This window comes from Anomalospiza imberbis, chromosome 4 (genome assembly GCF_031753505.1).
Source record: "Anomalospiza imberbis isolate Cuckoo-Finch-1a 21T00152 chromosome 4, ASM3175350v1, whole genome shotgun sequence".
Lineage (NCBI taxonomy): Eukaryota > Metazoa > Chordata > Aves > Passeriformes > Viduidae > Anomalospiza > Anomalospiza imberbis.
Window position 1 is genome coordinate 30,487,536 of NC_089684.1, and position 247,314 is coordinate 30,734,849.

At 38.4% G+C, this 247,314-nt stretch overlaps 4 protein-coding genes and 2 long non-coding RNA genes across 23 annotated transcripts; 3 read left to right on the forward strand and 3 right to left on the reverse strand.

Annotated features, from left to right (window-relative positions):
* Positions 1–37,119: 37,119 nt before the first annotated feature.
* HHIP (hedgehog interacting protein) lies at positions 37,120–108,460 on the forward strand. Its single transcript, XM_068187747.1, has 13 exons — positions 37,120–37,386; positions 44,282–44,477; positions 51,591–51,747; positions 52,584–52,785; positions 85,851–86,002; positions 86,446–86,619; positions 87,446–87,589; positions 88,506–88,627; positions 90,708–90,831; positions 91,186–91,316; positions 91,902–91,983; positions 102,135–102,283; positions 104,664–108,460. The coding sequence occupies exons 1-13, from the start codon at positions 37,120–37,122 to the stop codon at positions 104,855–104,857; spliced, it is 2,094 nt and encodes a 697-aa protein (XP_068043848.1). The 3' UTR covers positions 104,858–108,460.
* Positions 55,657–196,153, reverse strand: ANAPC10 (anaphase promoting complex subunit 10). Of its 9 annotated transcripts, none has more exons than XM_068187776.1 (7): positions 195,499–195,627; positions 189,703–189,819; positions 188,305–188,395; positions 187,448–187,568; positions 103,802–103,945; positions 93,122–93,208; positions 55,657–55,794 (listed from the first exon to the last, which is right to left on the reverse strand). In XM_068187776.1, exons 2-6 carry the CDS (start codon positions 189,815–189,817, stop codon positions 93,167–93,169), a joined length of 513 nt encoding a protein of 170 aa, XP_068043877.1. In that variant the 5' UTR covers positions 189,818–189,819; positions 195,499–195,627; the 3' UTR covers positions 55,657–55,794; positions 93,122–93,166. The 9 variants fall into 9 exon arrangements, with proteins under 9 accessions (XP_068043877.1, XP_068043879.1, XP_068043878.1 ...); XM_068187777.1 differs by lacking the exon at positions 55,657–55,794 and adding an exon at positions 63,787–66,373; XM_068187778.1 differs by lacking the exon at positions 103,802–103,945 and having other exon boundaries at positions 55,658–55,794.
* LOC137472546 (uncharacterized) lies at positions 146,585–147,467 on the reverse strand. The gene is made up of 2 exons (XR_010998257.1): positions 147,127–147,467; positions 146,585–146,713 (listed from the first exon to the last, which is right to left on the reverse strand). It is a non-coding gene; the product is annotated as an uncharacterized lncRNA (long non-coding RNA).
* A 437-nt stretch (positions 196,154–196,590) lies between the features above and the next one.
* On the forward strand, positions 196,591–213,599 carry ABCE1 (ATP binding cassette subfamily E member 1). Its single transcript, XM_068187748.1, has 18 exons — positions 196,591–196,613; positions 202,755–202,922; positions 203,241–203,326; positions 203,869–203,966; positions 204,355–204,472; positions 206,317–206,454; positions 206,599–206,668; positions 207,743–207,839; positions 208,786–208,875; positions 209,443–209,564; positions 210,186–210,407; positions 210,829–210,888; positions 210,972–211,030; positions 211,204–211,314; positions 211,404–211,546; positions 211,641–211,763; positions 212,723–212,834; positions 213,076–213,599. Exons 2-18 carry the CDS (start codon positions 202,820–202,822, stop codon positions 213,121–213,123), a joined length of 1,800 nt encoding a protein of 599 aa, XP_068043849.1. The 5' UTR covers positions 196,591–196,613; positions 202,755–202,819; the 3' UTR covers positions 213,124–213,599.
* Positions 213,600–215,251: 1,652 nt separating this feature from the next.
* OTUD4 (OTU deubiquitinase 4) lies at positions 215,252–240,737 on the reverse strand. 10 transcript variants are annotated; one of them, XM_068187741.1, is made up of 22 exons: positions 240,244–240,714; positions 238,612–238,695; positions 235,686–235,736; positions 235,345–235,391; positions 233,602–233,674; positions 233,052–233,133; positions 232,677–232,821; positions 230,683–230,740; positions 230,177–230,294; positions 229,982–230,046; positions 228,168–228,268; positions 226,639–226,763; positions 226,335–226,515; positions 225,618–225,783; positions 224,670–224,790; positions 222,924–222,979; positions 222,219–222,377; positions 221,570–221,708; positions 220,478–220,557; positions 220,288–220,384; positions 219,551–219,591; positions 215,252–217,886 (listed from the first exon to the last, which is right to left on the reverse strand). In XM_068187741.1, exons 1-22 carry the CDS (start codon positions 240,406–240,408, stop codon positions 216,660–216,662), a joined length of 3,381 nt encoding a protein of 1,126 aa, XP_068043842.1. In that variant the 5' UTR covers positions 240,409–240,714; the 3' UTR covers positions 215,252–216,659. The 10 variants fall into 10 exon arrangements, with proteins under 10 accessions (XP_068043842.1, XP_068043839.1, XP_068043838.1 ...); XM_068187738.1 differs by having other exon boundaries at positions 220,288–220,402; positions 240,244–240,713; XM_068187737.1 differs by having other exon boundaries at positions 220,288–220,557; positions 222,219–222,374; positions 240,244–240,717.
* LOC137472549 (uncharacterized) lies at positions 223,993–225,785 on the forward strand. The gene is made up of 2 exons (XR_010998259.1): positions 223,993–224,185; positions 225,528–225,785. It is a non-coding gene; the product is annotated as an uncharacterized lncRNA (long non-coding RNA).
* Positions 240,738–247,314: the final 6,577 nt, after the last annotated feature.

Sequence of the window (247,314 nt, forward strand, 5' to 3'; positions counted from 1 at the left end):
GAGTTACAAGTGCAGGTGGCTAAGTGTGGAGGTATAGAACATTTTAAATCTAATTCTCTTCTATTCTCTTCTACCTCAGTAAAATATAGTTGCATTCTTCCTGGTTTGATCATGCAAGTCCAAACTCAGGGAGCCCAGCTGAATCGAAAGCCTGGAGCTGAAACAGACTATATGCTACATGGTGCAAGGCACATTAGTGCTTCAGGTTTCCTCACCATTTCTTGAGTTGCACTCTTCCCCTGAGAATCTTTGTCTACCTCAATGGCAGTTTTTTACTCATCTGAACTGTGGCAAGATGATATTTTAATATTTGCTTGATCTGACTAATCTCACTGCCTTAAGAAGCTGGTAACAAAAGGATTCATAGAATAATGGAATCATTTAGGCTGGAAAACTCCTCTGAGATCCTTGAGTCCAAATGATAAATCCATTGAATTAAGTTTTATTTCTAAGTCTACATTTCAATACATTAAAATTCTAGTGGAACCCTAGGAATAGCAAATAAACTGACTTTCAGTTTTAAGTTGGCTAAGGAGCAGAGCTCTTCCTCATACCTTTGCTGGGTTTATCTGGACAACAGCTACCAGTCAGTGCAGTGCAAATAGACAGGAACTTAACTTACTGCTGACATAAACTACCAAATAATGTTTCATCACCAGAATAAAAAGTGACATATACAAGGATGAACTGACTGTAAATTCTAAAAACTAATGACTTGCCTGAAAATGCTCCTGTAATTTCAGTGAACATAAACATCATAACAATTTTTAAAACACTCCAGTATAACACTTTTTTCCCAAACATAAGTTTATACATTTACCAGTTCTCATTTTCTTACACATTAAAATAGACAGGAGTTATGGTTTTTATTTCATTTCAACTGATGGAGTTGATGTTGTTCTTATAAGTAATTTGAATATATCACTATGTGTATCACTTTCCTTTTAAAGTACAGAAAAAAAAGCAAAAACATGGTTAAGAGCTTAACCCTGCCATTTTATTAAGGCCATGAAATATCACAAAAATTATGACTGCAAGCTGTTGTAACAGTAGGTTGTAAAATGCCTGTTATCTCAGCATACTCTTTACCACACGTCTCAGGAGATGCATTGTTCTCACAATCACCTCTCCCTAGCAGTACAACCTCCTCACCTTAGACCTCCCTCCAGAGCAATGTCTGATCGAGCGCAGTTGTGATTTCTTTCTGTGAGGTGATTTGGATTTAGACAGTCCCATACTTGAATGGGAAGCCACTAGAGTAAACAGGAGGGTTTGCTTCAAAAGGTTCCTGTAATGAAAGTATTAATCAGAGAATTCAAAGGTGTTTTACAATTCAAACTCCTAATGCAGGCCATATCAGTCTCTCAGGGACATTGTAAAGCTGGCCACCACTTGTGTATCTGTCTCTCACAAGTAGGCAGCAACTTGTCACTCTGTAGGCCTAGAACCTTAACAGTTACCACTCTTCACACTAAGGACCATTACCACATTGACCAGGACTGTATCTGTTCCAGCAGCCTGCTCTAGGACCACTGTTACTGTGTCTGGCACTTCAGGAGATATTTAATCAAAAAATATTTATAATGCAGTTATTTCAAATGTGTACGTGACAACACATAAATACAACTGTCTTTGTTCCTTCCAACTGTATTTCTTCTTACTTCTCGAACTAGTAAATCCTTTTAATTGGAGTAATCATGTACAGAATCTGTTTTTTCCTGGGTGACCACGTGGGAGACAGATCAAAAATGTAAGCAAAACTTGCATTTTGCAATCAAGCAAACGTGCAGGTGCACGGTGCCATCAAAAACAGCATCATGCAAAATATGACAAAGCACATAGTGGAAAACCAGCATCCAGCCAGAGCCAAAAACCACTGAAAGTACTCTGAAGTACCTACCTTAAGTACTTCTATGTGGAAAAATCCATGTAAATATTTCACACGTGTTCTTGGAAAGGGGTTGGTGGACTATCAAAGGAAAATTATAATAACTGTGAACTGTCAAACAACAGGTAAGAATGCTGTTGTGAACTGTGATACACTTTTGAAAGATGAGCAAGGAAAGGAAGAAGCAACTACAGTAAGTCCACATTGCAAGCTGAAAGTAGCCTGGGTACAGTTTGTTCTCTTGCTATTGAGCAATGAAGAACAAGAATTTCTGCATCTTGTGGACATTTCTGAGGATCAAAACAAGATCCAAACACCTGAACTGAGTGTGTTTCCACATTTTCATGCATTCTTTCAAGTTTCCTGCTGCATTACTGCTTTGTGAGCAGTGAAGACAGGGGAAAACCTTGTTTCATCTCTTTGGCATGACAAGAAAACAATACAAAATGCATATATGATCAGTGCAAGATAATTAGATCTACCAATTTGGGCTGACAGAAGGAAACAAAATGTAAAGTTTTATTTTAAAAATACTTTCCTATTAACATTTAATGCTTTCACAATTTACTTCTTTTTTATGGAACAACAGTATGTAGAGCAACCAAAGAACCCTTTTTTCACACTGATAAACTGATCCAAAAGTTGGAACAATTTATTACCAACATCTCTGTGATGTTTAGTCAGAGTGATGTCATACTTTTAATAATATTTTTCCAAACTCCAATTATTGGTTATAAAGGCATCCAACAGAGATTAACATCACACTCTGTATCAAGCGATAATCTAAAGACTACCTGACAGTGATTGGCTCAGATTTCAAAACTCTTCTGAATAGAGGACAGTTAACATACTGAGATAATTTTTTTCCCTACAAGACAATTATTCATAGAGGCTCTCCTTTATCAACACAAGGAAACAGATGAAGAGTCATGCTTGTTGGTAAATACTAATGGGTTTAAGTTACTAATAGTATTTGTCTCTCCAGAAGTGTTTTGTTATGAAAAAAAACAACTAAAGTTTGGTGCGGAGAAACCCTGCACCTTCTAGTACCACATTCCCTGGCAATTTTTCACAACTATTTTTAAGTAATTTTCTGTTTCCCCAAAGAATCGGTCATCAATGATGAATTAATTCAATATCCCAAATTAAATATTTTTATATAAAATTTATTTCATCTCTAATTTGCATATTTTGTTATGTCTTTTTAGCTGCCAAATTTACAACAAAGTGACAAATAGAGCCTCCTAAGGGATTTATTTCAATTAAGTTTGGCTTCAGGGTGGTCCTAATTTCAGTCAAAACTAGAAAAGTGATGCATGATTTCCAAAGCAAAAGTCACACCAAGTTGCAAAAAAATAATTCATTCTAACATTTTACAGAGTTTCACTGATGTGCATTCATGGTATGTTCCATATTTTATTAATTGTTTATGTATTTTAGTTCTGTACTTCCAACAGCCTATTAAAAAAATCTTTAAATGTGGCTGTAAAAGATTGTACAGCTGACATATCCTTTAATTTATTTTATGAAATAGATTCTTCAACTGATATTTCCTATAAGCAAATTTTGTGTTTTTTAAAACCCCAATTCTTACAGAATACTATAAAACATGTAAACCATTAATGCTTTAAATACAATGATAATAAACCACCAACACCTTTTCCAGTTAAGTATCACCAGACAAAGAATAAGGAATCAAACTAGAAAAGTTAAGAATACAGATAAAATGGTTTAGTGTTTAAATGCAAATGAAAATCACTAGACTTTTCCAGCTTGTCTTACAATTAAGTCCATTTCATTAAAATGTTTTTGAGCAAACATGATGGATTCCACATGAGTTGTCATGTTTCTAAACACCTTATTTACTTCAAAATTGTCACAGAGGCAAATATCAAACGTTACCCTCCCCCCATTTCCTTCCATTACAATATTTACACATTTGTTGAATCTTTTCCTCTCACCAGAAAACATCAATATGATAAAAATTACATTTTATTGGCCTCTCACAATTGCATTACAAATATATTGGTAACAGTCAAAACATACTAATACTTCTCCACTAATACTTCTTATGTCAAGTAAACATATTTAACAATCTCAGCCACTACATTTACAAATAAGTGTCACTTAGCTCCTGAAAACATTTGGTGCAGTAAATCCATCTTAAAATATAAATTTGCCCTTTCTTAGGGATTAGTCAAGTAACTTTTCCAAAATGAAGAACAGTAACTGGCCACTGGATTTCTTCCATGTTTTGGTACATATAAATGTGTTGCTGAAGTCTACCCTTCATCTGCTCGGGTAGGTCTCTATACATATTTTATTTCAATATATGAAATGTGTAAACTTCTATTTGAGCTCAGAGGTTGTACATGTTTGTAGGCCAACTTGTCTAATGTGAATTACAATTTTTGAGCACCTTCAGAATACCACTCCTACCTCCCTCCCAGACAGTTCCAAAATACAAGTAGTTATGAAGATGATAAGACAACGACATACCTAGTTATAATTCACACAAAGAGCCATTCCTGTGGCTATATATCACTGGTTAATAGAATATCATAGAAAAGACTTAGCAGAGTTGCAAAATTGTGTTCAAAGACATACACAGGCATTTATTGTGTATGTACATACTTATTTTGGACATAAATTGTATTTGCTTTTTGGCAGTAGTGTCTCTGGCTGTTAATTTATATTTAAATCTTTGTCTTTAATATTCTGCTTTGTTTGGACAATTGTATTTGGACAACTACATTGTAGAAGGCTTGACAACATAATGAAAGTTAAGGTGATTAAAATCTTCTCTTTTTTTTCTTTTTTTTTTTTCCTTTTTTCAATGCTTTTAGATTAAACCTGTTGAAGTTAGCACCATGTTGCACACTAGAAACACCCGGGTACAAATGCTCCTATTTGGACTAAAGACTAAAACTGTATGATCACAGTTGGATAATTATAGTGCTGAAGGTCCTCATTAACAGAAACAACAGATTTTAATTCCAACCTGTCATCCACAAAAGTATATGCTGTATTTCAAAGAAACCATTTGCTTTGTATTTAAATGCCAATGTTTCAGACACCCAAGTTTTCAGGGACATGACTAAAACAGAATTACAGTATTTACTGATGCCAAAAACATGGTACTGCCAGCTTATGTCTTGTCACAGTTTGTAGAGCAATAAGCCCATTTGTTTATAATGGAGCCAAATAAACATTTATCTTAATTTTTGTCCATAGAAATGGTGTCTCAAACTATATTAAATAGTTTGGTTTGTCACATAATACACTTTCTGAAAGCAAGTATTAAAAGTTTTAGCATTCACACTAAAATAGCATTCCTAGTGAAATGAAGGAAACAGAAATTTTAAGGCACTTTCTCTTACTGCAATTTACTTAAAAAACATAATATGAAGAGTAAATTATTAAAATCCTGGATATTGCAGTGCTATTGCCTTAGCATGTGTTTTACTGAAAATAATCAAGCCTAGTCATGAATAGAGAAACAGGCTTCAAGATTACTGTTTGACATGACTGTATTATTACTGTTTGACATGACTACCTCAAGCTCCTGAAAATTGGAGACACACTGTTCCATCATCTACACCAGTAATTAGTAATTGCATGACTTTATAAGCAATAATTTCCATCAGTTCAATTTCAGTCAAAAGAAACAAGAATTACTTTTCCAGACAAAAATTAAAACAGTACCAGTGTAGCCTATGATATAAACAGAGAAGCTCCAGGCAAATGCCAAAGAATGGATGATATTAAATTCATGTCTCAAAAGTAATTCTGATAAAGCCCTTTACATTTCTTACCTTCCATCTTGGAACATAGTTTAAAGGGACTGAAATAAATTTTCCAAGCCAAACTGGGAGAATATCATGCCTAAAATACAACTTAAAATATTTTTCAGACCTTACATCCAAATAAATCACATGGGAAGTTCAATACCTCAAGCAGTAAACAACCCAAATGTACTACAATTGCTGCAATGGAAGAGAGCAAAGTTTTTTTGGTACTTTCAGTGAGCATGCCACAAATATTGGTCAAGCACACTACCTTCACTCTATAAGTGCTTCTGTTCCAACTTTTAACAGGGATGAGCCAGCCATGAATGGTTGTAGTGAGCCTTCTTACTTCAGTTCCTACCAGTATTGCTGTACTGCGTGTGCTGAAATATTAAAGCTGGCAGTTATAAGGTCACCTCATCCAGCCCTTGTCCATTCAGAAGTGCTTTGCACTTTTCACTTATCCTCTATCATGAGTAGATTGAAGCAATAGGATTTGTCCTAATTAGTAAGGAAATTTATTCTATAGGCTCCTTGAAAGCATTTAATTTTTCCCTTGATACATTCATCTTTCATGTATTCTACTTGTGAGCAGAGCTGTGAACACCTTCTCTTCTCCCTAGCCTTTCTTTACATCTGTACAATGTACAGATGTACTGTACAATGTACAGTCCCTGTGTACATCCCTGTCATCCTTTGGTTCTGCTGTTCATTCCCTGTGGCAATTCCACATGAACTGCATGGATTAGATAGTGAGGTCTAAGAGGAAACAACCAGATCCCTGGTGTACATGGCGTCATTCTTTTAGGAGGTTTCTTGAAACAGACTTCTAATAAACTCTTATGAACATCCTCCACACAAAGCACAGATAAGATGATCAAAATTTAGGTCTGTAAAGGAGTCTGTTGAATAACAATGACAACAAACAGGTTAGCCACTTCATAGCCAAAAAAGCCACTTCTCTGATAATTCCAGGTCACAAATATCATGTAGGAGAGCCAAATATTTAGGGCCAGATGGTCCAGTTAATTCTACACTTCATGGCAATCATTAGAAAGGCTAAGGATTTCAAAGGGTGTCACAGGAACTTACACTACTTGGCCAGACGCCACAGGACACAATACTCTGGAAAGGAATAAATAGCAGAGCCTGATTGGAATGAGGTAACTGCCTTTGAACCAGAACTTTGCAGCTCTGTGTAAAGCCCACTGTGATGACCAAACTTCAAAGACTAGACTTCTCATCCCATAGAACTGAAGCACACCTAAGAAAACTATTTAAGACATAGATCTGTGTTTTCCAGGCTTTACATGCCTTCTCTCAGGTAAAAACAGAAATATCTGTAAAACAACATACATGTAGGTAGCCACAAAGTTTGGCCTGTGTGATGTAATCCAAAAACATTTAAGTTAACATATCATGACAGCTTCCTCAGCATGACCATTGCCTCTACTCATTCTTCTCCAGAAAACAGGTGTTTAGCAATTTACCATAAGTCATAGGACGACAAAATGGTTTGGGTTGGAAAGGACATAATCATAGAATCATTCAGGTTGGAAGAGATCTCTGAGAGCATCAGGCCCATCAAGTGCTGTGAACAAGAGTACTTGGTGGATGATATTTTCAGGCTCTAATGAGGAAAAGCCACAGAAGTTGTTGCCTAGTAAAATGTGCCTAAGAAATAATCCTGCTATGCATAACATACTTTTGCTACCTGAAAGCAGATGAACAGAGTAGCAGAATAGGCAGAAATGGCTGCTGCCTGGAGAGCACTAAAAAAGATGTCAACTATTAGAAACCTGTGCTTGTCTTAAGTGTATCTCGAGGCTGGGCAGGAACAGATTCTACACAGATCCCAGAAACTAGACCCAGGTATGCAAAATAGAGATCGGTATTACAGATGGTAATTATATTCATACTGTATGTCCACTGGTGAAGGCACAGCTGGGATTAATGGAGTTTTCTAATATTTATTCAAGTCCTGCTGCTTGTCAATACCATCCTCAAAAAGTTGCCTTTCCTCAAAATTCTTGTGTGGTCAGTTTTCAGTTTTTCAAATCTCCAAGGCATTTGATTTGTTCCTCTTATTATTCACTAGCCTTTTAAATTCTCCAAGTATCCTACAGGCCATGGATTGGTCAATGGACTATTAGGCTGTGCAGTTAAAGAATCCAGTGGACCAGGGACAAAACACTCATCAAAGACTTGGATGGAGGTGGCCAAAGGCATCACAGAACTGAGGGTGGGCCTGTTCCACAACTAAGCCCTGCATAGCCTCAGTCTGCTCAGTAATTCTTTTCAATTCATGCCTCCCCCATGGGGTAAGAAAGCTGGAGTAGGTGGCCTGCTGGTCCTCTGCCAAGCTTGTTTCCCCAGCTCTTATAAATGCCCAGACTTAACTAAGGGAAAACATACTGGCCAACTTACCAAGACCTCTTTCCCCTGCACAGTTCACCCACTGACCCTTCCTGTCCCACACCTCTAACATCAGTTTACTGCTTTTGTGTACAGTCTCACAGTCAAACTCTGTACACCACTTGCCTCTTGCATTGTCCCCCGTGTGTCCCTGATAAATCTGGTGCTGTTTCCCAGTGTATGCCATCTCTCCTAACACATGCCTTCTGTGCCTCTGCTCCAACTGTCTGCTGACCCAAAGGCCTGGATGAGCATGAGGGAATAATGGCTTTTATACTATAAAGTGGGCAAGCCTTGTTCCAGTTTCAGAGCCATGGTTCTGATCTTCCTGGGTGGGCTAGTCATGACCCTGTCTTGACAAGAATTAAGGACTTTCCACATGGGTTGGGCAATATTTAGGCACACGGCGTGAGGGAAATGAATCAAAACAGGGATGGGTGGAGGACAGAAGGCTAAGTTGGCAGGGGAGAGTCGAATGAATGTGAGAAAAGCAACTTAGAAGGCAGGAGAACTTTGTAAATCTAATTCTGCAAAGCTATCAGAATTAGATGAATACTGCATCCTTGGGAAGTGGGATTAAGAACAAGAGAAGGAAAAAAGGCAGATGACTTGGACAGCAAGACTTAACTACTAACCTTCATCTAACTACCTAAAGAGAGAATCCTAATATTAATTTCAAGAAGCTTTTCCAGGAAAAAAATTACTCGGCTATACTGAAAATGCACTGAAAGCTGTACTGAAAATACAATATAGAAAAAAATATATCCCTTATCTTTTAAAACACTGTGGTAACCTTATCTCTTTAGTGCCTTCTCCAATGTTCCTGGAAATTTGACGGTTAGAAGCAGACTGCAATTTTCTGGGATAAATAAATACTACAATCTCCTTGCATCCATGAAGCTATAGCCAATGAAGAAATTAACTGTCTGTGATACTATCTACATTGCATTTGTCTCAATAATCACTTCTATTCTGCCCAAGGAACTTATTTTAAGACAAGTATCAATGAAAAACAAAACCAAGCATTTGCATCAGAAATCAGAATTTAAGAGAATTACAGCATGTATTTGACCAGGACACAGTAGTAATCCTGTATAACTTCTGTGATAATTAGTAACCAAACAAAATAAACTTTAAAATATTTTTTCAAATACCAAGCCACACTACATTCCAAATTCATGAAATATTTTGTTAGTACATTATGTTTCAAATAACTATATTTAATCATTTCACTGTTTCATGGATATTCAGTGAAGATTTTTTCCCTTGGTGAATTTGTCACTACTATTTTCTTTCAGCCATTCAATTTGACTCATGTTCAAGCATAAAATTGATCCATTTTTTATTAAAAACATGATAGTTTTTCTATGGACTCATAAGAGAACTGGAGTAGGCTCACAGAGAAGAAATACTCACTCCATGATACAGTGCAAACTTCAAAACAGAGTTTTGAACTTCAAAACAGAGTTTTCAGTTTCCTACAACACTTACACTGATTATGCTGTACCCATTTACAACTTGTTAGTTCATTTTTTATTTCTCCATTCTCTGTAGACCATGCTGTTGATCACAATTCAGGCACAGTTTCACAGCTAGTTTCTTTCACAATCCAGGGCCATGTTGCCACCAAAAGGGAAAGTTCTCCCTATTTCATTAAGTCCTAGGCCCCTCTTTCGTGCCAGCACTGGATCAGATGGATTGACTCTATTCAGCTGAAAACTATAAAAATTAATTAATTAGTTTTCAGGCAGATCAGCTTTTTGATCTAACCAATTACACAGCTGCCTGAATGTTGGTGCCAGCAGAAGAAAGGCATTATAACCCATTGCCTGGAGTGGAAAAGTGGTGGGACAGTAGCAGAAAAGATTTAAACTGGTTTACACCAACTGTGAAACTGCAGCCCTAAAATCACATGGAACTTTGCTGAACATACTGATCACTGTCTTCAACAGCACAGCACTTTGAATACTAAATGGTCAAGTAAATAGTTGTTGATGTGACATGGTTAATATGTACAAATAAGAAATTAACATATCACATTATCAAGCACTGAATCACCTGTTTATTAAAATGCTTACAATTTACATTTGCTTTACTAAAAAGGGATCTTACTGAAAAAGGGAACTTCTAGATAAATTTTTGCCCCTCATCTATTCTTTTCTGCTTCATAAACATTAATATTATTAACATTAACTTGTTATTAAACCTAACCTAACAAAAATACCTGTATTGCCATTTCATCACACAATGAAAATGTTAAATAAATTTTATCCTCATTTTATGTCTGGTTCCTTAAAAATGATTATTACTGTTACTATACACATACAAGTCATACATTTTTGAAAAAAAAATTGAGATATATTATTTTGATATGTCCAGCAATAATTAATATATTCATGTACAAGTTTATCTACTTCCTCACTGTTCATATGCTTTGTTTTATTTGTTCCTGTAATTTTTAGGCCCATTGAAGGTCCTAACAGGTAAATCTAAATGGATGTTACATATGTGAAATAATAAAGACATATCAGGTAATGTAATCAGGTAACATCCTAGGCAGTTGCCTAAGACACACAGCAGCAATTTTCTAAAAACGTATTATTCCTATCATTTGAAACTATTTTATTTCTAAAAGAAAAAAATAAGTACAAATGCTCTTCTTTACTCCTTTCTTCTTAACCATATGATGGTCAATATGTATTCCACCAATTTGAGTCAGACAATAATTTTATGTCAGCCTCGCAAAATACTGTTGCAGAGCTCTGCTGAAAAAATCAGTGTAAGTTTTTCAATGAATCATAAAGATTATTCTCAGATATTATATAGTTCTAGGGAGAAGTTTGTCCCAATATACTGATGAAATTTAGAAATTGCCAGCTTCCTTCCCTCAAATATCACATTTCTAGCCATTCCAGCAAGAACTTCATCTTGCTTATTTTTCCCATGGACTCCCTACACTACATGACCTAAAAATAATTAAAATCACAGAACTACTTTATTATAACTGATGTCCTTGTGCTCTACCTAATTTCCGAACAGACCCCTAGAACCTGCACAATTATCAACATATTGCAATCAGGAATTTTAAAATATTCCAAGGGAAAAAAAAACCAACAAAAAACCACCGTAAGAGTCAGAAATGTCAGCTTTCTGGCTGTAGTTTTTCCATTTCACCTTTAAATGCCAGAAGTCATTTGTCACTTCTATTGGATTACCTCATAGATGTTCAAAGTCCGCCAAGTGCTTTTCACTATTATTTCCACAACCTTTCAGTGCAATGACTAATCTGCTGCAGAACTACGTGATGCAACACAATGGTTAAAATTAGTAAGGAATAGCTTTGCTTTCTTTTATTGCCAGTCATTTCCGGAGTTCTTCATGCCCTCATGTAACTTTCTGTCCTTATAAAATGAAAATTAAAGCAGCTTTCTGTCCTTCACTAACACACGTCAGTCTGTTGCTCACACTATATCTCATATATATATATATATATATATATATATATATGCATATGTGTAATTATACACAACAAAAATTGATATATTGAATTGAAAATTTAGAAAACACTGGAATCAGTGTTGTTGGTACAACCCCACTTAAAAAGCTGAGTGACAGAGGCCTTACAAAAATCTCAAAAAAAAAAAGAATAATTATATGTTTGAACAAGTATTTGAAATGTCTGTAACAAGTAGGGCTTGGAGCCATGCATGATAAGGGCAAAGCAATATATTTAATAGCTGCTCATTAAGAGCATCCTGCATGAGGTAGGAATTCTGTGGAAAAATAGTGTAATCTCATAATTAAATGCAAACACATGAGGGACCAAGTTTACTCCATCAAAACCTCCCAGGCTTTTTCTCATTCCTTGTCCCTTATTGAAGCTCTGTTATGCCCACTGTCCATGCCTCTCTTTTTCTTGTCCCAATTCCTTCTATTTATTTATATATGTTTGTCTTTTCCCAGCCTGCATTCCACCAAGGCAACTCTTCCTCTCTGTTTCCATGGGGGTTCAAAACGGCAAAAAGAAAAAAAAAAGCCTGACTTATTTGTTCCAATGACTGGACCTAGATCCAATCCAGTTTCAAACAGTGCAGGAATACATATGTACAAAGCAGGAGTTCAGTTTAGGTTTATTATACTTAAGGAAGAACACAGCTGAAAACCTGATTTTGTTACAGGTGGAAGTCTGGAACTCCAGTAATATGCAATCCCATGAGCCTGCCCATGGCAGCAAAGTCATACCTTAGGATGTGTTTGTCTGCTCCAAGCACTGTTGAACAAAAAGCTGGAGGTCATGTAATTAAACATGGTGCATACACAAAAGCTCAAATCAAGCTGCACAGGTCATGCTAATACATTAAGTCCTATGATTTGACTTCAGGATTTGAGAACTCTAACACTGTTCTTTTAATACAGGTTGTGTCCATATGTGCCTGTGTTTGTGCACCACATATTTCACAATAAAACCAAATTCAATCAATGCTCTTGATCTAGAGGAGGGGTGATTCACTTCTCACACTGCTTTACACACTACTTTGATTTCAGTGTAGTTATTTCTGAAGCATAACAATCTATCAGTAAATTATTGGTTCTTCTTCTTCATACACATGAGTACCCCCACACATAAATCAAGTTTTATACATGCAGTCATATAGGTACAGGTATGTGCACAATCAAACATTAAAGCAAAGAGAGTGTACAAAGCATTTTATGTCTATTACATTTTGTGTATGGCCATGTCTGACTGCATTTGTTCTACTGTGTTTTCAGGAAGATTATCTTACTAAGATCCTAGTCAAGCTTGCTGCCAGAAAAATTTAGTTTAGCACTAAACTGAAAGCTAAACTAGGGCAATAATCTAAACTTACCCCTTACTCCCGGAGGGGGTCCAACAAAAAAAGAACATAAAAGCTGCTTGTTCAGCTGTGGCACTCCACTTTTAAAGCTATTGTGTAACTGCTTCTATTTCAACGACATATGTTGCCTGTCAGAAGGTGATAGTCTTTGTCATATTTATTAAAAGGCATTTTGGACCTAAGCAATCTAAAGTAACTAGCTAAAGACTGTGACATAAATCATGTATGGCATTTTAAGACACAAAAAAATGTTCTCAAAGTAGTTAGCATTGACTGATGTCACTATAAAATATATTTAACAACAAAAATGATCAGAAAAATACTGTCTTACAGGGCAGAAGCTTCAAAACTTTTGAATGTCAAAAGGCATCACTCTCAGCAGTTGAATTTGATTTTGCCTCTCTCTGGTAGCTGCAAAAGTATAGAATCCTGCAAGGTAGAAGCTATGCCTTTTCCAGGGCTCATGAGAACAGTTTCATCCAAGAATTTCTGCATCTCATTAACTGTTTTTTAAAGTGTTCCTGATTGCTGATCAAAATACACAATAAATTATGCTTTGTTTTATCAGTACTTATTTACTATATCTTTTCTGAATGTGATCTTCTAATGCATCATTTTTTACACAGCAATAGCACAACATTTAAGGGTGGTATGCCACTGTTAATTTACATTACAGAAAGGACTGTACAAAAGACTGGAGTGCAGAGATGTCCAAGCTCACTTTAAGCCACCTACAAGAAGACATCCTGCTACATGGCCATGGCCAAACATACCAGCTTATTTAGTCTGGAAAACATGCATGTTTCCCCAGCAAGACTTCTGCCAGTGGTTAAACTTGCTTATTTATACAGGTATTTGGGTACTTTTGCATTGTGCTAGATGTGCAGGTTTCATTTACACATCTCTGGTCCTGCCTTCATTTAACAAGACTTCTTGACTTGGCAGCACTTGCCATGTTGCTGTTCCTATAAACTTGAAAAGTGTATTTATTTTTCCCTTGGAGACAGCTAGTATGAAATCCTGATATCATGCTAGCGTGTAATCCTGATCACATATACAATTAAGGTTTATAAACACACGAAGCATAACTTTTCCCTTACTATACCTAACACCAGTGCATTGCTGGGTCATTTCATTGAAATTGGGGCAGGTATTACAATACTTCTTTGGACAGTAAAATACAAGGAAATACAAAATTTCAAGGAATAAAATACAAAACAAATATTTTAGGAGGCTAAATATTAAATGTGATTGTGTCTATAAGAAAGGTGAACAATTACTTTGTAAAGAAAGGAAAAGTTGGGTTTGGCTGCATAAGAAAATGGCAGAAGAATGAGACCCTACAGAAGTTACTGCAGGCCTTGACATGAATATAAACCACTAGAATCAAATGGCTGTGAGAGCAGTGTTGCTCATTTCTCTCTGTAAAGAGATAGACATACATGTTCAACACATATTCAGGTAAAGAGAGGTCTTCAAATTACACAGAAAGAAAATAGATGGGTTTAAGGAAAAAAAGAGATGAAAGCCTAATATACTGGCTGCACTACCTAAGAGTTTTCATGTTAAATTCCATTTCTTATTCCTAAGGATGCCATTACCATTAAACTAAGTAGTTAAATTTCTTTAAAGGAATGAGAAGGACCATTCTATCAATAACCTATTTTGCAGGTAAGAACTTGAAGTTTCAAACCTGAACAAGAAATTACTTTGAATGACTGCAGCTGACAATTGTTTGGCTTCATGCTATTTCTTGACATTGTGTCTGGGTGGTAAACAGTTCCTGAAATCTCAAAAATATTTCTTCCCCACATTAGAGTTAACCCCAGAAGTTTCAAAGTTTCCCCACATGAAAGCAGGGAAGACAGAGTCCAGAACAGCCAAAAGGCATCAGTTGTCAGTGTCCTTATTTTAATGTCAGAGCAAGAACTTAAAACTCAGCTTTCTGCAACCCAATCCCAGTGCTCTCTATATTTTTCATTCATTTTTTTCTTTCTTCTTCATTCCTAGTAAAAGTGATCATGAAGTAGCATTTTCAGGAGAAAAAAAATATTATCCCTCCTTAACAGCTTTTGTAGAAACAGAGAAGAAAAACAGCCAGGCCTTTTGCTAGTTCTTAGTGCAACAAGCAAAACCAGGTATTTGAAGGAACATAATACTTTGCTTGATGAAAATATATTTGTTTACATCAAGCTGAGAATATTAATCTAGTCAGCTCTAAGGTGTCAGGATGCAAACCATTCTGTTTAATAATATATTAAAATCAATCAACTTACTATTAACAACTATTCCAAATATTCCAGATTAAATTGGAAGTGAAAAGATCAGGCTAACATTATTAGCCAAAGAATTTTCACCACTCATATGAATTTGAATTATTTAAGCCAGTTTCAACATTTGAAGAACTTTCCTGCTTTCAAGGGAGATTTTAAATGTATACATCAGTAATTCACAGATTGCTGCTGCTGCTAGTCACCAGAATCTGCCTTTAATTCCACACAGTTAAAATTCCTCTTCAAATTAAGAGTGTTTAATTCACTAAAAACAAACCAAAATCAAACAGAAACTAAATGAACTTACTAATGATAGATAATTTAAAATTATACCTTTCCTTTAGGACCTGAGAAAGGGAGGTGCCTGATTATATGAATTATCTGGAGAGTGAACTGTGATCTAATTTACATGGTAGTAATGAGCACATAGCTTTCTAATTACTTCCTGACACATTTGCACACTGAGATGATGGAACCTGGAGTCCAGAGAGCAAAGAATATGACACTACAGGGAGAAGGAACAGTCTGAGTCAAAGGAGGTTACAATAAACATTTGGATGCAATTTGCATGGGTGTGAGGAAAAACCTGGGTCATGATGTGGCAAAAAGTTCAGTAGTTTTCATTTCCCACCCTTCATACATTTTAGGGCTACTGTAGTGCAGCACTGCTCTCAGAAGAAACAGAAGATGAGGTAGTGGTCTTGACAATTCAGCCTGCCTTAGGCAGGGCACTTGTTTGTTGTCTCTTCTTGAATGACAGTGTGGTTTCAGAATGGCCAGCTGAAGATGTTAGGTTGTTAATTTGTCCTTTTATTCTCCCCAGCCATTAATCAGATAGGGGCTAGCGCTTCTGTTCCCTCTGAAATTCTCCTGTACCATTCTTCAATAAACCTGGCTATCAAAGGTAGCTTTCAGAGCAGTCCCCAGCCATGGAAGGGATTAACAAATCATTTATGTGCTACCTGACTATTTGAGGAAAGAGGGGCTCAAGATATACTCAAGATCTAACACACTCTCTGCAGATACTGAAGCTGACCACACTATGAATTGCCAAAGAGGTTTCAAGGAATGCAAAGTGGTCCCATTGCTATGCAAAAATTCATTTACAGAACAGCAGGGTAAGTCATTCCTTTTTGATGTCTTTCCTAAAATGAGACCAAGTGTCAGCTAGGCTTTAGCTTGTCTGACAACCTTTATTTCACACAGACTGTCAGATACATGTGTTAAGAACTTCAATGACAACTCTGGCTCCCCCAAAAAAGCTGGTTTTTTTTCTAGGAAGTCCTGTTATACAGGTGAATCTGGAACTTTCTGTGATTTCAGGCAAATAATGCTGCCTCTAGGAGTCTTCTGAATCTGTGTGTGGTTACACACTTCAATTTAATGGACTTAACCCCATTTCTTTAAAAGAACCAATAAAGTAACTTCATTATATACTTCTGCCTGTGTTAAAAAATTCTTACAGCTGTTTCACTGAGAGAGTCTTCAATCTTCCTTCTTTGAAGAAAGGACTTAAAATTTGGCAGGATCCTTTTCACTGTCACTATGCAGTCTCACCCTCTGCAGACATGCTCTAAACTTCTGAGAAAAATCAGGAGTTTGCATGTGCTCGATGAAAGCTTGCTAGAGGGTATCAAGCAACATTCTTTACAGAGCCTGTTTTCACATTTTGTTTTCCAGACTGAACAGAGCTTTTCCTTGCAACAGCTCCTCATGGCTGCCAGAAACAATTATGGCACTGGGCACTGGAACAGAAAAGAGGCAAACAGTCTTCCTGTGTTCTCAATGTTCTTCTTGTTATACATACAGCTCAGAAAAAGAATCACTTGGGCTGGAAGACACGGTGCTTATAAAAAAGGTGACTGAAAAGTGTATGGGAAGACTTGACAGGAGAAAAGCAGAAGGGGCAAACTGCTGGGAAAAGTATGAAAAACATTAATTAGTACTACTAATTCCAACTTAGTACTACTACTTCCCACAAGAACCTGGAACAGGACACACAGTTCTCAATTTTTAAGATACCTCTGCTGTAGGTATCCTGTTGGGAAAGTCACTGATGACCTGCATGAGTCTTCTCCACACTGTGGTCAACCCACAAAGAAGATGACAGCTTAGAGCTGTTGCCAAATATTTCATTTGAAGACACACAAAAGCTTCTGCCACAGGTCAGTAAAATCTCTATTTAATACCAAAATAACAGCCTGTGTACCTCCAACTAAGAACAATTCTATTTTTCAGGAAGGTCTTATTCCCCTTACTACATTCTACCTTGTCAGATAGGATGGTACATTAAAATCTAAATAAAATATGACACAGCCTGCAAAGTCGTACTCGAAGTTTGAAACAGGTCAGCACACCTGTACAATCTTTAATTGCTTCCTGTGCACATTAAAAAATCTACCTTTTTTTTTTTTTTAACATGAATGTATTTGGGATCTCTGCTTCACTCAATAGGCAGGAAGTATAGTGTTTAGGGAACAATTAAGGCCTAGGCTTTGAATAAGGATATTGTCATTAGACTTTTGCCTCATTTCCTCCAAAAGGCAGACAGTACCCTGAAATGAAGCAAAATAAAGATTAGTCTTCTCTTCTGAATGTGAATTTAAAAGTCTCTGTTGAGCTGAATAAGAGGAGATCCTGAGGGAAGGAAGAGCATTCTAGCCCTTGAGGGAGCAGCCTATGTCAGGAGAAAAGTAAGGGAAGAGAAAGCAAAGTCTCACTTATGCAATGGAAGACTGCTCTGTTGGAACTGTTCTGCCTCTGAACTCTGCCAGAAGATCTGAATTCTTACAACAGTGACATAAGTCAAGAAGATCTCTGCTTTTCACACTTCAAGCTCCATAAGCACCTCAAAACTATGAGCAATCAGGCCTAAAGTCACCTGCATTCTGAGGAATAGGCATTCATGACAAAACAGGATTTGCTCTCAGTCTTTCAAGTTCACAGCTATTTCTGTGGGGGGCATAGAAAAGAGCAAAATATATTATTTGTGATAATATATTATCACAAAATATATTCTTTCTTGCTTGCAGAAAACTCATTTCATATAGCAGCAATTGCATAGAAAATCACACATGGAAATTAGTTACTCAAAGCAGGGTTTGGCTAGAGGTCACAAACAAATCAAAAAGGGAAAACATTGATTATGCAACCACAAAGCTATGCTGTGTTGTCAGCTCAACTGAGGTATATTTAACTGGAGCAACACAGCTCCATATACGGATAGAAAGGCTTGCCTGAATGACAGACACTGTGCTCTCTGGGACAAAACACTCTACTGCCCAACAGGTCTATTAAGGTAAAGGATTCCTGAATTAATTAAAATAAAGTTATTGCTCAGAATTTGCTTGATACTTCTGTAAACAGGTGCATCCTAGGAACTAGGATGTAGGGCTACAGGAACCCAAAAGGACTGAAATACTTTCATGTCAGTTCAGAGGTAGCCAGGAGAAAAGTCTCTGCTTTTCTAAAGCATGTTTAGTTGGGAAGCAGATGAATCCTTAAGTCTTTGCCCTCCATTAAAATCTGTTGCACCAGAACATAAAACTAAAACATGTTTTACTTACACCTTGAATAACTTTGGAGATACAGAATGGATTTCAACTCTGTCTCTTTTGGACAGCTGCAATTACATGTCATTTCCTCACAGAACTTAACTTGAAAAGCACAACCAGCAACTGATTCAGTAACCTATGTGACTCAGACAGGAGAAAATATTGCAAAGAGTCACGAATTCCCAGAATATTAAACTCCTGAAGGACTGTCTTCATGTCTGAGGATCAGATTCTTAAGGCCTAGTCTGTGTAAATGTTGCTTACATGGCTCTTGGCTCAACAGAGGGACCACAACTGTTGTATACTATGGAGCCACTCAATCTGAAGAGAACATTTCCTTCAGTGTAGCTGCAAAATACCATAAATAGGCATTCCCTCTGCTTCTTTACAAAGAACAAAATCTCAGACTTGGCTCAGTAAGACATCTGCTTCACTTGGGGGAGAGAATCCCCTTAATTTCTTTCCTATAACTATGACTATGTAATAGAATCAATACTTCAAACAAAAAAGACGCGTCTACATTGTGCTCATTTTCTCTGACTTCATTATCTGCAAAAAAAGATTACAACACTATGCTGGAGTAAATTTCACTCCCTATATGCCCTCAAGGAAAAGTTAATTCACAGCAAGCAAGGGGACAGGATAACATGGAAATCAAAGGGCTCTTATAACCACTCTCACTTCTACTTGCCCCAAACACTTCACAACTTAGAAGCTAAGCAAATTTTTTTTCTTTTCTATTAAGTGGCTATTGACTTGAACAGATTAAACTGTCATGCAAATTATTTAGGTATATGCATTATAGGAATAAGGGATGTACATACACTGTCACTGATATTGAGACAATTGATGCCTACCGCAATTGGTAAGACTGGAGATTGAGTGCTCACAGCTATTCAATGTACAGTGTTGCCTGTTCTTTCCCCCTCATTGTCTCTAAATTGCTATAAAATTAGTAATTCACATGTCAAAATAACACTCCTGTTATGAACCTGTGACATGCAATCTAGTCCCAGATAAAATGCTCCTTTGGTTTTGAATAAAGAAAACATTTTTATCTATTTTTTTTCTCTTCCTTCTGACAATAGTTGAAAACAATTAGCAGATAAAACATTTCTTGCTCTTCGTTCTTTATATGCAAACATCATGGACACAATGAAGATACTAAACAGTACTGGTGCCAGTAGAGACCCTTGACGGACACCACTCATTGCTGGTTTCCATCTGCACACTGAGCCATTGACAGACTCTTATCTGCCTAATAGTCCTTCCATCAAATTAATGTCTTTCACAATTTAGAGGCAAGAATGTTGCAGAAGTCCAGAGAGATGACATCAATAGCTCTTCCCTTGTTCACTGATGTTAATCCACCCTTTAAGGCTACAGGCTCAGTCGTGCACAACTGGCCCTTGGTGAATATTTGCCCTTGGTGAAGCCATGCTGGCCACCCCTAACCTAACTTCTGTAAAATGTTGCACACCTTGTTGGTGTTTTAATTAAGTATATGCCTCTGTCATTTTAATTTAACAAAACTTATGGTACTCAGATGTGTGATACCATTTTTTAACATAAGACTTCCAGGAAATGTGGTTTTCAAGCAACAAAAAAAAATGTTACAGCAACAAAGGTTATGCTATCTGACTGTTCATTGAGAATAATGTGAGATACTACAGAGGATTCATTGGTTTTCAGCAAGCAGCAGACTATTATAATACATACGACCCAATCATAATCTTTGGGAGCCAGTGAGGGGTGACCAGGATTTTGAAATTGCTGACAAAGGTACTAAAATGATCTTCTATTTTGTAAATTGAGTCCTTGCACATATTGCAATTGAAAAGCTTGTGATTCTTTTATAGGACTGTTACTCCAGCAATGCCCATGACTGACTATATTCTGCCTGTGGTTGTGATTTCATTAAATCCGGGTCACAACTCTGAGAATAAATTTTTGTTAGAAAACATGAATACAAATAGAAAAATCTAGGCCTAACCTTTGTATCACATTAAGTTGCAAAAATTTTGACAAACCACTGTTCAATGGGTAACTATGACCTAAATTCCTCCAGTTGAATACTTTCTGCAAGCCAAACAAGGAAGAATTTACCAGTATGAAATACACCCCTTTTGAAACCCACTGACTTCTTAGGACTTCATTGTCTTATCCATAAAGCTTTGCACCCTCTTGAAATTGCTTTAATTAATAGTGTGTGTCTGGTACCCAGTAAACTGGTTCTGCTGCCATTTCCATTGCTCCTGTTTTTTCCATTGTGGGTAACAGAATTATCACTGCTTGTTCTCAGTCCTGTACTACTTCTTCTGGTTTTCAACCAGACTTGTTGCAAGTCTTTATTGCCTCTGATTCACCATCTTTTCATACATCATGTGTAGTTTCCTCAGTTGATTTATGTATTTCTTTCACCAGCCTCTTTTATCCTTCAGTACCTTATCCTCCATTTTTCTTGACATGAACACTTCTAAAGACATGAACCCTGCAACTATTTACTAGATATACTTAATAACTATAACTATGTTTTGCCTTCTTAAACTTTATCTCTTTTTAAGTATGCCTCACATAGTCCTTCTACAACATAGCTGACTGGAATCATCAAGTAAAATTCAGTTTCATTTAGGAATAGTTACCCATAAGAAATCAGTGGGTTTGTTGCTGTTCCTGTTAGATGCTTCAATGCCTGAACAAAACCTTTCTCTGAAAGTTGGCATATGTCTGAATTACTTCAGCTGTTGTCTTCCCTTCCACTTTTCTGTCATCATCAGTCACCTCCCAAATATAAGACAACATTAAGGAAGGCAAAGGAAGACCAAGAGGGTGTAGGACAGTGCAGCAAAGTGAACAGAGCAGAAACAGAAGAGAACCATCAGACTGAAGAATATGGGAAGAAAATTGAGGAAGGGGTGAACACTAAAGGAAGATGGGCAAATCACTGTGAAAAAGAGAGCTGAGCATGAAAGGAGAAAAGGCAAAGGAAATAATGACTTGGGGAAAACACTATAGCCATAGATAGCAATAAGATTAGACAATAAGAAAGAGCAGGCAAAGAGGAGACAGAAAACAAAGCAGATTAATCAAGACCAAAAAAAAAATGCCCTGGGGAGATGATCTGTATCAGAAATAAGGGGTGTTTTGTCTCCAAAATTGGAGATGCCTGGTATAATGGGGAACACTACAGACCAGGGTAGGACAATAAACAGAATAAATATTTTAAAATAAATGAGCACAGAGTGACTAGAGCAGTTGTGCTGCTGTACACTCTAAACTGGAAAGAGGTAAGTTATGAACACTAATCTGGTGTTTCTCTACAATTAAAAAGGAAAGCAGGATGCTAAAAGGAATAAGTATAAAACTAAGACTGAATATTAGGGAGGGTTTTTTTGCTATATGCTCTTGATACCTCTATGTGCTACAGTATATTGAACAAAGGATAATGAAACCACAGAGCTCTGCTGTCATCACACAATGATACATGGTAACTGTAAATGTACATTTTACATTGGGGTATATTGCTTCTGGTTGCTTATTTCAGCCTTTTGCCAAGCTGTAGTTTGCCCCATTCTGCTCAACATTATAAATATTTTTCATGGAAATTGAATACACATCAAAATATGTGATATAATTGTTTTATGAGGCACTGGTTAGACCTCATGCTTATTTGGGCTCATTTTGCTACAAAAAGGCAATTATTGTACAACATAATGGAGTACATGGGACCAGTTCAGCTTTTGAGGTAATTTCTTATGAGAAATTGCATGTTGGCAGATGCACTGATTTCAAGTGAGGCACCCATCTGCATCTGAAAGCACAGGATTCTCCAACAAAAAGAAACCCGCAAAGCAACCAAATGAAACCCTTTGAAATTATATTGTCAATTTGACAAAATATACTTGGTTCTTAGGGTGCTTTCAATGCACAGTGTTTGGTTATTACCATCATGCTCATCTTGCCTAAGGAAAAAAGACAAAGTGACTTGACAGAGGACACTTGGCACATGCAAAGCCTGAAAAAATCCCATGAATTAGCAACATCAGCTTTGTTGAAGTTGATATTAAAATTCTACCTAGCTCCTACTGTCCTGGGGCTTAAGTACAGTTTTCCTGTCAGTTTGTCTATTGATTTATCCATCTAACCAGGAAAAATGACAGTGGCCTAGTTCTTTTAGGGACAGGTGGCAGCTCCCACTTGTAGCATCCTCTTTGAAGATTTCTGAAAGGACAACTAGCCCCCTGGACAAGTAGCTGTGCTGGGGAAAAAGGAATGTCTAGTGCCAGTCTCCTTTTCCGGGTGGACACGGCACAACAGTTGGGCTTCAAGCATGGTTACGTATCTGAGCAAGAGATAATGTGCTTGTGAGAGCAGTGCATGCCCTTACAGGCATTTCCTAGCTCCTCCTTGGCAAATGCAGCAGGCCAGATGGAACTGTTCCTTGGGCTGCCAGTTGGACCACCCTGGTTTGTACCAAACAGGATTTAAAAAAACCCAAGGGGATGGAAAAAGTCTGAAAATTAGCAACTAAAAATAAACAGGAAATGAAGGCAGAACTGTTTCACTTGAATTGCCATAAGTAAATTAAACAGAATTGTCCAGTTGGAATTATGAAAATTATGAATTTAAGTAAAAACACTGTGAATACTGAAAATAATGCCAGGGCAGAAGGGAAAGGAAGAGCTAGATTTTAACAAAAAAGCTAAACAAACACAGCTACAACAATGCTATCACTAGAACCACACCTGGATATCTTCAATGTGAGGCAAAGGAATGTGTGCAGAAGTATGGCATTTTGAAGGTCTGAAACATGTTAACTTCAGCAAATTTCCTGTATATCCTTTGGAATTCCTCATTTGTCACAGCATAGTCTGTTGCTTGAAGTTTTTTTTTCCTTTAAATAATAGCTCTGAAAAATTAAGGCTCAGGCCAAGTACATAATGGAAGCTTGTATTCTACAATTTGTAAAAATGACCAATTAGATAGAAGAAAGTCAGTGCATATTAACAACAAGAATACTTCACTACTTACCCAGGATCAGTTAAGATTTAATGCAGATTTTTTTCCAGATGAATGTTAAGACACTGTCCGTCTGTGAGGACACATCATTTTCAAAAGACATTATTTAATGGAAATATAATGCCAAAGAGAAATAGCACCACCTACAATTTATAATACTGTTAAAGCTCAACAAATCAGAAGAACCTCTCAAAAATAAAAGACACAATCCTCTGTTGGTGAGATAAAAACTAGATGATCTACACATGACCTTTTCTTTCTGTAGGTTCTGGCACTGCAAGGAGCTGTGAATTTGCTTTCTGACAATTCTATTTAACAGTCACACCAACAAAACATAACACAGAAAGCAAAGCATAAACAGATATTATTTACACATATCTATGCCAATATTGAGATACTGAGTAAAATACTTCAAAAAGCAAATCTTTTTGGTATTTCAATCATCTGAGACCTTGAGACACTAAAGGCTGTGTTTCATATTTTCAGAGTTTTACACAAATGCAGGAACTGGAGCACTTTCATCATCTAAACAGTTCCCCAAGAAATTTAAACACAGTGAAGCACAATCAAGCCTTATCAGATAGCTTATTAAGTAGGACTTGCTGGGATACTTAAACTGTTAACCAAAACAACACAAGCAGCCTGTGTTTGTGCAGCAGGCCAAGAGCCTTGAAAAGTTTTGCTCTTCGGCAAGGTGAATTCCACTGAGTAACACTTGGTTCTGTGGGGTAGGTGGGGAGCTGGGGAGGGAAACAACAGCAACGGAACATGCAACAAAAAAGAGACATTCCTTTTCTGCAGGACACAGGGAATGTGGAGCATCCAGGACAACAAACTGAAGAAGAATCACTTCAGAGTTCTTTGGATTTGGTGCACTCTCCCTGCAGTTAAGGCAGAGACAGAATCAGAATCTCAGGTGTTTCCACACCATCTCTGTCTCTCTTTTTAGGGCGGCTGTCTCTGAACTGTCACCAAAGAAAGGACATCTCAGTGGTCATGCCTGTCTACCAAATGTCTTAAGTTAACAGGTGAAACAGCACAAGGTTTCATTTTTATTAATTTTTTTTAAGTCCCATGGCTACAAGTGTAATCTTCTTCTGGTTCACTTATGAGCACCAGCAGTATTTATATATTTGGAATTTAAAATAATGTGAAGACTAATTCAATACAACAGAGGCAGGCTAACAAAGAGGACATCATAAAACTATTTAAGAGGGTGGAAGGAAATTGCATCCTGCTTCAGTTGGCAGGTCACCTTCCTTTCTTTTGCTACCAAAGTGCCACTACACTTTAACATCCTAAAGTGATAATGCACAAGATGGAGGACAAAGCATTTTGTTGCTGTTTTCTGGGTATGGTTTTTTGCCTCTCAAAGAAAATAACATGGAAGGATCTTTACAGAAAGACCCTGGGGCAGATTTGTAGTTAGAAGTTATTCAAGCTGAAATCAACAGAGACGTGACAGTTTCAAACAGCCGATGGGCCTCCTCTTCTCCTTTACAACTGGGACTTGAATGTGGCCATAAAAGAATCATAGGAAGTCCCAGCACAGAATTTCCGTGCCTCAAACATCAAGGACAAAAAACTGACTCTGCTACAGGTTTTAATGAAACTTTTACTTCTTTAATTCTTAAAGCACGGACACTTCAAAAGCTAAGACTTTTGCAAAATTTCAGTAATTTAGGAATTTTCAATCTCATAGAGAGCAATGGCTTATGTTTTCCTTTCACAAAGTTCAAATTTACATTAAGACCCAAACAACTAATAAGTAAATGAATCAACCTATTAATTTAACATTTTTTTTTTACAAAATAAGATTAAATCTTTACTAATTTACTTAGAACAATTCATAAGACAAAACCAGGAAATCACCATTTAGAATATTATCTATAGCTCAGAGTTCACACCAGAGTTCAACAAGTCTCAATTACTGCCCAGAGATGTTTAATTTAATAATAGAAGGAAGCGTTCATTTTCTCCATATACAGCAGTACCCTAATAAATGTTCCTTTAATGTTTACTCTAATGTTTACTCTAATGTTATTCTATAGACTACTGTAATATTAATTAAATGACAAAATCAAATGCAGATTGCCACTGTACAGGGCAACATGCAAATACATTTAAAATACAAATGGAAAATTAAGTTTCAACAGGCTTAAAACAAAAGACTAGAGTTATATTGAACTAACTTACATAATGAAGATTTTTTAAAATAATTGTATTCAGCTTTCTCTTTTGTGTCTTATTCCAGTACCATGACAGTAGGAAGTAAATTTCCAGAAGCATGTGATTCAGACATTGTTTTACCCATGACACCATGTGATCATAAAATTAATTTTGATGCACATTGTACCAAAATGTCAATATAGGTCCAGCAAATAGTGTTCCATAGCAATACTCATATTTTTTAGTGTCAGCTAAAGTGTTCAATGAAAACTAATTACCCACTCTCAGTATGAAACATTGATGGAGTTGGCGGTGGAATCACACTTGGGTTGCAGCACTCCTCACCATCTCAGCCAAAATTCACACAGCCAAGGGTGCTGGCTACCTGTAAAGCAGTGATTTCATCATTCCCAATTGGCTCCTTTCTACAGATATGTAAACAAATCAGAGCATCAACCAATGCGGCTCTTTGGATAGCTGCATTTCCACAAACAAAGCAAATGCAAGAAATTGCATCTCTACAGTATTTTATATTTTATTTTGACAATTTAAAACTTTAACTATAAAAAAGAATTAATCTTTATCATTCATTTGAACAGGAATATTTGAGTATTCATGTGCTTTTGACATATATTGATACAACAGATCCTCAGTTCTTTTCTATCAGGACAGTAATAAATATTCCACAATGTTTATAAATTGTGACTCACAAAGCGTCAAACCTGTATGACAAAGCACAAAATCTCTCAATTTTTGTTGTTTTATGTTGAAACGGCTTCTCAGAGCCCTTGATACCAATAAAAAAAAGCATGTTTATTACAAGTCGTAATTTAATACCACAAACTGCAGTGTTCCTTTCTATTTTGTGGGTTGCCATACACAAAGACTGTATCTTACACGCCAAATGAAGCAATGAAACATTTTTCTCATTTTAACACTAGAGAAAGTTACAGCACAACCTGGCTAAATAATTTTCTGGGAAGAGCTTAGGTTTGGGAGTGGAAGAAAAATTTCCTATTATTAACAGTACTTAGCACTTAAGAAGTGCTTTGCATTTCCACAAGGCTCCTCAAACAAGTACATACGGATTGTGAGCATTGTACAAGTAAGGTCACTGAAATGGGCATTTTTCTCTAAGAAAGATTTAAAAAGAGCTGTTTTCTCAAGTAAGAATCAGAATACACTGCAATGGTTTCTGTTTCAGAGCTAACCAAAACCCATAGCTTCCCCGTGGCTCAAAAGTAAAGTGGTACATGAAACAATTTTATTGTCCTATCAATGCATGACAGAAAATACTCCATATTAATGTAACATTAATGAGTATAAAAAGAAATGTAATTATGTATGTAAACAAATACTGTTTAGATACCATAAGTAAACAAATACTGTATTGATAGATACCTAACATCTTTGCACTCACAAGAAATAAAGTACCAGCTGAAGTTCAGGTCCAGAAGAGAAGGATTTTCACAGTGAGGGGGGGATCAAGAGAGATCAAGGGGTAATGACTTTAAACTGAGAGAGGACAGGTTTAGGTTGGATATTAGGGAGAAATTCTTTACTGTGAGGGTGTTGAGGCGCTGGACCAGGTTGCCCAGAGCAGCTGTGGCTGCCCCATCCCTGGAAGTGTTCAAAGCCAGGCTGGATGGGGCTCTGAGCAATTTGGTGAAAGGTATCCCTGCCCATGGCAGGGGGTTAGAACTGCATGATCTTCAAGGACCCTCCTGACCCAAACCATTACATGATTCTATGATATGAAATTCAGGAGAACCTGTTGAATGGGCTCTGGATCAAGCTACGATGGAGAGGAAAATGCATATGTGAAGGAACCTTGATTTCATTACTCACTTTTCCTTCTCTATTTTATCACTAATTGGTGTTCTTTCTTTTTTTTTTGTTCAGTATTTTTTCAGTTATAGTCTAATTTTTATTATTCATAAATCTTAACATTCTTCAAATAAAAGATATTTACCTAGCTCTACCCATCAGTGAGTGAATTTGATGCCTGCATTGAGAAAGGATGCAAAAAAAATCATAATTAATTGAAATGTTACACCTTTTCAGAATTCTCTCATGCTACTGAGTGAATCTTAAGATACAGTGTGGAATCCTATTCCAGAAATCTCTAAAATAAGGATCAGTAAGAAGCACAGGAATGTATCCCTATCAAGTTATTTTTCTAAAGGTGTCCTATTTACATCCTGCATGACTCCCTCCCTGTAGGAAAGCAGAAAAATAAATAACTCATGATTACTATGTTATCTGCTTGAAATTACATTTTTAACATCTTGTTCAAAACAGTATTAAAACTTTAAAACTCTGTCTCATATCCAAAAATACTGGAGAATTTAGAATTATTACCTGTCCACTGAGCTCTGTCAAAACAATTTGATTGTGCAGACTTCCAGACTAGTTCACTGATTTCTTGGTACAACAGCACTCTCAGGGAACATGCAGCTGTCACTTAGAAGTGTTTCCCAAAGTTTTGTCTATACAGATTACCTCCTCCTGAGACATGCAAGTGCCCCTGGTGTTAAAGTTCAAACCCTGTGGAAAGCCACGCTTGGTGGAGCGATACACAAACCTCCCAGAAGAACTGAACGTTTGGGGTGAGGTTCTGCTAAAAAAAACACAGGTCCAGAGGGAACAACCCACACAGTCCTTCTGCTCCTTCAAGCTGCCAGAGGCACAGGATTCAAATGTCCTCAGAGCCTTCCTTCCTTACATATATTCAGATAAGTTTACCATAAACAGTTCCACAGAAGTACATCTCAGACTCTGTATTAGAAAAAAAAAAAAAAAAGACTGCTGGAACAAAGAATTCCCTCATGAACATCCAGCTCACCTGAGTTTCCAGAAAATGTTGAGTGGCAATAGAAACTCATCTGACTCCCACTGATACTTGACTGATTTGCTAGGAAGATTCAACAACTTGTTCATGACATAGACAATGTCCTGCAAACAGTGTATTTCCATACTAAGAATCACCAAGTATTTCATTCCAGTGGATGGGTCTCAAAAAATTGATCCCTCATAAAAGTCAATACTATATCTGAGTGGTGACCTATACCTATTAATCTTGTCCCAAACACAGAAAGTAGTCTGTAATTTTGTATAGTCTCTGGAATGCTATGATTCTGTTTTACAATTTAGGCCCCATTCTAAAAAATTATATGGGGAGTAGGAAAAGTTAAAAAGCTGGAATAGTGATGACTTTAAATCATGTTTTTGCCCAAATTAAAACCAAATCTCTGCCATAAGGGTTAAGTGCAGTCTGTTTACCTCATTCAGACAACATCTATTCTGCAGTGACCATTCCTTGGGAAATTAGGGATTCCCTCACATCTGTAACAAATTACATGGAGCAGTACAGCTCATCCTTAAAGTTCATTTGATAGTGATTTTAATACATGCCTTAAGGTTAGGATGGAGTGCTTAACTCAATCACTTGATTATATGCAGAATTTCAAATGCTGCAGAAGCCAGGCTACATATGGAAGGTCTGGGATTGAGGACAACTCACCTGGAAATCAAGGCTGTTATTGCTCATATCCTACCACAGGCAGACCACATTCATAGGGAGAACACTACTATTTAATGGAGAAAGAAACATGCAATAGACTAGGAAGAGTTTTCTATTAGAGCTGTCCAGGAACAGATGGTTCCAGCATCTGCTATTGTCTCTCCTTATCCTGGGTAATTTATTTATTTTTTAAAATGTGGTTCGGCCTTAAGTTCAGTCCAAGTTCATCTGGCATCCAATCAGTTTACATCTTTATCCAAAGATCTTCTTTGTTCATGCATCTTACAGTCAAATGAAAGAAATTACTCACACATTGCCACCTGTGCGTGAACCCACCACCTACTTAGATTTATTTCTCACCAAAGTTAATGGACTCTTTACCTCAAGGTTTGAAGAATTTACACAGTCCAATCTGTCTTTGAAGACCACATTCCTGGCAGAACAGCATCAGGCTGCAGAACCAGGGAGTCCCAAAACCTGATGGTTTGACAGTAGTCTATGCAGCTTTATGGCCACATCCTAAACTACTGGCCAAATGAGTGCTTGCATTCCCTTTTAAATACTGTGAAACCTGAGCATGGGTTTTTTGTTTTTTTTTTTTTTTGTTAAAGGTTCACTATTGTACATAATCTAAGATCCATAGGCTTGAAATTTGCTGTGCATCACAGGAGTGTGAAGGAGGGGCAAGCAGGCCAAACTGAGTGACTTCAGTGATAGATTCCCAAAGAATACCTTTCCGTAAGAATTAGCTTTTTACAAAATCACCTGCTCCACCAGCTTTTTCTTTACATGACTGGGACTCAGGCTACAGCTTTAATCCTCTCCAGACTGATCTCATCTGGTCAGGATTCAGGCTGGTAACACAATGTTCCCAATGACCCTTCAGAGAAACAAGACAGAAAAAGTAAGAAAAGAGAGGGTAAAATTTGCAACCGCAGGTCAGTGGAGGCCGGGCAGGCACCTGGAAACGCTGGCCTGATGTATGTATGACACTGCACAGAAGTGCACACTAGCCTGCAGAGCTCACGTGTGATGCCAGAACATGAGGCAGCGTGAGACACTGCTTGGAATTGCTTAACATGGCAGAATGACTGATTTGAGGCAGGCTGTTAGCATGGGGCTGAGGATGAGTGTCAGGTACAGTGTTTCCCCCATGTGCCAGGGCCCTGCGTAGCTGTGAAAACAATGCACTGAAGAGCAATTGTAATAGAGCCGAACTCCTTACTTTCCAAAAGATAAATTATGGTACTGAACTAGAGACATCTTTCTGAAAGCTGCATCACACATATGAATTGGACACGTGTTGTTCCAGAAAAATATGTGTCAATGGTTGCTGACTCCACTTTTATTTTCCATCTGTGTGAGAAAAGTTTTTTTTTATTGTTGGTAAAGTAGCCTTAAGTTAATGTAGCATATATGCCTGATATGCAGCAATGCTGTACATGGTGCCTTAGCAAGTATTATACAAAAGCTACAAGGAAGAACTTCCCCAAGCTTCCATATCAAATAGGAATTGACTCACACTGATCTATGGAACAAAGGGAAATGCACGTGCACTGCATCAACATAGGGAAAACCTGTGGAATCCTGTCTGACATCCTAGTCATTGGGCAGCTCATAGCAGAGCCTCCTGACAGTTTACTTTTAACACTGCCAGGGGAAAATTTCTATCCCCACACTCAGCAGGCTACAAAGAATACTAGGCACAAATATTTAAGTCCATTATTTAGTTCTGGCATGCACAATATCACTTATTCAGAAAGACCTTTATTACTTTGGTAAGTATTACAGTTCCCCTGTTGACATCTTATGCAAATTGTTCCTACAGCAAGTTATGGATACTTCAAACACTGGAGCAAGGCACAACATACACGTGGCTTGTAAACTGCAGTACGGAGTGAGATTACCACAGTCCCTGGCAGGAAAGAAAGATTTTTCCCACAGCAGCTTCCTTTGTCTCTTTGTAACACACATAAATAGAGACCCACTGTTGAGGTGAATTACAGCAGGTAGTGAAAGTATGCAGGCTATAGGCATGAGGGCCTCTTGAGTCTTCATTCCCTCACAAAATGCTTTGCTTTATCTGCCTCCTAGTTAGACCAGCTCTCATTGCAAAACTGAACACACGTAATTGAAGGTTTGTGTTAGCAGCTGCCGTGATATTCTAAAACAATCTGCAGGTCTTAATCCCTGATGATCCAATCAAGTGGAGTTAACATCAGTCCAATACTGCTCTTGTACACAGATGGGAATCAGGGTTTTTTGAAGTCTTGTGTAGAGAGGAGACCCATTAGTTTCCAGACTCAAATGGTCCAGGTGGCTTCAGCTGGGTTAGAAGATTTCTAAGAGCCATGGGGAAATCCGTGGTAAAGGCATACCCTAAAAACCTTTCTGTGACTGTCTGGGCACCTCTTTTCCTATAAAAAAATATCCTAACAAGTCCTGTTCATTCATGCTAGACCAGCTTTCACACCTTGTATTTGTGGTATGCAAAGACAAGCAACATGTTATTCTCAACCCCATGAAATTATGTGGGCTATAGTATAGGGCGGGGAGAACCAACCAGAAATGTTTTGACCAACTGAAAAAATTCTGTTACATCACAAACAGAAATATAAGCAAAAATATAATGGTTTTATAAATTTCTGACTAACCACAAGACACTTTAATGAAACTTTTCCAGCAGTTTTCCTTCTTCATTACCAGAGGAGCTGCTACAGTGACTAGACTTGTGGAGTTCACAGCTGTGGGGAACTCCTGCCATTACCCCAGAATCAGAGTTTCCTGATATTTCAGTTCTCTGCCCTGAAGCCACAGAAACCCCAGCCCCAGTGATTCAGCCCAGAGCCAGAAAAAACTCTCAACTTTACTTCTAATAGGACTCTCAGGACAGTTGGGCTTTCACCCAAAAAAAGCCAGAAGCACAGGAGCCCAGACTGCCAAACCTTGAAACTCCTGCCCAAGTCCTCGTTCCAAATTTCCAGATTCCTCTGCCTCTGTCCATCTAGCTGACAGAAAACAGGGAGATGGGAACTTGAAGTTTCAGGAGCCGCAGCTGAGGCAGAAGCCTCAGAGCTTGGGCTCTCAAGCTTGGTGCTGTTACAAAGTAATTTAAACAAACTACATGACCTTTAGAAAGATTTTTCTGCTTTCCCCTCTAAAGGAAACATACAAAATTTCAAATTAAAGGTGCTTTTTTTAAAGTAATTGAATCTAGAAATGGAACTCCAGTTTTGAGCATCTACAGCACAGAATCCATGACCAAGTGTTTCTTACTGGTCTATGATACAGAGTAATCCCAATAAAACCACAGAATTTTAGAATATTTTAAGTTGGAAGGGACACATAAGGAGCATCATGGCCAACTCCCTGCTCTTCACGGAACTACCTAGACTGAAAAGGAATCACTGTCTTCACAACACATCCTACAGTTTGTACAAGGACTCAGTGAAAAGTGTAATGGTAATGAGATATGAAGAGATTTCACCCTCAGGTAAGTGGTTCTGAAAAAAAAGAAAAGAGCTTTTTTTCTCTTTACAAAATAAAGGTGCTTCAGAAGTTCAACTCAAATTCCATTTAAAAAAAGAGCAGAGTCACTCTCCCAAGAACTGAAGTCCACCTGCTTTATCTAGTTGTTTTCTTGATACACAGGAGTGATGCTCCCCTACTAGGATCTGGAATACCATAATTTCTCAGAATATCATAATTACATAATATAATAATTCCCAAGCCTGCTCCAACAATGCAATATTTATCCTCATGGCATGCCAGGTATTTGCCACCAATGTGGAAGGCTGGAACTTAGCTTTTCACAAGTGAGGTGACCACATGGAAAGCTTCCCTGTGAATCACAAGAATATGTAAATCTGTGCCATCAAACAACATCTGTTGGCAGTTTAGGAATAATTGGATGCTACTGTTTGCTTCTATCAAAACCTGGTGCCATGAAATCACTTCTGCACCTATCTGTAAACTCCTGTGACAACTGTTTTTCCCAAAACTGACTCTAGCTGCTATACATAACTACACATTTCCTCTTCTCTTCAAACTGCTGGGGAGCTCATGGTCCTGGAACCATAGAATCGTTAAGGTTAGAAAAGGCCTACAAGATCACCAAGTCCAACCTTTGACTGAGCACCACCACGCCAACTTAACTACAGCATTAAATGCCACATCCAGTTGTTTCTTGAGCACTCCACAGACAGTGATTTCATCCCTCCCTGGACAGTCTGTTCCAATGCATTAACCATCCTTTCACTGAAAAAATGGTTCCTGATGTCCAACAGGTCTTCAAACCTGAAAGCAAGTTTCTTGGTGCAGCTGAATTCCCTTGCAAAATATGTATAACATAAAATAATTAAAGAAACAGTATGTTCAAGTGCATGCCACAAACAGCCTCACACTTTAAACACATTCAATCTACACAATTCAGGTTCCTAAGCACGTATCATTAGATACATAATAATACCTATTAATCAAAGTAATGATGTAACTAAGCACAGTCTGTTTATCTGCCAAGCAAATCTAGAAGAAAATCTAGCTACATTCAAATGGTGTGACAAAAATAGTTTCCTTTTTTAAAACTTTCTAACCATTTCACATATAACTGCACTGTAACCCAAAGATTCTTATTTATATCCTACAAAGATTCTCACTTATGTCCTACAAAGATTCTCATCTACATCTGAAGAAATAAGAGAATTTATTCAGCTCACTTATGGCATCATCATGTTTAATTATTTGTAGTAATGAGCTTCAGTTGACAGAATCCAGGTGGCCTTAAAAACTGACGTGTTTATTATCCATATTTCCTATGTGTATGTTTTTACTTCGTAAGTATTCCCTTATCTCTGTTTATCAGAGGCTGGAAGTCACCTGAAGTTAACACTCTGAAGTGGCATATACTAACAGTGATCTTAACTTTGCATCACTAAAATTAAAATAAAATTCTGTATCAACCAATAAAAATACTTCATTAGAAAAGAAGCCAACTTGTACTTTTTTTAAAGAGTGGAAAGGAACATTAGATTAAATCAGGTCTTCTTGCACAAAACCCTGGAATCAGCAATTTCTATTCAGAGGTTTTAAAGAACATTCAACCTTCTTCAAGGTTGCTTATATATCTTTACATCACCTCATCACTATAGAGCTTGAAGTTTTGAGAACTTCATATTATACAAGGTCAACAGTACATTGCACAGAATCTCTGGGAAACGTCTCCATCATAGATCCATGTAAAATTTCTGTGTAGAAACAGCTCTTCACAAACTGTCACTTCTTTCTTAGTTTGGCAGCTTGATCTAAAGCCCATTTTGTGAAATCTTTCTCTAATTAATATACCTCAAACTCACCTCCTCTAAGAACCGTTACAGATATTTATGCCTACACAGGGGAAGAGACACACAGACCTCCTGCTCTGTCCTTAGGCCACTACAGTTCTGCCAGTGTGGGGGATCTGCTTGGGAATAAAAGTGATTTTATTACGATACTGTTATTCTGCTCTATACCAGAATCACTTTCATTTCAGAATAATCTACGCAGTACCATTGAGTAATGGAAAAGGCACAGCTGTTGTCCTAGAACTGCACTGCTAAAGTTCTGCCATGTCAGGCTGCTCATGGAACAAGTTTGTGTACTACTAAGCAGACCTCTTCTCTAAAACTACACAGCAAGGATACTGTATCTCAGGAATACACCCTTATTTCACTCACCAACATGAGTGACGAAGCCCAAGCTGCATCACAGGCCTTCCCTACTCATGTGGATGTAGCTCAAGCCTTGGTTGGGAAAACCTTCAGTCAAATGAGAGTCAGTGGCAAGACGAGGAGTAGTCGTGAGTTCCTTTCAAAAATGCACTTGAAGGAAGAGGAGAGTCTTTCTGTCTACTCAAGTAATTTATCTGATGTGCTATTTATCCATGCCAAACTCCTATTTAGTTCAGTGTGGCTGTTTAAGAGCTCATGTGTAAATATGAAGAGACTCGTTTTGTTTGGTGAAAAACAGGGCCTAGTCAGTACAGAGACACCAGTGCTCATGAGGAACTTAATGTAATACTTCTTTCCCTTTCTGCCTCCAAAGGGGGCTCTTTGGGTACATGCTAATGTTTCCTCAATTTCTGGGATGAGCAGCCAGTCCCTGGTAAACACACCTCAGACTCTGGCTATGCAGCTGCCCTTCACCTCCAAGTCAATGGCTGTAGCTGCATCGCAGCCACTTCTGAGGGTTTATCCTGGGCTGGGGTACTCTGGGCTTCCATCTTTTCCCTCCATGTCATCCCTGCTGGCCTTCCCTTTCTGGATTGCAATGCAGTTGAAACTGAAATTTGAAATTGACTCAGAAATTGAGTCCTGGCCTCACGGGTGCTTTCTTGCCACCAGTTGGATCTTCCTGCTCTTCCCATACACAGGTCTCCCGTTCTAGGCACACCGGGACCACGCTCACCCTTCCACGAGCCACACCCTCACAGCTTTAGAGACGGCCCGGTGCCATCCCCAACAAGTTGTACCTTGGTCATCGCGCCCCCACGCACTCAGGGTCTGCCAGCTCGCGGCACCTTCAGGGCAGCCACGGCGCCGAAGCCCCGCTGGAGAAAACCACCGTGAGGTGAGGGCAGTTCCCGCCGTCGACGCCCGCTCCGCGCTTGGCCCCACGCCTCTGGAACCTTCCGTGGCGATGGGGATGAACTGCGGGGGCAATGGGCGGGCGCGGACGAGCCGACCCCGAGGGAGCCCTGCCTCGGGCGCCTTGGCCGTCGGGGGCGCAGGACCCACCTACGGCGCTCGCCTTCCGCCGGGCACCGCTGCGATCCCACCGGTTCCCACCGAGACAGGGGGCGGGAAGCCGCCCCCTCCCTCTCTCCGCCTGCCCTCCGGGAGGCCCGGCTCGCACTCCCCCGGGGGGAAGGGGACAGCCGGACCCCCAGGCCGGGGGATCTCCTCGGGGCGGGGCCCGCCGCCGCTCCCTCCCGCCGGGCGCGGCCCCCGCGCCGCTCCCGCTCCCGGCGGGCCCCCACGGGCGGCACGCGCGGCCGGTGGATGCCGCCGGGTGACGTGCAGGGCGCGCGGTGGCAGCACCTCCCCGCGCGCCGCTTAAAAAGAAGAAGAAAAGAGGGAGCGAAACATGAGAGCCCGGACGAGCCGCAGCCGCCGCCGCCGCCGGCAGCAGCAGCAGCAGCGGAGGGGGCATCGCCCGGCTCGGCCGCCACCGCAGTCCTGCCGCGGGGACACCCTTCCTATGGGACGACAAGTGAAGGGCTGCTGCCGCCGCCCGCTGCCCGGCCCGTCCCGAGCCTCGGCGCTTCGGCGCGGCAGCGGCAGCTGCTAAAACCTGTGCCGCTCGCACAACTTCGCCGGCTTCGAGCATCCTCCCGCCGGGGCTCGGGGGCTCGGTTCTCCCCGTTCCTGCCTCTTCGCGTCCACCTTTCTGGAAGAAGCGGGGGTGGCCGAGGTGCTGTTCCTCCGTCGGCTCTTTAACTGCTGCTGTTATTATTCTCCTCCAGACTTTCCCCTTCTGGGGGAGGGAGGTGGTTTCCTGATCTGAAGTGCAAAGAAAAGTCAGTGGGATTCCCCTCCTTCCTTCTCCCCCCACCCACCCCCCCACCCCCGGTTTGGGTGCATTCACACGCTCCCTCAGGCATGATGCTCAAGATGCTGCCGTTTAAGCTGCTGCTGGTGGCCGTGGTTCTGTGTTTCTTCGAGGGGGATGCCAAGTTTGGGGAGAGCGGCGCCCGGAGGAGAAGGTGCCTCAACGGGACCCCGCCGCGGCGGCTGAAGAAGCGGGACCGGCGGGTGCTGTCCCCGGAGGCCCCGGGCGGCGGGGAGGCGATGTGCCGCGGCCTCTACCCCCGCCTGTCCTGCTGCTCCCGCTCTGAGGCGCAGGGTCTGCCGCACGCTGAAGCCAAGGTAGGCACCACCTGGGGCTGCGCCGGGCTTTGGGGGAGGTTTTTGGTGTTCTGGGGTTTTTTTATTATTTTTGCGCCGAGCCACGCACCGGCCGCGAACCTGCCGCGTTCCCACGCGGGTGGTGGGGGCGATGCCGCGGCGGGGGGCGGCCGCTCCTGCCCGGGGGGCGAGGGCGCGGCGGGAGCGGGACCCGGGTGTGGGTCTGACGCTGCCTCGGGCGGCGCGGGGAGCCGACTCAGGTCCGCGCCCGGAGGGGACACGGGCGCCCCGCGGGGGGAGCGCTGTGCTGGCTCTGCCGCCGGCTCTGCCTACGAGTTACTTTCTGTCCGCAGCGCCCGAGTTTCCGGCGGCGGCCCCGGCGCTGGTCCCGTCCCCGTGCAGCGGGGCCGGGCCGCCCGCAGGTACCGCCGCTGCCCGGGCGCGGCGGCGGGGAAGGGCGGAGGAGCCGGGCGGGCGCCTGGCAGCGGCAGCAGAGGGGCTGTGCGTTCGCCCGGCGGTGCCATCCGGGTTGGGTTTCTCCTGGCGTGAAAAATCGTGTCCAGTTTGCTTCACATGCTTACTTCGGGAGGGGGTTTGGATAGTGGCTTGGTGCCGGTGTACCAACATTCCGTGATCTCCGGCCGCCTCGGGGCCCGTGTGCTACTCACGGTTCCGTGTGTCAGCGCCGAAAGCCCCCCGAAGTGTCCGCTGTGGAACCCCGGTCTCCCGGCTCTCGCCCAGGGCCGGTGTCTCACCAGGTGCCGTGAGATACTCTGCCTTTCCACATTACCTGGCAGCCTCTCTGCCCAATTTCAAGCTGCGGTCATGTGAAGGGAAGCACCTCCTCTGCTCACCGATTTTTTAAAATTGTCAAGTTCTCAGCATCCTTTAGCAAGTTAAATTCTGCTTATCAGCCTGTTGCTTAGATTTTCAAATGCGTGGGTACCTAACCAGGCAGGACTGTGCTTGATAAGCTGTGCTGTGCTGGCCAGTGCTGCATCCGGGGGTATGCGCGGGGAGGGAAGTTGCTGAATAATGTCATTAAGAATCCTGCACATGAAATTAACAATCAGGTGCCTTTAAAAAATTATTATTACTTTTCCTTTTCTTTACTTTCCTTTTTTTTTTTTTTTTTAACATTTCATCCTCCTTTAAGTGTAATTAAGAATTCCTCAGTTACAGCTCTCTAGTTGTCAAGGTCTGAGAGACTCTTGGAAAACTTGTGTTTCAGTCTTGCTGGCCCAAGCATAATAAAAAAAAATACCCAGCCTGAATCGAATTTTTATGCTCAGTTCACGGTAGATTTCACTCCATTCTCATGTAAACAGCTTCTACGAATCAACATATGTGTCTGGGTGGTATCTCTCACTTTGTTTTGTAACAAAAAGCCATATTGCATCATTTAATTTGCTCAAGTCATGCAAATAGGAAAAAATCAATAGGACAAAAAGGGGTCGACTTATCCTCCTCCCCACTAAACTGCTGCCCACACACAGAGTCCTGTTGCTTATGGCAAAAGAATAACAACAACACCATTGTGTTTGTTAGTTGGTTCACTAATGGGTGAAACTGGAGAACATCATTCTCCTTCAGTCCCCAGCTCTGTCCAAATGTTCATGCCTTTTGAGGGAGCATTTGTCCTACCCCCTCTATTCCCAGATGATTGAGAACTGTCTTACTGCAGGTTTTCAGCTGCAGATCTCTCTTTATTCATACCATATGCAGCAGCAGTTTGAGATTCAAGGCAGATCTATTTCTTCATGTTGTCTAGAGACACTGCCATTAGGCTCCTGTGTGATGATTGAATTAAATTATAACCCCACACAGATAACCTGAAAGATCTAGCTGGAAAAAAAAAAAAAAGGGAAAAAAAAAAAAAGGAAAAAATAATAAGCACTGGAAAATATGTCCTTAATTCACCCTGTTTGCAATATCTCGGTAGCATATATACTACTGAGATTATTCAGTGCTTGGAGACCCTTGTGGTAATTGGTTGAATGCAATAAACTGGAAGTTCCATTTTGGTTAGTTTTCCATCCCTAGGCAGTTGAAGTGTTTATTCTCTTCTTACTATTACTTTAAAAGATATTTTAATTCCTTTTCAATGTGGTTTTTTTTCTTACTGACTGTACTAAAAACCTGATGTAAATGTGAGGAAGTGACCACAGTACCTATTCTTGAGTTGTTGAACCCGTTTCATATTTTCTTTAAAATATAAATTACATTTTTAAAGGAATGCTATTGCACAGGATTGTAAAATCAAACTTTCTTTCACTGAAGATTAATTTTAATGAAGCTCACAAATCTTCTTTATCATATCTGATTAAGATATATGATTAAAAATATGTCAAAATATATGTCATTTATAGTTGACAGAATGGGGTGGTCATTCTGTAGAAGACTTGGCAAAGTATTATGGTATACATTTGAACGTAACTTTTCTAAAAGTACATTTTTTTTAAACTGTGTTCTACTACAGTTCTGAAACCAGCTTTTTTAAACTCCATCATCTACGTACATGATGGAGAGGCCACCCCATTAACAGAAATCTGAGCACTGCCATCTTTAAAAAAAAGAAAAATTAATTGACCATGCTTAGTAGACATTGTAATAAGAGCCTCTTGGTTATGATGCTGGGTCTGTGAGAATTTTTGACCAAATTATTGATCTGTGCTTATAAATGAAAACACCACCTGCAGTTTTGGGAACAATAATGGAGCTACTGTAAAGAGCAGATACAACATTGCACTAGCTCAAGCAAAATATTTGCATCCTGTTGTTGACATTTAACTCTTTTATTTTTCTGGCAATATTCCCTTGTTTATGAATGGCTGCTACATCCAGCCAAACATTGTAATATCAGTTTTTCTAAAAGTTTGCTTACAGCCTGACAGGCAAAGAAGTCCTCTCTACCTTGGATGGTTTCACAGCCAAGTCTGTCAAGGAATGGGTGAAAAGTAATTGTTTTCAAGTGTGCCCTTTTACAATCATTTGTTTGCTCTGGCTCTTTCATGAACAAAGGCTATTGTTGAACACATCCAACTAAACAAATAACTCATCTTGGGGTCCCTTTAACAGCTGCCTTATAACAATGATCTATTTAAATATTACCCTAAAATTGAAACTGAACTCTTTAATGACATAATCCAGCATTATAATACAGAAGAGGCATATGCTCTACTCAACAGCTGAACAATCTCATCAGCACATGATTTTTAGACATAAATGCTTGTATATCAAATAGGCTTTATGCAGTGACTTATTTCACTGGTTTCTTCCTTCTGTTAGCATCAAAATTCTATGCCTTTCTCTAACTAGATATGACAGAGTACACAAAACAGATGATAATATTAGTCGTAAAGAATTTCTGTCTATTTTGTCATCTTCTGTTCCTTCTTTGCACTCTTCCTTCTGTTGATAAACCAATTTTCTATGCTGTGCTTTCCTGTGCATTCCAGGATTTATCTCACCTTTAGTCTACCCGTTCTACTTTCATGTGGCTAGAGAGTAAAGGATGATCTTACAGATGTTGTAAATTAGTCAGCAGCAGGCATAATCATTATTAGGCATGTTGCAATAAATGTTTGAAAGTTTTACATATTTTCCAGAGCACAGTTAGTTTAAACCACTGCAGTTTGATGGTTTCACATACGACTTTAAAAATTGAAGCAGGAAATTAAGTTTACATTTCTTCAAAAGACCAAAGCCATTGTCAACTTTAAGGTCATTTTCAAAGTAGACATCCAACAGAAAAAGCTTCATTTAAATAAGTATTTCAGAATCTGCTTAGAACTGGTTTAGTATACTCCAGGATAAATACATTATCAATTTGCTGAAATTCAGAATAGGGACTTGTCCTGTCTCCAAGCCAGTACAGAGTTACATATCAGACCTCACACAGAGCAAATGTTACCACCCTATTTTGCTTGAGCATTCTAAAAGTTAAGTAACATTGTACTTGATTTTCAGATAATTGATTGACTCTCATTCCTTAATCTTCCGATTAGCTATTATATGACCAAGATTCATTCCAGAAATGACATGAGGGGGTGAATTCCTGTGGTTAATTCCTGGATAGCAGCTGCTCAGGGGGATTAGGATCCTTTTGTCTTAACTTTGAGGACTGAAATGTTGGCAAGCCTGTATGACCAGGCAACGTCAATTACGTTTTCCACAAGAAACAGTAAATTAGCTTTGCCATCCTGTAATTAATTTTTCCCCCTCTGTTCACAATGTGTTCCTGAGTCTTCCAGTAGAAGTACAGTTTTCTGTCTGCATCACTGTAGAGTTAATTCAATAAACACATTGAATATTTACCTAGTAATACCTTGTGTTTACTTGTACTTCTAAACACACCATCACACTATTACCACAAGAAAGCCTGAGATGAACTCCCTGATGAAAACTTCTGAGACTTCTGCAAACCAGGTGGTACTACTGCATATAGGCAAGTACTTTGAAGGGTCTGTACTTACAGTCCTTTGATGGAAGCACCAAAATAGTCATTTCATCCTTACTTCAAGAGACAAGTGACACAATGTTCTTAAAAAGTAGTATTTATGGATAGTGGTTTTGCTCATCCCCTGTTGGCTTCAGACTTTGTCCTGTTTGGCAGCCAATGACCTGACTGAATTATACAGGCCCTTCCCTGTATCAGAATCACAGCATGCCTTAGGAAAGTTCAGCTAGTGCAGAACATTGCTTCAGCAGCATGGATTGCTGCAAGCATGTCGTCTCTTCTATACTACCTGGCCTGCAATCCTCAGCAGTATTCAAGTTGAAAGTTTTAGTTGTTACGAATTTTGGTTATAGTTTATAGTAGTTGTTTAAGGATTCTACTGCTATGGCCCAAATGGGCAATCTAGCAAAAGGAATCTAAACTTTTTCAGGAGAGAAGAGCCTGAGGCCGTGGAAAAAATTCCCGAAAGAATTCAGGACTAAGGCAAACTTTTTGCTATACATGCAACATGCAATTAATTGATTACTGTCTTAAAGCCAAAAAAAAAAAAAAAAAAAAAAAGAAAAAAAAAGAAAAGACAAACCCTTTACAAAATATGTGAGGTAATTATATTCTCAAGAAAGGTTTGAAGAGGGATAATAAACTATATGTGGCAGATGTTAATCACATTATTCGCCTGCAGGTGCTATAAAGCTGAGGATAGTTTGACAGCAGATAGTCTGAAAAATGGAACATTTAATGCATTTAGTGATCCTGGCAAACCTGGAGGAATTCTTTTTGATGCCAATGGCAGCACATCCAGAATAAGGGCAGAAGCCAAATGGTGTTCTAATTAGTGGTCCAAATTCCAACACTAAACTTTAGTACACATTTCAGATGGTCTTTTGACAATATATGCATGGTAAGGCTAAATTTTCCTGGATAGAGTTTGCCTTCTACATAAGGTTGTTATAGAAAGGATATTGTTTAAATGTATGGGCCATATATTGTGTAATATTTTGAATACATACCTGTTTAAAACAATTGAAAGTGAATTTCTCTCAAGCATTTGAGGTCTACGTAATTATGCCCTGTAAATAAAAAGCTGAGTTCAAACCTGTGTTATCAAAGTACAGCATCCTAGAAGAGAGCTGACCTATGAGACAGCAAACTCAAGCATATCCAGAGTGTTCCTGCATTAATTAACTTATTTATCAAAAGTAACTTAGGTCATTCCCTGTAATGTTACATGGCAAGGGAATGACATTGGAAAGTCCTTCTGTAAATCAGCTCAGAGATACGAACTATAGAAAAACTAGCAATATTTTCAAGTGTGTGATTTGCAAATATTTGCAAATTTCATACAATACATGTATTTATGACATCAATATTTCTTAACGTAAGTGTCTTAGAGTCTCTGTTTATAACTGTGTTATATAAATAGCAGAGAGAACCTGAGCTTTGTTTTTGGATCAGATTCAGACCCTCTCAATGGAAAGAACACATTTCCCGTTGACCACCATTGGGATGAATGACCAAAAACAATCCATGTAGTTAACAACAGATTAATCAAGTGCATGCATTCAAAAGCTAATAAAGACAACTACGCTGTTTTCCATTATTTTTCACGATTTGATGACATTGCACTACTTCGGCTTCTGTGTTTACTTAAACACATCATCAGTTGTGGTTTCGTGCCTCTTTAAGTGCTATGCATCCATAATATAAGCTTGTTTTCAGGACAAAGTTACAGTTTCCATATTGACACAAACAAGACATTACAAATTCTACTTTTGCACTTATAATAGAAAAATATGTCTGAAAACATACAGGGTTTTCCACCTCCAAATAGTGTGCATTAGAGAGATCAAAAAGCAGAGCAGCATTCAAAGCATGAAAAGTCCATGGCACCTGCTGAATTCCACAGCAGTCATTTCAGCAGCCAGGCTTTGTGTCGTTCAAGGTGCAGCCATTTTACAAATAACTAGACATGGTTTTCCTGATGTGTTCTGATGTGAGAATTTTAGTTTTTAGTCTCTAAACACTTGAGTAGGCCACCTTACAAGTTAGGATTTTAGGTATTTCTTGTAAGAGAAGAGGATAGGCCTGCTGGTCTTATAAATGGTTCTTCTAGTTCAGAGATTCCCTATGTGATGCTGGGCACGGGTCCTTAAAATAACTTGAGTACTGTTATTCTTATCTAAGAAGCAAGCTCAGATAGGAAATCTTATAGAAGATTCTGTAAGAATCCTCTATAAGAAATTAGAGAAATTAAAATCTCACAGTACCAATAGCATATTGCACATTTCATAGTAATAATTTTTGCACCTCCAGAATGGTAACATGAAACTCAATGCATTGATAGTAACTGTATTGGTTCCATTAGCATTATTTATGGCATTAGGCCATGCAATCTTTCTTTGTGTAGTATGGGGACACTGGTCACAGGTTTACTTGTCTCTGGTTTGTGGCTTGCAGGTCCTTTCTGTTACCAACAACACAGAATGTGCGAAGCTACTGGAGGAAATCAAGTGTGCACACTGCTCACCTCACGCTCAGAACCTATTCCACTCACCTGAGAAAGGGGAAACTCCTGAAAAAGAAATAATGCTTCCCTACCTGTGCAAAGACTATTGTAAAGAATTCTATTACACCTGCAGAGGTCACATACCAGGTAAAACTCATAACAAAATATTTGGCTAAAGGATGTCCTGATATGTTGATATTGCCTGAGCAGTTTCTCCAGCTTCTAAGCAGGAAAAATCCCCACTGATATCCAGTGGAATTTGCCCAAGCAGGGAAAGAATGTCTTCACAGCAGATCTTGTGTAGCCCTCAAAATACTTTGAGGCTTTCTTGCCACCGTCCTGTTAAACTCGCCATGAAACACACGTGGTTTGGTTGTTGTCAAAGGCACCTGAAAATATTACCTTTGCTGAAATATTAGTGTATTCATTCTAATCTTGCAAACAAGAAGCTGGCCATCCAGAAGGCTACTCTAAATGATAGATTGCTTTAAAATGCAAGAAATAAAAGGTCCTGGCTGTTTGCTGTAGCCTCTAAAAGCTGATGAGTAAAGTGTTTTTTCTGGTTTTGTTACCCTAGAAACTGATGTTTTTTCCACGGGCTTTAAAGCTCATTGAAATCAAAGGGCCCTATTTGATAGACTTCTGTGATCTTTGAGTCACTTCCAGCGTGCTGTTAACAAGCAAATTCTTAACTTACCTCGCACTTCCTCACTTACCTAGCACTTCCTCACTGAAGTCAGTGGAGTTAGCTGGACATAACCAAAAGCAGAGTTTGCCCTGTGTTGTCTGAGGCAGTCACCAAATGTGTGCTATCACTTGTAACTATATCAACAAAATAACCGCAGAGGATGGCTCTTTTAGAAGCACTGTCTTAAGACTCTTTTATGTTAAATAACATCTTTGGTATTCCCAATAGTAAATTATTTATATGTTTAAGACTGTCATTTTTAAACTATGCTTTTTTCCCTGTCCAAATACTACTTATAAACAATGCCACACAGGAGAAAATAATTAAATAGGTTAAGATTTCTTTTTTAAATTTTTTTCTTTAAACTAGCAACACAGACTGGAAAAAAGGACTTGATAATGAGATGAAAAATGAATTTGTGAATAGTCACTTTTAACATATGAACACAACTTTGTAATATAATATAAACATATTTGAGTAAAGGGGATAGTTTAAGTGGATGGGATTTGGAGGACGGTTTTTTAATTGCATGTTTACAGTGTGTACTTGTTTTCTCTGAAACCCCAAGAGTGCAGGGATTTTTTTGCAGTGTTCTTTTATTGACTTGGGAAAACATTTTGAATTTACTTACTTTTTCCCTTTACTGTGGTTTAACATGTATCTCAACCCATTCAAATATGAAAATATTATTATTGTCTTTATAAACTAAGAGATGTTTCTAAGGCTTTCTTAAACCAGCTGTTTCTTGCTCTTTATCACATTCCCCAAAGCAAAGCAGAATAGATCATGGTTGCCAAGACTGCTTGCTGAACAGCGATAACAGATTAGATATTCTAAATGTTTGGCCCATATAAGAAGTCAGCACAAAGACATTTTTGACATGAGTTTGTAGCTAGCATAAATGATTTTCATATTCTGCAAAATTAGATCCTCAGAGTTGTTTTGTGACATTCTGTGTTTATGAGGAAACAATTTATTTAATTGAAAAAAGTGAAAGAGGGAAAAGGGGAAAGATGGGGGAGGTGGAGGGAGGGAGGGAGAATGAGAAAGGGCTGAGCAGCACAGGAGCTACAGCCACAGGAACCTCGCTTCTCAGATCAACATATGTGGTGACGAATGACAAATTTATTTTTCTACAAAGTTTGTGTATATGTAAAACTGCTGAAGTGCATCAAGATGTCAAGTGCTTTTTGTGACCACCCAGGTTGCCTTGAAGGATAACCAGATGAAAGCATAACTTTAGCACTGGGCAGAGCACTGTGCTTTGCAGGAAAAGAGCTTACATACTTTAGCATCAGTTAAAATAGGATTTTTCCTACATGAATCAGATACTAATAATTGTTCTAAATACTTGTCCTGAAAGTAGGTTGCACTAACAAAAACTTGTTGCATCCACCAGCAGGATTAATTTGGTGAGTTGACTGGTACTCATGGTCGTTGATACCTATTCTAGCATTTCCCAAAGGGAATTAATATTCAGGTCCCTCTTTTTGAGAAGATGGCCTATAGAATTTTAATATAGTTTCATAGTATTGTACATTCTGAAACATAAGTAATTAAAATAACTTATTTGGGGGTTCTGTTTTCCTTGTGAGACTTGTATATCCATAATAATATTTATTGCAAAAGAAAGAAAAAAAATAGAAAATGTGGAAGCTGTGTTTTCAGCTTAGCCTGGAGGATTTTACAAAGAGTTGAAAATTAACAGGCCCCCAAACCCAAGGTCTCTGGCAATGATTCACTGTGCATTTGTTAAAATGTCGAATAATTACTCTTCCTCCATTAGGGAGTGCTAATTGTTTCTGAACACCAATACAACAGAGTTTAAAGGAATTGCTGACTACAAAAATAATTTTATCCCTTAAGTCTTGTGCAAATAAGAAATATTATTAACATTTTAAGACAGCAAGCATGTTTTCTGGGATTGAAATGTTAGCAGTACATATTAACCAAGAAGGCTGAGAAATTATGCATCATTTTTTTTCATGGGTTAGCTTCAAAAATTCATTGTGTCCTGCAAAGATAAAAACTCTAGCAGATCCTTGGTTAACTCTTTTGAAGACAGCAGTTTGCCCACCAGTTATGACTATATCAGAACTTCCACTGACTTCTTAAGGAATATTGAGAGAAAACGTGGACCTTATTCTTTATTCAAGCAGAATAATATCAGAAGCTGTTAGGATTGTATGGATGAGCAGGAGGGTGTAATGTTTCACAAAGAATTTGAGATTAGAGCTTCTCTGCTTCATTCCAGATAACTGTTCTGATTATTTCTCATCTAATCTTTACTTCAAGCCTCAGTTTAAGGGATGGAGACACTGAAGTTAAGTGATTTAATGAAATGTCTTCAGTCAATATGAATTTTATGTTTTCCCTTTCCATAAGGGAAGACTGTCTAATATGTATTACTAATGTAGCTATTAAAGAAAGCCACAGCTGATTCTGCCTTTAGACATAATCAGAAACTTGATCCGTGCCATTGGAAGTGGCATATTCTAAGGAACAAGTCTGTGCCACAGCCATGGTGTCATCCAAGGACATGGGAGAGATTTTGAGCTATCTGGCCTCCATTATTTTCATTAGAAGAAATGGGTTTGAGATGATTGTTAGTGAATTCAGATCCAGGCCCAGATCTGAATCCAGACATTACCAGAACAGGCATCTGATTGGATTTTTCAAGCACCAAACAGGGTGTTCCAAAACGTTGGAATTCTAGCCCAAAACATGGGAATTCTATGAAATTCTACAACTCACAGAGCACTTCCAGAAGTTCTAACATGGCTGATTAGTAGTCACAGTCAACATAGTCAACCTGAAGAAAAATAGTAGAGGGTGGTAAATTTGCTACTGGCAACAAGAGCACGAAGGCATCAACCCTGGCCCTGCCTGTGTGCAGGAACCTGAAGTGTCTGAGCAGGAGAAGAGAGTCACTAGTCACTTGAAAACCAGTTGGAAATCATGTGAGCTACCAGTCGGCTTAGTACATTTTGAAATAATCTGTCTGAAATCGTGTCTTTGGTTTGGTTTTTATTGGCAGTTGAAAAGAGAGGAGAATGTGGGGTTTTTGTGAACAAATTCACATCTAGATGTCAAAGGTGCAAATCAGGAAAAAAAAAAAAACCAAAAGGTAAAGGCTGCTTTGACACAATGTTAAACTGTATGCTCAAGGTCACAGCAGAAATAAAGCAGGTCAACCTGATTTCCGGATGCCCTCAAAGGCAGTGTAGGTTTACTCAGATGAGTGGATGATACTCAGTCCTGTGTGCAATGCAAAGTCTTTGACTTGCTCCAAAGACTGAGACGTGTGCTACCATGGCACTGGAATTGTGTGTCAAAGAGAAGAGGAAAGGGAATGGGCAATCAGGGAATCCAGCAAAGTGAAATTTGGGGAAGATAGAACAGGAAAGGAGATACAGTGTGAGGAACAACTGGCTGCAAATACAAGTGGAGAGAGGAGGTGGGGATCAGCTGGGAGCAGTTTTCCTTTGAAAAGGCTTTTAATCTTGCAATTTATTCCCACAGTGTTTTATAAAGGCGAACACAGAAAGCCTTCACTGTAGCTGCCTTAACTGAAAAGCCTGTCGTTGGATTCTTGTTTGCAAGACAGAAAGTTTAGCATAGAAATGCAAGCCTGTGCAAAATCTGACACTTAAACATGATGTTTAATCATCCTTTGTGATTTCAATTTTCTTTGTTAACACAGGCACCGCTCTGTCAACGCATACACAGCTGGTAGGAAATTTGTAATAATACGTATGAGTCTTTTAAAATAAATTAGTTAGTACAGAAATTCACACAGGACCAAGGGTTGCAGTCCCTATTACTTTTTTTTTCCCTTTTCTCCAAACAATTCTAGTGCTTAGGGGCACTTGTCAGGGACCATTCTTCTGGACACTGTACAAACTGAACAAAATGGCAAACTGTACACTAAAGACCTTACAATCTAAGCATGAGAAAGAAGATAATAAATGTCTACAAGCAGATAGGAGTGTAGAAGCAAATGTTTCTCTAAATGTCCTCAGTGAAGCTGTTAGTATGTTAAATGTAGCATATATAAGACATGGAGGTTTTTTTTTTTCCTAAATTACTATGTTTTTAATAGAACAAAATAGCAAAATTCCACCCTTAATGCACAGATGAAACTGTATTTACAGAGGTTACATTTCTTCCAGTAATGCAACATTTTTCATAGTTTAATTCTAGCTCCACTTTTTTACAAGCATTTCTAATGAAAATGGTCCATAAGCCTTATCCTTTCTTAGAATCTGCTGATGGGTTTGCTAAACAGCAAAAGGCAACTGCAGTGCACCATGCACTTTAGTGCATGATAAAATATTTCATGAGGCAAAGGCAAAAATTCTTATATATCTTACATATAAGGAAAGGCAGTGCACTGGTCAAGTGAGTTTGCATCTGATTGTTATTTGAAATGGACATGTACTGAGTGAACAATGTGATCACAACCTGCTCTGGGTTTCCCTGATTAAAGATAACACTCAAGCCAAGAGAATTCTAACTTTAGTAAATAGTAAATTGTATACTTGGAAAATTCTAGAAATTCTTAGTAATTGTACACCTCTAATTTCCTATTGCATTTTTTTCAAATGATCCACTGTGCCTAGAGAAATAAATTATTAAAGACAAATCCCTGTATTCTTAAGTCAAATAATTCAACAGCAAGATTTTAGATTACCTTTGATTTTGGCATTATATTTACAAGCCTTGGAATACTGCTCTATGATTATATCAGAGTTCCTCTTCAATTGTTCCACTTGAAATTACATCTCCCATTTTCTCCAAATAACTACTATAAATTAAAAGCAGCTCTTCAGAGATGAAATTTACTGAAGCTCCACATCATGGTAATTAAACTTTTACACCACAACACACTACCATGTGTTTCCAGATATTATTTTATAGAAATCAAAGGCAGGCTCTGTCCTGTCATTTTTCCAATATTTTTAAAGGAAGATATATATGAAAAGAAGTATAGTTGGGTGGGAAAGGCTTTTCACTCCACAAGAATTTTGGGATCCAAAAAATTTTCCTATTCCACATAAGGAAGAAATTGAACTCTTTCGAAATTTTCCATGAAGAAAGCCACAGAGAGACCACCCCAGGATAGCTAATAAAGTCGTTGTTAGGACATTTACTTGGGAAATGGGAGACTTAGGGTCAAACTCTTGCCTGACAGATGAGGGGCATTGACCTGAATATTCCTCTTCCTAATGAAACACCCTAATTACAAGACATTGGAGTATAGTGACACAAGGTTTGCTGTCTGGTTCTGTCTTTTTCATTTAGACCAGAAGTTTGAGCTTGGACCAGAAACATCATGTTAAGTAAAATTTTGTCAAAACTGATAATGTTTCTGAAAAAGCTTTGCTTGTAAGAAATTGGCATTTTCCAATGAAACACATCTGTCCCTGATCAGTTATTATTGTACGTTGTAAGCCAGAGGTTTTATGGCCAAGATCTATGGATTACTGCATTATTCACAAGTGGTAAAGCCATGCATAAATTAGGCCTCTAATTCCAATTAAGTGCTAATTCTGTGTATCCTATGAGCTATGTCCTGGACTATAGTACATCCTAAGACAGTTGCCAGTAATGCAAACAGGAATGAAGGTAACTTAAGACATATTATCTCAACAATGTTCTGGTAAAATAGTACATGTATAGCTAGCCAGATTCTGTCTTCTTAGATTTAATACTCCTGATTAAAACCAGGATTGAAATGACTAGAAATAGGTTTGTGAACAGCAATAGATATTTTTCTTAATGTCCTTAAACATACTGCCAGAAAGTAATAGTAATTGAGTCAGGGTTTTTCTTCAAAGGCTCTCATTTTATCAACTTTGTGTTTCTCTGGGTCTTCAAAGCCCTTCCTATTTTAACCTAAAACCTAAGGACCACCTTTCATCCAACGCAGCATGAGACATATCCCTTTGTCAGGGGATGGGGCTGAGGAAGTAGGTTTCACTATGGGACACTGCTCAGCTACTTTAATACTGGGAATCAACCAGAAACCAGCTGGATGTCAATGTGGTGCAGTTTTCAGCACTACTTCCCACTTCTCACCTCTCCAACTAATGTCCTTTGCTGGCAGCATTCCACAAAAGTTTTGCTGCAGGGGTTTTACCAGAGTCTTCACTGAGATTTTGACTAGAACTAATCACTTATTTTTAAAAAGTTAAACAGAATCTGCTCAGGCTATTTTACAGCAGATACTACACTTGATTGATAGGGTTAAAATTAGGGAGAAGTGCGTCACAGCCTCAACTCTGAACTTTGTCTCTTAATTTTTTAGTGAGTGAACTGTTGTGTCATTTTGAATGAAAGTTAAGCACACTGAAAATGAGGTTTAATACAAATACAGATGAACAAACTGTAAAAGGCAATGTTCAGTTTGTGTTTATACATTTGTTTACTCAGAGCAGACTCTTTTTGCAGATAGCCTTTTGTTTAAAATGTCTTTTTCCACTATAATCTATTTAAAGATGAGTTTGATGACACAAAACTGCAGACATGACAACACACTAATCATTTGTACGCTCTTTTGCATTTTTAAGGTTTCCTCCAAACTACAGCTGATGAGTTTTGCTATTACTATGGAAGAAAAAATGGTGGTGTGTGCTTTCCGGATTTTCCAAGAAAACAAGTGCGAGGGCCAGCTTCTAACTCCCTGGACCACATGGAAGAATATGACAAAGAGGAAGAGATCAGCAGGTTCATAAATATAAATGCTGTTTAATCTGAAAAAAAAACCCTAGCAAAGCCTGTGGTTTTCACAGTGAAACAGCTCTGTGTGTGCTTATGCTGAGCGGCTGTGTTTTCCAGATGTGACTTTCTTTTGCTGCTGCTAGAGTATGTAAAAAGAGAAAGTTACAGGAGCTTCAGCACTTCAGTCTCATTTGATATTTGCCTTGCTGAAAAGGTGTTAGAGTCCTCCTCTGATCCACCCTGTGGATCTTGGTTATCGTCCAGCCTGATGGATGATCATGGATCATTCATAGTTCTGGGAAGTAATCTGCACCTAAATTTAATATTACTAAAAAACTACGATAAGTTTATTCATAAAATATTTATATTTATGTTGTGATCTTCAATTGATTTCATTTGGGGGGGGTTGTGAAAAAAAATAGATTATTCCATCATAAGTAATTATTTTTAAATGGATATTAAAATTCAAATTTTATCCAAGTGATGAAATTTACTGTGTTTGTTTTATAGTAGAAATTCTGTATTTCTAAATTATTCTCTTCTTTTGCCAACTTTTTTCCCTTTCATTGCTCTACATTTTGGATCTAAGTTTATTTAATGCTCTCTTTTTTGTATGCAGACCAAATTTTCCTCAAGTGAAGTTAAAGCTGATTTTCTGTATTATATCCTTGAATACATTCAAGGCAATAATTTATACACATTAATATATTAAAAAATGTTTTGTTATAAGCCTTCTTAATTATTTTTTTATTATTGCAGAGCAATAATTTTATATTTTAGGGACAATGTGTCATGGTTATGAGAAAGAAGAAATGTCTCACTATTTCTTTAAATTTCTTTAGAAAACACAAGCACAACTGCTTCTGTATTCAAGAGATTGTGAGTGGACTAAGGCAGCCTGTTGGAGCAGTACATTGTGGGGATGGATCCCATCGCCTCTTTATTCTTGAGAAAGAAGGATACGTGAAGATTTTCAGTCCCGAAGGAGACATACTCAAGGAACCTTTTTTGGACATACACAAACTTGTTCAAAGTGGAATAAAGGTTGGATTTTATACTTACCTCTACCTTTTATATTTTAGCATGTATATGGGAGAAATGGGAAAAATATGTTTTATATATTAATTAAATTTAAATAACAAAAAAGAGTAATGAGAAGAGACACCACAGTTCTTTTTGGCAAAGAAGTGAAAACTTATAGTGAGAAGGGAATACAGCATCTTGTAATTCTTATCAAACTATTTTCTTTCCCTTCATTTTTCCTCACTTTAAGTTCAAATGAAACTATTCAGCACCAGCATTCCACAGCAGTATCTTTGTATTTTCACCCTTTGGGCTCATTTCTATCCCATTGAATTCAAATGAGTTTTGCTGTGGTGCCAAGGGGAGCAAGTTTGGCTTAGGGCCTCCCCTGCCCTCCAGGTGCTCAGTGATGCCTGGAGAGCTGGACATAGGAGGGGGCCTGGGAATGCTCAGGGATGCCCTGGAGAGGAGCAGGGATGCTCATTCCCTCTTGGCTCAACTCCAAATATAGCACAAGCTTCCCTGGGTGGGAGGCTGCTTTAAAACTGTGTGTGTTGGAGGGTCACATAAAAGTGACTGACCCTCTCAATTCAGACATAAGGGTTGGTGGGATGAACAGCTTCCATCCTGTTCACTGGGAACACTTTCATGGTCGGGGCAATGAGTGGGGAATGGGCACTGATAGGAATATGTTGGAAGGTGGAAGTGAGAAATTACATCTAGTTATGGGGTAAGTACCAATGGAAAACTCTTAAGTCTGTTGGAAGATATTTTACTTCTGGAATGCTGTCAAGTGCTGTTCCATGTTGATTTCTTGTCACAATTCAGAGTGGTAATGCAAGTAAAATTCAGATATATAAAGAAGTTTTAAGTTGCAATCAGGTTATGCCTAGAACAGTCAGGACTACATATCAAAAAGCCTTCATGGATGAAAGTTATATTGACACACTCTTGACAGAGGGATCTTAAATGATAATTGTGACAAACTAGATCGATTTGAAATGCTTAGCACAAGTTAACTGATAATTTTGTTTCAGCTGTAAGGGCAAGAGGCCAATTAGGATAGACTTTTCTGAGAGAAAATCTCAGAGGTTTTTAGTGTGTATTGAAGAAGAGAGCAATGAAACATATTGCACCTTTTTCAGGGAAAAAACTACTTTATATGATTATGTATTTTGTTGAATGCTTCCCTTTCTGCCTCTGAAGATAACCACTATGTTCAAGATATCCAAACAGAAGGGCCTTATCAGGGTTTTTTTTGAACAGCCATCTAAGACGGTTTCATATTTCTTAACCATAAATTCTGATCACTTGTACTTGTGGAAAACTGACAGTGAAATTTCCACAGAACTGTTATTGGTCCCAAAGAAATCTTTCCCGAGGAAACTTTTACAGCTGCAACTTAGAGACAAGGCTAAATGGAAAACTGATTTTCTATGCTTCTGAACAGGCACTATCCTGCTTGATATGACTCCCAACAGGTACCCTTAGGATCAGATACAACTTTCAGTTCTGTTTTAAATCCATGACCTGATCTTTTTAATCTATACTATTCTAATCATCATCTAATGCTTTACGCTGGATTTGTTTCAACTATAACATTTTGTGTAAATAATTTGATGTTTCTAAGCTAGAAAGTCTAATTCAATTCCCTGAGATAACAGTCCAGTGACTGAGGATAATTGTGTTGCAGAGTTTAATGCAGGTTGGCAAGAATGGAGGCTTTATGTACTTTTCAGGGAAGGAGAAAGGGAATGTGCCTAGGAGCAGGACTCCAGCTCTTAAACAGAAAGAGTAAAGAATTTGTGGAATGAGTACATTACATAAAATAATAAATAAATCAAAAACCCCAAACCCCATATAACCAAAATGGTAGTTAAAACAAGGGTTCTTAAACATTTTTGCATTTATCCTCTGCAGTCTAGTTCCTATAATCATTGTTCATGGTCTCTTACCTAAAAGGATGGGAGATCACTGTGGCAATGGCAGCATTGTCACTACTTGATAGAGTATTTGGTTTTACTTACCTGTTACACACTTCAATACTAGAAATCAGTAATGGAGAACACTCTGTGGATAGATGATTTTCCAGCAGGCAGTGCAGAACAGTCAGCAGTTTCAAAAAAACGCAACAAACCACTATGTAAAACACTGCATCCACTTGCACAGCGCAAACATCACGGAATGTGTCCTCTGTGCTCACTCAGGAAACATGTATAGTGCCAGAATTTGGATGTACAAACTTTGAAGAAAACAAAAACTGCTCACCTGTTTTCCAGCCTCAGAGCCATAATAGCAAGAAAAGGCAAACAATTTTTTTCCCCTAAAAAGAAGTGTAAAACTTTTCTCTCTTATACTCAAGTGTCTGAAAACACCCGCTTCTGCTATTTTCTTTCTGTACCTGAAATACAAACAAATACTTAACTCCAGTGATGGTAAAAACAGCAAAAATACCTTTTCAGACTTTTAGAGACATATGTTGTACCCACTAAATAATTAGAATAATGATAATAAAAATGCCAATAATGCAGCTGTGTTTGAATCAAAGGTAGTATAAATTGATGCCTCTGAAAAAAATTCTGTACAGCTATCCCATTAAGATATTTATAATACCAATAGATAGAATAATATAGTGGTGGTTGATTTTGTCTTCTTAATGTCAAGAGGAAATTTAGCAGTGATAAAATCATTATATTGTCATAAAGTAGCAAATCTGTTCCAAAGAATCAACTTAAAACTATCTTGAGGCTGATATAACCAAGAAACTGAAGTGATATATTTCCTTCATAAAAATAATCCTGGAGGTTAGTTCTGATCTTACTAACATATTTTCACTCATTACAGCACTGGCAGTCAAATAAGAAGGAAAACAATATATAAAGACTACTGGTCCCTGTGTTTATGAAATTCATTTGAAGCCTCTAACATTGCTGTGAGCAACTTTGTAGGGCTTCTTCACGGGCTCTGCTGCCCTAAGCACGTCAGTAGGATTGTCTGGGCTTGCTTCTTGTCCATCACTCCTGAGAAGGTCTGTGGATATAAACAGAAAGCAAGTAAGAAGAGAGGTACAACTCTTTGCCTTAGTTTTATTGGTCCATTGCCTTTTAATGTTCATTGAAGTCATTGAGGTTCTCTGCTTGAAAATTGTTGCTGCAGTACAATTACTGACAGTTATATGATTTAATTTTAAGGAGTTCAAATTAAAAGGAGCAGCAATAATTTTATCTCTTGCCAGTATCTCAGAAGGAATTAGCACAAGTGTGGTATTTCATAACAGAGATAGATTCCATGAATGGATGATAGTGACTTGTGCTTCTTGGTGGCCCTTCTCAAGAGAACATTAGATGCAGAATTCCTGAAGATTAAAAAAAAAAAAGCTTAAGAACCAATTTTTCTTTGCACATCTCCTAATTTCTAAAACTCTTTGACAGCACAGTTAGCAGGAATACTTTTTTGATATTCTATTTTTTAACTTAGTTGTTGGAGCCACGAATGGATATTAATCAAGAATTTGCTAATTCAACATCTGTGGCCTTCTCCAATGCATTTTTTGTCACCCTGGCTACATAAGTATTGTAGTGTGTGTGCACGGATTGGACACTTGGCCAACCCCCTCCTATCACCTCCTCCCCTTTGTCAGGAATGTGGTGACAAGAAAAAGCCATGTACCTTGGTCTTGCCTCAAAGCTGAGCAAGGACATGAGTGAGACATGGACCTGTAAGTCAAATCCAGGCCATGCACCTGGCTCAGCTATTTAAGAATATCTAGCCCAGTGGAGAAAATACTTGTTCCATCTCCTAATACATTAATGTACCCATTAATATTGCGAACTACCCTGAGTGTATACAGAAGAAAAAAAATGAACCTTTTACCAAAAAAAACCCCATAATATACCCAAACTAAAAGTCTGCTTTCCCTGTTTTGGTGATTTACAGGTCCATTGTGTTGTGGTGAAGAGAGCTGTTAGTTGCAGAGCAACATTTTACAGTTCTTCCTTAAAAGTTATCTAGCAAAGACAAATTTTTAATGAAAATATTAGAACCCATTTTTCTTTCAGTATGATTTTCACAGGTGTTATTTTCTTTCTGTTTTAAACTATTGCCAAGTAGAAAAGAGGCAGAAAGTCGAAATGAGAAGCTATTGAACTAATGGTAACACTTCAAGCACCATTTAAGGAGACCTTAATCAATCATCTAGAAAATTTAGACCTGATGTGTCTGAATCTCTTGTCAATATTTAGGCAAAAAAATTAAAGGCTCCAAAAGTATCATGCAAATCTGATTTTATCCCATAATGCTCTCAGCAGGGGAAAAAAAAGTGTCAAAACATTCCAAACACTTGGATTTAATGATTTCCTGAGATGCAACAATGCTGAATATGCTGTTACTACAAGATGAGTCCAGTCACCTGGTACTCAAGATTGTATCTAACTTACAGAAAAATGGTCAGTGCTGTAGCAGTTCTCCAACTTTTCATACTCCTGTGACAGTATTTTATCTTATTAACTGTATTATTTCCTAAGATTTTGAAACCTTTAGGTTAGCAGCAATCACCATAAAATGTAGCACAACCTATTACATCAATTTTCACTTACTTTCTTCTCTCTTGAGCCCAAAAACCTGTATTGGTCTAAAATATATTGGTCTAAAATATATTGTTCAGAAGGGAAGGCATCAAGGTACGGTTTGGCAACAACAAAAAAATTAGGAGCTTACCACTTCTCTAGGGAATTAAATGCTATAATCACCTTTCAGGATACTTTCTGAAAAGCTAAGTAGCTCTAGGGCTGCAACTGCTAGTCCTTAAATCATTTTTCTGGTCCTTCCCTATAATCATTCAACTTCCCAAAATCCTTTTAAAACTACGGACCTCAGAACTGTACAAAGAAGCCAAGTTTACATCTTTCTGCTGCCAGTGGTAAAATCAAGTCCCTGTAGTTAGAAGGTCGTTTTCTACTTATAAATCCAATGACTGAATGAGCTCTTTAGATACAGAATTGCAGCAGGGCTTCATGTTCAGATGCTTGTCATCTCTGATCCTTAGGATATTTTCAGTTTATTGCTTCTTTTTTTTTTGTTTTGTTTTGTTTTGGTTTTGATTATGACTAAGCTCTGGTGCAGCTCTGGTGTGTATCTGCTGGCTACAAGGTCATAAATTGTGCAGCCAGCAAGAATGGCTGCACTCTGCTGCACTTTGCCTCACACAGTGCTGAGAGCAGAAACTCCTGCAAAATGTGTGTCCTTAAATTTGCCATTGTGCAATTACCACTTGCACTTGTGTGAGATTCAGTTATTTATATTGTTTTTTAACTAGTAATAAAATATTTCTCATGCATCTCATGGGAATACCATGATAAAGGGCAAAGTCTCTGAGGAAGGAAAGGGCAGGACAGGGGAGGGTAGGGAAAGGAAAAGGGACAGAAAATCTCAGTTAAGTGGTATCAGAGATCACTGTTGAGAACATATGAGTTAAACTCAACCTCTGACACCTTCTTCTCTGATCTAAGACTATGGTTTTCCTTGTCAGAAACACTTAAACAGAAACTTCCCCTAAATATTAAGCCATAGTCACCTTCGTAGTTCATCTTGCTTTCAAGCTAATATCAGTAAGACTACTTTCTGTGAGTTTTTTAATTCCCAAAGTTTTTAAAATGTTACGTTCCTACTTAATTCTTTACAAATATTTTAACAGTCAGTTCTCTTTGCAGGGGAAAAAATCCTCCAAAAAAATATCTGACAATTATTTTAAGTGTATGCTCAGCAAATTTCCCAGTAATAGCCTTTAGATGAGTTAAAAGTTAGATATATCTCTTACTGTGTTTTGGTAGTTTTTTCATCACAGCACAAGTGCTTTCAGTCCTGCAGAATCTTATTAATGAGTGATCCAGTGATTCAGGTAAGAATTTTCTATGATGCCATGAAGACTGCTGTGGAACACAGCAATTCATATGTTCAGTATAAGAGTATGGGAGTAGACTGTCATATATTAAATATGTTAACTGTGCTGCTGTGAGCCAATTATTCCAGAGTTTCTTGGGATCAAATGAGCAGCTGGTTGCCACAGGCATCTTTTTGCTGGAATGAATGATTAGTAGTGGAACATCTACTGTGCCTTCATGTTTGTATAAAGATATTGGAACAGACTGCCCAGGGAAGTGGTGGAATCATCACCCCTGGAAGTGTTCTAAAGGCAGGTGGATGTGGCACCTGGGGTCATAGTTTAGTGGTGAACATAGTGGTGCTTGGTTAATGGTTGCTTTTAATGATCATAGGCGCCTTTGCCAAAGTTAATGATTCCATGATTCTGTAACATTTAATCACATGAATATGTATTACTCAGGTCATTCAATATATAATCAAATAATTTTTTTTTTAATTGCCACTACCTCCAGCACTGGAATAGCCTGCTCCTATAAGCTTATAAGAGCAGTGAGGAGTGGCTATAGAAAACTAGAGTAAGCCAAGGATAAAATCTATTTAAAACTTAGTGTGGGAATCAGATTGTTTGTGTTGTTTGCTGAGTTGCTCACTGATAAAACGTCTCACATATTCCTCTTGACTGGATGTGTACATTTGTTGTTGCATCTTGTTGATGCACAGACAGATCTAAGTTAACACATACACTCTCAATGGATATCCACAGGATTTATGTTACTGACAGAATACCCACAATTCACATAATTCATGCTAGTCCTTCCATCCAAGTCCAGCAATTTCAATTTATTTTCCTCTGAACACTTACATGGATGAGGCTGAAATCAATGAACCTTTCTTGAACTTTTTGCCCTGACATCACAACAAACTCTCCTCCACTAAGCACTAGTGTGTACTCTCCACAAAGGTTATTTGCTCTCTGCTCCCTTGAAAGCTAAACTTAGAGTGGCTACCAAATTTGTGACCAATTAGCCCTGAAAGGGATAATTTTGATGTATGGAGAGAAAGGGGAGCAGTGGAAGGTTGTATTTCTGGGCTGCACTGGAAGGAAAACTGAGAGGTCCTATCTGAATTTCTTCTTTCTTCAACCCAATGGGCCTGCAATTCTTCAGAGTTATTCAGAAACAGACTATGAAAACTCTAGAAAGCAAATCTTCATTGTCCTACCAGACCAAGCTCTCATCTCTATATGAAGAATAGGGATAGTCCTCTAAAATAACAATGTTGAGGCACAGAACATAATTATGACATATATTCTATGATGAACAAACCAAGATTTGATTTTAATTCTATTCTACAATTAATTGCACCAGTGCTGAGTGCAAACTCTATTTGCTGTCCCGCTCCTGTATTTCTAAGAGTAATGAAATGGTAAATCCATATAAGATATATGCATAGGCCCAGGCAGGGGGGCAAGGTAAATGAAATCATTGACATACAACAGTGATACCTTTGGGATATTCTTGGGTGTCCTGGAACTCCTCTTTCAGTGTATGAAAAGGGGGACTCCAGCATGTCTTTTTTGTGAAACTGAAACACTACATTGCCTGTGTTGTTGCAAAAATGACAGACCTCAGATTTCTCCTGGAAACTGCAGAGGGAAGTGATGAAGACTATTTTTCAGCACAGGACTTGCAGTTGAAGTGATCTCAGGTCACAGGACATGGGAGTTTCTCACTCATCTGAGAGGTCAGAAAAGCAGCAGTCAGACCTGTGGTACAACAGACATAATTTTTGATGCTACACCTCACCTGTGACCTGCCTACTAGGCACTACAATTAATTGCTTTTAAATGTCTTGATATAATTGGAGCAGAAAACTCAGAAATAAATAATGGTTAAGGTATGCAAATGGCTAAATGTGAAAAAATTGGGACATTTTAAAGATAAACCATATAGAATATCATTGGTTATAGTGACCTTAAATAGTAACAAAACAGACACACTTCACAAGCACAACAGTCTGCATGAGAATTCAGCCTTCTTCATGAAAAGGAAGATTTTTTCTTTCTTAAAAAGTGATAAGTTCTTTGTAATTTTTAAGAGAGCGATGTTGCTATTGTGAGGACTTAATATACTTTAACTGGGTTCAGAAACTGTAAAATACTGCATTTTAACCAAAGATTGTATAATGACAGTGAAATGTGCCTGGATTTCTCATTAACCATTTGCAGATTCTGGTTCTAATCCTATAAGGGACACAACAGGCCTTTGAAATAAGTTGTATCTTAGCACCATGTCGCTTTGTTTAAAATAGTTTCTTGCCATCTAAAAAGCATGTGCCAAAAGCTCTTAGAGACCTCTATTTTCATGTGAGAGACTGCACTAGATAACCATACTCGAGCTAGCAATTGTGGAACAGTGCACTGGCTCTTAGGTTGTAAGCTGACCAGATGAAGAATTGCCAGTTTATTCTGAGGAAATTTAAATCAACAAAACATAATCGTTTCTGTTGATTTTGGGTAGCGTGTCTCAGATTTGAGGAGCTGAGAGGGGAAAGAAGATAATACTTTATCATTTTACATGCACATGTGTAGATTTTAATGTTCTATGTTTCCTTGAGAGGAATCCCATGGTGCCAATTAACCTAACTTATTCCAAAACAATTCTCTGTTTGGAAAGAATAATTTTCATTGTGGGTGTTCCACGAAATTGTATGCCTCATACCCTGTTATTACTGAGATGTGTGCAGTGCAATTGAGAATGCCAGTTTCTTTTCCATGCTCTCTATAGATTATAGCTGTATCCCACACACAGTGCTAGATAATCCCTACTTTAATTTTGTTATGTATACAAATCCTTTTTGTACATTTAGCGGTTTAAAAAATGTAAAAATCCATCATTTTCTGAAACTACATTTGTTAAAACCAAAAGCTGAATTTAGAAGTGATCAAAACCAATGAATAACATGGCAATTATCTAATTAAAAGGAAATTATTGCTTTTGCTGAAATATAACAGGCGGATCATGATAGCCAACACAAAATGGCAAAGAAGGAATAAAGTTACGCAGAAAATTCCATGGTTTTTAGCCAACACAGTTTCAACCACATGTTTTTCTTTAATGGGAGGAGGTTTAACAGTCCACTTAGGCTCCAGGATTCATCATCCCTTTAAGCTCTTGGACACCCCAAAAACTGTAATGAGGTCCTAATAATCCTTCAGGGAATGCATGACAGACTGGAGCTCTCAAAACCAGTCTGTGTCCTTGGAACTTCTTCTCTGTGCTTTCCTGTCCATCAGAGCTATGATTTCCTTTTGTTACATCCCTTGTAATGTGACACATGGAAAAACGGTCCTGTGTTTGTCGTGAAAGAGGCGAAAAATTGAGTAACACATTTACTTTCATAGTTAATACAGCCCAACTGCTATTCCTATATATATTTCCCCCAGATGCCACAGAATAATTTTCTTTTATATCCTCTTACACACATTTTCTCACAAGCTCTTAAATCTTATTCCTTAGACAGGATCAGCAAGTTGGGTTGAGGGAGGAACACTTCCTCCAAGGAGCACTGGTATATTATCATGTTTTCCACCCATTTTATCCCCTCTGCAGTAAAAGTTGGACAAATGATCTGCCCCAAATTAATGGTTTATAGATAATTTTAGCTTTAAAAAGCAGTCAGAACTAATTTTTCCCATTACCAAAAACATAAAAAGCTCCAAAAAATGAAACCACTTAGTAGCTGACACTTATTTTTCTTCATTGTCAGTGTCTGCCTACATTCTCATATTGCTGGAATCTTATAATAAATTATTCCGTAAATCTCAATAAAGTAATATTCTCTCTTAGATTTAATTTGGAAAATGGAATATACAATCTGTGGGAGAGAGGTCTGCAAAATACTTTCAACCATTTGTTTTTAATTTACAGCAGATACTTTTTAAAACCTTGATCTATCTTCACTGGCTTTGGACTGCAATCCCTACAGCTGAATTGCAACAACTTTAATTTATGTAATGATCATTATTTTTATGCTAACTGAATGCCTTGAAAAGAAATAAAAGAGGGAGTAAATCACCCAAAAACTTTTATATTTTTGACATTCTTAAAAATTTGGTGAATCTCCCTCAGCTGGATTCTCAATCACTGTAACAGACCAGAGACAATACACAAGTGGTAGTAGATACATCAATCTGAGTGAGCTGTAGTGTAAATGAGAAGAGGTTTATTTAATATCAAACTACATAAGGAAAGTACTTACTTGAGTTCTTCCTTAAAGAAAATACATACCATAACAAACTGGATGCTTAATTGTTAATAATGAATGTAAGATGGTATTGTACATCTCACAGAGGCCTAGTTGAAGACATGCCCAAGTGCTCTTGTCTCTCTTTATCAAGTAGCAGACCATGTTTAGGGCTGTTAAAACCCTGAGCACTTTAAAGATCTCATCAAATCAAAAGAATTTCAGATCAGAAGAGAGGGGATGTGAAACTTCCATTGCTCTGTTTTCCTTCCCCATAATGGCCTTACAGGATATGACAGGACAGTATTATCAGGACAGGATTGCTCCAGTGACTTTTTGGGGGAAGGAGAGAGAAGTCACAGTGCTCTCATGTAACAAGCAGGTGTGTGCCTGTGTAAATAAGCCAGAAGATCAAATAAACCTTAACAAGCCACCCATGAGATCACTCCAGTTTGCCCCTACAGCGACTTAGAGATCGCTGCCCTGCCAAACCCAGGGCAGTTGCAAACATCATGTCCAAAGTCTGAAGCAGCAGACAAATCCAAATGTAGGGAATATTAGGGAACTGCCTCACAGAAACTAGCCCTGGTGTGGTTTTACCCCTCTCCTAATTCTCCCTCAGTGGAAAAACAAAACTATTTCACAGACAGGATCCATGTTTCTCCAAAGGCCTGTGGGGCTGGGAGGACCACAGGTACAATTGGACCACACCCTTTATTTACAAATGTTTGGTAAAGAATTGTGTAATGGATTACTTAATTTAAAAGTAATGTCACTCTTGAAGCAGAAGCATTGAAAACTGTGGTTTTTCTGTAGTGTAGTGAGTCAGCATTTTGTAACTTGCAACATTTAACACTTCTTGTACAGATACATTCTCCTTACAAATTATATTATCCATTAAAAAATTTTGCTTTTAAAATAGTTTATTAAACTTTTACGGTACAAATAAAAAACCAAAAAGAACATAGTTCTATACAATCCATATAATTCTCTGTTTTGTATAAAATGCATATAAATTTCATCAATTTGTATAAATTTTATTTTATTTTATTTTACCATCTGCATAAATATTTCAACTTCCAGGAATAAGTATTCCAAGGAAAAAAAGGTAGCAAATGACAAAGGGAAGTGAACTTAATTTGCTCCTTACTAACCTAGTAACTTCAGAAATCACTTTATATGAATGGTCAAAAAAAAACCCAAACAAAATGCAAGAAAGAAAATTACTCTCAATCAGAGCACAACTAAAATTTTTTCTAATAAGGCCTGATAATTCCTATATTTGATAAAAAAAATGTACCTTCAATAACGTATGAATAATTTAGGTGAATTGAAACACAATGAACTACAATCCTTGGTGCTGAATTTTATCTATTTGATTTCCTTAAGTGTTGTAGTTCATCAAAGTAGAAATTACAAATGATTTCATAAAAGTGAAGAGAATGTCTTATGCATGTGTTAGATGTTCTAAATATGCAGTGAAGGGGAGGTTTTTGGAAAAAAAAAAAAAGGGCTTCAGAACTGAAGCACTGGGTTTTAAAACAGTGTCTGCAATGTGCTGACTTGGTTAGCAAATGTGTATGGCCACTGAGCAGTAAGCAGTGATAAAGCAGAAAGTGCAAAGGCTATTGCTGTGTTATAGCATCACTCTGTCTGGAGTATTCAGAGGCGCTCCCAAGGCTGGACTGCACAAAACTTGCACTTCTTCCATTATGTTTCCTTGTTTTCTGTGTGAATTCTGCCCATTTACAAGAAGGTAGAACAGGGTTTTCTTAATGCTGTCCTCAAGCACACAATTCTTCATTTGATCAAAAACTAGTGGAATTAGTATTTGTGTTCAACTGATTAAAGGTCTGGGTCCATGATACTTTGTTTCAGTTCTAGCTGTTTGAAACTTTATCGTCTTAATTTTGAGACTGAACATACAGTGTGTTGTTCTAATTGCACTGGCTTTTTGCAAAGAACTTTGTACTGTATTCAGCCAAGTTACAGGGTTTCCAAGATCATGGTCTTGGCTCAGGATAAATGGAGCCAATGAGCTAAACAAATTCCTGCTTTCTTGGTTCTTATAGTACGAGAGAAATGGAAAGAGCAGGATACTTTTACTGCTTTGTACAAGTGAAACAATCCTGGAAACTGCAAAAATGTAAGTTAGCTGTGTTTATGTCAGAAAGACACACTATTTTAGAAATTATTTTTAGCTTTCTTTCAAAAAGTGAACTACAGATTATAACATTAATGAAGCAAACCTTTCTTGGAAAATTTAAGAAAAGTTCTATTTAAGGTAATCAGTTTGGGATTTAAAATAATAAAGAAATTGATTCTAGCACAGACCAAATATTGCGCTCTCATAACATTTACTAGTAATAGCTCTGTGTTGAATGAGAATACACATGTCTATATTTGTTTCAACTTCTGTTATTGAGAATGCTTTTCTAATGAGATAGATTTTAAAACTGGGGTTGAAATAAATGAGTAATGGAAAAAAAAAAAGAGAAGGGACTTCTAATCAGGAAAACAGTGTACATTCTTTCAAAGTCATGTTTATAAGTTCAGAGAAGCAGTGGATCTAGTTCAAAGACAAACCATATTTCAATCTGCTTTTCAGAACTATAGTTCACTACTAAAGATTGTTTTCAGCTGAATCTTAGCCCAACAACACTAATTACTTGAGATACATTACTGGGCATCATCATGGGCTTTCAGTTGTAAGGTATTGCAATTTCTATGGAATACTGAGGGGGCAAATCTAGTTTTGATGCAGATGTTGAACAAAATATATGAGTTGATTCAGGAAGTTAACGTGGTTGAGCCACTAAATAAAAGCAACCATAATATAATTAAGCTCAACATCCTCCCATGGGAACCTACCATAAGGTAATAATATTAAAGTACTTTTCAAAAAAGGAAGATTTTTATATTGAGGAAGTTAGAAATAGCCTGAAGGGGAAAGTTAGGAAATTAAAATCCATAGAAGCAGCGTGGAGGTTCTTTAAAAGTACCTTATTAGACTCAGGGAAAATATGTATATACTGGAACAATCAGGAATCAAGAAGGTGAGAAATATCACGAGGTAAAAGGGAATGTTTAGGCCCCCCAAAAATAATAATCCTATAATAAAATGGAAATCCAACTCAAGTGGCACTAATAGAGCAGAATATAAATTCAGAAAACCAGAGTAAGGGTTATATCCTGACATTGTTTCACTGACAGAGTAAGTAGGAGTTTCCCATAAATATTAATGGTAGAACAACATTCTGAGGTTTGAGAGGAAATTTAGAGGACAAATATGGAAAAATACACAGAATTTTTAAAGACATCATGATAGAAGAACTTCCTCAAGCTCGGTGATGATCTTTGACACAGGCTGGTTAGGTGGACCTATGGAGTATAAAAACAAAAGATACAACTTGATTTCTTTCCATAAGAGAAACTAAGAAAAGCACATCCTATAGATGGTGTTTAACATCTGCTGCTTCTTCACCTGTAGGATGAGAAGGGGGGGAAAGAAAAGAGGGAGAAGAGATATCATGGAAAGCACCAGCATAAATTACCCTACAAATAAGTACTCTAAAGCAACTGAAAGTGAGAGTAGTTAAGGTAATGAAGCTGTGCTATTTGTTTTTACAATATTTCATTTTTGAGTCTGGCCTCAAAAGGGCTCTGAAAGTCATCCTACAAATAACAGAGAAGGGAGAACAAAAAATCATAGATGAAAAATTAGGAGAATTGTGAAATTAGGCCCAAGAAAAGCACCTTGTTTAAATGTCGATTTCTTGCCACAAACAGAATGCTGTCAAATAATCTGTAAGATAATGAATAAAAAGTAATTTATATTTCTAGAAGTTTTTATTTGGTATTTCTGAAGAAAGTGGTATGAGGGATTGCTGCTCATGCAATAAAGACATGAGCTGTTGTGGTTCTGACTGCACTCAGGCAAGAACCGCACTATACCAATGCCTCTGGACATATCTCCAGTACACTTCTAAATTAGGAGTGAAAAACAAATTGATAAATAAATAATCCATATCTTTAAAATAATTTTAAAATGTGTAATCTTGTATTGCTTCCAGAAAATCAGCTGTTACTTTGAAAAGTTCATAACTAAGTGTCTGAATCTGCTGATGATACAAGATTGAGTGTGTTGGAAGGAAGTGTAGAGAAATTTTTTTTAAATATAAGTAATGAAATGGCACTGTAATTTAATATAACATAAAGGATCTTTCAACACACAAAGAGCTCTCTCACCTATTTTGTTCTATCCTGGAAAAAATATAAGTGTCAGTGACAACTCCAAAAATCTAACCAACTATAAAGAGCAGGTATTGAGCAATATCTAAAAGAGATATTTGGATAATGAACACTATCACTATTTAACTCAGCAGCATCCTCAGCAGTACAGCAAGATACAGTTGAACAAAATAGTATTGAAAAGGGTTTTGACAGCATTTAAAAATAATTTGGAAAAAAATATCTAGCAGAAATAGGTGAAGTAATACATTTCAGAAAAGGCAATATTGCCTTTTCATTCTGTTTTTCCTTTGATGAGAAAGTTTAACAAATTGAATTGTCACACTTGAAAGGAATGACATTTGAGCAACATAATCACTTGTCTGCTACATGCTACTGCTTTAATGGTTTCGATTGAACACCAATTAATGAAGTATTTGCCTGTAGTTTTTCTGCTACTATAATTTGTTGTTCAATTGTTTACAAAAAATACAGCAGCCATATAGCTTTCCTGATAGGGAATTGGCCATCTCTCAATAACACTGGGTGCAGGTAGGTCCTATGTTTGCTGGTGTGGTAGCCTATAGAACAATCACCCTTAATCTTTGCTTCAGATTCCTTGTCCAGAAATAATGTAGTGCTAGTGTTTGTTTTCTGCGTGGAACAGGATCAAGCATCTCAAACTTAGCTTTTATGTGAAACTTGAGTTGTGCTGCAAAGCTTGGTGACTTGATAACTCATTTAGGCTGCCAGACTCACATGTATAGGCTGGTTTGTATCAGGGCTGGATGCAATAGAAAGCATTTCCAACAGTAACTAGGAATTGTCAAGATACACTTCTGGGGAAGCTTATAAAATTACAAAAGTTGGACACAATATACAATAATACAATTAAATTCAGAGAGGCAGCTTCAAAGGCACATATAAAGTCAATGGTCCTTGCTCACAGAGACCTGCTGTGCTACTGCATGAAATTAAATATTGTTTGGTAAAAGGGATTCATTTTTCTATAGAGATCAAGGACATTATCCATGATATGCAAATTAAAGATTTTAGTCCCTGTCATGAATCAAGTGCAGAATTCCTTTTCTGATCCTTAGGAAGGTTGTTTGGAAACCTTCTCAGGTCAAGACTAGAAATTCTAGTAAATACCAAAAAAGAAAAGGAGAAAAAGTCCATAACAGCATAAGTAGCTTGACAGGTTAAATCTTTAGATTAGATACCTGAACTGGGTTTTTTTTTTTACCGATTAGGGTTTTCCAACAATACCTGCCACAGAAATATTTTGCCAAAAACCCTAGACTAGCATAAGAGTTACAGACTCTCATAGAGGACAATTATATTGGAGATGTCATTCTCTAATTTCATTGACACACCTAACTACCCCACTGGCAGAACAAGGTCCCAAAGCCTTCTATTCCCTGGGCTGAACAAGCTCCACTCTGGTGACCTCTCCACAGAGGGCAAATGCTCCAGTCCCCAGCCCCCCTTCACTGGACTCACTGTGGTGTAGTGACACCACTCTGGTGCTGAGGGGCTGTAGAACTCAGAACTACAGGTGCAGTGTTCCCTCTGCAGCCTCCTGAGTGCAGGGAGAAGGGATGATGGGTTTCTCTGCTGCCTGTGCTCTTGTTAAGCAGCCCAGTCTGCGGCTGGTTTTCTCTGCTGCCATGGCTCTCTGCTGGCTCACGTTCAATTCGCTGTCTGCCGAGACCCCACACTCCCTTTCAGCAGAGCTGTCCCCAGCCAGTCCGTTCCCTGCCTGCATTGTTGCAAGTGTAATGGGATTTAGAAAAGAAAAAGTCTGCAGGAATCTCTGTCTGTAGTTCTGATTCATTCCTTCTGGCTGGGCTATCCAGTCAGAGGTAGTTCTTCCCCAGCACAACGAAGATCAAGGTTTCTGTTTAAAAACTAGAATCGAGAGATAGCCTCCCTGAGATATCTTTCTTATCCTGCAGTCTCTCTTCCCACCATAAAACCCATCAAGCTGCTTTAAACACTGTAAAGTTTAGAACTTCATATCAGGCTGGCTCCTCTCTGTCTTAAGAATTACTTTAATTCCTCAAACAGCAGTATTCAAATGAAATTTGCTAAGTGCATGGATGTGCATCAGAGTTCAGAAATAACAGATGCTGTGATGTTGCTGACTTAATGGCTGTGAACTGCAGATGTGCAAAGAAGGGTGTGAAAGAAGCCTCTCACACTATTTCCACTGAAGACTGTCCTTTAAGGGGTTGATTTTCAGAACTCTTAATCACTTCTGTAACCAGATGCTCAGACTTGAATATTTATTATATATGTAAGGCATTAAATACTTATTGTGATTTATAGCTTGGGTTAGGATGTTATTTTTAAATAAGCCATGTAAAGTACCTTCAGTCCTGTCCATTCACACACGCATGAGGCAGACTCCAAAATCATGAAATTGGCTTAAAAGCCATATGCTTAAAAAGTTCATTTGAAAACAGGGGGAGTGGAAATTCACTGCCTCCTTAGTTTTTAGTTTGATTTGTGTTCTCAGACTTCTTCCTGCAATCAAGAAGTCTGAAGGTTTCAAATTAAAAAGCTGAAAACCTACTTGCAGTGCTTTATTCTACTAATTTCAGCTTTCAATACACCTCTTATACTTCACAAGGCTTGTAATTTAATTGGAAGCACTGGCTACACGACATACTAAGATGTGTGCACACAGCTATGTAGCTGAAAACTCCACAACATAATGAAATATTAGTTGTAATTAACAAGAGACTGGATTGCTGAGGTTCTGTGGCATGCCTGCAAATGTTTGAGCCCACATTCCTTCCATACAGTCAGCTCTGACAAGGCTCAAAAGTCCCTCATGCAGGGAGACTGTGGGAAGAGCCCATATGGGCAGGGAGCAGGGGAACCTGCTGGTGTTCTGGAGAATATCTGCTTTGTTTCAATCTTCAGAGCAGAAAGGGCAATTTTCATATTACACTTATTACATTTGGTGTGTCCCTGGGAGATTTTCCTCTATCAGTTCCAAGAACAATTGCAAGGAAATATTTCTGAGTTTATAAATTTGTAGAGGAAGTGAATTTACCACTTTTAAATATGTTTAAGCAGTTACATTTTTATTCCTCAGATATAGCAAACTGTGTATAGCCTGTCATTTTTTTCAGAAGTTACTGTTCTTTTTCTCCTAAGGGAATATGGTTTCTGTAGCTTTAGTGAGGCTCTACTAATTATTATGTACCTCATATTTCTAAAGAAGAAATTATGTTTATGTTAGCTATTTTTCTTTCAGTAATTGTTCCATTCAGTACTTAAGTATAGATTGCAAATGTGTGAATTTCCTATTCCTTTTTGGGGGGAAGGGAGGGTAATAGAAAATGTTTGCATTAATGAAGGAATAATAGATCAGTGTATTACAATATTCTGACAACTCTAGTAATTTTTTCTACTTTGAATTTGAATAACTGTCACATTTAGCTGATGTCCATTCAAATGCAAAAGTGTAAATAATGACATAATTTAAAACAGATGCCCAAGTCTTCCAACAATAACAACAAAATCAGGAATAATGAATAATATTTACTTAAATTTCAAGTTTATATTAAGTAATGCAATAGACTATTTGAAAAAGCTGTCAGGGGTCTTTGGATTAAATGGGTCCACATCATTTGTGTACTGCTTATCTTTGAAAGATGACTTGAAAGATGAGATCCCAGTCGATAATTCCATTACAAGTTAACTCACCTGGTAGATATTTGTCTAAGGACAAGGATGCTGATGAGCCAGTCATGCTGAAGCAACAAAAAATGAGTCCATTACTCCTCTAAAACATTTTTAAAGTTTGATTTTAAGAAGCCTTTGCAGACCAAAGGCTTTGTGATAAATGTGCATTTGTCACATGGAAGGGAAAATTGTTTTCTACATAAAACAACTATGACGATGCTTATTTCTTTTAGGAGAAAGCAACACCAAAGAGCATGGTTCCTTTCTTCATGTGAGTCCTAAGACTCGGGACTGAAACTTTGGTTCTTACAGACAATCACATTTTTGACAAATTGCTACTGCTGTACTCCTATCATTCCTGGACTGTTTGGGGTTTGGTTTTGTTTTGTTTCAAACAAGTCACAAAGATGGCTTAACTTCAGAGAGATGTTCTTAATGAAATCCATTCCACCCAGAAGGTGTTCTCTCTAACAAATGGGAAACATCACAAAATTTAACCTAAAGTCTGAGCATATGGAAAGCTACATAGATGATGTCAGACATTACAAATATTATTTGTACTTGCTAGTTTACTTCAAGGGAAATTATGAGAATGACATCATGATGATGACTGACTAATTTTTATTAGTGTTTTCTCTCTGAAACTCTAGACTTAGAGAAAGAAAAACAGCTTTTAAAATGCCGTACCTGTTATTCTTTTCTAACACTTTGTGATTTTCTTATTTATAAAAGATATTAATATTTTAAAATACCATAGATACTATCAGCTCTTATTCTACTCCTTTGACATGTCAAATATTTTTGTCAAAAGAAAAAAAAAATTATCATTTAATGGTCATAAAAGATAGGAAATGATCACATCTTTTAAATTAATTGCTGCTTGGGTTGGCCTACGAACCTATAAACTCTGCTGGAAGAGTTGCAGCTAATTTCTTTACAACAGTTTCTTACTCTGGGAATGAATTATGCTGATGAAGGGGTGATGACCAGCTTAGGAATAGCGATACGTTCCTGCAGTCAGCAAAGACAAATCACAGGGTGCCACAACTCTGGAAACATCCAAAATCCACAGAACCTGTAGAGTTCTATTTTACAGCAAGAAACCCAGTAATACAGGTTGCATAAGTACTTTTTGCAAAGGTCTGTTGGGTAATTTTGCTGAGGACCTCTTACAGGATCAGCTCCAGCTCTGCAGGGATGCTCAGGCACTCTGTTATCTTCAGAGCCAGAGACAGCAGCAGCACAGGACACCAATAAAACAGTGTCTCCCATGGCAAGGCAAGAAACATTCTTCAAGTCCAGACAAAGGGCATCCCTACAGGAGCACTGTGAGGGTCATCAAGGGGTGAGATACGATGATTCAAGTCAGAAGGGAATCCACAACTAAAACCTGGTGGGTGGCACAGCAAGCCAGAGAATTGTGGAGAATCCCCCTCCCTATTTTCAAGAACTTAGTACCACCAGACTGCGTTCCTGGGCTCTTTACTGAGGACAAGATTACGCCACAGCACCACAAATCTCCATGACCATATTAGTATCTTTCTCCAAATGCTCTTGCCCCATTCAGCACTGTGTTTATGATTGACCTCAAAGGCAATTGTCTTATAAATGTGTTTATGGTTCAGCATGTTCATAGATGTTATACATATTAGGACCTTTGTTTATCTGTGAAGACTTGTTTTCATGAGAAATCAATATTTATGGTGTCACAGTGCTTACACACTCCAGGGTACTTCAAATGCTGTGCTCCAATGGAGCCATCATATTCATGAATTAATTTAATAAGCAAAATTCAAGGATGAATTTAGCATCAATAATCCCTGCCAGATCTGCATATTTGGCTCTGACGTCTGGCATAAAGTGATGCATTGTCAGTCTCAACTCCCACGTAGATATATTTACATTAGGTGTGCAAAGGCAAGGTTCACAATGTGATTCCCATGGCTGAGTTAAAGTCCCACTGGTAAAGCTTTTGAGAAATTGCCCCCTCTTAATCTTTGTCACCCTCTTGCCTTAGCAATACTGAGTGAGTAACTGCTCTTATTTCAATCCAGTGCAAAGCAAATAAAGTTCAGCAAATAACTACGGCTTGGTACTGTCATACAGTATTACAAATTTTTACTTCCAGAAAATCCAGCAACATCTTCCATAAATGGTGTGTATGTGAGTTCAAAGATATCCCAAAACAAGAGGTCTAGGTTGTATCAATGGCATCATTCAGCTCAGCACAAAAGGAAAGTTATCTCTGAGACTGATTTGCAGAGCAATTCCAAAGAGAGCTACACCACCATGTAATGGGCCTATGCTCCAAGGAATGCTCCCCTAACCAGCCCCATTTGCAAATGATTTTCAAGATAAAAATGAGCAAATGATCTGTAATAGATAATAAACAGCTAATCATTACATCACACATACCACATCAGTTAATATAGATACATTTATTAAACCTCTTTTATATATGACTTAATGTTAAAGCATTCTGTTTTATCAAGGATTCAAAGGAATTAGAGTTTAATTTGTTATTTTAGTATACTATACCTTTAAATTGTTGACATATAAGTTGTATAAATAGAAACACCATAAATCTCTTAAAAATGTACCATAAATTTTTTATGTATGACCTTTAAGTAACAGCGGTCTGTTGCATAACTCTGCAGGGGAAGTCACATGGTGGAAACCTCATATTTCCTTAAATTTATGGTTGTTTCTTGGTGGTCTAAAAGACTTCTTTCTTTTTTTTTTTTTTTTCTAAAGTTGTAATCTTAGTAAATTGTTTAATGTTTGGTCTAATGCAGGTCAGTGTAAGTTCTTATTTAGATTTATAATAGGAAATATATAATGTCAGATACCAATGAAGCCTGGCTAATAAAGTCAAGGATACCAGTGTTATGTTTCATTATAATGATGTGAAGATAATGCCTTTAGCTGTATAACCACCACGTTAGCTACAGACCATAAAATAATCTTTATGAAATCTCAGGGTAATATTAATTAAGAGAAGATTCTCCTTTTTTTTTCCAGTAATTTTTTCCTCCTCAATCAGAAGCATTTTTGATTGATAAATTGCCTCATCAACATTGTATCAGATCTCATTTACTGATGCCAAAAATCAAGTAAATGCTGAAGTGGAGAGAATTGGCTGCCTCGTGTTATCCTTTTTTGCACTAGAAAAAAGAAATCAGTGGACTTTGGGCATGTGCCTAAATACTTGCTGAATTAGGGCCTTATGAAACAAAATTTTATATTAAGGTAATGATCATTGCCATTACTTAGAGGAAATTTTACTCCTTCCAACTCCAAAAGAGTTTGGTTTACACTCAAAGCAGTGTTATCAGCATCAACAGAAAAGGTCTGCCTCAAGTTAAAACATGCAAGTGAATATAAATTGCATGAACAAGAAGAAATTATTAGTGGTTTTCCACCTCCACTGAAATCCTCAGAATCCAAAACAGGAATTTACACCACTTGGCAGAATAAAAATTAAACCCCACTCAGAAATGTCAATATTTAAAATACATAGTACAACCATAGTTTAATGAGTTATTTAAAAATAAACAGGGCACATACGTGAAGTGCAGTTTTCAAAACCCTTTTTCCCCAACAGTGGAATTGAATGTTGCAGGCATAACAACATTAGTTTATTCTTTACTATAAAATAAATCCTTCTAGATCCTTCTAGTTCAAAGACCATTTATTTAAGCCTTAAGATATGCAAATCAAGCATGCGTGCATTGTTTATATCCACTCATGTTCCACTTTTTGGGCTACAAAAACAAATATATTTGATGAGAATTTAACCTACAAGGCCAAGGAAAACTGTATTTGTCTAAATGCTGGATGCAAGTGTATGTAGTGAATATGTGCATAACACATCAGTATAAACAGCTTGGAAAATCCAAGCCCTACACAGTCATAATTCCTCCCCTGAGAGGCAGATGTGCAAGGCAGATGTGCACGTTCCACAGGAGATGCAAGTGAAAGCAATACTTTGTGTGTCCAGCCAGGCAAAGGATGAGGGCAGGTTTAGATTGGATATGAGGAAGAAATTCTTGACTGTGAGGGTGAAAGGATACTGGCACAGGTTGCCCATCAATCAAAGATACCCAATGGTGTGCCTTCAGTGTCTTAGTAACATTTGGTTCAGTAGACTTTGGTCATCCTGTCTAAAGGTCTCAGGTGCTGTGCAAGTTCAATGCCTACTAAAAAAGAATTGAAAATAAAATATTGAAAATTCTTTTTTCCCTTTTTTGCATTCAGACTTCTGGATCAGCACTAAAACAATTAATACATGTTAAATAAATATGTCCAGGAGTGTTTAACAGTGAGAAATCAGATACTTTAATAATCTGCTGAAAACCAAATTCAGACCAAGTTACAGTAACAGCCATTTTACTGTCATTGTATGAGCATTGCTCAGTTAAGAAACAGGTAATTTGTAAAATGAGTGTCTTTAAGCCTGGAACAGGGTTAATCCAGAATCCTGACAGACATGAAAGCCTAGCAAACCTTTTATTTTCTCAATAATTTTTTTCAAAAAGAGCATTTAGAGCCTGAACTAAGAGGAAGGATGATAGTACTCAAGGCTAGTCTGAAGCAGAAGGCAAATGTGCACGAAAAAGAGAGTCTGGAACTTTTTCCTATCCATGCAAGGCATTCATTATCCTCACAAATAACAGAAAAATCAGCACTGCTGGGGCTTTCACAAGTAGATGAGGGTGTCAAGGGAGAGGCAAAAATCCATCCCGCAGGCAGCGAGTCTTAGGAACCTCAGAATGCTGGCAGTGGCTTCATTAGAAACCAGAGAGCCTTCCTATGCCAAGAACAGACACTAAAATCTCAGACAGTTAGTGCCAGAACAGGATAGAGAGGAGTGAGAATATTCTGAGATTTTGAAAACATACTCTCACCAAGTGTGGACTGAAAGGTTCTCAGAAAGGGCCAAATGAAATATTTCATTTCAGTGTTGACATTCTTTTAACTAAAACTAATTTCTAAACTGAAAACAACTCATTGAAATAATCAAAATTCCCACTTTTACATGTATTAGAACTGGATGTTTCAAGAATTTAGAACTATTTCACTTTTTGCCCCCCAAATACAACATGTGCGACAAGCAAACCTCCCTTTCCATCAGGGAGAGCAGGGGCTTGGACAAATCAGCATTTTCCAACGCTGTCTTTACTCAGAGAGCTTCCAGCCTTTTGTACTGAATACATTTTTCATAGTAATTTACTGGTTGTCTTAGGACAAATGAGTTCTGAAGTTCTATGTCTGCATCAGCTATTGACACACACAACCATTCCTCCAATTATTCCATATGCATGCAGTGCCTCACCCTATTTCATTTTTATAACTGAGCATGCTTAACACATTCCTTCTTTGCAATGTCCAAAACTATCTTTGCATTCTCAACAAGAAACATATTTCTCATTCACACATCTTGGGCCAAACCCAGATGGTATTAGTTTCCTACAAGGGTATTTCCTGTATGTCTGAATTGTCAACACGGCTGTGGATTGCCATCATTCTCCTCTTATATACAGATTCTAGTCATGGAGAGCAAACCGTATATCCTCCACCACCCTGGTTTTTCCACTTGGCACATTTCATAAAAATATTCACGTCTCTCTTCAAAATACTAATATTTTTTCTCACTATTTTAGTTGAGAGGCAAAGACAAGACGTATATGAGGGATCCACAAAAAATGCTTGATTATTTTAGCTTCCTCTGGTGTTCGCAAAATGTCTGTGGAAAAAAAATCTGCATATCTCTGGATTTATTTACTCCTCATTTTCAGGAAAAATACTTATATTTCTTAAGACTTACTGAAAGAACTAAAATAATTTGATTGCTTAAGGCAGTATTTGAAGCCAAGCTTAACTGCAGCAGTGTAGGTAAGTTGCTAACTGGCCTTTCTGCCCTTGGGCTGCTCAGCTCCTGGGGCACTGCGAGGCTGATGGGATCGGCAAAGAACTGGGAAGAAAAATCCCTGGGCAGTATCAGAGAATGCAAATGCATTTTTCTTCCCAGCTGCCATGCAGTACATTTTCAGAAATGTGAGGGTTCGTTGCTTAAATGTGTTTCTGACCCAGGTACAAACATGATGCACATGCATGATTTTTGTTGAAAAAATGCCATCATAGACTTTTTTGGATTATTTTTGGATGCATTTGTACCAGGACTCGAAAAAGTGCAGTACTTATATTTCAAGCAGTTTGATTTTAGATAACAAATACAGTTCCAGTGCTCACACTCACGTGTGGAAGCTTAAAACTCAGTAGTAGATACTGGACCTCTAAATGGGTTTTCTGTTTGCATTTGTGCCAATAAGACAAGACCATTTACTTTTTGGAATGGCTGAATGTCCAAAGAATGTAGGCATAAACAATTTCAATACTGGGGTAAGAAGACATAGCAGAGTGGTCTAGCCTTCATCCAGTAGTGCTGATGTATGTGTACTGGTAAAATCTTGAAGAACATTTACAGAGCTTCTAAATACAAAGTCTGACTTTACTTTATGCTAAGCCTATTACGTTTAGCTTAATAATTACTGAGAAAATCAGCAACAAATGCAACCAGAATTTGCTTTGAAGATATGACATGTTATTATCAAAACTGTGCTGAATGCTGGTGCTAAATAGAGGCTGAAATATGCCTCTCCATGCATCCAGATTTCAGAGTCCAAAAGTTCTTTGGATATTAGAGAGCAGAATAGCATTTACTTTATTGCTAGGATTTGCACACGTTTTTTGGCAGCTGAAAATAGTGACACGTTCCCATCTTTCAGGGCCTGCAGGCAAAGCCTCATGTTCTACATTGGGTCTCTGCCCTCAGGAGAGAACCTCAGACAAGATCGTAGGTGCTATATAAGCACCAATTGCAATAAACCCCGTTTTATCCTTCCTGTCTCTCTCCTGTGTTTTTTATGCTACTTGAACTTCTATCCCTCAGGTTGTCTCCCACTCCCCTACTGAAATCCATTCAGATAACGCAATTTTCCAGTTTCTTACAATAAGAAGAAAAGGAGATTTGAAATATCTTGCAGAAATCATTTTAAAGCCTTTCCTAAGTACCTTCAGAGCCTTAGTGACTAAAGCCAGAAATTTGCTTAAGAAATAACCTTCAATGGAGTAGATTACCTCTATATTTACAGCAAAGATGAGCATCATTTTGATAAGCCATTTTGATAAGCCACTCTTCTCTCAAAACAATGACAGAGCTTATAAAGGCCACAGTTTCATCCAGGTTATGTTGATTATCATGGTAATACTTGGCAAAGAAATACAAACGGTGTGGAGTGAATGAAGTGCCTCTACCCTTTATTAATCTCTGGCTAAAGGTATCCTGTTGAAGGGGTGGTTTATAAAATTCTTTTAACCATTTCTTTTGCAAGATGCAGACTGCTAGCAACTTTTGGCACTTACTGAGCAGTTTTAATATCCATTAGCATGCAGACAACAGTAAGGACATGGAGACCAATCTAAGGGGAAATCTAAATCTTTTTTCCTTCAAGCTGGCTGTGGTTTTCTATGTTCTCTCTCAGCCCCATGATATTTAAGTGCATAGCTCATGTGAATGTACCGTTCCTTTCGCAACCAGAAAAAGCAAATACCTGCTCTAACAGGTGACAGTTTAGCACTGGGAGCCAAAGGAGAAAGGCAGAATTGTTTGTAAGAGTAATGTCATCATGGCATATTCCCATTTGCATCCCTCTTTTTTGAAACTAGTTATTTTTAATGCCTGCAATTAGACAGATCAACATTTCTGGTTTTAATTTAATGCAGAGAGTATGAAAATTACTGTTATTCTGTTCTTAATTATATCCCTAAATTTCCATATAAAGTGGTCACGGTAAAACAGCATGAATTTGTTTTTGATTATCAGAGTATAGAATTTGTTGTAGGTTCGTTCATTTTACATAAGTACTGTCAAATTTGCTCTGTGTCACCATACGTCCTTGTTTTTTCCCCTCTCTCAGCAGAAAAGAAAATAAGTCTTATAGCTCATTTAAAGTGCTGTAGACCTTTTTTGTGGACATTTATTAAAATTAGCAGCTGAAGATCTTTGCATGGTAGTAGGATTTTTATTTTTCCTTAGCATGTTTTTATCCATAGGAAGGACAAAAATGGCAGCAGTGATTGGCTGAAATATCATGCCATAAAAAAGCAACTTATGTATTGAATTGTAGATCTTAGAGTCTTTTGACAACTCGCTGCCATTAATCTGTATTTTAAACAAAATGAAAAATTGTATTGAACATGCTACTGAAAAATAAAGATAAGTTTTATGTACATAGTGAGGGAAAGAGAGCATGAGAAAACCAGAAGAGATGGCTGAAAGGATCATAGTCAAATTAGATAATTGGTAGAGCAGCAAGTCACTGAGAAGATTAATTTGTATTGTTTGTGTGTTTACAGAAAAATAAAGTCAGATAGCATCAAAATAGGATGTAAGCTTTAAAAAGTCATTCTTAATTGGAAGAGGTAAAGCCCCAGTTTTGGTGACCGGGAAAAAGGATATTTGGTGTCTTGTCATCATGTCATGTATTTGTGAATGTTAATGAAACGTTGTCTGTTCTCCATGGGGCATCATCTGGGCCGGTTTTATTGGACTGCCTACTGAAAGAGTTGTAAAATTTGCCTTTATCACAGAAGTGGCATGGAAAGGTGGGTAAAGCTTCAGAGCAACAGAAAGGAGGAAGAAAAAATACAAAGGTCATCAAGTGTATTCTTCTCTATTAATGAAGAATTTTCATGGTCAGTAAATTTCTGAACACTTACTGCATTCTCATTCACTGGAAGGAAGCTTTCTCTACTTTCCTGGAAGGCTAATTTTGCAGCACAATAGACCTCAAACCAATGCAGCAGAAAACCTGTCAGGGAAAGACAATCTGTTGTGGAAGAATGCTGAAGAGGAAAAGTGTAGGAGAGCAGATATGCCAAATAAATAAATAAAAGACCAGAAAGTGGAGGCATGCCAGAGAACTGAGAAGGAGCATACTTATTTTTTACCTTCCCATAGTGGCCTCCGCTGGTGAACCACTCACTGAGTTGCTGGTGGAATGTAAAGCTTCCTTGAAAATAAATCCAGCTGGGGACAGAGGTGGAATCACCACCTGTGTTCCCAGAGGATAAATGCTGCTTACAGCTCAAGAGGCCTCTGTGGTCAGGAAAGTGTGTAATTCACACCTTCCTGAGCCAGCTTTACTGAATGCAATAATCATCTGGTCTTTATTTGAATCTCCCTCTTCCGGGACTGATTTCCACTGTCTTCTGTTATTCCAATTCTCCTAAAGCAGTGCAGTACATAAAGTTTCTCAGTCCAGATGCAGACCTCACATGGGCTCATGGCCACCTCCTTGCAAGCACACTCGTAGCCCTGTGTCACTGCCCAAAACCTCTCAATTATTGGCTGACTCTGGGCAGTCTCAAAGCTTTCAGCTGCTCCCAACCAATAACTGGGAGAGCTGGGAAAGCAGGATTCCTGTTGTACCAGAAGAGTGTGAAGGAGGCAAGCTGTGGGTTTGTGTTGGGTTGGCATCTGCATTTATAAGTTTCATGTACTTTCTTTAGGAGGACGGGAAGAAAGAATTGTATTATCAGGGGACGAGGATTGTCATTTGGATTAAACTAAAGACTTGCCCAGCAGAACAGCAAAATCTGGAGTTGAGGAATTAAAAAAATAAGTACAGAGGACTAGGACTAGAAGTGAAAGGTCCTGCATTTAGTGACTGGTATCTTCAAAGGACTGTGAAGGTAAGGAAAAGAAAAAATTATCCCCCCATGTCAAAATTTTGTCTTTGCTGCCACAGAAGTAAGAAGAAAAAAAGAATTAGGCTTTAAGTTCTAGTGCTATTAAACATCAGAACAGAAAACTTTGTGATGGATGCACTTTGGCCATTTTCAGCTAAATCCTGCCCTGCACCTAACTGAATAAAAAGCATCTCAAACTTCAGTAGGTTTTGTGTTTAAATTCCAAGCCAGAGTACAGTCCTTTTTCTCATGTATAAAATTAATTGTAAGGCGTTCCTGTACCTAAAGTTATTTTAAAGTCAAGTATTCAAATAGTGCATTTGTTGAAAAAATCCTTAGATAACTGCAAAGCCCTTTATAAACAAGGAAAAAAGTGAAGCTCTACAACACAACAGGAAAGAGGAAATGCTTTGGAGATAGGGTCTAGTATGTAGACCATACTGAGCCATGACATCAGTGTAATTATTTTCCCCTAAGGTAAATGTCTTATGTTACAAATTCTTCCCTTGCCAGAGGCCTCAGGCCCCACAGATAGCAAAGCACTGGAGTCCTCAACACCCAAGAGGTCTCATAGGAGCTCTGCTCCTGCAGCCTGCCTGCAGCCCAGACAACTTCTGCTCCTTTTATTCCGTGTTTGCTATATTTCCACCAGTCAGGGGCAGTTCCCTCTTGTAGAGCTCAGAGTAGGTGGTGCAGCTTGAAGGGCAGGGTGTACGCCTGCAGCAGACTTTGGCAGGCTTCTGCTTCTGCTGGAGTCACGTTTCTGTCCTTTGCTGGGGCCAAATTTCCAAAACATGGCAATTAAGCAAACAATTCCCACTGAGAAGAATACCTGACACTGATCTTCAGCCCTCCTGCATCTCACTCTGGAGAGTTCAGATGGTGCTGCCTGATAAGAGATTTTACCCTTCACCCATGTTTTTTACAAATAAAACTCCTCAAGATCAAACACTTGGTAAGGCAGATTGGTTATGCTATTTATTACATAGGAAATAAACTAAATTAAAGGTGATTATATTAGTTCAACAACTTACCCAGCATTTGTGCTATAAGAATAGATGAAAAAATATAAATATATTAGAGTCAAAATATTGAGTGTTGAATTTGCATATTTTAAGCACAACCCCTTTTTAAATATATTGTTACTCCATTCCAACATGAGAGTGAGTTTGTCCAGACAAAAAAGTCAAGTATAAATACCATTATATACCCCATATATATATATATATATATATATATATATATCCATCATATTAGTATTGTTAAGTATAAATACCATTATTTTATAAGTATTATAAGTATTTCAAAATTAATTTTAAAGGAAAACTTGGAATATGCTACGTACATTGTTTACTGTTAAGCCACACGGAGTAATGGAAATAAATGGTCACGTCTGGTTTTGCTTACTAGCATTAATTACTGCTAAGGATACGTAATTAAGGGTCATACTTACAATATGATCTATTCTAAATTAAATAATTTAAAATACCAGTTAAAGCATTCCTGTGTATTTCTCTGTATTTACTATATGTAATAACACATATATTGACATAATTAAATGGCAGCATGTCTTAAAAATAAGTGCAGCATATGTTTCTGTATTACAGAAAAAGGATAATATCTTAATAATATAATAAAACTTCTGTCTATAATACCAGAGGTATACCAGAGTACATTTGAAAGCACGCAAATTGGAAGCAGAGCCCACTTCTAAGGAGTGGTTACGTGAAAATAGCACCATTCTATAAAAATCCAGTATTCACATGCCTCACATCCAGTATTCACAGGCAAATTACTTCTCTTAGTGTTAGGTCAAAATACAAAGTGGATCATTTTGTGCACTTGTTTAACATTTTTACAAGTGTAAATATAGCAGAAATTACAACACAAAAAGAAGTATCAAAATATCCTTCAGCTGAGAACACATACTGCTGCAATATACTTTCAGAACTGACATAATATAGCTAAACAGCCCTTTAAAAATGAAAAATATAGAAACACTGTGTTTTAATGTTTACTTGGCTTTGTACTGACTTTATGGAATTCTGATTAAATTATTTTCACGGCTGTGGTCTTAAACTAGACCAAACTGGGGTTTAAAGCTCCAAGGTTTCTGGCCCAAGGAAATCAGTTTTGGAAAAAAATGTAGTATAGGTGCAGAAGGTGTCACAGCCACAAACAGGACAGGAGAGCCTTCAAGCTGCAGAGCAGCACAGGCAGACATCGAAAGTTGGAGCTGCCAGATTTAGTTACGACACAAATTTCACATTGGCCCCAGTCCACAGTATGTTTAAGTAATTAATACTCATTTCAGCCAACCATCATTCTTTGTCTTCAACAGACATCCCAATGGAATACAAAGATTTGTCTCATTCTTCTTGCCCTTCCTTATACAACTGACAAACATTAATGGTTATTCCATCAAATAGTGCAGTGCAGAATCCCATACAGGCTGCTTTGTCATCTACAGTTTGTTGGTGCTGGTTTCATCTAAAGGGAAACTTTCAAAGAAAAGGATGTCAATAACCTTTTAAGCTACCAAGAAAAAGATACAGCTATTTGACACATGGTATCCACAGGAAAGGCTGTAAAGCCTGGGATGCTGGTTTCACATCAAAAGTCCATTGATGAAAAATAAAAGTGAGGATTATTCTATAGAGAAAGTCTGAGATTTTGTACATAATTATTCTGTTTGATAGCACTAAAATTACTACTCCTAAGGGATTTTGCTAGATATCCCTCCATTTACCACACAGCATATGAGACAACACTACAGAAAATTATACACTTTCTGGCACATAGAGGGCATTTTATAAGCCCTGGAAGTCGTGGTACGGATTTGGTTGGGAAAAACGGGTTTGCCAGTTAGTGATCAAGTTGAAAATACACATGAAGAATCAGTTTCCCAAACCAGGAAAACAAAATATAGAAAAACTCTTCTGGATTTCTAGTTGAATATGGGCCAACTAATGGCTTGATGCTGCACTTATTTCAATATCTTGGAGGGATATTCACAAAGGTTTTATTAACTGTATGAGCGAATAGACTTTTTAGAACAAAATGTGTCTATCTGACTTTGAAAAACAGCAGTGTAACTTTTCAAGAAGCAATAAAAGCAATCTACAAAGTGATACACTGCTCTCTAACAATCATGCAAGACAGCAATGAGTAAAAGTCCCGGCCTGATCCTATGAATGCAACTTGCCAAAGTTACTACCTTGCAGGTCCTGTGTTTCATTCATTTTTCAAATTCTTGCTTCATGTGTCCTTCATTAAAAGCTCTTAATTTAATTTTCACCTGTTTACGCTTTCAACAACTTCGCTTTCACACTGAGACAGCTGCCATGGCATCAAGCACTAAATAAAATCTTCAGCTCAGCAACAAAAAGATCTCTTCTTACTAATACTTTCAATAACTTACCTTGCATGGCAGACCTAGTGTGACTCACTGACATTCCTGGGCCCTTAAATGAGTTGAACTCATCTCTCAGGAGAAGAAATAGGACTGTCTTTGTCTGGGCACAACAGATAGAATCATTCCTCAGGAATCTTTGAAATATTCTTTCCTGTTCCCAAAGCAACTGATTTGCCTCCCTTTGCTTCAGACTTTATCAGTGCAATTTGGTCAAAGCTCTTAGAAACTCAAACAATAATATCTACAATCAGTTCAGACTCAGCTGCAGAATTATTTTTGGCTCATAAGGGAGAAATAGCTGGATTGGCAGTCCCTTCATCCATGATGACTGCAACTGATTTGGCAGCTCTAACTAGACTTTCAAAACTAACCTCTCTGATAACCCCCTGAAACTAAATTTTTCTAGCAAACAAGCTAGCAAATTTTGTCTGCCTCTAAATTAGCAGGATCCAGATTTCATTGTACAAATCTGTTTGTATGGAAATCTCTTGACCTATTTCCATCTCCATTTCTGACTCAGGTTTCTCTTTGGTGGTTGTGATTAAAAAGGAAGTATGGCAATCATGTTGAATTAAAATAAATTAAAGCTGTGTACTTTCCCAATTAGGCCCTTTGTGGGATGACTTTCAACAGGAAGACAGGCCCATCCATCACTCTGAAGTGCAAATACATTTTAAAGCTTCATTTTATCTTATAATTTCAAATTTCATAATTACTTATCTTGGGTGTGGTTGGAGTTGCAAAACATTGTCTCCTTATGGGTGCAGTGCTGGAGCACTTGAATCTACAGCAGAGTCACTCGTTCTAGTTTTGAAGGGCTGGCAAGTCCTGAGTCAAACCCCAAAATATCTATCATCTTGTGAATAATCACATATATTAATTGAATTTGAATTATTAACTATGTGCTGTGTTTATTTCCATGCCTCAGCTTTGCTCCCTGTATTGCCTCAAGAGCAACAAATGAATCTAAGTTTTATTCTTCATTTATACAAATATAGTTTTAGGCATAGTACATACATTAATAGTACATACATTTTTGGAAGCCTTTTAGTAGCCAAAAAGAAAATAGCCTTCTATTTAAGTTGACAGGGTATTTGCATTGTCACAGTACATTACATGGATTGGATGTTTAACATATAACTGTACTAATCTTCATGGCAAACATAACAACAAAAGCAAGTTGTTCTGAGAATTTTCTATTTATATTAAAACAAAAAATCCAACAAAAAAACCTTTCCAGTGAGGGACCACATGTAAAACTATGGTTTCTCTGCACACAGACCAAGGCTGCCTATTACCTACAGTTCACCAGCTATGATGAACAGACCACCATAGTTGTGACAACTGATGTTGCTGCCTCCAGGGTAAAACAAAGGTTTACATATTACACAAGCAATTTAACTGTTTTCTAAACATATTGCCAAGACAGTGGGAGTTGGCAGCCAGCACTGTGTTTTAGGTTTTGGATACTTGGATCAGAAGTGACTGCTGATTATAGACCTTTTTATTCGTCTTCTACGAATTACAAGCAACCTAGTAACCCAGCAAAGAATCCTCCAGAGCACTTAAACTTGTCTTCATGGCTTCCCAAAGATTACATACACAAATCACTCCACAAAAGTGGCGTAACAGACTTGTGCATAGATAACTACATAAGGCAATTGTCTTGTTCTAACTCTTAAAGACTTCCCCAAAGTGAAATGTTTTATAATCCTTTTTGTGCAGTAGTCAGGAAAGAAATAAAAGAGTTTGGGCAAAGATTATCCACAAGAAAGAAACTTTTTTTTTTTTTTGGGTTCCAGCTGAAACACAATAAAGAACATAATTAACTTCACAATTCTTTGTGTTTTTCATTTGACTGCAGGGAGGAGATGAAAGAGGACTGTTAAGCCTTGCATTCCACCCCAATTACAAGAAAAATGGAAAGCTGTATGTGTCTTATACCACCAACCAAGAACGGTGGGCTATTGGACCTCATGACCACATCCTTAGGGTCGTAGAATACACAGTATCCAGGTATCAGTAGAAGTCTAAAATTAACAAACTGTATTTCTCAGCAACCTCTGCACTTTAGTATTTCTGATTTCTAAAATAAATATGAGGTTTATTTACAATGTATAAACTTGGGCACCTGCAGAAAAACTATTGTGGATTTTATTTCAAATAGTAGTTTTGGAATGACAGTAAGTACACAGTTTTTTTTTCTTTTTAAGGCTTCTTTTCAGTTATTCTGTCATTTTTTAATTATAATTACTTCCTACTTATTGTGTATAGGCAGTAAAGTAATTGTTTGTGAATGCTAGAAAATTGAAATTTCTCAGAAATAACTGTTAGGCATTTTTCCACCAAGTTGCAACATCCAAATCTCAAAGTATAATTTGATTGAGTCAAGTGTATTTTCAGGAAGAAGAACAAGTATAGTGAACTGTAATAACTGTGTTCATATCTTTAACTTGCAGGAAAAATCCACACCAAGTTGACATGAGGACAGCAAGAGTGTTTTTAGAAGTAGCAGAACTACATCGAAAACATCTAGGAGGACAGCTGCTGTTTGGCCCAGATGGTTTCCTATACATTTTTCTTGGAGATGGCATGATCACTCTAGATGACATGGAGGAGATGGATGGTTTAAGGTAAAAAAACTACCAGTGGATAGACTTCCATTATTGTGCTCAAAGGCCTCTTTGGCTCGGGAAAATTGCAGGCGCTCCTGTGGTTTTTAAAATATTTTTTAAGTATAAGGTTATACTCAAAACCCAGACCAGAGGGCAATTGTAGTACCCGGTTTTAAATTAATGGAATGGGATTAATTTAAGCATCACATCATTTCATGTTTATGGTAAGAGTGTGCTCTTCTTCTACTTTTCCTTTCCTCCATCCCAATCAAAAATATAAGTTAAAACATTTTGGTTTCTTCTGTTTCATATAATGAGAAAGTTCTGAATCCTTACAAAAAAGTATCAACATCTCCATTGAAACAATACCTTTTTTTTCTCATTTGCTTTCTATATAATTAGTCTTTGGATTGTACTATGACTAGATATCGTTGAATTCAAGAGTAGGATCCAAAGTGTGATCAAAATGCACGTTGCAATTACAGTGTTTATATCCATAGTTACTCTAGATGACACACAGTATAAAAGAGTTAGTAGCCTTATATTTGAGGCCCTAAACAATTTTGATGTTTGGAAAGTTGTTCTTATGATCAAGTTGCTTCCCAGCAACATGGTCAGAGGCATTTTAGTCTGCACATAACAAGGCAAGATATTTGCCAAACTGAATCTTTGAAAGGCTCTGCTACTCTTCTTTGGACTTGCATCCACCATGGAATCGAGCTCTAAGTGATTAATCAGTAAAGTGGGCCGTTTATTTTCCTGGTTCACTCTAGTATTATATGGAGTAAATCTACCAGTAAAAAACCTCTAAAAACCCAATTATTTTACCCTCCAACTCTCTCAGTGATTTTACAGGTTCTGTATTGCGCCTCGATGTCAATACTGACCTGTGCAATGTCCCTTACTCCATCCCACGGAGCAACCCACACTTCAACAGCACCAACCAACCTCCTGAGATTTTTGCACATGGTCTCCACAATCCAGGCCGGTAAGTAAGTTTCAACTAAACTGAAGTTACTCTGGAGCAGACACTGTTTTCAACCAAGTTGTTTGTTTGTTTGTTTGTTTGTTGGTTTTTTTTGTTTGTACAGACAGGCGCCAATATTTCAATAATAAAAGCACTTGTGAACTTTCTGAATGTTCCTCTCCTCCACGTCCACACATATGTCACAGTTATAAACAAATGTACATTGGCAAAGGGGAAAGAGAACAGCATACACAACTACTACAAGTCAAGACCAAAATGACAGAAAAAAGTACAGGATTTTTAGCTTTTATAAGAAATAAAATTACTACCTTTGTGGAAAAAAAAGAGCTTAAAGCAGAGGGTTGGTAAAGTACGACTGAAATGGAAATCTTGACTGAGAAAAAAAGGCACGTGGAAAACAAATGAGAACATCTGGTGATATCTAAACAATAGCAAGGAGGAGAACAATGCTTTAACTAAACAACACATAATTCAGCAAATTAGGTGGGTGGTAGTACTGAAGTGACATTTAAAGTCTTGGTTTGAAAAAAAAATCAGAAAGTCAAGTTGTTCAGATAAGGACTTGATCCTTGGACTTTTTAACAGTCCAAAATTCCTACGTCATTTAAGTTCATTTAGCTTAAGGCACTGTTCTTTTCAGGTGCTGTAGTGCAGACTACATTATATCACTTGGGAAGAATAGTTTTAGTTCACATTACATAGATATGTGTAGGAATGGGAAAGTTGTATTATCTCCTGTATATAAATCTAACACATTTCTCAGGTATTTTGGCTCAGCATGAAATAGGTCCTTCAAATGAAAGAATAGGCACCACAAAGAAACAACAAAACTTTAAAACTGAATGCTTCATACTGATAGTTACATGTTATGAACTCACCTTTCTCATGGATTTTCTCTTTTTTTGTTGTTTTAAAGGTGTGCTGTGGACCGGCATCCAACAGATGTAAACATCAATTTAACTATACTTTGTTCAGATTCGAATGGAAAGAACAGATCTTCAGCAAGGATCTTACAAATAATAAAGGGCAAAGACTATGGTAAGTTCTATCCAGGGTAAAGCTCCTGGAAAAGTCAGGTTCTATTTCCATGGAATAATAAACAGAAAGCAAAAGAGATTATATAAAGGCCTGTATAGCCATGATAGGAAACTTACAACATAGATAGGATAAACAACTTATCTGAGATAGAAGTGAAATTTCTATCTTTTCAAAAGAAATGTTCAATGTAGAAGTGGATAAAAGATGCAGGCCAAAACCAAATTGAAATGATTCAACTTTGTTCTTGTTGGTGTAGAATATCATGTAAATAAGATTTAACAAATTTGACAGTTGCTAGTCTGTCAAAGATCTCACTGTTGCTGCATATTTTGGCTCATAAAGAGAATATTTTGGAATATCAGGAAATGATGAAAACGTATTCTTAGTCTTTCACAAATAATCTTTTGAGACAGAGAATGGAAACCTCATGTAATGTGTCTCTTATAATGGAAAAAGTGAAATAGACAACAGCAGACCACAACCAAACAGGGAAATGACTGCGCTGTGTTTAAATCTTACTAAAAATAAAAAAGTTAGAAAAAGGCACTATGCTGCTACTTCATAATAAATTGTTCATTTAGATTAGATTACAAAAAGATAAATACACTCAATTAGGGACTTTAAAATATTAAAGTGCTTCATGCTCTCTCTGAATCAATATGATTGCCGGTCACAATTTCAGTTTGATGTTTTACTCTGGTGCTCACCAAGATCCCTTGCTAGTTCAGGCAAGCCAGGTGACACTTCCTCTGAGCTATCACCTGCCTTGACTGGCCATTTAGGAGCTTGTAAATTCCTGATGGTAGCATGTGATAAATGCCAACGGTGTGTAAAGGCATTGAGAACTGGCCTGTCTCCTGGAAAGTAGCATTTCCCTTTCTAATCACATCCCTAGGTTCTCCCACCTGTACTTCCCTTAAAAGCAAAGCAGCTGTGCTGGCTGGCACAACAGTACACAATAGCATAATGCAATTGTACTACTTCAGTTATTGCATGGATTTTCTGTATCCATTTTATAAAAGCCAAACCAGAGAATAATATTTGGTTAACCACTGCTCCAATGGAATTTTGACTGCATCCTTATTGCAGAGTAAACTAAGCAATATTGTGTCTATCCTGAGCAGCTTGCCAATATTAGTACTAGGCTGTGGGTCAATGGCTTCAATAAAAAGAGTTCACCATCGTTTTCTCCCCTGTAAAATTTCAGCTCTAACTCATGTACAACAATCTGGGAAATGCATTTATCAAAGACTTAAAGTTAGCCCTCTGACTAAAAAAAAATTCCTATTAAAAAGTGGTCGACTGGCTGTGGCTTTTTTTAAAATTATGTAGCTAGCATGTCAAATGGAGCCTGCTTGTAGCCTAAGTGGTATTTGATTGCATGAATAGGAACATGTACACTGAAACTTCCTTGAAGAATTGTTTGATAACACTAAACTCTGTGGTTTTGTGAAATAAAAAAGGGGAAAAAGTATAGGAATTGCAACTACTACAGCAGCATAAAATAAATGAGAAGATGAGCCAGTGAAGATACATGTGAAAACATGAGAAGATACAGCCAGTAATAGTAGTGTTTTATGGGATCTAACACACATACTGTGTTTAAAACTGTGACTTGGAAAGTTTCTCAAACCATTGAAAGGATTTCAAAACTAATTCTACTGAAAATCACTGGAATTTCTGCACTGGACTCTACAGTGAATGGGAGTTATTTTGTTCCTGAAGTTCAGGAGATCCAGTCTGCAGACTGGATTGACATGTAGAAGTTAATAGCAGTAATCACACTGGTTTCAATGGAAGTCCAGCCTAATCTTTATGTAGCTTTATTCTTCCAGCTTGTGCACATGGAAGAAAGCAATTATAGGCTCTCCTTTTGAAATTTTTTATGGATTCTTTCACAAACAGACTTTGTTGTAATTTTCTGATTTTTTTTTTTAACATCACATTTCTGGCAACACATCTTGAATTCTGAGGAATCTTTATATGGAATTAATCTCTTTTCTTGAAACAGTAACATTTTCCTAAATGTGCATCAATATGAAAATGCATATAATCTAATGCTATGGTAGTTCCTTTTCAGAGAGTGAGCCCTCCCTTCTAGAATTCAAACCATTTAGCAGTGGCTCCCTGGTTGGTGGATTTGTTTATCGGGGCTGCCAGTCGGAGAGGCTCTATGGAAGTTACGTGTTTGGAGACCGCAATGGGTAGGTGTTGTACAGCTCACTCCTAAACAAAAATGCATGTGAAGTGCATTTAGTCACTCAGTGTATAAAGCCACACCAACAGTATTGCATATTGTGTCACTTGGCCAGTTCAGCAGTGTGGTAATGCAGGTTAGATTCTAGATCTAGGAATAAAATAGCACAGCATTCTAATGAATGGTGACATACAGAACATAGCTAATCCTTGGAAAAAGGTACAGGAAGTTGTAAGACAAGGAACTGCGCAGATGTATCTATGAAGCTACTTGCAGCAAGTGTTTACTTATTTATCTGGACAATGAAAACACTCTGTTCAAAATGTAATATAACTTTTTTTTTATGTGTTTGTGAATGTAGAAATTTTTTAACACTGCAAGAGAGTCCTGCAACCAAGCAGTGGCAAGAGAAACCCCTCTGTCTTGGCAACACTGGCTCATGTAGAGGTTTCTTTTCAGGCCCTGTCTTGGGATTTGGAGAAGATGAATTAGGTAAATACTAAAGGAATTTTTCTTAAATTATAAAGCTTATCCGTAATTCCTGAAGAAGTATTCATAATTATAGTAAATGTTTAAAAAGAAGGCTATCTGTCCTTTGCCAAAGCTGTCTACACTGCTCTCAGCTACACCTCAGCAGCCTTGTAGGAAGAACTGAGAAGAGAATGTGTTGCTGGAAGGGGCAAAAATCCTTATTGTGTCTCACATGCTGTGAACTGTGGCACTCGCTATGACACAATGTATAAAATACTTGCTTTTATTTCCAGCATTACAGAATTAAAGGGCAAGGATATTGCATGAACAGACTGACCCCTCTTCTCCCTTCCTCACCAATTTAATTTTTTAATCAATTCTATACTATATGAAAAAAACTCTCATGATAGAATGTTTTTAACATTTTAGCATCAATTTGGGGAAAGTGTTTATATAAATTTTCAAATAGCAAATGATTCTGTTGTATATTTCAGTGTTTCTTCTGAAGTTTTTTTAATCTCATTTGGCAAATACAGCCAGATCACAAAAATCATGTATTTAACATCTTAGGAAAGGAGAAGTAATTTATTGCACTGTTTTCCCTAGGTGAGATTTACATACTATCAAGCAGTAAAAGTATGACACAGCCTCACAGTGGAAAACTCTACAAGATCGTTGACCCAAAAAGGTGAGTATTGCACTTCTCTTTGGGATCAGCCTTTCCTTCAATAGGTTAAAAGCCAGAAGGTAACTGCAGTTCTCTTCATCTGGCTGAATTATGCAATACTGTTGTTCGATAAAAAGGAAAATTCCAGATGCAGGGGGCTCCCTAAAAGCAAATGTTCCAGCAGCAGCAAGCAGCAAGCAGAAGAGATTCACTGTCTCATAGGAAGCGAATGTCAGAACAGAGGGGTAATCAGCACTAACTTCTGGGAATTTTTACACTTTGACATTGTGCTGAAAGCTGCCCACTTTCCCACCTAGATGTATATTCTTAGCATGTTTTCATAGAGAAGTAGACCTACTTAATATGGAACCATATGGACTGGTAGAAGATGCTCCCGGTAATTCTGAAGCCAAATTATTTGTAAGTACCACAGAAAGTTATCAGTGGAAGGCAGATGCTGGAATTCTCCCCAGTGCTGCTGCTTCCTCACCTGCCACTGTGGTGGGACAGGGCACAACAGGAGCTGCCTCTAAAGATCACCACTGTGTGACAGAACCTGTTCTGTGTACGGAAAAGCAAGTACAGAAAATAACCTGTCAGTCCTAGTCAGGGTCAGTTTACCCATAAGTGAGCCGCTAAGGGACTCATTCAGTCTTCCCCAAACATCTCTTCTGATGTACAGGAGATACCACCAATGGACAATAACAGAGAGGACTCAGTTCTCAGTAGGTGTGATTGTCACTGCTTACTAATATTGAACGTACCCCTCCCATATCCCTTTTATTACATATCTCTCCCTTGGCAGGCTTGGAGCACCAAGGAGGGAAGTCCTCTGTCCTTGGACTCTGTGCCAGAAATACACGCAATTCTTTAACCGTTCTTTAAGAGCTGCTTCCAAAGGGCTTTTAAATCCCATTCAAGTGATTTATAAGACATGGGATTAATAGGATTGTTCTAATTATTTAGGCTAATTTACCAGTTGTAAAATAAGGATAAATTAAAATTATGAAGCCAAAGTTCCTCAAGGCATGATCTTTGCAGAGCAGCTGGAGGTATGAAAATATTAAGGAATCTGGAAGGACTGCAAAAAGCCAGTTCCCAACATGATCCAGGGGCCCTAGCAGAAATAAGAGCTGATGACTAGCAGATAGATACTCACTTTAGCTGGGGGAATACCGTGTTCCTCATGATGGATCTTGCTGCTTTATTGGACCAAGTTCTGATGTGTAAAAGTAGAACATCCATCCTGCAAAAGTATCAGAAATCAACACAAAATGAGACAGCCAACAGAAGTGAAGTTTGTTGTATAATTACTTTGACCCCATCATACCCTACAAAAGCAGCTGCCTATTTGTTCAGCATCTACTTCAGCATGTTACTCCATGGGCATTAGATACAGTCAGACTTCCATTTTTGGCTTTGCTATTAAGGGAGGAATTTATTTCCTTGTCAGACTTAAATTCTAAACATTATTAGTGGGATAACAAGGGAATACAACAAGAAAATCATAACACTGGATGCACACTGTACTATAAGTTAGAGTTTCTGGGGTAGTGGAGTTCTGGTGTTTTATAATTGTACCACCCCAAACTACAGCAAATAATTTGGAAGCAGATGTTACTGCAAGTTGGTGCAGTCTGTCAGTCAAGGTTATTATGTATGTTTTATTTATGCTTTCTGGTATTGAAAACATTTTTTTAGAACAAAACTTGCCATTCTTCCTGGGATTGTTTAGTCTGTTGGTGTATGGTTTTAAGTGAATTTTACACCCTAAATCCACTATTAGTATCTAATTACATAGGGCTGCCTTGTTTGACCTCAGCTTTTTGTTCTTGTTACCTCTTCCAGTAGGGTGGTCTTCAGCTGACATACCTGAAAGGCCAGACCTCCCATTGCTGCACTCATGGTTGGCTGTTTTCATGCGTGGAAAAGGGTCAAGACTGTGTTTGGTTACTGGTGAAAGTAACCAGAAAACTATAAAATACTTTTGCAAATTGGCACACAGTTGAAATTAAACAGACTGTGGCAAAGGGATATAGTTTTTGGTAACACTTCTCAGAAACACACGATAATTTTCATTCAGGCAAAGTTTTGAGTTTTGCTGTCTTTCAGTCTCATACCACTGCAGCTTTTAAGGGAAGGATAATGAGTGACTTCCACAACAGAGCATTGCAGATGTATTTACCATTCCATGCTGAGTTCATACCACCCATGTAAACAACTTAAAAGTTCCATGGCTTTGGCAAATGTCCATGTAAAGTTTTAGTAACAAAATATTGTTATTTACACGATAATATTATTTTCAATGTTAATATTTTGTTGCTTCTCCTCATGGTGCACCACACCAATACAACAAATATTCACATAAACTCTACCACACTAAGCTTTGTAGAACACAAAGTAAAGATGCTACAGGTGGACTATGAGTAGCAGGTAAAAATAAAATCATGAAACTATTGATTTGTCTTATGTCTTAGAAATTCATTGCTTACTATAAAAACCCTGTGAGAGGTGGTCCCTGGCAGACCTGTTAATTTGCAAAGAGAATATTCCATGCCTGGGGCAGTGTAGAAGAACAAAACTATCATGCCTTGCAGTAGCCCCTTGCTGGAAATTAACAATTCCATGCAAACCCAGCCTTCTTCTGCTAGTGGTCATTTGTAAGCTGCTGCAAGCTTACAAAATTATTCTTTTATTTTAAAAAATAAACATTACATGAAGGTGCAGGGTTTTATTTCTTTTGATCTTTTTAGAATCATAGGAACATTAAGGTTGGAAAAGACCTTCGAGATCAGCAAGTCCAACCTTTGACAGATCACCACCTTGTCAACTAAACCAGAGCACTGAGTGCCATGTCCAGGTGTTTCTTGAACACCTCCAGGGATGGTGATTCCACCACTTCCCTGGGCAGTCCATTCCAATGCTTAAAAACCCTTTCAGTGAAAAAATACTTCCTGCTGTCCAACCTGAACTTCCCTGGCACAGCTTGAGGCCATGTCCTTTTGTCTTGTAGAAAACTATTGCATAATCAAACAAGACTCCTATTTTTCTTGTCTCAAATGTAGCTTAAGACAGAAATCTATTACTTGCACATAGAAAAAAATCAAATTAAGTGGGCAGATTAAAACATTAGGAGAGCAGAAGATGAAGGTAATCCAGAGAACTCTTTGCATTAGTCTTCAATACTCAGCAATGGGAAAGTCCCATCCTACAAGAATTCTTCAAGTGTAACAGAAATGAGGTGTTAAACTGAGGTGATATATGACAAATTGATGAACATGATCAACACAGAGGTTCTGAATCCCACAATTTTCAAAGCAGTTTGAAATACAGAATTCCAGATACCACAGTAAAACTTTTATTCTGTTCTTCCAAATACTTCATATCAATAACTAAATAGACTCCCACTGAAAGCACTGAGTGAAATAATCCTTCTCTTTGTAAAAATGTTGTTATAATGATACATTAGTGCTTGAGAGCTCACAGACAACACAGTGATTTAAAAAAAGCCCTAAGCATGTGAAGTGCTGCAAAATATAGGTATACTACATATTACCAAAAATCCCATAGAGAAATGAATATAGCCAATAGCATATTTAGCTTTGAGGATGGAGGAGATGTGGGAAACATTTAAAATTACAGGCACACAAAACCAACATTGGGCACATTAGTTAAACTGCCAGTTAAAAGACATTCTTAAGTTAAAACTGTGTCTGAAAAATATTTCCACTGTTTGACAATTATCAAAAAAACCCATTACCTACTACTACACTACTTTCCAGGGATTGGAACTAGTGAGGAAATACAGGGAGAAAGACCTATGTTCTTCTCAACTAAAAGGTAGGATTAGTCAGATATCCTGAAGGTCAATGCAAATACTAGCATTTTATAAATTATTTCTGTGACCAAAAACTAAAACCTCTTCATTTTCTAGTTTTCTGCTTTCTGTTTCATAACTGTCATGTTTTCTGTTTCTAAACATACATACTTATATCAATCACAAAATATTGATGAACTGAAAAGAAAAAACCACTAAGTATACAGTGATATAAAAAATGTATAGAGGTCAAAAATTCCAGTTAGTCAATAACAGAGAAAATAGGAGACAAACCCATTAGAAAAGAAAAAGTAATCACTTTTCTAGCATGATGAGAGGGGAAAATCAACTGTGAAAATGAATATTTAAATAAGTAAGATCTGTTGATATGTGCATACAGTCTGTAATTTAAACATTATTACTAGACCAAGAAGTAAGAAAATAAACTTTGTAAGGTGGAAGAACAGCCATAAAGAGGCTTTGTAAGTCTTCTTTTAGAGTACTTTCAATATGATTACTTTAATTTCTAAGGAAAATACAGATAAAAGGAAAGATATCCAGAGTCGAGTCTAGAAATGACAGACAATGCAAAAATTTTCCTTTTAAAAGATGCACTGTGAAGTTTTAAGTGTGAATCTTTAAGAGTTTGCCACCATCCATACAAAGGGGAGGAATAACTGTTTTGATCAGGATGGCTCACTGAAACCAGCAGGTGATTTTTATGAAAGAGGGCAGAGCCTGAGTAAGTGTTCCTGCACACAGAAGAAGGTTTCCTTTTCCTCTCCTTGTAACACCTTATAGATCTGGATTTCAATGTGTTTCATATCAACAGCCAGAATAGCTGCTTCCCGTTGGATTGAAACTTGAACTTGATTCAAACCATCTCACTCCTCTTTCATGCCCCTCCAGAGTATATAATTCCACTTATCATCCTTTCCATCATCACCTTCCGGGATTTCCGCTGTCGGGGAGCATTTCCAAACAGACTGATTTCAGACACGAAGGGACAATATCTAGGTCATACCTCATTTTGACGCTGTTCAGGCTCTTTAGAAAACCATTAGTGATTTGATTTTTTAACGTGAGTCAGGAGTGTTTGGTGGTGTGACAGAAGAAATGCATTTATGAAAGTGAAGCTCTGTTTGAGCCTTCAATTCCTGTGGAAATGGAAACACACAGTTTTAGAGTAATCTGCATCAAGGTACTCAGTTCTGATGGGTTATAGATAAACTCCAAAGCTCCTACTGGAAACTCTCTGTAGAAGGAGCCAATGTTGTTGGTGAATGCCCTCACCAAGCCAGGTGGGCCATAGGATTTCTTTCTGTTCAGAAAGTTACTATCCCTTAAGTCATTTGAGGGAATGGAATGCCAGAATTAATGTCTAATTATGTTTAGTTTAGCCGGAGCATGCAAAATTCTTATCTCATTTACCTACCCACATGCAGTTACTATTCCCACAAGAGACACTAAAGAGAAATTAGAGCTTTTTGTGAATACCAGTCTAGAGAGTTTCACTTTACAGAAGTACTTCACAAAAACTCCTTTGTAGCAACGATGGAAAAACCTAAGGATTTTTTTCAATCACATCACAGCTCACTGACTGTAAAAGTTTTTGTTTTGGTTTTATATTTTTTCCCCTTTTCTTAAAGTCTTTCTAGCATTGGCTATTAAGAAGTTCTCACTTTTTATCACTTTATAAGGAAAAAAATAGCTCAGTTTATCTTTTGCTTATTTTCTGGAGCCTGCAGGAAGCCTCTGCCATCCTAAAGAAAGTCACACATAATAGAGCAGCTTTAGCCCAGTAAGCCAGTCGTTCCCAATTCATCAGTCAAAGTGTTATGCAAGTGGCCCCCTAAATTGATAAATTCCCACAGTGCCTGTTGACCCAGCTGCCAAGTGCTCATGCAGCAGGTGTTGTTTTCATGACCACCCTGACAGTAATACAAACTGTTTAGCAGTTGCATTGACCTCTTAGCTATTAACATTGATACAGGCTTCACTAGGGACTAGTTTTCAAACATGACAGAATTTCTTAAGACTAGAGGTCATGAACAAGTATACCATATAAGAATAAATTTGATATGCTGCTGAGTTTAAATCTTAAAAGCTGTGAGTTTTTTTCCACATTATTCCCATGTAGTAAATCTGGAGACAAGTAACGAGCTTTTGGCATCTCTCCCAGGACTAAAGGTATACTTTTTAATTTTAGAAGCTGTACCTGAAGAGATGCTATATTTATTCTATGACAAGTAGTAAATTTAGCTTATGACAAGGAGTGAAACAAAATTATTTTTTCTTGACATTTACCCTTATAAAGGAAAAAACCTCAACAACTGATACACAAATGTCAGTGATATACTTAAGTATATTCTGATACCTAAATCTTATGTGCAGGTAATTGAAGAATAACATTCCATATATTTTGTATCAAGTTTTCTACAGCAGTGTCTCTTGTTTGAATCTGAACTTCCAGGAATTTTGTCTGCCTTTTTTTTTTCCCTTTAGTAGGGAAGTAGAGATTTTTGATATTGTATCAAAAGCCTGGTGGAGGAATTGTTTTCCGTTCAGTGCCACTGTTTTATTGCTGAGTTTGGCCCTCCACTGGCATTGATTTATGCACATCTGAGTTACAGATAGCACATACAGCAACTAACTCTATGTGTTTAGTGGAGCTGCAAAGAGAAAGCATGAAGTCCTGAGCTATGCCAGGATGAGTTTTAATCTATTAAAACATGTTAGACTTTTATATGCCTCTAAACAGTAGAGGCAGCTTTCTTCTACTAGCTATGGTAATGCAGCAAAAATTATTTTACACATTGCACAGTCAAGAATTCCCAGCTCACTGCACACATCAGCGAAGGGATCCAGCGAGGCCCCAGCCCCCAGTACAACTTTTCCTCCGTGTTCCATACATTTAGAGTTGTTATACAGTTTCATGAAAGCCTGTTTTAACAAGCAAGATATACTGTACTGTACTGTATATATGAACAGCTCTTTAAGATAACTAGAATTGTACAGACCATATAAATAGTCATTATCAGCTACATTTTTGGCTGACTTTCTGTGGACCAAATAGTGCTTACTGTAAGAGTAATCAAGCTGTACCCTTTAGGGATTGAGGGATACAAGGAAAAAAATTCTCTCCAGCCTGGAGTGTGGCTCCATCTATTCCCCTCCATTTTCCACATCAGGAGACACAGTGAAGCACTGGTTATATAAACAAAATCATGGGCCTGTCTAAGTGCGGGAGAGACCACGTCCAAACCGTCAGTTTCAGGACTTACATTACTTTTGTGAGACTCACTTCAACTTGCGCTGAGCCTCAACATTTCCACCCCTTCCAAGCCCTAAGAATGCAAAATGTGAGCACTGTGGGGCAGAAGCTTTCTCTCGACACGTGTTGGTCCCAGAGCAGCACTCAAATCCTGAGAAAGAAGTGTGGCTTTTCCCAGAGTACAGCTCAGGAAAACCAGCGATTCTCACATGCGAGGATTCCACTGCAGCTGCATTTGTATTCCTCTTCTCCTAAGGCACCTTGCCAACAAGAATTTTTTCCATCTTTGTTTCTACTCCACCCCACCATTAATAAATATTATCCAAGGCTGATGAGTGCAAGTTCTGGACTGATGGTAAAATGAAAGGCAAGGTTATATTCACAAGTACTGAGAGTGGCCGAAAACTTTAAGTGACCAGCCATAGTCAGCTGAATACAAAAAAGTGTGACTTCTGCCTTCCTAATTGCATACAAAAACAACCATATATTATAGCACTATCATAGACAAATAGTTCACATCTATTAATAAAATAAATCATTATCTTCCCAAATAAAATACCTTTGTGACTTACGAGGTGATGCTTTGCTAAAGATATGCCACTGGATCTCTTTGCCAAGAGATGCTCCAGGAGCCTGAGGTTATGTTTCCTGCTAAACACTGTACTGGTGTTTGAGCAAGAGAAAGAGAAGCCTCCCATTTAAAGTAATTCGAAATAAATGTGCTTTAATAGTGACAGATAAAGAATGTTGCATCCTATGCAGTTGGCTATCCAGAAATAATTTCAAATGTAGATTTTTCTTCCAGATGTAGGAATTAAAAGATAAATCTTTTTATCTTAAATCTGAACAAGTCTCCACTGAAAGTCATATTATTTTCTAGAACCATTTCCAAAACAGCATTGCATGTGAATATTGCTTATAATTTTTTAAGCGTAGGAACTTTCTTAACCAGATCATATGTAATACACTCATTGCTCATTACAGACCTGGAATTCCTTACAGGTCAAAAAAATAATGCATTCTATTTAAAAGACAGCTGTGGAAATATGTAAACAGTAAAACTGAAAAGGTTTCAAATATGCTGCACCGAAGGTGTCAAAATATGTTTCAAAGCCCTTAAATAATATAGGACCTTCAGTCTGATTCTCAGAAATGCTTTGGAAATCAGGGCTTGGTGCTATGCTAAAGAAGCATCTACACGTTCTTTCTGTCCTTAACAGCTTTGGGGAACCAGTTCTTGTGTGTGGATGTTTAAATAATCATGGTAGTAATTATGACCAAGCAGGGAAAGTGCTATGCTGAAACAAACCAGTGGGCCTGTACTGTATTACTCTGTTTCAAGGAAAAATATGAAAAACCCTGTAATGAACTATTAACAAGATACGTGTCAAAATGGGAGGGGAAAATGTAAGCCCAGTCAGCTAGTGAGGGACTTAGGTATGATTGCTTATTTTTTAAAAAAAATATTTTTACCCTATCTAATATTATTTTGAATATCCCCATTGTGCACAGAAATACCTATCTAAAATAGGTATTTCTAGTAGACCATGGGCTTCAGATATCTTTTGATATCTTAGTAGTCACAAGTTCAGCTAGTTAATTTTATTTTTTTCTAGCTTAATTTTTTCCCTTGATGTTTCTTCTGGTGTTGAAATGGGATATAAACAATGCCAAATTTTTTTCCTCTTTTTCTTCTGTCACCGTTTTTTACACCTCCATCATACCCATTCTTTCTCAGACCCCAAAACTATCCTTTCCTCTGCACAGCAGTATCAGTCTAGGAATTTAATATATGACAGAGTAATCAGTGCACAAGCTGCTATTCCACTTATTTGCATATAATTGGGTTGTTAATACTGATGTCTGTAGAATAAATGATGTCCTATTCTATTCTATTCTATTCTATCTCATAGAATTTTGTTTTGACTTGTTTGGATTCTAGCTGGACACTTAGCCAAGGTTTCTCTAAGCTCTCCAAGAAGCTATTAGATTTTTTTTTCCTGCTCATTTCAAGCTTAGTATGTATGGCAGTAGTTAAGACAGTTTCCTTGGGAATAAATAATTTTGTATTTGTCACTAATTAATTTAATTTTCCATGATGCTTCTATTCAATTACTTGATTAGATCACTTGGGAGATCATGACATTCTTTTCCAAACTTACCAAACCTACAGCAGAGACAAAACATGGTATCTCTACTGGGAACCTGTAGCCTTTGGACGGTCCTATAATCCTAATCAAAACATCCAGTGTCAGAAATGTTTTAAGTAATCTGAACTAGAATTTTCTTTGTGCATACATTCCACAGAATCGCCTGATAGTGAAAGGCTGAGTTTGGAAGGCACCTCTGGAGGGCACCTGGTCCAACCTCCCTGCTCAAGCAGGCACTCCCACAGCCAATTTCCCAGGACCATGTCCAGATAATTTCCGAGTATCTCCAGTGATAGAGACTCCACAGCTCTCTGGACAACCTGTGCTAGTGCTTGGTCACTCTCACTGTGCAAAAGTCTTTTCTTATGTTCAGATGTTTAAATAAGCATCCAGAATGCACAGTCCAAATATCATTCCATGGAAATATGGAAATAAAAACCCAGCAGTTTAAACCTGAATTTGTAGACAGAGGAAATATTTCTGCAAAATTATTACATGTCACAATGCCATAAAACTTGTTCAGGTTACTCTTCCCCCTTTCTTAGGGGAAATCTAGATTAGCTAGAAATGAAAAAAAAAAAAAAAAAAACAAAACACCATCACTGCCTGCGATAAGCTGGCAGCATTATGAAGATAAACCTTCAGCAAGCTGGTTTTGGCAGGTTCACGCTTCAAGAATTCTCAAGGACTATTGCTTAATCTTCTGGAAGATCTCTGAAGGCAGTTACATAAAATAATAACAAATTGTGCTGTATTTTCCTGTAACATATCATCTCTGGGCTTACTGCTTTTTCTGAGGAAAAAAGAAATCTCATGGTTTTTCCCACTGATAATACTATAGCAGAGAATCAGACCTTTAATTAAAAAATCAAAATTTTTCTTCTTGATCCCGACTTTTAACTCTTTGTTTGGTTTGTATGGTTTTATTCAGGCCTTTAGTCCCTGAAGAATGCAAAAGAACAGCTCAGCCTGCACAGATACTGACATCTGAATGCTCGAGGCATTGTCGGAACGGGCACTGCACTCCCACAGGAAAATGCTGCTGTAATCCAGGCTGGGAAGGAGAGTTCTGCAGAACTGGTTTGTATAGAGATTCACAGCAACAAGTGAAAAAAGCATTGACATGTCATAATTGGCTTTTAATTATTTGCTCAGAGAAATTTTCAGTATGTGTTGACCAATATATTGGCCTTCAGTTGTAAGACATGACAAAATACTGATTTCATGAGCTGCAGGAGAGCAATAAGTCTTTAGATGAATGCAACTACTAAGACTTCTAATGCATTGTGAGCCAGTGCAGAATGCAATTGATAGCATAAACGTGACAACAGTATGCTATTTTTTTTTTCCCCACCAAGATTTTCAAGTGAAAGGAGATGCATTCATTACATGTCCTGTGATTGGACATTCACCTTCCACTTGCAGTATAATCACTGTCAGTGTCAAAGAGAGGTGACTTGTCAGGAAAGATGGTCTCCACTGCATCTTTTGCACTTCACTAATTTAATAAATATTTTTTAGTTTTAGTACATTCTTGATCCTACCAAATGAAATGGCTCCAATTTGTTGAAGAGAATTCTATGTACAACGTATCACAAAACAGCTAACAATCAATGTCATTGTGATCCATTATTACATTGATTTCATCAAGTCCTATCTTGTTGCTTTAGCTTTTAAAAGTCACTTGGAAAAGTGACTGTGACTGAGCTAAGATGATGGGTGTGCCAGCCAAGGGATAAGGTGAATGAACCTAGAGTAGCACAGCTGTGCCATCACTGTCTCAGAGGCTGTGGTTCTGTCTGAGCTGTGTCATTTGGGCCAGTGAAGCTGTTCCAGAGCCAGCCTGGGTACCAGGAGGTGTTATTACAAAGATTTTATTCCTCAGCATCAGCAGAGTCCTCTGACTGAGCATATTTGGTCAGCGAGTTTGACCAGATGCCCACACAAAGAGATATTAATATTGTGGCAGTAGAACTCAAAGAAATAGCAAGGACTAAGGGAAAACAAGGATCCCGTGATGGATCATGGATAATTCAGGCTAGAAGGGCATTTAGGAGGGCCCTGGTGAAGCAGGGTCAGCTATGAAGTCCTTATAGGCTGGAGTGTAAATTTCAGCAACTTCCAGGTTTTTAGTGATGAACAGGAGTGACTTTGGAATGAAATTATATTAATTAGTCACTAATAAAGTATCTTACTGGCAAAGGTTAATGAGCTGACCATCTACAACCCAGCAATGAAGGCAGGTTAGAGAAATAGATGAGGTAATCTGACCAAATATCCCAACTTCAATTGTCCTCATTTTCCAGAGCCATTCTACATTTAGCGAATGAGGCCCATTCTACAGCCTTTGTCCAAGTGGAACTTAAAAGTAAATGTCTCCAACATGAACATAAATGGGTCTTGAATAACCCTGGTTTGTTTTAAAAATCACAGCTTTATGATAGATGATTTGATGGACACGATGAGCAAGAAAGCCACAGAAAATATGTAGACTAAGGATCTTCCTTCCCTGTATCCCGCACAACAATTAATAGGGATGCTCTAAGTTGAACCTCAACCTACTATTATAGTTTAAATAAGAAAATTTAAAGGTAATACCTTACGAGGTAGGAGTTTCCTTTTCATATAGTTAAGAAATTCTTGGATAAAATGAAGAAAACCTGCATTTCTATAGTGTAGTATAAATATCCATAAATCCATATTAAAGTTCATTGCAATAGATAACATTGAGCAGTATAACACCTGCAGAAAAAGAAAGATATATAATATACATTGTATATATCACAGTCCTGTGACTGCCCCAGGAGAAAATACTTCCACAGCTGAAGTTATTGATTATTAATTTTGCTAACACTGGCACTAGTTTTAAAATAGGAGCTATATTTGAAATACTGAAGCAAGCTGATTAACCCAGAACTCTATAGATAATTTGTCAGGCATCTACTAAAGAGGGGGAAAACTATGAAACTTATATAACTGATAAAAATGGTTCAAAAAAAGTACCCTGGCTCTTTTTTCTCCAATAGGAATTCAATTTTGGTCCCAGCATTAAGTGATTCAAGAGCCAAAAGAGTGCATTTGGTGCACTGCTCAGGTGTAGTCTGCTTTGCTAAGGCACATGTACAGAACTCTGAGTATACAACGGAGTTTGCCTGAGATTCCTAAATGAAACCTGAATATGGGAATTGGACGTCTCAAAAAAATCTCTTATTTGAGTTTATCAGCCTTTCCCAAGTGACATCCTCACAGATATACAAAATTACTTCCTCCCCCTAATATTCTAAAACTTTAGAAAATATGCTTTCAACACACCTAATATTTCATACTTTCTATATTGTTTTTAATTTATATGCTTTATCACTACAAGGCTAGAAAAGCTCTAAATTAATGTGTACTGTATCTTTTTTTGGTTTGTGATGATCTAAACAAATTAGAAAATCGCTGTTTTTTTCACCCACAGCAAAATGTGACCCATCCTGTCGACATGGAGGTGTCTGTGTAAGGCCCAATAAATGCTTATGTAAAAAAGGCTATCTCGGCTCCCAGTGTGAACAAGTGGATAGAAACATCCGAAGAGTGACAAGGGCAGGTATTCTTGATCAGATCCTAGACATGACATCCTATTTGCTGGATCTAACCAGCTACATTGTATAGTTTCTGGGACTATTTGGAAACTCCACTTTCAACGGGCATTTGTTTTGAATTCTGTCATTTTTGAAAGACTGTTATCCTGCAACAAACACCGGTGATTTGATTTACTTTATTAATTTAAGTGTAATATCCACCAATGTGCAGAAAAATCCCTTGTATGTGTGTAAATATTCCTGCACGTCTCCACAGACGTCCCGATATCCAATATGTGCACACATACACATGCAGCCGCTATCACAAATACGGTTTTGCAGAGAGTGGAATCTTTTTTAATATTTATTTCTTCATGAGAAATAGTTTACTAAGCAATTCCACTGTAAAATACATTTTCATCAAAGGACTTTCCTGATGTCTTAAAATGGATTCTTTGACATCCCAGAAATCTAGTTCCTGTACCTATCTGATTATAGCAGTGAGAAAGCAATTTCCAAACATTGCTGTATAAACTGCTGGACTTAATAAAATCCAGTTGTAACAGTTTCTAAGGTAAACTGAACTCCATCATGAGACAATATTTCAGAACTGCTTAATGCATTCCTATCTAGGCAATTCATTGTAAGACTGTAACCTTCACTTTCATCAATGTAACTCTATTACAGAATGTTATTTCTTTATCTAGCATAGATGCAAAAATCTGGTTATCGCAGCTTAATATCAAGATTGTTTCAAGTGTTAAATAATTAAATTATATTCGCATATTTCAAAACCAGTCATCCTAGAAGGTCTGCTTTTTATCATATATTTTATTTAACGATGGGCACTGGGTTCATGTTACATATTTATATTATTTTATTTTATTTTTATAATATAGACATCATCTAGATGAAACAGCTTTACCATGTCCTGTAAAATACTAAAGTTACATTTTTCACCAAGTTAATTGGAAAGACTGGGAAAGAGAGAGCAAACACACACATACTTCAACGTGTTGTGGATCTAATCTAGAAATGTACCCTTGTGTCAACTTGTGTTCATTTACACTGGATAAGAAAAAAAAGCAAATGCTCACCAACCATAATAAAATTCCAGCATGTGTTTCAAGTATCCATAAAGTGATTTTCACTGTAGCAGGACAGTGCAAGAGGTGATACACAGGCAGACTTTGCCGATGCCACACTGAACGGGGTGTCCTGGGGCGAGAGCTAGCATGAGCACGTGCTGCCCGTGCACGGTGTCACTTGTACAAAACCTACAGCAGCTCTTGCCAAATGTGGTTCTAAATGTTCCTTGGAGAGCCAACAGAAACCCAAGTCTTGGTAAATGTATCAATAAATGTGGTGTACATGCTGTAGTCAGGTTTTCTAAGGTATGAATTAATTAGATGCATCTGCAGAACTGGTGCCCTCTTATCTCCAGCTCTACTGGCAGCTTCTTTGTTCACTACTTACCAACTATCAGGTTCCTTTGCACTACCTGCAAACTACTTACTGCAGCTTTTACAAAATCTTGCCTAAGAAAAGAAAGCAGAGCACTCCCAGTGTGCACATCTTGTGGTCCTTAGAAACAGCTGCTCATGCATCAAATATTGACAACACTTTAGTCAAACAGATCTAAAAGACTTTCACCATGTTACTCTCTAGTAGTAAAACCATCTCTCCAGGGCAGCAGCATGCAACAGATTTTCCCTCATAGAAATTTGTCAGTGTTCATTTAGTGAGTATTAAATCTGAAATTACAGCATAACCGATACTTGCATTTCTGTGTCTCACACATTCCAGCTCCAAGGAACAGACAATTACATTTTGCTTCCATATATGTTTGCCTGGGTTTAGAGTGACCTCATGCCAAATGGAAATTGGTTGAGAAATCTTGGTTAAGTGCTCAGAGAACAATGGTCTGCATTAAAAAGTGCGTGCATAATTTTGCACAATGTAGATTCAACTGACAGTCCATTGAAAGACATCTTGGGATTAAATGAGCATGAAGACCAAATTGCCCTCTCACCCCAGAAAAGGGTGGTCCCATATAGTCACACGAACACTTCATTGGCTAAGCAGTGTGACCAATCTTAAAATGAACCCTGTGGTAGCATCTGTAGGTTAATAGCAGCTCTTTGTCTCCGCTGCTTTCTGCCTTTAGTCTTTTCCCTGAATTCCATCACAAAAAGTTCTACAATTAAAAAATGTCCTGACAACCATTTTTGTAAATTGACCTTAGCATCTAATCTTTCCTTATTCATCGTGGGTGACAAAAATGTGAACTTCTCATGAATGAGCCAGCTGTCTAAATCTGTCACATAGCACGGTTTTATTACACTCTTCATAATCAGCACGGCAAGAAAGTCGCTGAAGTATTTTAGCAACATTTAAATATCTGACAGAGATAACATCTTTAACACTTTCTTCAATGGAATATATTTGAAAAGAAACCCAACTTTAACTCTACTGTGACACGTTGTTTTCAACAACCAGCTGGGAAGATGTGATAACTCGTTTCTCACTGCTTAGTGCCTTAAAAAATACCACAGATGGCACCTAAATTGGAGGCTCACAATAATATATACATGCCACAGTCATGCAGTGAACAGAAAACAATGATCTTGGAGTTTTGATCTTAATAATAATGAAAATTTTGTTTACTAGTGAAATCCAAAAATAAAAATACAGCAAGAGCTAAGATTTAAATCCAAGCCTCATTCAAATCAACAGCAAAAACTCACATTGACTGTGCTGCACTCAGAAAATCACTTTCAAATTTAAGCAAAATTTAAGCAAAATTCTTCAATTTGTTTTATTAAAAAAAAATCTGCTCTGAGTAATTCCATAAAAACGTCAAATTTAAGAAATAATCTAAGTGAAGGTTTAAGGGAGAGGAGAGATAGTTTGTGAAACTGTTTTGATTCATTTTTAAATCATCTTTTATATTGCGTGAAAGCAAGCATCTGCATTAAGCCCACATGTTCATAGGAAGTCCCAGTGGAAAAGAAGTATTCTCATAAAAAAAAAAAAAAAAGAAAGAAAAAAATCCTAGCGGCTTATTTATCAAAAGAAATTATACTATTAAAAAGAGTGAGCAAACCCCAGTCCTAGCCACCCAAGATGCTGATATAAAAAGGGCAACTGCAGTAATTGCTCTGAGAATTGGCATACAAAAAAAAAAAAAAAAAAAAGGGTCTGTAGAAAGCCTGTTGCCAGTTAGGTCATTCTGCAGCCATTCTCACACAACCTCCGAGAGTGTCCCAGAATAAAACTGAGCTTATAAATGAAACTAGATAAATGAGGCAATTAGATAAGGGCCTCCAGAAGGGATTTTATGTATGTGTTCAAGTTGTCTCTGTCTCTGTGTCTCTCTCTCCTAATCTTTTATTCCATTCATTTCTTCCTTTATTCCGAGATACTGCCTCTCTGTTCCCAACACATTGTACATTTCAAGCATTCTTTCAGCCTTTCTGCTGCTGAAGGAGAACAAACCTACCTGTTGCAAGAAACATGACTCTCCCTGATGCCTGCTAGTGTTAAATCCCTGCTTTATTATTTTGGGACCGAAAACTCATCTTTCTCTTTTTAAATGCTGCTGGTCAGAAAGAAGGCATATTACTGGAATATAAGGAGAAACATCTTTACTCCTTAGATAAGTAGGGAGACAAAAAGATGTTATGCAAAATCAGCTCCAAATCGTTTCACTCCATTTCAGAAAAACAGTAAACTCATTTTTCTACTGTGCCCATAAGAAATACTAACTCAAAGCCTCCCCCTCTGGGAATAAATTTCTTCTGTTAGCAAACAGGGACTCCGATCCAAGCCCTTTTTACCTTTAAATCCTCACACATTATTCTATTTCATGCAAACAAAGTGTAAGTTAGTTATAAATAAGAATATAAATTCTGTATCACTGACAAGACACCTCTATTTATCTCCTTCTTTCACTCACTTGTCCACATTTTGTTTTGCAGCTCCTTCCTTTCTAGACCCACAGCAAACATCAATGATCCCTGGTTGCTGCAGGTGCTTATTAATTTTGAAAGTGCCTGACAGATGTGTGCATTAACATCTTCCCAGCAGGCTGAGGCTTTTATCTTTTGGTCATTCTACAGAATGTTGTTATTTTATAGTGACTTCTAGCACTGTGTCTTAGCTGGGCATTTACAGTCCAGGAGTACCAGCCTCACACAGCTCAGGCACAAACAGACTGAAGCTGGAGGAAGGCAGAAATCACTTCAGTCACTGTGCTTATCACAGATTTACCCATTGCAATCCAGTGATCAAATGCCTTAACTGAAAACCAGAATGATATCCCTGGCATGATGAAATGTAGCTTTTCAGTACACATTTTCTCTAATTTGGCTTGAGAAACAAAGACCTTTTCCTGCAAAATTATGCAAAATGGAGATGCTGAAAATATGAACAAGTAATTCCACTGGTGTAAAGTTGCACTATGGTGAAAATGAGTTTTCATACATCTAATTCTAATTGTATCCATGAAAAAGGCATTTATAAGATTAGATTGCATCCATGAAATAGGCATTTATAAGATTAGTTCCACACGGAAGAAACAAGTCCAAGGACAGCCTGTTCTGCTAATTTCTCCTTAATCATGTAAATTCTTAAAAGACATTCATGCATTTTAATTTACTATCCTTTAGATTATCTGGGTATCAGTTTAACTAGGAATTTTATCATTTTGATCTTCTGTCCAACTTAAAAGGTGTCCTTTGTCTTGGAAAAAAACCAGAAGGAAGCCAAGTGGTAAATAAAAACGAATTATTTTCATTTTGCAATATTAAAAAAATAGAAAGTAACATTCTCATAAAAAAATGCAGCCAACCCTTTAAATTTATTTCAATTGAAATTTGCAGAAAATTTGTACCAAATAATCTGGGTTCTGGCTACAAAAACCTGATAAATAAATATTTCCCTAAGTAGTTTCAGGACAAAATGTTTCCAAAACATTTTAAAAAATTTAAGATTGTTTTGATTAAAAGTTTGTTGTTTTCAACAACAGAGTAATTCAGTAAAATAAGGCATGTACTTTTTGGGATATAGGTGTGAAACAGCAGAAGCCACCTGAAAGCTTAGTACAGGATTACTTTAATCTTTGAGGGCCTGACTCCAAGCCCATTGATGTCCACTGATAATCTCCTATTGACTTCATTAGTTATAGGATTAAGTCCTTAAAAGATATCCACTTAGCTGGCAGAAGATCTTAACTTCAGACATCAGTGCACACATGACCTGTCCGTGTCTGCATCTGCAGCATTAGACCAATCTTTTGTGGAATAAGAGTGCAGACCAGCCCTGCAGAAAGCCCTACAGAGCTTTCCAATCCTCCTGGGTTTACTTATAGGTATTGCCAGCATTTACACAAAAGCTGCCTGACTTCTTGATGCTTTTTAAATGTCCAGCAATCAGCTGATGTGAAAGCCGAGTGAGTCACCTTCTTCCCTGAGTTCTAAGTACTGAAGAAGTATCATCCAGTGATCATTCTATGTTACAGACATTCACAAACATTTAATTCCCTGGCTTATATGCAAATAATTTGTGTCCTTACCTATTGTCTACTGCACACAGACAAGCTTCCAGAAACAAAATTGTCAGACATTCTTGCACAGACAGCAAGCTGCATTACTGGAGAAGAGTTTTATTCCTACTGATAAAAAACAACTTTCCATCTGTTACACACTACCAAGAGGGTCCAGTGTATCCTATAGTAAAGGTCCTTCTATGGTCTACGAGATTTTCCTATTTGTTTTTGTTTTGTGATGAAGTAAAAAAGTAAAAAATATTTTAAGTGAAAAATTGCTTAAATTCCCAGGAAATTTCAGAAAGGCAGCATCAGCTAAAGCATGTGAATATACAGAATGGCTGTGCTCACAGTATTCTTGGAAAGAAGGCAGAGAGAGTTGGCTGGCTTGGAGACAGGTTTTTTTATGTAGGATACATTTTACAGTAGGACAAAAGGGTGTCTTGCATCACAAGGCAGTAACAAAGAACCCCATTTTCTGAATTGTCCTAGGAGGAGCAGCTATAAAGAAAATGTTCTAGGCAGTCAAAACTGGTGTGCAGAATGACCTTAATTCATATCAAGACATACTGAGATCAGAAACCACCTAGTATTAAGTCACCAGATGTAGCTTGTAGTGGTCTCCATTAGCACCAGGAGCAGTAACCCTACCCTGTGAATTATCCAGAAGTGCTATTAGCTGTGCCCCACAAAATATACTGCAGAATTAAAACTTCAATTCCCCTTTGAGAACAATTAGATTGTAATGGGAGCCAAGCATAAAAGGAAACAACAAACTTCTGTCACTTGAGAACATTACTGTAGTGGCATTCCCCTGTTCCACTAGTTTTATTTCAAAGTAGCTGTCAGGTACTATATGTACATTTGAAATGTGGGAAAATAGCATAGAAAATATCACTCAAATTAGGTTTAAGCATCTTCTGTAAACTGAATTATACTACTAAGCATATACAGGCACCAATCTAGCTGGGAGCACACAAGTAATTGTAAGCATATGAGCCTCACTGAAGTCATGTGCTTAACATTATTAATATAATTAAGTGTTTTCTTGGTTTGAGACCTTACAAGTCTTTGCAAGTGTACCTACACAGACTCTCTATGCTATATGTGCATTTCTTTTGAGGGAGACAGCAGGACTGAAGTTTCCAACAAGAGAATTCAGTTGCTGTCTGTCACAAATTCTATAGAACCTGAAATAATTGCATCTTTGTGCCTCCGCTTCCCATCCGAAAATTAGTGAAATCAATCCTTGTAAAAGCGCTTTGAGCTCTTCAAATGAAAAGTGCTATAAAAACTACAAATTATTATTATTATATTGAACACCATGTATGTATACACACTATTATGTAATATATAATATATGTATAATGCATATAAATTCTAACAAATGTATTTGTGTAATATCTGAGAAATGGAACAGTTGTATCTGGAAGTGATAAATACATAGAGTTGGATTTATTGTTAATCTGTGGATTTAATGATTTTTTTTAGACAAAAGGATGTTTAAGTGTATAATTGCTTCTCTTAATTTAATATATTTATGTAAATGCATGCCTGAAGTTCTGATTAGGTAGTTATTCTGTGTCCCTTAAGCTAATAAAATATATTAAACTTTATCTTACTATATAAGGTACACCTTCTGCTTTAATTTTTTAATATTTTTATGACTAAATGCATAATTTAAAGTTCATGAAATTTTCATTTTAATTGGCTCTTTGATCTTTGCAGTAAAAGAAAAACACCAGCCTTTTATATATACATTGAAATGTACACTAGTTTTATTTATATAAATTGCTTTCATAAAATGTGGCTGAACACTGCTATTATTTTTGGAATGGGAAGTTTGGAATGGCGTTTCCTGGACAGAAAATGAAGACCTCCATATTGCAAAGATACCTGTTGCATGGCAAGCAGTATGTGAGTGGACATGCAGCTGGAACAAGGGGATTTCATGCACAGGCTTTGGAAGTACATGAATTTGTTGAGCAACAGAGGGAGAAGAATTGGGGTAATTTTTTTGTTGTTTATTTCATATCTTCAGAGGATCACGTCATCAAATCAACGTGTGTTAAATTCAGAGGTGCCATATCCAGTGGTTTAAATGAGGGCCATAAAACATGGATGCAGTGCAGAATTCTTTCCTTTTCTCCCCATCCTAAGTAACACGTTCTGTTCCATTGAACTCAACACCTGAGCATACACATGGGAGCAGGGCCAGCTCCACAGATCAACCCCCTGTGTTTTATGATACAAGAGAGCAGTTAATCATCACAACACTGAAATGCAAAGTACACTTGCATCTGGGACAGCAAAAACCAGTTGGGACAGGGAGCACTAAAGAGCCAAGGGCTTCTTCATACACTAAGTTTGCTTTGGTGATGTGAAATGCTGTTGAATTAGTCTTGCACATTTAACTTACCTAAAGCCTTTAGCCTGTCCTGTGTTTATTTCTTAAACTAAAGAATGAAGCATTACCAACTCTACGATATTGATGCTATCTCTACGTTTCAGACTGAAGCCAAAATAACCTTGAAATTTTCATTAAATTTTTTTTCCATTTTTCAGCTAGCTATACCATTAGTGATATGGGCTGGTGGCCAGCCAGAGAACTAGGATCCAAGGAAAATCTGAACTTCACCCAAATTTGAGGATATTTGGAAACTCTATTTTATTTCAGCTTTTCAATGAATAAATACAGCAGTTGCAGCAATGTTCTTTTAAACATATTTTCTTGAAATTTTTCTTCATTTGAAGAAGTGCTCAGAACAAGAAAACAGCTAAAATATGGCAAATAAATAATGAAGAAATCAATGAGGTTTGTTTTGATTTTTTAGTGGGACCTATATATTCACATAGATAGTAAAAATAATTCTGTGAGTTTTTTACATAATTACAATAAATACAGTGCAGCATGTAGTTCTGGTGACATCATGAGTCACTGAGTTTATTCTTGTAATTTATTAAGACACTGTGAAAACCCACTGACATATTTATAAGCCTTGGAATTAACAGCTACCTTTCGTTCCTTTTACAACACATAAGACATGAATTTTACTTAGAGAATTATATATACCGAGCTCTCTACAGCAGGACTGTAATTCTACCTAGAGCTTCTGATGGTATCCTAAACCTGAAGGGCCAAATTCTGAATCTGCTTCAGGATTTACCAAAGGAGGTATCCTTGGCCTCTTGAACAAGGCTAGTGTGGCTTGCCAAAAGCCATCAGAACTTTCAAAAGGAATCCAAAGCCTAAATGCACAATTTAATACTAACATATCATGTTAGTAATACAGCTACTACTCATATATTTGATTAAGTATTTAATCACTATTCCCAAAAAATATACTTTGAACAATCTTCTGTCTTTTTATTGCCTTCTTTTTATTTCCACATACAGCTCTGTTCCTTAGGTTTCCTAAAGTCCTTGGTTCTTCATTTGTTTTCTTATAGATATGTTGCTTCTCCCTTCTAATGCACTAAATTCAATACATATTTACAAGTGTTTCAAGGGACTGATTATGGCACAAGTTCTGTTTTACTTTAATGAAAACACTAAGTAATGGATCAGCCCCTGGTTTAACTGTAAATTAAAAATGCACCACAAGTAAGTAGGGTAGAATCTTTAGGATGCCAAAGAATCATTTCGGTCTATGTGGTTGGATTTATTTATTTTGGGGGAAGGGTTGGTTTGAGTCATATTTGATGACATGTCTACGGATGACATACGTCTCTGGCAGAACTGGGCAAAGTGGGACATAGCTTTGGTTTGGGAAACCTCACTCAACAGTGGCTTCCTTGTTTGCTTGTTTTGGAGTGGTTTCTGGGGTTTTTTTAAGTTCTTTTTTTTGTTTATTTTTTTGTCTTTCAGAGCTAGGACTACTCCTGGATTTTGCATGAATTCCAACATTTTGGGCTAAAACAGTTGAATGAATGGCTCTTACACTGGTTCAACATTCAATATTCCAAATTTCAGATATTGTCAATGTTTCAGCCATCTTGAACTGCTGCTTTTCTTCCATTAGCACAAATTCACTGATACCATTGTTGTCAGGAGGCAAATCGGGCTAAGCAGTGGCTCTTCCTTTTCACTCATTTTATATCACTTTAAATACATTTCACTCAGAAGCATGTCACATTGTCTCACAATGAAACTGGTGTCATTATCCTAGCACAGTTAGCTCCAGTTATACACACTGAAGCCAATTCTACATGTTTAGCCTTTCACCATACACTTTTGATTACTCAGAGATAGGCTGAGGGAGGGAATGTGGGAGCTGTATGTTTGTCCTTCGTTAGAACAAGAGGTGTGTTCTCCTTTCAGAATGAAAAAACTGAGATTCTGTGATATATATATGCAAGCTATTTCCACTTCAGGGAAGGGGAGCATGCACGTGAAGTAAATGGCTGCCCTTGGTTCAAGAGATTTATAAAGAAGAGATCCGAACTGCACAAACCCTCCTGCAGTGGAATTCATGCTTTCCTGGTCAGATGAACACAACAGGTGCAGACACAGCTTTCAGGCCTTTAAACTACACTAGCCCAAATAAATTACAGTCACAGAGCATGTTTAGCAATTTCAAGCAAACATTAGAAATGCAATGCCCATGGTGCAGATAAAGTGCTTATGAAAAAGGTGGACGTAACATCTGTACTGGCACAGAACTCCTGTTCTAAAGTAATAGCTGCAAAATGCCTCCTATAAAGCATGAGACTGTTAGTACAGCTGCAGCTTTTAATAGCTATTGAATTTCTTGATCAGGGAAGCAGGTCCACAGCAAGGGAAACGGACAAGTGAAACTATAAACTGCTATTTTACACCTATGAATGTAATATCAAATAAATGTGGCCGAACCCACTTTTATTTTTTTAAGAAATTCATCCCCAGAGAGTCTCATGCTAGATCTTAGCTAGCAAGCCATCAGAAGGCACTTATGTCAGCCTAACCCTGAGGTTTCCAAGATGTATAGCTGTGCAGCCTACACACACATATATATACCTCTTGCTTATTATATCTGTAACACAAACTTGCGGCCACACACACAAGCTAATACCTCATGCATCATTTCTGCACTTACTCAGAGCTATTTGGTTCTAGATAGATGCAAACAAGCAGTGAAAAGGTAAAACAATAGGCAGTTTTTAAGATGGTTCTGCAAGAAAAAATTGCAGTGAAGTGACTGAGTTGCACAGACTTCAGTATGGGCAACAGGATGCAACCAGTAAACTCATTACCATGTTAGCTTATTAAAATTATTCCAAAAAATACAGCTGTCTGGCATTTTCTCAGGTTTCTTATTTAAATACCTTAGTAGTAAGATGAATTCATGTCTAGGACGCCCCTGTAAGTTACTAGAATAATTTTTAATTTGCATTTATAATTACAGCTTTTTGTTTCTGAGGCAACTTCTACAAAATTATCAGATTTTCAGTATACAGATAAACTGCATTTTAATATTTTTTAAGCTTATTTTCTTGCAAATTCTTCACATCTTCTATTAACCTGGAAATGAAATCCCTCACATAATACTCAGGCAGCAGTGGTTGCTGAAACTGCAGATTGACCCGAAATTACCCCAGATGGAACACTCTGAATATTCACAGAATATTCTGAGTTGGACCCACAAGGATCATCAAGTCTAACTCTTCATGAAAAGGCCCATAGGGGGATTGAATCCACAGCCTTGGTGTAGATGTCTCCCAAACACAGATTAGACTGAAATGGTTTGGTGATTTTGTTGTGTTTAGGACCGCTTTTCCCCCCAAAAGACAGCAGTTTTCAAGCTACATGCTATTAATGTCTACCCAAAGCATGTCCCAGGCCTGTACCCTTCTGGGTAAACCCTTCTGAGTCCCAAAGAACTCCATCTACCCAATTTCCAGTACTACTTAAATATCCTGACACCTAAACTCACTATGTTTCTTTTAATATGGCTAATTTTTTTTTTTTTTCTGGCTGGCATACATGCTCAGAAGTACCCGAACAATATGGAGATAGATAATTATCTCCTTCTAAAAGCAATGCCAGATAAGACATACAACTGCCAAAGCTTGCTTGAGACCTTGGAGAATCCTGAAAAGTTAGTCATAGCCAGCATCTCAATTAACTTCATGGGTGGTGGTGCCAGTTTAATGATAAGAACACCACTATGATCCAAAGAGGTGGATCTAACTTCTGGTTACTTCCCAAGAAATTGTTTTGACTGTAGTCTTTCTGGTTGAATCCAAGGCAGAGTGAAGCCAGAAATGATAAAAAGCACTGGATCAAAAGAAGAGAGGGAAGAGCAGAGTCAGAATCTTCTGGCCTAGAAAGCTTATTTGAAAGTGTAAATTAGCCCACTAAATTAGTCCTGCTAAGCAACTTAGATATACACACTCTAGGAAGCAGGACCAAGTGCCCCAGTGCCTCCTTCCAGGTGAGTCAAACTCCCTTTTCTGCCCCTGTGCTCTGCTTTTCCAAGGTCTGTTTGCAGCAGGCAGCACTGACAATGCTGCCTCTTCCACACTTCACTTAGCCCTCACTGGGGCAGAGCATCTCTGAAATTTCCAAGAAGTTTTGTAAAAGAATTAAGGTACAAAACCCAAAGTGTTTGTTTATATGGAATAATCAGGGATTTTTATAATTACTATTTCACAAATCATAAAAGCCCCATTTCATAGCACAGGCAGAGCATCTCCTCCACTCTGGTAAGAGCCCACCCACAGTGCTGAATCCAGCTCTGGAGATCCCAACACAGGAAAGATACAAACCTGTTGGAGCAGGTCCAGAGGAGGGACACAAACATGATTAGATGGATGATTTCCCTAGGAGGGAAGGATGAGAGAGCTGGGGTTGCTCAGTCTAGAAAAGGAAAGGCTCTGGTAAGACCCTGCTAGAGTCTTCGAATTCTTGAAGGGGACTTGTACGAAAGATGTGAGCAAACTGTTGAGCAGGACCTATTGTGACAGGACAAGGGACACTGGTTTCAAACTGAAGGAGGGTCGCTTTAGATGAGATATGAGGAAGAAGTTTTTTTACAAAGGGGATGGTAAAACACTGGCACAGGTTGCCTGGAGAAGTTGTGAATGCCCTATCCCTGGAAATATTAAAGGCTGGACAGGGCTCTGAGCAGCCTGATGCAGTTGAAGACATCCCTGCTCATTGCAGAGTGGTTGGATCAGATGGCCTTTAAAGGTCTCTCCTAGCCCAGACTATTCTGTGACTGTGATTTGCAGATCAGAGAAGATTAAACAGAAAAAGTACAAAGCCATCACACAAACTGCTAAGAAAACAGTGCCAACATAAAAATTACCAACTGAGAGCTACAAATTTTTGGTTTCCAAAAGCCACCTGACAGAGGAAAATCACAGAGTAGATCCAGGCCTGTTGATGTCCACAGGAGCTCTGCCTGTCCTTTCAGAGGTGCCAGCAGACCAACCCAAGAGATTAAAATCTGATGAAGCTGAACAGAGACTTCAGGAAGACAAGTTCAGACAGCAATGGGCTTCAGTGGAGCACATGACTATCACTGTGAGTTTGAGCTTCAGTCCCCTGACAAATAAATACTCCAACAAAAAGCTCAAAACAAAAGATTTGACAGATTATGGCAATGAGACCCAATTAAAACCCCACAGGATTATATAGATCCTTTCATGCATCTTCTAAACAAGTAACAGAAAGCACTGAAGTGTCTTCTATATTAAAAAAGGAAATGAAAGTGAAGACAAGTGTTTGCTGAAGTTTTGAGTGCCTACTGAGTTGAACAGAGGTCTGGGAACACAGCTTTGAGTCAGCTGGAGTTTGAGCAGGAGCCCAGTGGTGGCATCAGGAAGTCTGAGGCAGCAAAGAGACACACAAGGTAAGCCTGTGAAGCTCTACAGGACTGATTTAACTGTGACCTGTGTCCTAAAGTGCTTACAGACACCTCATTCAGAAATGTATTCTGGCTGCTGCAATCCCTGTTAACTGCAGCACAGGCACAGCAGAGGGCTCATCTTCAGTATCATTACTCAGTCAAGCAGAACCTTCCAGAGATCAGAAAATGATCACTCAAATTAATAGGGAGGAATTAATAATTCATATTAACCTTTTTATAAAGAGTAAAGAGAAGCAAATGAGATTCTGTCCTCTGACTGTTTTGAAAGCTCCCTGCTCAGAAAGAGCTTTCTTTCAATTATCTGTAATGGGATTATTAGCACATTTTCCTCAGTAATAGATATCTGACCAAAGATAGATTATGCTGCTAAACTTTTCACAACAACTATAAGAGAAAAGCATTTTTAAACAAACTAATATTCTCTGCATTGCAAATATTTAAATTAACATAATCAGGGTAGTGATCATCACTCCTATAAAATGACAGTGTACTACAGGGTAATGTTTGAAGTAAATAAACTGGATTTTGCCCATGTAAAATACGTTCACTGATTTTAATGAAATGTAAAATTCTCCTGTGTCTTCTGCCTCTGTTCTCTGCTATTATAAAACAGCTACTACACTGCATTTCAACCACACAGATAGGTTAGCTATTCTTACTTACCTGCTGCTTTTTATGTGGGCACAAAAACATAAGGTTTGGCCTTCTTTCTGTTGATTCTTGGCGACCAAATATTTCAAGTATTATTTTGGCTACAGCACAGTTTTGCACACACAGCATGTAAGCTGCTTAGCACAAAAACGAAAAGGGATCTGCAGGCCCAAATCCTACCACCAAATGAAAAGAAACAAAGTTTAATCCCAAAAATCAACGATGTGCTGTATCACATGTGCACACTTATGCACATTAGTGTATTTAACTCTTAAAATTTTGCATGCACAAAAATTATACTTATTTGTAAATTAGAGTATCCTTAAGCATCAGCTATATAAGTACAAATTACACATTTATTAAAATATATTGAAGCGATGCCTCAGAAATGTAGGTGTTTCAACATATTAAGTCTAAGAATACATCTGGAGGGGGTAGTTCCATCTATCAAAAACTAAATACATCTGAAAACATCTGTGAGTTGCTATTCAAACTGAAAAATTACAAGACACATTGCAGAAGATGCTATCTGCAAAGTCCCATTCGCAACATCAACCAGCCATTACATCACAGATAAGAAATAATATGGACCAGGGGGTTTCACATCCTAAAAAAAAGATTAAGGCTCAAACTAATTTTTCAGCTTGCTTTTATCAAGGAATGACTGTAAGAATTTCTAAGCAATATACAGGAATGGGATAAAACTCTGAGAAAAGGAATTAGAACCTGATTTTTAAATCCTTTGCATAGAAAAATGATGTCTGAACAACCTTGAATATCTGGCCTTTATTTCCCAATCCTGCAAATTGCCCTACTTGCCAGCTTTACAAGTTTAAGCCATTGGAATGAATACAGCATCTGCTTATGGATTTTTAAATTTCACATATATCATATTTTCAGAATCATATCTTGACAATATAGACATTCTTTTCATTCCTGACTTCCTATGATATGTCATGACAACCTCTCCTATGTTCAGGATACTAGAGTATCCTGAGTTATTCAGCAGAAATGTGTTTACATTTTTTAGGCATATCAGTAACTTGCAGTAGTTTTTTCTTTCTCTCTCTTGATTAGTACATATCCTAATGCCTCAGCAGCCCAAACATGAATGTGAATAGATAAGCTAAAACCTGGGAATTTCAAGAGCAGTGAAGTGCATGCTTTCACCTCACCCTCTTTTAAAAGTGTCAAATGCTTCCTGACACGCTTGGGTCCTTGGAAATGGAACATATTTTCTCATTACGTTAATTAATGGGTCTGCTTGGGAGGTATAATTCAGTATAAATTTCCTTTAGTATTCTGTCATACCTAAAAAGGATCTTATTTTTGTGATGTCTTTAAATTTTTATGACTTCTACTCTGTTTAGTCTGTGTGTAATCCTTCTTTTGAAACCTAATGTCCTAGAAAATCTGCAGGTTTCTCTCAAAACTGGCACACTCTGTAGTTTACAGTCATTTCTTTTTCTTGCCTTCTTAGAACTCCCTGCGAGTCCTTAAGGTGTAGTTCACAGCTCAGGGAATTTATGATTCCATCTTCAACGTGAATCCAAGCACTGCAATGGATTAAACCTGACAAGATGCTGTTCATTAATCTCTGAAATACGGCCAGGTGTGATGTAATGAAGAGAGGCTTCCAGCTCATAGAAGCCCAGCACAGCTCCCAGCTCAGCTTGATGGTGGCTTCCTTTACCTCATCTGGGAGAAGAACTGCCTGGGTGGGGACTCTTCTGGAAGCGTAATTCCAGAAAAATGTGGTTTGGGGAAAATGAGACAGGGTAATCTCTTGCCGTGCCAGTGCTTCTCAAACAGCTCAGCTTCTGCTTTCCTTTCATTTCCAGGTTAGAACACTAACTTGGCCATGCTGTCATGAACCACAGCTTCCCAAGGAAATGGTTTGATGGGCTGGAGGTATATTTTTATGTCAAAAAAAAAAAAAAAAAGAAAAAAAAAAGATAATTTTAAACAGTGGAGTCTCAGCTAGTGGAGAAAGCAACAGCAGGCTCGGAACATTATATCTTAATCAAAGCAAGGCTTTAATTTGGTTGTGATAATTTACTCTTTCTTTTTTTTTAATGAATAATTGAATCATTTCAACAAAAAAAAAAAGGTAAAATCAAACCAGAGCAAATATAAGGAAAAGCTCAACATTTCCACATCATTTATTCAAATCTCAAACTAAATTGACAAATGTTATTATCTAATTTTACTTCATTACCAGCACATGGGAAATATATATTGAGTAAAAGTAAGACTTTGAAACTCATCCCGGTCATGGCAACAGAAGTGACTTTGTGAATGAAACTCATATTCCTGCGTTGAAAAACAATCAGATGTGTTTTTTAAATATGGAAAGAAAATGTGAAAATAAGTTTTTATACAGTCCATGATTTATCATTTTTCATCCATGAAACTTTGAAGTCCACATCCTAAAACAAGTTAGGCCACTAAGTAGATTTGCTCTCTGCAACCAAGTTGGTTATTGCAGCAGGGCAAATCTGGTTGATTTTCACAGGTTACTTGATTTGATTAATTTTATGCAGCTACATAGATAAATTTTGAGAACAAAGATAATTCCTACTATATCCACCCAAGAAACAAAAGAGAGATCCGCTCAGAAATCTAAGAATGTGCGCAACCTTTGTACTACCTTTTGAAACTTCTAGGAAAGAATGCAGAGCAAGACTAGCCATGCATTTTCTTCTGACCATGGAAAAGTTATGAGGAGAAGGCTCCTTTTTTTTACTTATCTTTCTAATTTTTTTTCATTGTTGTTAATATTGCTGTATTAAATTATCTCCTGTTTATTTCAGAAGAGATTCTTCCAGCTCTTCCTGACCTCCTCATCCATGGACAAAGTAAAAAACACTGGATAGAATAGTAAAAAAAGATTGTGGAACTGGAAACAGACTGATGGGATAGCCGGGATTTCTATCCTAACATGCATGGCCCCAGTCACTGAACACTGTCTTTAGAAGAGAAATTACATCAGTAAATAGACAGCAATACACTATAATAGAAAAATATTATACCTAAAATTTTAAATGTCTAAAGGATTTACTGTGTTTATGCTCATAAGATTCAACTATTTTTTGCAAATATTCTGGCAATTTACTTTCAGAACTGATTAGGCAGATACTGATGGACATTCCCAGAAAGTGAATAATGTATTTAACAAGAAACCAGATTTTTAGAATTGTATTCATCCATAAGATTGGAAATTTCTCCTTTGGCTATGTTATCTATCAAGCTAAGTTTGAATATTATATCAAATAAGTACTGCTGATTAGTTGGTTGATTATCTCAGTGTCATAGAATGGCTTGTGTTGGAAGACAACTTAAAGATCATCCAGTTCCACCCCCCGTGCCATGGCCAGGGACACCTCCCACTAGACCAGTGTGATCAGAGCCCCATCCAGCCTGGCCTTGAGCACCTCCAGGGAGGAACCATTGACACCCAGCTTCTCTGGGCAACCTGTGCCAGTGCCTCACCACTCTCACAGCAAATAATTTCTTCCTATTATCTAATCTAAACCTGCCCTATTTCAGTTTGAAGCCATTCCTCCTCTCCCTGTCATTCCATACCCTTCTGAAAAGTTCCTCTCCAGCTCTTTTGCAGCCTCCTTTAGGTGTTGGAAGCTGCTCTCAGGTCCCTCCAGAGCTTTCTCTTCTCCAGGCTGAATAGCCCCAGCTCTTACCATTATTTTAACTGTATATCTCTTATTTAACTACATTAATTGAATTAAACATATAAAAATAATAAATGACTCACTCCAACCCCTTGACAATATCTTAAATCTTCAGAATTACTTTGAACTCACTCACAAAGAGAAGAAAAGGTGATGCACATCAAATTAAATATCCCACAAGAATTAATTTAGCAACGGTCAAGGTATGTTGCAACTTCCTCAGTTAAGATTGCATTCCTGCCCTGAGTTAACATTACATCAATTCTGGATCAATTCCTGCCTTGCAAGATAATTTGACACAAGAGTTCTTGTTTTTACTAGAGGTGTGCCACTAATGCTTTATCCTGATCTGTCTCAGCTCTTCCAGACTGTTCTCTTTTGCAGGAAAGGCATTTGGCAGAGCAAGAAATGTTTCTTGTTAGATAAATATTTCAGAAAGCAATAATTGGGAAACAAAAGTACTCCAAATCTTACACCAGATTCACCAATTTTGGACACTTCTTTTTCCCAGCAATAGCCAGATTTATCACATTTCAATACTAAGAATAAAATTCAAATTCTCTTGATGCCTGGCTAACAATCTTCACTAAACTTCTGAACCCTGTAGGCCTCTGTCTGTTCTAAAGCTACATTTTAAAAAAATTCATTAGACCCAAGCATGATGGTACATGTGTGGCCAATCATTTCAGGCAAAACCCACTAGTGAATTAGTCACTTAATCCCAGGCTGTGCAAAAACTTTGATCCATCATGAAAACAACTGGTAGAACAAATCAAGAATACATACTCATACTCCAGGAAAACATTCAACCAAAATTTTTAAATGTTTTTGTGGACAAAACCACAAATTTTGTCCACAAGAATGACAATTAGAGAAACTGGCTGCAGCCTTAGCCTTTGCAAATCAGGCGCCATTTATGGTTTCAAGCTGAAAAAGAGAGCAGGTTTAGATTAGATATTATGAAAATGTTCTTGACTGTGAGGGTGGTGAGACACGGGCACAGGTTGCCCAGAGAAGCTGTGGCTGCCCCATCCCTGGAAATGTTCAAGGCCAAGTTGGATGGGGCTTTGAACAACCTGGTCTAGTGGAAAGTGTCCCTGCCCATGGCACAGGAGCTGGAACAGGATGATCTTTAAGGTCTATTCCAATCCAAGCCATTCTATTATTGATTCTGAGATTCTATTCCATTCCAAATGATACTGGAGGAATTTGAAGGCTTAGATTCCTTTTAATGTTTTAAAACCATTAAGATTTATATGCTTTTTGAGACACTTATCAAATTACTCACAAAAGAAATAATGCAGGAGCTACTCTGAGCCAGGTTTTCCTCTAAAAAGTTCACTGACACATGGAGAATGAAATCTACAGCTGGTATTTGGTCTTTCCACAGTCTTTATGCTTCCCCTGCAGAAAAATAATGTTCTGACAACTGTGTATTTAACATCAACTATCTTAAAATAAATAAGGCAATAACTCAGAATGCAACAAATTATTGTAACAATTTAGCCTACTAGTCAGGAAAGGGATTCACACTTGATGGTCTTGGAGACGGTCAGAAATACTCTTCATCACTTAAAAATATGACTGTTATTCCAGATTCCAGAAACAAAAAGACAAAACCTCTCTGAATTCCAGGTCTCTTACAAGAGCAAGTGACAAGAGTTTTCAAAATCTTCCAAAGCTACAGTGTTTCCAGTGTCATTGGCCAACAAAACTAAATCTCAGCTACAGAAGGAAATTAAGCTTTAACTAGTTACCTTTCAATAGCTGCTAGAGTTGTTGTACAGATGCTTTATTCAGATAAATTAATAGCAAGTCAACACTGCCTTCTGCACATAGAATCTGCTGTTAATACCAGAAATAAATAATATTCCCTAAGAGTATTGACATCAAAACTATTGTGTTTCTCTTCTTTTTCTTCTTGGTACTTGGCTAATAGTTCTGGGCCAAATTTAATATTCTAAAATTAAATACTGACACTCAAAATTTATACCTTTATGTCATCTTCTACCCAAAGTTTCAGACAACTTCAAAAGGGTCAACTAATTATCTAAATATATAATGAATATTAGTTACATTTTACAGAAAGGGAAGCAAAAATAAAGCTGGCATAGTGAATCTGAATTTTAATACTGACTAGCCTAAGGTCTGGAAACAAACAATTTCTGTTACTAGTAGACTATGAATAAAGGTTCTGAATAACAACCACTAGGTTCAAAAAATATACACTAAAATAGTGCTCAACAGATGTGGAAAAAACATGAAGCTACTTCTTTCTCTGCGTTGTCTCAATCATTACTCTGTCTTCAGTTCTGTATGAACATCCACCACTCACAGACATATTTTATGGAACAACCTCTCTTTACCTGAAAACAAACCCTGCTCTTTGCAGAAGCCTGTCCCCGTTCCACTCTGCAGATTCTCCAGAGCACAAGTACATGACTTAGAGAAAAGAGAGAGAGTTTGAGATATTTATTCATTTGTGCTGGCACACCTGACCACACTTCTCAGCAAGTTTAATACAAAACCCCAGGTGAAGCAGAGGCTTTTCTAAACATCTGTGGGAGTCTGTCATACCTATGCCCACAAACTATTTGCCCGTTGAGATATCCAAAAGCTGTCACGGTCTTTAAAAAGTCAGCCTCTACTGAAACAGAATCCTTCTCTAAACAGAGTGGGAGGTTAACTGATTTCATTCTATCTGCTTCTATTCTTTGATTTTATCTTTTAATATTAATATTCTTGAGACCACCCATCAGCTAACCTGCCTAACAAAACATACTGCCCAGTTATCTGATCAACAATTGCAGTGAGGCAGAACTCCCTAAAAAGATGCATAAGGTAATTATTTAATTACATTCTTATATCATGGATCATTCAATTTAATGTTTTTAAATCTAAATATTCAAAACAATATAGTGGATATAGGTTGATATTTAAGATGGTGGGACATTTTCACACTGAAATTTGATTCAACAAGATACTTAAAGCCAAGTAGTTCCACTCAGATTAGTTTGCAAATAGTAAGCCCCAAATTTCTTACCTTTAGAACTTAGTAAAAAACAATTCACTCTCTTTAAATTTTGAAAACTTTACTTGATGTGATATAAAAATAATTCCTATGCAATATACAAGATTTACTAAGTTAAAGGAGAATAAGAGGACTATTTGTGGTGGACTTGGTAGTGTTAATGTTTGAGCTTGATGATCTTAAGGGTCCTTTCCAATCTAAATGGTTCCATGATTCTATTTTTAAAGACTCTAAGGGGAAAAAAACCAAGAATCATTGCTGTATCTCTTTATCCTATATTGCATGTGCCATTTGTTTCAAACAGATTCTGAATGAAGGAAAGCTAAAATGGAACATTGCTAAAGTTCTATGAAGCCTCAGAATATTGTAAAGCAAAGGAGGCTTGCATTACAGATATTAAAATAGCTGACTTTTCCATTTGGACAGCATATTACAGTCCAAAGCTTAGGAACACATTCTGAATGTATGGCTGCTCTGGAAATGCACCTCAGTTGCAGGAAGGAAATATGGGATTAATAACGTTTGCTTCAAGAGCAGAATTTATGACTTGTAAAAGCACAGAACACATGCTATATATGTATTGATTAAAGAAAAAAGGTCCATCCAGTTTCATTGATGTGTTGTTAACACCATGTCACCAAGTCCCTGAAAACATGCCACCTAGTGGAGCCTGTGCCCAAGTCCTGCAATGCAGAAGCAGCCGATCTGCTCTGGTGCCTTTTGCTACCTTGCCTGGGAGAACTGCTCCATACTTTCCATTCCTCTCAGAGCAAACCACCCATCCTCCTCTACCCTCCCTACAAAACTTGCTCTGCTTACAATTTAACCAGAAGATTTCTAGGATATCTCCTACTCGTGACTAAAAAAAGTCTTAATAAACCCTGAACCAATACCTGAAGCAATAAACCCTGAACCAATACCAAAATTAGTGGAGCACAGAAAATGTGCAAACAGGAAAAATCAAACGCAGCACTTTCTCTGCTGTCTGCCTAAGAGTGGAACCTGCATGAGACATTATTCCAGTATAAGAAAATTTTTTTCAATATAAGATATTCCTGATTCTTTTCCCCTAACCAGAGGTAAAGGATTGAGATGATGAGGAAAGAGTCTTTCACTGCTAAACAGGAAGACAGACACACATATAACTCACATGCCTGAGGAAACAGCTGGAAAAATTAATCTGGAGACTGAAGAAGGCAGATGAGACCAAATAATATCTAATTTCAGCTACCTACAAGAGAGTAACTTCTGAGCCTAAATACTACATTAAAATGCAATTTTCCAAAGGATGACCTTATTTTCCAAAGATGCCAAACACTCTTGATGGCAATACCTCCGTAATTTCTCCTATAAATTTATAGCACAGACCCAATCACATGCACCTTGCACCAAAAACTAATTTTTTTTCTTGAATTTGAACACCAAAATACGTATATTCTTTCAATCTTATCATTAAAGAGTGGAATTAATTTTTTATGATGCATAATTTTATTAGTTATAGGAATAGTCTAGGACAGAAGGCACTATAGGAGGAAACAAAAGTTAAATTACATCAAAAATGTGCAAGTTAGGAGTTGTATACAATATTTAGTTAAAAGTAGAAGTTCTCAGTACTGAATCTCTCATAGAAGAATAATACTAGATGTTCATAGATCTTAAAATACTCTGAAAGTTGTTCTGTGCCCTTACCTCTTTTCTAATTGCAGGAAAACTTGAGGGTACTAAAATAATAAGTAACTGACAGTGAGGTGTCGTTTCACTGTACATTTGCCTTTTGCATGAAATTTTCTGAGTTTAAGGATCTTTGCTTCATGTAGTGGAAGGTACAGTAGGCAACAAACATAATAAATTTCAATAGAAGTAGAAGAATGTCCAGAGAAATATGAAATACATTTACATACTGAGATTCTCTGGCAGCTGCACCAATGTGCATTTCTAACAAGACCAGACCCATACAGAACTTAGAAGAATCACCTATAGACCATTTTCCCTCTCTTCAAAATTAGCTGTAAGTAAATACAACAGTGAAGAAGCAAAGGAACATAACCCACCCCCAGACAGCTCTGCATGGAACCATTGGTACTCTAGTCCAACACACTACAAGTACAATTATGTATTTTTGAAAATTGTGTAAGCATAGGCATTGCTTTACCAGTCAAGGATTTATGGCAGTGCACAGGTTTCTAACACAGATCCAGCCAGTGCCCTGTTAAACTCTCTGTTTGTGCTTTGAGAAGGATCAGTCTGTGCAGAGAAAACAGACTGGGTTTGGTGATAACAGGGGAATGCAGGCATTTCAGAAAACATCCATGTGTTAAGATCACAGGGATGGATATTAAGCATCTGCTCAGGAAAATGAACATCAGCTAGATTTTTATTATGTTGCCTTCTATACTATGGTAAGGCCCAAATGCTCCACTTGAGTTGCAGCTGCTTTATTTGAGCAAACAAAATCCAACCAAAGATAAATTCTTGCCGTGCATCCAGTCTAAATGACTCGATTGGACAAAAAGCTACAGAATGTTTCACAGTCTGAAATAAAAAGAAAACCCCTGCAAAAGAGGGTTGGTTTTCTTAGGTGAGACACAAAGACACACCTCCTCACCCCGAGATACAGCATTTTCTGGGGAACAAAAATAGGCCATATTTGTCATTTCTTGTAAAAAATAAGTTCAGGTGGCTCTTTTTTTTCCCCTCCTGTCCCCAAAGCCTCTGAGCTTCTGCTGCCAGGACCCTAGCTTGTAGATTGGAAAGGTAAAATGTTTTCACCTTAGGCAGGTGCAAAAATTAATAAGTTATCCTATAATATCATGGGAGCTGCAAATTACCTAACTAGTCTAGTGAAGATTAATTTCCTTTGCTCCCACATTGTCAAATGGTGATTTCCTCTTGTAGGAATATTTGGTATTCTGGTCAAAGTATAAGCAGAGCCCCAGTATTTCAGACTTCTGTCCAACTCAATTTTCTCTCATGAGAAAAGACAGATTCCTCAAGTTTGTGTCAGCTGGGAAAAAAAAAAAAAGTCTAATCTAAAATGAAGAGCAAATTTTAACGAGAAAGAATAAGCAAATTAGTCATCACACCTCTAATGGTTTCCCCATAGACATATTCCCTGTGCTGTCCAGCACGGTCCATGCCCACAGCCAGCCTGTGCTGTGACACACAGAGTTCCACTGCAGTGAGCCCGGACCAAAGCATCCATCAGGAATTTAACGAGGGATGAGAAAAGCAACTGGTAACAGTTACAGCAAGTGTTCACAGGCTGCTTTGAATGGGTTGCTCTGCATTCTTTTGCAATGAACAGGGAAAGCTGTGATTGGCTCCATATGACTGGCAAAGGTGATGATAACATGACTTATGAGCAACCTGCCATGAAAAGTATTTATCTTGCGATCTATGAGGTGTGCACGAGAAAAGATGCTCCTCTAGAGGCACATCACACAGTAGTTAAACACACAATTTAGTGAGGTGATTTTATAATCACCTCAATACTCATGTAAGCAAAGAACTTTTGCAGCCACAAGGCAATCACAGGTATCAGAACTGTGAAGAAAGCAGTGGATTTTACTCAACTCTCACTTTTAGAAACAAATCTCTATTAAATAATCTCAGACCTTGAAACCAGCACAACATGCCAAACTAATGACACAGGTATCCTACTTAGAGAAAGTGACAGAACTTTCCAAGTCAAAAGGAACAATCATGTTTGCTTCCTGCTGTGTGACACATTACCACAAAGGTCTCCTCTTGGCTTCTTCTCTTCTTTTCCAATCTATTGTAATCTGGATTCTCTCTTACTCATTGCAATTTTGGTTGTTTCCTCTTTCAAGTTAGGTTTCCAGATGTTGCTTACCCATTTTTTCCCTGCCACACAGCATCCTTTGCCTGAACTTCTCCACTATTCATTTCTGTGCTTCCCCCCACTATTCAGCTCACAATCTAAGTCAAGATTTTGAAACATGTTGTAAATTACATTAATTGGCAGTTCTTTCCTGCAGCTGTGTGCATTTCTTAAGACCACATACTTACAGGGCCTGGGGGGGTGGTTCTTTTTTACCTTCTTTGCACACATTTTATACTAAACCAAATTGCACCTGGTTCCAACACCACCTGAATAGTCATGCTGGTACATTTCAGGGGTCCTAGCAGGGATAGGTTTATGATTATTTTGTTCAGTATTCAAAAGGGAGAGAGTTGTATCAGAAACTTATGAGAAAAACTGGATTATGCAGAATAGGCTTGAATACTTCATGTTATCTTAGGTAGGTCCTCTATTTTTTCCTACTTGCTAAATGGAAAAATACTTCCATGAATAAAGACCTTAAAAAAACGTGAGTCATGAGGATGCCTGGTAAAAAAGTGAGGCTGCATGAGCATGGGTACAGAGTTTTATTAGCCCTGCTAATAAGGAAAGTTTCTATTTTTATTTACAATCAATTTAACCCACATCATTTAGAAAATAATTATTTAGAAAATAATTTAGGTTACCTTAAAATCACAGTATTCATTTCCACAGTTTATTTTATAATATGGCCTCATAAATTAAAAATAAAATCCTGAAATTATTCAAAGAAAATATGAATAAAACCTACAAATCAGACCACAGCACTGTAGTATGCCAAAATAAAACCCTGAATCTGTCCAATATCTTTGAGTTCTAACAAAATCATTCAAGAAGAGGTACTGTTTCTTTACATATGCACTAGAAAATCAGTAAAGAAAAAGTAACTAGGAAGGGAAAATTAGAGGGAAACACGTTTGAGTTTAGATATTATTGTGACTTTTCCATTTAAAATTAGGAAAAAAAAAAAACCCTAGCTTTGTTGAAAAATGAAAAAGTGCCATCCATATATTTAATTTATAGATATATCTGAATCAGAAAGTTCAAAACCACTGTGGCAGAATATGTGTAACCAGTAAGGTTGTCTGTAGAAGACACATTTAGTCTGACCTCCAATACTTCTTCCCCAGTAGAGTTGAGGCTAAAATCTCAATTGCAAATCCAAGACACATCTGGAGTCAGGCAGGGAAACTAAAATTGCCTCCATCAGACATATCTGAGGTCCCAGCAGTGATGTGATCAGTGATGCAAATGAAGCCCTGTTCATTCCCAGCTCTGTGTCCCTGTCCCTGCTGCCCTTTCCCTAGCACTCTGGCTCTCTTCTGTACCCTTCCCCCTCTTTCCTTCATCACTTTCTTCTCACCCAAATAATACAAATGACAATTGAGCTCAAACAAATGCTGCTCTTTCCATGAGAGCACTAATGGTGGTCTCCATGCAGTTACCAATCTCCCCAAGGATTGGAGGAACAAGGTATCCCTCAAATCTCTCTCCTTCTGACAAACAGATTTTAAATTAGCCAGTGTTTTAAAAAAATACCACGTGTTAAATTGTGAGTAGAGTGAAAAATGTAGCAAGTAATGACTGTCTTCATGCATAGAAAAATAAAGTATTTTCTGGCTGCATTTCAATTTCTGTTTGCTTTACTGGACATTGGAGGGTAAAGAGGTTGACAAATAGCTTTCTTTTCATGTCTAGTAGAAGAATGATGCCACTTACTCCAAATCCTACAGCTGTTTGAGCTGTGAAACTCTATTGGCAACTTTTGAATGGCAGCATACTGACCAATTTACAGGTGAATACTAAAACTCATGCAAAATCAAATAAGTCAATCTTATTTGTTTTCATCTGTTTTAGCAACAGATTTTGCTCACATTTCCTCCAAGACTAAATTAGGCCTACAAATGCACTATCAAAACAAGTACACATGTCTAAATTTTCCTACACATTTTTTCTCTACCTTGCTGTACTGCCAGGTTTCTAATACAGAGTTTCTGAAAACAAGGAGCTTGGTCAGGGTGTAAATTGATGAATATTTGAATGCAGTGAAGCTCCATAGCATTAGACCAGCAGGTCTGGTGATGCTGTGCACAAAATAATGTTCTCTAAAAGTAACCCTGTTACAATTAAATTAACATGTGATAAATAATACAGAAATTACATGCATTTTTTAGGATTACATACAAAACCCTGACAAGCCAAACTTATCTGAGGTTTGTCAGTCCCCCAACATGGCTTTACAGTGATTCACCAGCCTGCTGGCCAATCTATAATGAATTAAGAGAGCTTCAGCTGCATCCAGGGCTCAAAACCACTTGGGTTCAATTATCATCCAATCAACTAATAAAAAATATAAATATTTTTATTTTTAAAAACAAACTTGCACTATCGATTGGGCTGTGTGGTTTAAATCAGCTACGGAATTTGGACAAACAAATAAGAACCATTTTACATAGCCAGCTGCACATCAAAAGTAATTTTGCAACACAAAAATTTTCTGGCCAGACCTGCCTTTCAGACAGTTATAGATCCCAGTGGAGGCATGGGAAGACCAGAGTTCAAATTCAGTTTACTATGGCAGTTCTCCCAGCTCTGAATCTCAGCCATGTGACTGGCAATGCTTACTGTCACCACAGGGGAGTCTTAAAAGGGAAAAGTGGTAGCTCTGACATTCAAAGAAAAAGCAAATACTACCACACAAAACTCGTGTAAGAGTAGAATGTTTCTCAGTAGAATTTCAAGCTGTTTCTCAGCATTGTGCTGGTATCTCATTGTTGCTTGAGAATGACTGCAGACATAGAATAAATACTATTAATCCAGAAAAGTGCATTTGCCACCTTATCTGCCTCACTGGGCACACCCTGAATAAAGTAGATACACCATGAGGAAAAGGTAGGAGACACAATAACTACATCTACATTAGCAAGTGGTGTTACTGAAGTCACTCCGCTACTGACAGTGCAGTTACTACACTGACAGCCTGGAGAACCTGACATCTTTGTACAAATATGCTTCTTGAGACTTCCTCTTTTAGAATTGCTTTAGTTTGGGGTTGTGGATAGAACAGCAGTTGAGTATGGAGTGTGCATTCCTGGAGTACAGGTTTCTCTTGGAAGGAATCCAGTTTTTGTTCTCTGGGACTTCACTGTGACAAAAACCAAAAATTCAGCAACTGGAGACTACTGTGGGGTTTGTTTCAAAAGCACACCCATGATCTGTAACAAACATATACCTGAGGTTTAAAAGCATGGAAAAGCATTCCAGGGGAAACAAAACAGTACCTATTATAATCATCTTCAAATCAAAAATATTTATCATCACAGCAACATATCCAGGAAATGGATTTAATACTTCTGTGCCTGTCTTAATGCAAATGCAATATTTGGAATGAATATGTGGCATTTAAATTTTTTTTTTTGCAAACTTTTCAAGTCCTTTCTTCCCAGATGCAACATTATACCTGTTCTACCAATCACTATTCTTTTGTATTTTTCACATTAATGGTAATTTAGGGAGACTTCTTTCACAGAATCACAGATTAGTTAGGGTTGGAAGGGACCTCTGGAGATCTTCAGTCTAACCCCCCTGCCAAGGCAGAGATACCTGGAGCAGGTGACCCAGGAACACATCCAGGCGGGTTTGGAAAGGCTCCAGAGAGGGAGACTCCACAACCTCCCTGGGCAGCTGTTCCAGTGGTCTGCCACCCTCAATGTAAAGAAGTTCTTCCTCAGGTTTAGGTGGAACTTCTTGTGTTTGGGTTTGTGGTCATTGCTCCTTGTCCTGTCGCTGGGCAGCACTGAAAAGTGCCTGGCACCTCTTGGCACCTGCCTTTGAGATATGGATGTGCATGGCTGAGGTCCCCTTCATTGTTCTCCAGACTAAACAGGCCCAGCTCCCACAGTCTCTCTTGAGACAGATGCTCCAGCCCCCTCATCACCTTTGTGGCCCTTCACTGGACCCTCTGCAGGAGCCCCTTCCCTTTCTAGAGCTGAGGAGCCCAGACACAGCACTCCAGGTGTGACCTCTAGGGCCGAGGAGAGGGACAGGATCACCTCCCCCAGCCTGCTGGCCATGCTCTTCCTGATGCTCCCCAGGATAGCATTGTCCCTCCTGGCTGCAAGGACACACTGCCAGCTCGTGGTCAACTTGTCATCCATCAAGACTCCCAGATCCTTTCCTGCAGAAATGCTCTCTTCTTATTTTCTTCTTCTACTTCTGTTAGTTTCGTTCAGTGAATTATTTATACTGAATTCAGCACCATGAACTTAAACATAGAAACTACATATTTATATCAATATAACTAGAGTATTGTTAATCAATCTGGAGTCAAATAAGAAAAGGGAGCCCAGGCATTGTAACTTACGCCTACAAAACATTTCTTATATCTCTGTACACCCAGAAGCAACTGTAACACAGAGGTTTAGAATTTTAAGGGACCAGACACAGACATAGCATCTCTTCATAACTGAGAAGTATCGGAGATGAGGAGCGACAGTAAATCTAAATTCAGGATACTGACATTATTCAAACTGTTCTGGTTGTTTGTGATGCCAGCTAGTCTATGCAAATAGAGTACCTAAATCTGGCCAGTGCACAATAATAGCCAAGATGTGTCTAAATGTTATCATCATAGAAGTTTGCTGAGAAATCAAACACAGCATAATATTGCAAACAGATAGTGTTGTTTGTGAGGAAAACCTATGCAACTGTGTAGTTGATTTATATTTCAATATTTGAGGGAGCTAAGTATCCAGCTTTCTATGCCAAAAGCACACCAAACATGAGCAGATTGACAAGATACTTATTTTGGGGAAAAGTTTTGGGGAACAGTCACCAGCACTGACCCAGTACTGACACAAACAACCTCTCTTTAGATGTCTTGGTTTTACTCATTAGTACAACTGGAAGTAATGACCTCTTCTCAGCTTTAGCATAATGGTGACTAAGCATTTAATCCAAACCTCTGGCAAGCTAATAAGCATTGCTAATCACAAACTGGAGGAACTGAGGAACAGGCTGACCTTGCAATAAGAAACATTGTATTTTTTATCTTCTGTCGCTTCTGAAAATCTGTAAACTCATAAATGCAAAGTCATAAACTATAATAGAAGATTACTGTTAGTCAACAAGAAAGATCCTTTCCATCCAACAAATTATTGAGATTTTGTGCAGGTCTTTTCATTGCCAATTTTATCTGGATAATTTAAAAACAAATGGAAATAATGTTGTTATATAGCTGCCAATTTGTACAGCATACACACAAATTTGAAAAAACTTTCCCCGCAACTATATTCAGCTTTGTAATTTTTCAATAATTCAGCATCATTCTCCACCAACAATACAAATCTAATTGACACATCTCTTTGTAAAATGTGCCACAAACTCTATATTATAGAGTCAGTGACAGCTATGACAATATGGCTTTGGCATTTAAACCATTTGGCACGGTTTTATTATCAAAAGTGAGCTAAGGAACAAAATGTTTCAAGAGTATCAGACAATGCAGGAATTTTTCATCTTTAGATTATGTGTGACCTCCAGTCAGGCCATCCCTAGCTGGTGTGACAGTGACTCCCATAGAACAGATTGGTGTTTTAACAGCAACTATCAGATAATCAACCATATCAATGGAATTACTGCTATAGTTGCCAGCTTCTGTGAAAAAGCCAGTCAAGAGTTCAAAAAATACATGGGCATTAAAAAAACCTACCAGACACTTTTTTCAAATTACTTTCAAATTCAGACAATTTTTTTCAAATTACTTTTATAATTTATTTTAAATCTTCCCTGCTGATGGCATTACAGCTTAAGGATAAGAACATTTAAACTTGTTTCAACAAGCTAACTCCAGGAGGAGAAACAATTCTGTGGAAGTATCAGAGAGCACAGTATTTGGTTAATTATCCTGCCAAAAAGTCAATGATTAGCTTAGCTAAGTGCCAAATGTAGGGGACATTGCACAAACACTGCTACGTGTGCTAAGCCTGTGCTGTACAATCACCAGATTGTGATACACAGGGCTGAACTGGGTTTGTGTGGCAAGGCTTTGTACAGGGATGGCTTCTGTGAGGAGCTGCTGTGTGATGAAGCCGGTGCCAGCCTGGCTTTGGGATGAATCAGCTGCTGGCCAAGGGAGCCATGGTGGTAATGCCTCTGGGAGAATATATTTAAGAAGGGGAAAGAGCTACTGCACAGAAGCAAACAGCAGCCAGAAGAGAGGAGTGAGAATATGTGAGAGGAGCAGTCCTGCTGACAGCCAGGCCAGTGAATAAGGAGGGGCAGGAGGTGTTCCAGGTGCCAGAGCTGAGGTTCCCCTGCAGCCTGTGAAGCAGCTGCACCCCTGCAGCCCATGCAGGACCATGGTGGAGCAGATATCCATCCACCTGCAGCCCACGGAGAAATCCACACTAGAGCAGGTGGATGCCTGAAGGAAGATGTGACTCTGTGTGAAGCCTCTCCTGAGGAGATTCAATGATAAAGCTGGCAACTGCACTAGAAAAAGCTATAAAAATAAGAATATATATCACAAAATTGTAGCCCTCGGAAGGAATGGGACTATTATTCTACCACAAGCAGACAACTACCAATCTGATTGCAAAATAAAGTATTTCTGTTATTTTGAACAAATCAAAAATGGCCCACTGCAACTAATTTTTTTAAAAAAATTCTTGTTAGGGTATTTTCTGTAAAGAAAAAATTATTTATAGAGAAAAACCATTTTTCATTCACAAGATATAAAGAGTACCTAATTCTCCACATTATTTTAAATTCTGTTTTCAGTGGGCAAAAAAATAGCTTATATAGAGTGTACTTAATATTCTTTTAGATTAGGAAAATCCCTCCTTGGAATAGAGTCTTCCTAGTACAATTGCAACAGTCAAACTGAGCCTCCATGGGAGCAATCAGGTTCACCAAGTTATTCATAAAGGCAGGAAAGACAAACTTGTTAAAAGGTTAACAAAGTTATAAGGAGGAGAACATATTCTGATTCATTCCCCTGGCTGCACCACAGCCAAAGGCACTGCTGTCCTCATGGGGAGAGTCAAAAGACACCAGGCTTATAAAAGCCCAGAGGGCTAAAAGTGGATAACAACCAAAAGTAATGGCTTGAAGCCATCAGTACATTTGCTTCATTTGCAAAAAGGACTTCAATATGTGCTTGGAATCCTTTGTTTTAATTTGTTAGCTGTTCTGCAAAGGTCTCTTGATAATACAGAATTTTTCCACAATAAATGTTGGCCAGAACAAGTTTACTCTAGAGTTTTACTCTATCATTGAGCATTTACAAAATAAAATAAATTTAAATAAGTCAGGTTGGCCAAATGCAAACCACAAATCAAAAAAACCACCAAGTAGGACCATCCTCCCTGCCAAAGCTTAATGTGACCTAATGGGAGAGCTGTAAGAGGTTAGAGTCAGTTTTTTATGTAGCTTCATGTAATATTTGGCAAACCAAACGGGCTGGGTCAGGACTCCTGATCCTTAAGCAAACACTTGATGTAATTTTTTTTTTCACTTTTTCACTCTAATAATACTCTGCATTCTGCCCTCCTATGACCTCAGCCCCTTTTCCCCGGGGTGGGTCGGATTTAGAACCTCCTTCTTCACTTACGAGTGCCATTTAAATCAGTCCCTTCCAGATGTGTTTCACCTCCACCCACAACAGGCCCTGCAGGTCCAGCAAAGTGCAGCGAGGGAAAGGAGCTGTGCCCTGGCAGCACATCAGTTGGCTCCCAGCTTCTGCCTGAGTTTATTATTCATAGCACTGGTGGGAGGGCAGGGGGCAGGGTGACTCACACAACATCTTGTCTAAATTGAAAACCAACACCAACCCACACCCCTGCAGCCGAGCTGTGGTGGGTCACTGTGGTCAGCTCTGCTTCCAGGGGGTGTCTGGGCCCCAGGGATTTTCTGCTCCAGGCTGAGCAGGTCACTCAATATGACTGAAATGGGAGAGGACAGCAAGTTTCTCTTTCTCTCCAACCCCTTCAGAGAAGTGACCTCCACTGCTTGTTCTCTCTGAGGGAAGTTACTTAATGCTTGTGATAAAAGTCAGTGTGAAGTTACTCAAAATATTTTATAATTTGCATGAAATATATAAAGGACAGTATAAACCACCATGCCAGCACTTCAATTTAGTGCTACCCTAAAAATATATAATATTAACCCTAAAAATGTATAATCGTAAATAACCATTTTAACTAGCATCCATCCAAGTAGAAAAACTAATGCTATTTAGCCTGAACTGAACAATATTTCAAATGCAAGTGGGCAAGAAAATTATGGTCCTAACTACAGATTAAAAGAGCAATATAGTATGGTATAAGTAAAGAGGTATTTTCTGTCAGGTACTGCTGTTGAGAATAGTTTAGCTGTGTTGGATTCAGTATTTGCCTAGCAAAGTAACAGTTAACATGTGTTCCAATAATATTTTCAACCAAAAATTCCAATGTTTTTGCCACCATCAGAGAACTTAACTACCTCAGGATATGTGCGTGTCTTCAACAGTGATGATACGACTTTTCTCACTTGAGCTGCTGTCCAGGCTTTTACTGTTTAACAATTCTCTATAGTCTCACCTTCTGCTTGCCCCTTTGTGCTATTTTTGATGATCAAATGCCTAATCCTCTTGTCAACACACCCTGTCCCGAAGAGGGTATGGGCAAAGTAAAAAACTGCAAAACCCCCGCACCTGGAACAGGTGCTCCCAATGAACAGGGAGCTGGGATGGGGATCCATCAGCGCTAGCCCAGGGCAGCCTGCTCACTTGAGGAGTGATAGGAAGCTCCTGGGATACTCGAGGTTGTTTCAGCCACCTGGAGCGAAGCAAAGGCAATGAGGACAATAGGGAATGTCCTGCCTCTGTGCTGCCGCAACTTCTACCTCCCAAGAGCTCCTTCCCGCCTGGGATCCAACAGGGAGATGCCCCATGTTTCCTGCTCAAGAGTGCCACAGTGGCCCCAAGTGGTAAGGAAGGAAAACTTCAAGCAGAATCCTGCAAGCCTTTACGCGGCGGAGCCAAATCCAAAATTGAAGGAATGTGTGACAAAGCTGCCAAAAGTGTGACACTTGGCGGCTCTCCCAGCTGCCTTCTACTACTTCCCTTCTAGCCCCCAAAGTATCTGTGATGTGAGTAAGGGGCACTCTTAAGTAGCTGTTGGCCCTTTCCCACTGCAACTGCTTGGAAGGACTCTTGGCTTCTTCAGGCATCACTGGGTTAAGGTGGAGAATGTGGCTCCTGGGCCCTCTGCCCATTCCTATTCAGATGGTGGAAAGCAGCACAGGAGATGGCTGGCTCCTCCTGAATTGAGGAAAGCTTCTAGCAAAATTAGGCTCCTTTCTCCTCAAAGCTACACAGAAGAAAATAAGACAACAGCCAAAAATCTCTGCCCTCGCTTTCTCTGAACCCCGATGTCAATTGGAGTTAACTCCCACTGAACTATACTCCAGCTAAAGACAGGAATATCTCACTCTGTTCACATCTGTTCCACAAGCCAGTGTCCCCCCTGAGGCAGACTGTGCCCTCACAATCTTTTTTTGGTACCTTCAATCCTGGCACCTTGGAAGTGAGAAATGTTGGCTTTAGCTCTTTTCCTTGTAGGTAGGACACTTGTACTTCAATGAAGTCACAAAAGCCATAAGCATAGAAAAATCTGTCCCACCTCACCCATGCTTATAAACTCTTTTCCTCTGGCTAAAATTAAATTAAAATTATTTCTTCTCAGTTTATATTGATATTTCTGTTATTTCATCTCCAGAGGGGGTAAAAACCCATCAAATTACCAAATTGTTCCATATTAGGTTACGCTCTCCATTGAACTAAATGTCTCATTGACTCCTTTCCATGTAAGCATAATTGTGTTTCACTGATTAACATTAAAAAGTATAATTATGTGTCATCTTTTACCCCAAAAGCTGAGCTTTGTACAAATATGCAGGTATTCAACCAACACAGCTAGCTAAAAACCAAGGGAAAAGGACTATTTGCACACACACAAAACAACTTACAGAGGAGCAGAATAAAAATGGGAATATATTACACCTAAGTTATCACAAGGATAATTTAATTATTCAAATTATAATTTCAGTTAGCACAGATATATACACACAATATTTATAAAATGTTTGAAATGTATGAGTAACATTTTCATATCTTACTGATAATTTGGAGGGCACAGGCATGCAATTAATTATGCAATTATCCAGAAGAAAAAGCAGCACTGCATTTTTCTAAGTGAACTATTGCAGTTCTTTGGAACATTCCATCCTGCTACCCATCTGACATTACTGAGTTGAATTTGAGATATCTGACATGCAAAGTAGACACCATAGCTGGCTATTCTGTCATTTTTTACAGCCCAGAAGATACAGCCTGATGTAGGGATTTAGGTTCTTATGACTCTTCCTGAGTCATTGGTTAATTGTGTGAAATCAGCAAAGTCTATTAATCCCTGTAGTAATCCCCGCTGGTAAAAAAATGCCTTTTGTTATCTCTGAATGAAATATAAGATATTGCCATTTCTTAGGTGACATGAGGAATTTAATAATAAGTTTTAAAACTCACAGGGCTATGTTAGGAAAGTAACTTTTATATTTTCAAACAGACAGATATTTCTATAGAAGGTACAGATGAGACATATTGAGGCCCAAATCCCTTCTCTGATTACCCCTCAGGAAGGTGTAGGCCAAAGTAGGACCATTTGTTTTACATGACCAATATCTTTGACAATTGGACACTTCAAATTTAAATGTGTTTCAATATGGAACTTTTAATTGCATTTTGTCAGTGTGCTTTTAGTAGAAGTTGTCTTAACAGGGACCCATGAAGAATTAAGTTTAGTATGGAAGACAGCAATTTCTGCTGGAAAGTTCATTGAAGAATAACTATGAAAAGCCACACCTTTCCTTTTCTAGAATTCTGGGGTTCTATTTGGGACTGAATGCCAGAAACCAAATGTTCCTTTTCCTACTGTCATCCCTAAAGAAGCAAACATAAAAAGGAAAGTACAGAATTTTTATTTTCCTCCAATTTCTGTAAATGCAGCCACTTTCCATCTTCCTAAATTGAAAGACTTCACGCAAAAGTTAAGACTGCTCTTTTTTAGGATCTTATCTCCATGTTTATCTCCCTCTCAGCAGCACAAGTTCCTTAGGAGCATAACTCCACTCAAACACTCAGGGTCTGTTTTCTCATCTGCTTCTGCATCTCAGAAGCCATTTCCTTCTGAGAGGAATTTCAAAATGGAAATTTTTTTTTTCAGTCAAGATCTGATGACAGAACCTTCCATACAGTGTTCAGAGCATGGCAGGAAGTTGCCTTGCTTGAACTGGAAATTGGAAACTGTAAAGAGGGAATAATTTTCTTTATGTGTGCATCTCTTCCCTTGGTTCTCTTTGAGTCACTTAACTTAAAATTGCCATCTGTTTACACAGTAAGATTATTTTTAAGTGTAGGGTTGAGGTTTTTTCTTTCAGAAATTTAATTTCCTCAATTTTAAAAAGAACTAGAAATTTTTTTTTTGAAGGAATGGGCTACTTGAGCACAGCCTTAATGTACAGGGAAGACTCCATTGGCCTGCACTCATGTCTCTCATGAGCTAGTGTTTGATATTCAGTGGCCTCAAATAGAAACTTTATTGTATGGGTGAAAAGTAGCATATCAGCACACAGCAGAGATGCTGCCCAAGAATTCAATTTGCTTTAGAGCCCTGATAAACACCACTTTTTAAAAATTATTTTCAAAATGTTGCTACTTTCACAAGGAGGTAACCCCAAAAGAGTATGGAAGCACTGGTCATCATTCCACAGCTTGCTGTGGTATCACAGCAGGAGGGAGATAGGGACAGAGAACAGTTATTCTTTACAAGTGTACAGAACTTTCAAATCTGCTTAAACATAGGGATTTTGTAGAACAGGATTAGTGAACTAAACCTGCTGTTCTACACATCCAAACAAAAGTAGTTCAGCAACACAGTGGTACCATAATTGCATCAGGGGGCCTGTCAGAAAATTATTGAATAGCTGAAGCATTAGGTATTTTAAAATTTATAATATTTTGCGACCAAACTGGCAACTGCAGAGGGGTTGGGACTATATTACAGTGCAATAAAAACCTCATAAAACATTTAAACAAACTCACACATCTGCAGAGAGATGGGAGGTATTATGTAATGCAAGTCATTGCTAAAGTCACCTCTCACCCTATGAGCTGCTGCGGGAGCAATGTTCAGTATAAAGTACCTCTGTGGTTTCTCACTCTGTCTCATTCTCTCCAACCCCCAAAACACACTCAAACACTCTCCTGCATGGATGTTATTTACAAAAAGGACACCCTGGGTTTTTCAAAAAAACTAAATTAAAAAAAATTGAAAATAAAAACTGAAAAAATATGGAATTATTTTAGTTTCAAACAAACAAGTGTAGCGGCAAAGGAGATCCAAATCTCATATCATCTTAATCCCCATACTAAGGAGGTCTTGGAACAGGTCTTTCCTTTAACTCATATCTAACAACCTCCAGAGGATTTCACTGGATTTAATAAAGAATATTCTGTGGACAAATTCTTGACCTACTTCCCAGGCTGGCATTCCTATTGTGTTTGTTCTTAGAAAATTTAACAAGAGCTCTACAGCATTCCTTTTGCAGATTGCCAGAGAGCTTATGTCTCAATTATATGCAAATGCAGATGATAATGTGTGAGGTAGGATCCACAATTTCACTCAGGGGACTACCTCAAAACCAGTCCAACAATCAACAATACTCCATCCAAACCACAAAAGACAATGAGAGATGAGTGCTTGGAATGTTTTAAAAAATTATGGCCGCCAAATTGTTTGAAGGCAGTCAGGAATGTATACTGAGTTCTCATTAGAGTTCCTCCCTGGCTGCTCTCTTCACTGCAACATATTCAGATCAGCTCCCCAAAGACCCTTGATGAAATATTAAGTTACTGAGCTGGAAAAAACAAATATCTTCAAAGTTTCATTTCTTTCATTCTTGATTTTGTACTGACCTACTCTGAGACATGACACAACATGGGATAAGAACACTCTGCAATGCAAAACAGCAAAACCACCACCTTTCCTACTATTGAAAATAGCATTATTTTTGCCAGCTGGAAGCTGAGCAGAAGCTTTGTAAAATGCTGAAATCCTTTGTAGCCGGGTGGTTTATGTGAACAGATATTATCGTAGAATACTGAAAACTTCCATCCACTTTGTTGTTAACTTGTTTCTTTTCAGCTTTTATTTTCTAACTTAAAAATCACATTTTTACGTATAAATGTGCACATCAACAGCATCTATAACCAAAACTGTTAGCAGTAAAACCCCTCTAAGTAGCATTTTATGCTTATCTTCCTGTGGTAGCAGCATGTCATTAGTAAGAATATTCCAACACAGGATAAAGGGATGAATAAGTGGGAAAAAATTCTACCCAAAATTATGATTTCTAGGCTGCTAAATTGTTCCCAAAGAACAACTCAAACACAACAATCTCTTCCCAGTTTTAAAAACATTTTTCAGAGCTATCATGAGGTAAAACATATTAAAAAAGAAGCTGCCAAAGTCATCTGAACTCTAAATAACTTACCTACATCTCTCCCATATATTATTTGAATAATATATTAAAGGGAAAATTTACACAGTGTCTCTTGTTTACCAGAGTACCATAAAATAATGTTGTGATCATGGATTGGAGAAGTTTTGAACTTTTTAATATTTTGGAAGAGACCTTGAAAAGAGGTCCAACTTTATCAGCTTATCTAATGAAACCAGCTTAGCTCTCCTGTGAGAATTTCCCTCTTAAATCCCATAGTGTGCAATCCCATACAGTGTAATGGAAAGCTGTTCAGTGAAGCACAGAACCCACCTGGCTTTGGGAAAAGCAATATATAGGGGATATTAGGGATAGAATGTCTCCATGACACCACAGAGTGGTGGGTGCAACAGTATTTAAGCAGGAGAGGTATTCACCAAATCTACTTTTGGACTTCTGATGAAGACTTTTCAATGTCTGTGATTGGTAAAGCTCCAATTCTCCTCCAGTGGTTTTGCAAGATCAACATGCACTTCAAAATTACCGTATAAGACCTCATAAAACAAGCTCCTGGTCTTACAGTTTTGGGAGCCAGCCTAGCTAGACTCTGTAGGGAATGTGTTATCTCCGCTTAATCCTTTAGGCAGATCACTGCCAGCATGGCTCCCACAAGAATTTAAAATAGTTCAGGACTAGTCATAGTTTATAAGGGCATGCAAGAACCACTGTGCTGGTTGGGGAGTACAAAAGATCAGCACTGCTGTTGCTATCTTTCCTAACCATCTCTTGGTATGGCTGCTAAGAGAGTGCTTTGTGTCAGTATTTTATGACTGTCTCTCAGCAGTCCTGCAGTTCCAAATCAGGCTTCTGTCCAAAAGGAAGGCTATGTGTACAAAAGCTTTAAATTACCCTTGCTGACACGAAAATATCTGGAATGCCAGTGATAACTTAGATACGTTCTAGGGTCCATGTAATTTTTTGTACTGAAAACTTTAAATACGTATATAGATGCACATTGTATAGCTCCATATCTGAAAGTAGTCATGATGAATGTTTATGGGGAAAGAAAAATGAGAAACAGGCAAGCATAAGTGATACTTCCTGGACACATTGTCGTACATCTATGTGTGACTTAAGAGAGTTTCTGGGCTATTCATGGTATCCTTCATCCTCTGAATTCAGCAGAGATCATGCATTTATGATGGTCCCAAAAAGGAAATATATTCAGATTAAATAAAGTTAAAAAAAAAAAGAGAAGTATAGTTCCAAACTTCCAACCCAAAACAACTTAATTTAGAACTTGCAGTCTAGAATTGTATTGGCTTCAGTGTGAGACAGACCAGCCTCTAAAGGTTTGGGTAGCTGATGCACAACACAAATATTACAGCTTAATTACTTCTACAGTAATGTATGTTCAAGTTACCTCAAAGAATTGCCAACATGCCTAATAGACAACAATCACAGTGTGTTTCTTATCAATGGATAAACTCATATTTCATTAAAATGAAGTTAACTGCTCCTTGACTTCCACTTTCTGTTGGAAAGATGACTTTTTAAAACTTTCAGTGCAATCTCAGTAAGTTCTTCATATCCCAAGTAAGTAAAATGGCATCTTTAATTAAAGTTCCTCTGATGGAACTTTTTCTATGTTTTTCTGATGTAGAAACATACTCTAACCTAACATTCTCCCAAGAGTGCAAAAGTACAAGTCATTTGATATTTGAGTACATTCTAAAATATGATTAGCAAATATTTATCAATAAAAATTGCATTCATTTTTCTAGGACAGAATATCAAGGAGTTGCATCTTAGAGCAATGCACAATAAAAGTTTCACAGTAGCACAGCATTGAAAAATGTATAAATAGCATTTGTTAATCGTGAAACATCAGTGGAGCTGCCAGAACGAAAAAAAAAAAAAACAACCCTGAGAAGTAAAATGAGATCACAGATTAAAAAAATACATAGATAATCAAGGAAAATGCACTTTTCTTTAAGGAGCTTAATCTCCATTAAGTGAGGGATTTTGCAGCTTATTAAGACTGCAGAACTCCTAAATACAGAGCACAGACCAGCTGCAGCTTTCTTTCAAACTAAATAACACAAGCTACATATAGAAGATTGGTCAGCCGTGGTTTTTATTGTGCACTCAAGAACAGAGAGAATCCAAGCACAAATAACAGTGTCTTACTGTTAAAGCAAATGCCGTTTACAAGACTGTGTTTTACTAAGTGTAGAAATCACACAATGTAGTTTAAAGGCTATTTTGCGGTATTCTTGGAGAAAATAAACCACTGTTCTCAGTAACCTGTCGATTCCACTGATGTGCAATAAGCAGCAGGACAATGCAGGACTGCTGTACCTGATGTCTTTGGCTGCTGCAAATTATAGTAATCCTGGGTCAGTCAATGATTACTCTTCCACTGATATAACACTGTAATCTAGTATCTGTAAATCTAAACTGTAAATCTAGTATCAACTATGAGAAGTTTAGTCTAGCTTAATACTGCTTCAACTGAGTATGAACTAATAACTAAAACAGCATAAATAAAATTAATATACTTCTATAGGCATATATAAGAAGGAAGTGACAAGCACATGTTGTTGACTTAAAAAGTGTCCTCAATCCTGTATCTCTATCATTATCCTTCAAAAAAAAAAAAGTTTTTATGACTGTGACTGTCACATGAAATGTGACAATGTCGGTTTGCTTGTGAATCAGCAGTATTGATGAAAAATAGGAACAAATTTAATTATGAATTCTAATTTTTGTCTGTCTGCTTGTTTGAAGACCAGGCAATTGGAAGGATACTACAAAAATATTTTTGAAATTATATGGAGACTGATATTCCTTCACAGAGTATGGAAGGAAAGTAAGCATCCCATAGAATAATATACTAGTCTATTAAATTTTACAGCTTGAAAAAAATGCTTTAAAATACTAGCTATTTCTATTGAAGTTGTTTGTTGGATTTTTTTTTTTTTAAATCGCTTTCTTCCTTCGTTTTCCACACAGTAGAAACATTAGAAATTCTAGACTTAATGACAGTATGTCAGAGGACATGCCTTCTTGAGAGAAAATGAGTTCTGGAGGCATCACCAGCTAAGTCTTATACTTTCAACAAGTGCTCATTACCCCAGTTTATCCAGATCCTAAATTTTGACCTGACAGAGAGAGCAGCACATCACACAACTGAAGGGGAGATGAAAATTCAGTTTTAAATACAAAGTATTCAGTCTCAGCCCATGTCCCAGCAGTAACTGGAGCTGTTTTAGCAGCTGGTGGCTGCTGTGACCATGTGCTCACACCATCTCAGTTTTCACAAATCTTACTGGAATTCAAGCAGAGGTGAGGCAGGAGCCACTCTGGTACACACACAGGAGGAACTAACTTCTATCTGGCTTTTATGCCTGCACAAATATCCCACAGTAGTGCCTGGCTGCTCATCTGCAAGCCTAGTGCCTGCTGAGTGTGTAAGGAAAGTAACACCTGGAAATTCTCCAGCTATTCGTAATATTACTCCTCTGTCAGAGGAGGCCTGACTAAAGATTTGGAACAATTGTCTTGAAAGTGGATGTGAGAAAAGTCTGCAACCACAGAAGCTCATCCAAATAACAATTATGCTTCAAACTTCATGGATATTAGATACACTCATAAATGAAGAAAATATAAGCCCACGTTCTGACTTCTTCATTCCTGTCAATTAGACTAAGAAGTATCGACACACCAAATTCTGGGTGAGTGATGTGGCTAAATCCCCACTGACTCCAGCCTTATCATCTCAGTCAGCCTGGTCTCCTGCAGCAAGTCAGTCAGATTTTTTAATTACTGAGAGACTTGTTCTATTTGTATATAGATACAGGACAAGTTGGTAAGTACAGGCTTATTTAGACCAATTGGTCCAAGAAAAACCCATCTGAAAAAAAGTCTCTTCTAACAAGGGACTTTAAAACTCTTAGTTGTGGATTAAATGGCTAACTGTCTTCCCATTGCCCTTTAGAAGTAGAAGAAATCCAGGAAAAGAGGGTGGAGTAAGCTGAAAAGAAGTTAGTTACTCGAGAACAGTTTGCGCCAATTAAAAAAAAAATTAGAATTCTTTCCAAAAACAGGGAATTTAAGTGAAAGTCACAATCTGTGTTTAGACCTTTTGTGTGGGATTTCATGTTGAGGAATGTATTTGTTTACTTTTCAGAAGAAGCAGCCATACTTACTGTAATCCCACAAATATATGAACTCTATTAAGACACATTTCATTAGCACAGCCCAGGAATTAGCACTCCACAGCACAATTTTGCACAGAGCCACATTACAATAGGGCTTTCCTTCTTCCCTTTGAACATTTCTTCCTCCTACAAGGAGGGCTGTGGGGACCATCCCCAAGATCCATCCTTGAGAAGGGTTTTCCGTGCTTAGGCTTCTGCTCATTTATAGATGACGTTTCACTTGTCACTTTAATAACATCACAGCTCTAAATAAAGGGTCCAAAAATTTAAATTTGTTCTCCCTTTCCCAGAGCTTGCAAGACAACAACATTGAGCTTGAGTCTCAATAAACATAAAGATGTTGTCACAGAGAATCAGAAGTATATCACAGAAGGCCTGAAACAGCTCCCAAAGGTTTGTTGTTTTGCCAGCCAGTGGAAACCAGAGTTTCAGGCTGGCCATCTCAGTTCCCTTGGCAGTGAGAAACTTCAGGAAAGAGTCCTCAAAGGGAACAAGTTGAGCATGGAGCCGTGTAAGACTTGTCTACAGCAAATGCCTTGCAGATGGATTTGCTTTACTCCTGAAACTGGAATATGTTAACACAACACAAATAGAATTGCAGCCAGTAAACCTACACCAGCAGTGTATGTGCTGTTGTTTCCAGCAGGGATACATCAGGACTGGGTGCAGACACAGCCAGCCCAGAATCTGAGATGGTGGTGCAGATGTGCTCCTAAACACCTCCTTCTGGACTATGGAGGAAAGTGGAATTCCCTCTCCCTCACCAACCCACTACCCATGTGCTGGGCCAGAACTCACCAGCCTTTCTGATCCAATGATTCCAACCCACATCTACTGGGTCAGAAAGAATACAAGAATTAGGAAAGTAAAGGGAGGGAAACAGTTTCTTGATTTTTCATGTTAAGCTAATCCACTTGAAGGAAATGTTCATCAGGCCAGCAGAGGGAAGAGAACACAATTTTTCCTAATTCCTAGAGACGTGGCCAAACAACCAGACTAGAGTATTTTCCTCTGCTCGTTCATAAACACGCACACCAGTGACTCATAACTGCTAATTAAAATCAGATGTGGGTGATTCCATAGATAGCCAGAGGAAATGAACCAATGAAAGAACAGGTCCTATGGTTTTCTGGCATAGTCAGATAACAGAGTGGGCATTTGGAGATTTAAAACCTGTATTAAGAAATGAAAGATGGCTTTTATTTAAGCCTTTAAAAGTTGACTTTGTGACCTGGGCCAGAGCTCACATACATACAGGAATACATTAAATTCCTGGGGCTTCTCAGGGCTCAGAGGAGCCCAGAGAAAGACCACTGCGGTTTTCTGGTACAGGTATCTCTTGGAATTTTGCACAACTAAACTCCATTCCAAAATACGGAGAAATGTATCCCTCTTGTTACACCTACTTTATACAACATTTCTGCCAAATTCTAAATTATCACAGGGGAAGAGAAAGCTTTAACTAAAGTGCCTGAAGGGCCATCAAAAATCTAGTAAAACAGAGCATTTTTCTGGCGTTCTTGCGTTCACCTCCCACGCACAAGTACACCTAAAAAACCATCTCTGATCAACTGAACAAAATCAACGTGACATTAATAGAAATTCAACTTTTTCCTATCTTCTGGAGGCAAAAGGGCATTGTCCCCTCTCTTCAAGACAAACTGTCATAAACTAGACTGGCAATAGCCTGGCCTTCTTACATTAAATATGTCAATATTGCTTTTATCATTAATTATATTTTTGTATTGCAGAAATTTTATTTTTCTCTCAGAGTCTTATTTCCCATAAATAATTTTGTTTAAGTTGTATATGGCTTCATATGTGCTAACTTACAGAACAATGGGTGACACTCCTTTTTTGCCACTAGACTAAGACAGATTCAGCATGTCAGGAGAGGAGTTGATTTGGTGCAATTTGCCAGCACCAATCTCTTGTCTTACTTGGAGTTTGCCATCATACTCCCTGCCTCACCTTGTATTGGGATCTGGGAGATAGCAGGTATAAGAGAAGGCATCATTTGTTAGCTTTCTGCCACACAGGGAATATTTTTTCCCCCGGAAATCTCCTACTCTTAAGTGTTCTTGGTACTGCAAACCTCCTCAGCAGGATGGAAAATACAGTCTTAGGTTTTGGTACAGATTTGTTTCTTCAAGTTTTGACTGTACATCAGTTTTGATTGTCCATAAATGTCAAAATGAAGCACCTGTAACTTTCTGCACGTTTTATACTCTCTGTTTCAACTTCAGAAAATCTGACACCATTTTATGACATGTAATAGTTATTTCCAGAGCAATAAAAAGAATTTTGCACTCAATAGCCACCTCTGACACATGGAATAAGCCTTGAGGAAAATTAGGTCTCTGATACGTCAATACAATATATTAAGCAGAGATTAATGAGCTAGATCTTAGTCTTTAAGTTAAATAATGGATGCACTTGCAACAGCTCTTTGAGACAGCTCTGACAAATATTGTTTACATTATTCAATGTTAATTTTAGTTGCATTATTGACTTTTAGGAGATTGATTCTGTTAAACATATATGAGTAACAAAAAATGCAAACTGTCATTATTTAGATTAGTGTGCCAAGACTAAGCCGTTTTAAGCATAAGCTGAAGCAATCAGTATCACAATGCTTTCTGCTTGGTCCTGCAAAGTTCTTTGGAAGAATTAGACACAAAATAATCACACAAATCCCAAAGTTGTAATTTGTGATTAGAAGCAAAGTGCTACAAAAACAGGAGTCTGATTTTGCCTCCCTATAATAAGAGGAAATGTGTGTGTTTAGGGAAGATTAAAAACTAAAAGTCTGCTGAGTTTGTTTACCAGTTACAAAGGTATTTCAACAACTATTTCAACTTTCTATTATTTTATATTACATTATAAATAACCTACAAAAACACTGTGTTTGGAGGTTTAATTAATAAACCACTATAGAAAGTACTGTTCATCATCAAACATAATTTTCACTATACACATCTCTTGTAGCTTCCTGTGTAGCAGCCAGTATACCTCTTTACTATTATTCACACAGAATTTTTTGAGAATGATAGAGCACAATGGTATCATGCTGCCCCACCCACTCATAGAGTTAATAAAATGTTAATGTTGTAGCAGTTTAAAAAAACCAAGTTTTGGTCCTAACCCTTTGAGTGGAATTGTCCTCAAGCACACTGTCATTGACAAAATCCCCTGATTTTGAAAGTTATTTTTTTCTCATTAGCAAAGTATAGCCTAACAGTGCCTTTACTGTAGTCTTGCATGAAAAATAATAATTTTTCTGTACTTTTCCTATGACAAATTTATTTTCCTATATGCTTTTACTGGCTGGTGCAGTTGGCATGGCTTGACTGACAATGAGCCAGAAAGATGTTGAGTGTAGGGAAAACTCACAGCTCTCTCAGCTGCTGGCACAGGAGAGGGGAAGAGCACAGCAGAAGTGATGCATTCAAGCACAGCCCTGTGAGTTAGCATTCCCTGCCTGCCAGCTTAGGAACACTGCTGCCAGTGCATGCAAATGCAGATTATTCACACCCCTGTAAACTAAGAGAAGGTGTTGGAAACTAACTGCACAGAAAAACACAGCAAAATGTTTTAAGTATTCATCAATTGTATGAACAAATGAGTGCTGTTATTTGAGCCCAGGATTTTAAGAGGTGAAGTCAATTTGCAAACTAAAATGTGCTATCATGTTTAAAACAAAACCTGCTAAGGATGTTTAGAGCACCTGTCGTTTTACTGTGGCTTTTTGCGAGATCAGAATTATAGCCCTATTAGGACACCAATCTGATATGTTCTTATAATTTATGAGAACATCACTGGATCACAACACTGTGGTTGAGTCTTAGGGAGAGCACCTTAATAATTCTATGTGATGATAGAGTCTATCAGGTGATACAATGCCAAAGGAAACAGTAAAGTTGGTGGTACTGAATAATAAATTTGTATGGCAACAACTCATTTTAAATCTCCAGAGTCCCAGTTGACTAGAAGCTGGGCATTAGTGATTTGAAGGTATCACTACTTATGATTTGAGTTTTAAGATGACATTCAAAGAAATTTTGTGAATTTTCATCTGCACATATGAAGAGGAAACACCAAAATATCTCTCTGGTAAACAGGTTCCTCTGATTTTTAAACAAATATTAGTTATGCATGTGCCTTCAGAAAAGTAAATTAGAAAAAGTTCAGGAAGTGAAAACACATATTAAAGAATTATTATCATGCTTTGCAAAAAACAAATGTAAATCCCATTGTCAGATGAGACAAAAATAGTTCTGAAACCATGAAATTGAATAAGAATGAACACGTGGTTCCTCTGATCTAAGAAAGCTCAGCACACCTAATAATGACACAGGACAACATTATAGGTGATAACACAAACATACAAGCAAGATGAGCTAATTATCCAGTCTGACAAATGCCTGTGAACTCTTTTCTTCTTAACTTCAGTGAAGCTCACTTAGCAATGAAATCCAGGAGCAAAACAAAAGCATACTCTAATGAGAAGCAGATACCAATTCAAAAGGAATTTATCTCAATAAATTCTAAAGTAGACATAGACAAAAGAACACATACATTAAGAGCTAAAGCACTTTTTGGAATCTGTGTGACAGAAACCCAGATGAATATGACACTATCTGACTAGCCTAGGTTTAGTTGCAAGCAGTATCAACCAAAACGTGCATTTAATAGAGTATAGCTAAGATCCAGTTCTGCAAGTGTTTGAAAAGGAATAACAGGGAGGAGTATGAAGAAATCTTCTACAAACACAATCAAGTAGATACCAGAGCTAGAAGTGGAAAAGCTTTAGAAACAACATTGCTTGTGATATTTTTGAGAAATGGGAAATTACAAGTTCTGTGGCAAGGAGTTTATTTTAATGGAACAGCAGTAAAAGGAATGACACAGTGGAAGCATTTTGTGTGGTCCTGTTCATATTTTCACTGGATGGACAGAGTGCTGATTCCACCATAAGCTTTTATTAACAGCCAAATCCGACAAGATGTGATTTTAAGTTAAAATATATACATATATAAATTGTTTATTATTTAAATTTCAAAACAAGCCTAGCATTCAGACTAAGAACTAAGCTCTTGCCAATCTTATAGTACATAACACTACGAAGGTTATGTATCAATCTAAACAATTTCTTAGTGTACTGTGATGAGAAAACTGTTAGGGTCTTTTCCTCTCCTCCTTTTTTAAACATACTCGTCCTCAAAATTTTGCTTTTTGGTGTTACTGAAATGCAATATTTAATTATCAAATAATGTTTCTACTCTCAGTTGTCTCAACATTCTACACAAGTTTTGCTAGCAGCAAAATGCTGAAGAACTTAATCACTGAAAAATGTACAAATGGCAGTAACAAATAAATCCATAAGGTCCATTTAGTTCAACAACCTGCCCCTGACAGGAGCCCAGGGAAGTATCCACTGGGTTCTTTGATATTTTCAAGCAGTTCCTAGTGCGTTAGAGGGTGCTCTGAACAGCAGAGAAAAATCTTCACCTTTGAACCTAACACACACATTCCTTTTCCCACATTTATTGTTCCCTGTAGTCACTTTGTTTCTCCAAATTCTTGTTTCCCTTATCCTTTTCCAAGCAAAAGTTGTTTGTTCTTGTTAGGGCTTGACATCATCCTGCTCCTAGAAAGGGACTGGTACAGACCAATGCCAGCAAGCAATTCCCAAGGGAATCGTGTAAGAGGACAAGCATGTAATGGTATGTCACGCAGTACTCCAGAAATCTCCAACAATTTATGGCCTTCCTTTTGGATTTCATAATCTTCAAAGGATTTTTCTTCCATGAATTTGTTCAGTCCTGTCTAGAAACCATGAAAAAGCTTAAAATGTCTCCAACCTGCTTCAGTCAGATTTAAGCAACACAGCTTAAATACAGCTTTAAGAACAATATACTTTTATTTCTTTTGAACACTCTGCTGACATAACCTGATATCCTCTCATTTATGTACTGAAAAGACATAGGGAGGGGGAATCAAATCAATCTCCATGCACTCCACAGTATTCATGATTTTAATCAGTTCATTTGACAGTGCTCAGTTTTTAGCAGGCTGCTTTTGAACAGGTGTGTGAAACAAGGAATTACATTCAGAGAATGGATTTGTCTGGAGGCAGCAGCACTCCTTTCTATCCCAATTCACCCACCCTGACGGTAATAGGAGCTACCATGAATTAAGTGGGGAAAGACTTTCTATGCCTTAATTATCTACCAGGATGAACAGACTGGCTTGGGTTGTTTTCTCCTTTGGCTGCTCTTATTTTGGGTTGAGTGCATCAGGACCACCAGAGCACAAAAAGGCTCCATATGATCCAAATTGTATTTGTCAAGTACTTTCTTGCTTCCAGCAGAGCTTTTGCATTTAGGAGGTTCAGATTAGAAGCTCCTGGTATTTGAAGGCCAGACAGATATTCTTACTTTGAGACAGTAAAGATGGTTGAAAGGTCTATCTAGCAAAGAGAACCTTTATGACAGAAAATACTGGCTTTTGAATACTTTTTAATAGATTGGGCATGTTACAGCCTCACACCAAGAATCAAGAATCATCAAATAGCCCAAAAAAAGGCCTGAAGTAATGAAGATATGCCCTGGTTGAAACTCAGTGCAAATCCAAGGGGAAGGGGGCAAGAAAGAAGAAAGAAAAGTTTAATAATGACAGAGCTTGAAAAACAAGAGTGTGAATAAGCCTGGCTCACAGGAGCAGTTCAGGAGAAGTGGGCAGGAGGAGTTACTCTGCTCTTTTTCTTACCATACAGGCTGCATGCTGGGGAAGCCGATTCACAGCAGGGTCCTACAGACAGTGCTAGGTTAAAACCCTCTCAGAGCTCACCCTGGGACACTGCTACTCCAGAACAAATCCCCCCAGAAGCTATGAAAAAAGGATAAAAGAACAGAGATATTTTCAGTACAAATACCCTTGGCAGGCTTTACCTATACAGAAAGATACTTCAACTAGACTGGGGAAGCAAATAAATTATTTTAAAAACTCTGAGTCTATAAACCCCAAATAAAATAGCTATTCTAATATACTGAAGCTTAGCTAATTTCTGTATAGAATGAATGTTATACCAAGTGGGAAGGTCCACACAAAGTGACAAAGCACATTGCCCAGAAGATGCTATTTGGTGAAATGTGAAACATTACCCAGGGTTCATTCCTTCACAAATCTCTTCCGAGTTTCTCAAAACTTAGCCAAATTGCAACTCTGTTAGCTGAAATTTCCCATACCAGCTGTCTGCCTCAGGCTGCATTTATTTTTGAAAACTCCAGCCAAAACTATTCAGCCATTTCAGAGAAATGCTCTCACAATCTTTTATTTGGAAACTTTTAGTACTCAAATGCTTTAGAGATTCTGGAATTAGATGGGAACAGAGAGAGAGTAGGAGATATACATAGAACCATTTATGAAAGTCTGTCCAATTTTGGCCAAGCCTAAAAATGCACACCCCACACAACAATCCTGAACACAATCTGGTGTGAAGCTGCAGGGCAAAGTCAACCTTTTGCTGTAATAGCTGCTTTCAGGTATTGTATCCTTGGGCTGGGTTGAGTATTATAACCAAAAGCAGAAAAATCTCTCCCCTGTGCTCTCAGTAATCTCATCATCTGTGACTTCAGCAGGATGGGAAGAGAGCTGACAGGCAGAATAGGTATTATGCAATGAGGGGAAGAAGCACATGGTATTAGTTGGGACTACCTGGGAAAGAAAGGAAAATCTTCAGGGTTGGTGGAGGGAAAACGGAAAATTAGGGGATTCACGGGGAATACTGAGAAAATGAGTAGTGGATGAGAAAATGTATGACTAAATAGAATACAAAATTCTGCTACAGTGACTGGGAAAGGGACAGAGACAGAGAGTTCTGGGGAAGGAAAATGGGGGTGAGGGGAAAACTAAAGCCTAGGGTGGAAAAGCGCTCAGACTTGCAGAGGAGACTGGGTAAGAAGCAAGTACTGCAAATGAGCAAAGCAGGGTCCAGACACGATGACTTCTGGAGAAAAAAACATTAGGGCTGCCATCAGAAACCAGAGAAATCAATTGAACACAAACTTTTGTCCCCAGTAAATGAATGACATTGTTTTTAATGGAAAATATTTTTTTTCAGGTTTTCTCATGAGCTGAATAGAATGAATGATGCAAGCAAGCCTCTGCCCTCAGCAACATCTGAGAATGCCAGGTACTTTCACTAATACTTTAGAAAATCTGAACCAGAGCTTTCAGAGTAAATCCTCCAAGAAATAGACAATGAGGGATCACCTATGAAAATATTCAAGTGACTTTGCTAAGAGTCATTGTGTGGGAAAATAAAGATGGAGTCCAACTTTCCAAACAGCAATCTGTCTTAATCAAAAAGCCATGTCCTCCTTTTCTGCAAGACTTCACCTCATTCACTCCATACTTTTCAAATTTCCAGAAGAGTCAGACGTAATAGACTCCTTCCACTATGTCATTTTGATTCACTCCTAAAATAAGGTGGGGAAAAAAGAAAAATTTATACCAATTTTCAATGGCAACAGGAGAGGAGAGCAAACTGAAGTAGTTGTGTAAACAAACAGGTAAAACCTTGGCAAGAGATCAGCAAGCTCACCTTTTACTTGAAATTTCTAATCAGCTTAAGAAAAGAGAGAAACACACTTTTAAAGGAAATGCACAGAGATCAAGATAATTCCTGTTCTGAGGTGTTTTCTAATTAAAATGCCCAGACATTACTTTGTCATAAATTATTTGCTTGTCATGGTGGTGTTTTTCTAGGGTGAATGAGATCTGTTTATAGAACCTTTCCTCTCTGCTGCTTAACATTACAGATTTTATGCCAGTACAAAAATATGGTAAATACTGAAACAGCCATTAGGAATTTTGCTTAGATCATTCTGCAAGCTAGACATTGTCACCTACACAATATCAATCATATACTCAATAATATTAAATATTCAAAAAGTGAAGTGTTGCAGAGCTCTGATGCTTTCATCTTATACAAGGATTTTTTACCTTCTAATTGTAAAAGATCTCAACAAATTACATGTTCATACTACATTGCATGTGTATGGAATTTACTCCTAATTTTGTATATTGAAAAAAGCATCTGAGAAAGAAACTTCCAAAACTGCTCCAGGTTTACCTCTTTTTATCTATATAATTGAGGAGTCACTGATCCCACTTAATTTCCTTAAATTAAAGTATTAAATATTGGCTAAACTGTTCCCCTACAGTTATTTATAATTATTATTATAATCATATAGTTATTTATAATTAACAGCAGTAATTCACTTCAGTGGGATCAGAGTTCAGGTATTTAATGTTTCCAGCGATCCCAAACTCACTTTCTCACTTCATATATAATTATGTCTGGATAATATCTTCTAGCTGCATCAAGTATTAGCATAATTTTCATTACCTGGGCTTTGGGGTTGGGGCTTTTTTTTTTTCCATTCTTCCATTAAACTAAACCATGCTAACACTGTTGATTGCTGCAAGAGAGATTTATTCTTTGGTGCAAATGGAGAAACTGTCACAGGCAATTGTTAGGCTGATGTAAAACAGCTCGTTGAAATGTCAACCTGGAGTTACAGCAAATATGTCACGTGAAGGAAGACTTTCAATTTGCTTCCATGAGCAATGTTTAATGATGCTTTATGCAGCTTTATAAAAGCACCTTAACACCTTTTTGATCTAAACCAGAACACTTAAGTATTCCAAACCAACAGCAGACCACCCAATACCTTTGCCTGGAAGCCTCAGCAATCCCATCTTTAGAGGGACATACTCTTAATATTATGAACATTTTAATTGCATTTAGATTGTTATCTCATGCTCCAGCAAAAATCTACTGCATTTAATTCAAGAAGTAATCTGGTAGTTAAATATTAAATAAACAGCTATTTTTGTGTATACATGCAAAGGAACTGAAAGTATTCTTGCAATCAATGCATCAATGTTAATTAACCATTAACACAGAATGACAAAACTTAGGAATAAGAGCGCAAAGGTTAGCAGGAATAAAACAAGTCAGGCTCTGAAAGCACAGTACTGCACTGCTTGTTATAACCATGGGCTCTTCAGAGCCCAAACGTCTACTTTCCCCATGCAGGCAAGCACACACTGGGATCCCAAAAATTCAGATACATTCTCCTAAAGCTGAAGAGCTGACTTGTAAATTTTGGGAAAATATCCACTAAAAATTATCTCCATAATTCATTTACACAGAAAAATACAGCAACACTATGATGACCATTTATGCTTTCATTTAAGCCTGGCAGAACAATGAACTCTTCTTTTGTGTATTACTAAGCAGACCCATCCTGAAAATACAGGTTATAGAAAAACCCACTCACTCTTTTTGAACCAAAGACACATATTTATGGTTGACAAATGGCTAAAGTCTGGAATTTCCCGAGAAGTTTACTACAGTAGTTTCTGACTCTCCTTCTTTCTTTACAGGGCGTAGTACAGTTTGGCTCTAATTACTAGGTCCACTATTATCACCCTGACTCACTTCAGGTGACATGAATTGCCTAAGTACCTGTTTCACTTGCAGTTTTTGAGTCCAGGCAATTACAATTACTGCTGGATACTGCTGTGTGAAAGGTGGGGATTTTTCAAGCAATGACCTAATGCCTAGAGCTGTGGCTTGCCCAGTTAGGTGAGGTAACAATTTGCCCTCCCAATACCTGGTAGCTCTCCATGGTCCTTCAGTCTCTTCCATCACATCTTCCATTATGCCCAAGCTCATGAGGTTTTGCTAATCAGATACTGGCAATCTCAGTATCTGTCTCTCTCTAACATATAAACAGATTTCAAGCCTAAATAATGCTTCGATTACTTCCCTTAAACTGTTTTAACACAGGGAAAGAAAAACAACTACCAACAGTGAGACTCACTTCAGAGAGGTAAGAACAAGCACCAAAGCTCAACTGAAGAGTATCAGTGGTGCATCTATAGTTAAAGTGCTGGTAAAAGCAACTCCCCTACAGACTAAATCAGAACAGCAAAACCCAAAATACAGTTTAAACTTTTAAATGGAATTACATACAGAAACTGCATTACTGAAAAAATTGTCTTCGAAACGGGATTATCTGAAAATCAGCTTCACAGTGAAAAGAGAAGACAGTGATGATATGCCTTCAACATCCAGCTCTGCCAGAGATTCCTCATATGAATTTAAACAAAACATAAATGTTTTGCTGGTCTCCATTTTAGAAACCAGGAGCAGCAAATAGCTCTTTTCTCACTCTCCTGCCATCTGCCTTTTTTATTTACACAGTGGTGCTGAGAAGACACACAGACATGACTTAGTCAAAACACAGGTACAGTCCTTCATTCCAACAGGAGTTCAAGACCCTGGTGACTCAGTTACCTCCCTCTTCTTAGTGTCTGCAAAAGAAATAAGCTAAAGTTGAATTAAAAGGAAAGTTTTTACACTTACACTGGGAATCAAATTTCTGTTCTGTGAGGTAGAAAGGCCTAGTGACCTTCCAAGAAAAGGTTTTAAAACCCCTAAATTACTACTATTTGAAGTGATGAGTCAAATCACTACCAAGTCATGATTTTTCAGGACAAATACATCTTCCATTTTGTCTGTCATTTATTCCAGTATTACTTGTACTACTCAATCTTTATCAGGTGCTTCTTATACAAGGGAAAAAGAGAAAGTGATAAGATTACAGGCAACTGCATGTCTGAAAACAGTGAGCATGGAAAAGAAGCAGAAGCTAAATGCAATACATACATAAGTAACTTCCTGAATGACTTGGCAGCCCAGTTTGTTTATCCCAATTCAAAAACTAAGTACCATACTAATACACAAAGGCAGCAACTTGCTTTATTTTCAGACACACTTATCTAGGATCTCGTCACTTAAAAATCAGTAGCCTTATATGACCAAGTGCCAAAAACATTAAAAACCAAATGTACCTACACAGATAAATACCAATGAAACGCAATGTATCCACAATTGTTACAAAACAACACAGAAAAAATTTCATATGGATTTAGAATAGCCACAGCACTTGTTTTTAAGTAAGTACAGTTTCCTTCCCCAACTGTAAAGCTTAACATAATCCAGCCTACCATGGCTAGCATGGGTTCTTAAAACCACTTGAACACAATCTGCAACTTCAGAAGAGCAGGAAAAGTAGTCAGGCTATATTTCAACTTATTCAATGAGACTGTCAGAAATAACAATTCCAAATTTTTGACACAAATGCTGGCCACTAGCCTGCATGAGCATCAATGTCCTGAAAAAAATCAATAAAAGCTAGAATAGCTCTCTAAAGTTCCAAAAATTATGCCTACTGATGGAAGGACAGAAATAATAATAAGACGACTGTGCTGACAGGCTTGTTCCTAGCTTATTGGATAATGTTTGGCACAGAGCAGTATTAGTCTAGATGTAACACTTGCAGAGTGACATGTATGAAAAGATAAATGTTACTGACCAAACCGCAAAATTATCAGAGAATTATCTGTGGTAGAATCCTTAAGTAGGAAACAGTGGCTTGACGATGCAAAGCTAGGATGGATAACTGCCATCTTAACTTCTGGGGAAAAAAACAGGGAACTTCCATGCCTCATAATCTCCTTTCTTAAAAACAAGCCATAACTTAGCAAAAGTAACTAGATAAATCCAGGAGAGGTATATTGTTGTTTTTTAAAAAAGAAAACTATGAAGTGGACATCAAAAATACATAATTTGTTTCAATTAAGTGAATAGGAATGCACAGCTCCCTGACACTAGATAAGAAAATCCACAGCAGTGACAGACTTGGTGAAAGGCACAAGTTCAACCAGCTTCTGCTGAACAGGAATTCTGCATTTGATCCATCCTCTGCAGGGAAAGGTAAAGCTCCATTAAGGTCCTTCTGAAATGATTGAATTCACATTTAAATCGAAACCCTAAACTAGTCATGCACTTCTCTACAAAGTTCTTTATCAGGAAACACCCTGTTTAATGACCCTCCTAAATACTGTGGAATTTAGCCACAGATAAAACTTTTCAGTGAACAACAACTTCATCAAGTATATAAAACAAGTTTCAACAGTTAAATCTTCCTCCTTCTTCAACATCCTCCCCATTTTCCTCTATTTCACCTCCTTTCTCCTCTGCAGGATTATGTATCATTGTTTGATGAGCCTCCACTATTATTAGCCTTTCCTTGCTCACAATTAAGAAGAGTGACTAAAGATTTCCTTAGCTGAGATTAGTCTAGACTGACCATCAACTTTCCTGGTGCTATGAGGAAGAACGGGTTTGATCAGTACCAAACACTTTAAAAGAAACCTCTGTACTTCAACAACCTCTCTTTCTAAAATCTACTCAATTTTTAAGAAGTTTAAGTAACTAGTGATTAGATTATGAGACATTAGTAGAGGTGTTAAATATTCCTACTCACAGCAAGCAGACAGAGCACACATTTTCCTTGCAATGCCCTTTTCTTTAAAACGCACATTAAAATAATTCTGTGCTCTGAACTTGAGATTACTTGTGTTATACTTGAGTTCCCAGTATTTTAGAAGGTGTGTTGGACTACCACATTCATTCCTACACTGCTGCAGGATGCCAGAGCATTCCTAGATCACCTATTTTCAACAGCTATCATGCTCTAGATGACCTACACTCAATGTATCTATATTAATGTATATACTAAGTTGAATAATTTGAAAGGTTTGGCTTTCTCCATGTCATTGTCATCTTCACTGCATTATCAGTCACTAGAACAGGTTCCTCAGGAAAATGGTTATGACACCAAGCCTGTTACAGTTCAAGGAGTATCTGGACAACATTTAGTTACATGGATTAGTTCTAGGTAGTCCTGCAAGAAGCAGCACATTGGACTCGATGATCTTTCCATGTCCCTTCCAACTGGAGATATTCTGCAATTCTATGATTTACTTTGTAGTTACAAAGAAGGCTAAATCCATGCACACGGCCACTGAGCAGAAACAACCCTCTAGAGAATAGGGTACAGCACATTAGCATAAGCAATAATGGGAAGTTACTGCTGGTAATATCCTTAGAGCATGTCTGTTCAAGAAGAGGAGCAACTTTTTAAAGAGCAGTTTTTAGGTAGAGGAATGGACTATTTCCATCCATGTTCATTAGGGGAAGAAATCATCCCCCAAAATACCTGTATTCTATCAAATAAATTATTGATTCCCACCCAGTCAAATATATTCTTTTAAGAGTGCCTGGATTGTTTTTTCTCTCTCAGAGAGTACAAGAGCACTCAGACTCCTAGAAAAAGAAACAAAATTAAAGACTAGAACATACTGTAACACATGATTATCTTTATTTCAAAATTGTACAAAGTATAAATTAAAGATATAATTACAATGAAGTAAACCCAACTCTTTACGTATCTGAATACTTTAGCAAAGATAACTGTAATGAAAAAATACCTTTATTGTTCCTCATGAGGAAATTTTATCTGATGGAGCGATACATCATGAAATCAATTGTTGTACATCTGGGAAATTTACCAATGGAGCTCTCCTCCACAGGGGTGTACACTTTGATTTGCCTCATGTGAGTGTCTCTTCCATTTTGGTGATTCGCTAGAACAGCAATCTGGATCATAAAGGTGCGAATGGGCTTCTTGTGGTTATCTGTTAGAGGAACATGGATCCAGCCACTGGGTTCCACTAATTCCAGTTGCTGCCAAAAACAAGACAGAAGAGCAAAACATTCAGAAACAGTTCACATACTTGATATAAATGATCACATATTAAATCCTTTAATAAAGCAGTCTTGTTAATCAGATTTTAGTTACTTTTTCAAAATAATTTGAAATAACAGAGTTGAATACTCGTAGCTAATTTACTGCTCACATAAATGTATACGAAATAATTTGGTTGTATGCAGTTGTGTTTGCTTTTGCCTTTCAGAAGCTATTCCTCATTTTGTGCCCTAATCTTAAAATAAAGATCATTATAAAAGAATACAGACTTCAGTATAAATTTAAGAAAGTAAAAGTGTAGCACTTGGACCTTCTTACTGAAATGCTCAAAGATGACAAAATATGCATTTTAAATTGTTTTATCTAGGCACTCTGAAGTACAATATACTAGAGTGACTTATGTAGGAAACTAAATGCACACAAAGTTCTGGGTTTTCAGAAATTCCTCAGATTATTAGGGGGACTGGGGAAGAGGAAAAGGAAGGTGACAGAGATAAAAATAGAGGATACCTCAAACTTCATCTCATGTATCAAGACCAATTAATAATTGCTGCACAGTCATTAAATCACATTCTAATCACATTTGACTTGCCTTTTATACAACATACCCAGTGTGATATGATGATTTTTTTCTTTTTCAGTTTTAATCCTATACAAACCAATGTCAAGGCAAGCAAACGACAGCATTTTTTTAACTCCAAACCACATCACTGACACAAGAGATTGCTGAAATCAAACTGGATGCTATGCAGAGCATGGCAACAGCTTTTGTTTAAAACTAGTGGCCCAACTTCAAAGCACAGCTCAAAACACACATGGAAGAGCACACAAGTAAATAGAAGTCCTGGGAGTGGGGGGAAGAAAACAAAACACAAAGCAATTGTCCACTAGCAAGTGGACTCACACAGCTAAGCAAATAAGAGTGCTGTTCTTAGCAGCTGAGTTCCCCGAAGGAAGATGTATGTGCTTTGAGCAGCTCAAAATTCCCATCTTTCTCCCAAAAATACAGCATGGCACATCCTGACAAATGCCTTGTTTATGCTGAAGCTTTCAAAAGACCCATCTGAGAGCTACTGGTTCAGAGACAGCAGACACCCTGAGAAAACAACCCAAGACACAAGTAAAAAAACTTGATGACTACTTCAGCTTACAGACAAAAAAATCAGAGCAGACAAAAAAATCTTTTACACCTCCACCTTAAAAGAAAGAACAAGAAAAAAACCCAACAATTAACCACAACCCAAAACTCTCCACTGCTGCAGACTCTCCAACAAATTATTTCCGAAGCATTAAATTCACCAAACCTTAGCAGCAAATAATTTCACTCTGGGAGCTAGACATTTCCACAAACACACAGTCACTTATTTGTTGTAGCACTGTCCCTTTCAAAAAACTTTAATTTTTTTTTCCATAGGAAACTTCAGGTCATGGCTGACTTTACAAAAAAAAAGATGTCTTGTTGAAGCAGCTTTACAAAGGGGAAATTTATCATGGTGAAGTGGCAGTAAACACCTTAAACAAGGATGCTTTCCATCTTCACAGTAAACAGAGAAGGAAGATCCTCCTACCACTTTATTCTACTACTAAAGTCATGTGACTGTGATTTTGAAAAGAATTACAAGGCTAATAAAACTTGCATTTTAATATTATCCTCGGCATTTACAAATTTTGACTACTAATTCAAAGTGGAAAATTTGAGTTCCAAGAGCTAAGATACTAAGATTTTTATGCTTAAATCAGGATGAAATAGATCAGTTAACACTAAGTAACTTTTAGTTAAAAAATGTAGGAAAGATAAAAGTATGGCATATTTCCCAATGCTTTGTTTCATCCTTGATCAAAGGAGGTGATTATATATTCTATTTACAGCATGTTATTTCCCAGTCCTGCTACAAAGGCAGCCAGTTTCTCCCCAAGTCTTTCTATAGCGATGGTACAAGTCATTCCTTCACCTGTAAAACTGGCAACAAAGGCATTAGGCTAGACAGACTAAAAGGTTCCCTGGCTCCACATGTCAAACTTCACATCCTCTGAGCGGGTTTTTACTGTCTTAAATGAAATACAGGATTTTGCAGGAGGTTTTGCTCCCACTGAATTCACTTGCAGTCCTGCATTTCTGCAAATGGATACAAGATCTCAAGCCAGCCACAACAGAGTCTGAGCAGCCACCTAGGAACAGTCACCTGAGCACCCCTTGTAGAAACACCACAACTGAGCACAGACAGCACACAATTCATCAAGCACCACTGAACTGTCTTAGCCACAAAGACTTTTTTTCTCAGCTTCCCTCACAGATGAATACACAACCTTTACTCTTACAAATCCTGGACTCATCCTCAGAATAGGCTCCTTTCCCCATTCCAGTCAAACAGTTGCCTCTTGGACAAAACACACAACACTTGTGATGAAGTTGGAGGCTAGAGTGTAATAAATGCAAATGTCAGACTCCAGTGTTTGAAAAAAGTGAGCTCTTGATTTCTGCCCTCTAACATTCCTGAACTGACATTTGAGACTAACCTTTTTTTTTTTATTGATGCTCACATAGTTAATTAAAATCTTGATACCTACTCAACGACCGAGGTTTAAATGCAACAAAACCAAACTGCATGCTCAATAGAAAAGGAAATATTGTTTTGCCAGTATGATAGACACATTTTCTGCAACGAAAGGAATGGTATAAACCAGACACACACACTCTCCCAAATTCTTCTCCTCCACATCTGTCATGCTCTTTCAGATGAGTGAAACAGTTTCTTTTTCCAGAGGGGCCAGGTCCATCACCAGGGAGAAGGAACAGGACATGGGGATAGGCAGGGGTGATACAAGACACAATGCTGCCCACTCCTAGCTCAATGTCAGCACCCAGACCCAGCTGTCACAACTCCTAGCAGAAGTGGGATGAAATATGCAGCTCTACTCTGCCTGGAGCATTCCCAGTGTGAACAGAATCTAAAGGAAGCTTACTGTGAAGTTTTAAGAAATTCCTATTAAGCCCATGCAAATGGCAATCTTTCAAAGCCTCATAAACTGGTCTGGAAATTTGGGTGGATTTTTACAGGGAGGCAAAAGGCACATCCTCAACACAAAGGCTGAACTATTGCCAAATTTCAAATCCTTGCTTTAGAGCTTGGGGGCACTGGAGCATCAAAGAAGGACACCAGAATATTCTCATACAAGCAAAACAGCATACTTTTCACTAGCCTTGTTCTTGGAACTGAACTGCTTTGGCTGAAACTTTCAAAAAATTCAACCCAAAGCAGATTATCTCACATGGAAAAATCTGTCTGAAGTGAACTTCGGCAAAAGTCAAAGTAACCAACAGTTAAGCCTTAAAATGGAAAGGGTCACATAACCTTAAGTACAGGTGGCACTGGCAGCTCCACCCATAATAAAATACTACACTTGAAATCCATTTCAGTTGACTTTGCTCAAAATCAAGCCTGTTCTTTAAAAGCACAGACCACTGTATACACATAGACACACACACATACAGATATATTTATATTTCACCTCAACTCCATAGCATCAGTCCACTACAAGCAAATACCAGATTAAGTTACCTCCCATATTTTTAATCTTGTGTAGATCATTAAGACTCAGTCAAAATTAACTGTCTTCCAAGAAATTTTTAAAAATCAGCTTTACTACTAATCATCTGAGTGAAATTAAAAATTCAAAATTTCTTTCTGTTACGTGTTTTTCTAGAAAAGTGTTGTTTTTTTTTTTTTTTAAAGAAAACTTAGGAATGAATCACTGCAAGTTAAGTATTGGTAACTCAGGACAGTTCCTGCAGCTCTAGACTAGTCCTACTGTACAATATACTAAAAGCCCAGGGTTTGTGGCTTTTTTATATTTGCTTCTAATACTATAAATTTTGTGACAATTGGAAAACAAGAAAACCATGAAAGTCAAAATAAAAGAACAAAGGGATAAAAATTGAAAGGGAAAAAAATCACTCACTTGTCCTTGCTGCTGTTATACTCTAGCTCTTCTCCTGCTTTCTCTCTCCGTTGCTTTCTTACTTTTCCTGTCCTCTATATGCTACAGCTTTACCTATGGACATATGCTACCAGCTCCAGGAATCCAAGTTATTTGGAAAGCCAAAGGAAAATTAATGTTCTCAATGGAATTCTCCTCCCCAGCCTCTATAAAAGCCCTTTTTCTTCACTTTATTGTACAGTCCAGAGGTTCTACAGAATTCCATACATATTTGGCAAGGCTACTATTGCAACTAATGAGTGTCCTACCATAGTAGACACAAACCACACAACAAAATAAATTTAAAAAAAGAAAATAAGACCAAGGCAACTTGAGGCTACACTTCAGAGAGGTGACTGAACACAAGACCAGAGCTTTTAGGAGGAAACTTCTTCTACAATCACTAGCCTCCTTAGAGGCTAGGAAGTTATTTACTCAAAGATTTTATAGTATTAATAAAAGATTCTATAGTATTAATCCTACCTAAACTGAATATTGACCTCTTTTCCACACTCAGTGATATTTTGTTTACATTCTGTGGTGTCTCCGAATGGCATATAACTCTAACTGCTATTTCTACTAAGGTTACAAATGCATCCCAAGCTTTTGGCTATATTTACAATAGGCTAACATCCTTGAAATAAGACTTGATTTTTCCTGCCCTTTAAAGTTATCGTTTGTGAAGATATAGAGAGGAAAACACTCACTGTAAATAGTTTCACATTCAGTGTAATTACAAACACATCCCAGATGTGTGCTAGACAGGGCTCCCAGTTCAGGGGACTAAATACATATAGGAAGAAAAAGCAGCTCATTTTTCCCCCTGACAGAAAGCTGAGAATTCTTGCTGCCATCACAGCTTCAGCATGAAACATGATTCTGAGATGTTTGTACCTCATCAAATTTCCATTTCATCAACTTTACTACTAGATTTAAATGGCTGTGAAATCAAATAGCATTTAATTTTACTCCTTCTACTTTTCTCATGAAACTGTTAAAGCTGCTTTTTGTTTTAGTGACTCAGCCAACTATGAATTAAAAGTAGTGGCTAGACTCTTCTTCACACATATAATTTTGTCTCTCTATGTGCTTAGCTAGTTCTTACAATACAGTTATTATAAAAACCTAAGCTTTTCAAAGCAGGTGTTCCCAATAAATAATGTATTCTTCCAAGCAGCAGATTATAAAACTAAGTTTCAAAGAAAAGAAATGCTATGTTCAGAAATTAAATATTTATCAGTACATGAACTTTCCCATGTAGGAAAAGGCTTTTTCCTGTTTAGCCATTGTTTTTTACAGCTATCCAAATATGTTTTCACAACAACTGGAAAGAAGAAAGAAAGTTGGCTTAACTTCCAAAATCCTGTTTCCATAACAGCCATGTCCTACCATTTAGTTACCAGGACTGAGAATCTGTGTGCCTCTGCATAATTCCAAGTATTAGAACTGTCAACACACGAAGTAGCAGAGGCTTGGGCTTCAGCCATCACTTCACTTAGGAAGGAAGAGAACCAGTTAATAGCAGTGATGCACCAGTTCCAGCAGAAAAAATGAAGCATGTCCAAAAGAAACTTGGTGAGTTCCAAGTGAGCCAAAGGAGGGACACCACATTAGCAACTTAACAGGGAACACAGCAACAGGCTCAAAGGACCCACTGTGAACAGCACACTTGTGTGCTCAGATGAAGCAACGACCACCTAAGGAGGTGCCTCTGTGGTCTTAATCAGCCACCTCCTTAAACGGTCAAGAAATCTCATTTCAGTCCATTAGGCAAAAGAAGTTTTCCATTCTTTTAAACTGCAGTTCCTGAAGAGTCTAAAGGAGCACAGTCCATCTCCTCAGGAAGAGTCAGCTGTGGATTTGGGTAGACAGGAGATCAGCTGCAGAATAAGCTATATTAGAGAATGAAACTTGCAAACACTAAAAGTTCCCATCTTTTAGTATCCTATAAGCTCTTTGTTCAAATAAAGTGAAAGAAATTACCTTTGGGAAGACTGGGAAGGTTGAAAAAAGGTCCAAAAGATCCTTGCAAGAAGTTTTATGGAACCTCCTTCAGGCTATTTTGCTCCAGATTAAAACACTAAAAATTAATCTATGCCCAGGTGTTAGAAAGTTGTATGCAATAAAAAGAAAGAAAACAAAACACTCAAACTAAGCTGTAAAGAATACATAGAAAAGGAAGAAAAGTTAATCTAGAAAAGCAAATCCTTGGTGGGTCAAGGATTAGTATTCACAATGCTTAAATACAGATTCTTGCACTGCCTTTCCAGATTTCCTGTTTGGATTACTTGAGCAGCACAAAAACATTGGACAACATCAGTGGGTTGTGCCCCATTGCTGCTTTCTGAAGGGAGCAGATGATGCCAACTGAGCCATGCATGATGCAACCTAAACTTCATTTGGCAGAATGACTGACCAGCAAACTCATGAAATGGTGTCAAGTGACTGGTCCATTTTGATATTCTTTAGAATTGGGGGCCCTGATTATCATTTCCCCATACATTTAAAAAGGAACTCTTTTATTTGGTTCTGCTGAGAAACCAATGCAATATCTTCTAAGATGCACATAGCTGATTCAGGAAGAATTTCAATACTACAACAGGAATGAAATTAGGAAGAGATGAAATCTAATCCATGGAATGGTTAACAGGGTTTAATGCTTTATGAATGCCCTCATCGTCTGTCTTTGAATTCTGCTGAAGTCAGATGAAGAACACATAAGAGGACAACAATTTAGTCTTAGACATGATGAGGAGCCTCTGGTGAGTAAGCGTGCGCATCAGCCTACTGTCAAATGGGGTACACTGGCACACACTGTGGAATACCAAGAGCTTTAGGGCATGGATTCACAGGAAAAACAGCTCTTTCAAAAGCAACAAGTGATAAAGACTCCCACATAATGATGCCTGCAAAAGGGTCAAGGCTGTGCTGAACTGCCCACACACAAAACTGACAGATGAAGTCATGGATGGTCTGGACACATGTGGAGGGGCCCCTGTCCGTGGTACTTAAACAACCACCACCCTGCCCATCACAATCCCACCTCTGCATCTGCTCACAGCACTTGCATAGTCAGGTACATCCAGCCTGACAGACAAATGAATAACCTGCCAAATGCTAAACCTCTGTGAAATTGTCAGCCACAACTGTCTGACTCAATTGAAATTTCAGAAAATATTGTCTGCTTAACTCCAGGTGGCAGGAAAAAAAAGCAAAAAGAAAGGAAAAAAATTGACAACAGTCTTTGAATGCTTCATTCTCTAGAATGTGGCTGAAAAGAGTTCTTCATTCTAGAAAATTTACCTGCAGAAACCATCAGGAATTTGTCACAGACTGTTTACTAGGAAAGTCTCTCTGGAAGAAAGAAACACTGCTTTCCCATTTGCTGTGCCATTTGCACTTTTTTTTTTTAGTATGTTCTGTGAAGAACAATAGATAGGCAGCTCAACATTCATTACAAAAATACATACCTCAAGAGGTATATATTGCTTCAGAAAAGGACAAAAATGTTGAATAGTCTTGGACAGGTTGCTTTTCAGTCTTACATTTTTGAAGTCCTATTAAGTGAGGTCATTTGAACTTTCACATAACACTTTATGCTGGACACATCCATAAATTAAAACTCGTTAGAGAAGGGTTGCTATGCTGTGTATGCTTTAAGTTGCACCGTCCACTGGAACTTCGGGAAAAATAACATTCTCCCTGTCCCTTTGAAAAGCAGAATGATCCAACCAGCAAATACAGAATGACAATGCAGTCTAGGAATGGTGTTTCATATGTGCAAGTATGGAATTAAGGCCTAAAACTCCAAAGCAAACCTTCTAACCACAGCAGGAAGCTATCTAAGTTTAGTTTGGTACCAGCTAAAAGAGATTCCATCTTAACAGGAATCTGTTGCTCCAGAAGGAATACTGTTTCCAACTGAAATTAGCCATAACAGCTGTGAAATTTTGGATCTCTGATTTAAAGAAAAATGGGTTTCATAACTCATTTAAGAAGCAGTCAAGAGTGGAGGAAGGGAAGGCAAATACACGCTAATTGCAATACTACTCTCCTGCAGGGACCTAATCTCACTTCACAGCTATCACAATCCACAGGAATGCCATACCTTTGCAAGGGCACTGCAACTCTGAGAAGGTTCCTGGTATCAGGGGAAATCTTTCAAACCTACAGGAACGTGACTCCAGTGTGAACCTGTTACTTCCCCTGAGCTTGGCAGACAGTCCACTGAAGATGAAAAACCTACAAAAAAATTCCTGGCTGACAGTATCAAAAAAATAGGTAATGCAGCCCAAAACAACCTTCTGCCTCAGTTTGCCTATTTCTGCTACCTAGTTGGGTAAAGTTTTAGTCGCAAACATACTGGAACAGACTGCATTTGGACAGTCTGGCCTTAAGAATGAATGGCAGAAAATCCATGGTTTGCTGCAAGTCTTTTCAAAATTCCAGCATTCTGAAAGAAGAATGAGGGACTTTTAAAATACTTTTTTTTTAAACCAGGGTACTTTACAACTCAAATTATTAGTAGCTTAGAGTATTATAGATGCAGATGTGAGAAAAGAAACAGTACATTTAAAAAACCAAAAGCCAACCAAAAAGTTACAATAAATTAAATAGCCAGTGCTGCACATTGCAAATTTAGAAAGAACTGCAAATCTCCTTTAGTGAAAACAAATGTTTTATACCTTTAGGGAAGCACTTCAAATCGAAGCTTATCTCACTGCAATATTTCTTCATTTTATGGACAAGTAACTGAGAAGTTCCAACGTGTACAAGGTAACTGTGTAGGGATACTTCTAAGTAGGAATCTAGCAGATGATGACCAATCTGCTTTTGAAAAGCCTCAGTAACTTTTAGCAGATCAGAAGCTTGAGGAAAAAAAACCAACTGTCAAACATAACAAAAGCCACTACAACTTCCCACATTCACTCAAACAAATAGTATTATCTGCATTCAAAAGTTTTTAGTCATAACACAAAATAGTGACAAAAGTATAAAAAAAACCCCATCTGGTTAAGTACATGGACTGAGGTTTTCATAACAACAGAAAAAGGGCACACAGTTGTTAAAAATTACTTAAGACAATACATTACTAGCACTTTTATTTAAGTTTGTATCTTAGTCATAAATTTGAATTCTCAACCCCAAGCACTGAAAAGCCCTAAGATTTCCCTGTAGTGAGATAGCAAAATCTTAGTCCCTCCCTTCAGAGAAGCATCCACCCAAAGTAAACATAATCTCCTACAAGGAGACATCATCTCCTACAACTTTCAGGTGAGTCAGGCTGCTCTCAGGGAAGAGAGTAGCACTTCAACCATCTACTGAAGAGAGGCAGGGGAAACCAGTAATGAAAGAGGAGACAGCTACACAAAGAGAACAGAAACAGATTGAACTGGGGTAGTGGAACATTCTACTGCAAAGAAGTCTGAACATATATTTAAAAAACCATTCTGAAGCTCAGGTGAATTTGCATTACAAATGGAACTGCTGACTGAAGAATGGGACAAAGCAGCTGCCTTTTATTAAAGGCAACAGAACAGGCTGAACTTGATGATCTTAGAGGTCTTTTCCAACTTAAATGATTCTATGGTTAACACTACAGAATCTTCCAAGAAAGGGAGTATAGACAGAATTTTCTATGAACAAGAAACAAGTGCTTTGAACCATGGCCTTATACAAGAGGAGCTTAAGGCAAATAGAATGAACACATTAAAACCTAGAAGACAGCAAAGCATAAAGGGAGAAGTCCTATGATTTTTTTTTCAAACTAGAACTGCTGGGTACAAGCAGGAACAATATAAATGTATTCTATGGGTGCACTGCACAAATTGTTTGAAAATGGAAGTTAAGGCTGGAAAATATTTATGGGAAATAACTAATTTTACAAAGGGGCAGAAGTTTGCAAATTCGATGAAAACTGTATTGCAGATGTCTGCAGTTCCCATTTCTCCTATATATATAATGGAATGATACTATGTTTGTATGAAAGTGCAAAAAACGTCCAGGTCATAATTTACCTTGAAAATTGTTTAGCCATATCCAGGAAATATGTCTAGACATAGCTACAGTTAAATTATACAAAGAAAGTATTTGGGGAAAAAAAATTGTGCAAGGAATATTAAAGATTTAAGTGCCTGAAAACTGGCCACATTGAGTTAATTCTCTATCAAACCATCTCAAATAACTTAGCGGCAATAACCTAGTGACCACATTTCATGCCATGCACTTTGCATCCCAGAGAATGCAGAAAATTAATATGGGAAATGAACAAATGTAAAAAAATTTGGAATATCATATTTAAAGAAAGTCCATAGTAGTAGCAGCCAGCTGCTAGCTCTCAAGCACTCTTTATAGTGCTTTATAGTGAGGGGAAGAAAGTACATCAAAACAAAAAAAAAACCTCATCCCCTCACTGAGAAGGGCTATTACTACACATTGAAGAGAACTAGATATCTGATCTTCTACCAGAAGATGGGCCCACAAAACTGCATGGCTCTAACTTTTTACCTGTTACACAAGACTGTAGTTCCTGAGTGACTTCATTTGTCAGGAAAAAACTGAAACAACTTATACATGAGTGCTACCAAATTAAAAAAAAACCTACTAATTCTTTACCATCAAGAGGACAAGTTGTTGATTTAAGACACAAAAAGCACTGGGGTTAAGAGAAAGCATTTCTCCTGGTTTCAAAGGAGTGGCTTGTTTCTGAGAATTACAGAAAATTACCTCTCCCAAAAATCAACGAATTTAAAGATCCTAAACCTCTGTAAATAATCCCCAAATCCTGCAGAAGTACAGTATGCAAACATTTCTGTGTCTGGACAAGGAGTCCATGGATGCTCAGTAAAGGCAAGTGGGGCAAAACCTGATAAACTTCAAGATTACTCAAGTGTGTTGTAGCACACAATAAGCAAATGCAGAGTAGCATTTCACAGGATCCAGAGCATAATGCTCAGCTCAAGAAATATTTACTCATTGGAAACAAATCCAAGAGACTGCAGTGAAAACTATTTTGTGCAAATTTAAAATGCAATGCAGAGTCTCATCTCAGAAAGATCCCAAATTCGTAAACATGTCTCACTGGATATATATTTTCATACAAATGAACTTTAAAAGAGAAGAAATATATCTGTCAGAGGTTCAGCTGGATAGTTTCATGTGAGCCAGAATACACTTCCATAAATTTGCAAAGCTGGAATCAGAACTGTTGCCCAATGGAAGCATTTAATTTTACATCTAAACAGAATTTCTTTAATGTACTGGAACAAATGCAGTAGAGTTTTTATTTTTGCTTGTGTTTTCTTAGAAATCAATAAGAAGGTGTGTCCAAAAAAAGCCCACTTTTATCTGTTGTTTTATGTGGAGATCAGACTTGAGACTCTGCTTCTTTCAATCTACATGAATTTTATTTCTTGACTTCTTTCTGGGAGTCAAAGGTCCCTCAAGTCACCATTCACTAAAAAAATATACAATTTTAAAAGGTATTCAGTGGCACTATGCTTTGTCTCTCGCTGCAACAGCATTTCTACTACAAACAGCATCTGGAATAGCCTTAGTGCTACATCCTACAGACCAAGAACATGAGCTCTTCACCATGACCTGTGTAAGAATCAAAATAAAAGTACATCCTAAGAAGGCTCCTGAAAAATGAGGGGGCAGTGGAAAACAAAGTATGAGAATGAGTTAATTAAAAACTTGCTTACCAGCAGGCCTGCTATGTCCTCTAGAGCTACTGTGGGGTGTCATCTTACTGCTTAGCAAAGTGCAGTCAACAACAAGCAAATGGAACTGGATGGCAAATCTGTGTGACTTACTGTACATCTACAAGTCCTGTGGCTATATATGCTCTTCTGCTTAATTTATTTCTGCTATGCAAGTAAAGCTTTAACTCCTCATGACAGTATAAAGAAACAGAAGAAAGCCCAGTAATTCCACAATAAAAGTTCCTACCCCAGCAGTGCCAGATTTACCAAAAGCTGATTTATGAAAACCTCTATTGCAAATGGTAACCATCATAATCACAACAGAGACCTGGTCAAGGAGAGGGAAGCCTACTTCAAAATTTTACTACGTTGTCTCTTCTGATACTGAATTGCAACTCTTTTTGAAACAATGAAAACATAAAACATTATTTGATTTTTACCTTAATAAGGTAAAAATGATGCTCAGCAACATCATTTTACTAAGTTACAGATTCATCTCAACTAAGAGAAACAAATTAGAGTTTTCTGCATTTGCTGGTAGATATAATCCAAATTAACCTTCATACTCAAAGTTTAATTTGATCTCTGACAAATACAGAGGGGGGAAAATAATAATTTTAAAAGACGTATTAGGGGCTATGCCACATGATTCACTCAAAAACTGTGACTGAGAACAGCATTCATAAAAAGCTTCAATAAAAACTGTATTTGATAACATTCCTTTAACATGAGACATAAAACACTCCAGAATTCATTCTGAAATATCTGTTAGATAAACTGACTTTAGGAATTGGATGAAGGCAGCTAGAGAGCACAGACCCTCAAGCCAGACACATATGATACATTATTATTCTCACTCCACCCTCTCCTGCGTGTTCGCACGGAAAATGGAAAAAGCCTGGGAAAGGTTTTTCTGATTCAAACACATGATCTCGCTTATCTTATGACAGATTAAGACAGAGAACAGCCCTCAGAAAGAAATAAATTTATACTTCATATCTATAGAAACATTTCCATGCACTACTTGAGATAAGGAACAGGATAACACCACATTCAATCCCTTCTCACCCAATAAAACTTAGTAAAGTATTGAATGTAGACCCTGTGTAGCAGTGTTCTTCTCATCAAAGCTACACACAGACATGTGATCCCTGACCAAAATAACATTTCAGTAATCACAAGAGCAAGACCTCCCTCTGGAAAGAACTGCCATGGTGGCAGCTCTGAAGCAACTGAGTCTTACAGTCCAGAACCCTGTATTCATTCTACATCTCTACCACCTGCCAGGGAGCATTTTCTTCTCAACACTGAGGATTGCTTTAATTTACCACATCAAGAGAATTCCTTTCAGAACTGCTTTCCTAGTCAATAATCTCGGTGTTCCACTAGAATGACCCAAAAAAAAAAAAAAAACAACTGATAGTAATTATAAAATCCCCTCATATACCTTCACAGAATACACTTGTTCCTTTATTTCTACCTGAATTTATGGAAATTTTTGGTTGTTTCTTTTTAGTACTGACCTGACAAAGCATGGCACATCCAGTGCATTTAACGGATTTGTTTTGGGGTTTTTTTAATCCTAATTAATAGCAATACCTGATAACTTTGCCACAAGGCACTATGTACTACAAATAGCCAAGTGTGACTGCATTTGTACAGATGCAAATAAAGGTATTATAACATGGAAGCCACATATACAGAGAATAATAAGTGGTGGGCAAATTGGCTCCCAATTTCTTCTAAACTGGGGCAACTTCCTCCCTCCACCCTACTGCCAAACTGTTGGTTTGGCAAAGGGTGGTGAACACAGTCACAGGAGGTTTCCAGCTGATAGTGCCTACCAGTTGTTCAAGTGAAATAGAAAATGAGGTGTGCTCTGCCAGCTGACCAGCACCAGTTGAGATGACAGCAAAAAATTTCTTAGGTATCCAAGAAAATTCCCGTTCCTTTCATATCTTTTCTTATGCTTAAACCAAATTAAATGTTGACTGCTGGCTTTACTCTTTGGAGGATTTTAACACTATGCTAGTAGCAGCACCAAGAGGGATCAGAATCAGTCTTGGATTTGACCTTGCTGCCTATATTTAGCACTTCTTAATTTTTGAAAATATCTAGTGCTCTCTCCAAGGTTTACTCTCCACAGTTAAGTCTATGAAGGCAATCAGGTAAATCAAAGATGATTGTTTATAATTCACTGACCTTATCCTCCCAATCCTACTTCACAGTGTAGAAAAAAAGTAGCTCAAAGGCAAGAAGTTTCCCAATGGTGAGCAACCTCTCCAGAAAGAGGAAAGCAGGATTGAGCGAGCAGCATCTTACTGTCAGCTTTGACACAACTTTAAGGATGTTTTTTTACATCCTTTAAGCAAAAGATGGTGGTGTGACTCCCACAATGTTTTCACATTTGGAATCCAAAACCAGAGGAGATAATTTTGGATTACTCAGGCCCAGGGAACTTATAGAATGGGAAAGATCATGACTATAGAATGTGGTAGGGTAGAAGAAGAAAAATGAGATCAAGAAATAGCTCTTTATTTAACAATTCCAATGCAGTATGCAGGGCCCTTTACTACAGAAAAAAATATAATTTCCCTTCCAAATACAGGTCTACTGCACTTTTCCAAGATCTCCTTCCTAACATGCTACCTTCTTGAGACCAAAGAAATGTCCCTTGTTTCAGACAGTTTCTTCAATGGCACCCACCTCCTTGCTCTGCTAAGTAACTGCAAGGTCAGATATCTAGAGTCCACTTCCCCAAAAGCCAATAAATTGTACAGCCAGCCAACAGAGACAACAAAGATTTTCATTTTCCCTAGTTCAAACCTTGAAGCCTTATGTGACCAGGAACTCCTTCAAACACCCAAGTAAAAAGCTGCATTAAACAGTTTGCCTGCCAGGGTCTCCATCCTTCTGTCCAAGTGCAGAGAGATCAAACACAAGAGATAAAGTAGATGTTGCTAAATGTTCCAGTTTGCAAGTGCACAGTATCACATGTTTTGTAAAGCACAGTTCAAATGACTTCTGATCAGCTGAGGGGGTTCACCTGACTGAGCACCACAAAGATGTTCTAGATGAGCATCACACTGACACACACCATAAGCCATAATGCTGGAGGCACTTGGATGTTTTAAAATGCCAAGTAGACACCACACTTGATTTAAAAAAGGAGGGGAAAGGAAGGGAAGGGGTTAAATATTGAAGTAGGGAAACCAAGTAAGAAGACATGTAAGTGTCTTCTGTCATGCTGTCACCACCCCCTCCATCCACCCACCTTATTCCTCACTCCCATGTTCAGCCTCAGAGAGAATACTTAAACGAAGAGAATAGCACCCAGATCTTTCTTGTTACAGTTTTTATGTTGCCAAATCCCTGTGTGCTTCTCTTACTTCTGAAACATTAACGATTATCTGCAAGAAGTATCTAGTGAGCCTACACTGCTAAACTGTAATTAGAAATCCCTACAAACTTTGAAAAACCATTGACCAACAAGTATCCCAGTGCACTCTCCAAACACAGAACCTTTATTCCAACAGGAACTTCCAGTAAAAAATGATGTGTGAACAGCAGACACTGATGTTCACACAAGCTTACTACATACAACCCAGCAGGCGATTTTTCTGGTTTTTTTGGATTATGCCCCGGAGGTGCTGGCACAATGGAATTTCAATACCATAACTGCTTATTTCTCTGTGTGCCAGCCTCTGAAATAACAGGTAAAAAGAAAAAAAATACACATAAAACAAACATTCTCTTTTTTTAAATTACAGGAATCACAGAATGAAATGTTTTTAATTCTCTAGTTCAAACGATGTAATTTATAACCATGACACAAATAGAGAAGAAGCACAAAAGAAGGGAAAATACAGAAATAACATAACGTTCCCAAGGTTCAGTTTACAAGGACCTCACACTAAGTTTTTTTTTTTTGCAACTCTTACTAGAAACAGTATTATTTGCTAAAAATGCAGTAGCTGCCAAAAGCTATGATCCATCTAAAGCAAACATGTTTAAGATGGAAATAGAGTGTTAATGCTGAAGAAAGACAGAACTGAGTATACAAGTTTTCTTTTTAAATTGTGGAAGCAACTGCAGTACAGAGTTTAGTTTGTTTTTCATCTTCCTGAGCAAAAATTGATTGCATTTACAGATAAGCACATAAATTAGAGAGAAGTGCATTAAGACAATAACAGAAGTAATCAAATTTCAAACTTTCTAATTAAACCTCTTTTTCCTGCAGAAGGTTATTGGGAATTCAACACTAGCCTTGGTTCACATGATAGAACAATGGGAAAATTTTCCGAATGGTTGAACGCTAACCCTGACAAGTGTGGAGAGCCAACTACAATACATTATATGGTAGCATAACCTGCCACCCACGTTGCTGAGAGAACAGCTTTCAAACACATGCACCGAGCTGTAAAACCACAAAATCCCTTATTACACATTGTCCCTTACTTAAGGTGAAATACACTATTCCCCCGCCTCCATTTACAAATCTTGGTGGTTTTTTTTTAAACCTTCATCTCTGAAGTTTATTTAGCAGCTAACTAGACCATTTTTCAGACTTTATTTTCCAAATGCCATTTTTCTTGTTTTGTTTTCTAACAAAAATAAAACCATGTTTTTACAGTACACAGTGAAGCCTGTTGTGTCTTTCACTGTTGCTTTTTTTTTTTATACTACTTCCACCTGTGTGACATTATCCAAACTTTTAAAAGGAAATGTCTGATATATGACTAATTCACATGTGAAGACTTATTTCTGGAGTGGAATATTTTCCTTTTTCTAGTGGGAAGATACATGACTCATCACTGGGTAAAGTAAAAAAAATGGTTCCATCATGCTTTTGCTTGGAAGATCAGATATTCTGATATTTACTGCAATTCTTTTCCACTGTTATGCAATCTGAATATATTCAAAAAGATAAACTGCCACAGCCTGTGTGGTTATAGACACTGGCATTCATGGAAGTCAACCATTGCTGCAGAATGACAAACACACTCCACCCTCATTACAACATGCTGTGGTTACCAGCCAAACACCTTTGCCTTTTCTGAAAAGGCTACATTATAATAAAAGCAGACCAGCAAAATAAATCATACAGGGGGACCCAAGGGATAGTAAAAGTAGTAACAACTGGTAGAAAGCATAACTCTGAATATGGAAAGAGAGCTACTTAATGACTTGAGGAATGCATACAGCCTCACGCTGCAGAAGGAGCCCACTGAAAACTGCTGGTATGTACAACTTTCTTGGTTAATGATTCCCCCCTCCTGCCCCCTCCCACTGCACATGTCTGTTGCCTGAATCATTGCATTCCAAGATAGTTAGAGGATATACACAGTTTCTTCAGGGGTTTTCAGTTGCAACTTTGCTGGCAATGGGAATTTTATTTGCAAGTGTTTCTATTCTACTGACAAGGTCAATTAGTCCAACGAACTATTGGTTGTTCTGTCTGATAGCTCTGTGTATTTATTCAAGCAAGCACTTTTATAACCCACAATTGAATGCAGACAGTTACCCTTGTAAACACAACTGTCCACTGGGATTTTCACTACATTTTGAGCATGTAAAAGAAAAACATGCTTTTCTTCCCTCAGCCTGATGGCACATAAGTTTGATTACAACTTGGAAAATTCAGGCAGTGAAGGGCATGGGGGCTACTGTTTTAAATAGATACAATCTACTGTACATCAATATACATATTTGAACCAATTCCTAGGAGCTAAAGAACACAGAAATTTGACTGATCACTCTAAGAGCTCTAAAAAATTTGGTAATGCTATCAAAGGGAGAAAGATCAGCATCTCTGCTGTATCCAGGCATGAAAAAGAAAAAGCCATGGTTTCAAAGAAACAAAGCTGTATGTAGCAGTATGGGCTGAAGGCTACAAAAAGTGTTTTCACAAAAGCCAGAAGCATAATGTGTGTGTGTGTGTAAATCAACTGCAGAAGTCGGTAGAGTTCAAAATAAAATTAGGAAGAAAGAAGACTATTCCACACCTCTAGCTAGAACTTTTGTACATGAGCAGCATGGCCATGCCACTGGCAAAATGTGCTAAGAGGAAAAATGATAGACCCTACTCTCACAGAACTTTTATTAACATATACATGGGCTCCCTTCACCATACAGGTACTCCCATCATAACAATATCTTCTTGTGAAAAAGAGATACTTCATTTATACTAATAAGGAATGGTAAATGTGTTGGCCTATTGGTACACTGATCTCCATTACTGATCTCCATTTATGCACTTCCCTGCATAAATATTTCAGTTATATAGAGAAGATAAGAAACTATCAAGGAAAACCAGCAGTTTCCCCCCCTAATTAATACAATTACTACTCTACAACAGTAGTATTACACTACATACTTCAAAAGAGTGCTAGAGAAAATGTTCACCAAAATTTGCAGTTAGTTTTCAATATAAAAAGTTCAAGCATATGGCTCCTTCCCCTCACACACAGAGCACTATGTGCAACCTGCTCATGTCCACCAGAGAATTAAAGTATTGTAATTAGATTACAATAGTGAAAGCTTGTATTAAAGCCAATGAAAAATTCCCCCATTATGCTGGAGGACAGTTGACCTGCACTGATAACACACAGTTTTTTAAATCTGAATTTTTAAGCCACTAGTACCAGAAAGATTTTTACAGAAGTAAAATATTTAACAAACAAATATTTGGGGGAAATCTTTTCAAATCCTCCTCCGAGAACTTCATTCACAGAAAACAGATGAAACAAGGTAATCAAACACTTGCTACAGGAAGAGAAGGTGGTGGTGTGACCTAATTGTGGCCTTCCAGTACCTAAGGGAGCCTACAAAAAAGAGGAACAGAGACATTTTACAAGGGCATGTAATGATAGGACAAGGGGGAACAGCCTTAAACTAAGGTTTAGATTAGATATTAGCAAGAAATTCTTTACTGTGAGGGCGCTGATTTTCCAATTTCTTTTCCATAGTGGAATTTAAATGAACATTCATGAAAAAGATTGTAAGTGCAGGAAAGGTTTTCACACATATGTAACACTCAGTGCTTCGATCAGTTCCTAGGCTCTCTGTACTTGAGTTCCCTCGAGAAAAGCTCTGTACTTCATCAACTTCCCGCCTTCCATAGAGCTGTTGCCACATTGTTTCACATGGCTTTTCCTCTGCTTCAGAAAGTAAAGTCAGACTGACAGAATTAAAAATACAGGGCCTCTTTAAGGTACCCTTGCCTAATTGAGCCCTTCTGGGGCAAGAAAAGGTTCCTTCACAGATTTGTTTCTGAACACTTAGACACAAAAGAAAAAATATCTTTCACATGGGACATGTACCACAGCATGTTTAGTTTTCCTCTACAGAATGGATGCTTATTTCTCTTAAAATACTACTTCATAACAAGGTAAGAAAAAAATGCTTAACAATTTTATAGTGTGTGGGCCAAAATAATCTTCCAGTCTTCTACTAGCTCTAATGTGGACCTCCCTATTTGTATACATACAATATGCATAAAAGGCTATTTCAACACCTGCATTTTTCATGACTGCACAGTAAGCTCTTACCATCCCACAGTATCAAAGGGCAGGAAAATTGTAATCCTGTTCATAATTTCCACAGTTTGAAGCATATATTAGTTATTTCCATAAGCACATGAATGATGAAAAGGTCATATCATCTACAGTGATGATATTGGCAGGGAACAGTAATGTTACATCATTTAATTTGCCTTCTTTTTGTAAAGATGAGTTCATATGAACATCTCAGTTGGGGAATCACAAAATATCCTCTGCTGGAAGGTGGAATTTTGTACAGAGTACAAATGGAAATAACCTTTCCTCTGAAATTTGATTCCTACCCATGAGAAGGCTTAATAAGTAACCAATTACAGTGGAGCATTCTACTCCCCTGCTTTGCAGATTTCTACCACCAGTAAACTTTAGATGTATGGAACAGTGCATCTGTGTGCATATTGATGAAACAAATCCATACTCAGCCAGCATTAACAGCATGATAACAAACAAAATGAACAACTGGTGTGATGATTGTGCTTACGGAACATCCTAGAGACAGACAGGAAAGATTGAAATTCTGTAAAACTAAAGCTTACTCAGTCTTTTCTTAGCATCGAGTAGTTTGCAGAAAGCAGACTGACTATTTTTAATTGACATTCTGAACCCAAGGAAGAATTAGGAGTCAGAAATGCCTATTTTCTTGAATGGAACATAGAGGAATGGTTTCTAACCAAAGTACCTGAAGTTTGGTCAGGAATCTATAGGAGTAACAACCCAGTACTCCACCTTCAGTGGAAAGCCATTTAAAATGCACCTCAGAGATGTTTGAATAGAGACTCACAAGAATACATTTTCTTGGTTGATTACCTTGCAACAGCCCTATGACGAGCTAGCATGTCCTCGCTCCTTGGGATCTAAGTCTACTCCAGGTAGAGAAAACAGGTGAAGATTGCTCACTGCTGGATTTCAGAAAATGTCTACCTAAGTTCAACCTGTTCACGACAGTCACTGGACACCAGACAAGTAAAGGCATTACAAGTGGGGTAACTTCCTTAACTAACTCTTGGAAAAGCCTCCCAGCTTGGGCATTCTTCCAGTTGGTAATTCCCCTCTCTAGTGCAGAATCTCTTCAAACAGTGAAGAGGGAGCCCTGTCCGTGGTGCTCAGCCACAACCCTATGCCACTAGGGAGGCTGCTGTGCTTGCACCTGGTTACAAAACACCAGGCAAGGCCAAAACGGGTAGAAGAGAAACTGAAAACAAACCAGACCAAAGGAAAGGCAAACAAACAAAAAAAATCCAACAAAAACCTAAAACAAAGGCCTCATACTGTTGCCAACAAAGGTGTATTAAGATTAAAGGGCTTTCACCTGAGTCTATGTAAAGATCCTAGTTTATAGGCTGACAACAGAAACCACTGTTAACTACAAGGTGTGTGTATATATATTATATATGGATTGAGACTATACCTTGAAATACCACCTGCACTTAGCATCCAAACACTTAATCGCCTTACAGCAAAATGAATTGCTGAATATCTGAATGTCTTGGAGAGGTACAAATGCAATAAACAGATGAGCATCACTTGACAAGACCAGAGATCTCTCACAGACAGCATTTCACTCATATCCTTTGTGTCGCCCTTATTTTTAAGATTTTCTGAAGCTTTCTGAGTTTACATTCTTGTAGAAAACTTTCTCACACAACTTTCTGTAAATAACCTATTGTTTTGCATTCCTTCATAGAGGCGGAAACATTTGATGTACTGGTAGTTTGTCCAGTGTCTTTGGAGAGGTGGCACGTTCACCCTCCAATCCACTGGCACCTTTTGAAAACTGTAAATGTTAGGAGAAGACAGGAAAGGCCATTGTTACTTGGGAGGATGGATCTGAGTGGCAGGTTCTGGAAGGTCATCAGGATGGCTGAGCCTGATTGGTTGAATTGAGGGCTGCTGTCATGGCATTTGAGAGATTTTCCCAGGAACCTTTCAATTTGGTCACGGATTCTGCCTATGTGGCCGACATTGCACAGCAATTGGGTCATTTGGTCTTGAAGGAAGTCAGTAATCCTGCCTTGTTTCATTTACTGAAGACCTTGTGGTGTGCCATTCAGGCCTAGGTTCATCCGTTTTATGTTTTGCATGTGAGGAGTTGTTGCATCCCAGGTTTGGGTTCACATTATGGGTTTTTCCTTTGTTAGTTTTCCAGTTCTCTGTACCCTCGTGCATCCCCCGAGTTTTCCCCTACTCCTGTGGTTTCCGTGTCCGTCTCCCCGTTCTCGCGGTCCCACTCACCCCAAAGTCTCGTGTCCGCCCCTGCCGTGTTCCCATTGGTCGCTGTAGTACACGTCATCACCACGATGTCTGTACCCATTGGGCAGGAGGGCTCCCCGTCCACCCTGTCCCTTCCCTATTTGATCCCACTCCTCGGCATGCTCGAGGCCATTTGCGTCCATGCGAAGCTGGGAGCGGCTGCAGCCTTTCCATCACAGCTCTCGCAGCCAAGAAAGATGAGAAGCCCAAGCCGGGCATTCGGGAGCTGACCGGGGCAGACAAAAGTAAAGAGGAGGAGTCACACCAATTTGCCAGGATTTGTGGCAGAAGGTAACACAAGGGCTGACAAGTTGGCTAACCCAGCATGGGTAGCACCTCAGCCTGATACACTCATGCAGGCCAAGGCATCGCATGGGTTTTTCCATCAGAATGCGCATACTCTGCAGAAACAGTTTCAGCTGATGCCAGCTGAGGCTCGTGACATTGTCGAGTCCTGTGACAACTGCCATGCGCTTGCTCCGCCTTTACCAGCAGGGGTAAACCCCAGAGGCCTTAGGGCCTTGGAGCTTTGGCAGACCAATGTCACCCAGATTGCCGAGTTTGGCCGGCTCAAGTATGTGCATGTCACGGTGGACACATTCTCCTCTGCCATGTGGGCTTCTGCTCACACTGGAGAAAAGGCCTGCGATGTCATTGCCCACTGGCGGCAGGCTTTTGCCGTCCTGGGGGTACCTCCTGCTGTGAAAACCGACAATGGTCCTGCTTACGCATCGCAAAAGGTGCGGCAGTTCCTGCAGTTGTGGGGTGTGTCACACAAGTTTGGTATCCCTCATTCTCCGACTGGTCAAGCTATTGTAGAACACACTCATGGTACTCTGAAGCGGGTTCTTCAAAAATAAAAACGGGGAATGCAGGGTGAAACCCCGCACAATCGGTTGGAAAAAGCATTGTACACCATCAATCATCTTACGGTGCAGCAGAACTCAAATAACCCTGCCATTTTGAATCACCGTCTCTCAATGCAGGCTGCGGACGAGGCACATCAGCCTCGAGCAAAGGTTCAGGTGCGGAATTTAGTCACCAAACAATGGGAAGATCCCTATGACCTTACCACTTCAGGGCACGGGTATGCTTGTATATCCAAAGATACTGGGGCACGCTGGGTACCTTCGAAGTGTGTTCACCCTAACCTGCAACCGCAGAGACAGAATCCGGCCGACGGGCAATATGGAAACCGTGACCAACCTGAAAGGCATCAAGTGGGTGGATCGTTGAGTGATGACTCGGATGCAGATGATGTGAGTGATCACCCTGATGACTCCTCCATGAATGGACACTGAACCTTGTTCATTTTTCTTTTCCTTTTGCATTTTTAAACTGAGAAGGGTGAGATGTCGCCCTTATTTTTAAGATTTTCTGAAGCTTTCTGAGTTTACATTCTTGTAGAAAACTTTCTCACACAACTTTCTGTAAATAACCTATTGTTTTGCATTCCTTCATAGAGGCGGAAAAATTTGATGTACTGGTAGTTTGTCCAGTGTTGTTGGAGAGGTGGCACGTTCACCCTCCAATCCACTGGCACCTTTTGAAAACTATAAATGTTAGGAGTCAGAGGAAATAAAGTAGTCTCTTCATCATGACCATAGCTGTGGTGTGTCATTTTTCCTTGTGTCCTCTGGTGACACCTTTGCAGTTAGTTATTTTCATATCATGAAAAAGTGTAATAACTTATATCCTTAGGAGTCTGGATGCTGTTTCAAAAATGTCTCTACAGACTATCTTGTCCATCCAGACTGTTTGTAGCATCATGTGGGAAAACTCCATGACTGCAAATGAGAAAATATTTGCCCTCCAAGCTTGACAGCTGTGATACAATGGTACTTAAGTGCCATAGAAGAAGGCTGAGTGCACACACCTTAACTGCAGTGAGCAAGGGAATAATCCTGTCAGATTGCAAAGGCTGTTCTCACCCTTACCACAGAGTACAAATGAGGGGGAAGAAACCTTTTATTTAGTAAATAAATTCATCTTAGGTTCCAAACAAGATATTCCCACATACTAGAATACAAACTAAAGCTGATCTTATATTTATGACAAAGTTTAGCTCAACAGCATATTGCATTGTGTTGAAAATTAGACCATGAGGAAAAAAAAAAACACATTCATTACACACTATAAGTTGGGCAAGCATCCATGGAAAAATATAAAATGCTTTACCCTGATTTTCCACCCAGTTAATCAGTACTGAAGCCAATGGAATCATTGTATAATTAAGCAGATTTCTGTAAAGAGCTCATAACAGTTCACACTGCTTTAATAACCTCCCCATGTGTCAGAGAAACTGAAAAAATTTTCAAGACTGAAGGAAAATTCAAGAAACAGTATCAAGCAGTTTAGAAAATATGAAAATTGATAGCAACATGTAACATCATGGTGATGACAGTCACAAGCATTTTACAGCATCAGAAGATTGTATCTCATTAATAAGAAGCGTGACCATATTTTCTCCTCAGTTTGGAAGTAAAAAAAGCACAAGAGCATGTGGTATGCATAAGAATTATTCTGTCATGCATCATATTAAAGTCACATTCATATACCATAAGAAATGCTAGTAACTTGTTTCATATAGAAGTACCATTTTTAACTACATACATTATGCATAGAATCCCGTGTTTGGCAAGAAAAGAGCTAAAGAAATACTGCCTGAGACACTGGAGAAAACTAATACACTTGTTATACATTTTATTGCTTTATAGATCTTTAATATGTTAATAACACACATACCCTCAAGGGCAGGAGTTTACCACTGTATGAGAAACTAAAGTTAGGCAGCAAGATGTATAGTGCTGTACTAAGCATGACTACAAAAAGGACAATAATCATTTAGTTATTGAAAGGGCAGATGAAAGTACAAAATCAAAGTGATAATTAAGGACAACAATGACATCTAGTGGATACTGGGAAAACTGACCCACAGCCTAATAGGTGAAAGGATCCAGCTGTCTTTCTTCAGATACTGTGCAGCTCCCAAATTGCTACCATACAATTAGGAAGATGGAAAGGCAGAATTTACAGCTGATGAAAGTCAAAATAATGTGGTGATATATTTCTTCCAAAAGAATATTTAATTAATTAAATTAAAGAAAAATAAAAGACATCAAGAGCCTTCCATTTAAGATTTAGGATAGACGTGTAAGTCAAAACTTGAAAGAACATCACAAACCATTGAAAGGATGTAGATACATAATGCTATCAGACATCTCTACTACACTATTTTTTACTCCCACAGCATCTACAACTTTCTACTTACAACTTCCTCTTGGGACTTTGGATTGTTGGGACTGAAAACCAAAGTGAAAAAAAAAATCCCAGAAGTAAAAATTCAAGCTGCAATTTAGCAGCACCCTTTACTCATCATCCCAATCTTTCTGTTGTTGCAATACTTGCCACGTAAGACTAGTAAGTTAAACCTTCCCAAAATACCAGCCAATAACTACTGAGCTCCAGAGAAGAGGAATTTGAAACATGAGGCTACCCTGACTCAGAATGAGCAAAGATACCTGCTTATGAGTAACCCGATTAGTTTCCAAGGTGGATGTCTATCAAGATCATGGATTATTTCAAATCTGCTTTCACTGTTAACCAAAAGGTAAGCAAAACTAAGCACTTAAAGCAATTCAAATCTTATCACAGTTCTGACTAGAAGCATCACCATAAAAAATACTGGATTTGATCTTTTTTTAAATAAAAACACTAACAAAACACTACAACTCTGTCTCATTCAAAATCTTAAGCCGATCAGAAAAACTGAAAATTGGATTTTGCTTCATATTGTTAAAAAACTGCATCCCATCCAAAATTTTTATATCTCAGTGACTGTCCAGTATTAAAAAGAAAACTATTAGCAACAATACTCAGAAGTAAAACTTAATTTATGATCATATTCAATCATAATGATGTTTGGTAAAAGTCTGATTAAAAAAAACAGAAACCAGTTTACTAAATTTACCAGATAAAAACTAAAAGCAAACATCAAAATAAACCCAGCCATTTTCCCCTTTCAAGCACAATGCCATATTTTACCTCCAAAAACCATTTTATTACATCAGATGCCCTAACAAGAGAGAACTGCTTTAAGATAAAATGCAAAGCATCATTGACCTACCCGGATTTCCTGAAGATTATGAAAATTATTTCCTACTCTGACAGATATCTTGCTTGGAGTGTAACTTTCATCAGATTTGTAGTCTGCATAAATACATAAGGTCTTCACTGTTGTTTTTCTTCTGCAAGAAGCAACACAAGCTATGTGAGCACCATAAAGAAAAATATTCAGGATGAGTTTGTTGCTAGTTTGCAATAACTAAGGATTTAAATGTTCTGAAAATGAATGTGTGTCTAGTGATTCATAAGAAACTTGCTGTTGAAGAACTAGGTGATTTTCCACATTATGCAGTTGATTTTTACCATTCTCCTTTGGCTGCCTTCAGAAATGTTGGTATACCAAGAAACAGATGCCAAATAAGCACTTGTACCTAATGAAGCTTAAGTTAGGCTTTTCAAATATGGGCTCTCTTATTAGACCAAGGCCTTCTCAAGAAAGTAAATTAAAAAGGGGGACAAACATCTCATCTCAAGTTGTGTTACAGAAAAAGTACTGAAAGCATCCTACACAGGATAGAATAAAAAAAGGTTTCTCGACTTCATTTGTTAGGTTACATAGGAGACATCTACCCTCCAAATGACACTCAAAGACATAAAATCAGGACATAAGTCACATTACATGAGTAAATGTGATGCTGTCACAACTGACATACCATTAAACATTCCTTTTCGTTGCTTATTTAGGCATTTAGTGACCATAACATTTGAAAATCTCATTTTTAGAAATGCTACCTGACTTCTTACCAGTTGTGTAACAGAACTAACCCAGGAGTTCTTGCACTTCCAGAAATTCTGTCTTATTGAACAGATATAAAGTTAAACAAAGCACCCTAACCCACAGGGAGTATATTTTAATACCTAAATTGGATGTTCACCAAATGAGGCTGTGATCCATCTGACTGCCAGTAAGTTTCTAGATTATCATCTCGTAACTGATCCACTCCAAACCCTAAGAAAAAGAAAATGTGATAATCTTGAACATCCCGTTTCTGTGATGCAAATGTATCTCTTCTTCAACTGTTACAAATTAATGTCTCCCAAGTTTTAACATATTAGGAAATATTTCTAGATATCCAAGGTGCACCTATGCTTTTCTGACATGAAACAGAAATAAGGGAATCTGCAGAAGTTCAATACTGTTGAGTTCTGTGGGGTCCATGTCAACATGTCCTGGAATTTCAAGTGCTTAAGTAGTAATCCATATTGGTTGCCAGAGCAATAATTAACAGTTAGACTTTTCCACGTCTTCTGTAATTTAACTGCTGAACTAAAGAAAAAACATTAGCAGAGATGATTCATTATAAAATTTTAGCCAAATGTAACATTTTTTTTTTCCAAGTCATGTCCTGAAATATTTTTGCTTTTTCAAGTACTAGCTAGAACAGGCAATAGATGGCAAAAACAGTATTCCTAAAGGTTAATGCCATCTCATTTGAAGAAGCAACTCCAGCTTTGTATTTTCCATTCCTTCATTATCCTTTTACTAATCACATGCTTTTATTGATTGTCCACACTAGCTGCAGTTCCAATATAGCGGCTGAAGTTTCATCTGACAAAAAAAAAAAAATCCTTCAGTCTTTTTAAGCAACAAAACCATGAGACATTTTTTCTCCAATATTCCAGGATTTCAAACCAAAGTCATTCAGCCTGAGCACAATATTGTGACATAAAGGGATTGCTAACCCTAGGCTGCAGCAAGACAGCTGATCAATTCCCAAGATATTTCTGAAATAGCAACTCAACTACCCCAAAGGGAAAGAATACAGATTTTTGGATATTTTGAGCAGGTATCACTAACTGTTCCTCAGGACCACAGGTTCATTTTACTTGCAGGGTTTTAGGGCCACCCTGTAATGGCTGAGCCCACACGACGTTAAATGTTCATGCAGAACATTTAGGTCACCCAGCAGCATGGTCATCCTTAATTAAAAATGGAAGACACTCAGACAAAATGCAAAAGCATAGAAACAATTCCACTGTGCTGGGTGTGATTCTGTTCACATGGCTTAGTTTGTTCACTGTGTAGATTAAAAAAATAATATAAAATATGTAAGAGTTCTGTTTAGTTCATATCAGATAGCTCCTCATAGAAGGATTTTTGATACAGTTATAAATTTCATATTGTGTCACATATAGAGAAGGCCAACATTAGTTGTAGTAACTACAGCCTACACTACAGCAGTTTTACTGCTGTGGATGTCTTCCTCCCAAAACATAAATATACATTCAACTTTTTACATCACTGTTGTGGTTTACCTGGCTTACAGGATGAAAGAGACCAAACTGCTTGTGAGCCTATTTCTCTAACAGTACCAGTCCTCTCTAACTGCTTTGGATCAGCACCAGGTGGGGTCTTGTTTGGGGTAGTCATTTCTAGTGAGAGAAAATAAGTGAGTTAGTTGACATATTGATGGGAAAATTAAAGTATTTTGTTTGTTCACATAGTCAGTTTAATTCTTTGGCCTCACACTTTTGTAACAGCCTACAGGATATATGGTTTATACACATACATTTTTGCACGTCTGTAGAACATTTTATTTATATATATATAGTAATATGTATAAATATATTGAATATATATGTGTAATATATTTAAGAGGTGCACACATAGTAAATTTTGTGTACTTAAGAATTCAATACATGCTTGCAACATTCATAAGACATACTTTACTTGTATCATTCCAATTTATGCATACAGAGTTAGGGTTTCAGAATTTTACAGTTCTGGTTTTTAAGAAACTAAAATTGAAAATGCTGATTTAAAGGCTAGCAGTACAACTTCATTCTCTCCCACAGATACACTTACAACTTCTCTTAATCTACAAATTCAGAAACTAGAGCAAGAGATACTTCTCCCCTAAAATAGGAAATGGGAGTTTTAACAAATTGTATAATTTGTAGCAATTGGTTACAGCCACATTAATTCATGGACCATTTCCTGAACTTTAGAACTTCATCTGGAATGATTAACTAGTGACTTGCACTGCTCAAGTAATCACACTCAGCCTCAACACCCAGACTATCACCACATATAAAACGACTTGATTAAGATGGGTTTTGTAAAGTACAGAGCACTTTACTATTTCCTAGGAAGTAGTTTAAAATATAGTTTAGAAAATTCCAAAGAAACATGAGCTCCATAAAAAGAACTACATTTAAAGCTTAAAATTAAACATAGAGCACTAAAGAGTCAGAGAATTAGAGCTGACCTCGCATCCTTTGCTTACATCCATGACATCACATCATGCTCTACTAATCTCAAGTCTTCCAATGCCTCTCTCAGACAGCAAATAAGGAACTGAGTGAGGCTGGGACCCACAAGATTCACACCTTACCCACTACAGAACTGACACCAGGCAGAGACAACATTTTGTCTTTACCAATGACTGCAGCTAAAAATTCTTTGTGGGACACAGGAAATCTGAATTCTCTAGTGCACCAAACACTTTCTATTGGCCCTTGAATAGTTTCTGCTAATTTTGCAAACATAAGACTTAACACAGATATTTTACCTGCTTTCTCATATACAAGATTGCAGTCCTAACTACCATAAACAAAATCTGAAGAAATAATTGCATGTGTAGAAAAGTCTAAATACTGAAAACAGTAAGTGTCACAAAAGGCTTCAGATAAAATCCGTGTTCAAACACCATCCTCTCAGAAGAGATGTTGGACACTACACAGCTAATCCTACAAATGTCATATATATATTCACAGACATATTAATTATAATGCCATCTAAGTAAAAATACCTTGGAAAAAAAATTACAAAACATTTAGTTCACAGCTACTTGAAAAACAAACATTTTTCACAGAATCACAGAATGGTTTGGAGTGGTGGAAGAGACCTTCAAAAATCATCTAGTCCATGCTGCACCAAAATTCAAACTATGTTTATTAAGCACTGTGGAGATTATTATCCTGGACTTGTGAATTTTAAAGCTCAAATGACCTTCTAATCCAAACTCTGAACATTTTTTTTTTACTTTTGTGATAGTGAACTAAGAGAGGTTGAGTTGCATTCATTTAATTCTCAGATTTACACAGATACCAAAAATACTGTTCTTCCCACATCTAAAAATATACATAGAAAATTCAACCTCATGAAGTAAAGCTAAATTGCTCTCTTGTAATTCAAGTGATCACATCTCAAAAACATCATAGAAAACATCCTTTGAATATTATCACCAGCAAGTCTTGACACTCTTTTGACTTCAAGAGAAAATGAATGAAAAACTCCAAATCCCACCCTTAAAGACACAAGGACTATGCAAACATCCCATCAAAACCCACCAAAACAAGGTAAATCACAGAAATTACATTGTTCACTCTGATTACATCACAAAGTTGATTATATATGCTTTTAGAAAAAAAAAAATACTGGAACTTTCAAAGTATGCAGAATACCTTAAGATAATGATGTTAAGCTTTCTTATAAGCTTCAGCACACAGAGCAAAGTCCTAAATAACTTAACAATGCAAGACTTGTATTGCACTGGTTCTCAAAAGTTGGAGGCATTATATTTTGTGGTTCTGAAATACACAGCAAGAAACACCATTCAAGTTTCCTACAGTTTTAACCTGAGCTTATTTCTTTTTATCTAACAGGAAAAGATTCACAAACCCCAAAATTTCAACTCCAAACCACTGCTGGCAAATAGATCAGCCATATTTTGTGTACTAGTGATGAGAAAGACTGAAGATTTCCAATGGTTGAACTAAATTTGAGTCGATTTTGAGTCAGATTTTCATGACAGAAGTCCTGCTCAAGAACAATACATTCTTGATAGTTTCGCTGAAGCTCCCTAATACTCCCAGAACTTTAAAACCTGAAAGCTGATAGAAGTACTAAGGAAAAATGATGTAGCAACAGGTCAGCTCACTCAAGTAACACTTCTGGACATTTTACTAGCAAAAGTAAAAGTACCTCATTTTAAATGAGACATCAATACTTAGCTCTAAAAGGAATTTAGGTAGCCTAATAAAAGTTTTCTTTGCTTTTTTTAGGCTGCATAAAAACAAGTAATTTTTTTAGAAGGCCTTCTCCTTGACATGTGCTGAAAAATGGAAAGACACACTGTATCTTTAGAAGCATTGGCTGGAAACATCTCTGATTTTTCAATTCAGTTATTCCAAAAGATCATTAACAGGCTGCTGTTTCCTTATTAACAGCATGAATATATGAATGTCTTCATGATACGATCAAGGCCACACTTTCATTTTGCCATTTTCCAGTCTTTGGTTTGCACATCCTTTGATCAAGGACAAAGCAGCAGTTTTTTCCCCCCTCCTTGAACTCTTTATCCCTCATCTTTCTCACTAAAGTTCTCTCTTTTCCAGAAAACATTCCAGCCCTGTAACAGCCAGTTGCAGATGTTTTAGCAGTTTATGAAGAGAATGGATTTAAATGGTTGGACAGTCTGCCTTCCCCAACCAAAGCAGCCAGGTTGTTCTCAGGGTACCAGCAGGAGACACCTTTGAAAGGTGCACACCTGGAAGCAACCCTTGTGTAAGCACACAACACACCCAAGAGGAGCTACTGAAGGATACATCATGGGCCTTTCCTACTAAAGCTCCATAAAAATCCAGGCTCAAGGAAACTTGCAGATTCCAAAGCAGTTTTCCCCTATTAAAACCTGCAATTCCACCACAATGTATGCACAGAACTACTTAAATACACACCTGTAAGGGCCCTCGAGAGACCCGACTGTGCCTGAGAGATGTCTGTCCAGACATTTACTTCTCCAGCAAGAGATTTGTGGACACCCAGCTTCAGGTTTCATCAACCTAAAAGCTAAAGGTTTTCCTTTAACATCCAAATCACCTATCACCACCTAAAAACAAGCATCTCTTGATCTACAGAGAACTCAAAGACTTGTTAATCACTGGCCTTTACACAGTAACCCTTCTATTGATGTGAAGGCACTAATCAAATTTGCTCTTAGTTTCTTCTTTTCTAGAGTGTCTATGCCTTTCAAGCTCCCCTCACAAAGTTTAATAAACCTAATATTCTTGCAGAGGCTAGATATCCAGCATTGTTTTAAAAAATAACCAGACCATTTTAGATAAGGCCCTTTTTCAGCAGAGTAATAAATTCCTTTGTATTTACTCACACTTGTTAAACATGACAAAGCAACACCTGGGTAGATGAAAAACCATAATTCTCAATTCATATTGGTTTTACTATGCATTACAGTGCTCAAATGCAGTATAAATGCCCAGTATTTTTTTGGGATACTGTTTGCTGTTCATTGACACCCTTTCCACTAATCAGGCCTTTGTTTTTATTCCTGTGTTCTCCTCCTCCCTCAGTTCCTGTTAACTGAGCTTAGTTACACTGATTTCCAACCTGCTACCAAGCTTCTCAAGGTGGTTTTTAATTCCAACCCTTAGCTGTACAGTGCTTGCAATCCTTTCAACTTTGTATTCCACATTCCAGGAAACAGTGAAAATGCACTCAAAACTGAACTCTCCAGGAGCACATTTCATGACACCGCTGTTTAAAAGTGAGTCATTTACAAGTTAGATTCAAAAGCTCCTAAAAAAAAGATCTCTAAAAAGAATTATTCTTAAAGCACACTCCAGTAGCTTGAACAATGGCAGAAATTCTGTAAAACTACAGGCAGACTCCTCATATTCCCCCCTTATTAAGTGCATTGGCTACTGTAAAAAGAAAGGTTGATCCAGACTATTCTCAATGAACCACACTAGAATATTTCTTGTGTACACACTGATTTTAATTGTCATGTTCTTACTGACAAATTCCCTTCTCAAACCACTCCTCAGAATCATTCAGGGGATCAGAGATCATCTGGCTTTTCTCTCTTTTACAAATTATTTTAAGAAGTTACTCTGATTGCATTCCAATCATATAATTTTATTCAGTTTTAGCAAATATCTGACTATAGCCTTTCCAGGAGAACTGAACAAAGGCCGCACTGAGTACTTCAGCATTTTTGCAACATCCATAAGACTGTTTTCCCTGTTCTTAACAGAAGGGAATTTCATACCTAAGATTCCCTGATTTTCTTAACTGCACTACTCATTTTACTACTCATTTACAAGCTCTTGTCCCTGCTCTCATTTTCTTTGGCTGGACCCTTGCTCATCTAAGGCCTTTAAAGATCTCAAGATATATCCGAAAACCAGCCTCTCACTATACTTCCTATTTTTTTAATTAGAAGGAACATTAAACATTCAAATTACTAATATTTAATTAATATTTAACAATGATAGTAAGTGTTCAGCAGCACCCTTTTTAAATTAGCTAACCTGTATATTTGATCCCTCAGATTATTCTCTCAACAGAACTTTAATAAAGTTATTATTTTCACCCTGCCTCCAATTGCTTCAAGACTATTATTGAAAATTAGTAGACTTTCATTGTCAAAAATAATTTCTTTACAAATAAAGATAATTAAAATAATTATATTAGCAGTTTCATACATATATTCCTAATCAATCTAAAAAAATACGTTTTTAAAAATATATTTTTGTGAAAGCCCAGACTTTCCAAAGTTACCTGGTAAAGCTACAAGCTGCTTCTTAAAGGAGGCGAGCATATCTTTACAAGAAGTGTAAAGTGTAAATATTAGATGGAAGGTGTCTTGAAAACCAAGAGCCACCAGAGGATGAAGCCGCTTTGAAAAATCAACCGTCCCCTCACGACTTGTTTGTAGGGCTTTCAATCAACATCAATTATATTAATTATAATTGTAACAATTATAAACAAATATAATGAAAATTAACCAGGTTTACAACGCTATATTGGGGCCGTGGCCCCCAGGCCTACAAATCGCTTTAGTATCGGAAATAAAGGAGCAGCACCTACTCACGGCACGGGCCCCGCCGGATCCCCAGCCCGGGCTCCGCTCTCCGGCCGCGGGGGAGACGCGAGACCCCCGCACGCACGGCGGGCGGCACCCGGCTGGGCAGCCCCCAGACCCACCCAGCGCGAACACATCGCGTCAGCCAGCGGAGCTTCTGCCCGGCTGGACCTTCCTCCTCCTCCTTCTCCTCCCCTCACGGCCCCGCTAGAGCCGTAGCTCCCACTTTTCCCACCTGATCCCGCCGGGAGCAGCCACAGCCGCCGCCGCAGCGGAGGGACCGCAGTGCGCGCGCGCCGCCCCGCCCGCTCCCCTCAGGCGCCGGGGCCGCCCCTCACACGACGCCATGGGCAGGGCGGGCCCGGCGGGAGCGCCGCGTCCCGGCTCCTCCGGTGTGCGAGCCAGCCGGGGACGTGCTCGGTGCTGGGTATGGAACCGGAATTCCCGAGGTGGCCTCCTGGAAATGCTTCCCCTCGGGAAGGAAAGAGCATAGTCCCAGTGTTTCAGATGCAGATGGCGCGCTGCCCAGGGCAAGTAAAGGCCAGAAAGACCATGGTGTCGTAGCACCCCTTGTGTGGGAGCAGTCCGTGGGCACAATCATTATTGGGGGCGGTATCCTTAGTGAGCTGATGAGCTCCCGAAAGAGAATGACTGTTCTTCCCGATGGGAATGAAAGCACGTAGCCCCAGTGTTCCAGGTGCAGAGGACACGCCGCCCAGGGCAGGTAAAGGCTAGCAAGACCATTCTATCTTGTTACCTCTCGAGTTGTATCAATCCCCGGTCGTATCCGAAATTGGAGCGCAGTTCCTAATGCCGAAACCGCAGTCGTGAAAGGGAATAGAGAAGCACCCGGTCTAACTGTTGCTGCTGCCCGTCACCACCTACCCAGTAGAGGCAGAGGCCAGCGAGACCCTTCTGTCCTGGGAACGCGCCGTGCCGACCCGGGAGTTCCCCTCGGAGCGGGGCCGCCGCTTGCAGGGCGGCCTCGGAGAGCTCGGGCGCCCCGACCCGCCGCGGGAGGCTTCGCTCCCTACGCACGGCCGCGCTCTAGGTCTCTATGGTGAGAAGGACCGCCCTTCCCTCCCCTGCTGTCCCTGGCAAGGGCCGCCCATCCTTTCCTTCTCTCCCACCCCTCCTCTCAGTGGCGTGCGCCTAGGCCCCGCCCCCCGGGCCCGACGGCCATCTTGGCCGGGTGGCGGCGGCGGCGCGAGCACGTTGCCCGCGCGGGCCTGCGCGCGGGATCAGCGGACGCCGTTCTCACGCCGCGGCGCGAGGGCGCCGCGCGCGCTCCCACCCTTCCTGTCCCCGGCCTCGCCGCATCCTCCCCCCTCACAGCTCCCGGTAAGTAACGCCGGCGGGGAATTCCCACTTTCCTGCACGCGAATGGAGGCGGTGGGGAAGGGGCCCCGCTCCTCATGATGTGCTGCCGGCCCGGCCGCCGCCGCTGGGTTCGGCCTGGGCGGCGGCCTCGCCCGTACCACCATGGGAGAAGGGTCGGCTCGACCGCGCCCCAACTGGGCCTCAGGGCCGGAGGCTCTCGGGGATCGGGGCTCCTGCCGGCGTGGGCACAGCCCGAGCCGGCACTGCCTGCACACGAGGTACGTCATCCCCGACGCCTCGGGTTTTGTGCCAGCCGGGGTCAGAGAGCGCCGTCCCTGCTGCTGCTCCCGGGAGCGGGTATGGCTTCCCTGTGGATGCAGCGCGGGATCCTCGCCTGGCGGCGGTTGCCTGGCTCTGGGAAAGGGAACGCCGGCATTTTGCTCCTATGAAAACGGTGAACTTCCTCCTCGGGGTGGGGGGGAAAAGGCCGTATTTTGCCTTCTTTTGGGGGAAGCTGATACTCACGTGGGTGCTTGTGGGGCGGTGAGGAGATCAAGCCTTCTTGCAGGTGCGATAAGATAGGAGGTTAGTCCGTTTTCTACGAGGTCTGTGTTAAAATAAAAGAAGAAGTCGGCAGCGCTTTTCTAAAGGACCATGGTTTCCTGCCTGGAATGCGCTTTATACTTCACCTGCAAGTTCCTGTGACAGTTTTCACGTCCTAATTTAAGTTTCCCTGCTGTGGTTCCTTCCATAAACTGCAGTCCTAAACCAGTGGTCATGAAATACTTCCATTAGTTTCATTAGATTCCTAATTTATGGGTTCGTCCTCATGCATTTCACTTCATGTTAAGGGGGAATGTTAAAAATTGAGTGATAATTAATACTGCTCAGCACAAGCTAAACACACCCACTCATTGTGCAGCGTCAGTATACTTGACCATATGCTTTCATGTTAACATATTTTCTTATTCATGTCGTGTCTTATGAGTAATATTATGATTTAATACAGTAGGGAAATCTGGGGCATGTCTAAACTTCTTTTTTTACATTGCCTCAGTTTCTAAAACAAATGTGAAAACCTTAAGCATAGACTAGGTCTTGTATCATTTACTGTTGTTTCTGCTTTGATACTTAGAGATGTAGTGATCTCCCACATGGAGTTTGAAAATCTGTTTTACCTTTCATTTCAATTTTCTTTGGGTATTCTAGTTCTTGACTTTCTTGTTCTTGTTATGGTGTGACTGTAAGTAGTCCATTAGCAATGGAATTGAGAGGCAATTCTTGAACTTGTTTTCAATGGCAGCTGGAAATGCTGTTCATCCTCACCTCTTTCCACAGCATTTCTCTCTGAGGTCTGATGCAGCATAATTTTATAAAATGTTCACTGGTTTTGTGCAAAGTAACTAAAGCATGGCACAATTCTGAGCCCAGACCTTGCCTTCAGATCTTTCATTGAGTGGTCTCTGGTTCTGTTTCAGTCTTCGTTTACTTTTAATGTTTGAATTTTTCTTTGCTTAAGCCTGAATAATTCAGTGCAATTACACATTTTTCTCAGTCATAATTGCCTTGACTTAGTAAATTATAATTTACCTCTAATGCCTGTGAAAGAAATAAGTATTATTAATGCAAGCACATTGCACATGTTCTACAGATTGTACATTGCTGTTGCCTTTTGTGACAGATAGCAAGGTCTGCATGTGGGCAACTTTTTTTTTTGTAATCTGTGTGTGTCAGGGTGTGCAGCAGCTGTGTCAGACGTCCTAAGAATGGTGACTTAGAATGCTTGTGATAACATGTTTTGTGTCTTATTTTTAAACATGTTTCATTTTTTATATTAAATTACAATTAAATTTTTATATTAAATTGAACATAATGGGCAGCTTTTGGCTTTAATAAATGATACTGACCGGGTTTTTAGAATATTTTCTTTTTTCTCTAGCCAGCAGTTTTTAGTCTTTGTCTCCTCCTTCACCTGTGTTGTCAAGTCCATTCTGGGAAGATCTGCTGCCATACCATCATCATTCAATAATTCAAAGCAGCTTTTTACCCTAGTAGTTAGTAGAAAATTAATATTTTCATACTATGTTTTTTGTTCTGTTCTTCTTGATATGGAAAGGAGAAGCACAGTCATGAAGTCAAATGCTTCTGAGTACCAGTTTCTCCTGCCCCTAAAGTGCTGACTGCACTGCTCAGTTTCTGGTGTGCTGTACTGTAACATTGCCAGTCTGTGTTCAGTGTCCTGAGAGTTCTACATCCTTTCCTTGGAACCAGACCATCCTATTCCATATGTTAATTTAAATGCCACTCAGCTAACTGGATGGAAATATGTAACTTGAGTTCTGTCTGGTTTTGGACAGTTTATTTGTTTCTGAATAGTAAGTAGATATTATTACTTTATTTTGTGGACAGTTGTCATTGTAGATATCAGCACAGTCCTAGAAATATTGCAGAAGTTCCAGGAGTCACTTTTTTTTTTTTTTTTCTTTTTTTTTTTTTTTTTCTGAAAATGGTTAAGACCACTAGAGAGTTTTGGATAAAGGGACACTTCTGTCATGTAGATGGGAGCAGAGTGGGGGGAGTGTGTGTGTTCATGCTGCTTCATTGCTTCTGTTCCCCCCACCACGTACTCTAATAAATGCTTAGTGTACATACTTAATTCACTGACCCCTTCAAAACTATTCACCACAGATTGGGCATTTTTGTGTAAGTTAGAATTAACTGTAAATTACATTCTAACTTAGAAGGGCATTTTCCCAAGTAAGCTAGAATTAGAAAAATACCTAAACTTGGGCTGTTTAATTGCTTTTCAACCACAGTCTGATTCAGCAGTGAGTGTAAACTTCAGTCTGATAATCCCGCCAAGACTGTAGAAAGCTTGCTGAGGAACTTGGCAAGAATTGCTTGTTTCAGGCCATATTTGCCTTGGTGTTTGAGAGCAGCCCTGTCCCACTCTCCTGCTGTGGAGCTTCAGGCTAAACCCCGACTGGAAGGCTGGGTGGCCGAGGGGAGATGCCCAGGCTGCTCTCGGCACTGCTCAGCAGGAGCTTCGAGCAGGGTTTGAGGGGCTGGGGAGGGCAGCCTGCTGAGCTACAGAAGGTTTGGTTGTGGGGCAACCCACAGAACTGATTCACTGCTGCCTACAGCTCAGGTGGAAGATCCACAGTGCTCTGTTTGCTCAGGCCTTGGAGAAAGGGCCACTTAGCACTTCCCTTGGGGAAACAGAGAGGGAATGATTCGCTCCCAAATACTCTTTGCACTGTAAACTGCAGGATTTTAGTGAAAGGCACTGGGATGTCTTCCCAAAGAATGTGTCTTTATTTGAAGTAAGGACAACATCCAGTATCACTCCCCAAGAAAATTACCCTGACTCTAAAGCACCTTTATAGTCTTCAAAAATAAGGCTTTCAGTGTGTTGTTTTCTGATGTATTAAAGTGAGAACTGCAGACTCATTATTCCATGCCTCTTGGCCTGGTCTATATATGCAATTTCAATGTTCAGCCCTACTTTGTCAGTGTGTTCTGACAATACAGAACTGTTGAATCACTTTTATTTTTTTTTCTTATATTCAGTCATTTATTTGAAAATAATAGCTGTGTTAATTAGACTTTCTGGCTTAGGAAATTTAAAATGGTAAAGGAAAAAAAAGAAATATAAGTAGAAACTGCCAGAATATGGTTGGCAGTGTGACTAATAGTTACATTCATTTATAGATTATGAAGAATATCTTTTGATATTAGTTTAAAATACTTTGGAAACTGAATAAAGGAATAAGACTACCAGTTTTTAAAGGAACCACTTAAAAATTTGTACCTATGGTAGTAATGTATTTAAGGATACAGTAACATCTGCTTTTCTGGCCTTTGCTGTCCATCTTCCAGATATTGCAGTAGTATCTGGAGGATTCCTTCCAACTGAAGTTTATAGAAGGGTAGAGTTTAACATGGTAAATGTGCCGTACACCCATTTTATTCTTACTTCCTTCAAGAGGCTGCAAGTCACAACCTTTCTTCATCCAATAGCCATATGTAGTAAATATAGTCTGTAAACCACTGCAGGATTCTTTGGTTTGGTGAAGCAAATGTGAGCTGGACATCCAGAAAAGATTTCCCTTAATTAGAAGTGTTGGAATCCTTTGGATGCAGCTGCACCTTTGCACTGTGTGGAAACCTGAAGTATTTCCAGACTCCTTCCCAGTCATATCATTGAACTACTAATACTGCACTGAAATTATTTTGAACATGCATCATCTGTAGGACTACCATCCCTTTATGTAGTGAGATGGAAATGCTTTGTACATTATGGCATTTATTTTTACAAAAAAAAAAAAAGGTTTGTCATCTGCACTATCTTAAAATCTTCCAAGAGACTCATAATTCAGTCATCTTTGTTGTTATTTTCAGTATTATGAGTGAATATAGTAAAGGAAATATAAATGTACTTTAAAACACGTTCCATCTTTTTTTATCTATCAAGACTTAAATTTAAAATTCTCTTGTCTTCTCTGCATTTGCTGTAGCTGTACAAAGTCCCATTACAATTCAGGACTTGTCAATGTACATTACAAAGAGCTAAGCAGGGAAAGAGTGGCTTATAGAGAGGAATGCAAGTCATAATTTCACTCCTTTGCATGCATTTATTTGTGATTTCAGGAATATTTAGTCATCTTGTAATCCACAAAATTATAGAGTTTTTTAGGTTGGAAAAGACCTCCAAGATTATTGAGTCCAACCATTAACCCAGTGCTGGCCCCTTACCTGTGTCCCTGAGGGCCACATCTACTTGTCTTTTAAATACCTCCAGGGATGGTGACTCAACCACTTCCCTTAGCTGCCTGTTGCAATGCTTGTCCACCTTTCAGTGAAGATAGTTTTCCTGACATCCAATCTAAATCTCCCCTGGTGAAATCTGAGGCTGTTTCCTCTTGTCCTGTGTTGTGTTATTTTGAAGTAGAGCCCTATCCCCCACCTTGCTATACCCTCCTTTCAGACAGTTGTAGAGAGTGAGAAGGGCTCTCTTGAGCCTCCCTTTCTGGACTAAACATCCACAGCTCCCTCAGCTGTTCCTCAGACTGGTGCTCCAGACCCTTCCCCAGCTCCAGTGCCCTTTTCTGGGCTCACTCCAGCCCCTCAGTGACTTTCTTTAGTGAGGGGCCCAGAACAGGATGCAGCACTCGAGGTGTGGCCCCGCCAAGTTCAGTGGGACAGTCCCTGCTCTGGTCTTGCTGGTCAGACTGTTGCGGATCCAGGCCAAGATGCCATTGGCCTTCTTGGCCACCTGGGCACAGCTGGCTCATGTTCAGTCACTGTCACCAGCCACCCCCAGGTCCTTTTCCACCAGGCAATTTTCCTTACACTTGTCCCCAGCCTGTGGCACTGCCTCGAGTGGGTATGAACCAAGGGCAGGACCTAGCACTTGGCCTTACTAGTAGATCCTCATGATCTCCATGGATCTGGCTTGGCCAGATCCCTTTGCAGAGCCTTTCTATGTTCTTTATAAAGAATTTTACTTGTTTTTGTTGAAATCTATTATAGACATTGATACCATATTAGGAAATGTAGAATGTAACTGTAGTTTCTCAGATACTAATGAAACTCAAGATTGAAAAATCAAGCATCATCATGAATGTCTGCTCACATTGCCTGGTTTACTTTTTATATGCAATTGCACATTTTCACTTTGAAAACTGGTTTACATTTTACACTGTTTTAATCCTTTAATACAGAATATTGGTGTATAGTTTGTAAATGTATATTCTAATCATATCCTTGGAGTAATAGTTGTAGTCACAATTTGTCAATGTGAACAAAGGTGCTTTATACAAGGCAACTTGTAAAACTAAAATTTGTAGCTGTACGGATTCTTATGTTCTTACTACAGCATGCTTTTTTGGAAACAAATCCATTTTAATATAAATCATGATTTTATTTTTACACTGGAAAAGTAGTAATGGGATGGAAGGATGATGTTAAAAATTTGTGCAGTTATCTACACATCAGTACCCATGTTATTTGTATCTTTGACTTTGCTGTTTATCACATTGCTTAAAGGAGGAAAAAAAAAAGTTTGCATTTTTCATCTCTGTGCTCCACTAAAAATAACTTAGGATAGATATGTCTTACAGTGTGGTGTGTTTTTTTTTTTTTTTTTTTTTTTCTTTTAAGGTCTGGAAGACTCCCACTACTCCTCCTTATAATTGGTGTATGTGTTTAACCCTAAATTGTGCATTATGGCAGACAAATTAACAAGAATTGCTATAGTCAACCATGACAAATGTAAGCCAAAGAAATGTCGTCAGGAATGCAAGAAGAGTTGTCCTGTGGTTCGAATGGGTAAGAGATACAATGTAACAAAGTATTGAAGCAATTGGAGACCTTTCAAATCAATTCTGCTCGAAGGAATGAGCTTTTTATAACTGATAGATTTTTGTGTATCATTCAAGAATTTTTTTTCATAAAGCCTTTAAAAATATCACTAAAAGCTTGAACAGTTCTTAGTAATAATGACACTTTTTATAAAAAGTGTCACCTTTGGATAATCTGAAGCTTCAGTGAATGTTCATCAGTTACATGTTCCTTTGTGGAATTTAATAGGCAAGAATTCTGATTCACTGGAAACTTTACTGATCTTATCTTAATTTTTTTCACCAGGAAAACTTTGCATAGAAGTCACATCACAGAGCAAAATAGCATGGATTTCAGAAACACTTTGTATTGGTTGTGGTATTTGCATCAAGGTAAAAATTAAACTGCTTTATTTAAAGTGCTAAATTTTCCTTATTTTGCTATTTTATTTAGTAATGAATGCTGTAATTTCCAAAAGCAGTTTTCTTTCCTGGACTAATCAAACCAAGTTAACTTACTGTTTATAGAAAGTGAAGAACTTTGTCATTTGACTGAACTGTTTGGGTTGCAAGGTGTGGGTTTTGCTTCTGGCTTTGTTTTTGCTTGGCTTTGTTTTTTTGTTGTTTTTTTTTTTTGTTGTTGTTTTTGGTGTTTTTTTTGTTTGTTTGTTTCTGTAGACAATTAGCAGCAGGAATATGTTTTTTGTGAAAGGTGGAGAATATATGCCTTATTTGTATTGTAGACTGACAGTCTAAATTGCAGACTATAAATCTGAAAAATGTGGTATAGAACTTCCTTGGCAGGTTGACCATGTAAAGGAAATTTGGTAGACGTCTGTTTAAAAATGTAAATGCACAGTTGGATGCAGTACAAAACATAGGCTTTTGTTAATAAATTGTGTGCACCAATAATCTATAGTTTATTTCAATTCCAGAAATGTCCTTTTGGAGCCTTGTCAATTGTTAACTTACCTAGCAACCTGGAGAAAGAAACAACACATCGATACTGTGCCAATGCCTTTAAACTTCACAGGTATTTTATTTTTCAAATATTAAAGAGACAAAAAAATCCAAGTTTTTGATGGGGTAAACATAGTGCACATCAAAGTGTTCTTGGTTCTTACCCCAGTAGCTTCCTTTAAGAATGTTAATTACATTTTTCTTATTAAAAAGTATTATAATGAAATAAATTCATGTTAGGAATTATTTTACAGAGCCCCTATTTAAAAACAGACTGCCCTTAAATATTTCTTATGCTCTTGTATTTTTAAGGAATTTTATATGATTTGGGTTAGATATTTGGGTAAACAAAGGCTGTAATAATCAGAAGGTCTGAAAATGGGTTGCAACATTTACTTGACCACTAAATGTTGGTGTGTGATGGCATAAATATAACACAAACTTATCAATGTTTTGTACAGGTTGCCTATCCCTCGTCCAGGTGAAGTACTGGGATTGGTTGGAACCAATGGTATTGGAAAATCAACTGCCTTGAAAATTTTAGCAGGAAAACAAAAGCCAAATCTTGGGAAATATGATGTATGTATCAGCAATAAAATAGAGCTAGCATTTTAGATAGCTGTATTTATATTTTTGGACTGAACATTTGTATCTGTGAATGTGATAGATTTGTGGGGATGTTGGCACTTTGTCTATTGACAGCCGGTGGCCTACTCCACACAGGACCAATAGCAGAAGGTATTGCTAACAAAGGCTTTCTTGCAAGTTGTGTATATATCTCAAGAAAGATAAGGGTACTAATTGTAATTGTAACTCACGAAAGATAAGAATCAGAGGTAGGTTTCTTGAAGTCACTCTTAAGGGCTTGGGTAGGTCTTCAAAAAATGTCAAGTTTTTCTCCCTGCATAATTTACCTATTCCCATCAGGGATTTCCATAGCCCAAGTATTGGAGTTTCTTCTAAATTACCTTTGTTTTTATCTGAACAGTTCAAGTGTCTATGAGCATTTACCATGTAACCTTGGGATCTCTTAGGCATTTTTATCTTTGATTCTTTTGAGGAAGATTTCTCATAAAGTATGTTGTTACTGTAAGTTGTGGTTGAAGGTGTTTTCCACTGTACACTTGAATACTGAGCTCTGAAAAATCCTTAGTTTCTTCATGTTGCTAGTTACTTAGAAATAAGACTTTCTGAGAACCAGACTTAAAACAGCTTGTGATCTGCTGGTATTCATGGGAATTCATAATCCATTTTCCTATGTGTTTACTCCAAGTCAAACTGCAGCCAGCGAGCAAAAGATTTTACAAGGGCTTCTTTACCTAGCACTACTCCAAAAAGTGAATACATTAGAGAAATGGCATAAATAATAACTAATAGGACTCCTCTTAGCAGTATTTCAGATGTTGCTTTCTTAACGTTCAGACTGCACAGGAACAATTGAATTCTGATGCACGCTTTTGTCCTTCAAGAAGCACTTGTAAGAACAAGTGTGTTGACACTTTCTTCAGCAGTTTCTTTACCTGAAAGGGTAATGTTTTAATAAACTGTTCATTTCATGGCTGCTACCTAGAGCTGCAAAGAAATAGTCATTTCCCAGCTACATTTTGCATTCTCTTTCAAGTTTGGTTTATATTATTTTGTGGACTTCTTGTTTCAGGTGGTAGTATTGCAGAAATAGCAAAAGTTTTGACTTTCTGAATGTGTACTTAATTGAATTACCATGCTTCCAAAATCAGACTTTGCTGTGAAGGAGCCATATCAGTATGACCACAGAAACACGTGGTATGAATTGAATCTTCCATGTTGCTTCTGCTCTAAAACTGATGAAGCATTTCCTCTGTGTATTTGCTTGGTTTGGAAATATGACTGTGTCAGTCTGATTCCATACTGTTTATCATCAAAGTAATTAACTCAGCACCCCTCAGAGTAGTACAGTGTGCAAGGGGGGACTTTTTCCTGGGTGATTGCTCTGAAGGGTTCCTTTTATTTTCAATTTGTCATTTTTCCTTTGTTTTTTTTTTTCCTTCTGTTTCCTTGGAAGTGTTTGCTAGAAGCAGAGAAAGTTACCAGATTTGTTGCATCTTCTGTGCTAGCTTGTGCTTTTATCATTCCAGTCCTTTTCCTTTGGATTAGCTGTATCAGATAGCTAGTAAGTGTGGTTATACTAATCCATGCTGTCATTTTCCCCATGAAGTTGTTTCAGTTCAGTAGCTTCTTAACTGTGCACATTTAATTTTTTTTGAAGGGTAGTGAAACCTGGAAAAAGAAGGTCTCTAAACTTTGTGTTTAGAGTGCTTTTGCAGATTTTTTGGTTTGCTATCTTAAAAGCATATTCTATTTGCATTATTGATTGGAATGAAATTAGGGTTCCTTATTATGTTTTTAAATGGTATAAGTAAACCCAGGCTTTAATTTTGTCACAGGATCCACCTGACTGGCAAGAAATTTTGACTTACTTCCGAGGATCTGAACTACAGAATTATTTCACCAAGATCCTGGAAGATGACCTTAAAGCTATCATTAAACCTCAGTACGTGGACCAGATCCCTAAAGCTGCAAAGGTCAGACATTTCATGAGTTAACAGAAAGCTGGGAGCTTCTTCTGTAGTATATCTCATGTGTTTAAAGGTTTTATTTAGCAGCATAATTCAGAACTGTCTGAAATTTTTAATGTTGGTTGGGGTTTTTTATGATTTATCATGCAGGGAACAGTGGGATCAATTCTGGATAGGAAGGATGAAACTAAGACACAAACTGTTGTATGTCAGCAGCTTGGTAAGTAATTCTGTACAGTCAAATTTTAAAGCATTTGAGAAGTTCATATTTACTAAAACAATCAAGTTGCCATAATGTGATAGAACATGTAAATTATACCAACTCAAAGAGAGAAAAAGTAAAGGTGCTTTAGTGTAAATCCAGGGCATGCTGTAATATAAATAACACAGGTAATACTTTCTGGTGGCAAACTAGTTGATACATTCTAGTTAACAGAATGTAATCCAGTTTCTGTTTCCTAGTAGAAAGTGTTTTTTTTTAAAGCTGGAAAAATTCCATTTAGCATCTGCTGCTCTTGCTTGCTCACAAATGTGGCAAAATCTGAGCATCCTCCTTTTTACGCTGAATGTAAAAAATATTATCCTAATATACCACTCTCCTCCCAAAAGCTTGTATATATCTAATTTTAGTGGGAGTAACACTGACTTCTGAGAATAATACAATTAATAAGAACGTCTGCATAGTCCAGCCCTAGTAATGTTTTGTAAGTGTTTTGTATTTAGTTGTTACTAAATTTAGTTGTTGCTAAATTCACAATGGAATTCTCTTTAGTGGAACTGGGTAGTGAAGGTAGGGCTGCCATTGTGCCACCAAGAATGTGGGCTTTGAGTCCCACTTAATTTATTAGTGACACAACCTGTTCTTGAAATGTGTTCATTAAGCAGCATAGAAAATACCTGCTTCACTCATCTCCTGTAAGGTTTGAGGGACTTGATTTTCCTGAAAATCAGAACTCTCCAGCCAAGTCTGACAAGAAGCACTTTCAGAACTGGCATAGTCTCTTTTTAGGGCCAGAAATCTTCACCATTGTGTTGGAAAAAGAAATAGAAATGTAATTCTTCTGCATGATAGGAAGCAGCCATACAGCTAATGCTGCAGAGAATCCATAGCTTGCTGTGACTTAGTATTAGCAGTATGATACTGATTCTGTATAAAAGTGAATGCTTATTCTCCTTCTGTTTTCTTTTCCTCTCTGTAGAATGTTTGCTGTGTTTATACATGTTTCTGTAGGTAATATAAATAAGGATTGTTCTGTTGGTTATCACATACCTAAAATTAATCACTTATTTGCAGACTTAACACACCTGAAAGAAAGAAATGTTGAGGACCTTTCAGGAGGAGAACTTCAGAGATTTGCTTGTGCAGTTGTTTGCATTCAGAAGGCTGATATGTATGTTTAATTTACTTCTGTTACACATTGCTTCTAATAATCTGTCTCAGAATATGGTCCTCAAATTTACCCTTATTCTTAACAATAATACTTTTGTTTGAAATATTGAAAAATATTTAGTAATTATTAAATAATGTTTAAAAATTATTTTTAAAACAACTTTTGCCAACTCATCAGCTGAAAGCCATATTTACTTAATGTGTAATCTCTGGATTCTGTATACTTTTATTTATCTGAGTGGAAATAGCTGATTTCAGAAGCCAGTGTTAGATTTCAGCATCACAACCTCATAACCTGTCCCTATTCCCACGTAAATGTATCCTGTTGGACAGCACACCTCCCTTAGCCTCTCTGAATGAGAAAGGTACAGCTGCTTCCCCACCTCTTGGAATTTGAGTCCCTCCTCCTGTCTTGCAAGCAGGAAATTGCTGTCTAATCTTTGTTGTTTCCTGACTCCTTGGGACCAAGAAAGCAAAATCAGAAGAGTTGCAGAGTTTTGGGTTTTTTGCTTTCATGAATTTTTGGTTAGTTGGTCTTGTTCTGCTTGGGCTGCTGTTTTTTATTTGGCTGGTGTGAATTTCAAGTGGGTTTCCATGTTCAGTTTTCTCATTTTGGAAAATGTCCTTCTTCCAATCTTCTAAAGTATTTTTGCACTTTTTAGTTCATGTTAAATTTAAGGTAACTCAGAGTGCATGGGAATCCTAACTGCTGATTCTTGTAACTTTTGATAACTTCGTCAGAACTTTTGGGAAAGTAATACTTAACTCACTTTCACATGACAGTCTACAAAGAATGAAGGCAGGAGTGTGCAATTCTCATTTTTTTTCTCAGTATAAATAATGATAATTTTTTATTTCCATTTACTTAATGGTTAAAATGTTAATACTATGCTTGATTAAGTAGAAAGCTTGCATTCACTAAGACTTCACTCTTCTTTTGGGATTAGCTTCATGTTTGATGAACCTTCCAGCTACTTGGATGTCAAGCAGCGCTTGAAGGCTGCCATTACTATTCGGTCCCTCATAAACCCTGACAGGTAAATGCAAGCTTCAGATGTTTTGCCAGACTGTAATAATGCATGACTGCTTACAGAGGGAAGAAACATCCAGTCCTTCCCCTCAGAAGTGTTCATTTCTCAGTATGGTACACTAACAGATGTTTCAAATATTCCAAGTCAATAATATTCTATTCTTTGTTCCTGTAGTTTCTTGTCCCATTTCAAAATTTTGTAATAAGGATGGGGAAATATTGGTGGTAACTTTTCACCTGAATATTGCTGTTTCATCCCTTTCTCACAAAGATTTTTATTTTCTTAAAATGTGCTAAGTATTTTTCACTCAATCAACATCCTTCCACTTAATGTACATAAACAAGCTGCCAGTTCACACTGAAGATGGACTTTAAATTTATCATTCACGAGTTTATTGACAGTTTAAAAAATGCCTGTGAGAGATTTGAACTCTCTTTTTTTATTATAAAGTGAAGAAACCATATTAACTGAAAATCATATTGATAGCTCTTGTTCATGTAAAACTAGAGTAAGATAAAAAGAAAAATGTTTTACATTGAGGTAAAAAAGCATCTCTCTGGCTTTGTTTTTCAGGTACATTATTGTTGTAGAGCATGATCTAAGTGTGTTAGATTATCTCTCTGACTTTATCTGCTGCCTGTACGGTGTGCCAAGTGCGTATGGTGTTGTTACCATGCCTTTCAGTGTAAGAGAAGGTAATTCTTGCCATATTTATCTTTTTAAACATTCCCAAAAGTGCCAGTTGTCTGCTATATAAACATGCCCTCTTCCTGTTACAGTTCAGCAATGAAAAAGCTATTTGATTTTTTGCAGAATTTCTGTGTTACATGATATTAAATTTGTAACTCAACCCAAAAGTCTTCATTTTCACTTGGTATAGACATAATTTTGATACTTTCAGGTGTTTTGTAAACAGTGGAGTTACACAAAAGACCCTATAAGTAGTAGAGAAAGGGCAGGAGAGAGGTTGCACAGTACAGAGGTATGTAGTGTTCAACTGAATTGACCCCAGTTGTAGAACTGAGACTGGCTTTGAGAGAGTGGGCTCAACAGCAGGAGTTCCTTTTAACCCCACACACATCACTAAGTGGATTTTCACGAAGAGCTGCTTCACCCATTCTGTAGTTTAGTAAGGCTGCTCTTCATTCAATTTGCAATGTACAGATCTTAAAAGAGGTCTTGTTGCTTCTTTTGACATAGCATTTAAAATCCAGCATTCTCATTGTCTGAATGGAATTTACAGCCAGGAATTGAAATTCTTCTTGTTTTACTTTGTTGCAGACCTCTTTTAATGATTTTTTTTCCTCCCATCCTAGGCATAAATATTTTCCTAGATGGCTATGTTCCAACAGAAAATCTAAGGTTTCGAGATGCATCTCTGGTATTTAAAGTAGCTGAGACAGCTAACGAAGAAGAGGTTAAAAAGATGTGTATGTACAAATATCCAGGAATGAAAAAAAAGATGGGAGAATTTGAACTATCCATTGTAGCTGGAGAATTCACCGATTCTGAAATTATGGTGATGTTAGGGGAAAATGGTAAGTGCAATTTATGTTGGAAACTGCTTCTCCAGCCCTGAATATGCTCCTAAAGCCCTTCTTCACTTTGGGAGCCAGGCTTCAAAATTACTGGGTTTGAGTCAGGTTGAGCTGCTTGTTTCCTGGTGAAAATATCACAGCATGAGCCCCCCATCTAGGAAGAATGTGACGTTACTGAATGTTAACAGTGGCACCGTGTTTGTTACCTACCCTGTTTTAAAACCTTAGGTGGCAGTTTTAAGATGTGTCTTCCATTTGAAAAAGCAAGTAGTAGCAAGTGCTGGAAGATAATATAGGAATACTCAAAGCAGTCTAATTTTAAAATGTATTCTTTATTAAATAGTCTTAGTTGTTGTTGTATCAGTGACTTGTTAGAGATCTAAATTAGTAAAAAGTGATTCATGTGTAACTTTTATTTTAGGAACTGGCAAAACAACATTTATCCGAATGCTTGCAGGAAGACTTACACCTGATGAAGGAGGTAATGTGTTACACCCAAGCTGAAACCTATTTTAAGGTTACTGGAAATTCTCTTGTTTACATTACTATTTTGTCTTTTTATAGGTGAGGTACCAGTCCTAAATGTCAGCTACAAACCACAGAAAATCAGCCCTAAATCTACGGTACATTTCAGCCTGATTTATTAAGTATCGCGTTTGCTACAAAACACACAAATAGAAATTATTTTATGCCTATTTTTATCTGTATTTATTATAGATAGATTTTTTTATTATTCTGTTACTGCTTGTTTTCTTGTGGTGCATAAAACTGAATGGCAACATTTTCCTTTTGCTAGGGAAGTGTCCGTCAGCTGCTGCACGAGAAGATCAGAGATGCCTATACACACCCCCAGTTTGTAACTGATGTGATGAAACCTCTTCAGATAGAAAACATCATTGACCAGGAGGTATTAATTGCTTGAATCAACATCCTCATTATCTTAACTCTCAACCAGTACCTGAACTAAGCATGGCCTTGTTTTCCCCCCACCACCAGGTTCAGACGCTGTCTGGTGGTGAGTTGCAGCGTGTGGCGTTAGCTCTTTGTCTGGGTAAACCAGCAGATGTGTATCTGATTGATGAGCCCTCAGCATATCTGGACTCTGAACAGCGTCTGATGGCTGCCAGAGTCATTAAACGGTGAGTACACATGGTGGGCAAGGAACTGAAAATTGCATTAGTATTACAATGAGTTCACATTACTCTCTTCTTTTCTTCTTTCCCCTCATTTTAGTTTCATTCTCCATGCTAAAAAAACAGCTTTTGTGGTAGAACATGATTTTATCATGGCTACATATCTTGCTGATCGTGTGATTGTTTTTGATGGCATTCCTTCCAAGAACACATTGGCAAACAGGTAAGAGATTAGTTGGGATTACTAAGTAAGATTGTCACTCCTGCCTGTGGAAATTTAAGCTGCATCCAGGACTGTCCTGAAGACTTTCGTTTTAAATCATGGAACAGAAAATAGGATTGATCCTCACAGGCTGCCTAAACCAGAGTTGGGGTAGGGTTGAGGAACATAACCAAACCCTAAAAAACTAGACCCAGCCTTAAGCAACTGCATGATGGCTAAATAACAATCAGAAGAGATCAAGGAATGAAAAAACTACCAATTGTAAACTATCCTTCTGAAAATAACTTTCAGATGCATTAGAAGAAAGCAGTGTACTAATGGTACCTGTACGCAGAAGTAGTGAAGGGCAAGTCTTGACGCCAGCATGCAGTGTGCATTGTTTTACTCTTTCAGAGCTGTCCCTTTTGATGTCTCCTTTTGTTCCTGTAAATAATTTCATGTAGATTACAGAGACTTTTTAATGAGCAGCCTTATCAGAAAACAGGCTTTTAGAACAGTGAGTACTTGGCATAAGCTAGATGAAGTAAACACACTAGTCTGCCATGGCAATCCCCTGCTACCCCGGCTTTGGTGGTATTCCTTCCAAGAACACAGATGTTGAAATTGAAATATCACAATCATTGAGAAAGTTATGTTATTATCTTTGTTAGATTTTGCTTATGGTGCAAGTGTCAGGTTTTTGTTTCCTTGAATCTAAGTAAGTGTGCCAGCACACACATGTAGATACAAAATAAAAAGAAAAGGTCACAGCTGGAAGCCACAATGAGATACTACTCTCATGTTTCAGCAGCATCTGAGATAGGGTTTGACTAAAAATGTAGCATGTCTTGGTATGTCAAATACAGCTCACATTTGCATTTCCAGACCTGAGTGAGCTCAGAATGGAGATCAAAGTTGCCTGTAATCATATGATATAAAACTTCTGAAAATATAGCTAAAATATTCTTCTGTCTCAACAGTCCACAGACTCTTTTGGCTGGAATGAATAAGTTTTTATCTCAGCTTGAAATCACTTTTAGAAGAGACCCCAACAATTACAGACCAAGAATAAACAAACTGAATTCCATCAAGGTAAGAGAGGAGCACCTTTCAGTACAGGAGCCAGGATTGTTTGATATGAAGCCAGATTTTAAAATATGGAACAAAATGAAGATTGATAGGGTAGTTCTGCTGTGCTGGAAAAACAGCATGTGAAACTAGTAAGAGTAATAACAGAAGCAGAAAGAGTTTAGCTAAGTGTCTTCTATTTCAGTTGTGTTCAAGTCTGCCCAAGACTATTTCAAGTAATGGTGACCTTTTTTCTCTTCCCAAGGATGTGGAACAAAAGAAGAGTGGAAACTACTTCTTCCTGGATGACTAAATATTGAATCCCAGCATCTTTTTAACTGGCATCTAGACATGCATATTGAAATCTAAACAGCTGTGATGAGATGGCTCAGATCAGGTTTTAGAACAGTCTTTTGGAGCTTAAAATCTCTTGCTGCATTGAACATCTGAGATAGTAGCAGTAAACATCCTAGTCTGAGTAAAACTGCCACTTTCTATATTTTGGTGATGCGGCCCTATTTTCAGTGTAATAATTTCAAAATAGACCACCGTGAAATTGTGCAAATGGGTCTCCTGATTTTTCAAAATTTAAGGGAGGTTTTCAATTCAATATATCCTACTCATGTACCAAGTACTGACTGAACTTCCTCATTTTAAAATAAATCTTTGAAGCAGTTTTCTGTATAAGAGGGAAGTTTACTGTCACGCTACAAGAGTGACTCCTCTTTTAAAAAGGTTGAATCTCTCTGGCTGAGGGTTTCAAAAATAAAATACCCACCCAACTTGTGACACTGCAGAATTTCTTCAATTACTAATTCAGAAGTGTGTATATTTATATAATGACACACACCCTTTTCTCACACTGAAGGTAGCTACACCTTTTTTTAATCATCTGTCCCTGTGCATGTTCTCAGACCTAGTGAGATGAAAATAATCAGTGAACTAATCCTAAAGAATATAAACATTTCCAACTATCCAACTCACTCTTCCATAAAGTTTGTATAAGGCTAAGATGCAGGAATTACTTTTTCCTAAAGTAAAAAGCTTTGACAAACCTTACTATGACAAAAAAAATTCAAAGAAACCTTGTTAGAAACTTACTTCCCTATACAATAAGGTCCTTCAGGGAACCAGAAGGAAAATTTAAAGGTTCCTGCTTATTTAAGACATCTAAAAAAATTTCAGCTATAGGTCTTAAAAGGAAGGAAGGGCATTTTCCGTTCAACCGTTCTCTGCCTTCATTGGCATGTGAAAAGCCTGGAGAAAACACGGCTTTGTTCCTTGTTTACATTTTTGCCTCAGTAGCTACAGAAAGGAGTGGGGGTAATTTGTGGGGTTTTGCCATTGTGTGAGTTAGTAACATGGTTATTTCATAACCTTGGCAGTACTAAGCATTATATACACACTGCCTGCCTCTGTCTTCTAACAGCAATGCACCTGTACTACACCAGCAGAGGGACTCTCTAAAGAAGTGCAGGTATTGAGTACATCCCTACACAACTGCGCTGGTCAGACAGAAACTTACAAAGGCTGACAAAATTTACAAACTTGTTCTCCTCTGCACAGCTTAACTCCCTTTGGACTGGAGCTGTGCAGTTTTCTCTGAATCAGTTGTAATAAGGATAAGGTAAAGATGTGGTTCAGCTGTGTGTCACAGCTGATTATATGCTGAATATTGCATATATTAACAGAAGGATCTTGCAATCTAAAACATCTTTGCACAGGCCAGAGGCTGGGCCAATCAGTATACTACTACTCCTTCAGCAAGAGAGGAAACCAAACTTACTTGATCAGCATCAGAGAAAATACACCTACACCTTCCAGTCCTTCACTGTCCTAGAGTAGCAAGGCAGTGCAGGCCCAGCTGAAAGCAGCTGTTTTTTAAATACAAATTCTAAAAGCACATCCCCCCAGTTATTGCCATGCCTCTCTTCCCCAGTGTTTCCCAACACATTTCTGTAAGAAGTGTCACTGGCTTCATTCTTGCAACAAAGCTTGTGATGAACTACCTGCTCTAGGACAGAATGATTAGTTCAGTGACTGCTGCACAAATTTGGGGGTAGAGCTAGCATTTAATATTCACCAGTAAACTCAACAAGCAGCCCTCTTCATGATTTTGAAAGGAGTTGAAATAAAAAAAATAATTACAAAGGTAAAACCAGTTAAATCCCTCAGTGCTTGCTTCATTCTCAACCTGAAAAAGTGAAGATTGCCTCTTTTGATATCCTGAATGAAAAAGTATTTTGATTAAAAAAAGAAAAACCAAAAAGCCTCCAGCATGACCCCTACAAACAAAAACTCCAGTTTATGGCTTCTTTTTGTTTGCTGCCTGCCATATGCTGTTCATCATTCTGCTGCTTACTACAACTGGCTCTGTAAGAACATTTCATTTAATGCCATTGCAACTGGTTTAAATACATACATATAATTTAGAAAGCAAGTGAAAAGACAAAACATTTATTTTAATTAGGGTTTTATACATAGCATGCATCTGAAAACAAACTCTTTATCATGTAACATATCACTCTGGTTTCTGCACCAAGGGTGTACAATCTCAGACACAATGAATGGGTACCGTCACCTACACTACTGTATACAGAGATATAAAAATATACACAACAGTTCAATTTTACAGAGCAACAGAGCTGAGTGAATACTGTGCACTGCACTCTCCGAGCCTGGACAGCTGAGCATCCAGACTGCAAAGGCAACAGGAACACTGCAGAGATCGTAACTGGGCTCAGAAGAAACAGCATCAGAACTCTGACACAGTGTAAAAATATAAGGCAGAAGCCACTTTCTTCTGAATCGTAGGGAAGAGCAGAGCACACTGAGACTCTCCATTCTTGCTTTTAAAAGTAGTTCCAGCAAGGAGTTGTACATGCAAAACATCAACAGTGCAACAACAAAAGAATACTGAACAGTAGCTCAATTGTACAAACTTAAAAAATGTAACATGTACTTTATGCATCTCCTCACAAAATATCTAGGATTTGTCAGTGCATTAGTGTTAAAGTGGCATTAAAAAAACTTCTGCTATTATAACAGATGCAGAATTATTTTGGAAATGCATAGCATCTACATTTTTATTGTCTTTGTAATTATTCAGTTGGCATAGGCACCATTCTAGTCACGCCAGCATTAAGAAGAATTCATGGTGGAAACAGCCATTCTTATCAGTTCATACACAGGTATTCTTGACTGCTTGTCTTGATTTTGATTTCAACAAATAAATGCTTTTTTAAATTCAAAAATATACCCTATGATTATGAAAAGAACTATATACAACATACCTAAGACACAGGGTTAGCTGGCTGCCATACGTGTAACACACAAGAGAAACATTCAAGTTTGACAGATATTTTTTCTTTTTGAGATGAAAGGCCTTTGGGTTGGAAGCATATCAGAGACAACAGTGCAGTAGGCTGAGAATTCCTTTAGCTCAGTTCAGAACTAAGGCATTGTATGATAAAATATACATTTTTATATTTGGTGCAATGTTACTGTCAATTTTAGAATCTAAATCACATCAAATGCTGTCATTTGTCACTCTAGTAAACGCACATACCCATCTTCTATCACAAATGCAAACCTTTGTGGGGAAAAAATTATCAAACACTAAACCTATTTTTTTTTTCTAATTTGACATTGAAGAAAAACTGCTAAGCCAAACAAACTCTAGAATCCCCCCAAAAACCCTATGGTAGGACTTGACATCCTCCTAGTCTTCATTTGCCAAAAAGTAGCCCAAAATTAAACATATCACTGAACTTCACTAAAAAGAAATTAAGATTTTAAATTGCTACTTCAAATTACTTTTTGCTTAAGTTTTCCAATTATCCACTCATTTTATGCTTGCTGCCCCCTCTGATTATCTCCCAGTGTTGCCCTTCTCCTGTCATTCCTATATGGCTGCCCTCTAAAGTTTCTCTGATACTGGTAGCCGTCATCTCTGCTTCTGCTGGGTGGTCCTTTCCAGGCCTCCTCATTTCTTTGGAACTGGTATCCTCCCCTGCTGGAATAACCCCTGTCAGGTCTGGGCCTTCTGCCTCCTCCGTAAGTCTGGTTATAGAACTGCTTGGATCTGCCACTCCTCAGCATGTCAGAAACCTCAGTGTCATCTTCAGAGCTCTCCTCTCTTGTTCTCTGGGCCCTGCTTTCCGTTTGCACGTTCCCAGCACCCTTGGACTCTCTCCCTTTAGCAGGCCTCTCCTTCCGGCTGGGAGTGCCGGGTTTCGGTTCGTTTTTGGGAGGTTCTGCCAGCAGTGGCTGCATGCTTGGCCCTGCCGTCGGCCTCTCCGGGCCCTGTGTCTGTGGAGGGCGATGCTGCTGCCCGGCTGCTTTCTGCTTAGGAGTGGCTGAAGGACAGGTTTGCTCCAGCTGGGGTGCCCTGGCTGAAGTGTCTTTTGGGGTCCCTGCAGCAGCCACTGGGAATGGAACAGTATTGGAGCCGCTGCCACTGTTGGTCTTCTGGAGCGGCTCTGCACAGTTCACTCCAGGAACTGGAGGGCTGCATTCTTTGCCCACGTACGTGCTGGCAGAGGTGCCAGCTGCTGCCTCTTTGTCCTCAGGAGACAAGACAAGATTAGGTCTTGCTACTGAATTCTCAATGAAGCCCTGAACTGGGTACCCATACCAGAAGTGAGGAAAGAAAGGAGGTGCTATTGGAACAGCTCCTAGAAAGTGATTGTGTCCAAAGGGCGGCTGCGGGAACATATTTTTCCCTCTCAGGGACTCCTCGTAGTTCGCATGAAGAGCTTGCGCTGGATTCTCCGGTTCAACACAGACCTGTCCTTGACTTTCTGTCACCTGAGCTGAAGGTATGATCAGAGGCAGTGATGGAGATCTGTCAACCTGTGGAATCTGACCATTGGACCTGGCCTCGGTCTGGACAGCGAAGTGCCTGTTTGGTCGTGCAGTTTCATTTTCGTTCTGAGCAGGAGCAGCCTCCTGGAACCAGGGGTTGTGTGGATACACAGGAAGGGACACGTTTGGGTACATCCTACAAGTAGCTAAATAGGCCTGGTGCAGGGGGTACAGGTAAGAATGGGGTGCCCACATGGGACAACTGTATGCCTGCAAGACAGCAGGGAAAAAAAATTAAAAATCAGTTATTTGGTCTTTGGAATATTCAGAGAGACATAAAAGCACACCAGTCATTACCAGTCATTTACCATTTCAAAACAGTTAATTATAGGAGATAAAAGTGAATTTTCTTTACAGTAACTGCCCTCAATTCTAAATCCTATGACTCTAGGATGGTGTTCTTATTTTTTGCTTCCCTTCCAAATGCAGTTGAAATGGGCAACAGTTATGATCAGTAAGAAAACTTAATAACGATTTCTATATGGTTAAAGACATAAAGCTTGACTTAGTAAGTCATGTTCTAGCTACGTGTTTGAAGACAAACATCTCAAACTCATTTTCCAGAATCACACTTACTAATTGGCAGTTTCTTCTACTAGACCTCACTTTGCAAAGGCCACAACACTGAAGTTGTCCACCTCAGGTGGTGATCCCTTCCCTTTTCTCTACCTCCACATCAATGAACTGGACTCTGTAGAACAGTTCCTGGAGCAAACCATCCTGAAAAGCCTATGCAGAGCTCCTCTGCAGGAGCCCCTTCCCTCTCAGTGTGCAGTGGAAGGGTGTGGGCAGGGCAGGTCTGGAGCAGAGCAGCAGACAGACAATGCAGAGGGCCTGCTCTACCCTGTGACACCAGTGGAGCAGCACAGCCTCTAGAACGTGGGCTGGGACCAGCAGATGGTGCTGAAGCACCAAATGACAGGCTAGATCCTAAATAATCCATAGCGGCTGACATGCTTGGGACTCTCCTTACTGCTAAGGAAACTCACGCTGTTTAAATGCAATATGGTAACACTTGCTAATTAATGACTTACAGACTTCCTATTAAGCACAGAGACTTATATTAGGCAGAGGTATCATATTTACATTGGAAACTCTGCTGAATATTCCCGTCTTTCCATGCCCAGACACAAAAGAATATTTGTTGCTATGGCCAAAGTCCCATGAAATAAGCCCAAGAGCTCTCAGCACCTTGCCCCAAGTCATTTGCCTGACAGAAGGAGTAAGGAGGTAAAAAAGGAACATTTTTTGTACAGAAGACAGAAAGAAAGCAAACAACTTTGCCTTGCCAAGCAATGGCAGATGCTGGGATTTGGCTAAGCCTCTTCCCCAACCACACACACAGATTTGCATCACGTGTACACAGTCACACTACTATAATTACCGAAAAAGTAGAATACTATTATCATTAACCTGAGCAGAAAGAACAGACATGCAGGGTACTTAAGGGAGTGTCCCCAGGTAAAGATTTTGGGATCTGTGCTGCACTGGCTTTGCCAATACACAGCCAGGGTTGAAGTCTGAGGGCATTTTTCTCATTCTCTATGCATGCCATCCAAAAGAAGTATCTTCACATTCACAATTTATCTGTGACTTTGTAAAGCACAATTTGCTGGCTGTGCAGCCACAGATGGAAGCCAAAAGGTCTCACTATGCTACTGACATGAATTTGATTTCTGCTGACTTGAAGTGTACTGTGGACAACTGCTAGAATCCCAGTTAACAGAACACAAAACAAGGAAGTATTTCAAAGTGAAAGATGGACTTGAAACGTACACCTGCAGCAACAAAACTTCTGCACTCCAAGTACCAACAATTATTTATAAGTGGTTTTTGTAACAAAAATTAAAACATAAGGAAGCTTGAAGAGTTACCTTCACACCAAGATTGAAGAAAAATCTAAGAATATTCTTATCTAAAAAAATAGAAAGAACAAAAATATTTGTAAGGACCTAAAATATTTCGTCTGATACAAAAACTGCATGAAGTTCCATTTCAGGAGAGAACACTGGTATTAAGTTACTACATGCATGTCTTCAATTGATTAGTTGGGGTTTTTTGCCACAGTAAGATATCTAGAACACAACAGCAGTTTAAATTTCAGTTTTAACAGTCTGTGAACTTCTAGTTTTTAAAGAAACAGTTCACTAAACAAACACCGCTGTGCAGTCAGCCATGAGATGTTCTTTATTGACATACCTTGCATTCATAGTATGCCAAACCTGTATTTTCCCAGATCAGTAAGGAAATGCTCAACAGCTTCCAAGCTTTTAAGTGACATGTGCAAACCTATTACTCTGACAGGAGCAGTTCTCCAAAGATAATTATTTACACACACAAAACCTCAAGTTATGATAGGGCAAGCTAAGAACCACAGAATGATCCTACCAGATTTCCAGGTGTGACCACCAGAAACAGTCACAATGTTGCCAATGCAAACTAAAGAGTTACAACTCTATTCAATATTCCTTCCCACATCTTAAATCACGGAATGACAACTATTGGATCTTTGGACAAAGAATAACAACAGGACCAAAAAAAGTTGTGTTTATCTACAGTTTAAGAAAAGAAGACCTATTAGGAAAAATGGTGTCAAATTCAGACTTCTCACCTTTAGGTAAGTCTTCCCCAGTACTGCACAGGGAGTAAGGAGGTGCAACGGCTCTTTCTCCCTTTTCATTAAAAGGGAATCCAGGGTATAGTGGATCCTGGTAGGGATTCAGAGTCTGAGGCAAAGGCATTAAAGGCTGGTTAACTGCTTGTAGCCACACAGGAACTCCAGCACCTGAAGCAGATGTTACCTGAGCCTGTGATACAATAGAGTCAGGTCCCGTTGCTGGTCCTGGCATCAGTGAAGAAGCAGGTATTTGGGTTGGAATACCTAGAGGGAAAAAAACCCAACATAGATACATAGATACATATATATATATATGGAACAGGTATCAATGCATAGCTATATACAGATAAATAATCACAAACCAAAAGACATCAGAAAGATTTAATGCAGCAGATTCAAATTGCAGAGAATAGTTTTCAGAAAGAATGAAACAAGTAAGCTAAGCTTTCCAGAAATAGCTAGACTTATCCCTTGTTTCTTTTTAAAATTATGAATGCCAGAAGGAAATAGGAAGGAGGAAAAAATGGGGGAAATGAAACTTTCACGTGAATTCCTGAAGTTCTCATTCTGACTAGTCATTTAGAGTCAACTCTGAATTTGAGCTTAGATCAACTGGGCTGCACATCTTCTGTCACAGACACAGTCACGTGAGACAGGATTGTGATTGTCACATGTGAACAAAGCAGGGTGATCTGAAAGCTGGTTCTTGTACAGAAACAGCAGTGTCAGAGAAAATTCAGCACCTGATCTAATGAGCACTGTTGATTCTAAGCTAACTTCACAGACCACAAGATATGCACAGCATACCAAAACCCATTACACTGGCTTTGCAGCTCAGGTCCAAATGGATCTCATTAGTTTCAGACATACAAGCCCCAAGCTGAGTCCTCAGGAGTCAACCAAGGAGCCTATTACTACATGGGACAGAGAGCACAAACACCAGGTGTCAATGTGCTGTCTGACAATATGTTCTACCTTAAGTAGATCTCAAAACTCAATGCTATCCCACTCAAGAGGAAAAACAGCCAATTAAGTACACAACCCTCTTATACCTTCAGGATGGGAATCAAGCAAACTGTACATACAGGCAATCAAAGATACATTAGAACTCTCACTAGCTTTCAGCAGTGAGAAACTACATTCCTATGAATGCCTGCCTTTGGAATGTGAAATTATACGAGACAGTGTCTCCTGCGAGTATCTTCAACTTGGTAACAAGAGTTGAATTATTTTCCAGGGTTAGTAATTTGTTATTTATGTTAGTATTTCTGCAAACCTGCTGGTCCGTATGTTGCTGGCTCACTTGGCCAAGCTGGCACAATGGCTGGTACAGAAGGCACTGCTGGAGGTAAATGCACCTCAGAGAAGACTGGAGAGGGTGTCGGAGTTACGCTCGGCAAGTTCTCGGTCAGGTTCTGTAAAAACAAACAAATCTGAATCCCATCATGGCTGGTGACGCTGATGACTCAGCCTTATCTGGACTACCACCATCCCCACAGGGAAGTAGTAACTAGGAACATACCCAAAGAGACCTGAGCTGCATCACTGTGTGAAGAACTCTGCTCTGAGCTCTGTCTAGCCATGCGTGTACCACAGAGCCACTAGTGCTGGAACCATCTCCTCAAGCTTTACATTTAAGTATCTCCCACCCAAAAGAAAAGCCACCCTCACAAGCAATTACCAATAACCTCGGAGAAACCTGAAAAGGAAAAGCTATAGAATTTAAGCGAAAAGCACAGTTACCTTGGCAGAAAGATATGAAATAACCCCTCTCTTCTTCAGAAAAGAATAGATATACTTTTACTTTTCTATCAAGGGCTGTCCTTTATGCTGGACATAACAGATTCCTAACTGTAAATACGAAATTTTAGCATTATCACCATAGAAATGACCATGTAATTAAAAGCCAGTATTGTAATACATACGTGGCTGTGATGAAGCTCCCCTTTGTCTGAAGTCTCCTGACTGGAAAACTTTGAAATCAAACAAACATTTCTTACTTGCTCAGCAACAATCGGAGAATCTGTTTTTACTTGTTCCAAAGGAGATGAAGCTTTTGGATAACTCTCATCTTGACTATTCTTCTAAAGCAAAGTTAGAAACAACATACACAGCTAGTCTAATAACAAGATTAACTTTACAAAGAGTTATTCACAAACAGTAAACCACACTCCATACCAAGTGGGCTAAGCACCCATCACATATTATACTAATGTGACATTTTGCTCATTGAAAGGACAGCAAAGGTTAAAAGCCAACAAGAGGCCATAAATCTTCACTGAACTTCAGAGCTCATGGTCTGTTAGCACAACAGCTATTAGCAAACATCAAATCTTCTCTGGTCCCATTATACTGAAAGTACAGACTGTACTAAGCAATTACAAATCCAGATTTGTAAGTGCTCTCAATAGCCCAGGTTTGAGGACTCCGATTGCAGAGAAAGACTAAGTATAGGTTACAGGGCTGAGGAAAGCTGGCAGAAATACAAGTCTCCAGCCTTAGGAGTATTTTACTAAAAGCTGTAAAGCAGCAGCAGCAATCACAGCTCTAAAGGCAGCTATTGCTCTGCTAATCATGTATCAGAGAAGCAATAACATTAAAAAAAAATTTGGTCTTTTCTTTAAGATTACCTCAGATGAATTTGGCTCAAGCTTCTGACTTAAGTGGATCTGCCTGGAATTTGACTCTGCAACACCAAGACATAACCTAGTAAATGAACCATTACACCACTTATGGCTATCACAACTTCAGCCAGTTAGTTTGTCTTTCCAAAATTAAACTTTCAAAATCAAACCTATACCTTAGTATATATTACTTCAGAAAACTTAAATTTCTATTTTTACCAAAGATCAAAGCATCCGAAAACAAACAGTTGTTTGGGCAGTAACAGAGCAGCTACTTCAACCTGGGTTTTCCAAGCTCTACAGGAGTTTTTTACTGATGTTTGGAAAACATTTCAGTGATGCTTGGGGAAAGCAGGAACGAAATGCAGCTGTCCTTTAAATATATTCATCCTAAATTGCTCCTAATAAAACAGAAATATGTACTTCGCTTAGAGGGAAAGTGCTCTGATTGGCATTTTCATATTCAAGTATTAAGATAAAAGAAGCTCAAAGTCTTGTCTACTTTTGACTGAGTAAAAACAGTTTAGAATGTTGCAGTGGATTAAAAGATCTAAAAAAGTTTTCAGACTGCTGCACAAAGTTTCATTCCTGAAGCACCAGCAAACACTTTGGTGGGGAAGGCAGTGTTAAAAAACAGTCATGACATAGTAAGATCTGAACAAGCTCTTCACATTCTGGCTTATGTTCACACCTGGCTACCACTGCTTTTCAATCAAACTCATGCCCAGATTATCCATAGCAGATACAGACTTTTTAGAAGTTTGTTATATACTCTGTCACAACTAGACAGCAGTATAAATGGAAATAGTATTGATTTTGAGAATTACTGCCAAATCCCCAAGCAGCAATAGGAATCCCTAAACACTCGGAAGTATACTTGATTCCCACAGGATTGGTAACCTAGTTTCACAAGAGGCAATGCAATCCAGAGTGTCACAAAAAGCAGAGAAAGCTGGACGTGCCATGCGCTTCAGTCAAATTCATCATGACAGTGGAGTCTTTACTTTCTCTCCAGCTTTCTCTACGTGAACATTCCTTAAAAAATGTGAACATTCTTTAAAATATTCCTTTGCAATTAGCAGACATTTACTAACTACCTCCTCCTGGCACCTACAGCTTTATTCTATTACTGCCATTTTCCACTTCCTCAGAGAGGAGGAAAAGCTTTAAGTCCATGAAGAGAAGCTGAAGTGTTGTAACCAACTCGGGGGGGAGAGAAAATCCAAACAAAATTTTGACCACGTGACAGAGCTTTCTACTGTAAACAGGTTTGTTTTTCCAATCCTTCTGTACCCTTCTCCCCTTCCTGTACCATGGTATGCTAATTCTTAACCATGCCACAGTGAATACTTTTACCTGCTTCATAAATGGCATAAAGGGCATAATGCTCCTCCCATTGGCACTTTCTGCCACACATTCTAGAATTTCAAAAGGATCTAATTTACGGTAGTTCTGATAAGTCTTTTAGTTTTTCTCATTTCTCTTCCCATTTACTACAAAACTTCCAGCCAGGAATTTTTTTTCCCCGTTTACTACAAAAATTTCTCAGCCTCATTCACAAAGCAGGGAAATGTACTTTCTTCACAAACCACACCCTTGCTACCTCCATCCCAGTTTAGTTTGGCACTGCTACTTAGGGTAACTTCCCCCTTGTTGCCTAAACAGATGCCCCATCTCGAATAAATTCTGAGGCTGGTAACAAAACCAAGCAAATAAAAAGCCCAGCTATTATTTAAACCCATTTAGTTTTACCTTTCTCCTTCTGCTCTTCCACCTCTGCTGTCCACTTGCTGTTTCTTCTTTCGCTATTCGATAACTTTTTGTGGTTTACATTATCCACAGTCTGTATAGCAGCCTGACAGACTGACTGGTTCTGAAAAAGTTGACAAAAGCAGAAATATCGCTTTATGTAATCAGTCCAATGACACTTACCATCATTTGGCTATGATACTATAATGCCTTCATGACAAATAATATTTATGTCTGTGATAGGCAGAAAGGGGAAGGAGGTTGGGAGTCTGACTCAGTATCCTGTAGATTCATCCATTCTTTCTCATTCATTGCTACATTTTGCCAAGTGCCCTTTAAGAGCATTCATGTCACTAGCTGACGTGACAAAATCTGTTTCAGACAATAAATCACATCCTCCTCCTGCAGGTGAGCAAACACAGCAAACTGTTACTGCTCAGGAGAGAACAACCTTAGTCCCTTAGGCTTCAGTCTTTCACCTAATCATTCTCCCCAGCCTTGTTCTTCTTTCTGTTTGCCCTAGGATTTAAACCCCAAAAGCCCTACACATCTCTAGAACAAACCTATGTGGAGAGTAGCTCTTTACCCACAGGATCTGATCGCTTCCCTGGATGTACTGAGACTCCCACCCATTTTCATTAAAATTGCATCAGTAGAATGATCTCTCCAAAATCCTACAAATACAGATGCTCATGTGTCTCCCATATTTACACACCTAAAGCACTGTGTGGATGTTCAATTATTCCCAGGATAAACTACTTTGTGTATTTTCTTATCTTTAAAATATAAAGCATTGTAGATACCTGTACTTTTAATTACCAAGCAAGTGCAAAATTAATGTCCCTAGTTTTTGAATTGCAGTGTGATTCAAGGACAGCAAACCAATGGCTAATGAAGGGTTCATAGACAAGTATGGAAAGTGCACTGTTAATTACAAGGAATGCAGCATACATTGCAAAGAGCAGGAAAAGCTTGTTCATCCCGCTGCTGGATCTCATAAAGGGAACGAGACTCCTCTATGGCCTGCTTCTCCCTGCGCTCCTCCGGAGACAGCCCAAAGTAGTTACAGTCCCTGCCGCCATGGCTCAGCTCCTCGCTTCGCTCGCGCTCCGCTTTCCTGCGCAGGAAAAAAGGAAGCAGGATCACTCAGACTAGGAAATTCTGGATCAAACCCAAGACAAACTCGTGGGTTACGAGAAAGGAAGAAGATGCAAGTATGGAAATAGAAATTCTGCTGCAGTAGCCCAAGGAATCAAAAATTCACTACCAACAAATGCAGGCCAAAAGGTCTTCTAATACTCCTTTCAAGTGGTAAGTCAGAACACAAAGCAGGTTCAGCAGAAGCTGAGGGAAGATCTTAGCCATGCCCAAGAAGCACTTGCAACATTATTTCAGCCCCAACCAAAAAGAAAAACAACTACAAAATAATCCACACTAACATCCACTTTCCAAGAAAAAAATGTGGCTTTGTAGGCAGCTTCTGCCATGGAAGAAAAAAAAATATTTTTCCCATGCTTGTGTGTATTCTTAAGGACCTGGGACGCTTCCTAAGAATTCAATGGCAATGTATTTCAAAAGAGTATGTTGGAAGCATCTGAAGCAGGTACCTGGGCTTCCAGAAGCTCCGTTAAGAGTTCAAGCCAGGGAAGATGCTGTTTGCAGTTTTACCTTGCAGACTGGGAAGGATTCCTGCCCGGAGCTTTTTGCTCAGTTGAGGTCTGATGAAGTTGGGGCCCAGAACCCAAGAACTGGTGCTGCCTGGTTCCCACAGTATGCTGAAGTCGAGGAGGTAGTGCTGACTGGGGTTTGATTGACTTGCTCTGATTCTTTGGCCCTCTGCACTCTGCATCTGTGATAACAACATGAAAACAGGTAAGACTTTTGTTTTAATCATTTTTTTAAGCTCTTTGGGACAAAACATCTAACAAAGAAGATTCTGCCACACAAAGACAGGTACCAGGTACAGTCCTACCAGGCTGAGCATTCTGCCCCCACATTGGGTAAAACTTTTTTATCTTCTTCCCTGGCACAGTGTTCCAGCCCTCCATAGGAGAGGTCTGTGGAAGAGGTTTAAGGCTCTTCAGTGAGACAGCATGCCTACAAAACAAAGAATTATAGAGGGAATAATATCTTAAAAGACCAGACTGGGACTTGCATAAATTAATACCACATGTTCACTAATACTGACAGATCTTTCCAGTTTTGAGAAGGCTGATTTCAAAGTCCTTGGCCTTTATGATTACACTCAAGCAATGTGTAGAAAAGCAAACCATTTTTTATTCCTTTTTACATAAAACTAGCAAGTTGACATAAACTTATCTAGAAAAGAATGATCAGCCATTTATGAAGTGCCTATTGTAATGCCTTCGGGGCCGACAGAAAAAGAGAATGATCCCAAAAAGCAATATACTCAGATAAAAGCAATACTTAGATAAATTTATTACCAGTGCTGCAATAGGTGCCAACATTGAAAGATGTTACATTGATGGCATATATCCCAGAACAATTACTGCCTTTTTAATTGAGGATGCTAGAGGATAATCCAAGTAACTGTTTACATTATTTGAAAGGTTATTTATTTATATATTTATTATATAGTAATATAATATTATAATGTATAACTATAATAATGTAATATATTCTATATTAATAGACTAATGTAAATATATAGCTAGTAGAATATATTTGTTATATATTTATATTATTCAAACAGGTTAAATTCCAATTTTAAAAGGATTCAAACTGCAGGATACTCCTCAGATCTCATAATTCTTTTTAATGGTGATCAAATAAGATAAATGGGCATCTTTCTCATTTACCTTGACTGAAACAGTTTCCTCTTCCCAAACTACAATCAGTGTGAGTTTTTTTGACCCAGAAGTCACAGGGCTTACAGCAGAGCAGTCTCAAACTGCTCTCTCCCTGCCTACTCCCCACCAAACCACCCCAACAAACAAAAAACCCCACCCCACACAAACAAAACCATCAAATCCACAACCCACAACAACAACTTCAAACACTTTTTTTGTCCCAGGTAGGGCAAAGATGATGCTGATCTAAACAGCAACTTGGCACTCTGTGTGAAATCAGGCAGAGCTACTCAACCACCAGAGGAGCTCGGTGCTTTAATGGACCTTTCAATACAAAAATCTTGTCACAAATTTAGCATCTAATTATTAAGAACAAGCAACACCTTATAAGCCTGGTGTCAATCTGTTTAGGAATGAATCTTGTGCACAAAGTTTAAAATATTATTGATGTAACTACTGTCTACTGTTCTGCTCTGCAAGTAATACCCAGACTACTTGGCACTACAGAAAGAAGTATGAAATTATAACCAATTTTTCCTTTTTTTAATAGTATGCTGCTTTCTTAACAAATTTGTGGCAGTACTGCTCCAAGTAAAGAAACAGATACATTTCAGGGGCTCAAGTTAACTCTGAACCAAAGTAATGCTTTGTTCAGTTTGGTGCTCCTTTCCAAAAGGGATTAAGCACTCACTTTGCTCCAAGCTCTTCTACAAATACAACAACTGGCCCATTCTCTGAAAAAACTTCTTGAATATGGGCATTATAAAATTTCCCATTATGGTCTAAGCGCACCTGTAAAGAACAAGAATAAGGAAAAAAAGTGGATTAGCTCCAAAGATGACTGTGAGAGGAGTGAACTCTTTAAAATATCAACAATGAGAAACAGAACTTTTCCTCTGGGCAATTGAAGACCTGAGAAATACACATCAGAGTTCAGTAAATGAATCAAAAGCCAATCTTCAATCCCTACTGCTCCTTCAAAAAGAAATACAAATACTATTAAAACAAACACACACACACAACACTAAACAAACAGCCCGCAAACAAACAGCTTGCTGAGGAACGCTACTTAATGAAATATGCTTTTCAAAACCACATGAGAAAGTTAAAAGCAATCAGTGCAGCCAGGCTTTTCAGCTTTACTGAAAACACTCTCTCGCACAATAAAACTCAAAGCTTTTGCCTATTAAAATCCACTTCAGTAAAATGTAGTCTAATTAGGAACATAATGAACACCAACTACTTCAGGAGTTATTCTTCAGAAGGTTTTTTTAAGAACAATCAAAAAAAGTTCTTTAGACATGATCATAGTGTTAGTTGTCTGACTGACATTCCATGTTCTTAAAATTCTTCTGCTGAATACAAAATAAATTTCTTCATGTTTCACTACAGCATTTGGCTTTACAGTTGTATTAATTTCGTCAACTCTAACTTTCACTATTCACTTCATGTTTTCTTCCCATGTTTTTAGACTATATATTTACTGTCTTGCCACATACATAGAAAATTTGACAGAGAGAATATATTAATTACCAGAGTGTCTCCTCCTAATAATACCTGTAAATAAATACTAAACAAGACAGCCTTTGGGTCTTAAATGCACATTTTAAGTCTGTACTATTAAGCAATAAATAATCAACTAGGCATTAGGTTGGTTTGGTTTGAGGGCCAGGGGATTGAGGGCTTGTGGCTTTGTGGAGTATTTTGTGGATGGGTTTTTTTTTTTAGGTTTGGAGATGTGTTTTCCCTACAGTTTAGTCACTATGGTCGATTTCATTAGACAAATTAAAAAGTACAAACTAGAAGAGCCTCTGTGCTACATGATTACCCCAAGTGAATATTCTGTCATTAATATTAATAACTTTAAGAGATGGTCAAATGTCCTATAAAGAATCACATTTAGCAGAGTACCACCAGTTTAATTAACACACTTAAGGAGACTAATCTACAAATTGAGAATTTAATGGCAAACCTTGGTTCTTCTTAAGCAGCAACACTTAATACAAATCTTTATAGAATTTGAAGACCAATTGTGTAACACACTTGCAACACCCCGAGAGGAAGAATCGCCCAACTGCAGTAACTAAAGCAAACCCAACTGCAGGGATCTGCAGTAACTAAAGCAAGCTGTACTTCATTACTTGGAAGTACTGAGATTTTATCAAAGCCAATGTACAAAGATTAATCACTATCTCCAGTGCCAAACATAAACACATGGATATACAGTTCCACGCTTAATGTTGAGGCTCTCAGTCATCTTACTACATACACTCTTGGAATTAACCTTGTGGCTTTTTAATGGTGCAAAATTGCACTGATCAGTTGTATGTTATGCTGTAAGTCATGAACACTGCCAACAATTAAAGAACAAGTATATCCTCAGCGGAAGACACAACCCAAGAGTATTTATAAAGTAGCAATATCAAAATAGTTAACAAAGAGGGAAAATGGACATCTTGAGCAAAATGTTAATGTGTCCATAAACTACAATTCAATATTACTTACTTTACATTTATCTCCAATGGAGTATTGCATGCCAGCAGCAATAGAAAAATCTTGTTTTTGCTGATCTGTAAATACAGAAGCAGTAATATGGTGTTAGTTTAAATATACCAAACTGCCACTTGAATCAGTTTTTCAGAAGAGCTTCACTTAACACAGCTTGCAAAAGCTGCAACTTTGAAGTCTTCTGTTACTCACCCCATTTGGATCGGAGCCAAACATCGTATTCAATGTTTCTGTAAACCAAGGGATCAAGCGATTTCAGAACCTTTTTAGGCAACACCAATGAGGTGGGATTCCCATTGCTCTCAAGGTGCTGCGTGGAACAGAACAAAGTGCTAAATGGTCAACTGCACAGACATGTCCAGCTTTGCATATTTCAATCACAGCACTCAAGCCTTGTACTGAAACACAGAAATGCTGAAAATACATAGAGCATAAAGAGCTTTGAAAAAATAATTAAATGGTGTTCTTTTAACTATGCCAGAACAAATCTAAGAACTAAGCAGCACTAAAAAGGACATTTACCCACCCACCTCTGAGTAAATCAAAAATATACATTACTTTCAAAGAAAACAGGTTGTTTTTAGAATATTACATGTTAGGAAAGCTAGTAACTCAGGAGTCTCTCATGAACATTAAATACTAAAAATATAGCCCAGTACAAGTTATTAGAAAGAAAATAAATCTCAATGGATAAATACCTTGTTGCCAGAAAGAGACTTCATTCCATTCATATCACTAACTGTTGTAGCTTTACTTCTGTAATGGGACAGAGGCAAGTTATGTTTTCATAATGAATTACAGCATTACTAAGGCTTGAAATCAGGTAAGACAAACCTAAATAAGAAAAAAATAATGATACTACCATTCTCTATATATTTTCCTGACAATAAGCATATCACAGAATATCTTCATCTATTGAAGTGAAAAAGCAGTCTAAAATAAAAACTGTATTTTTAACTTTCTTTGATAATGAAATAAGATTTTGGGCTTAAGCACAAGTTTTAGGAAGTCTATCTTATGTGTGCTTTTCTGTCACTTAAAGGAGAAAAAAAAAAAAAAAAAAAAAAAAAAAAAGCAAGGGGTGGAAGACCAGGGAAACAAAAGTCCTCTTTAAATGTTTGCAACTACATGAGGAAAACCTTGCAAAAGCAGACATAAAAAAACCCTCAAAACTAAAACCTACACCGTTAGTTAACTTCCATCAGGCATTCTAATTTACTCTTACTTTCTACACCTGACATCACCAGAAAAAAACTTTCCACAGAGAAAGTTCCAAGTATTTTTCCTACAGCAGTTGTAGGCAACTGTCAGCATTAACTTCTCCCAAAACTACTGAACTTACTAACAACGTAAGTGAAAAGTTTATATTTATAAAATGAAAAGAATCTTCTGGAAAACTAGCTTATGAAACATGCTGAAGTCAACTTCAGCAAAACAAGCTTGTTTTCAACAAGCAAAAAAGATTTAGGACTTCATAAACTCAGCAAAGTGTCTGTAATTTGTGTTAACTAGGTCAAGAATCATATACACACATGCCAGCCCCTGCATTATAGGACATATGGTTTAAATCAAAAACATTGAGTTCCACAGTCTCCGGTGAGCATATGACCCCATTTCCAAAGGTGCTAAGGAGGTTAGCAGGATATTTTCTTAGGAATCCCAAAGATACAGGGCACAGCTACTGCATTTGAATCCCAGGAAAGCTCCAAGAACAAAAAGAAATAAAGATTTCCATTAGCTGACATTTAGCTATAGTAATTGTTTCCTCAGGCAGAAATACTTTGTATTTTAATTGGCAACATTCCCTAGTATTTTTTTTTTCCAAACACAAGAAATAGCTAATCCCTTTCCCACAATTTTTTTTAAATTTCCTGTGATGATTTCCATTATCTTCCTTTCTGTTGTTTTCAACCTGTGGGAGAAACCAGCTCCCAACAGCTCAAAGAACTTCTGCCACATGCCACACAGCAGAGCCCTAGGGAAGGACTGTAACAATCAGTGGGAGGTGGGGACATGATCCACTGATGCAGCATCATCTCCACAGTTTCAGTGGAATTTCATACAAACCAGAGTTAAGAACCTTATTAAACAGAAGAAAAACTGCCAATATGTATGTGCAAAAATGGCACTGTGAATGACTGACTGTGCAAAAGGAGTCAGGTCAAAATCTCAAAGCTTGCTACAGCATCCAGCAAAAATATATAAACCCACTTCTTTATGATCCACATCAAAATGGAGCAAGCTGTATCTATATGTCTCCATCAGCTTCAACTCAAGCAGGTATTCCAGCCCCCAGAGGTGGAAGCCACACAAGTTGGATCAGATTCCTGTAACTCTACTCAGCTGCAGAGTAAGCCAAGTCATTCTCACAGAGACTGGCACACTGACAGTTCTCCCAGACAATTCTGCTACTCTAAACAGGAAGAGGCACATGTTGCAATGGCAACAATCCATTATGTAAAGAGACTCAAAGCTAGATTGCAGGAAGAACAGAGGAAAGCCAGAAGCCTGTCCTTAGGTCAGTGAAGATTACACATTGCATTCTTTCACACTTCTAACTCTACCTCTTTATGCTTCTTTTCTTAGTTGTTTTTATATGTTTTCAACCCTGACCATTGGATTCCACCATCCACCAGAAATTCAGAAAATTCATTTAACATGTGCTCACAGGCAACTTTTCAATTTCATTTACCTGTAGTTGTCATCTTCCGAATCTGAAGCAGACACTTCACTGCTCCCATTACTTTCCTCTGTCACACCAACAGCACTAAGTTCTGCCATGATTTTCTTTACATCCATATCAAACACCTTCTCATAGAGCAACTCATACAGCAGAGCTGGGGAAGAGGAGGAGAAAGTGGAAGAGCAAAATCAAGTACCAGCTAAATCAGTTTTTATTCCACTATTTCAGACAGCAATCATACAGTCATTGACAACTCCATCTGAAAACCAAGCTACTGAAAAGAACTGTAACAAACCTCCATACAGAGACTTTTCCTGAAACCTAACAGTGACAGCTTTAAGATTTTTGGTAAAAATATGTTCTAACTAACAGCTTAATACTTACACTGACACAGAGCAGCCTTCTCTGCATACTCTATGGGATACACAATATCATAGTGGTTTCCATTTGAGAAGCACAGCAACACCTATATAAAAAAATCACATGGATATTTTAGGCTTTGCATCTCACTTAATTTTTCATAAGCACTACCTTTAAATTCAATTTATGGCACCCACATGCTTTGTTATCTCTCAGGATCTCAATGTATCAATAAAATAATCAAAATGTTTGGTGGATGACCTTTAAACCAAACAGAATTTGAACAAAAGCCAAAAAAAAATTAAGACAGAGATTAGTGCCTGAAAATTTTTTTTTCAGAATTTTATATTAGCAGGACGATATGCCACACCCTAAATACATCCTACCTATTTAAAAAGAGGTGTTATATGTGTTAACAGCACAACTGCCTTAAACATGTACAAAATAAACTGCTAAAACTGAATTCTCAGAACTTTTCATTGTGCTGAATAATAAAAGTCATACGCAACTACTTCTGTTTATAAAGTAGTCTTACTTCAGCCTGTCACAATAGCCATGATTTTTCTTTTTTTACCTTATCAGAAAAACCATTTTCAGTTACACGTGAAGGAGAAGCATTTGGCTCCTGGTATATTATGAAATCTTTCCTGGAAAAAAAGGTAGCAGTTAAGAATTTATTTTAAAAGTAGTATCAATAACAATTTGAGCATTGAGGTCAAATTCAAGGAAGATACATAACCACAGAAAACACCTCTGAAAACACAGGTTTCTCTGCTATAATCAATCTCTATCATGATTTTAAGCTTAAATATTTTTTCTCTCCCTTTCAAACTGTCACCTCCTTCAACTTCTTTCTCACATAGGCAAAAATGTTATCAGTCTTGCAAAATAATTTAGTATATTCACAGTTTCTGGATTAAAAAAAAAAAAAAGGCAACTTTTTACAACTACTCAGAAAAAGCAATTCTGAGAGGAAAAGAAGACTCATGCACTTCAGGCAGCAAAGAAAAATTTACTAGATAACCAACCTATATTTGTGAGAGGTCTGAGGAGTGAAAGGGAAATCAAACCTTTTTGTTTCTGTCCTATGCTGAAAAGTCTGAAAGTCACTTACTGGAACAGAACAGGAAATTCTTACTTCCCTTAAGTGTGCCAGCATGCAGGAGAGGGAGCAACTCTTTCCCCTTAACTCCACCAGTATTCCTACTTTCCCTGAGACTCTAAACTGCCTTTTCAATAGAAGGCTGTCTTCCCAAAACAAGCACAGCAATAACTACTCTTGTGTGTTCACCTCTGCAGTAAAATACTACATAAGAGTTACACCTGTGCCACAAAACCCTCCTGGTGCTTTCAATGGGTATTTTAAAAACACACTGTTATTAACCAGGATTTGTCTCCATTTATCAGCTGTGGTCCTGGATACCAGTGTGGCACAACTGCAAAATAAACTACTCCTGTTTATGAGAATACATTTCTCATGGCCAGAAATACAACAGATCATGATCATCCAGTTTCTGATGTGATTAGGCATCCAATTCTGGTGACTTAAATTGAGTTATATCCCTCTACAACCCGGCTCAGTGTAACCATCAGTCCTTCTCACTAAGCCTCTTGCACCAAGCTTTGCTCTGACTTTCAGCTCAGTCCTCCCCCATCCACACAACTCTGAGCTGGTCATTCACTTCACAAAATGCAAAGAGAGAATTCCATAAAATTTCCCACACACAACACTCAAAGTGCCCAAAGGTAATATTTAACTAGTTTGATTCTTTCCTCTTATCAGCTGTCTCATCAATAGACAAAGCCATTAACTTACAGTAAACATTTTGAAATTCTGAATTTTTAATGAGTTTATAAACAGTAGACAGTGAAGATGCTGTGGATTACTCACTCCCTTGCACAATAATTAGAAAGCAGTTATAAATATTCAGCACATTGTTTCTCACTACTTTGTGAATAAAGATTTAGCATATAGGAAATGGGTACAGCTCACATATGAGCAATAGGGTTAGCACTAAAGCCTTGGTGAATAAAAGGAAGAAAAGCAATTTTAACAGAAAAACTGGGATACTAAAATTCACAAAATACAAACTGTATGAGATTACCCACAACTGGCTGTGCAACTGAGATACATGGCATTATTGCAAACTCACTTTTCTATTTTATTTAATCCCTTGACAGCTGCAATTTTCAAATATATTTAAAATTTTAGAGGACTATGGTATGGTATAACGTAATTCTATCTTTGCTGTTTGAACTGATCTACTAACAAACAACAGAAATTATCTCAGTAAAACATATTGAAAGGTTTTCTTACTTGTACATAAGAGAAAGGGCACTTATTTCTACTTGTCCAACCCATTCCTGTATTGAAAACAAAAGAAAGCTAAATTCAAACAAATATACAATTATACCTCCTCATAAGCAGATCAAGAGGTGCAAGAAATCATTGTCGAAAATAAATATACGAACACTGAATCTGGAGTTCAACAAGACATAAAAACACAATTACCTAAATCATTTTGCAGTAGAGAGTACGTACATAAAATTCCCGTAATTCAAAGACTTAAGCTCAATCAAAAACACTTCAGAGGAAAAAAATCCAATTAGCCATCAACTTCAACAAAAGCTTTCTATTATAAATCAGGTCTAACATACCTGTGGATTTTCCAAACTTTTTAAATAATCTTCAAATGGCCCCTCTATGAACTGTATTAAAAAAAAAAAAAAAAAAACAACCAGCAGTAATTAGTCATTTTCAGTAGTGCACCATACAGAATCCCCAACCTGTGACCCACTGTACCACTGGGAATGCACCACTGGCTGGAAATGGAAGTTTCCCCTGCCCTCACAAAGCTTACAACCTTTACAAATATAAAGGGGTGTTGAGATGAAGGAATGAACAGTCAAACACACAGGTTTGCCTTGCAGAAAATAATCACACAAACAGCTTTCAAAATCATCACACAAGTAAAATAAACAAACAAAACCCCCCAAAAAGAAACTCAGCAGACAAATGGGGAATCTGGAAGAAAGCAAAGATGATGTGATATAGATGTTTATGGGCAATTCATCTAAGGCATGCAGAGCATCACTGAAGAGAGAATTGTGGACTTGAATTCAAACATCTTGTTAAATAAACAACCATGGACAATCAGAAACAGGAGTCCCATTTCCATACTGTGGAAGCAGTGGTAAGATCTAGTACAGCCAACTCATTCAGCACTTTTTCCTCTGTTTTTTATCACCTCAAACTGCTTTTACTTTCAGCAAAGGATGCAAACAATCAAGCTACACTTCAAGTGCCAGCCCAAGAAAGTGATCCTTCAACTGCACTCCCTAACACACATGAGGAGGCCAAATTCACATTTGCCAAGAGCAGATAAAGATGCTGCAGTAGTTGAGACAACTTCAAAGTGTTTCAGCCACACAGGTCACAGAGAGGCTGCTTTTAAAAATTGCTCTTTAGTCACTATCTGCTTGATTTACCGGAAATTAAGACCCACAGAGGAGCAAACCAAGAAGGAAATCCCTTTATAAATTTGAGCTACAAGCTGGATGGCCTCTTTACCCACAGTGATTAAGAAACAAGATAATAAGGAGAACTGAGTGGAGTAATGAAATTAAAAGTTCTGCTTTAGCCATTTGGAAGTGAGAAGAACTAAAAAGCCTGGCCCACATTTTTAATTTAGATAGAAGCAATTGGGTGTGAAGTTTAAAAAGGTGGATCAGCCAAACATGATCACAGACAGCAGTTACTTTTTGTGTCAAAATTAAAGGACATGAAGATAATGCACAGAGGAAGAAAGGAAGGACCCCGGGAAGTTCTCTTAGGAAACTGAAGAGTTAGAGAATGAATGTAACACGGCAGCAATTCAAGGTAACACTGCAAGACAGGCCAAGGATGGAAATTAAGATGGTGGCTACACTCCTGAAATCTTGGTTGTAACAGTATCAGTGGAAAGAAAGACACAAATTTAAACTGAAATTATAACAACAGAGAGAAGAGGAACTTCAGGAAGCACCACCATGTCAATAGAGCATAATGACTGAGTAGGTAGCAAGTGAACAGCTGAACCAGGAGATTAGGGAAAGAAGCATTTGTTGTTTATGCTGTTTGGCGTTTTTAAAGAGAGATAACAGTGGTGTATTCCAGACAGAAAACACAAAGCAGAGTGAGAGACAGAGGTATCAAAGGAGATCAGCAGAGCTGAAGCGAGGTATCCGTGGGAGGAAGAACACTGGGAAATGAGAACAAATATGAAACACCTACTCACACAAGAAACTTTTAAAAAGGAGACTTTTCAGAAGGAGTAAATCTGTCAATCTGTAAAGATTGACAGAGGACAGGTCATACCTTGGGATAATGTCTGAGGGGGAAAAAAGAACACTGGGACCAGGAGTTTGGATGAGAGAGACCAAAACAATACTAAAACCAGCTAGGGCTAACAAAGCAGTGATAGGAAACAACATACACTTCAGAGTCAAAAAGGGTATGGAATTTCACAACACTACATAATGGAACAAAAGGAAAGAAGTAGAGAAGCAGATATTGGAATGAGAGGGGAAATTCTAGAAAGAAAGGGATTAAAAAGTCAGCAGTGAAAAAAAGAAGTAAGAAGAGGGATATCCAAGAGTTAGAAGCAACCAGACAGAGTCAAGTCAGAGCAGCATTGTCCCAGAGAGATCTGCTGTATTTTATATCATTAATTCCTGATAACTTCCACATTTATGTGATCACTCACATTAGAGCTGAGGGTACTATGTCAGAAATTACAGCGCAAAGACACACCCTTATTCCTACCTTCCTTCTCTTCCCTATGCCAGTGCATACATAAAACAGTCTTTGTATTTTGGGTCTGGGTAAATTTAGAACAGAAAAAAAGAGTAATAATCTTCTAGTAGCAAATCCTTACACATACTAACTCCCCTTCTGTCTGTCCTGGAAATCAGGTAACAGTATATACACTAGAATCCATACAAACAGAAGAACCATCATTGATTAATGCTCTTTTAAAAGGAAGAAAAAAAAAAGGAATTTGTAATGTTAGCACCAACATTGACCAAGTATAATGAATATCAAAATATTTTGCATCCATGGCTGATGAAAAGTTTAGTTACAGATGTTTAGGGGAAAAAAAAAACCTACAGTGCCAATGCATAATAAACTGCAGACCCTGAAAAAATTTCACTAATCTCATCAGTTAAATCCCTTATACACTGGAAAAGCAATTAATTAGCACAACAAGAACATTTTATGACTTTAATAAAAGTAGGAATTATACTAAACTAAAATCCTGATTATAGCAGCTTCACTATAGACTATTGAAGATTAAGTTTGCTTTTCCTTCTTCATGAGCATTTAAAACTTCTCCCACACCACATCGGTCCAAGAAGTAGACAAGCCTCTCCAGGCTTTTGAAAATGAGTTACTACCACATATATGCTAATTAACTTAAGTAGCACCAACTGGTATTTAGCTACGATGAATACTGGACAAACACAAGGAAGTGCAGAATATACCAAAGAGGAAGGAATAAAGTAACTTTTCTTAAATGCTGACAAAGAAAACAAAAATACTTACTGCTTCAAATTTCTCCCTATTTTTCCGAAGATAGTCTACACAAGCCATCCTAACATCAATGTGTCGAGACTGAGAGTGCAACACCTACAAAGGGAGAAAGAGAACAAGGTGACATTGGATCTCAGGAGTTTTGATGACAGGCCACAAATAATTAATGACTGCTGTCTAAATACAGGCTTGGAAATACTCTAGTTTTATTTTTAAGAATATTTAATATGCATACTCATTCAGCAGCAATATCTTCAGGCAAGTCAAACCTCAATTACTTAATAAAAAATTAATTGACTGCGGAATTCACAGGTTTGCTAAATTCAAACCTTCAATTTTATGAGGATTTACAAAGCAAATGAATAGCATTTATTGTTAATCTTTAACTGCCTTCTTTGTAAAGGACTTCAGTTAATTGACAGAAGTTACAGCAGGAATGGATGAGGAAGCCATCTACCAAACTGCATTCATTCAAACAAAATCCAACCAAGTCTCACAATGCACGTTTACTTTCTCTTCAAAAGGCGTGTTGGCCAAATACTTTTTTGGAAGCCAGGAATTCAGTTCCCTGAATATGACACCTGCATTCTACCTCTCATTCAAATCTCTACTGGAAAACTATTACTTTCATCACATATTACAGGTTATCTCAGTACAACCTAGGGAAGTCCCAGACAATTTAAGTTGCAGTGTCTCTTGCAGTCCTTACAAACCACCCTTAAAATAAATCACTTCCAAATTCAGTTTTTCTGAATGAAGAGTACACAAATGAGACCAAATTTGCAGATAAACACTTAATAACTCTGAATTAAAGACCTTACTTTCTTAGAAGTCATTTCCAACCTAAATGATTCCATAATAAGAATAGGATGTTAAAAACATAACAGCTGAAAAAAGTTCTATGAACACTGAAGTGTGAGAGATACTTTGTATGTATTAATTAAAAAGTCAGAATAGCAACATATATATATATATATACACATGTATATATATAAATATATTCCCTTGAGATAAAAAAATCCACCCACTTCCAGTCAATAGTGTTTGATTGCCTGAACTTATCAATTCAGTGGGGAAAGGAATTTTTTTTAAAGTGATCTGTGTATAATTAGCACAGGAATCTGGGTTCCCACAATCAGAAGCACCAGAGCTCCCACTGCTGTTTGCTTGTACTTAAGACAAGATGACGCTGTCGCTTTTTTCCTTTAACACTAACACTGAAATGGGGGAGGGGAATTCAACAGGAAGAAGAGAAATTAAATTACTCACTTTCTCTAATTTTACAGTCAACTAATTAACAAAACTAAGAACGTGTCTTTTCAGCTCTGAATTCCTTTTCCTAGACAATCTCATACCCAGCAGCTGTATTGCGATATTGAGATCTTACACTGAAAAAAGCTCTGAGGAGGCGGCGGAAGGTCAAAACAGATAAGGATTTCTTGGTGGCAGGAGGCAGCTGAACACACATAACTTCTCTCACCTCGCAAGGTAGAAATTATTTTTAAAAAGTCACGTTTTTTACCGGCACATGACTGCATAACCTTAACCTATACGTGTCTGCGTTTTAACACTAATTACCACCCACTAATGAGATCCACTTCCCATGCTTTCGTGAGAAGGAGCTTTGTTTATGTAACCACTTACCTGCTCGGCCACAGCCCTGAAGAGGCAGGAGCCATCCTTAGCCACTTTCTTCCTGTACAAGCCCTGAGATCGCAGGTAGCGGTCCATGGACGTGTCCCCGGGGGTGTCCCTGCCGCTGCCGGGGTGGCTCTGCTCCCCTCCGCCGGCCCTGCCCGCCGCATCCATGTTCACCGAGGAGAACGCCGCACCCCTCCTAGTCCCACATGGCGAGGAGAAGCCGCGACGCAGCTCCGGGGCCGGGCACAGGTGCAGCAGGCAGCCGCAGGAGCAGGAACGGGAGCGGCAGGAAGAGCAGCAGCCGGCTTCACGTTGTCCACTCGCATGTGGGGAGCGCGGAGAAAAGCGGCAAAGTTTCCTGCGCAGCCCGGACTCGCAGCTCCGTCACTGCCGCGGCTTCCCGGCTGCTGGGAGGGCCGGGGGCAGCTCCGGCGGGTCCCGGTGCCGGGGGGAGTGGGCGCGTCCCAGGCGCACAGCCGGCCTGCGGGCGGAAAACAAAAGGGAAAGGAAGGACACGTGCGGCCCGCCGGGAGGGAGGGGGAGAGAGAGGCGGAGGGCGCAAACAGGAGCGTAACCTGGCGCTTATTTTCACTTTCAGCCCGGGCGCTGCTGGGAGCCGTAGTCCCGGAGGAGGAGGAAGCAGGAGGAGGCGGACACAGCGCCCGGGCCGGGCTGTCAGCCTTGCTCCCGGTCAGGATCATTCCATTGCTTCTTAGTTCAGAACCAACACCGGGGGGTGGTTGGTGAAAAACTCAGCATAACCCGGCATTGTGCGCTCGCAGCACACAAAGCCAGATATATCCTGGGCTGAATCCAAAGCAGCGTGGGCAGCAGGGCAAGGGGGGGATTCTCTATCCCCCCCTCTAATCCCCTCCGCTGAGACTCCACCTGGAATATAGTGTCCAGCTCTGGTGCTCCCAGCACAAGGAGAACACAGAACTGCTGGAGCAGGTTCAGAGGAGGCCACAAAGTTGGTAATGGGACTGGGGCACCTTCCCTATAAAGACAGGCTGAGAAAGTTCGGGCTGTTCAGCCTGGAGAAGAGGAGGCTGCATGAAAATCATACAACAAACTTACAGTATCTGAAGGAAACCTAAAAGGAAGCAGAAGAAGGACTCGGAACTGTAGTGATGGGACAAGAAATAAAAGGTTCAAACTCACAGGGTGGAAATTTAGGTTAGATATTAGGAAGCAATTCTCTACTGTGAGAGTGGTGAGACATTGGAGCATGTTGCCCACAGAAGCTGTGAATGCCCCATCCCTGGAAGTGTTCAAGGCCAGGTTGGATAAGGCCTTGGGCAACCTGGTCTAATGAGAGGTGTCCCTGCACAGGGAAGTGGAGTTGGGACTAGATGATCTTTAAGGTCCATTCAAACCCCTTAACACTCTATGATTCTGTCTGAAACCTAATCCACAGTATGTGGGTATCTCTGCTAAGTTAGGCTTCATTTAGTTTGGGGTTTCCCCCCAACAGATGAGATTGTAAGATTATTTTTTACCTCCATCCACTTGCAGGAAAGAAGATGAAAATAAAACAGAGATAGTAAAAGAGGGCTTGATTGAAAATGGGATTTTAAAAAGCCACAGCCTTTCAATACTTTTAATGTATTACTTTTCTTGTATGCCACTCCTAGTTGTAAGAAGCCCAAACATTTGTATCACAATTGCATTATTAAATTTTGCTTGGCATTGTAAATGGGATTTAGAAGGTTTTGATGCACAAATGTTACAAGGAAGGATGCTCTTCAAACTTGTAAGCCATCTTGAATGGAAACCCTGATTTTTACTTTCAGCTGATAGTAATAAGCCTACGGAGGGTGGTGACTTGAGATCCCTAGGTAATAATAAGTAACTTATTAAATAAACACAAGTTACAAGCCAGCCTAAGTCTAGTGCTCCACCAGCATCACACCATCTTTCCTAACAGAAGCTCAGGTTTGCCAGAAAGGAACAAGAAACAAATGCCAGTTCCTGATATCTCTGTATCTCTAGACAAGGAGAACAGAAAGTGACAGAAGTGAAAGCAAAGCTCTACCCGCAGCCCAGCCTCCAAGACACAGTGAGGCAGCACAGGGATGGATGTTTTAGAAAAGGAAGGGGATAAAAATACCAGCAAGGGGCTGGAGGGAAAGCTCCAGCTTCTCCCCAGAAGATGGGAAACCTCATCTATCAAGACTGAACTATAAACAGTTGCTGCAACTGACTCAGCTACCACACTCACTCAAGGAACTCAGGGCAGCAGAGTCCTGCATGTGAGAGCTTCTTCTTCTGTAGAGAAAAGTAATTTGGAAAGATACTTTTGAGACCTATCAAACTGGTTTCTGGTTACAGTTTCTTAAGAATATCCGATTTTTTCCTCACTCTATTTGTCATGTTTAGAGGCAGAACTATGCTCTAATATTTAACAAATCTGTCTTCTCATATATTTCAGCCTTTTGTCATTGTGATTCTAAAGGCTGGTGAGGGGAAGGGTAAATGCCTTTCATCACATCTGTTAGACTCAAGAATGCCTATACACACTAGGCCATTCAGTATGTGACAGGATGTAAATGTGATTCTGATAAGTGAATACACAGCAAATTAGAGCATTAAAGTCGTCTAGTTATCAGTGTCCTAAAATCCTGTTCTTCCTGCAATCAGCCCCTGAAGCTGACCAAGTGATGATGACCCACAGTTTTTTCCCAAGTGCTGCTATACAAGAATTAATCCATTTCTAAAGAGGTTTTGTTCTCAATGAAGAAATCTACTCTGTACATATATTTGCTAAGGCTCAAGGAGAAATGCAGCCACCCAAAGGCACCTGAAACACCTCAGCATTAAAATAAATGCTCCATCAAGATAAGAATGACCAAATTATAACTCACGAGTTATTACAGATGTTCTAACTACAGTTCCTACAGATGCTCTAATTAGAGTTAATGCAGATGTTCTAATTAGCTAGCAGCTTTATTAACACTTTCGACCAGCAGTTATATCACATGCATCAGCTCCAGCCACGAGTTTCTCCTCTCACTGTCCCTACCCTGAATCAGCCCAGGAAGCTGACTCAAGCTGAAAAAATTTTTTCAGGGAAAAAAAAAATCTATCTTTATCTTTACACCAAGATTGGTTTTGTGATCCAGGTCACGGCCTGCCTGTCCCAACACCTGGGCCAGCAACCTTGGGGAGAGTAGCCCGGTGTTCGCCCGCCTCGCGCGCCCTATCCCGGTTCGCCACGCGCCTTCTCCCACCCGCAGGTCGGGCACGGGCGGCTCGGCGGGGCAGGCCGGGGACAGGCACCCGGGCAGGGGCGGACCCCCGGCCTCCCGGAGCCGCGGCCTCTGCCCTGCCATGCCCTGCCCACCGGCACCGCCGCCGCCGGGGCCGCACTCCCGCCGCCGCCGGCCCATGTCACTTACCGGCCCCCTCCTCCTATTCTCCTCCCCACGGGCGACGCTGGCAGTGGCGGCAACGCCTCACGCTCCTCGCCCCGCCGCGGCCTCGGCACTTCAATCTCCCGCGGCGGCCGCTCCGCCCGCTTCGCTCCCGGTGATGCACCCGCTGCCAGCCCCGTCCCGTCCCGTCCCGCCCTCCCGCCGCGCCGATCACCCCCCGCCCGCTGTTGGTTTGTCCCGCCGGCCACACCTGCGGCTCGCACCATTCACCGCGCGGGGGGGCGCCGAAGGGGAGAAGAGGACTCTGGGGAGCGCGCCCGGGCGCCGGGGCAGAGAGCGGGATGCTGCGCTGGAATGCTGCCCTGGGATCTGGCCCTGGTCGGCTCGGAGGAGCCGGATGGTGCCGAGGCGAGCGACATTCGGTTCATGTCGTCCTCACCCGTAAGGCCCGCAGTGGTACAGCCGAGAAACCTTTCCTTCCCCTCACCCAGCAGGTCCCAGCGAGGGGCGGGAATTGCCATGTGCCGGCGCTTCCCTCAGCTGTGCAGCCCAGCCGGAACGCCCCGCTCCGCCTGTGGGGCGCAACGCGAAACGTTTCTAAGCGTGTTCCTGACGGGTCCATTTTCTTCTTAGTGAGGTAGCAGCCCCGGGAATAGGTGTGGGCTAGGGCAGGGGACACCCCGCGTCACGCTGGCCGCAGGGATCACGCCACTGAGGTCGGAGGGGACTCCCCCCAGCCACACGGGTTGGAGGGGACACCCCTCAGCCACACGGGGGGTCACCCCACGGCCACACAGGTCGGAGGGGACACCCCACGGCCACACAGGTCGGAGGGGACACCCCACGGCCACACAGGTCGGAGGGCACATCTCACAGCTGGTTGTGCTGCCAGAAGGAGAAGTTGCTGAATTATGCCCTCGGTTCGTGCGTGCTGCCACAGTAATTGTGTGTGTATTTCTGAAATGTAACCATATACAAAGAGTGTATTCTCATATTCCTTTGCTCTTCCGCGGAATTGCACTAGCAGAAATGAAGAAAAATGTGAGATGTTTGTAAAGAAGTATTGGGAAGGTTGTGAGAAGAGTAAGCAAGTGTGTAGCAAATTGAAATTCGATTTTTTTTTTTTCCTGTCTAAAAAGCTTATTCAGGCTGGGAACTTAAAAGCAGCGTGGCCAGAAGGACAAGGGAGGGAATTCTGCCGCTCTGCTCTGCTCTGCTCTGTGAGAACCCACCTGCAGTGCTGGTTCTCTGCAGCTCTGGCAGCTCTGGGGTCCCCAACATTAAAAGGGTGTGAAATTATGGGAGCAAGTCCAGAGGAGGACCATGGACATGCTCAGAGGATTGGAGCACCTCTCCTATGAAGACAGGCTGAGAGGATTGGGTTTTTCAGCCTGGAGAAGGTTCTGGGGAGACCTTACCTGCAGCCATTCAGTACCTAAAAAGGGCTACAAGAGAACTGCAGAGGGATTTTTACAAGGGGCTGTAGCAATAGAACAAGGGGACATGGCTTTAAACTGAAAGAGGATAGGTTTATATTAGACACTAGGAAGAAATTCTTTACTCTGGGGATGGTGAGGCACCGGCACAAGTTCCCCAGAAGAAGGTGTGGATGCCCCATCCGTGGAATTGTTCAAGGCCATGTTTGATGGGACTCTGGGCAACCTGATCTAGTGGAAGGTGTCCCTGCCTGCGGCAGAGGTGCTGGAACTGGAACCCCTTCCAGCCCAAACCGTTCCATGATTCTGTGAATCAGCTGTCCTGGCCATGCTCCCTCCCAGCTTTTCGTGCATTTCCTCACTGGCACAGCATGAGACACTGAAAAGTCCTTGACTAAGGGTAAGCACTACTTAGCAACAAGCAAAACATCAGAGTATTTTTCTCATGCTGTATCCAAAACAGAGGACTGTACCAACTACTTCAAAAAAGAAAAAACAACAACAACAACAACAACAACAACAAAAAACTCCATCCCAGCCAAAACCAGGACATCATGGCAGAGGTGTTGGAACTAGGTGATCTTCAAGGTCACTTTCAACCCAAACCACTCCATGATTCTGTGATTCTCTGATCAGCACTCAAACACATGATCAAGCCAAGGAGTTTAGGGGGCATTAATAAATAAATACTTAAACTAGCTAGCATGAATATTAATAGTGGTGATAAAGCCTGATGCTTAAGGGAACACAGTTTAAAAAAAAAAAAAAAGAGGGTGATCTGGTTAGAAAAATATATTTTAAGTTGCCTATTTGCTTAGTAGTCCATGATGAGATTTGTGTCCTGTCAAACCCCAGCCTGAGAGACAAAGAATGTTAAAGTTTGAATTGTCCCAATCCCTTCTGAACTGAATCTGAACAGCCTGTTAAAAGTTTTAGTTTAATTCTTCCATGATACCATTTTATTTATGGATGTCTGTGAGGACAAACTTGGATTTAATTCTGCCGATGAAAACTAGGCCTGGATTTCATGTCCCTCCTGCAGAATAGAGGTTCAGTTATAGCAGAATATAGTAACGGTTGCATTATTCCTACATGCTATTTATAGCTGACTGCATCTTTGTGCTTTATGTGTGAGCCAAAGGTTGTATATTCCCAGGATCTGCATTCCTTCGGTGCATCTCGGGGAACTACAAAACATGTAGTCTGCTTGACTTTGAAATAATTATTCCTTAAAAATTTAGTAATCATGTAATATTTTGCTTTCTGGAGAGCTTTGGCAAAGGCTAGAATTTTAAAAGATTAAATGACATTTTAGAGTCAAGGTGCTCAACATTCATGTGGGCAGCATCCAAAAAATGATGGGCTGATGGCACGGGCAGCAGCTTAGTATCTCAGCACAACAGAGCAACAAAAGAAGGGCTGGTTTGAGTTTGTGGAATGAATTCCTGTGGGAGCAACTAATTTATGCTGTCCCACATAGAATGAAAAAGACAGGATAAAAGGGCTGCATGTGACAGGAGGGTCACAGTTCTTAGTTATACCAGAAGTATTATTTATGCTACTGTGAAAGGTGTATCTTCAGATTCTGGGCAGAATAGCCCATTGCAGTCTCTAATTTGGGGAAGAATATTTTCCTTGGTTGGATTTTTTTTTTTTTTTTTTTGACAAATGGTTACCATTCAGTATAACACAAATGACAAAAAGCATGTCGTGGTAAAAGCTGTTCCTTCCATCCTTGAGGGAACACTTCATAACTGTCTTGAAGATGTTGGTCTGAAGATTTGTAAAGTCAAGAACTGCTTAGAGTTGAGGCAAGAAGGTATTGAGGTAAAATGAGGCTTTTAAAAGCTTTCAGAGGAAAGAAGGAAGGAAGGAAGGAAGGAAGGAAGGAAGGAAGGAAGGAAGGAAGGAAGGAAGGAAGGAAGGAAGGAAGGAAGGAAGGAAGGAAGGAAGGAAGGAAGGAAGGAAGGAAGGAAGGAAGGAAGGAAGGAAGGAAGGAAGGAAGGAAGGAAGGAAGGAAGGAAGGAAGGAAGGAAGGAAGGAAGGAAGGAAGGAAGGAAGGAAGGAAGGAAGGAAGGAAGGAAGGAAGGAAGGAAGGAAGGAAGGAAGGAAGGAAGGAAGGAAGGAAGGAAGGAAGGAAGGAAGGAAGGAAGGAAGGAAGGAAGGAAGGAGAACTATATCAATTTAAAACAGCATTTTTAGTGGTGTAAAGAACATGAGCAATTGGCTGTGAATTGGGGGCTATCACTTTAGGTAATGTGAAC

Bases quoted from the DNA above. Each gene is read 5' to 3' on its own strand.
- OTUD4 (XM_068187736.1), bottom strand. From the start codon at position 240,408: ATGGATGCGGCGGGCAGGGCCGGCGGAGGGGAGCAGAGCCACCCCGGC. The intron at 226,764-228,167 runs GTGAGTGCTTAA...TTTGTTTTGTAG, and splicing joins GTAGAAGAGCTTGGAGCAAA to GCATGCTGTCTCACTGAAGA. The intron at 219,592-220,287 runs GTGAGAAGTCTG...CTATTTTTTTAG, and splicing joins TGGGGAAGACTTACCTAAAG to ATAAGAATATTCTTAGATTT.
- ABCE1 (XM_068187748.1), top strand. From the start codon at position 202,820: ATGGCAGACAAATTAACAAGAATTGCTATAGTCAACCATGACAAATGT. The intron at 202,923-203,240 runs GTAAGAGATACA...TTTTTTCACCAG, and splicing joins TTGTCCTGTGGTTCGAATGG to GAAAACTTTGCATAGAAGTC. The intron at 211,764-212,722 runs GTAAGAGATTAG...CTGTCTCAACAG, and splicing joins AAGAACACATTGGCAAACAG to TCCACAGACTCTTTTGGCTG.
- ANAPC10 (XM_068187774.1), bottom strand. From the start codon at position 189,817: ATGACTACCCCAAACAAGACCCCACCTGGTGCTGATCCAAAGCAGTTA. The intron at 187,569-188,304 runs GTATTAAAATAT...TGCTTCTTGCAG, and splicing joins TTGGTGAACATCCAATTTAG to AAGAAAAACAACAGTGAAGA. The intron at 161,810-187,447 runs GTAGGTCAATGA...TGTTTTTGGCAG, and splicing joins ATAATCTTCAGGAAATCCGG to CAACTGGAATTAGTGGAACC.
- HHIP (XM_068187747.1), top strand. From the start codon at position 37,120: ATGATGCTCAAGATGCTGCCGTTTAAGCTGCTGCTGGTGGCCGTGGTT. The intron at 90,832-91,185 runs GTAGGTGTTGTA...TTGTGAATGTAG, and splicing joins GTGTTTGGAGACCGCAATGG to AAATTTTTTAACACTGCAAG. The intron at 91,984-102,134 runs GTGAGTATTGCA...GGTTTTATTCAG, and splicing joins AAGATCGTTGACCCAAAAAG to GCCTTTAGTCCCTGAAGAAT.